Genomic DNA, 242,946 nt, shown 5'->3' with positions numbered 1-242,946 from the left:
CTACAAGAAGACCACAGCCTTTTTTCACAGTCTATGGCTATGAAAGGGATTTGGAGTTCTGTATCAGAAAGTTCTCTTACAGTTATATACAGTTGAGTCACATGATTATGACCACTTCCTTCTTTTGATGGCAGCAGAGCATAGCTCTTGAAGGAAGTCACATGTTGTGGGTAGGTAGGTGGGCTTGGAGCGTATGTAAGGGGTGTGATAGGCTGTGAGTGGACAGATGGCTACATTGTGAATAAGCAATGTGGAAACTGCAGCACCACGTGTAATTAATGTGAGAGGTGAATGTTGGCCACGAAGGTGCAAGATGGTGGACCTATTCCCTACAGAAGGAGCAGCTCACTGCCAAAATGTACCAGAGGGCTACCAGATGTTTATCTAAAACAACAGTTCAGGGAACTGTAGACGGATGGTCACTGCACCTCTGCTAACACCGTTGCTTCGGCAGAAAAGGCTTTAATTTTGGCAGCAGTATCGGAATTGGACCTGTGCTGATTGGCAAAGGGTTGCCTTCTCCGATGAGTGACGTTTTTTGAATGGATGGATTTTGCTGTGTCAGGTAAGAAACGTCAGAGAACAAACACTCTGCAACCATCATTGCTGGAAGAACACAAGCTGGTGGTGGCAGCGTTATGGTCTGGGGAATGTTCTTGTGGCATTCTCTAGGTCACTCATCCATGTGGAAGGCACTCTCCACCAATCTGGCTATGAATCCACCCTTGTAGATCGCACACACCCATACATACTGATTATCTTCTCTGGAGCGGATAGGATCTTCAAGGAAGATAATGCGACATCACATGGTTAGAAATGTCTGACATTGGTTGGAAGAGCATGACCAAGACTGGCCCCATAATTCCCTCTATGGATCCTCCCCACGCACCCTCCAGCAGCTGTGGGATGCACTGCAGTCAGCATGGCTCCAGATACCTTTTGACAACTAGAGATGAGCGAATTTCATATTTTGAAATTCGGTCAAACATCGTTTGTTGGTTGAAGGTGAATTGCGTTATGGATTCCGTTATGTAGTTCTTTTTCTTGGTTATATAACATTTATATCTAAATATCATAATTATAGTGGATTTGATTATATATAAGAGGCCATATTGTGATATATTCACCATATTTGTTAGTATTTTTTAAAGTTGGCCTAAATAGGTTCATGGAAAGGACACTGTTCATAAGGTTTCTTCTCTACAGATGTACCATAGTAACATAATATATAAGGCCGAAAAAAAGACATTTGTCCACCCAGTTCGACCTATTACCCTGCAAGTTGATCCAGAGTAAGGCAAAAAAAAAAAAAAAAACTGTGAGGTGGAAGCCAATTTTCCCCACTTAAGGGTAAAACATTCCTTCCCGACTCCATTCAGGCAATCAGATAACTCCCTGGATCAACGCCCCCTCTCTAGTAGCTATAGCCTGTAATATTATTACACTCCAGAAATACGTCCAGGCCCCTCTTGAATTCCTTTATTGTTCTCACCATCACCACCTCCTCAGGCAGAGAGTTCCATAGTCTCACTGCTCTTACCGTAAAGAATCCTCTTCTATGTTTGTGTACAAACCTTTTTTCCTCCAGACGCAGAGGATGTCCCCTCATCACAGTCACAGTCCTGGGGATAAATAGATGACGGGATAGATCTCTGTACTGACCCCTGATATATTTATACATAGTAATTAAATCTTCCCTCAGTCGTCTTTTTTTCTAAAGTGAATAACCCTAATTTTGATAATCTTTCAGAGTACTGCAATTCCCTTATTCCTGTAATTACTTTAGTTGCCCTCCTCTGAACCCTCTCCAGCTCTGCTATGTCTGCCTTGTTCACTGGAGCCCAGAATTGTACACAAAACTCCATGTGTGGTCTGACCAATGATTTGTAAAGTGGTAGGATTATGTTCTCATCACGGGCATCTATGGCCCTTTTGATGCAACCCATTATCTTATTGGCCTTGGCAGCAGCTGCCTGACACTGGTTTGTAAAGCTTAGTTTGCTGTTCACTAAAATTCCTAGTTCCTTTTCCATGTCAGTGTTGCCCAGTGTTTTACCATTTAGTATGTACGGGTGACTTGCATTATTCCTTCCCATGTGCATAACCTTACATTTGTCAGTGTTAAACCTCATCTGCCACTTCTCTGCCCAAGCCTCCAGTCTATCCAGATCCCTCTGTAGTAGTATACTGTCCTCTTCCGTGTTAATTACTTTACACAGTTTAGTGTCATCTGCAAAAATTTATATTACTGTGCAAGCCTTCTACAAGATCATTAATAAATATATTGAAGAGGATAGGGCCCAGTACTGACCCCTGAGGTACTCCACTAGTGACAGTGACCCAATCTGAGTGTGTACCGTTAATAACCACCCTCTGTTTTCTATTACTGAGCCAGTTACTTACCCACATACAGACATTTTCTTCTAGTCTGAGCATTTTCATTTTATATACTAACTTTTTATGCGGTACAGTGTCAAATGCCTCTGAGAAATCCAGATATACGACATCCATTGATTCGCCGCTGTCAGTCTGAGAAGAGTCATTCTTATCTACTTATAGATTTATGACATATCTGGTACTAATCCTACAGTTGATGTTTATTGGTGAAGCAGTAAATCTGTGGTGTCTATATACACATATAATGAACCTTAGTTTTTTTTGTATAAGATAATATAACAAAACAATAACAAATACAGGTGCACTCTGCAGTCTCACTAAACCCTCAAACTGATTTTAAAATTGAGAGATTAGTCAACATGTCCTACAGTGTAGAACATGTCTAAGCCCGGGCACCACGTCAAGGTTTCTCAAGTAGCCCGAGACCTAACACTCTCCTACCTGAGCCGTATGGGCGATACCAGGAGCCAGTGGGCAAATTACAGGAGCATGAGGCCGACTTACAAACAGCTCACCAGTTACCTCCAGCATGTAACCATGCTTGCAATGGGAGGAGGGAGGAGTCTGCGAGTCCCACTCAAGACTGACTGATATGGCCCAGGCCTCACAGGTGCACCTAAATGTGGCCTGTAGATGGAAAACAGGCACATTTAAATTGGAGTTTATACACCTCCAGGAATCTATATATACAAACTAAAAAGACAGGGTGGCATTAGCAGGAGGTGCTCAAACCCACATGCAGTCGTGCATATATACAGGGGAGCAAATCCTGCACTTGTGGCCCGTTGCTAATGGCGATCCCCAGCAAAATGCATACGGCGGGTTTGAGCACCTCCTGCTAATGCCACCCTGTCTTTTTAGTTTGTATATATAGATTCCTGGAGGTGTATAAACTCCAATTTAAATGTGCCTGTTTTCCATCTACAGGCCACATTTAGGTGCACCTGTGAGGCCTGGGCCATACCAGTCAGTCTTGAGTGGGACTCGCAGACTCCTCCCTCCTCCCATTGCAAGCATGGTTACATGCTGGAGGTAACTGGTGAGCTGTTTGTGAGTCGGCCTCATGCTCCTGTAATTTGCCCACTGGCTCCTGGTATCGCCCATACGGCTCAGGTAGGAGAGTGTTAGGTCTCGGGCTACTTGAGAAACCTTGACGTGGTGCCCGGGCTTAGACATGTTCTACACCGTAGGACATGTTGACTAATCTCTCAATTTTAAAATCAGTTTGAGGGTTTAGTGAGACTGCAGAGTGCACCTGTATTTGTTATTGTTTTGTTATATTGTTATATTGATTATCACATACGCACTTGTTACCTTGTGTGAGATGTCTATTGTGGTACTTGTGGTTCGCCGCGGGCATCCTCCACCGTATGCATTTTGCTGGGGATCGCCATTAGCAACGGGCCACAAGTGCAGTATTTGCTCCCCTGTATATATGCACGACTGCATGTGGGTTTGAGCACCTCCTGCTAATGCCACCCTGTCTTTTTAGTTAGTATAAGATAACCAATAGGACATATGTATTGTTTTATATTGTAAATATTATGAAGGACGTCAATGCATCTATTATCTTATATATTTTGCACTAGGAACTGTACTCTTAAAATATGAAGAGGAGAAATTTATGTATAGACTGTTAATAAATTTTCCTTCAGGGAAGGTGGTGTTATTTTAACTAATAATCAATCGCCCATTGAAATAACAGGGGAGACGCACATGTCTGTGAGAGTACAAGGTCTATTATATTCTTATCAATACTATAAATTTGATAGTTTGGGAGATGTCTAAAATGGTACCTAAATGTCTATGCTTTAATTGGTACATGTGTCAAAGTTTAATCCCTGTAGCTGATTTAGGATTCCATATGTTATGTGTATGGAATATAAGATGAAGTCAGACCTGGACATTTAACTCTTACTGGTAATGCTGCTAATAGCTTATGCAATAGTGCCACCTAGGTATAAATAAGTAACATTACACAAACAGCAGAAATGCATTCTGGATTATCCATTGACATCACAGTCATTATCATATGTACACGCCTAACCGACAATGATTGGAAAACTCCAAGTTGGGAAGGTGTGTCTAACTGATAATAAACCACCTACAAAAGAAAGAGAGAAAAAAAGAAAGAAAGGAGAGACCCCAGGAGAAAAATCCCAATGATCAGAATGGACTTTAGAGCTGACTTCCCTTAGACTCTGCATATCATCTACATTCTCGGGTAACATATAACTTTATTATGTGTAGTATTGATTTAATTAATTGGCCTGATATTTAGTAACTCCCCGCTTTAGTGTGGATGTATAATGTTAAAAGTGCTACATCAATATTACCACTATTCAGTAAAGATGCATATTACTGAATAAAAGATCTAATATTGATATCAGAGAAACTCTCTGATTGGAATATTCATATTCTATAGTTAATATCAGGCCTGATAATTTATCAGTTGTGTCGCAATACTACCCGATATCCGAGATTGGTCATAGTTTGAGCAGAGCAAGGGTTCATACCTATCCTAATCACTATTGAGTTTACTGTGTCAACTGAGAGTATATCTCATAATTGTGGTCGAGACGGTTGTATTATATTTTATGCTTGAGAGGTAATAAGGAACGCTGGTTCTAGTGGTGAATTTAGGGCACTACATATTACTGTGTGTTATTGCATATTATTGAATTTTATATTGATTAAGCTTTGATTGCATTCTAAATTATTGTATAACAAATCATTTATATTTTTGCATAGACGCTTGCACCATGTTTTACTGATTGCACAATATAATTAAATTAACGACAAGGTCTTTTTGAGGTGTTTTATGTCCACCTCTGGGATCCATTCTCTTTGAAATTTTTCCTTTGATCCTTTCTTTTATATAAAGCATTTGCTTTAAATCCCTGACAGTTACCACGGATCATAACGCAATTCTATGACGAAATGCATAACGGAATACCTTTAGAGGCATTCCGTCATAATGGAAGTCTATGGGCTGCAAAATGGATCCGTCCCGTTTCCGTTATGCAGGGGAGTCCTCTACTACATAACGGAAACTGGACGGATCCGTTTTGCAGCCCATAGACTTCTATTATGACAGAATGAATAACGGAATGTCTCTAAAGGCATCCCGTCATAGAATTGCGTTATGGTCCGTGGTAACAGAATCCATAACGCAATTCACCTTTAACCAACAAACGAAGTGTGAACGAATTTCATAAGTGGAAATTCGCTCATCTCTAGTGACAACCTACCAGGACCTTACTGAGTCAGTCCCAGCCTGTCTAGCTGCTGTCTGTGCTGTACATGTCGGTTACTCTAGATATTAGCTGGTGGTCATAATAATGTGACTCAACTGTGTACTTAGAAATTAATCTTTCAGAAGGTAGCATTAATCCCAGATCTGTAGGGTCTAAGGCAGCATATGTGTAGGTGGATCCATGTGATTAGCATATTTTGTTGGTGTGATCATAATAAAGGGTGTGGTTTAATAATAGGGACCGTGGTTAGATATTGCATGATCACACCATACAGTGAATTTATAATTGTAGATATCTGTTCTACACAGGTGCTCTGTAAATTATATAGAAGGTAACAGAAAAGTACTGACCACTTTGATTACTTCTCCTGATGACTATAGAGTTTACTGTAGATACGTCAGTGGTTTGTGAGGATGTCGGGAAACCTAGTAAGCGTCCATTGTTTGACAAAGTACCGTAAGTGACCTCTACATTTTAAGGCTTTTTTTTTTCCTGGCCCTGTGGCTTAATTAAACTTATTAAATCTATAATCAGATTCAGTCATGTGATTGCATTTCTGCTGGGTGATGACAGGAGCAGCACCCCCTGATTGGCTTAAAGAAGACCTTTCATCAGTTTAGCCCTAGTCTAATTATGGTCTTACCTTATAGGGTGGCCCCCACTGATGCCATGGCACATTTTTTTTCTCCAAAGACCCCCCCCCCTCCGTTCGTCCGCTGTTGGCCCCGTTCATTTTGGCGCCTTATATTATAATGAGCCGACTCGGTTATGCTAGGAGGAGACTTGCAGTTTCGCTGGGGGCGGTTCTCTTCTCCTTGGCTGTGAGCGCATCCAATCGGAGCACACCGCTCCTAGCCTGGGAAAATTAGCTCCTCCCTGCCTAAGAGTGGTGCGCTCTGATTGGATGCGCTCACAGGGAGAAGAGAGGTCCCTGTGAGTCTACGCCTAGTATAACCGAGTCGGCTCATTATAATATAAGGCGCCGAAATCAGATAAAGTACAATAATGCCAAAAATTATAGTGTTAATGCTACGCTTATTTATAAAGTGAGATGCTTGGCCAATGCATTTTGTACAAAACTATCTGAGCCTGTCTGCCAAACGTCAAGGCGATCTCTGTTAGACGGGTCCTAACACTAAATACTACCTGTTATGCGCCATAATGGCCGCCATAAAGTTCAGGGAGTGTTGGATCCACATGCATGCTGGATCCACTCTTCTTTTTACCATTTTTGGTGCCATAACGGCCTCCATTACAAGGGATGCAGGTACCAACATGCATGCCGAGCCCACTCTATACCTTTCCTTGTGCCAGACGGCTTCCAATGAATGTAGTGAGAGCAGGCAACAGCTTTATACTGAAACTAATTAAAATCAACCTATGGGGCAGACAGGCTAATCAGGAGTCCACAACTCGCTGGAGTGCCACATCTCCAGCATTGTAAATCAGCAAAAAAAAGGGGGTTAGTCAGCACCTTTCAGTGCGCAGGTGCACGCCGCATTTTGTACAAAACCATCTGAGCCCGTCTGCCGAACGTCAAGGCGATCTCTGTTAGACGGGTCCTAACACTAAATACTACCTTGACGTTCGGCAGACGGGCTCAGATGGTTTTGTACAAAATGCATTGGCCAAGCATCTCACTTTATAAATAAGTGTAGGATTAGCACTATAATTTTGGGCATTATTGTACTTTATCTGATTTGCAGGGTGCTGCTGCATTGTCTCTTTTTTTCCTCTAGGTCTTTGCCATGGCGGCGTGCACCTGCGCACTGGGAGGTGCTGACTAACCCCCTTTTTTTGCATAAGGCGCCGAAATCAACTGGGCCAACAGCAGACGCACTGGAGGTGGGGGGTATCTTTAGAAAAAAAAAGTGCCATGGCATCAGTGGGGGCCACCTTATAAGGTAAGACCATAATTAGACTAATTAGGCTAAACTGATGAAAGGTCCTCTTTAAAGGAGAAGTTTCCAGATATATAGGAGAGCTGAAATCACTATATTGATTAACTGTCATTACAGTTTACACCTTTAGAAGTAGTATTTGCGGACTAATCCCCCAACCTGCTCTGTTTTGCACACGGGCTGCTCTCCTGTGGCCCTTCAATTTCACACAGACTGGTCTCCTTCACCACGCCACCCCCAACATTTTGCTCCCCATAGTTTCCCCTTCTCACACAGGCTTCTCCATGTTCTCAGTCCCCTCCTTAGCTTCCAGCATTGTTGTTTCACAGTAGGAACCTCCTTCTGTATCTTCTTTTCACTATGTATAGGTGCATTGAAAGTAAGGCCCCCTATCTTATAACGTGACCTTGCTGCTCCCCAGCTTTCACCACTTTACAAAATCATGGTAAAGCCGACAATGTGAAGGCTCCTGGGGCTTTATCATCTGCTTAAACCATTTAACAGAGTCCCAAAAATGGATGGCAACTGAAGGGCATCCGTTTTACATAGACTGTCAAAGTCAAAAGAAGGGTGGACAAGGCTTTCATACAAAAGGTAAATGGCTGTGTGCAAAAAGAAAAAGATAAAAAAAGCCAGAGTTAAGGCCACTTGCACACGACCGTATGCCCTCCGAGATATACGGTCCGTGAGCGGGCCATATGTCCCGGAGTGGCATTGATCGTGCGCAAGGGAGCACACAGCATCATAGATTACAATGATGCTGTGGATCATATAAATGCGGGACAATAGTCCTGCGGGCGGCCCGACGTGCACAGCATCAGTGTAATCTATGATGCTGTGTGCTCCCATGCGCACGATCAATGCCGCTCCGGGACATATGGCCCGCTCATGGACCGTATACCTAGGATTGCATACAGTCGTGTGCAAGAGGCCTTTAGGGTACTGTGTGGCTGAAAGGGCTGCAGCCGACTCTAATTAAACTAATGAAGATTGCACTGTTTAGTGGGTCTATATTGATGAAGAGGCTGAACGGCCATGAACAATACACACCCACTGAACAGTACGGTCTTCATTAGTTCAATTAGAGCGTGCTGCTCTTGTGTTCTCAAACACAGAAACAACTGCGCCATATGATCGTAGTCTAGTGAAGACTAATCATCACATTTTGATATATACCGTATTTTTCGCCCAATAAGACGTACTTTTTTCTCCCCCAAAGCGGGGGGAAAATGCCCCTGTGTCTTATGGGGCGAATACTAATGAAGCGCTTCCATTATGGAAGCTCTTCATTAGTACTGGAGGATCGGGAAGCGGTGAATGGTCTGTACTCACCGCTTCCTGGTCCTCGGCTTGGCTATAGGCTGTGCAGGGCTGCGCACAGCGTGAGGGCGGTCTGTGACCTCACACTGTGCGCCGCAATACACAGCCGACAACAGGATGAAGAGGCTCACGATGGTGTCCAGGAGCAGGAGAGGTAAGTGTTTTTATTTTATTTGCACTGGGAGCTGATGGCTGACATATAGGGGTTGATATATGGGGCTGCTGGCTGACATATGGGGGCTGATGGATGGCTGAAGGTTGGTGGGTTGATCTGAGGCATTTGGGGGTCTGATTGGGGCTGTAAGCTGAGGTCTGATTAACTTTGGGGGTCTGATTACTGGTCTGCCCTAAGGTGTAATGGTAAATATTTTTTTTCTTATTGTTCTCCTCTAAAACCTAGGTGCATCTTATAGGGCGAAACATACAGTAATTATTTTATTTTTTTACCCTGGTTCATTCCATCTGTTGAGGAATGCCTAGTGCCACTTCTCTTGCCCTGTATGCTGGGATGTGTGATGCCAAGACACTTGGATGGAGATTTATCAAGATATGTGCTTACTGTGCTGGTCTTGAAATCCCCTCTGCTGCTGGAGGATGCGTCTAATTTTTTTTTACGAGAAGCACACCTCATCATGTATTAGGCTACTTTCACACTAGCGTTTTGGCTAACTAATGCATTCTGAATGGAAAAGGATCCGCTCAGAATGCATCAGTTTGCTTCCGTTCAGTCACTATTCCGCTCTGGAGGCGGACACCAAGACGCTGCCTGCAGCGTTTTGGTGTCCGCCTGACGAAGCAGAGTCATTTTCTCTGACACAATAGAAAATGGATCCGTCCCCCATTGACTTTCAATGGTGTTCAAGACGGATTCGTCATGGCTATAGAAAACATAATACAACCGGATCCGTTCATGATGGATCTGCAAAAACCGCTAGTGTGAAAGTAGCGGCGCATCCTCTGGCAGTCCGTACACCTAAATAGCAATCTGTGGAAGCTCAGAGCTGTTGTAAATATCTATCTTGGCAGTGTTGGATTACAGACTTTACATAAATGACATTGAGTCAGTGTAGCCAGGTCTAGTACAATATGGATAGTAAAAAATTGGCACAATGCACCCATCTGAATGAGGCCTAATGCCTCATTCACACATCAGTGTTTGGTCAGTGATTTCCATTAATGATTGTGAGCCAAAATCAGGTGTGGCTCTAAACACAGAACAGGAGCAGATCTTTGTTATACCTAATGTCTGTGGAGGCTCACAATCACTGATGGAAATCACTGACAAAAACACTGACGTGTGAATAAGGCCTCCTGCACACGACCATAGGTGTCCCGTTACCGCATTTGCGGATCCGCAATACACGGGCACCGTTCCGTGCGCATTCCGCATCACGGATGCGGACCAAATCACTTCAATGAGTCCGCAAATCTGGAAATGCGGAACGGAACCCTACGGAAGCACTATGGAGTGCTTCCGTGGGGTTTCGTCCCGTACTTCTGTTCCGCAAAAAGATAGAACATGTGCTATCTTTTTGCGGAACGGCCGGATTGCGGACCCATTAAAGTGAATGGGTCCGTAATCCACTGCCCCGCGGTGGGTGTTCGTGCATTGCGGCCCGCAATTTGCAGACCGCAGCACGGCCACGGGGCGCACACGTTAGTGTGCAAGAGGCCTAAGGCCCCTTTCACACGGGCGAGTTTTCCGCTCGGATGCGATGCGTGAGTTGAACGCATTGCACCCGCACTGAATACCGACCCATTCATTTCTATGGGGCTGTTCACATGAGCGGTGATTTTCACGCATCACTTGTGCGTTGCGTGAAAATCGCAGCATGCTCTATATTCTGCGTTTTTCACGTAACGCAGGCCCCATAGAAATGAATGGGGTTGCGTGAAAATCGCAAGCATCCGCAAGCAAGTGCAGATGCGGTGCGATTTTCACGCACGGTTGCTAGGAGACTATCAGGATGGAGACCCGATCATTATTATTTTCCCTTATAACATGGTTATAAGGGAAAATATTAGCATTCTGAATACAGAATGCATAGTCAAATAGCGCTGGAGGGGTTAAAGAAAAAATAAATAAATTATTTAACTCACCTTAGTCCACTTGTTCGGCATCTCCTTCTGTCTTCATCTTAGCTTTTTGTAGCAACAAGGACCTGTGGTGACGTCAGTCATCACATGATCCATCACCATGGTAAAAGATCATGTGATGACCGGAGTGACGTCATCACAGGTCCTGTTCATGTAATGAATGCTCACCCCAGGTCCTGTTCAGCAAAGGAGACAGAAGGAGGTGCCGGGCTACGCGATCAAGTGGATTAAGGTGAGTTAAATAATTTAATTTTATTTTTTCTAACCCCTCCAGCGCTATTTTACTATGCATTCTGTATTCAGAATGCTATTATTTTCCCTTATGACCATGTTATAAGGAAAAAAAATTCAACCTACAGAACAACGATCCCAAGGCTGAACTTCTGTGAAGAAGTTCGGGTTTGGGTACCAAACATGCGCGATTTTTTTCACGCAAGTGCAAAACGCATTACAATGTTTTGCACTCGCGCAGAAAAATCGTGGGTGTTCCCGTAACGCACCCGCACATTTTACTGCAACGCCCGTTTGAAAGGGGCCTAACCCTGGGTTCACACCTGAGCGTTTCTGAGACGCGCGTATTTGTCGCATGTTTTTATGCGTGTTTTTTGCAATAGTAACGCGCGTTTGGGTGATTGACTGCAGTGTTGTCCAATGAGTCTATGGCCAAAACGCGCGACAAACGCCCCAAAAAAAGCTCAAGAACTTGTTTATGCGTCGGGCGTTTTACAGCGCGTTCAAACGCGCTGTAAAACGCTCAAGTGTGAACCAGGGCCATAGGGAAGCATTGGTTTTCACGTGTTGAGCGTTTTACAGCGCGTTTGAACGCACTGTAAAACGCTCAGGTGTGAACTTAGGGTCAGGCTTTTGTCACATGGCTGAATTTTAGCACAGAACCTGAAAGTTCAACTCTGTGAAACTAGATTTATGGGTTTTTCCAGGATTTTTATATTGATGGCCCAGGATTCATATCAATGGGAGATCAGATTTTGATGGCCTCTTGAAATTCAGCCAGCAATAATAAAATCTAAAAAAAGAACCTTTAAGGTCCCTTTCACACGAGGGTGATTTCCGCGCGGGTGCCATGCGTGACGTGAACGCATAGCACCCGCACTGAATCCGGCACCATTCATTTCAATGGGGCTGTGTACATGAGCGTTTTTTTTCACGCATCACTTCTGCAATGCTTTGAAATCGCAGCATGTTCTATATTCAGCGTTTTTCACGCAGCCCTGGCCCCATAGAAGTGAATGGGGCTGCGTGAAAAACGCATTGCATCCGCAAGCAAGTGCGGGTGCGATGCGTTTTTCACTGATGGTTGCTAAGAGACGTTGTTTGTAAACCTTCAGTTTTTTATCACGCGCGTGAAAAACGCATCAAAACGCATTGCACCCGCGCGGAAAAAACTGAACGCAATCGCAGACAAAACTGACTGAACTTGCTTGCAAAATGGTGCGAGTTTCACTGAACGCATCCGGACCTAATCCGTCACGCTCGTGTGAAAGAGGCCTAAGGGTGCTACCACACAGTTTTTGTTATGACCTTTTTTTGCCAAAGCATCCAAAAACACCAGACTAGTTGTTTTTTATTTATTTTTTACCATGCCTTGTGTTTTTATATGGGGAAATGTGATGTTTAAAAAGTCCTAAACACAGAATTTGTGACCTTTTTTTCCAGGAGAAAACTGACGTACGGAAATTAATCTCCTCCAATGTATCAATCTGTCCACCACCTCCTGCTCTCAAAGGCTGAGTTCACACGGGCGAGATTTCCGCGCGGGTGCAATGCGGGAGGTGAACGCATTGCACCCGCACTGAATCTGGACCCATTCATTTCTATGGGGCTGTGCACATGAGCGGTGATTTTCACACATCACTTATGCGTTGCGTGAAAATCGCAGCATGTTCTATATTGTGCGTTTATCACGCAACGCAGGCCCCATAGAAGTGAATGGGGCTGAGTGAAAATCGCAAGCAAGTGCGGATGCGGTGTGATTTTCACGTATGGTTGCTAGGAGACAGTCTATTCACTGTATTATTTCCCCTTATAACCCTTAAGGGTTAAGCCCTTGAATTAGGCCTAATTCTGATGTATTATTGTCTGTGCAAAGCTAAATCATGATCCTGACCCAAATGTAGTAACGGAATGGCTATCATGTTTGCAGACTGTTTATAAAGCATTACTTGAAATGAACAAGTCTTATTCTTGCCTATGATAAGATTCTTTGTAGACAGTCGCAAAGGCATAACCTTTAAGATCTACTCATATTATCGTCTCCTCTGGTTCTTCCAAGCAAACTAAAGAATCCTATACCTACAAAGGACAGAACTGGTTGAATATGAACAGAACCTTTTTAGGGGGTATTTATACTTTGCTTGCATTGTACATTTAATGTATGCACGGGCAAGCTCCTGTCCATAGGGCCCCAGTTAAATAAGGTAAATGTGAACAAGGATCCAGGTCCAGATGGATTACACCCAACAGTTCTTAAAGAACTCAGTTCAGTTATTGCTGTGCAGGTTTTCATAATGTTTAGAGATGGAGCCAGTACATTCTAATACTGTACGGAGTGCTCGCTCCATACAGTATTCTAACGAAGTTTTAATGCGAATCGACTTCGGATGAAACATCCGAAGTCGATTTGCTCATCCCTAGTGAGAACCATCATGGGGTTTCCAAGGACAGAAGTCGTCAGACTTATCTGATTTGTTTTTATGAGGAGATGAGTAGAAACCTGAACAGGGTGGTTGTGGATTTAGTGTTCTTGGACTTTGCAAAGGCATTTGATACTGTCCTTTAGTAGGTAAAATAAGGTCCAGGGGTAGGCAGTCTAAAGCACTCCAGCTGTTGTGAAACCACAACTCCCAGCATGCATACTTGCTCTGCTCGTCTCGGAATTCTCATAGAAATGCTGGAAATTATAGTTTTACAACAGCTGGAGTGCTGCAAGTTGCCCGCCCCTGAATAGGCTTAGAAAGTATAGTTGTAATTGGATTGAAAAATGGTTGAAAGACCGCGTCCAGAGAGTTGTGGTCAATGATTCCTATTCTGAATGGTCCCGGGTTATAAGTGGTGTACCCCAAGGTTCAGTGCTGTGTTCCCCCTATTATATAACATTTATTAATGATATTGAGGTTGGCATTAATAGCACCGATTTTATTTTTGCAGATGACTCTCTTAAGCTATGTAGTACTGTGCAGTCTACGGAAGATGTCCATATACTACAAGCTGACTTGGACATTGAGTGTTTGGGCATCAACTTGGCAAATGAGGTTCAATGTGGGTAAATGTAAAGTTATGCATCTTGGTAGTAATAATGTCCGGGCATCATACTGTATGTCCTAGGGCAGTGGTGGTGAACCTATGGCACGGGCGCCAGAGGCGGCACTCAGAGCCCTCTCTGTGGGCACCAGCACCCTGGAAAGAGTCTATGGTGTACCAATATACCTTAGACTTTTCCTGCCATTCATCAGCACAGGGCGCACTATGAACAGCACAGGCAGCACACTGAATGTAGGCAGGCTATTATAGCTACATTATAAAGTACATGGAAGATATACTATATTGGGCTGTAGTGTTCAGGTTACATTGCCGTGTTGGCACTTTGTGATAAGTAAGTGGGTTTTGGGTTACAGTTTGGGCACTTGGTCTTTAAAAGGTTCTCCATCACTGTCCTAGGGGATTTAACGCTAGGAGAGATACTTGTAGAGAAGGATTTGGGTGTCCTTGTAGATGGTAGCTTAAATAACAACATACAATGTCAATCAGCTGCTTCTAAGGCTACCAGGATATTGTCATGTATTAAACGAGGCATGGACTCACGGGGTAGGGATATAATATTACCACTTCACAAGGCTTTGGTGCGGCCTCATCTGGAATATGCAGTTCAGTTCTGGGCACCAGTCCATAGAAATGATGCCCTGGTGCTGGATAAACTACAAAGGAGAGCAACTAAACTGATAAGGGGCATAGAGGGTCTTAGTTATGAGGAACGATTAAAATAATTAAATGTATTTAGTCGAGAGAAAAGAGAAATGTTCCTTACAAAAAATATTGTGAAAAACCGCCTCAAAATACAAGGGGGCACTGCATCCGACTGGAGAAGAAAAAGTTCAGTCTCCAGAAGCGTCAAAAGTTTCTTTACAGTAAGAACTGTGAATCTGTGGAACAGACTTCTTCAGGACGTGGTCAGAGCAGGAACAGTGGACAGTTTTAAAAAGGGCTTAGATAAATTCTTAAAAGTAAATAACACTAATGCATGTAACAATATAAAAGTACCACATCCTATTGGAAGGAAGCATAAAGTCCTTCACTCAATTGCAGGAGGAGTTTGGTATCCCCAGAAACATGTTCTTCCAATATTTGCAGCTGCGTCATGCTTTCCAGACACAATTTAAAGATACCATACAAATATCTGCCCTCCCCTACTATAGGTAAACAACTGTTACAGGGAGGGACCACTAGGGGACTAATATCTTTATTGAATAAAACCCTACTTGACAAATGCACCTCTCCGGACCCCCTGCCAGTCAAAAATAAATGGGAACGGGACTTGGGTGTGATCTCCCATGCACAATGGGATGATGTCCTAGCCTTGTCCCCTGCTCTCACACTTAGCGAGTCTCAAAGACTGTCTCAGTTTTATTTGATTCATAGGGTGTACAGAACCCCCAAGTTCCTATTTCAAATTGGACTCCGTTCCGATTCATCCTGTCCGCGATGTAAAGAAACTGAAGCATCAATGTTACATATGATTTGGGAGTGCTCAAAATTGGGAGACTTCTGGACAGGGATAAGACAAACGATAACCAAAACAACTTGAATTCAGGTTCCCAATGACCCTAGGTTCTGTGTATTGGGCATCTTGGATTCAGCAGGTATTACTGACAAAAAGGCCCTGTGTGTCCAGAGGATGCTTTGTCAGGCAAGAGTACTGATTGCTAAGCATTGGATACAGGCGTGCCCCCCCTCTGTACGAGAATATATAAATAGGATGAATACTGTGGTACAATTTGAAAGGGGAATTTATATGAAAAGGAAATGTCTTACTAAATTTGTTACGATATGGCAAGATTGGCTAGATACCCCTGGCATGGCGTCTGCAGCGCTACTGAGAAATTGTCTCAGAGACCGATTGACGTCCCAATTTTAGGACTGGGCAAGGAATAGAACTAGTGACCTTACAATAAACTACCCTAACAGTTCATGCAATATCTGCTCTCATACGTGAAGAGATCTAGGTGGTAATAGAGCTGGAGTATATGAAGTGTCACCCCTAAGGGATGCAGTTGGGAAGTTGGGATAAGGGGGGGGAGGGGTTTAGTTGTTATGTTAGGAGGTGTCCGAGGAGCGGATTTCAATTCATTGATGGTTGTCATAAGATGTGGGCTATATTTATAACCTGTTTTTGAGCTGACTTTGCTACTGATTCAATTTATGTCAAATATTGTATGATGTATGGGAACTTAAAGGGGAAAAAGGAGACACCTTATTTGTTGTATCTTTTACAAAATATATTACAATAAAAATTATGTTTGATAAAAAACAATATAAAAGTATACAATGTGGATGCCTATACATATTTGGCTTTCATCAGACATATAAAAGGGAAGAATTTCTTGACTTATAACTCCCATGTACACTGCAAACACAATGACCATTTTCTCTTAATTTTCTTTTGTGTTTTTTTACTTTTCTGTTCACATAGACATTTGAGGGTTTGTGTTTCGTGGGTTGTACTTTCTAATGGCACTGTTTGGCACTGACGTAGTGGGACGCTGGAGAGAATTGTAAATGGGCTAGAATGCCGTGATTGTTTTATGGGTTTAATTTTTACGGCATTCCCTATGCGGTAAAAATGAAGTGTTATCTTGATTTAGGGGGACAGTACGAATAAAGTGATATCACTTTTTATAGTCTTTCTTGTGTTTTAATACTTTGAAAAAATAAAACTGGGGAAAAAAATACATTTTTGATCACTTTTCATAAAAAAAATTTGGGGAGGCGAAGCAACAAAAAAACAAACAAACAAAAAAAAACCTGCAAATCAGCCATTTTGATTATTTTTTCTGTTCACCGTATGGGACAAATTATTTTATATTTTAAAAGATTAAGCGTTTTGGGATGTGTCGATACCAAAGATGTTTATTTTTATTTGTAAAATGGGGAAAGAGGAATGATTTAAATTTGTATACTTTTTTTTTTTCTACATTTATTTCTAGTTCCTCTAGGGCAGTGGTGCCCCAACCATTTTTCGTCTGAGGGCCGCACTAGACTTGGTATAAATTTTGCAGGCCGGAACCAGGTAGCTTTGCCAGAAAGAAATGCAAACTCTGTGAGGGGGCACGTGTGAGCATTACTACTCTGAAGAGGGCACATATCTGGCATAACTACTGTGAGGGGGCACATATCTGGGAATAACTACTGTGAGGAGGGCACATATCTGGGAATAACTACTGTGAGGGGGCACATATCAGGGTATAACTACTGTGAGGAGGGCACATATCAGGGTATAACTACTGTGAGGGGGCACATATCTGGGCATAACTACTGTGAGGGGGCACATATCTGGGCATAACTACTGTGAGGGGGCACATATCTGGGCATAACGTCTGAAGAGGGCACATATCTGGGCATAACTACTGTGAGGGGGCACATATCTGGGCATAACATCTGTGAAGAGGGCACATATCTTGGAATAACTACTGTGAGGGGGCACATATCTGGGCATAACTACTGTGAAGAGGGCACATATCAGGGCATGACTACTGTGAGGGGGCACGAGTGAGCATTACTACTGTGAAGAGGGTACATATCTGGGCATAACTACTGTGAGGGGGCACATATCAGGGCATAACTACTGTGAGGGGGCGCATATCTGGGAATAACTACTGTGAGGGGGCATGTGTGAGCATTACGTCTGTGAAGAGGGCACATATCTTGGCATTATTACTGTGAGGGGGCACATATCTGGGCATAACTACTGTGAGGGGGCATGTGTGAGCATTACTACTGTGAAGAGGGCACATATCTTGGCATTATTACTGTGAGGGGGCACATATCTGGGCATAACTACTGTGAGGGGGCATGTGTGAGCATTACTACTGTGAAGAGGGCACATATCTTGGCATTATTACTGTGAGGGGGCATGTGATGTATACATGTGTGTAATGTATGTAGTGCAGTATGTGATGATCACACACTGCACTACATACAGACGTGGACAAAATTGTTGGTACCCTTTGGTCAATGAAAGAAAAAGTCACAATGGTCACAGAAATAACTTTAATCTGACAAAAGTAATAATAAATTAAAATTCTATAAATGTTAACCAATGAAAGTCAGACATTGTTTTTCAACCATGCTTCAACAGAATTATGTAAAAAAATAAACTCATGAAACAGGCATGGACAAAAATGATGGTACCCCTAACTTAATATTTTGTTGCGCAACCTTTTGAGGCAATCACTGCAATCAAACGCTTCCTGTAACTGTCAATGAGACATCTGCACCTCTCAGCAGGTATTTTGGCCCACTCCTCATGAGCAAACTGCTCCAGTTGTGTCCGGTTTGAAGGGTGCCTTTTCCAGACTGCATGTTTCAGCTCCTTCCAAAGATGCTCAATAGGATTGAGGTCAGGGCTCATAGAAGGCCACTTTAGAATAGTCCAATTTTTTCCTCTTAGCCATTCTTGGGTGTTTTTAGCGGTGTGTTTTGGGTCATTGTCCTGTTGCAAGACCCATGACCTGCGACTGAGACCAAGCTTTCTGACACTGGCTAGTACATTTCTCTCTAGAATTCCTTGATAGTCTTGAGATTTCATTGTACCCTGCACAGATTCAAGACACCCTGTGCCAGACGCAGCAAAGCAGCCCCAGAACATAACAGAGCCTCCTCCATGTTTCACAGTAGGGACAGTGTTCTTTTCTTGATATGCTTCATTTTTTCGTCTGTGAACATACAGCTGATGTGCCTTGGCAAAAACTTCGATTTTTGTCTCATCTGTCCACAGGACATTCTCCCAGAAGCTTTGTGGCTTGTCAACATGTAGTTTGGCATATTCCAGTCTTGCTTTTTTATGATTCGTTTTCAACAATGGTGTCCTCCTTGGTCGTCTCCCATGTAGTCCACTTTGGCTCAAACAACGACGGATGGTGCGATCTGACACTGATGTTCCTTGAGCATGAAGTTCACCTTGAATCTCTTTAGAAGTCTTTCTAGGCTCTTTTGTTACCATTCGGATTATCCGTCTCTTAGATTTGTCATCAATTTTCCTCCTGCGGCCACGTCCAGGGAGGTTGGCTACAGTCCCATGGATCTTAAACTTATGAATAATATGTGCAACTGTACTCACAGGAACATCTAGTTGCTTGGAGATGGTCTTATAGCCTTTACCTTTAACATGCTTGTCTATAATTTTCTTTCTGATCTCTTGAGACAGCTCTTTCCTTTGCTTCCTCTGGTCCATGTCGAGTGTGGTACACACCATATCACCAAACAACACAGTGATTACCTGGAGCCATATATATAGGCCCAATGGCTGATTACAAGGTTGTAGACACCTGTGATGCTAATTAGTGGACACACCTTGAATTAACATGTCCCTTTGGTCACATTATGTTCTGTGTTTTCTAGGGGTACCATCATTTTTGTCCATGCCTGTTTCATGAGTTTATTTTTTTACATAATTCTGTTGAAGCATGGTTGAAAAACAATGTCTGACTTTCATTGGTTAACATTTATAGAATTTTAATTTATTATTACTTTTGTTAGATTAAAGTTATTTCTGTGACCATTGTGACTTTTTCTTTCATTGACCAAAGGGTACCAACAATTTTGTCCACGTCTGTACATTACACACATGTATACATCACATACTGCGCTGTCACCTTCTTCTGCAGGTCTACCTTGATGTCTGGTTTTTAGGCTTCAGTCAGATCCTCCACCGCCATGCTTGCGCCGTGTGCCCGACTCCACCAGGAGCTGGCCCCTCCTCCTTTCATCTCCTGCCGGCTTCTCCTACAGCAGGGTGCTCTATCTCTCCAGTGCCCGCCCAATCTTACCAATCATGGACCTAGCTAGAAATAAGTGGGCCCCATAGCAAAAAACATGATGGGCCCCCCTCCCGGATCTCCCACCCCCACATACCTATCGGACCTCCCACCCCTTCCAGAGCTCCCAACCAAACATCCCTCCCTAGATCCCTGTGTCATCCACAGATCTCCCCCTCCCTCAGTGTCATCCACAGATCTCCCCCTCCCTCAGTGTCATCCACAGATCTCCCCCTCCCTCAGTGTCATCCACAGATATCCTCCCCACCCAGATCCGCTTCCTAGCTAGTTTATTCACTGCACTTGCCTCTGTATAATTGTAGAGAAGCGCCGCCGTAATCTTGCACAGGCGCACTGGCAGAGGCCAGGAAGACGGTGCATGAGCACTTCGATGCCTCTGCCAGTGCGCCTGTGCGAGATTACGGTGCTTCTCTTCAATTTCACAGAGGCAAGTGCAGTGAATAAATTAGCTAGGAGGCGGCGCTGGGCGGGGAGATTGCAGGCACAGGCAGCATCGCTTTGCTGCCTGTGCCGTTCGCAGCGCGCCCTGCGCTGATAAAGTCCTGTTACTGTGCGGGCCGCATTTGACTGCAATGATTTACTATTGCAATCTATGGGAGAATCGCTACCCTCCTATCAAGCCCTGCCACATAGGAGCTTCACTGTGACAGGCCTCATAAGGCTGTAATTGCAACCAAATGGCACAAATTAATTTTGCCATGCAGGAGCCGTTCTGACTGCTCAGATGCCGTGGTCACAATTGCCCACAGCTTCTGTGATCAGTGTTATCACCAATTATGGACTCTTCCTCCAGGTGTCTGCTCCTGAGCAGATGCCATTTTAAAGTCCCAACTTCTCCTGTACATGTACGGCAGATGACAGGAAAGAGTTAAAATGGTTTTCCCATCACAGACAACGGGGGCATATCACTAGGATGAGACCGGAGCGGGGAAATGAACGGAGGGCGCAGTGTGCAGCCGCCCTCCATTCATTTCTATAGGGCTGCCGAAAATAGCCAGGCGCTGGCTTGGCTATTTTCGTCTGCCCCAAATAAATAAATGGGAGCAGGGGCCGCTCGTGCTTGGTGTGCTCCCATCCACTTCTATAGGCGCAGCGCTTGGCGGTGGACGGACCCCGGGTTCTCGAGCCACAGCTCTGCACGCTCCATTCTCGTTGTAGGCGCGGGTCCCAGCAGTGGGACCCACACCTATCAGACAATGGGGGGCATATGCTAGTGATATGCCCCCATTGTCTGTGATGGGAATACCCCTTTAATAACAGAAATGAATAATTGTTGAGAATAAAAAGAAATTTGTAATAACAATTTAATACATTTCTCTACATTTACAAAGAGGATTCTGAATGTGGGAAGTTTTAGTCCTGATGCAGGTCACTGGTTGATGTAGAATGGTTCCGTAGGTTTGTCAGTGCATGTTAACATGTTTTCAATGGAATTCAGCGCTGCAGTTTGCATGGCTGGTGGTTTAAAACCGCGGCAAGATGGAACATGGTGCGGTGTTTGGGTGGAGGCCATGGCGCGTGTCCACTCGTGGTGTAGTTCCATTCATTGGAGCTAAACCATAGGAGAAGGGGTCCATGGCATTCAAAGTGAACAAGTGACAAAACTTCAGCTGTGAGAACGTGCTCTAAGGGTAAGGCCACACAGGACGACTACGTGAGCTGCAGCTGATACCTGGCCTTACCCTAGGTCTGCTTTCAGGACACCCACCTATCAGCACAATGAAGGGGCTGCAACTCTGTCTCACCCTCCTCATTTGTAGGGGCACAGTGAGGAGTCAGAGGAGCTGCTGGGGCTCTGTACACAATGAAGGGAACAGGGCTGCAGCTCATTCATTGTGCTGATCACTGTGAGCCGCGGTATCTTGACTCCCACCAATCAATTATAAGTCCTGCAGGTCCACTTTAAGATAACTGGGATGAGAAGTATATACTTAGCCAGATCTGTGGTCATCTCTATGACAAGTGAAGTCAATTTAGACGTACAAATACTGCCATATTGGGTGAACTGCCCAATGCTTACTATGACATTGTCAGGATGTATGAGCCCTCCCAGTAAGATCTGCCAGCCATGTACCAGTACAGTATATGTTGAGAGTTTAAGGTTAACTGCACATGGGTGCAGGCCTCAAATTCCTGGATTTTCTTGCGTTTTTCTTTCTCTGCGTTTATGCACCAAATCTGCATGTTACTTTGACTTTTTTGTTTGACTGCATTGGAAAGAGTGAAATCTGCACAAAAAATACACACAAACAATTAACATGTTACAGATTTCAAAATCCACACAATAGGTCAGTTTCCGCATGAAAAAAAAAAGCTAAAGTGTTGTTAGGCCTCTTTCACACTGCCGTATGGCTATTTCAGTGTTTTGCGGTCCGTTTTTCACGGATCAGTTATTCCGTTTTTTGTTTCCGTTTTTCCATATGGCATATACAGTATACAGTAATTACATAGAACACATTGGGCTGGGCATAACATTTTCAATAGATAGTTCCACAAAAAACGGAACTGATACGGAAGACATATGGATGCATTTCCGTATGCATTGGTTTTTTTTTTGCGGACCCATTAAATTTAATGGAGCCACGGAACGTGATTTGCGGCCGAATATAGGACATATTCTATCTTTGCACAGAACGGAGATACGGAATGCATACAGAGTACATTCAGGTTTTTTTTTGCGGACCCATTGAAACAAATAGTTCCGTATACTAAACGCAAAAAACGGCCCGCAAAACGAAAAAAAAACACGGTAGTGTGAAAGAGGCATTAATGAGATTTGTCAGATCTCATTCGCTTTGCTGGTACTGTATTACACTGTTTTTTTCTGCGTGTAATCCACAACGTTTGCAGGCAGCCTTATGATGAAGTGAGAATGGCGCAGGTTGGTAAAAGAGCAGAATTTTGGAGACAAATCTGTACAGACAAACATTCTCTTTATTAAGCTACATACGAGTTTCCATTAGTTAACGAGAGTGGCTGGCAGCACCAAACTGAGCGCTCGTCAATACAAAGAACACACTCTAGCTTCATTTCTCGCTCCTTTATTGAATCATTTAAGTTTTTTTTTTTCACTGTTTTTTTTTTTCTTTAACATTTGTGACCGCTCTTCTTCAGTTCGCAAGTGAGATGGTGAAGAAGTCTGACCGCTAATCAAAGTAGAAATGACAAAGGTTTGGTCATGAAAACTGTGGATTTAATGTAAACACTACATTCGATTAAATTTGTATTTTTTTTTATTTTGTTTTTTCCACTTTTTTTTTCCTTTTTTTTTTCGCAGCACAAACATCCCACATGAGAGGAAAACACCATTCACTAAAAAGGAAGGGGGCAAGGAAAGATAATAGGGGAGGGGGGGGCGAGAGAAGCAGCACTAAGCATTCACTTGGGAACATAAAGGAGACTTAAAAGTAAAGAAGCCTATTTGTTATACATGGAATCGAGAGCAGAAATCCCTATTTCGGCAGCTGGAGGTTTAGTGAGAGCTGTGCTTTTTCTATACAAACCCAGAGAGTGCATGATACACAGTCCAGAGCAAGGAAACTTTCACAGACATTGAAATCTGTACATTTCTATTACCCCGGAAAGTTCTTCATTTTTTTGGGTAATTCTTTTTTAATCTTTTTTCTACATAGGGCTTCAAAGTCCAACAGAAATTAACCCATTTCACCCGAAATTACATGGATTCCATGATCCTGTTCTTTGCTTGGAGGCTGAGCAGACCTCTCTGGCAGTGAAAGGGTCGTAGACAATTAAAAAGATGCCTCTTTACAATTGGTGCAAGAAAAAAAAAATGGTCAATAATATAAGGGAGGTGTCATTAAGCTACAAGCACGTGGGAAGAAAAAAAAAAGAGAACAGTTTAGTTTCTTCTAAATGTACAGACTTAGCTAAACCAGATTTACAGCATCCTATGCAGCCACTAATTCAGTGATAACATTACACATCAACTTTAAGGAAGGCTGTGTTTTTGTATATTTTTTTGTTTTTGTTTTTTTACAAAGGCCAAAAGGTCATGCTACCAGCAGAACATCAATTTGAGGGTCCGTAGAGCAGTGCGGAGAAAGGAGGGACTGTGGGGGTATGGTCCCCTCTTGAAAATTGCAGACTGTTCCCCCCTACTCCGCAGTTTGGGTTGGCACTGAAACCTTTTCAAGACAAAGAGGGGCCCGCTACTTCGTTTTATACAGACTAGTGGGGGCAATCCCTGATCCCTCACAGACCCTCAATACAGTTACAGCACCCACAAAATAAAAAGCTGACCGCACTGTCCTGCAAGTGTCACAAACACTTCTACCTGGTTTGGAAAATCTTGATTTTTTTTTTTTTTCTTTTGATATTTTTGCCATTTTGTTATCCAAGAGCTGAACAGAAAGGATATACCTGTAATTTTGTTTAATTTAATGGAGGTGCAGAGTGTGACCTTACAGCAACACACAAATCCTTCAAAAAGGATCAAAATACATGAAGTTCCCTTAATCCAAAGATCTCCTTCAAACCTTATCAGTTCTGGAGAGAATTCAAATTGCAAGTTAGGCTCTCTCAGAACCAAAAGGTTTTATTTTTTAAGGGGGCCAATAAAGAGAGTCTTACAAATCCAGACTTTCTTTTTTGGGGGTGAAAGGGGAGGGCTAGGGTGTGCAGAGCTGTTGGGAGATCCGTTCTGTTGACAGCTCTTTAAGACAAACTAAAAACATTGGTTTTATATATATATATTTATATATATAAATTTTTCATGTTGCCTTCTCAGTTAACCAGCTTGCATTTATTTTCGTTTCACCAGCAGATAAATTGCTATACAGAGGAATCAGTACAAGCCGCAGCCTCTGAGGTTGTTGGCAATGATGATATCAGTGACGGCGTCAAATACCACTTGGATGTTATTCGTATCTGTGGCGCAGGTCATGTGGCAGTAGATCTCCTTGTTAGGTGAGCGGTTCTTGCTCTCAAATTGTGCTTGGATGTAAGCGGCTGCATCGTCATATGTGTTGGGACCTGTAGAATAGAGGTAACATAGGAGAAACCAATAAATCAGACTGTAGGCATCTCAAGAGTTCCCTCCTACATCACAAAAATGCTGCACTACTGTCAAAGCGTAAAATGGAATAATTCTGTCTGGCATTAAACTCCATTATAAATTCCCCTAGTAATGTCTACATGTGGCCAAAAAAATGGTTCCATTACTCTAAGTCTAAACCAGCCGGTTAACGCCTACTCCAATCTGAAAGTACTGGTTTTGATGATATCTTTTATTTTTTTAAATATATTTTATAGGGGTCAATTGGCCCAGAATTTTGGACTTAAAGGTGTTGTCTCATCACTGACGATGGGGGCATATTGCTAGGATATGCTCCCATTGTCTTATAGGTGCGGGTCCCACCACTGGGACCCGCACCTCTATCAAGAGGCCCGAAAGTGGTGGAGTGCACTGTGCACTGCGCAGCCGCCCTCCATTCATTTCTATAGGGCCGTCGAAAATATGGGGGCTCTGTTCTCAATATAGGTGCCTTTCCCAGAGGTGGGACCCGCACCTATCAGGCAATGGGGGCATATCCTAGCGATACACCCCTAGTGTATGAGATAAGACAACCCCTTTAAAAATGAGGAGAAAATGTTCTGCATGAGCAGATGTCTGGAGAACAGCAAATGTAAAACAAAGCGAGAGAAGCGTTGGGGGTGAAGAACATAGCATTTATGGTGCTCCAGACATCTACTCTCCTTGTATATATCAATGGGTTTCCTGTAATAAGACATGAAAGTCTGATCAACTACAATTTGGACAATTAATAATCTGGATAATTTGTATGAACAATCCCACAAGCAGCCAAAAAAATTAATAATGTTCGGTGCGCTTGCACATTGCGAATGACGGGCCTTGAATTTGTCTGATCATGCCATAGTTTGTTACCCATGGCTGAATCTCTCCAAGCTGGCTGATCCATAAGCATAAAAATAGTACAGTTAGGGTCTGCTGACATTAGCACATCGCTAATGTCAGCCAGTTTAACAGGGTTAATTCTGGTGACAGAAACCCTTTAAAAACAGTGGTTGGACAGAGACCATACAATTTTATCTTGGGTATGGGCAGCTTTAGGATGGAATAATAATGCAGTTTTTGGTGCACCTTCTGACTCAACACATGTAATTACATGGATGTAATTACAAGGGAGAAGTATCAGCCTTTGCCTTGTACTTTTCCTTCTTTTTGGAACGGTGTACCTGCCTCACTCCACACTTTTTCCATGTAGAGCAGCACCAGTCAGACAGCAATGTTTAAATGTGGGGATTTACAGATTACATTCAGTGCCTCGGTTGGAAATACTATACACCACAAGAAAATCCCAAACTTCTGAGATAAATGCTGCTTCTTGCTCCTTTTCAAGGACACTGAAGATCGAGTCATTCATCATCAAATGATTAATAAGCATTAAACTGTGACATTAATAAATTAGGATTAATTACAATGCTGTGTAATTGGAATTATAGTATGAGTTTACAGATACCACTGCCGAAATATTTTATAATTCTGTCTAGCAGTTAACAGGCTGTTGCTGCCGCCTTCTCTGAAATTTTAAAGGGGTTTTATCTGAGATTCTGGAGAACCTGATTGGCTGCAGTGGTCACATGAATGATGTAAATGATGTCCTTGCTGCAGGAACGAATGGGACCAGTGGAGTGGAGGTGCTGGAATATTGGAGAATTTTACATATGAGCATAGTTTATTTCATATCATTTCTGGCTCCTCTGCAAGTTTCCTAGAATCCCGGACAACCCCTTTGAAGCACATCTATTCTCTCTCTTTCAAATCTTTATTTATTAAAGATAAAGCTAGGTAAATATAATTACATAGCTTTGAAACAACAAGGGCAACAAGCCCACGGGTCTCATATTAGCATGACATACATATGATAGAATAAAGCTACAGTACTAGAGGCATAAAACGGAACAGAAATGCAAGTAGCCAGAAATATATCCGGACTAAACTTCCAGAATAGGTATGGATACAGGAGACATATTCGGATGTAGACAAAGATGAGAGTACGAGTTAGCGACAGGGCCGAGTGTCACCAAAAAGCTAAAAAGGCTAATCTGGGCAGTCTTGTATGAGGCGGGTAATATTAGAGTGGTCTTTGGACCAAGCTAACCAGGGCACCCAAATGACCAGGAATTTATCATGGGAGAGGCTCTCCCAGCTAGACAATTCCTCCATCCTACAGATTTCTTGAGTCCGGCGGTGCCAGTCCGCCAACGCAGGAATATTTTCGGACAGCCATTGTAGTGGAATGAGCAATTTAGCTGCTGCTAAGAGGTGCGAGATTAGAGATCTGGTATGCGAGGGGAGCTGGGTGTTGAGCAGGTGAGGAGAGCCATTGGAGGAGTAATGGTAAGGTCCACTGAGCATATTTGTTGTACAGCCATTGAGACCGATCTCCAAAATGGGGTAATATTTTTACAGGACCATCATATGTGGAAGACCGTGCCTTTTTCAGAGTGGCATCTACAGCAGGTCGGTGATGATGAGGGGTCCATTCTATGCAACTTAGCAGGGGTATGATACCAGTGTGTGAGCAGTTTGTAGGCGTTCTCCTGAATCCTAATGCACCTCGAGAATCCATGAGAATGCCCAAGAATCCTCGTAATTTCATCAGATGAAAAGGCAGACCCATTTCTCGTCCCATGCTCGTATGAAAAAGGGCTCATCTTCCCCATCTGCGTCAAGCAACTTGTTATACAGAAGTGATATCAGACGTTTCCTAGGGGCCTGAGATTCTCGAATGGCATCATACCATGAAGGGCAATAGTCCCTCTGTGCTGTGTTTAAATACTGCTGGCAAATGTTAGAGAAGTGCAAATAATGAAGATAAGACCAGTTTGAGGTCCGATACGGTGCCCGGAGGTCCAACAGCGGCGGGATCACCCCATCCCCCTTTAAACACATCCCCAACCCTAGCATTATCAAAGGAGGACCAAATGCCTCCGGCGTCTGAGTACATGTGGTGGAGATAATACGGGAGAAGTTTTATGGGCATGAACGGGAAAGGGCCTCCAGGGAGACTAAGCTTCAGAGCCACCGCGGCCCATGAATCCAGGAAATCTGCAATAGAGGCAGGCAGCGGATGGTCAGGGCCCCTCTGGGCTTGTGCCTTCCACAAGGATGCCAGACCAGTTAGGGAAATCACATTCCTGGCAATGCAACATCCCGGCTTCGGGGTGAGTGGGCTAACTAGTTCCAAATGCAGCCTTGACTGAATTGCCAGATAGTACTTTTTAACGTCTGGCGTTCCCAAGGCCCCCTCGGTGTCTTGGTCTGGTTAGGATAGAGAAGGCCAGGCACGGTATATCAGATTTCCATATAAAAGAGGAAAAAACTCGGCGTACTGCCCGCAGGTAATATTCCGGAAGGGGAATGGGTAGCGTTTGCATTAAGTAGAGTATCTTAGGCATGACGTAAGTTTTAACTACATTTTTGCTGCCCATCCAGGAGAGGTAGGGGATCTGAAGGTCTTTTAGTTGTTTTTGTATATCAGAAAGGAGTGGGGGGTAATTTAGCTGGAAAGCTTGGTTCATGTTCTTCGGGACATTTATCCCTAAGTAATGTATGTGTGACTCTGCCCAGGTAAACTTAAAGCTCTCGTCTAGCTTTGAAGCAGTGTTGGAAGGAATTTTAATGCTCATAGCCGTGCATTTAGATAGATTAATTTTAAAATTGGACATCTACCCGAATGTCTCGAAAAGGTCTAATATTACTAGGAAGGCCTCGGTCGGGTCTGTCAGTAGGAGTAACATGTCGTCCGCGAACGCCACAATTTTATGTGTCTGTGGTCCTACCTCAAAGCCACGTATTAGGGTGTTCTGTCTAATTGCCTGCAATAAGGCTTCAAGCCCCAAAATGAACAGCGTGGGTGAAAGGGGACACCCTTGCCTGGTTAAGTTTGAGATGGAGAATGGCTGAGAGAGCACTCCATTGACTCTGACTCTGGCATGGGGGGAGGTGTACAGGAACAGCACAGCATTCATGAACTGGGGTGGAAATCCAAATTTCTGAAGAATGGTTTCCATGTAGCACCAGTCCACTCTATTGATCCGCTTTCTCAGCATCAATGCTGAGGAGCGTTAGTAGAGAATTGCGTGCTAGAGCGAATGCGATAGCCTGGCATACTCTAAATGTGCTATCCCTGCATTCCCTGCCCCCCACAAACCCAGATTGGTCCGGATGTATCAGGCCTGGGAGAAGGGGAGCAGTTCTAAAGGCTAGTAATTTAGCCCAAACCTTAATGTCCGCATTCAAGAGGGAGATGGGCCTATAACTAGATGGGCTCATTGGGTCCTTGCCGGGCTTAGGCAATACCACAATATGCGCCTCTAGTGCTTGGTGCGCTGGAGGGGTTCCAACCAGTAAGGAGTTGAAATATACTGCTAATTGGGGACCTAGAACTGCTAGGAATTTTTTATAATACGAGGCAGGTAACCCGTCTCGACCTGGGCTCTTCCCGTTCGGAACAGTGCAGAGAACTTTATGAAGTTCTTCAGTGGTTACAGGTGCAGTGAGCAGATCGGTATCTTTGGTATGCAACACCAGCAGTTTTAGAGTAGAGGGGAAATTGTTTATGAACACTTTCCTTTCTAAAAGCGCATTGCCCGTTTCTTGTGAACGGATAGAAGCATATCTATTCTCAAACATTGAAAATTCAATGTGCTGTGAACATTTCTACTTATACCAGTATGTGCTGGATTTCTTCTTGTGTCAGTCAGATTACTTCCAACCTCCTCTTCCTCACATGACTGAATGTAGGAGGAAGCTGATACAGCAGCCATGTTTAGCAGCTATGGAATTATCAATTAGTCACCCAGGTTTAACAGAAAGTCCCTTCCTCTGGCTACACACAGAAAGGCACAGGTCAGAACAGCTGAGTTCTCTGTTCCTTGAGGACCAAGGTAAGATTTTGTGGAGAAACCTGGAGTTAATTTAGAACTTCCTTCTCTTTTTATAAATTTGGCCGTTTTTACTGGCAAGTTTGATGATCTTGTTTCCCAAAAACATACTGTAGCATTTAGGATAGATAATATAAATTTACTGTATGAACTAGTCATATCTGCTTCCTCAAACATTTCAGTTATTGGGCCAGTACATCAAACCAAAGATTAAAGGGGTTGTCTTAGTGCTTAAAAGTCCTGGGGTCCTGTTAAAAACCTCACTCGCCTGTCTGTAGTCCTGTCACTGTGGAACCAGCAAGCGGCTTGGTCTTGTTACTGCTGGACCAATCAATCACAGTCCTCAGCAGCTTTAATGCTACATCAAAGCTGTGACCATCAAGGTATGTGACTGGCCTCAGTGATCACAGGACCAAACCGCTTCCTGCAGGGACCAGAAGTGGCCAGGAATGGGACAGCGATGGGACCACAGATAGAGAAGTGGGGTATTTAAAAAAAAATTTTTTTGAAGGGCACAGGTTGGGACCCCAGGAGTTGTCAACACCAAGGCCTGACAACACCTTATATCTGCTTATGACCACACATGGTACATTGTATGTTGTGTTGTGGTAGGCTTTAGTCTAAAGTGGTGTACATGTATGGTGCAAGATTAAAGACCAGTCTAGCAAGAGTAGGTTGGGTCCCCCGTGGAGAACACATTAGCAGAATAGTACCATTCTGCATTCTCCTCTACTAGCTATATAGCACTGAGTGCTATGCAGTAAATACAGGAAACAGCTATGTTGCTTCTATTATTCCCAGCAATCATATGATTGCACAGTGTTTCAGGCATAGCAGATCCAGATCAGCTTCACCTGAGTAAAATTCCCCATCTGTAATTGGGGCTCCTATGGATGTATCAGTGGAAGAGTGCAAAACAGGAAACAAAATAAGTATATGTCCCCAAGAGGGGGCAAAAAATAAGTAAAAAAAAAAAAATGAAATAGAAATAAATATAAGTACAACAATAAGAAAAAAACAAAAACATACCAACTGAAATAATCGCCATGAGACTGTTATTAAAATGACACAAAATAGCAACTTTAAAGGGGACCTGTCACCACGAAATGCAGTGCAATCTGCAGACAGCATGTTATAGAGCAGGAGGAGCTGAGCATATTGATGAATAGTTTTATGGGAAAATATTCAGTGACTGGACATGTGTATATAAAAAAAAAAAAAGCTAGTTTAAATTTTTTTTATAAAAAAATAACCAATTTTTGAGCAATATTTCTTAAATAAAATTGAAAAAGAAATATATTCTTAAAAATTTACTATTAAACCCTTAACGCAGAACGCCGTGCATGTACGGCAGGGGATGCATTGCCAGAATGCATTCCGCCGTACATGCACGGCGGGATGATCGGGCTGGCACCGAAGCAGTGCGCGCCCGGACACTGCAGGGGTCTGGCAGTCCCTGATAGCCGGGTTCCTGCTGTACCTGCCGGCATCACTGTTTACAGCGATGCCAGTTGATTAACCCCTTCTATGCCGCGGTCCGCGACATAGAAGTGGTTTGTGGCGGATGAAGCAGCGCATAGAGTCCCCGCGCTGCCGTGGCGGGGACCAGATGCGTGACAAGGCAGCCCGATGCCATGCAGAGGCTGCCCAATGCGTGACCTGCCTTCTACGGGTGCCGAGGAGATCCAGCCTAAGGCTGTACTACTACTCACTGTAATGCACGAACAGGCAATGGATTACAATACAGATATATTGTAATGCATTGCAGAGGGGATCAGAATAAAAAAAAAAAAAAGTTTCAAGTAAAAAAACTAACAAAAAAAAAAAAAACGCCCCTTTCCCCCGATTTTATATTAAAAAATAGAACAAAAAGAAAAGTTAGTTATCACCGCGTCCGTAACGACCGGCTCTATAAACATGATCCACCCCGTCCGATAGACACCGTAAAAAATAAAAACTGTAAAAAAAATAAGCCATTTTTGTCACCTTACATCACTAAAAGTGCAATACCAAGCGATCAAAAAGGCGTATGCCCCCCAAAATAAAACCAATCTAACCGCCCCTACATAGGACAATCGCCCCAAAAATAAAAAAAACTATGGCGACACTAAAACATGATTTTTTTTTTTGCAAAAAAGATATTAGTGTATAAAACGTAAATAAAAAAGTATACATATTAGCTATCACCGCGTCCGTATCGACCTTCTCTAAAAATTATCACATGATTTAAAAATAAATAAATATAAAAACAGTGTAAAAAAGCCATTTTGTCACCTTACATCACAAAAAGTGTAATAGCAAGTGATCAAAAAGTCATATGCACCCCAAAATTGTACCAATCAAACAGTCATCTCATCCCGCAAAAATGATACCCTACCTAAGAGAATCGCCTAAAAAATAAAACTATGGCTCTCAGACTATGGTGACACTAAAACATGATTTTCTTTTTGTTTCAAAAATTATATTAGTGTATAAAACTAAAATAAATAAAAAAAAAGTATACATATTAGGGTACTTGCACACTTGCGTTGTTTGATTCCGGCAGGCAGTTCCGTTGCCTGAACTGACTGCCTGATCAGGCAAACTGTATGCAAACTGATGTCATTTTTTCTGACTGATCAGGCATTTTTCAGACTGATCAGGATCTGAAAAATGCCTGATCAGTCTGAAAAATGCATTGCAATCCGTTTTTCCGGTGTCAGGCAAAACTGATCCGTTTTTTTTATTTTCTCATTTTTAAAGGTCTGCACATGCGCAGACCGGAAGGACGGATCTGGTATTCCGGTATTTTGAATCCCGGATCCGGCACTAATACATTCCTATGGAAAAAAATGCCGGATCCGGCATTCAGGCAAGTCTTCAGTTTTTTTCGCCAGAGATAAAACCGTAGCATGCTACGGTTTTCTCTTTTGCCTGATCAGTCAAAATGACTGAACTGAAGACATCCTGATACATCCTGAACGGATTGCTCTCCATTCAGAATGCATGGGGATATGCCTGATCAGTTCTTTTCCGGTATAGAGCCCCTGTGACGGAACTCTATGCCGGAAAAGAAAAACGCTAATGTAAAAGTAGCCTAAGGTATCGCCGCGTCCGTAACAACCTTTTCTATAAAAATATCAAATGATTGAACCCCTCAGGTAAACACCGTAAAAAAATAAAAACAGTGTCAAAAAGCCATTTTGTCACCTTACATCACAAAAAGTGTAATAGCAAGCGATCAAAAAGTCATATGCACCTCAAAATTGTACAAATCAAACCGATAAGACATTCGCCCCAAAAATAAAAAAAAATTATGGCTTTCAGAATATGGAGACAAAAAAAATCATTTATTTCAAAAATGCTTTATTATGTAAAAAATTGGGCATTCACAAAATGATCCAAACATGAAGTAGACATATGGGGAATGTAAAGTAATAACAAGTAGGTATTACCATTTGTTTTAAAAGCAGATAAATTGAAATTTGAAAAGTTGCAAATGTTTCAAAAATGTTGGCAAATTTTGTATTTTTTTTATAAATAAAAATGAAATATTTTGATTCAAAATTTACCACTGTCATGAAGTACAATATGTGACGAGAAAACAATCTCAGAATGGCCTGGATAAGTAAAAGTTATCACCACATAAAGTGACACGTCAGATTTGCAAAAATCAGTCTGGTCCTTAAGGTGAAAAATGGCCCGGTCCTTAAAGGGTTAAAGAGCCCTATGTCTTACATAAAAAGGTACAAAAATGATTTTGGTAACGCTACAAATAGAGTTAGGACCGCTAAACCACTATATGTGCTAAATCACAAAAAGAAAGTGCCTGGTCATAAAGTGTTAAAGGGGTCCATCAGGAAAAATATTTTGTCACAAGTCTCAGAATGGGATAAAAAAATAAATGAAATACTGACATCACCAGTCCCCCACAACTATGTTCCAGCATTACTGGGTTTCTGTCCAGCTCCTTATAAGCTTTTAGACCCCCTCCCTCGGGCCACTGCTCTCTTTGCCATGCTCTGTTCCCCACATGTGAGCTTCCAGCATGGATGGGGTCACGTGTGCTGGTGTTGCCAATCACTGACCTCAGCGGAGAAGTCAGTCATTGGCTGCAGCAGTGCACACAACCCCTGTCTGTGACAGACGTTTACATACAAGGACTGGAGCGCTGCAAACAAAGCATTAGATTGAAGGAGCCAGAACTGAGCGACGGGGATCAGGCAAGTGTGCTAGTCTCCAAAGGTCTGACGGGGTGAATTTTAAGAGCTTCCAATAAGCTGGACAACCCTTTTAAGGTTTGCCACTTTGTGTCCACAGCCCCTATGCAACATGCCCTTTGTAGTCCGATTCTGCAGTCATACTCCCTTTCATCTGCCCAGTGCTTTTGAACAGCATAAAGTAACTACATTAACTAGATATAAGGGTAAAAGAAAGTAACTCTACAGCATCAGACTACACAGGGTGTGTTTGTAGTCTGTCACCATGGAGACAAAGGTCTGCATAGAAGCTGTGGACATATAGATCTCTAAATCTCTTACGGTACATTCACATATGCATTTACAAACCCAGCAGATGAAAAGCCTACTGGAGTTTACTGGATCTGGCCCAGCCAGATAATGCCATGCCCCATGCATGACCAGATCCCCATGGACTATAATGGGATACGGTAGGAAACCAGAAAAATGCCGGCTCTCAGACGGACAAATAGTCATGCATGAATTTTTGCCCGTCTGAAACCTGAGATTTATGCAGGAATGGAGCCCAGATACTCACCAAATCCCACTATAGTCAATGAGGAGCCGTCCGTGCATGGCATTATTATAATTACTTTATTATGGTGAACTCTGGGACAGAGTGCCAGATTTGTAAACACATATGTGAACGTAGCATTATAATGGCAGACTAATGGGCAAAACTTCCTTTCCTAGCTTCAGAAAGAAGAGAGGCTCTGAAGCACAAGTGTAAAACTGGGAAGACCTAAGAGAACAGTAACATTCATCAACATGTAATGGTAGATACTGCTCCCAAAAGATACATGAAATAACTTTCCTACATGGAGGTATGCCTAGCACTGTGCCCATATGCTGTAGTGAAAGACTTGGACCTGGGTCACTAAGTGCTTTGCCTTCAGCCAGCGGAAAGTCTGATCCATTCCTGGATTTAAAAATATTTTACAGGATAATGTGTAGAGGGGAAGGGAAATAATCCTTGAATTGAGTGAATGAGGTTCTTCTAATAAGTTGCTTTGTACAGCCTGTTACAGTGCACATCTGTCTACAGGCTACATACGGCCTGTTACACTGCACATCTGTCTACAGGCTACATACGGCCTGTTACAGTGCACATCTGTCTACAGGCTACGGCCTGTTACAGTGCACATCTGTCTACAGGCTACAGCCTGTTACAGTGCACATCTGTCTACAGGCTACAGCCTGTTACAGTGCACATCTGTCTACAGGCTACGTACGGCCTGTTACAGTGCACATCTGTCTACAGGCTACGTACGGCCTGTTACAGTGCACATCTGTCTACAGGCTACGTACGGCCTGTTACAGTGCACATCTGTCTACAGGCTACAGCCTGTTACAGTGCACATCTGTCTACAGGCTACAGCCTGTTACAGTGCACATCTGTCTACAGGCTACAGCCTGTTACAGTGCACATCTGTCTACAGGCTACAGCCTGTTACAGTGCACATCTGTCTACAGGCTACAGCCTGTTACAGTGCACATCTGTCTACAGGCTACGTACGGCCTGTTACAGTGCACATCTGTCTACAGGCTACAGCCTGTTACAGTGCACATCTGTCTACAGGCTACGTACGGCCTGTTACAGTGCACATCTGTCTACAGGCTACAGCCTGTTACAGTGCACATCTGTCTACAGGCTACGTACGGCCTGTTACAGTGCACATCTGTCTACAGGCTACAGCCTGTTACAGTGCACATCTGTCTACAGGCTACGTACGGCCTGTTACAGTGCACATCTGTCTACAGGCTACGTACGGCCTGTTACAGTGCACATCTGTCTACAGGCTACGTACGGCCTGTTACAGTGCACATCTGTCTACAGGCTACAGCCTGTTACAGTGCACATCTGTCTACAGGCTACGTACGGCCTGTTACAGTGCACATCTGTCTACAGGCTACGTACGGCCTGTTACAGTGCACATCTGTCTACAGGCTACGTACGGCCTGTTACAGTGCACATCTGTCTACAGGCTACGTACGGCCTGTTACAGTGCACATCTGTCTACAGGCTACGGCCTGTTACAGTGCACATCTGTCTACAGGCTACGGCCTGTTACAGTGCACATCTGTCTACAGGCTACAGCCTGTTACAGTGCACATCTGTCTACAGGCTACAGCCTGTTACAGTGCACATCTGTCTACAGGCTACAGCCTGTTACAGTGCACATCTGTCTACAGGCTACAGCCTGTTACAGTGCACATCTGTCTACAGGCTACAGCCTGTTACAGTGCACATCTGTCTACAGGCTACAGCCTGTTACAGTGCACATCTGTCTACAGGCTACAGCCTGTTACAGTGCACATCTGTCTACAGGCTACAGCCTGTTACAGTGCACATCTGTCTACAGGCTACAGCCTGTTACAGTGCACATCTGTCTACAGGCTACAGCCTGTTACAGTGCACATCTGTCTACAGGCTACAGCCTGTTACAGTGCACATCTGTCTACAGGCTACAGCCTGTTACAGTGCACATCTGTCTACAGGCTACAGCCTGTTACAGTGCACATCTGTCTACAGGCTACAGCCTGTTACAGTGCACATCTGTCTACAGGCTACAGCCTGTTACAGTGCACATCTGTCTACAGGCTACGTACGGCCTGTTACAGTGCACATCTGTCTACAGGCTACGTACGGCCTGTTACAGTGCACATCTGTCTACAGGCTACGTACGGCCTGGTACACGGCACATCTGTCTACAGGCTACGTACGGCCTGTTACAGTGCACATCTGTCTACAGGCTACGTACGGCCTGTTACAGTGCACATCTGTCTACAGGCTACAGCCTGTTACAGTGCACATCTGTCTACAGGCTACGTACGGCCTGTTACAGTGCACATCTGTCTACAGGCTACAGCCTGTTACAGTGCACATCTGTCTACAGGCTACGTACGGCCTGTTACAGTGCACATCTGTCTACAGGCTACGTACGGCCTGTTACAGTGCACATCTGTCTACAGGCTACGTACGGCCTGTTACACGGCACATCTGTCTACAGGCTACGTACGGCCTGTTACAGTGCACATCTGTCTACAGGCTACAGCCTGTTACAGTGCACATCTGTCTACAGGCTACGTACGGCCTGTTACAGTGCACATCTGTCTACAGGCTATTTGCCTTTGTACCAGTAATGCTTACAAGACCAGCAGGAATTCTGTGAAATTCCATATCACACCTTTCACCTATGACAATGTGAAATGCCACGGCGGTCTCACAGCTCAGCAGTGCCGTGCTTCCAAGTGTGACCCCTGAGGCTATGGATTGGCTACAGCGGTCTGATGACCAAGAACAGTTCACTTCCAGTCTGGCAAGGATCATAGGGAGCACCGTGAAACTAAAATGAAGAGTTTTAAAAGTGTTTTTACTTTTTCACACAGAGTTTTAAGTGCATCCCTCGAAGGCGCAGGCCTAGTCTTAAATTAGGTGCATCCTTCAGCAGCGGCTGCGCCTAAATTGTCCAGCTGTCAGATGGGGTTAGTGCATTCTGAAGCCCCTGCCCTGTGTACCACCCGTCTTAGTTCCACCTATTTATGTCTAAATATTGGGGGTCATTTATTATCCAGAAATACGCCTATATTTGCATTGCAATCTGTGACTTTTCCATGCTTACACCAGGTCTGTTTTAGGCGTAGAAAATGGTCTAAATGTAAGACGGCAAGGAAGCTGTACTTTTAGAAGCAGGGGTAGATACACCGAAGTTATGGAGAGGCCTACAGCTCTTCATAACTTCGGCGGATCCACCACCAGATAAATGGTTATTAAGACCAGTGTCTAAATTACCCCCATTATGTTCATTTCTAATGTAACTGTTCTAGTCCATCAGAGGCCCAATACAATCTATTAGCATATGGGTTCTCCTAAATCTAGAAATGGTATTGTATAATACAGATAAACCCAACTGTCCAGTCATCTAAAAGGGGTATCAACGTATTTAGAGAACTGCTGCTTTAAAGGGGTTGTCCGGCTTCAGGGCTGCATCCGGACATAACCCCTTCTTTACTTATTCAGCATGAATGAGTGGAGCATCAGAGCATTTCTTTCTCCGATGCCCCCCTTGCCCTGCATTGCGCAGGGCCTTTTTCTTCACTACCAGTGACGTATCGGGCTTTCTCACAGTATGCTAGGTGGAGGCATCTGTCTAGCAGTGAGCCCGGTGACGTCACCGGCACTAATGGTCAGTCTTTGGTGCTGCCCTATTTGACTGTTCTTCAGAAAAGGTGGTGTAATAAAAACATGATTTTAAAAGGGTTTATCACCTGTGCCGAGTACGTACCATTTTTTTCCGTCCTATAAGACACACCACCACCCCCGAAGTGGGGAAAAATGTCAGTGCATCTTATGGGGCGAATATTAAAGAGCGCTTCCATTATGGAAGTGCTCATTAGTACAGGAGGACCGGTGAATACAGCCCTCCCCATGCAGGCTCTGTACTCACCACTTCCTTGGCTTCCTCGGCCGCACATGGTCTGGAGCAGGAGAGGTAAGTTGATTTTTATTTTTTTGTCTGCACTGCGGTCTGATTAACATGGGGGTTGATCTGAGGTCTTAATAGGGGTCTTATACACATTCGGGCTCAGAATGAGGTCTGAATAAGGGTATTCTGCACATTGGGGTTCTGATCTGAGGTCTGATTAGAGGTCAACAAATCACGGAAAAAAATATATAAAACATCCTGCACGATATGATAATGAATGTTGCGGATGTACATGGCTACATTTATACAAATCACAGAAAATAATGCACTATAATAATAGACGCAAGCGTAACATATGGACTAAGCCCTCACTCTATTGATAAAATCTGAGACACTTGGTCAATACATTTTGATCAAAACACATCTAAGCCCACCTACCAAGCGACAAGGTGGTCTCAGTTCAGGCGGGTCCTACGCTAAACCTGCCTATGCCGTTATGCATTTATGTTCAGGAGCGCAGACCCCGCACATAGAGGTAACTAGGAGCAACACGCTATATGTGCAACAGCAGCCGGTGGGATGAGGAGCACACACACCTATATGTACCACCTTAATCAAGGTCACCTATTAGATAGGTGGGGCGAAAGTGCACATGAATACTACTCCTATTCTTCCCGCATGCCCCAAAAAAGTTTGTGTGCCAAAATTTTGTCCGGGTTCCAGAACTGCGGTATTTCTAGGCTAATGCTTGCTAAAAGTAATAGGCTTGAGCGAAGATTCGTTCAAACACCTCAATTTTAATGCTGTTTATGTACAACATTAAAATGCATTGGCTCTGTGGAGCCAAAGTTCGTCTCACCCAAAGTCGCGTGAGACTTCCGTGAATTCCTATCTGCGTATTTAAAAACTATTTAAAATAGCAATCTGAAGTGGGCTTTTGATACTGTACCAACAAGTACCAAAGCCCAGTTGGGATTGCCATTTTAAATTGTTTTTAAGTATGCAGATATAAATACTGTAGTAATTCATTACTGTAGTAATTCAAGTCTGACGCGACTTCGGGCGAGATGAACTTTGGCTCCACTGGGCCAATACATTTTAATGCTGTATGGAAACAGCTAGGGATGAGCGAATCGACTTCGGATGATATATCCGAAGTCGATTCGCATAAAACGAATTCGGGAAATGGTTTTTCAAACTACAAATTAATTTATGAGACTTTGCGAAGCAATAACTTCGGCTCATCGGAGCCAATACATTCTAATACTGTATGGAGCTCCTGCTCTGTACAGTATTGGAACTAAGTTTTATGCGAATCGACTTCGGATGTTTCTTCCCTAGAAACAGCATTAAATTTGAAGTATTTGAACAAATTGAGTTCGGATCTATGATCTGAAGGTCAATTCACTCAACCTTAAAAGTAAGACAGTGTAAACTTAGACTAAACAGTTTAAAAAAAAGCACCAGACTTATCACAGGGGCTGATGCTGGCTGATAAATCTGGCGCATCTGTAGACTAGGTATCCCTTGGCGCCTACACCTCTTACATCATCCCTCCCTCATCACCTCCCAGATCCACACACAGATCTCTTCACAATCATTTCTTCCCTACATCCTTTCCCATCCTTCACCCCCACCCCACCCACCTTATCCTCTTTACCCATCTCTTTTTTTCCTTCCCATTCCTTTCCCTCCACTCCTCTGCATTTTCCAATCTACAAAACTCTCCTGACTCCCTCAATCTACTTAACATACGCTCCCTCTTTTTTCATTTATTTTATACAGCATCTGTAGACTGTGTAGTCTAGGTTTACACCACCTATAAGTTGGCATAGTTTTACTACAGAAACAGGCACATGAAACAAGGTATATAAAAGGATAAAAAACAGTGTGCAAAAACAGTGGTGCAAAACATGTACGCCAGTTTTTTGGGCACATTTTCAACAGTAAATCTAGCCCACAGTCTTCTGTACGATCCTCACCTGTATACTCGGGAAAGCAGATGGTCAGAGGAGACTTCTTGATCTTCTCGGCAAACAGGTCCTTCTTGTTGAGGAAGAGGATGATCGATGTGTCAATGAAGAACTTGTTGTTACAAATGGAGTCGAAGAGCATTAGAGATTCGTGCATTCGGTTCTGCAGCAAGGAGGGAGGAGAGACAGGAGGTGGAAGACAGAAAGAAAAGGAGAAAAGGAGTTAGGCTGAGGAGGGAGGAATGGTTACCAGTGTAAAATAAAGAAAAAGGAAAACATTATTAAAGTCTTAAGTTTCCTCCAATAATCTTGCATTAAGATCCAAGTAGCATGGAGACAACCTAATACACCAAGAGCCATTCATGTAATAGTAGCAGTAATATTCATGTAACGGCAGCAGAGTACAACCCAAGGAGGAGACACTTCCGTTTGGTTACCCAAGGAAAACGAAGTCTATACATTTTATTTAAGAGTATGAGTAATGTGAATATGATATAGACCAGGTCAATGGTGAATGTTAATATGATACTGTTGAACAGCTCATCACCCTATCCAGTTCTACAGTGTATCATGAAGCACACATACAAACACACAGTAAACTACAAGCATAGCATCTTGTACAATCATTGATGGGTGGCTGTAGGTACCATTGAAAGTAATAACTTTCTGGGCACAGTAGACATTATGGTGGTACCTGGAGAGCCACAAACTCTTACTTTTTGAGGGGAAAGGGGTCTTTAAGAGTCAACTCTCGAACCCCCCTGAAATGATATGAAGTCCTTCCTCCGTAGCTGCCTTCTTAACCATAATTGTTCTGGTCTAGTAAAGCTAGATCATTGAGATCACAGCGGGTGCCAAGACATTATTGACTGATCAGCATGCAGCATTCTGCAGCTTAGGACACCGTCAGCATCTTTACCAACTGTGCTTCAATGCAGCGACTGTGGATACACCCCAGACTAACCAAGTCTGAGTTGCTCCTGGTTGACAGAGGGGGAAAAAAAAAAGCAAGGCTTCTATTAAAAAGGACCTTTCATGGTTCTGTATTAATTGTGATAAATACCTTTACTTGGGGGGCACCCCCCGCTGATGCTGCCACCCTGCCTGATTTTTAAAAATATCGCTCCTGCGCACCGCTGTGGCCCCACCCCATAGTTTTCGTGCTCAGTATGCTAATACTGAGCATCGGTACAGGGAGGAGGAGATGCCAGGGTTTCTCAATGGGAGTCTCCTTCTCCCTGGCTGTGCCGCAATCCAATCCTGGCTGTGACGCTCTCCGATGTGGTTGGATCGCGGCACAGCCAGGGGGAAGGAGACGCCCATTGAGAAACCCTGGCATCTCCTCCTCCCTGTACCGATCCTCAGCATTAGCATACTGAGCACGAAAACTATGGGGGGGGGGCCCGGAGCGATATTTTAAAATATCAGACAAGTAAAGGTATTTATCGCAATACCAAACCATGAAAGGTCCTCTTAAAGACCTCTCTTTTGAAGAAGAGGGGTTTCTTATTTCTATTTCAGTAAAATATCCAGTGCAACTGATGGGTCCTGTCTCATCCTAGCAACCCCCCCTACCCCCCCCCCAACACCCATTTATACCTATTATTGAACTTCAAGCAGGAATAACAGAGGAATGGCACAACAGTCAGAAGAATAGATGCTCCAGAACTGTTATTTCATAGGGGATTCAAGTAGTTACTAAAAAACAGGGGACAAGTCCTCTTCAATGGCAGGTCACAAAATTCAGGCAGCTATCTGAGTAAATTAGAGCGTCGGCTCCAGTAGGATGGGACGAGCCACTGTAACTGCAAGCACAATCTCCAAAATGCTGAAAGGTGTGGATATGACTGGACCTCCTGATTATTTGGAGCCACATGGTATAGCAATGCCTCACAAAAAAAAAATTACAAGTTACACCCTCCTTCACAATCACAAATACTGTCCACTCATTTGTCTCGTACTTACAGTTGCAGTAAAATAAATATATGCAGAACAATCATCCGTTAACAGAGGCCGCGACTACTATACAGACCAGACGCTTCATATTTTAGTGTTTTAAAACTTTATTAACATACACAAGGCCGGAATCTCACGAGTATCATGAAATTCCACACAAAATTAAAAACAAAAAACAAAACAAAAACGGTTATAATAAATTCATATTTGGCAGCAATATCTGAGGGGAGAGCTCGGAACATCCAATCTTCTCCCCTGTAAATGTGCAGGGGGTTTGTGCAAGCACAGGTATCGATACGAACCACTAAATTTAGATTAGAGCACAACTCGTTGGAGCAAGAACCTATCAATCAATTGAACTGAATCCAATGTATTATTTGGCACTTAATTTAATAGGAAAAAGGGTCTTCAGAAAGCATGTTTGATGTGATATGGAGATCATGTTGGCACAATTCCCGAGGCACGTGTAGGCATAGAACATAGTTACCCATTTCACCCTCACAGTCGATAAATAGGTAAATTTGAGGCACTGTAAAGACCCATTTACATGAAGACGTTACAGACTGGCCGTATTGTTCTGATCGTCAATACTTCAGATAGCACACTACAGGTCGGAGACAGAAACTTTGTGAAATGTTAAAATCTGGATGATGGCTTTAGTCACTGATGAACATTATCTTCATGGGAGGCTCGTACATCAGCTGCTTCATGTAAACAGGCCTTTAGACAGAGTCCCTCCTGAACAATAAGGTGCTACATAGGCTCTGGATGAAGGTATCTTAGCTGTACGCGTTGGGTGGGTGACACATGCCCTAAGCAATAGTGTTTTACGCCTTAAGCTGGCAAACACTATAGGCTTCTAGGGCGTGTATAAATATGGCACCGATAAGACAAAAATTACAAGGTGCAACCGGAGGTGTCCGAAAACCAATAAACACAAGTCTCCATAGAGGTGCCCGTTAGGCAATAATTTCATAGAAACAGCAAAATCAGTACAAGCCACAACCGCGCAAGTTATTGGCAATGATGACATCGGTGACAGCATCAAACACAAACTGGATATTGTTGGTATCAGTAGCGCAGGTGACGTGCGCGTAAATCTCCTTGTTCGGAGACTTGTTCCGGCTCTCGTATTGATGTTGAATGTAGGCTACACCCTCAGTGAATGAGTTAGGACCTGCAAGAGAGGAGAGAGCAGCGGGATTCTTCATACACATGTTCCATTACATATTCAGGAATATTTTATATATGTTTGAGAAAAGTATACTGTGCACAACTAACTTTACTGTGGTGAAGGGAGGTGTGTATCGCTATGCAGCCAAGTATAGGTCTTCAATATATATATCTACAGCATGTAGCCTACTTATGCTCGTACTGCCATATTAGTGTGTTTATACAAGGACACCTAGGTCTACCAAATTCTGTCAAGGCGGTCTCATCTGTAGGGCTTGAAGGTTTCCCTCCACAAAGTATAAAAGGATATTCTAGGTTATAAAAATGTCAGAAGATATGTCCCTATTAAACTGGCTGACCTGTTGCATGTGCGCTTGGCAGCTGAAGACATCTGTGTTAGTCCCATGTTCACATGTGCCCGAACTGCTGAGAAAAATAAAGTTTATTACATGCAAATGAGCCTCTAGGAGCAATGGAGGCGTTGCTGTTACACCTTTAGTCTCCGCTCTCTCTGCACTTTGTTTGCTGGGGCCAGACAGTGAAAACATCATAACACATGCCTGGCCCTGTCAAAGTGGAGAGGGTGCAGCATTTGCAGAGAGAGAGAGAGAGCAGAGCCTCTAGGTGTAATGGCGACGCCCCTGTTGCTCCTAGAGCCTCATTTGCATATATCAAAGCATACTTTTTCTCAGCAATGTGGACACATATGAACATAGAACAAACACAGATGCCTTCAGCTGCCAAGCGCACATGTAACAGGTCAGTGTCATAGGTACAAAATTGCTGACAGATGCCCTTTTATGTTTTATGTCCTACCTAGCTACACAAAAACTCCAGCAGGGCCCACGGCAATCTGGGTTAACATGCTGTACACTTGTTAAAGGGGTTTTCCCATGAAAAATATTCTACAGTTTTCAAACCAGCACCTGGATCTGAATACTTTTGTAATTGCATGTAATTAAAATTTTAGTCGCCGAGATTTAATGAAATCTATCTGTATAGCGCCACCTGCTGTTTGCTCTTTTTTTAATTTCTCTGTCCTGCTCACTGAGATAGAAGGACACGCTCAGCTCAACTGTCACCAGCTGCAGCAGAAAGGACATAACCATAAGAACGGACATAGCCCTACAGCTTGATTTAAATCTAGCAGAGCAATGAATGAGGAGATCTCTGGATCCATGTGAGGTACAGGGCTGGTTCTAGCTTTAGAAAGAGGCTGTCATGTACTAGATTTTGTAGGACTCATTTTTTACATTATTCATGGGATAACCCCTTTAAGAACAGGGTAGTCAAGCGGTAGACTGTACTAATGAACAAGTGCCATCCAGTGTCCAAGCAGGGGTGCCTGCTGCCTTGTAGGACGGCGTGTAGCTTTTACACCCATGGGAAGAGTTGACTTAACATCTCGCACTGTACTGTGGATGACATTTCAGTCTTGCCATGGGGCACTTACCGGGGCCAGTTCCATGCAAGGTGAAGTGGGTCATCCCCTTAAAATTAAACACATATGCACATAGTTTTGTGCACAAATGACCCTCGCTGTATGGAGGTTTTGCTCCCCAGTAAGGTTTGTACATTATTCACAGTTGTGTTACCACAGCCAATATTTTGAAGAACCCTTGCAAGTAATTGTCCACCTATAGAAAGTATTCTTAAGGGTGTAAGTTAAGGCTACAAAATGGCTGCCTTCTCCATGCCCTAGAGGCACAGGCACATTAAGGGAATACGTGACCTAGATTTTTTAGTTTCTGTTTGGAGCCAATTCATTTTGCAGGCAGTAAAGGCTGCAGCACCACGGCTGTGATGATTAATGCAATGTAGGCTGACATTTCTGTGGGAGCGTGTGTACCTGTGTATTCCGGAAAGCAGATAGTAAGTGGAGATTTTCCGATTTTGTCCTGGAAGATATCTTTCTTATTCAGGAACAGGATGATGGAAGTGTAAAGGAACCACTTGTTGTTACAGATGGAGTCAAACAGTTTGAGGGATTCATGCATTCTGTTCTGTAACACAAACAAGAGCCGCGCGTCACCCAGGCTCAGAACCGCTTCTGCCCCGAGTACACAGGGTGCACACAGAGAGGACAGCTATGACTACACAGTATGATGGATCTGCTCCTCTGATATATGAGGCACATGCAATGTCGTGTCACAACACATCGACCAGGATCCCCATTGTCTATCCCCTTCTACTCTGACTTGTCTTCCCTCTCCACCTCCTTCTGCATGCTCATGCTTCTCGTATGGACCGACATGCTTATTCTGCACTGTGTGGGCTCTTCAGGGGACTTCTGGTGCTTATGCTGTCCAGTGTGTACAGACACTCGTGTACATTTGCTCACTCTCTTGTGGACTCCTGTGACCACCATGTCATTCCAGGCCACTCACGCTGCACCTTCCCATCTTTCTCACACAGCACAATGTCCACTCCACCGTAGCCATGCACCTTCCTCGTCTTCGGTCCTTACCATGATTTCTCTAATATTTCTGTGGCTCCTCATTTCAAGTTCTTCATATTGCCCTTCAACACTCATCCTGTGCATACGTTTTCAGCCATTTTATTTCCATGCTCTCCAGCCACACTCCCCTCCGAGTCATTCTCTTCCCAATACACTGCACCTATTTATAGTGTGGCTCTTCCAAAACTCGTTATCTAAAATGTGTTCTCTATATTTCAGTATTTAGCATGTTCTCAATCCCAAAGAAGGTCTAGAATGACCAAGCAGGAGCAATATAGGGGATGACATATAATGTTAGTGGAGATGTGTTTCTTCTAGTTCAGTGCATGCATCATGCGTTGAGTAGCCAGGTAGATCCTTAATACTACAAGATAACATTAATCCAGGGCAATCCAGGCCTTGGGATTAACTAAGAATTGGACAGGTGATGAGTGACCTGGGAAAAACCTTGTCTTCAGCTTCCTTTAATGGATTACAAGGGGATAGTTCACACAAGTTATGATATAACCAGTAGACCGAGACACAGCTCAGAAATAAAGGAAGAGAAAGAAGCAGAATCAGACTATGAGGCCATCTGCTATGAGCGCAAGACAAGGTCCTTCAAGACAGGGCACCCCCACTTTGACTTCTACTGTACGGCTATCTAAACATGAAGGAAGCTTCATACCTGCTGAATCTGAAGGGCCTCTCAATGTCTGCAGGATAAGTAGCGGTGTTAGAAAGGCTGGACGGCAGAGGAAGAAAAGTGCTGAAGACGCAGAAGTGTTTGAAGAAAGAGTACCGTGCAGGCTGTGCGAGTTACTCCCCAGCAGGACCATGAGGACAGAAAGCAAGTGAACAAGAGGCACAAAGCAACCAAAAAGTCTCAAGATGAACACCAGGCGGAAGGCCACACTGGGAACAGTTACGGCGTGCGGTTAGTGACGAAAGGACCTGCCAGTACTAGACAGTGGGGAAGGTCCAACATTATCCAAGATAAACAGGACAAGAGGATGGCAGAGGGGAACCTGTATCAAGAAACTCACATTCTTTCTTCTGCAAATTGTAAAAAAGCTGCTTATGGAATATACAAAAAGAATCTATAAAATAAGCCATATGTGTTGAACAAAACATAAAAATCACATCACATACACAACACTTTTTGTTTGGACCTTCGGTCCTGCGTTTGTAGCACCTGCTCGTACAGAGGATGTCAGTGGCAGTCAGCTAACCGGACAGCCACCATATATTTTGGAAACACAGTAGTTTATAACCGTGCACCTTCCTAGAATAATGCAGAACCAGGGAGGAGTGCACGGCCGTATAGAGATCAGGAGGAGTGCAAAGTTACAAATGCAATTTCATATTTGCTCTAAAATCAGTTCATTTTCAAGCGCCTCGATCCCAACAGTGGAGAACAACAGAACATATTATCTATTATCACGTGGAATCCATTATCAACGTTAAAAGACTATGGTAGTTGTTACCTTAAGTACTGCTGTCTGCCATCCCACCCTTCACACACTCTGAACCCCCCGTACAACCGCCTCCACTTCCCTGCTGCTATCTGTAACACTGACCCTAAGTTCAGACCTGAGCGTTTTACAGCGCGTTCCTACGCGCTGTAAAACGCTCAACACGGAGAAACCAATGATTCCCTATGGGAATGGTTCTCACCTGGGCGTTTTACAGCGCGTTCCTACGCGCTGTAAAACGCTCAACACGGAGAAACCAATGATTCCCTATGGGAATGGTTCTCACCTGGGCGTTTTAGAGTGCGTACGATCGCGCTGTAAAACGCCCGACGCTCAAACAAGTTCTTGAGCTTTTTTTTGGGGCGTTTGTCGCGCGTTCCCGCACATAGATATTCGGGAACGCGCGACAATGTGTGCACGCCTGTCTCTGTATGCGCGATTGTAAACGCCTGTACAATCGCGCATACAGAGCGCTCGTTTCAGAACGCTCAGGTCTGAACCCAGGGTAAAGGTCCCTTTACACGGGACGATATTACAGCAGATTGTGAGGAAGGATGCGTTCCTTCCAGACAACCTGCAGATCGCTATCAGAGGAGAACGCTGCACTTACATGCAGCGTTCTCCTCCAGAGTATGGAAGGGAGTGATCACTAAGGTCATCGCTCTTTCCCATAAGGACTTGTTTCCTGGCAGGAGATTGTGTTTTCATGGCACGGTCTGCTACCAGTGACTATGTACACCGCCCGATCATCGCTGATGAGTTATTCGGAACGCTTATTAGCGATAATCTGTGCGATTCTTGGCTTGTGTAAAGGGTCCTTTACAGATGGGAGAGAAGAGAGAGCTGTCAGTAACAGAAGCAACACTCCGACTGATGTAGGCCTCATGCACACTACTGTATCTGTTTTGCCGTCCGCAAAATATGGTTGCGGTGTGTGTGTGTGTGCGCGATTCATATTTTTTTTTTGCCGACCCACTGACTTCAGTGGGTCTGTGGTCCGGATTTTGCAGAGCAGTATAGGACATGCTCTATCCTTTGCGCCCTGAGAAGCACACAGAAGAAAAAATGGTGGATTTCACGTGGCCTGCATCAGTATTTTGTGCATCCGCAATTTGCGGACCTCAAAACGGATACGGTCATGTCCATCAGGCCTTATATTGGATTCGGCAGCTAGGTGAAGAACTTACAATCCGCAGAAGCAAAATAAAGAAAATTTAAATTAAGACTATTTAGAACGTCGCTTAATTTATTTAGGAAGAAACATAACATAAAAAAAAATATATAGAGTCCAAAGGTGTCTATAGCGTTAAAGTGCAGGAGTCAAGTATACCTGCAGACCCATTATCCTCAGTTACTATAACACTCACAAAGACTGACATTTTGTTTGAATTTATAATAGACATTCATTGGTCATATGGCCTAGGCACGGTAAATGGGGCTGAGCTGCGATACCAATGGCGCTGTGCTCCATTGGAGAAGGCCGCAGAGCTCACAGGAGCATTGAGGTCATCGGTATAAGGCTACTTTCACACTTGCGTTTTTCTTTTCCGGCGCTGAGTTCCGTCACAGGGGCTCTATACTGGAAAAGAACTGATCAGGCATATCCCCATGCATTCTGAATAGAGAGAAATCCGTTCAGGATGCATCAGGACGTCTTCAGTTCAGTCATTTTGACTGATCAGGCAAAAGAGAAAACCGCAGCATGCTACAGTTCTATCTCCGGCGAATAAAACTGAAGACTTGCCTGAATGCCGGATTCGGCATTTCTTTCCATAGGAATGTATTAGTGCCGGATCCGGCATTCAAAATAACGAAATGCCGGATCCGTCCTTCCGGTCTGTGCATGCATCCTGATCAGTCTGAAAAATGCCTGATCAGTCAGAAAAAATGACATCTGTTTGCATACAGCAACGGAACTGCCTGCCGGAATCAAGCAACGCAAGTGTGAAAGTACCCTTAGTGTCTGAAAACCCCTTTTTATTATATTAGCACCTTCTAATCTTTTTAAAACGGGTGTGAAAGGGAGTCTGTCATCACAGTATCACCTTTTTAACCCTTCCCATAGCTTTCTAGCAGCATTACAGTTGATTAAAACGTTACCTTTATAAGCAATCGTGGACTTGTAAAACTGGTAAAAATCATCTTAGTAGGATATGCAAATGAGGGCTCGCAAGTGCCCAGGGGCAGCGTCAAACTCGTAGGTGCCCAGGCAGCTCTGCCTTATCGTCACTTTCCCCCGCCCAGTCGTAGTTGCCCCGGGCAGAGGGAAAGGATGGGCGGGCAGAGGGAAAGACTGGGCGGGGGAAAGTGACAATAAGGCAGAGCTGCCTGGGCACCTACGAGGTTGACGCTGCCCCTGGGCACTTGCGAGCCCTCATTTGCATATCCTACTAAGATGATTTTTGCCAGTTTTATGTCCACGATTGCATATAAAGGTAACGGTTTTATCAACTGTAATGCTGCTAGAAAGCTATGGGAAGGGTTAAAAAAGGTGAAACTGTGATGACAGACTCCCTTTAAAAGATAAACTAAGGGCCCTATAGGTGCTGCATTACTGCTATGTACAAACTGTTGTGATTGACCTGATGCTTGGGTTTGAACAGCACATTTTTAATACATTATGGAAAAACAGCTAAGGCTAATTTTCACACCAGCGTTGTTAGAATCCGTATGCAAACTGATATCTTTTTTTTTTATGGATCCGTCTTTCCGGTATCATCCGGAATAATGGATCCAGTATTTAATTTTTTCAAAGTTAGAAAGAACTGCACATGCGCAGGCAGGAAAACCGGATCCGGCGATGTGGCATTTTCCGGAACACTTAGTAACGGATCCAGCATTAATAACTCTCTAAGGAAATTAATGCCGGATCCGGCAAGTGCGGTACTCTTCCGGGATTTTGTCCAGAAAAAAAATACAGCAGCATGTTGCGGTATTTTGTCCGGTCAAATACCATACGAAGGATGAAACTGAAGACATCCTGATGCATACTGAACGGATTGCTTTCCATTCAGAATGCATTAGGACAAAACTGATGCGTTTGTTTCCGGTATTTAGACCCTTTACCGGATTTCAATACCGGAAAAGAATAACGCTAGCGTGAAAGTACCCTTAGTAATAGGAGTTACTTGCTCTGAATGTTGTCAAGCTTTTGTCAAAAATACTGTATGCTCTTTTTGACATCTACCCCAACACGAGTGAAGTACAGACCTTGGGAAATACTATTCACAACTATTTTCATCTTGACAAGCAAAATAATGAGGCACATTACACCCAAATTTAGAGAGAGTCCGAGACAATGCTGCGTGCCAGGGCCGTCCTGGCACACAAGGTCCATGCAGTGGAAATGCTGCATGAATCAGTTGGAGGCCGGCCACATTCCAGATCGGTATGCAGGGCCCGTCCACTCCTCAACCTGAGCAATTTACATAGTCTTTCGAGGGAATACAAAACCCTTTTCTCTTCTTTCTAACCAACACTGCCACTTTCAAAAGACAATTTAAAGGTAATTAAAAAAAATATTTGGTTTATTAATCCGACATTCTGGCTGTTAGTGGCTACATTATACCCATTGTCCTGTGTATTATACTGTCAGGTTAGGGTTATTCTTAACGTGAATTCCACCATTTCATTTTTAGGTCCCAAGTCCAGGGCTAACTCATTCCATAATATATCTTTGCTCTACTTTTTTTTTACAAAGCTCCAAACCCTCTGTATAGCCACAGAAATGAGAACATTCTGTCTTCCTGTAGCTGCCACTAGGGGGAGCTTAGTAGCGTAGCACTTGGACCGGTGGACATTCAATTTAAAGGGGCTGTGCCACAAATATAAATGTATTCCGCTGTTATATCACTTGCCCCAAATAGAATAAGGCCATTTTGATAAATAGTAAATTTATTAGGCGATCATTGCACCCTGTGGCAAATCTATGTTGATATTCAGTTGCTATAGGCTACGTCCTGCATTGGTGCCTTGTCATGTAGGACGTGGGAAGAGTCATTGGTAAGAACAAGGGGCGAGGCTAGTGTCATATTATCTGCTGATGTCAGCACACATCGTATGGGACATGATGGGACAGCAGACACATGACAAATCAGGAAGTAGGATTTAAGCATGGGAGGTAAGAGAAAACTGCAAGTGAGGTAAATCGGAAAAAAAAAAAAAAGGAAAGGAGAAATGATTGTTTAAAATCATTTAAGGATTTTGAAAAGTAGTCTATGGCACAACCCCTTTAAAGGGGAAGTCTGGATTAGAAACCGCTCTTTCAAATATTCCAGCCGCAGCCAAGAGCACCATCAAGAGCGTCTCTCTCTCTCCTGGCACTTATGTGCGTTACTTGGGGGTTTCTACAAATTTCAATGGTCAACATGTACTTTTGCATTACACTAAGGTATAATATCAATGATGCATTGCATTATTAAACCCACTGTATACTATTAAACGATTGCACAATAGTATTGTTGGCAGAGGAGTATTTCTTTATACTGTAGGTTATACTCTGCAATATACAGATTCAAAAATGGACCATGCTGTAAGCAAAAGGAGTTATTTGGGGACTGGAAATCAGTTTAAGACTTTTATTTTAAAATACTAAAATACTACAGACCTACCGGTAGACTTAAAAAAACGAATGAAAATACAACCACCCCCACATAAAACCCAAACCACTAAACTTAATAAATTAGTTTGGTCAGTGGCAACATATTGGTAAGCTGGAGGTTACTGTGGAAGATATTGCAGTAATCGAAAGTGGGAGAAGACCACCATATATGTATAGACTAACAGAAATGTAAAGATTCAAGGTACGTGAAGACGAGGGGAGACAATACCCAATAAATAATAAGTGTACGGATATTAAATACATTGCAAAGATCATCTGATTCCCCTGATTGCTGCACATATGTCAATTCAATAAATTTACAAATAGAAAAATAATAGGACAGGCAGCACCCAGGGGGGTCCCGATTGCTGCCCCACCCCGGGGTCCCGATTGCTGCCCCACCCCGGGGTCCTGATTGCTGCCCCACCCCGGGGTCCCGATCGCTGCTCCAGTCTTCTGTGCCGATTTTCAGGCCGGTACACATACACATTGAGTATGAATGAAGGAAAAATATATTTTCAATGGAACATTTGTTAATTCGAAGACTCACCGTGGTCTCATCTTCGTGAAGAACCTGATCGTAACCACTCAGGGCCACACAAAAAATGATCGCTGTCACGTCTTCAAAACAGTGGATCCACTTCTTCCGTTCTGATCGCTGTCCCCCGACATCAAACAGCCTAAGAGGAAATCAACAGGACCCCAGTTACCTCAAAGTCACATGAATCTTCCTCCATGTCATCTTCAAACTCACCCTGAAACTGTCCATTTAGTAGATGCTAATCAGAATTAAACATCTAAAATCCTTCATTCATTTTAAAAGAGTCAAACACTGGAGTGGAGCAGCGCTGCAATACCAGACTGGACGCTGGATTGATTACTGCAGTACCAGCCGAAGTACCACGTCCATGTTTTCCTGTTTGTTAGTGGAGGTCCAACCACAGATGACACTACGATGACCTATCCCACAGATTGCTCGTGAATGTTATATCCCTGAAAACCCATTTAAAATACATTTTAAACCTTTTGGCCACTAGAGGGTGCAAGCACTTATGTCCAGTGAAGGTCAAGGAACAATCACAGATCATACTTTGTTCTGTGAATAACTTGACGCCTTAATCTATCCTGTGAAGTCAATGTGATGAAGTGAAAATTATTTAGAAGACATTTAAAGAGAACATTAAGATCAGTTAATGTGCTAGGCAGAGAAGATTACATCCATCTAATGACATTCCTAACCATGTCTGATGTTTGAAAGGCGTACCCTCCAGGCTGCAAATGCTGCAATTAGTACAGAGTTGTCAAGTTCTTAAAATCTCTGTGCATGCCCACAACTCAAGTTGCCTTCAGGGGAAGTGATTTTGCTCTTGGGGAGGGGGGAGGTCTTTGGTGTGACTCTGGAGGGTTAGGAGTCAGTAATGGATTTTTTTTCCCTACCTAGCAGGGACATTAATAAAATAAAGTCTCCAATGCTGACCCTGTAAGGCTAGGGGCCACGTGGCAACCCTCTGCACCCTAATCTTAGAGTCATGGACCCTTGCATGCATGACTAAAAGGGACATAGGGACTGATTAATCATGGCCTTTGTGTCCGTTTTCTGGCATCAAAAACTGCATATTTTTGCGTACGCATCACTGGTGCAAAAATGTTGTGACCTTTGAGTTTTTATATTGCCTATGGCCCTTTTTAAACCAGTGGTTGGGGCTTATAAGGAAGGAGCATGGCCTATATTAAGATCTGCTTCTCCAAATAAAGTTGGTGCATCTTTTTCCAGCAGGACGGGCGTATGCAACCGTATTGATCTCCTATTAATTAGTATTTGTCTAGGGCACTGGCTACTCTTCAAATAAGTACTGTCAGCTTTGGAGGACCTCATAGCTATGTCTTATTCTTGATGGGATGCGATGCTTTTAACACAATAGGCAATCTCTCGTCTCATCCCTAGGACCCTATTAGACAGCACATCGGGAACGTTCATAGGAATGCTGGTTCCCGATAACTGTCCTGTACAATCGAGCAAACACTTGTTTGTAGGCTGATGGCCCTCGTTCATCAGAATAAAAGATGCAGCACATTTTCCCTGTGTAATCAGAGATGTGCTGCTGAGAATCAAAAGAACCGAATACGGGGGGAACAATTTAGGTACCAAACGTTCCTCCCACATTGAGTTTGCTTCGGCCTGTGTAATCACCCACTGGCGCACAACATTGGGGAGTCTAACACAGCCCTTAATGTCTGTTACTAGGAGAAATAGGGGTTGGACAGGCTTGATTCGAACCCTATTGTATCTCTCACGCCTGTTTGGTCTACACATGCAACTGAGCCGCAGTATCCGCATGCAGATTACCACTTCTTGCAACTTAAAACCCCGGCAGGCATGGCGCGGAATTAGTGGCATTCTGCTTGCAGTTACCACGCCTCGGTTGCAGATGTGCACGAGTACCCTTAGCACTCAGCTCACTAATATGTTAAAAGACTCTTCTGAGGTTCTAATGTTCCAATAATACCACTTGGGTAATGTTCTTGCTCGTGTAACCACACCATATTTGCTAACTTGCAAGATCCTAGAAATACCATTTCCCTGCAGCCTCTACTGGGAAGGGGAGGAATCAGCACCATAAGATTATTGGGAAGGAAAGTAATTGTAGACTTGAGGAGCACCTTAGTGGCTTTCACTTGACCTAAGGTGTGGTCAACCATTGACAAACTGTTGTATCCCGGAAATTCTAATCTCTGTTCCCACCACTGACCTGAAGTGAAGGTTTTTGAAGGTGAAGTGGGTTTCTACAATGCCAGTGGTCTTCACTCTGGTCCGCAGAATGTCCTGCTCTGTAGGTTGATAGTCGGGTGCTCCAATCCGATCTAAGCTGTCTAGGTAGCTGTAATGATAAAAGTACATCTCATTTAGTACATGCTTAATATGTGTATAAAATATTGTCACATGAAGGTCCAGTGTACATAACATAAGCATCAAGTCTCAGTGCATTAAAGAGGGTTTCCAGGATTAACATATGGACAACCTATCCATAGGATAGGTCATCAATATCAGACTGGTGGGTTTCCAACACCCAGCACCCCCACCGATCATCTGTGGATCCCAAAGTAAACTGTACAGGGCCTGAAAACCACACCTGACCTTGGGTACTAACGCACATCCTATACAAGTGAATGGGACGTTGCCCTGCAGTACCCAAGAATGGCCACTACATGGTGCTCAGAGTTGTGGTGCACCAGTTCCACACAATGTTTTGCGTCTCCCGTTAACAGCTGATTGATGGGGGTCTGGGTGTCAGATCCCCACTAATCTGACAATGAAGACCTATCCTAAGGGTACATCATCAATATCTTTGCTCCTGGAAACCACTTTCAGTCACCAGTAGAATAGGTCCGCCAGGATAGAAATAATCCACCACCGATCTTGCTGTAAATCTGAAGCAAAACCAGCATGTGCTGCTGTGGATTCACTGCAGATTTCCCCTGTCACATGGAAAGTGGTGAAAACCACATGTAAAAAATGTGCAACATACTTGAAGTGCTTTAAATTTTAAAATTAATAAAGTACATTTTCATGCAGGTAAGAGTCACTTGCCTAGTACTGTAATCAGCTGTGGATTTTATATAAAAACTGCAGCAATATCATCCTTTGTAGCAGTACCAGTATACTTGGTATCAGGAATTACATAGACGTAAGTGCGCCCCCCGGTGGTGGAATATGAAATCTCTGCAATGATTCCTGTATCAGACAGCGCTAATAAATCATAGAGGCAAATGTTTGTAGAGCGGGGAGTGCATTTCTTCAGCTGGGGATTTATATCCAAATTCTCTTCCCATAGAAGTAATGTTCATATCCATCACCAGATGGCGCTGTTACTGCTTCTGCCCATAGGATCCGGCAGTGCAGAAGATGATGGCCTGCATACAGATGTAGCTGAGCTGTTATTTAACCCTTTGAGGCTACATGTTTTTTTTTCCCCTGCGTGGTGATAAATTTCAGAGTTTGGATAATGTGGAGTACGTTCTTATGTAAAATGTAATTTCGTCAAATGACAGGTTCACCTGTCCTCCATTGTCACGAGTGGGCAGTGCTGCCAAATTGCTGAGGGCTTTCTGTCTGGACGGGCGGATGGAAAATCTGCAGCAGAATACAGTAGCGGCAAGGGAATGAGATAAGAACTAATCCCATCCAGGCGCTGTGGAAATTTTCTGAACAGAAGTTTCTGCTGTGGATTTTCGCAGCTTTTAATGTAGAGGTAAAATCCACTGTGCACCCATGTTACCCGTGTGGAGCACCTACCTTTAGGGTATGTTCACAGAGCAGAAACCCCCGTGTTCTTGACTTTAGATGCCGCGGAGCTGAACCGGGGGTGGACGCCCACCATAGCTTTAAGCCGCGCCCGTCTGTCATGCCACAAGAACTGTACTGCTGCCTCCCACTGAAAACAATAGGAGGCAGACAACATGCAGCCACCGCCGGTATTGTGTCGCGGAGTCCGCGTCGTGTGAACGTGTGACAGGTTGTGTGATTAGACCCCCAGATACAGCGCCTCTCCTGTAGGCCGTGTCTATTATAGCAGCTCATAATAAAATAAAAAAAACGGATGACCGGGAGTCATATACATATGTGCACATACATGTTCTACTTTACATGTACAGCATATCTCATCTGTGCCTAATTTTATAAATGTGCCCCATTAGGCTCCAGTATCGATCACAGCTACCCTCTACTACAGTCACACGGGCCCTTCCAGAGACACTAATGTCGTCTGGGAGGCAGGAATATTCTTCCACTGGATCGGGGGTTCCAATTTTTTTTTTTTACGCCACAAACTGTTGTGTGTGATTTCTGGAGGAGGTATACCGATGGACGTCTCAAACGCAATGTAAATGGAGCCTTATTTTAAAGGCATTTTCTGGGAGTACAATATTGATGACCTGTTCTCAGGAGAGGTCATCAATATATGAACAGTGGCGGTCCAACTCCTGGCACGCCCGTTCAATTGTTTGAGGAGGCTACGGTGTCTGACGAGCACCGAGGCCTCTTCCCAGGCCGGTGACGTCATTGTTCATTGGTCACATAGCCTATGTGCAGCTCATTCAAGTGAAAAGGCCTGGGCTGCAATACCAAGCACGGCCACTATACAATGCTGTGAGGAGGCTGCAGCGCTCAGCGGAGTGCCACAGCCTCTTCAAACATCTGATTGGTGGGAAGAAAGGGTATCGGACCCCCAGCGATCAGATACTGATGACATCATGGGGATGTGCTACTCTCAGAGAACCTCTTTAATAATTGTACCAGGCAACAGTTATGCTCTAACATTGTAACCTTACTTTGGACTGATGTTTTAATATATGCAAACAAGTCTCTAGGAGCAACGGGGGCGTTGCTGTTACACTTAGGCCTCTTTCACACGGGCGTCATGTTTTTTGCCCGGATAAGAGGCAGGTGCGTTGCGGGAAAATGCGCGATTTTTCCGCGCGAGTGCAAAACATTGTCATGCGTTTTGCACTCGCGTGAGAAAAATCGTGCATGTTTGGTACCCAGACCCGAACTTCTTCACAGAAGTTCAGGCTTGGGATTGATGTTCTGAAGATTGTATTATTTTCCCTTATAACATGGTTATAAGGGAAAATAATAGCATTCTGAATACAGAATGCTTAGTATAATAGTGCTGGAAGGGTTAAAAATAATAAAAAAGTTAACTCACCTTCTTCTCTTGTTCGCGTAGATGCCGGTCTGTTCTTTAGCTGTGGGCTGAATGACCTGAGGTGATGTCAGATCACATGCTCCAATCACGTGGTCCATCACCATGGTGATGGAGCAGGTGATCTGACATCACCACAGGTCCTTTAGCCCACAGCTAAAGAACAGACCGGCATCTACGCGAACAAGAGGAGAAGGCGAGTTAACTTTTTTATTTTTTTTAACCCTTCCAGCACTATTATACTAAGCATTCTGTATTCAGAATGCTATTATTTTCCCTTATAACCATGTTATAAGGGAAAATAATACAGTGAATAGACTGTCACCTAGAACCCATGCGTGAAAATCGCACCGCATCCGCACTTGCTTGCGGATGCATGCGATTTTCACGCAACCCCATTCATTTCTATAGGGCCTGCGTTACGTGAAGAGGGCCTGCGCCCTCTGCACTTGACATGGCCAAGCATTGGGATGTTTTCACCGCCTGGTCCTGTCAAAGTGCAGAGGGCGCGGCAGCTGCAGAGAGAGCAGAGCCTCTAGGTGTAATGGCTCCTAGAGCATGTAGCGGATTCCAGAGAGCTGGTGCAGCTCGGGAGAAGTCTTAGAGATGGGAGCGAGAGGTTCAGATTATGGCAGATGTCAGTCAGCAAAACATACAGCACAGGTAAGATGGTAGACAGAGATGAGGGAGGAGATGTATGGAGAGTTTTGTGCGTCACCAGGATCTACCCTATTAGACCAGACATACTGGCTGGTGGGGCTCGTCATGCTGATTAAAACTACCGGTATACCTTTCTTTTGTCTGAATGCTAAACAGCTGCAGAAAAATCTGTGTTTTTACCCATCAATTGGAACATGTCTGGTTTAATAGGGTTGATCCTGGTGACAGAGCCGCTTTAAAGGGGTATTCTGGCTGTTAAGTTATCCTGTATCCATAGAATAGGGGATAACTATTAGATCGGTGGATGGGACCCCCCCCCCCCCCCCAAGAACGGGTACCTAGCGTCAGGTCAGGTATGAGCACTGCTGCTCCATTGATCTCTATGGGCGTTCTGGTAATAGCATGGTGCTGTACTCCGCTGTCTCCAGTATTCCCATAGAGATTAATGGAGCAGCATGCCTGACCTGCCACTCCATTCATTTGGGGGGCTCCAAAGGCTACAGGGTACCCGTTCTTATAATCACTGGGGGTCCCAGCGGTAGGGTCCCCCACCGATCTAATAGTTATCCCCTATACTGGAATAGGGGATAACTTGTAACAACTGGCCACAAGTGCAGTGGACTGGCATCAGGAGCAGCCTGGCATCCGCATTCAGGATTGACTGGAAAGGGGAGAATTCAATGAGAGGCAGACAGATTCATAGTGAGTGAGGCTAGGTTCACATCTGTGGCAGAGGTTGTGGTAGGCAAAAATACAGATGCATCCAGCAGAATTACGGAATCCCTAAGGCCTCATGCACAAGACTATGGTCAGTCCGCATCCGATTGGCATTTTTAGCAGATCGGATGCGGGCCCATTCCTTTTAATTGGGTTGCAAAAGATGGGGACGACACACCGTGTTCGTCCGCATCCGTATGTCTGTTCTGCGGCGCTGCAAAAAAAACAGAACTAGTCCTATTCTTCTCTGTTTTGCAGACAAGGATAGGACATTTCTACAGGAGCTAAAAAAGAAATGGCGACTTGGCTGGCATCCGCGTTTTGCAGACCGCTAAATGGATAGTCATGTGCATGAGGCCTAACAGAAACCTGACAGGCACCATTAGAGCCGATAGGCACCACAGGTGTCCTATAGATTCAGTGCTTCCTCCCCCCGTTTTTGTGTTCCTACATCGGAAGATGTGCCACGTACGTCAGTCCAGTCTAAGAATATGTCCACAAAGGACGTAAAATACGGGGGAAAGGTCCGCTGTGGGTTTTTCTGAGTCTGTGGAGAAAAAGGACGAGGCGTTCTTATGGATCTCATCGGATTTTACAGCTTTCTGACCTTATGGAATGGGGGATCCTGTTTTTTACTGGTCAGAATGACATCAAAATGGAATGCTGGGAAATCATTCCGCTCGCCCCCGTTATCATCTATTTCAATGGGGAGGGAGGGGGGTATCCTAACAGCCCAGCATGTATTATTCTCCTGCAGCGTCCGGCCTCCATTTCATCTGATGGCACGCTAATGCACAGATGCATGAACGCGCTCATTTCAGCAGGGGACATGAACTTCGAACAGATCCATGCAGCCGCAGATCCGACGTGTGCATTGTCTGTATGTGCGCCCTCCGATGACCCCCCCGGGAGGTGCAGCATATGTGCGCACAGATTCACATCTTTTCATATGATCTTCATCTCTCGGCAGCGCGGCCACGAAGAAAGAGAGCGAGCTCGGGGGTTGCTATGGAAACCGAGGATTTATTGAAATGCTGAGGGATTGGCTCGGAGCAATGGGGCAGCCTCTAACATGGAAATATTACAGCTGGGCAGCCATTGCCTTTCTCAGTGTTATTTGTATCTCAGGCGGGGGGAGTATGAGAAAGTGAGCCCCCACCCTCCAATTTCACGGTGAACGCTGCAAGCTGAATAACCCCCCTCCCCCTACTGGAGAGGAGAGCGAAGAGGAAGGGGCAGGAGAATGGAGGAAAGAGGAGGTGGCGGAGGCAGAATGATTCACGGAGAGTCGTGGGTGGTGTTGAGGGGAGTGGTTGGATGATGGAGGAGCTGTTATCTTCAGCAGGGAAGGATTACAGCACCGCTCTGTTCTCCTGCATTTACAACAAATTGTGTGAGCTGCATCCAGATTCCTCCAAGGCGACTTCTGTATGCACAGTCTGTACTGTGTCAGGAAAAGCTGCTCTCAAAGGAGAAATGTACCAGCTATTTATCCTGTATATATATATATATGCACACACACAATGTTGTGTGATCTGAGGGCCCATTTACAGTCAGTGGTTTTCCTTCCTATACAAAACCACAATTACCACATGCAAACGTCATCATTTGTGCTGAATAGAAAATAAAAATTCTTAACGCCAGTCTTGGGTGTATACCGGTAATAATGTGCAGATAAGAAAACCTTAGATTCCCCAGTGGCTTTTAATGGCTAACTGAAAAGGTGATGACACAATTGCAAGCGTCCGAGACCACTTAGGCCTCTTCCTCGGGCATCTTGTAAGACAGTGTCTGAAGATTGACATATTTGTAAATAAATATATATTTTTTATTTATTTATAAATATGTCACTCTTCAGATACTGTCTTACAAGATGCCCGAGGAAGAGGCCTAAGTGGTCTCGGACGCTTGCAATTGTGTCATCACCTTTTCAGTTAGCCATTAAAAGCTAACAACCACTGGCTAACAAGGTACAAATATATATTTTTTACTTTATCGTAATGTGTATTGCAGACTTTGTCCAGCCTTTTTCTTTTTATGACCTATCCTCAGGATAGGTCATCAATATCCTATGGGCAGGGGTCCAGCACCCCCGCTGATCAGCTGTACGGGGAGACGACGCAGTGCGCACGTGCTGTCTCCCTTCTCTCTTCCTGTGCGCTGCTGTATGTCTATGGGACAGCAGCAGCAGGAAAAGAGAAGGGAGACGGCACGTTCTCACTGCGCGCGTCGTCTCCCCGTACAGCTTGATCGGCAGGGGTGTCGGACCCATGCCAATCTGATATTGATGACCTATCAACTCCTTTAAGCCATTACTAGCACCATGGAGATGTACATCTGAGTGGCTATGTGGGCTTGACTCCTGTTACTGACAGCCAGCATCCTGCTGTAATGGCTAGAATCAAAGAAAACGCAGATCCTGACCATTTAACCCCCTCAGGTGCCACTATAGTAGTTCAGTACACCACTTATGTGGATTCTCTGTATGTCTAAACAATCAATTCCACTTGGATCAGTGGAGGTCCCAATGTCAAAATTCCACCAACATTGCTGGACCATTCAGTGGCGATGTGACTGATGGAAACAGCAGAGCAGAAAGACCATCAGCTTCAACCAACTATGCCTCATTCGCACGTCAGTGATCCAAAACTAGGTGTGGCTCTAAACACAGAACAGGAGCAGATCTTTCCCTTCTACCTTTTGTCTATGGAGGCTCCAATCCTGGTTTTGGCTCACAATCACTAATGGAAATTACTGACCAGAACACTGACGTGTAAATGGACCCTTATCCTGTAGTATTGACCCAGAGGAGAGAAATCAGGATAAATTCCTGGATTATGACCTACCTGTAGTACTCTCGTAACCATAACTTCTGATATTATATTTTTTAAATCTTTTAATGAATTTACCATCACAACCTCCACTGGTAGACCGTTCCTTAGTGTCACTGCTCTAAATAGAAGTAAAGAACCTCCTTCTACGCTGATGTGAGTCCTTCTTTCTTTTAGTGGAAGTAGAACACCCGGCGACGAGAGAAGAGGGTGCAGCTATTTGTTTTTCAGGCAAATGTCTTATTCTGCCTGTGATACATTGTAGGTTAATGTGTGGGTATTTTTTAATCTTTCTTTTTTGCACGGTTTTGAATTGGTATCATGTATCTCAACAGTTTTCTTGGTATCGAAATCAAACTCAAAATTCTGGTATTGTGACAACTCTAGTCCTTAGTATTAAAAGATGCCCTGTCTCTGTACTGGCCTTTGACCTAGTGTTAAGGACATATAATGTAATAAACACTATATTAAATATATATATCTAATATATAAAGCCGCGTGTATTTATGTGTGTATGTCCGCTAAAGGAATCTGCACCGTCACATTTACAATCACGAACTTTGGCACACAGGTACATCAGGTGTCCAGGAAGGTTTTAGACCTCAGCTCTCTAGGACGTACCGTTCCTGAGATATTCCCAAAGAATGCATTAGCCAATAGAAGCCTGGTCACATGACCCTTATCAGCCAATAGAAGCTTGCAGGCCCTTAGTCTCCACATACACACAGTTTTACACCAGGTTTCCATAACAACTCATTCACGGCTGTGGGTCAGCTTTAAAGGGGCAGGGCGCTGTGGATGACACTGCTAAGGGAGCGGAGTGCTGTGGAGGTCACAGTTAAGGGGGCAGGTAGGGTGAAAAGACAGACTTAAAAACTCTGCAATCAGGTCCCGGGGATTGAAAAACTGAAGGAAAAAAATCAACTTCTGTCAGCTGTAGGGGTGGGAGGGAGGGTGACCTTCTCCCTGCAGCTCACACTCAGACAGCACAGTGCTGCTGCCTGAGAGTGAGCTGTTCAAAAGGACATCCCTGCATCCGTCCAGGCCCGGCATCGGACAGAGGACAGGGAGTCTGAAAGCCGGACTGTCCAGCCTAAAACCGAACCCCTGACCAACCTAGGGGCAGGCTGCTGTGGAGGTCACAGTTAAGGGGACGGTCTGCTATGGAGGTCAGTGTTAAAGGGCAGATTGCTGTAGAGGCCACTGTTAAGGGGATGGGGTGTTGTGGAAATCACTGTTAAGATGGGGTACTGTGGAGGTCACTAATAAAGGGGCAGCCACTGTGGAGGTCACTGATAAGAGGGCGGGCTGCTGTGGAGGTCAATGTTAAGGGGGCAGGGAACGGTGGAGGTCACAGTTAAGGTGATGGTCTGCTATGGAGGTCAGTGCCATAGAGGTCATTGTTTAGGGGGCGGGGTGTTGTGGAGATCACATTTTAAGGGAATGGAGCTCTGTGGAGGTCACTGTTAAGACGACAGGTTATTGTGGAAATCACTGTTAATGAGATGGGGTACTGAGGAGGTCGCTAATAAAGGGGCGGCCTCTGTGGAGGTGACTGTTACAGGAGCGGCGTAATGTAATTGTCACCGTTATAGTGGATACTGTCGATATCTTACATTAAATGAAATAGACACGCTAGTGTATACAATGGGCTCCAGAAAACCATCACTCTGTCCCCTGCGTATGGCCATTACTGTCCCCTGTATGCCATCACTGTCTCCTGTGTGTCACTACTTTGTCCCCTGTATGCCCATTGTGCAAAAAATAAAATGGGCTCTAGAAAACGCTAAAATCGTAGAAGCATTTGCAGGACAATGAACCTTCCAGGGCAGGAGATGTGGACCCCCTTCCACATGTTGCTTCATACTTTTTATATTTTTGCTCCCCTATATCTATTATACTGACTGTATCGACACACACTGACTTCCAGATAGTGATAGACACCCCCCTCCTCACAACGCACTTCTTAAAGAAGTAGATGGCGAAAGGCAAACCGTTCCTCAACCACGACGGGAACATCCACTACTCCATATTCAATACCCTTCTACAGGCACCACTTAACCCACTCTACACCCATGCTGGCAGAGTCCACTACTTCACTGGTAGAGGGAAAGTAAAGGGGAAAGAGGGTTACTGAGTATTGGACTCCTGTTAACCCATAGCGATCTAAAATGCGCTGGTAATGTGAAAGTTGTGCTGTGATTGGTTATTTCAGGCAACAAACCATATTTACAGACAGGTTTGATAAATCGGCTCCACTAAATAAAGTTTACATGTAAAACAGCACATTTCTTAGAATTGTCTATGGAGGGAGATGAGAGGCAGGCTGAGAAGCTGTGCTTCAGCAGTTAGCACTATGGATGTCTGCTTCATCCTGCCGCTGATTGGCTTAAGGGGTAGCAACATGTGACCGCCCTAGCCAATTAGAAGAAGGGAGTCATTGGCAACATGGCTTGCCTTTATATATTAGTATGATAAAGACATATTTCTCTCTAAGAAGAACAGCTCACGTACTATTTAGCGGAGTCGTTAAGTTGATATTCCCTGGATCGGTTGAAGCACTCCTGGATTCCAGAATCTGACCACAGTCTTATCATGGCCGAAAGCAGCTCAGGAGAGAAAGGTTCTGTGTCTTCCATGCGACTCACCACGTCACAGACCATCTTGGCATCAGCCTAGGACATGAAAGAAAAAATAAAAATAAAACCATTAAGCCACCAGTGAAGCAAAATTCAAGGACCTATCAGTAGGAGAATGAAGTATACAGCTTATATATCTAGCAGAGTGTGGGGGCAACCATCTACAGCAAGCAGCAAACAAGCTGTAACCATGACAGACCTCCAGATACTATAACCATTATAATTGAGAAGAAGCTAAACGGCTATGTTAATATGGGCTGGAAAATATGTAATTGACCAGCAATAAACCATTATAGGTTTTTTTCCATCATTAAATTACCCTCACACAAACATGTTTGTAAGAGATACAGCCTGAAAAACGTTCATCATTTATCAAAATTCAGCTGGGAAAACTGAAGATGGAAAGTGTATGGGGATTCCACACAAGTCAGATAATTAGACCTAATTTTCCAAATGAATTGACAATAAACCGCCATATCCGGAATCTTGTAACCGTACGCCATTCAGAGATGTCATTTTGTGTCCAATAAACGCAATCTCCAGTAGAGCAGATATTCATTTTCTAGGCAGAGACTGGCATAAATCATCCTTCTTACAGGGCAGAAGGAACACGTCAGTTTTGGAGAGCAAGTCAACAATGGTCAAAGTCTCCAGTGTAGGTGGAAGTGGGAAAGTAACCACAGGTTAAAAAAAAAGCATTTCTGAAAATAATATTCTATGGAGCTGCAATGTATTACTTAAAAGGGTTGTGCACCTGTGTGTGTGGGGGGATTTGGTTGTCAAAACACACTTGCCTGCTTTCCGGCACTGGTTCCAGGCTCCTTCTCTTCCTGGCCTTGGCTTCCTGCTTAGCTTGCAGGCTGTAAACTTCCATTTTGAAGCCGCTGCAGCCAGCTGATGGCCGCAGTGGTGACCTGCTCCCCTTGTGTCACGTGAACATTTCATATGACACAAGGGGAGCAGGTCAGCTCTGCAGCCAGTGACTGGCTGCAGCGGTGTGAAATCGAGGCCAGGAGGAGAACGAGCCGGTAGCCAGGTCCAGGAAGCAGGTAAGTAGACCTTTTACAGGTCTGCTAAAGGGAGAAGGAGGTGGCGCCAACCCCCCACCCCTGCACAGACCAATTAAAATGCCCCCAAATGTGCCCATACACATTAGATAAATGTTGGCTGAACCTGCAGAGTTCAGTGGGGCCGTTTGACGATATTAGGTGTAGACCCTCCCTCGACAATCGATCTTGGTGGAGAGAAGGATCGGGCACGTTGGATCCTTTCATTTTTGTGGGTGATAAGCCGGTGCTAGACGTGTCTGGCAGCAGCTTTCTCCTCTCTCCCTGTTTAGCCTAGCGTGTATGTTTATGTGTGGGTCCGGAGAGATAGCCGTCAGCAGAATGAGCGTTTGATCAGCTGGCCTTTTAGATGACTGGGCCCAAAGGTTGACCACTGCTCAAATAAGTCAGCAGCAAGAATAACCATGATCGCACATTGGCATCTCAAAAAAAAAAAATTTTTTATTATTATTTTTTAATAATTTCAAATGGCTGCACGCACACAGACAAAAATCTGTTAATTTATACTTTATCTAATCTCAAGGTGACACATTAATACCACAAAGTATACAAAATACAGATACTCCATTATACAGAGTGTGCTGTAGTCCTCTATGTAATTAAACTGGCAAACAGTACTTTAAAGGGGTTCTCTGGGTTTTAGCTAAATTCTCACTGCGTGCTACCCTGTGGAAGAGAGAACGGTACAGCAGTAATTGAGGTTACAAGCCAGAGAGCACATGTACCTAGGTGCCATGTACTAGGAATGTGGCTACTACCCTATTCTTATATTAGTTATATCCACATGGGGCACATACAATGTATATTTTCTGCCGTGCAGAAAACCTGCCGCAGTTTATGGAGGCAGCAAAGTGCATGAGATATAACACATCTCATCCACAGTAAAATTCTGTGCTTAGTCCATCGGAAATTGACACTCGGTATGGATTTTAACGTCAATTTATGCTTTAGGTTTCCATTGTGGGCTTCACCCTTTCCATATACATGGTCAAATCTGATACAAAATCCACATGTAACTCATCTGATGCTTGTATGAATAACGCTGGAAGATCTTCAGGTACAGTCTTCTTCTCACTTCTAAAATACACAAACTCAGATACAAGGTTAGGAGGGTCCACCAGCTGTAGGCATCAGATATACTCTGCCATGACACCAGCCAACCATCATTTATAATCTGGGACTACTTGGCCATTAATCCACTACCTTCTAAATCAACTTGGGGCACTTGACACTAAATGAGGACAGAGACCAGAGCTCATGCTATACAGTACAGGAGACCACTGGACAGCGACTGAAAAATGTCATTATTAGGGACCCGTCCACAATGTCTAGCTCTTTGCTTGCCCATAACGGACAACCCCAACTGACCTCATTTTTCACACTCCCATCATAGGCAGGCTCCAAATGACCTAATTTTTCATGCATGTGATGGGTTGGCATCCCTAATGCCAAGCATGTCCTCAGATTACACTAAAAGTTAAAGCAGCAGATACAAATCAATCATACTGGGTCTTACACTCAGAAAACACAAATAGAAGGTAAGATATAGGAAGCCTTAGCCTTGAAAATACCCCACTATAGTAGGCAGGCATCAAACAACTGATGATCATAAGCATTCTGTATCTTGCAGCGGAGACGAGAAGTCTGAAGGACCCTACTATGATCCAGACCACAGTGTGCCATAGGATGAAGTCAAACACACAGAAAACCATGCAAAAGGGAGTGTGTCACCGGGAAATTCATTGGTAAACCAGGCACAATAGCTTGTAGGCCTAGCTCGGCTGAATGTAATGATAGCTTTCACTTGCTTCATCCTGGAGAAAAAAATATTTTGAATCTGTATACAAATGAGCACTTAAGTGCACAGAGGGCAGGCCTAAACCACTCTGTGCACTCTTGCTCCTGCCAGCCCCTCCCTCTCCTTGATTGACAGTCATCTGGTGCACAGAGTGGCTTGGTCCGCCTTTGGTGCATTTAACTGGTCATTTGCACATTGATTAAAAGTACTTTTTCTCCAGAATGAAACAAACAGATCGCTAAGTTAAAGGCATCATTAAATTCAGCTGAGCTAGCCTGGAGGGGCCAGCCAACGTAGGGCTCCATAGGAACATCACTATGACAGGCCTCAAAGCCTTCAGAAGACCCAAGGCTCCCCCAGCAACCGAACAACTCCCTAAATATTGGTGCAGAGGAGCCAAGTGCTCCTGGGGTTTCACCGCTCAGATGCCCTGGTCGCAATCAGCCAAGGCACCTGAGGGGTTTAATGTCTTTGATTGGCATCATCGCCAATGATAGACATTGCCTCTGGTTGTCTGCTGTGTAAAACAGTGGGCACCCTGTGACTACGGTGCCTGCTCAGCTTCTGAGCGGGCACCATCTTTAAACCCCAGACTTCCGTCGTATATGTATGTGGGTGCCCTTAAGGGGTTAAAACAGCACTTTTACACCATACTGGAAGATTTTGCATTATTCACGCTGCTTTTCTGGTGTAACTGATAATGGAGATCTAGGGGCATGGACTGTTGAAAGATATACTTCATTTATGACGCGGCGTGCATCTTATCATAAATCAAGCGTATTCTCAGGTGGCCGGGCGACATTAAGACTGGCATAGAATACCCCGTTCTTGATAAATAACCCCCATACTGCCTGGTTTAACGGTGAATTTCCCCTTAAATCCATATGTTTCTGTACACATGTAATTGGAGGCGCTCTATTCAGGCATCATAGGACAGACAGAACCTGCGCGGCAGCGATGCGAGTTAAATGACTTAAGAACGGCCACGATTTTCAGCGCTGACATCATCATGAGCGGCTTCATTAGATCCCAGAGTCCAATTAATTGTTTGCAGACAGCACAGCTCAAATTCTGCTCTCCGCAGGGCGGATCCCATGCTGGGTCTAACCTTTAACACAAATCCCCCTCCCTGAGCACAGTGGGCATCATTTACATTTGAAATATATATCTTGCATTGGGCCTCATTTCTGGCTTCCTGTCCCCTGTGTGCCGTCACGCTGCCCCAATGTGCCCTCGCCATCTGTCTGCCAGTCTTTTCATTTATGGAAGGAAGGGTCCATTAACTGAAACAACGAACTTACAACAGGGAATGTGAAGAGGTGAGGACTGTGGGAACGTGAAGAAACAACAGATTGCAGCATTCATTTCAATGGGGATGAGACCTGTTTTACTGAACCTGTGCTACCCCTTTAAGAAGGCCATCAAGCAATGACTCCCCAACAATCGCCTAATGTGGCTGTGATGCCGCTAGGATTAATATTAACAGAGGTCGAGTATAATGCAATGAAGAGGAGACAATAACCACAGAAAGTGGCATGACCATGACTAGGAGAACATATAGCATAAAGGCAGGCTGACTAATGGACAGCGTTACATCACCGCAGGGAGGCACAAGGCCGCAGGAGCACACACAACCCTGCACAGCTGGATTCTTCCCTGATGTCTCCTGCGCTTCGTACCTGCAGTAAATTCTGGATTATGCCATATAGTACACACACCTCCTAATGACTACTGAACCGATTTCATGACAAAGAGCTAAGAAAGTGATAAAAAGCTACATGTGGAGTTCACTGACCATATAAAAATGATTTCCAGGTCTTTTATACTGATGACTTATCATCTGGATGGATCATCAGTACCTGATCAGTAGGGGTCCGAAACCCAGGACCCCCGCCGACCAGCTGTTCCAGAAGGCGGCAGCAGCAGGAGCACCAATGCCTTCTCAAAACAGCTGATCGGCGGGGGGTCCGGTCCTGGGTGTCGGACCCCACCGATCAGGTACTTATGCCCAATCCTGAGGATAGGTCATCAGTATAGAAAACCTGGAAACCCCTTAGACCAAATGTCATACAAAGGGGGGAATTGATCAAGGCTGGTGTTCCCATAGGCCAGTCTTGATCCTCCCCTAGAGCTGGAGTAAGATGCGCCTAATTTACCAAGAGGCTGATGTGAATCTCTGGCGCATAAAGTCTACGCCATAAAACAGTAGAACCGCAGCACTCTCTTGTCTCTATATATCCTTTATTCCATCAAATTCATGCGACGTTTCGACCTGAGCGGTCTTTTTCTAGCCTTGAAAAAGACTGTTCAAGTCGAAACGTCGCATGATTTTGATGAAATAAAGGAGTAGAGACAAGAGAGTGCTGCGGTACTACTGTTTTATGGTTGCATACTTGGAGGGGAGCTACGGACTGGCGTCTAACACCGCATGCACCACCACATATAAGGCCAGTATACTCTTATGTGCTGCTACACTTACTATACCGTTAAAGTCTACACCAGCCAGAAGCTATAATAAATCTGACAGGCGCCCTCAACGAAGCCCTGCCCAGTTTCTCTCTGCTATAAAAAAGCAGAAGCTAAAAAAAATAAATATAAAAATCATGAATTATGGAGCAAATATAATGTGTTTCTTAATTTGTGATTTTTTTACTCCAAAGTAGTGGCCTTAAAGCTCTAACAAATGTCCCCCTATAGAACCCAATACCACGAGCAGTCTCTACCTACACTAATATGGCCTCCGAAAGCACACTGGCACTGAACAAGCTGGTCTGCCTGGGACACACGGTATGCCGGTAGGATTGCACCAGCATATGGTACCTGCATGTGACGAACAGAATCTGCCTGCGCCCCTTTCTGACAACCCATTTTCTAATAGTAGATTTCCGGAACATGATTATGGGGGGCAACTACCCTGCCTGAGCTCTTGTGAACAGCATTTAGTGTGTTGCTTTACAGCAGTCACCCTAGGCCTTAGACACAATGGACAGGAGGGTCCTCACTGACTTCTATGGAAGAGGCATGATCTGAGCAGAGATCACCTATTGTGAATGGTGGATCCTGTGTTATCTATCCATCTAATCTATGGTATCTGATATTGCAATCCTGCATATGTGGTGGTAAGGAGATGACCTCTGAAAGGTGATCTGTACAGACCAAGAAGTGGCGCCTATTAGGCTTAGTTTTTTTTAAATACATATTGAAATAGAAAATTAAAAATAACCACCAAAAATTCTTCAACAATATGTCTAATAGAAAAACATGAGTAAAACGTCAGGTCGTTTTCGGTTGACACTTGTTCAGCATTAGAAGCTGCTCCAGTCTTGTACATGGGAAGTCTCTGGTATTACAGTACAGCCTCAATAACATGAATGAGGCTGAGCTGCAGTACCAGACACATACTGTGGCTAATGGTGGGGCCCTCTTTTCTAATAAGCTGCTGGGCAAGTGTAGTATTACATGGAGACCATTCAGACAACTAGCCATTGATATACTGGATAAGGCCTGTATTACACCAACAGATTATCTGACCAATCATTGGTCAGATGGCCGATTACACACCAACTATTGGTCTGATTGGACAGATATTGGTCAGATAACCTGTTGGTGTGATATGGGCCCAACACAAGGATCACTCAAGTCCACCAAGACGGGAGCCGCAAATTTTCTCTCCATTTTGATTCATAGTGATCGGTCCCAACTCTCAAGTTAGGATGAGTGAAGCGATTCCACCAGTGGGAAGTTGGGATGAATTTCCCAAAAGGTCTGGATGCTAACCCAAATTTGTGATTCGTTTTGGGCGAATCAGAGCCAGCAACTGGGGCATATTTGATTCAGGTAAAATTATTTCAGCACAAATCAAACTTTTTGGAAAAATTCAACAAATCGGACCTGAAACAAAATATGCTCATCTCTAGAGAGCCCTTTCGGATGTTCATACTGTATGTCCTAATAGGACATATAAACTGGGGGTGACAATCCCTTTAATAAGTCTTCCAGTGAGATCAGCACTGTTTTTCATCTGTCATGAGAAACGAAAACTGTGATGATTTGAAACACAAACCATATAAGAAAGTGTCCTAACTTTCCGTTATACAATATGTCTTATTGATATAAAAGGGGAGAACCCCTTTATTGTGATGGTTGTCGCTAGGACCAGTCCAAGTAGTGGTATGGAGCTCTGCCATAGGGTAGCATCTGTGCTGCTTATCTGGGCTGTGGCCGTCATCTATATCCAGGCGACCTGGAAGAACAGTTAACCATTTGTCCACTAGAGGCAGCGTTGTCCCTGTTTTCTCAGTCGAGCTCTGCCCTATTTTAGCATGTAAATGCTACAGAATCAGGGGTCGCTAACAACTCCCAGCTTACACTGTCAATTACATGTAGACGGCACTTGGCCACATTTTGGAAAGGCGTCTCTGTTGGAATTCCTGGGCGTAGCATGATATTTAGATAATTGGTTCTAGGACTATGGGTTTTACGGCTGCTCTCACGGATCCACTGTGCACACGTTACAAGAGGCTGAATGCCGGGCCCCTCTGTCTTCATCACCAGAAAGCACTCGGGTGCAGACTCAAGAGAAGCTCCATTAATGAGCTTCGTCACCATGGCAACATTTCTATTTCATCTCCCCGCCGCCCAAACCCAGCGGAAGATATGTGTGAAAAATGAATAGGAAAGGGAGGCAGAAGGAGGAATGATGCTCGGAGAGACGGCATCCGAAGAAAGCCACAAGAAGGGTGTGTTCCAGCAACACCATATCTGCAGCGGATAGCAAGGTTTCTTCACATTACCCCACTAGATTTTTTAATGGAGTGACCTCTCATGCATGGCCACCTCTGCACTAATCTCAGGACTATAAGGATCACCCCCTCCCAAACCAATCAATACGACAGAGGTCTGGGATTGGAAAACCCCTTTAGATCTAATTCTCAAGAACGCAATCTACGCCCCATAGGAGTAAATTGTGGTGTTCACAGACCCTCAGGGGTCCTCTACTTTGTCCCACGTCTCAGAGAACATGGGCTTCTATACCAGAGAAGACAACTGTCGCCGGTGGTCACCAGGTCCCCGCCCAATGTGGACATATGGACCTATCTGGCCTTTTAAAATTCTTCCATGTGTTGCTACGGCAACACAGACGATTTTTAATGCGGACATCTGAAATAGGCCTTGAGGGCATTTACAGTTCTCGAGAGGAGGTTCTAAGAAGATTGCTCCTTTTCTAAAGGTGACGATACACAATTTCAGTTGGGCTAACCAACCATTTACTGTGAATGTGGGTGTCCCAACTATCCCCTGACAGCAGATGTAGGGACAAAGGATTGGGCAGTTAGATTTCAACATGTTCGATCATTTTGTACTCCAGAGAGAAAAGACGTCTCCAGAGGTGCTTGGCATCTACTTATTCCATTCTCCTTACATACATGCTCTACAAAGCCTAGTGCACGTGTGTATGGGAGGGAGGGAGGAATAGGGTCGGCCAAAAGCTTGTCTCGTGTATAGCCAACCCTATGAGAGAGGCTACCAGGATGAAATACATGCACAATTGTGTTAGGTACATATGAATGAACCCTTTTAAGAACCTAGGTTTATTCACGTTTTAAGACAATACAGCACCATGTTATATTTTTTAAAGCACATGGAGCTCATACTAGCCTCATTATGGATCCATCGTTAGAACCGTATTCTGTCTCCTCAGATCTAATGATGATGGCCTTACTTATACGTTAAAGGTGACAACCATATTCTGTCTCCATGGAGCACCTGATGATGGCCTCTTATGGCTCCAAATCACAATTGTATTGTCTCCCTGGAGCTCCTGATAATGGCCTTACTTATGAGCCCATGGTCACAACCATATTCAGTCTCCCTGGAGCTCGTGATGATGGCATTAGTTATGGGTCCAAGATCATAACCATATTCAATCTCCCTGGAGCTCATGATGGTGGTCTTACTTGTGGATCCATGGTCACAACTATATTCTCTCTCCCTTCTGCTGGGATCTATTCAAATTTTTGGCAAAAAGTTTACCGATGGATGTGTACATGGCTGCATATACAGCTCTAAAAGTAAAGCCACCAGTAACTATCGGTCCTTATAGCCCTCTTCTATCACCCAGCTCTTATAGGCTTCCGTAAGAGCAAATTCACCTGGGTTTGCCGCACTAGGGTAGTAAGAATGCAACGCAAAATGTATCACTCAGGAACCTAGAAGAGTTGGATGACAACCCTGCGTGAGCAGTCATGGCAGCCATATTGGCTGACAACCAGCTTTCCAGATATAACATGTACATGGAAATGCTAAGAATTTCACAGAGGCAGAGAACTCAGTGGCTTAAAGGGGTTTGCCGGTTAAAACTGATTTTTTTATTTATTTTTTAACATGTTCCAGCCCCAGTACAATCATACCTAACCTGCGCCACGCTGCCTCCATCTTCTGGTCTTGGCACTGTTTACATTTGGCTGGCTATGGGCATGGTCACATGCACCGCTCCAGCCAATGACTGGCTTTAGAGGTGACGCACTGCTTGTGGCCACATCATCGCTGGAGCCAGTCATTGGCTAGAGCGGTGCATGTGACCTTGCCCATAGCCAGCTGGATGTAAACAGTGCCAGGACGGGAAGGCGGAGGCAGCGCGGAGGACGCGAGAGGCATGGATCAGGTAAGTATGAATCTTCTGTTTCAGGGGTCATTCTGCAGGAACTTGTTAAATAACAATTTTTACCAGAAAAACACTTTAAAAGAGAACCTGTCACCATGGAAATGCTAAATAATCTGCAAGCAGTATTTTATAGTGCAGGTAGAGTTGAGCAGATTTATGTATAGTTTTATGGGAAAAGATTCAGTAAAACTTGTGTTATATTCATCTAAATTCCTGCTTATTCTGGGTTAGGGTTGACTTTGAAGTCCAGGAGGCGGTCCTATCAGTGATCGACAGCTATATCTGTATACACAGTCATAGAGAGACAGCTGTCAGTCACTGATAGGACCGTCTCCTGGACTTTAAAGCCCAGAATGTGCAGAAATAAAAATGAATAAATTACTGAAGTTTTACAGATTTTTCCCCCCATAAAACTATATATCAGTCTGCTCAGCTCCTTCTGCTCTCTAACATGCTGCCTTGAGCGCGCACACACCATGTTCAATGTGATAGGTTCCCTTTAAAGTAGGAAATTCTCTGTAATATAAAATGGAAAGGCCAGGTTCTGCAACCCTGAAGGCAGCAATTTATCATCGACCTGAAATGGAGGCCTTGAATGAAAACATAAAGGCGAGGAGTCTGCTTTTTGAAGCTCGGCCTGCTTCCGCAGAAGCTCGTCACTACGCATTTGCTCAGTTGGCTGGAGACTGAAGGCAACGCTGCACCTGATGACCTGGTTTCATTATTTTTCCATCAGAAAGAAGAGACAGTGATGAACATGGATGGTCTATGCTACTAGAAGCGGGGGTGGGGGGGGGGCAGGTGTACAGGACGCACCTAAGGACTAATATCTGGAACTAAGAACTGCCCTGTGGTCGGGGCAGCGTGGGCACCAGGCTATGCATATCACCTTACCACATACTGAATTTCCCATTTACTGTACTTGCGGGTGCAGAGCTAAAAGACAAAATGGGACAGAGATGAGCAGAGTATCCTTGACTGGGATAAGATGGAGAAGAGGAGCAATGAAAAACCGTCACAAAATGACTCTTACCACAGGTTGCAGCACACACACCCTCACCACCACCACATAACCGGTTTCTTAGCCACTGGATTTTTCATTTGGACTCACCGCCAGAATGAAACCCAGAACCACAAGCCCATCACCACCCAAGTCCTTCTACAGAATACATAGCAATAGACAAAACCTATAAACCTTCTTAAGATAAGCTAGCAAAGGGGAGGGCATGACAGCTAGTGACAGGATGGTTTGCTGGCTGGCATTAAACAGGATGCACCCCCTTTGTCTAAACAAGTCACCCCCTTTAGAGTTGACGTGACATGGGCGCCCTAGTGGAGTGAGGCATATCCTGTACAACTGAACAAGGATGTTGTCAGGATGCATACTTGGCAGCGGAGTGAGAATCTTGCACTAGCCGAGAGGCCCCAGGAGAGGACATTCAGTACGCTGGCAGATGAATGGCTGCCCTGTTTGACGGGCACATAGTAATGCTTTGTGAATGGCACACTGGTTACTAATGCAAAGTTTACACATCACCAAGTAAAATTCTACTTTTCAGCACCTTCTCTTACCATTTCCAAGCCTCCAGCACATGGTGCGGCACATAATTGGCTTCGGAAGTTGAAATGCAGACAAATAAGCACTGTGTGTGCGCGCTGTGACGCCATGTGGTGCTACTGACATTGCAGAGCGGTCACATTTACCTGGATGAGCTGTCCCGGGGGACACAATAGTTTTTCTAACTCTTCATACCCCTCTTAGGCCATGTTTACATCATGTTTGTGACATCCGTTTATGCAGCTCCCGACGTACATGCTAAACATTTCCATAGGGTTACAGAGGCCAAGAGTCAGTATACCACCAGAAATTCTTAAAATAAAACCGTATCGGTGACAGATGCCACTGTACAACATTCATCAGTCATCCATTGTATATACGTTGGCTATAAACGTTATGTGAATATGGCCTTAAAGGAGTTGTTCACCCCAGGGACCTTTTCCACAGTGCGGCCGGACCTGCGATGGTAATCCTACTTACCCGATACCCGCCACCGGGTTCCTGCTACATCATTGTCCAGCCGGCTCCGCAGATTCCAGGTTCCCCCACTGGCTGCAGCAGTGACATGTCACCCATGTGTCACGTGAGCCAGTGACATGACACATGGGTGACACATGACTGCTGTGGCCAATCATTGGCTGCAGCGGTCAAATGACCCAAGTCAATCCATGACCTAGGACCTGCAGCAACCGCGATGGAGCCGTAACCCTGTGGCATGTAATTATGATTACCACTGTGGATCCAGCTACGCTAGGGGGTCTGTAGAAAAGGTCCCCATAAGTGAACAACCTATTTAAAAGGCCTTGACCACTCCTTTTATATTGATGGCCTATCCATCAATATGTGATTGGGTTTGGGGGGGGGGGGTCCGACATCCAGCACCCAAACTAAAAAGCTGCTTGGAAGCAACTCCGGTATTGGACCTACACAGCTCCGTCCATTGTGTAGCAGACATGGCTGGTAACTGCAGCGCTGCCCCCACAAACGGGAAGGCTGCAGTAACCAGCTCCGTCCACTACACAATGGATGGAGCTGTGTAGGTCCAATACTGGAGCAACGGATCATCAGGGGTGCAGGGTGTCGGACCCATGGCCATCACAAACTGATCACCTATCCTGAGGATAGGCCCTCACTATTGAAGGAGTGGAAAACCCCTTTATACTGAAGCTTTGCCTATGTAGTCATTTTAAAGTAAATTATGGGCAACTAAACAGTTCCTTACAATTATCACTGCTATCAATTCAGAGATCACGCGAGTGCTCCAAATATACCCAGCAATGAAATCCAAACCCCTAGTAGACGACGCCTGGTACACCTGTCTGTTTTATGACCACCTGCACACTGCCGCTCATAGACAAACTACAGGCTGCCATAAACAGCAGCAGAAAAGACAATTCTGCAGTGCAGGGAGCAAGTCCAAAAATAAGGAGTTGTCATTTGTTCAATCCTCCAATACGTTCTTCACAATGGTTCCGCAGTTTTAGAACATCTCCCTACATAAAAAACTACTGAAATCACCTAGTAAATGGAAAGTGCTGACGTGTCGATGTTCTCGCCAAGAGTTTAAAACTAGATAATTAAACTATCTGCCAATGACGGGTACATTTCACAAGTCTCGACATAATATATTACAATGTGTAAGTAATGCAGAGATTTGTTTAGGCGGCACTTCTGTTCTGTGTGTGCAGCAGTGTTTGGTAATTGATCTCGGAGCAGTAGAGTCATCCCTTAAGGTTCGGACCTCGTGTGCCAATCAAACCTTTATTTGAAAGAGTCAGTGAAAACCTCGAGTCTCGGAGCCTCTCCTTCAGTCACTTCAAGGACACAGAGGCCATATGTCTTTGTAATTCTCTCTGCAGAATATTTGGGGGGTCATTTATGATTAGATATACTCCACTTTTTGGCATATATCCATTGCAGATTTGGTCGCCACATACGCTAGTTCTATTTAAAGAAAAGGGGGGGGGGGGGGGGGGGTTATGTGGGCAGGAAAGAGGCCTGCCTTATTTATCATTTTCTAATTACCTAAATCTACGCCAGCAAGGGCGCCTAAGTTATGTAGATGCCAGCGCAGGGTTTTTAAGACTGGCATCTAAAACAATGTTTTCGGTCTAAAAGTCTACAACATAGACAACATAAGATAATTAAAGTATATTGATCTAAACCATATACAGTATAATCCTTCTTCCTGTATACCGGAACTTAAAGGGCATCTGTCAGCAGATCTGTCTCTATGACACTGGCTGACCTGTTACATGTGCACTTGGCAGCTGACGGCATCTGTGTTGGTCCCATGTTCAAATGTGTCCGCAATGCTGAGAATCTGAGAAAAATGATGGTTTAATATATGCAAATGAGCCTCTAGGAGCAATGGGGGCGTTGCCGTTACACCTAGAGGCTCAGCTCTCTCTGCAACTGCTGCTTCCTCTGCACTCTGACAGGGCCAGGTGTGATGACGTTTTCACTGTCTCGCCCTGTCAAAGTACAGAAAACATGACCGTTGCAGAGAGTCTCTAGGTATAATGGCAACGTCCCCATTGCTTCTAGAGGCTCATTTGCATATATTAAAACATTTTTCTCAGCAATGCGGCGGGCACATATGAACAGGGGACCAACACAGATGCCTTCAGCTGCCAAGTGCACATGTAACAGGTCAGCCGGTGTCACAGGGACAGATCTGCTGACAGATGCCCTTTAAGGTCCTACCTAGGTTAACAAAACCAGCAGCAACTTGGGGTACTACAAGTCCTGAAAAAAGGGACCACCAGCTGGCCATTCTCCATTGCCATGGAAAGTATTCTCTTCTCCATGGGCAACCCAACCGTAGTAATCAAGGAGTGAGCGATTACACGCAAAACCTGAAAAACTATGATTTGGGCTGTTCTCATGCTCATATCTAGGAGGATCTGGAATTAGGTAGTATGCAGGGTCCTGACAATGTCTACAAACCTGGAAAGGAGGGAACCACAGTGGTCACTAGTGCAATTAGCCAACAAAGAATGTGTCTGATGAGGCATCAAAATCCATTTTGACTCCTTGATGTAGGAGGAACAGATAAAGCATCTCTCTGGTAGAAGCCCACCAAATAGCACCATAAGGGTGAATTCACATATGGTGTCATTTCACACCACGGACAAGTCCACCACAAATATTTGCATGATGTGGACTTCTGCGGCCTTGCTGTGGATCTCATACTCTGCGTGTCCACGATAAAATCCGCTTTGATGTATTTAGATTTTGTGGTAAATTTGTCCCTGGGATGAAATTATGCCACCAGGGAGTGTTCACCTCTGTGATGGAGGCTCCGCAGACGGACAGACTAGGGCAGCGTGTTACACTATTTTGTCTAGAAAAATGATGGACGCCATAAAAGAAACCTGATGGACCCTAGTAAAGTCATTGGGGGCTTCTGTCAATTTCGTTATTCTATTCAACCGAGGGTACAGCAACAGAGTCAGGTATTCTTAATGCAGTTCTGGAAGGCAAAACCAAGAGTAAATAAATAAAAAAAAAACGGAAGAGTGGTATCTGTCATTTATACTTTCTCTCCTTTTATGATTCACTCCTGATTTAGGTTTACAAAACTACATCAGGAAACCTGACTGTGTACCCTAGCAGCGCAGAACGGAAATTATTAGCACAGATGTGAATGAGGTGTAAAGGCTATGGACACCTTGCTATGATTACATTTTACGCATATATATATATATATTTTTTTTAAATGTCTTAAATATTCAGCCATTTCTGAGTGCCGGGGGGGGGGGGGTAGCATCAGTCTACTTGCAAGCTGTTGCTTTGTTTACTTTGAATCCCATCATCTGATAGCTCATGTATAAGGCTACTTTCACACTAGCGTTTTAGTTTTCCGGTATTGAGATCCGTCATAGGGTCTCAATACCAGAAAAAAAAAAAAACTTTTCAGTTTTGTCCCCATTCATTGTCAATCGGGACAAATCGGAACGGAACAGAGTGGAGTGCTCCAAAATGCATTCCGTTCCGTTTAGTTGCGTTCCCAGACCAGAGAGCAAACCGTAACATGTTGTAGTTTGCTTTCCGTCCTGGGATGTGGAGCAAGACGGATCCGGCACGAAACCCCAATGCAAGTCAATGGAGTCCATGACGGATCCGTCTTGGCAATGTTAAAGATAATACAATCGGATCCATTCATAACCGATGCAGATGGTTGTATTCAGTAACGTTAGCGTTTTTGCTGAACCCTGCCGGATCCAGCAGAAACGCTAGTGTGAAAGTAGCCCAACTCTTATCTCTGATCTCCTGACCTCATAAACACTCATTATAGCTCAATCATCAAACTGATAAGAATATGATTTAAGTGTTTATCAGGTCAGGAGATCAGAGATAAAAGCTCTACATGAAACTTCAGATGATGGGATTTAAAGAAAACAAAGTGACAGCTTGCAAGTAGACAGATTTTTAACCCCTGTATTTCAGAAACGGCTGAACATTTTTATTAAAGAACTGACAATTATTTTCACCCCAAAATGTGTACAATGCAATCATAAAAAAAAGTTCCCCTGAAGGTATCCATCGCCTTTAAGGCATGAAGATTTGGTGGCTTTGTCTGTGGCATAACATGTGAATCTGTCTTGGAGACTGAGGTTGGGGCAAACTAAAGACATAGATCATTTCTGTTTTTCCTTATTGTGTGCAGCAAGGTTCTGCCATATCCCAGACCTTCTCTGGACAGCTTACACTGGTGACGGAAAGCAAGGAGGACACAATTCTACGTAAAACAGCGAGAAAGGAATGTCATGCACACGTAGGATCTAGGAATGAGGCCTGAAGACTTGCATCCACATGCCATCACTGGATAAGGCTGCTATTCTGAGTTAAACCCACGGGAGCCAGCGTAAGGACAGTCAGTTGCTAGGGAACTAGAAGAAGAATTAAAATCACATCATACGACGTCACTTATGCTGGAACAGAGACCTGTGAGTGCAGCAGTTTTGGGGACTGAAGTCAGAGACAATAATATAAATAATGAGAGGCGATTGTACAACCTCTGGGAGCCGAGAGGACTAGGACAGATGCATGAGAAACGCAACGTTAGCTCATCCCGGCCCTCCTGGACGGACAGACAACCATCTAGGAGCACAGAATGAATGCCGGGAGGAGGATTAGGACATGCCTGAGGACTATGAGTGACAGATAGTGACTGCAATATAGAATATATTCCCTCACAGGGAAGTATATTCCCTCACAGGGAATATACTTACCTGGATCCCCACCCCACGCCAATGAAAATATCCGGTGTTGTGGGGGAAGGGGGGGGGGGAGCAGCCAATGGCAGGCGGGGATGGGGACGAGCCTCCCTAGTGTCACCCGCGATGCTAGGGAGTCTCTCCCTGTCCGACATTGACTGAAGCAGTAGCGGCGGTTCGGGGACCAGGAGCGACGCAGGGAGCCAGGTAAGTATATTCCCTGTGAGGGGTTCCGGCATATTGGGGGAGGCGGGGGCTGCAGTTTATAGTATTAAATAACCCCTTTAAACCCTTTAGGCAGGTTTACAAACAGATTTTTCATGCAGATTTCTCAGCATTTCCGCAACAAAGTTTGTGCGGGCGGATTTGTGCCAATCTCATCCTTTGCATTGCAAAGCAGGAAATCCACAGAAAATAACTGCAAAAACAAGTGACAGGCTGTGGATTTCCAAATCCGCATAGAAATAATCCGCAAAATGTACACAAGATTTCACAAGTATCATACACTTTGCTGGGATTGTATTACTATGCATTTTTTCTGGATTCACGTAATCCGCAACAGGGTATGGCTACATGTGACGGATACCCTACAAATTTGGCGCAGTGGAATTGTGTGCAGAAAATCCGCTGTTTTACCAGTGGCAGGATGAATTTTTTTTTAAAAAAAACGTCCAAAACAAAATGTACACAAATCAGAGGGTAAAATCCGAGGGTTCCAAGAAAAGTACAGTCGGCTGCCATCCAACCCTCATGACATTAACCATCAAGGTGCCTGATGGGCAATCATTTATAATTCTTATCAAATACTCCAAGGAGGTCCTTCATGTCTACAGGGATAATGAGTTGCGAATTATTCGTCTCTGGTAGACATCTGCACCATCAAATCTAAAACACAACATAAGGCCAGGTGACACTTTTCCCTTATGATGAGTCCTTGACATGGGGTTCATTCTCTTGCATGGATAAGCAAAGCTCGAGGAAGTGCTCTTGGTATCCAGCATAGAAGGAAATGGCTAATTCAACCCATCTACAACCCACAGTGGCACAGTAAAGAACAGGGTGGCACTGTGGCGCCCCATTGCACTTTGAGTTTTGCTCCCCTCGATTGAGAAAAGAACAGCTGGGATAAGCAGAATGTGATTCATGTCAAACTAACGAGGAGCAGTTGGGTGACAAAATTTAGAGTGCAAGCTCCACTGGGGTAGGCGATGATGTGAGTGATGTATTCTTTGCGAAAAGCTGCATCGCATGTTGGCGCTAAATAAAAAACAGATAATAACCATAATTAGCCGTTCCTCCAACGTCCTCACTCTGGCCTGCCAATCACGTATGCTAATTACAAGCAACTAGCTCTAATTTACCGCAGATTTTTTTCCGTAAGGGTTGACAAGATGGGTGAAGTGGTGCAGCTTCCATGGCATGACGGAAGCCTGCTATTAGTCACATTTAGGAGTTGGGTTGGAGCTTCTGGGAGATGTCCCCTATTAAAGCTGCGGTTTTCTTTACTCCAGCTGTATTCCCTAGTACGTCATCCTATCCGTGGGGTAGAAACTACAACAAGAAAATCTGAAAGAAAATACGGTCAGAACTTTATGTGCACCGCAACCGGAAATCATATAACCATTCATAATCTGAAAGGCAAAAGCCTAAAATCATCGCTCAGTGTAAAAAAACCTCCATCGCGGGATAGAACCCAATATTGCTTTTCATGAGAAATGCCTCATTTGCATGTTGGAAGGCTACACAATTCGCAGTCTGCGTTCTGTTGGTCCTGAGGATAAACATGCTGCCCGAGGGGTGTCAGACTTGTGGAACAGATGTAAGGTCTCCAGATTAATCAGCATACGCTCCTTTTGTAATTAATTTTAGCAATTTTACTTTGGTGATTAACCTTCCTCCTCTGCCCAAGAGGTCATCTGGTGCTTAACCAAATCTCTGCTCCTGGGGGAAAAGAAGGGAAGCACTCCCAGCATGTGCACTCAGGAAAACCAGAAAGGTCAGGATTCCATATATCAGTAAGATACAACCTTTTTATTATGATCCAATTCTTTTGACCTGGCGCAAAGTTGTACGCAATAATTACTACTCCGGAAATGTTACTGAAGCAATCTCTCTTTTGTACCAGTCTCAATATCATGGCCAGCGGGTGCGCCCCGAGGACTAGAGTTGAGGAACACTGCTTTATACATGGTCCTTGTGCATGGACTGATAGTGAGCATGCACACTGCAATGGTCGCTCTCGATCACCCTCCCGTCCAAACACCCGATTCAATGAGCTCGTTTTTCATCTGATCAAATCTTTGATGATAGCATAAAACGAATAATTTGTTGGTAGCACATCTCTCCATGTCTACAGGGGATGAGCTGATGGTAATATGCAAACTATGGGGGGGATGAACGATCAAACTAGCAGTCATTCGTCCCCCGTGCAATTTGCATCAGCCCATGTAAAGACCCTTTAACCACCTCCCGACCGCTGTACGCATATATTCTAGGAACTCGCCATGCCCCTCATTGAATACCTTGGGGTGTCTTCTTTCCAAAGTGGGGTCACATGTGGGGTATTTATACTGCCCTGGCTTTTTAGGGGCCCGAAAGTGTGAGAAGAAGTCTGGGATCCAAATGTCTAAAAATGCCCTCCTAAAAAGAATTTGGGCCCCTTTGCGCATCTAGGCTGCAAAAAAGTGTCACACATGTGGTATCGCCGTACTCAGGAGAAGTTGGGGAATGTGTTTTGGGGTGTCATTTTACATATACCCATGCTGGGTGAGAAAAATATCTTGGTCAAATGCCAACTTTGTATAAAAAAAATGGGAAAAGTTGTCTTTTGCCAAGATATTTCTCTCACCCAGCATGGGTATATGTAAAATGACCCCCCAAAACACATTCCCCAACTTCTCCTGAGTACGGCGATACCACATGTGTGACACTTTTTTGCAGCCAAGGTGGGCAAAGGGGCACATATTCCAAAGTGCACCTTTCGGATTTCACCGGTCATTTTTTACAGATTTTGATTGCAAAGTTCTTCTCACACATTTGGGCCCCTAAATTGCCAGGGCAGTATAACTGCGCCACAAGTGACCCCATTTTGGAAAGAAGACACCCAAGGTATTCCGTGAGGGGCATGGCGAGTTCCTAGAATTTTTTATTTTTTGTCACAAGTTAGTGGAAAATGATGATTTTTCTTTTTTCCTTACAAAGTCTCATATTCCACTAACTTGCGACAAAAAATAAAAAATTCTAGGAACTCGCCATGCCCCTCACGGAATACCTTGGGGTGTCTTCTTTCCAAAATGGGGTCACTTGTGGCGTAGTTATACTGCCCTGGCAATTTAGGGGCCCAAATGTGTGAGAAGAACTTTGCAATCAAAATGTGTAAAAAATGCCCTGCAAAATCCGAAAGGTGCACTTTGGAATATGTGCCCCTTTGCCCACCTTGGCAGCAAAAAAGTGTGACACATCTGGTATCGCCGTACTCAGGAGAAGTTGGGCAATGTGTTTTGGGGTGTCATTTTACATATACCCATGCTGGGTGAGAAAAATATCTTGGTCAAATGCCAACTTTGTATAAAAAAATGGGAAAAGTTGTCTTTTGCCAAGATATTTCTCTCACCCAGCATGGGTATATGTAAAATGACACCCCAAAACACATTCCCCAACTTCTCCTGAGTACGGCGATACCAGATGTGTCACACTTTTTTGCTGCCAAGGTGGGCAAAGGGACTCACATTCCAAAGTGCACCTTTCGGATTTTGCAGGCCATTTTTTACACATTTTGATTGCAAGGTACTTCTTACACATTTGGGCCCCTAAATTGCCAGGGCAGTATAACTACCCCACAAGTGACCCCATTTTGGAAAGAAGACACCCCAAGGTATTCCGTGAGGGGCATGGCGAGTTCCTAGAATTTTTTATTTTTTGTCGCAAGTTAGTGGAATATGAGACTTTGTAAGGAAAAAAGAGGAAAAAAAAATCATTTTCCGCTTACTTGTGACAAAAAATAAAAAATTCTAGGAACTCGCCATGCCCCTCACGGAATACCTTGGCGTGTCTTCTTTCCAAAATGGGGTCACTTGTGGCGTAGTTATACTGCCCTGGCAATTTAGGGGCCCAAATGTGTGAGAAGTACCTTGCAATCAAAATGTGTAAAAAATGGCCTGCAAAATCCGAAAGGTGCACTTTGGAATATGTGCCCCTTTGCCCACCTTGGCAGCAAAAAAGTGTGACACATCTGGTATCGCCGTACTCAGGAGAAGTTGGGGAATGTGTTTTGGGGTGTCATTTTACATATACCCATGCTGGATGAGAGAAATATCTTGGCAAAAGACAACTTTTCCCATTTTTTTTATACAAAGTTGGCATTTGACCAAGATATTTTTCTCACCCAGCATGGGTATATGTAAAATGACACCCCAAAACACATTCCCCTTTTTCTCCTGAGTACGGCGATACCAGATGTGTGACACTTTTTTGCTGCCAAGGTGGGCAAAGGGGCACATATTCCAAAGTGCACCTTTTGGATTTCACCGGTCATTTTTTACACATTTTGATTGCAAAGTTCTTCTCACACATTTGGGCCCCTAAATTGCCAGGGCAGTATAACTACCCCACAAGTGACCCCATTTTGGAAAGAAGACACCCCAAGGTATTCTGTGAGGGGCATAGTGAGTTCCTAGAATTTTTTATTTTTTGTCGCAAGTTAGTGGAATATGAGACTTTGTAAGAAAAAATAAAAAAAATAAAATCATCATCATTTTCCGCTAACTTGTGACAAAAAATAAAAAGTTCTATGAACTCACTATGCCCATCAGCGAATACCTTAGGGTGTCTACTTTCCGAAATGGGGTCATTTGTGGGGGTTTTCTACTGTTTGGGCATTGTAGAACCTCAGAAAACATGACAGGTGCTCAGAAAGTCAGAGCTGTTTCAAAAAGCGGAAATTCACATTTTTGTACCATAGTTTGTAAATGCTATAACTTTTACCCAAACCATTTTTTTTTTGCCCAAACATTTTTTTTTTATCAAAGACCTGTAGAACAATAAATTTGGCGAAAAATTTATATATGGATGTCGTTTTTTTTTGCAAAATTTTACAGCTGAAAGTGAAAAATGTCATTTTTTTGCAAAAAAATCGTTACATTTTGATTAATAACAAAAAACGTAAAAATGTCAGCAGCAATTAAATACCACCAAATGAAAGCTCTATTAGTGAGAAGAAAAGGAGGTAGAATTCATTTGTATGGTAAGTTGCATGACCGAGCGATAAACGGTGAAAGTAGTGTAGTGCCGAAGTGTAAAAAGTGCTCTGGTCATGAAGGGGGTTTCACCTAGCGGGGCTGAAGTGGTTAAATAAGTGCTGACTGACTTGTTCTATTGTAGACTGGCGCTTGGCCCTGAAAGGGGTTGTCCCATATGCGCTGTACACCAACCTTCCTACTGCTGCCTGTACCTTCTGGGGGTAGATTGCTCTCTAGACAGTGGAGAAGCCAATGGCGGGAGGGGGTTGCTTACTATAGCGCTATTTGTTAGCAGAATAGCTGGGGCTATTATCTATGCAGGGAAGACAGGAGAAGGGGTTAGAAAGAGCCGACTATAATTCACTCCTGGAGGATGCAGCTGCTTGACAGTCACATGGGACGGGCTGCTGCCTGGCTACACAAAGTGAAGAGACCAGAGCGGCAGAGGGGCGAGTAAAGAAGATATAAAAGGGTGGAAATAACAATGGAAAGCAGTATTTGCACTGATATAATTAGGATAAGGGTCCATTCACACGTCCGTAAGTGTTTTGCGGATCCGCAAAACACGGACACCTGCCATGTGCGATCCGCAATTTTCGGACCGCACATCACAGACACTATAATAGAAAATGCCTTTTCTGGTCCGCAATTGCGGGCAAGAATAGGACATGTTCTATTTTTTTCAGGAACGAAATTGCGGATCCCGAAAAAACGGATGCGGATCCTGAAAATGTGGATGCGGATCCAGGAAATGTGGATTTGCATCAGTTCCAGCCCCATTGAAAGTAAATGGGTCCGCAAATTGCGGAACGAATGCAGACCCAAATTACGGACGTGTGAATGGACCCTTACAGTGTGCATTATTCCAGATATTTTTGAATATTTTTTTTTTTGTAGAACAGCCCCTTTAAGCAACCATAAGGAAATATCTCAATGCCTTTCTTCAGACAATACTGCAATCATCTCTTCGAATTAATAATTGAAGTTAAACAATAGACCGCGTTGGGTTGGGGCCCACCCTCACTTATTAACAATATCTAATCGTGAATATTAGTGAATTAACCCATAAGAAATAGACCCTGTTGGTTGCTCCATAGTCAGTTCCAAATGAGGTTGTCTTCTCATGGACATTTAGGACACATTATTGTGTCACAGGCCAGCCCCACCAGAGCTTGAAGGGGTTTACCCATATTAAAAAATAATAATAATGGTAATCACTCAAATATGCTATAACTAACATCGATGGGGTTTCAACACTGGAGCCCCAGCCACCCCTTGTGCGGGGAACTACATGCAGATGGCTGGCGCCATTCAAGTCCATTGGGCGAGACGTTCCCTGCACTGCAAAAAAGAATTAAAAAGATGTAGCACCAAATCAGTAGTGTGGCCCCTTCATTCTCAGAATTAGTGGACATCCCAGAGGTCGGACCCCTGTGATCATATCCTAGAAACAAGCCATCATTGTATACTATGGGACAAACACCTTTTAAGAGATGCCATGTAAACTTATGGATGCAATGACGTTTTGCACATTCCTGGTTCAGACTATGACTTTCTAAGAAAACAAAACTATTTCGGACAGGAGACTACCTCGCGTAGCGAGGAGCTGAAGTCGCTTTCTGCTCAGAACTTGGCATGTCAGTCACACCCAGCCAACAGCCTTAAAACCAGCACAATCAGCTGGACCTCAGGGGATGAAAGGCAGGCAGACATTTTAAATAAGCAGCTATTTTTTCCCTACCAGCCAATTTTCTACATCCCTGAAGCAACAAAATGTCAGATGAGCCTTGCTACAGACTGCGAAAGCCACAGGAGGCTTCCTGGGAAAGCTTAGCATTAATGCAAAGACATTGTATTATATTCATCCATTATACAGCCATATACAAGCCAGTATGAAAATGCGGGTAATCAACTCGTGAATGTTCCCGACAAGTCCTTCTCAATGAAAATGTCACCTCCTAACTATCATTTCTGTGTATTTTATTCAGTCACGTGCACAATAACTCAGACAGACAAATTGAGGAGCCAGATGGGGACGTTAATCTCTTGTCACACATTAGATATTAACCTCCAGGTCTCTGCTCCCAAACTATGGCTTGATCCCTACAAAATCTGTGCATCGATGGTGTCTGACAACAGTCACTACTATGTTCTAGTTAACAGCACATGCACAGTTGTCAGGGATGACTTAGACCCCATTCAGACAACCATATGGCCGCCGAATGCTGTGGATTGCGGACCCATTGAAGTCAATGGGCCTGCACCACAGCACAGGGCAGGTGCCTGTGTTTTGCAGACCAGCTCTTTGCGGTCCGTAACATAGGCACGGCGGCCATATGGTCGTCTGAATGGGGCCTTAGGCTTTGTTTACATCTCACGTATGCGGCAGGCTGCTCCAGCACAGTGCAGCCGGCCGGATCTCACAGGATCCGCCGTTGCTGGATCCTCTAATTCACCCCCAGATCCCCATGTATGCAACAGTTTTTTGTCCGGCCGAAACCTGGCATTTGTGCCGGATATCAAAAAAGGAGATGATGAGAGCGCAGCCTTGTATGTCCACCTTGGGTCATTCATTCATTGTTGATGGCCTGAGATGCTAATATGCTGGTAATGCATAAGGCCAATGTCACAAGAGTGGAGTAGTAAGGGACTGTGAACCCGAGCATCATAGATCACAACGATGCACTGAGTTTGGATCAGCTGAGCAGCGGTCAAGTCTAGGAAATGTGGCTGTATTTCCCAGACCGCATGCGCTCATGTGAAACTAGCTTATAATTGCATAAAAAACTTGGCTATGGACAATTCCACACAGCGTATTCAGTGCGAGAACTAGGCCTTGTGGATCAGAGGTATTTCCCGTCCTGAACGCTGCTCCTATGACACAGATACACAGCATTATAATGCATTGTGATGCTGCCCGACCTCAACCCTAATGATTTGTACCGACAGCATTATTGGAGTACAATTTTTTACAGTTAAGATCGGGCAGGAACACACAGCATTATAAATCCAGCATTATAATTGTGTGAAATTGTCCACCCTGTCTGATAACACTTCTATCAGAACTAAGAAAACATAGTATCGGCGGACCTAGTGGTTGTTTCATACTGATGACCCATCCTCCGGATCTGATTGTGGGGGTCTGACTCCCAGCACCGCCACCAATCAGCTTCCTACGTCTGACATCGCGTTCATTGGTCACATGGTCTAGGCACAGCTCAATTCCATTCAAGTGAATGGGGCGTAGCTTCAATACCAAGCACAGCAGCTGGACGATGGATGCCACTGTGCTCAGGAAGCTGTAAGGGGGCAGCGGCCCTCACCGAAGCGCCGCAGCCTCTTCAAACAGCTGACCGTGGGGTTGCCGGGTCTTGAACTCCCACTGATCACGAACATGACCTATCCTGTCTGCTCTTCTATTAAAACTAATAAAACTACAGTATTAGTGGGTCTGGTGGTTTTAAAGGTGTTGCCCGAGTATTTAATATTAATGACCCATGCTCAGGATTAGATTGTGGGGTCTGACTCACAGTAGCTCTGTCAATCAGCTCCGGTGAGTGCCGCAACCTCTTTCTACGTCTGTGACATTGCGTTTCTTGGTCACATGGCCTAGGTGCAGCTCAGTTCTATTCAAGTGAATGGGGCTGAGCTGCAATACCAAGCACAGCCGCTATCCAATAGATGCCATTGTGGTTGGCAAGTTGTAAGGGGGCAGCATCCCTTGCCGAAGCGCAGCAGCCTCTTCAAACAGCTGATCGGTGGCGGGTGTTGGACCCTCACTGATCACATACTGATGATCAGATGTTCCTTTAAACCCTGGTACAGAGCCTGGTATCAGCACTACACTTTTTCTAGAAACTAAATGACTAGAGCAAGGTTTTTGTAGGCATAATGAAAACCATGAATAAGATGGGATTTGAGCTCTGAAGCCTGCAGATCTGTGAATGCAGCAAGGGACTATAACACGGATTATACTAAGATTATAAATGCAATGTATATGTAGATTTCCCCCAAAAATTTTGTAGACGTTCCATTTAACGTTATAACCTATCCTTCTGTGGGCTGAAACTTGACTTAGGTAGTGATTTAACGCAAGGCTTGACAAATTCCAGGAGTCAAATAGTCAATGTGTGTGGAAAAACAAGGCTAGTCACTAACTTTTTGGGTTGTTAAGTATTATTGAGTATGGAAGTTCTTATTAGATGCCAGACAAAAAATTCTAAATGGTTCCTACGTGCCTCAGTGGCTCCCAAATTCTACTGTATTTTGCCCATTAGTACTCCTCATTCCTGTGGGATAGGAGGACTTTAGGAAGAAGACCACAAGGAAGCTGCATTGTCTGCCATCTTCATAGTCCTGCTATTAGTACTGTTTGAGGATGAGTTTTTGACTAGGAAAAAAATTTTGGGGTTGGGTTTAAGAGGGTTTTCCGTAAGTTTAATATTGATGGATAGGTCATCAATACCTGTTCTGTGTGAGCCCGACACCCCACTGATCAGCTGTTGAACGAGACCATGTCGCTCACGCAGTGACGTCCTCCTCACAGCTTAGCAAGCACAACGCTGTCCAATGGATAGTGACTATGCTTGGTATTGCAGCCCAGGCCCATTCACTTGAATGAGACTGAGCTGCCCCTAGGCCATGTGGCCGATTAACATGACATCGCTGGCCTAGGATGAGGCTGAAGCGCTCACTAGAGCGCCCAAGTCTCTTCAAACAGCTGATCAGCGGGGGTGCCCGGAGTCAGACCCCCACGATCAAATATCGATGACCTATCCCGAGGATAAACCATCAATAGAAAGACCTGGAAAACCCCTTTAGAATGGCTACTACATGACTTTTGTATAAAATCCCGGGTCTCGTGTACTGTACAATGTATGATCCAGTGGAACGCTCTTCACCACCTGCTAGGATTGGCTCTGTAAATGTTCAGGCACCAAAATTATTACCCATAAATACTTTTTGTCATTGCATAACGAGTGCTACTTGTGGGACACACACTTTATGTCATTTATTTGTCTTCACATCATGTGATTCTTCCTATGGTTGGCACAAAGGCTGGCAATGTCTCTCCACGGGTGCCCCGCGGGATGTTCAGATCTTCTGAAGGAACCATTTTAAACGTAGAACTCGTAAGAATGTTGTCTTTCCTTCTCATCTCAGCACAGATTCCTTGCCAGCGTCTTATGCCAAATCTGTATTTGGAAAGGGTACAATGAAGCTTGTTGCCTATTGGCTACGGGGAGCAGCAACTATGTCACACGCTGCGGTGGGGTGGGGAGATCTCCCTGCTCAGAAAACAAGCACTGTGGGTAAACCTTTTACTCTAGGCAAATCTTGTTAAACCTCCTTAATCCTCTGTGTCTGGATACGCAGAGGTTTTAAAGGAAGCCTTCTGTACAGAGGCACCAAAAAAATGCTGGATTTGTTCTAATCTGTATAAAAAAGACGAAATCTACAACCGTCGAGAGAAAAAAAAAAGAAAAAGATCCTTTGAAATTAGCCGCAGACGGTTTGTAGCAGCATGCCTCTCCGGAATAAGTTACTGATCGCTGTGTAACAGATGTATGGATAACCCCGATATGACATCCATCTGGAATTTCAAGTTCAGAAGCTAAACCAATAGGACGAAAGCACACAAAAACAAAAGTAATATGCACATCAGGGAAGCTAAAAAAAAAACATAAAAGAGCATTACAATAGGTGTTAAAGGGGTGGTCTCACTTCAGTAAATGGCATTTATCATGTAGAGAAAGTGAATACAAGGCACTTACTAATGTATTGTGATTGTCCATATTGCTTCCTTTACTGGCTGGATTCATTTTTCCGTCACATTATACATTGTTTGTTTCCATGGTTACGGCTACCCTGCAATACAGCATCAGTGTCCGTGCTTGCACACTATAGAAAAAAAGCGCAATTTTTCCATTAGTGTACAAGCACTGCCACTAATACTGGATTGCAGGGTGGTTGTAACCATGGAAACAATCACTTTATACACCGCTTGTTTCCATGGTTACGACCACACTGCGATCCAGCATCAGTGCGCCGTGCTTGCACAATATAGGAAAAACTGCCAGCCTCTCTGGTGGCTAGGACCATGGGGAGCAAACGTAGGCTGGCACTTTTTCCTATAGTATGCAAGCACGGCCGCTGATGCTGGACAGCAGGGTGGTTGTAACCATGGAAACGAGCAGTGTATAATGTGATGGAAAAATGAATCATGGCAGCGAAGGAAGCAATATGGACAATCACAATACATTTGTAAGTGCCTTACGTATTAACTTTCTCTACATGATCAATGCCATTTGGGTATTCCAGGTAAGTTATTATCAGTTCCACCATATAGAAAAAGATATATTTTAGGGAAAACGGAAATCCTATAGGACAGAGGCCTGCTTAGGATTTTTATGTACCATGCATTAAAGGGGTTTTCCCACCTTGCAGTTTCCATGGGGAGATGAGACTAAGCGGCAAACTCAGTTGGCCAGTCTTCCACTCCGCTGTGTCCGTTGTTCCCCCATGGAAACAGCGGACAGCTGGCCTGCTCAGCAGTGTCCACAAACCTGGTCACCTCAGGTCGGTGCTTAGTTCCACCTCACTGTGGAAACCCCTTTAAACAGTGGGCTTTTTATTTGAGTAATATTGCATTTCCCACAGTTTCCTCTGTTCATCTGAGCCTTGGAAGACTTCATTTTGGTCCAGATGAAACAATCGCTTTGTGTCGCAGATAGAACATTTCAAATGCTAAGCTAAACTATACCACTAAAAAGGTCCTTTAAAAAGTAGCTAAAGATGCAAAAAAAAGTATTTAAAAAAAATCATTTTCTCCTTCTGTCCTCCATAGTGATCAGTCTAAAGTGCCTTGAGACATCTTATCAAACCAGTTGTGCACTTAAAGGGGTTGTCCGGGTTCAGAGCTGAACCCGGACATACCCTTATTTTCACCCCGGCAGCCCTCCTGAGCCTGGCATCGGAGCATCTCATGCTCCGATGCGCTCCCGTGCCCTGCGCTAGATCGCGCAGGGCACAGGCTCTTGTGTTTTCAATAACACACTGCCGGGCGGTAACTTCCGCCCAGCAGTGTGTTCGGTGACGTCACCGGCTCTGAGGGGCGGGCTTTAGCTCTGCCCTAACCGTTTTACTGGCTAGGGCAGAGCCAAATCCCGCCCATCAGTGACGGTGACGTCACCGGGGTTCCTGTCAGCCCCATAGAGAGCCCGGTATGTCACCGGAACTCAGAAAAATGCCTTTGCCCTGCGCGATTTAGCGCAGGGCAAAGGAGAGCATCGGAGCATGAACTGCTCCGATGCTCATGTCAGGGGGCTGCCGGGGTGAAAATGGAGGGATGTCCAGGTTCAGCTCTGAACCTGGACAACCCCTTTAAGGCCTCATGCACACGACCGTATTTTGTTTCTGTGTCCGATCATTTTTTTTATTTTATTTTTTTCGGATAGGATGGGGACCCATTTATTTCAATGGGTCCGCAAAAAACGCGGACAGCACACAGTGTGCTGTCCGCATCAGTATGTCTGTTCTGTTGCGCCGCAAAAAAAATTGTGCATGTCCTATTTTTTTCTAGTTTGTGGACAAGGATAGGCATTATTACAATGGATCCGCAAAAAAAACTGATCTGCAAAAAAAGAAAACACGGATGCCATACGGAACGTCATCCTTTTTTTTTTTTTGCGGCTACCCAATTTGCGGACCGCAAAACACATACGGCCGTGTGCATGTAGCCTAAGACTTGAATTCAATATGATGAATCCTTGTCTCCCCAACATCTGCTTTCAGGGAGAGCCAGAGGCTCCTGCCAAAAACGGTGAGGTCAGCTTTAGACTCCTCGGAGTCCTCCAAAGTACTAAAAATATGTGGCCAGTGTGTCAGTGTAGGTGCCTTCAGGTTTTCCAGCAGTGCCAAGTGGGTTCATGGAACAACCCAATGGACTTCTTACAACACGAAGGACAAAAATCAGTCCAAGATCAAGGACCATCTCGTCTCTGTGGTCCTGTGCAGAGGTAACACCCTAAGAGATGAGCTGCAATACCAAACAATGAATGGCAACTAGTGACCTTATAAAGTAGCTCCAACCAACGTCTTTTATTTACCACTCTCCTTAGCATAAATGGAGCAGTTTACTTCAGTAGAGGCAACTGCAACCTCTCAAGACCGAGTGGCTTAGATTTTTTATTTCCCACCTTCCAGAGGCCATAACGTTTTTACTTTTCCATTCAAAGTCATCCTGCTTGCTTTTAGTGGAACAAGTTGTATTTCTTTGCCACCACATAACTTACCATATCTAGTATTGAAAAACAGGAAATAAAATCTTAGAAAGAGAAATAAAAATGCAATTTTGCATTTTTGGATGTTGCTTTCGTAGGCGCAAAATGACACCGCAACCTTATTCTGTGGGTAAGTGCAAATACAACAACAAATGTGTATAGCTTTTCTTATGCTTATGTCCCCCCCCCCCCCCCCTCTTTTTCAGCCTCCTTAGGGAACTTGACCATGTGAGCAATCAATCGCTCTGCCATATACTGCAATAATATAGTATTGCAGTCTATGGGGGTTCTCTGTACTACCTATTAAGCCCTGCCACAAATTGTTGTGAATGGCAGGCCTAGGAGCCTTCACAAAGCACCAGGCTGCCATAGCAACTGAACAGAACCCTGTGATTTTGCCATGGGGGACGGGGGAATCAGAGGTCAAAGGCTCCTCCTTCTGACTAACGTCTCAAATTTTGCAGTATCTAAGGGGTTAAATGACTGAGATCATAGTTATCGGAGGGGTTAAATTAGTTCTTGCTTGTCTACTTACAGGAGAGAGAGAAATATTATTGTTTGTGCTTGCGCCTAGAATTAGGTCATGGCGGCACATATGCCGAGGGAAAAACAAAAGTCAGTCAGTATTAATGAGCGCCCCAGACCACGAAATAACTAATTTAAAAAATAATAATAATACAAAGCGAACAGAGAGAGGGCGTTTAAGTAAGAAAAAAAAAAAAGCAACGTGGTGATTTTTCCAGGTAAAAGACTCTGCATGACTTTCCAGAAATGTAAGCCCTTCAAAAAAGGAACATCAATTATCGCTGGTGAAGCACAGCATGACACGGCTCTCTATTACACAAGCCAGAGGTAGACTTTCTAGGAAGGAAGCCAGATGAATCTTATTTTCAAATTTGCTCCAAGCAATGGGTTTGTCCAGCTGGTTCAGAAAGGGTCATACAGATCCCTCACACAGGACATGTGACCACTAAGCCAATCCCTGGAGGCAGTGGTGGCCTGCCTCAGCGGTCACGTTTATGTGCTGAGAGGGACCCGAAAGTCAAAACCAATATTTAAGATAACAGAAAGTTCTCCGCTAGACACCGAGCAGCATATTTGGGCCGCTCCCTAACAAACAGTGGGGGCAGGGCAATACAAATTATATATTAAGGAGTCCAAAGATTTTGAAGGATTCTGTAAAGAATATATCTAATCTGAAACTAAAAGGGTTGTCCCACCATAAGAACTTTGCATCTATTCATAGGATAGGCGATAGGTATCTGATGGCTGAGGCCCCAATGATCTTAAGAATGGAGTCCTCACGCCTCCATATACATGAATGATGTAGCATTGCAAATTCACTCAGTCAGAGGCCCACCGATCAGATACTTATCACTTTTCCTGTGGATAGGTGATATATTTTTATAGTGGGACAACCTCTGTAAATTTCAGTCCAGCTGATATATAAAGTACAGTGACTACAAGACAAAAAATAGATGTACCCCCATTTGTACGTTAGGGGGTTCAGTTATTTCATCAATACCCTTTCTTAACAGGCGTACTAGCAGTAGAAGGACTATTAGGACGGGACCACACACGGGGGGGGGATTTATCAACCTGGTGTAAAGTAGAACTGGCTTCGTTGCCCATAGCAACCAATCAGATTCCACCTTTCATTTACCAAAGAAGCTGTGAAAAATAAAACTGATCCAGTTCTACTTTACTTTCTTGTGAATGTTTTTTTTTTTTTTCCTTTTCCCAATTGGCCCTTCCGTTACAGCGGACTCTTCCACGCTCTGTTCTGGCGCCTAATATGAAAATGACTAGTAGGAGGAGAGCTCTGCTCTCCTCAGTGGGTGTCCTCTGGTCAAGTCACAGTACAGTAGATCACTTTGCAGCCAGTGAAATTTACGACCGACACCATTATGACTGCAGGAGAAAAGGGCCAGATAATGAGTTCCTCTGTTCGTCTGTCTGTCTCGTATTCTTCTCTGGTCAAAATGGGGTTGGTCGGAAATTACGTGCTTCCATAGGCTGCTCTCGCAAGATTTGTTAAGTCATAGCACGTCCTCCCCCTGGCTGTGAAGCGATCTACAGCAACTTGACAGCGTCGCAGCCAGAAGAAGAAGACACCTTTACTAGGTATTTGCATATTAGGCGCCAGAAGAGAACATGGGGAGATGCACTGGAACGGAGGGGCCTATTGAAAGAAAAGTGCTGGAATCTCCTTAGGAGGGGCATCTGTCAGTAGACTTGTACCTATGACACTGGCTGACCTGTTACATGTGCACTTGGCAGCTGAAGGAATCTGCGTTGGTCCCATGTTCATATGTGTCCGCATTGCCGAGAAAAAATTATATACACAAATGAGCCTCTAGGCGTCACGTGGGTGTTGCTGATACTCCTAGAGGCTCTGCTCTCTGCACCCGCTGCACTTTGATTGACTTTAGTTAAAGTCACGGCCGGGCCCTGTCGATTAGAGTGGAGAGAGTACGGCAGTTGCAGAGAAAGCAGGGCTTCTAGGTGTAATGGTAACGCCCCCGTTGCTCCTAGAGGCTCATATGTCTAGATTAACACTTCATATTTTTTTTTTTTCAGATACGCGGACATATATGACCATGGGACCAACACAAATGTCTTCAGCTGCCAAGCGCACATGTAACAGGTCAGCCAGTGTCATAGGTGCAAATCTGCTGACAGATGTCCTTAAAAAAGGTGGGGGGGAGGAAAAAAAAGGTGACAAGTCTCGTTTCATAAATTGCTAGCTGCAGAGAGGAAAACCTAGCTAGGTGATCCTCATAGGGACTTTTGGTTACAGTTACGGTCCTTCAAACATTCAGTGAAAGCTTTATACATTGTTTACGCCTAAACCGCCTTTGACAAATGTGTCTACACGGTGAAGATACCGTACATATGTGCCATACTGATGACTGAAGGAAACACACAGTGCATGAGAAAGGATCTACATGGCATATGCTGGATAACACCTTAACCCTATTGCCTTTAAAGCCATTCCTTTATTATTGCATTGATTTTGAAAGAATATTGATTCAGGTTTAAAGTGCCTCATACCTCACTGCTCAACATATATAGAATATAAAATATACATAGGTAATAGATGTAAAGTGGAAATCCCAAGAGGGCCTAAATGGACTCCATGCATTTTATTTTTTTAACTAATGGAGTGCAAAATGTTATCCATTCAATGACTATTACACAGGAGCGCTGCCCTTAGAGCTACACCAGAGCTGGATGCGGGTTTATCATCTCATCATGTCTTATTACCGTGAATCATAATTATACTGAGGATTGAGTAATCATATTGGTAGCTCTACTGATCTAATGACTCCTGGATAGGCCTATATTCTAATTAGTGAGGTCTGGTTACAACATCATAACGTAAGGTGGCATTACACTGCCCGATCTTCGGGCACAGCAGGTGCTGGTGGATGGGAGCACATCCATTGGCGCTAGTTTTCAGCAGCCGGATTACACAGGCTGATGCAAACTGAATTCGGGAGCAATGATTCCTACTACAGTTGTTCCTTCCTTATTCAGCATCATCAGAACATCTGATGAAAGATGTCCTTCGGCTGAACGATTATATGAGCCGATTCTCAAAAGCAAGCATTCCAATGAGCACTTTGTGCCGATAATTTACAGATAATTGTGCAGTCTACTAGGTCCTTTATTTGGGGGCTGCGGTTTTGTGTCTGGTAAACGTAAACGGAACAAACCAGATCCGGCACTAAAAACAACGCAAGTCAATGGTGCCAGATCTTTCTTCCGATCTGGGGAAAAGAAAAACGCAATCTGGCACCCATTGACTTGCATTGTTTTTAGTGCCGGATCAGTTTAATGCAATTGAATAAAACCGAACGGAACGGATGCCTCCTGATGTAATTAATCGAATGGAAGCGCTTTGCTCTGGTTTTGAGATCCTCTGCCAGATCTAAAAACCTGAATACAAAACGCAGATGTGAAAGTAGTGCTGATTAACACTGGGGGTTTGATTGAGACTAAGCTGATGTCTGATGAATAGTGGGGGTCTGATCCGATTTTCTTATTTTACAGGTGCGTCTTATAGGGCAAAAAATATGGTATATTAAAATAATATTTGGGGGTGTCACAGAACATCAATTCCTAACACCAAAGCTCTTAAATCAAGATTGTGGTGTCCACTCATGTGTAATACACTTGTCTTTACCCAAAATCTGAATTTTGACACATGACAATAATGAACAGTTCACAAAGGCCAATGATTTATTTTAATAGAAACAGGGCACTTCCTGCAAAACAGCTCTTCAGAGGAATGTGAAATGACCAACACTCAGGGTTGGCGCTCAGATATGGGGAGGACAAACTTGAGTTGAGCCTATCTGCTGTCCTATTGGGGATGAGAACCTATGCAGGGCTTGACGTCTACCAGTTTCAAGATGAGGATGTGTGATGTTTTCGGTGGTGCTCCCTCTCCTTTACGTTTCTCCTTTTGCACTTCTATAGGGATTGGACATCTATATCGTCCAGTGTCTGACGCATGTGCAAGATCCGATTTAGGCTATTGAAGATTAGTTTGATAACGTATGACGATCTGACGCTGAATTCACAGGAACACATCCAGAAGAGGCTTGCAATCCCAGCAAATATTTAAACCTGCTTTGACATGGGAGGGGGTGAGGAGGATCCCGAGCGACGGCTGGGAGTTTACGCAAGGGCTTCGAACGAGGAGGAGCCCGAACCCAGGACAGCTACAAAAGGTTTAACTGCTTCAACATTACAGCATCAGGCGTGATTTGACCTAATGGGTTTTGACTAGTGATTAAATCGCAGATGGCTGATAATGAATCACCGAGTAGACTCTGCGCACTCTCAGACCCAATTCAAGGTCACGGGTGAGGTCATGAAGAGAGTATGGAAGCCTAGAAAGAGAGAGACGCGCCTACTTCATGCAATACCAGCACTGAAGAGGTTAAATATATCATGTCCACCATTGACCCTCCTTTATCCAAGGACCTGTCCATGTGTAGTTTACCTATGTCGACTCCAACAGAACTATACTTGTTTAAAAGGGTCATTAACACTTTGAGACGGGGCTACATATGTACTTTCCACTGCTGAGGGGCAAAGACAGGGGAGCAGCAGCCTCCTCACCTTTACCTAGGACAACGTCATGCTCCTCTGCCAGATGGCACTATGGCTAGGAGGATTCAGGCATGACAGCTGGAGGGGAGGGAGGCATATGAACATGAAAATCAGGAAGAAGGGAGGTGCAAACAGAGAACGTGAACATGACCATGAGCTGAAGGTCTACAGAAGGGAAAGAGGATATACTGCTGCGGGCGACATGTCAAGCAAAACAAATAAAAACACTATAGGACCAATACGTCAAACTACAGAGAAAAAACACAATACAATAATATAGAAATGCTTATATAGTACATAAGGCCAACGAACAAGAAGCAAACACTAAAATAAAATTATACTCCTAAAATATGTTTTTTTTTTTTCAGAAAACAATATCTGAAGGTATGAGGGTCTCAGCTATGTAATGCGCACCTACACAATTTGCTGTAGGTGACTTTGTGCATCGTCAAATACTCAGACACGACACCAGACGTGGAAAAGAATGGCACTAAGAAAGTTTAGGAGGAATCTAATAAGGCTTGCAACCCAATCTTGGCTCCCTCGTCAGAATGACACCTCATTACCAGACACAGCTGGGTATCTCAGAGCCCATCTGACCAAGAAATAGGGAAGCGTTTAGGTGAATGGGATCTGATGTCAGTGCCGCATGCATTTCAGTCATTGCACTTCTAGGAGGCACCCCCTCCTGACGGCTCAGAGGGCATACTGGAAATAAATTGGTTAAGGAACCTTCACCCAGCTGTTCCATCCAGCCTTTCATCTCAGACATCAAGTCTAAGATACCTGCTTAAAAAGGATGGGCCTGTATGCTTCTACAAACGAAGGTCACATAGCCACGTATATGTAGCATATCTACAGGATTTCATGACCATATAGATTATAAGCCCAACATACTTTTTTTTCATAAACTTCAACACCCAAAGCTTGAAGGGGGTGTCCAGAATTTGGATGCTGAAGACCTACGCTCAGGATAGGCCATCAATACCAGATCAGTGGGGGACTGAAATTCAGCGCCCCTGCCGATCAGCTGTTACCTTATGGCTCTAGTGGCGGATGCTACAAGGGGTCCAGGGTGCGGAATCCCCAACGGTCTGATAAAAGTATAACCAAGTCCTGGACACCCCTTTAAAGGGCTATATGCACACCTTCACAGCCAATTTGTTTTAGGCCTTCAATGCATCTAAAATGAAAAACGAAGCAACTTTGCAAATAGTCTAGATGCAAAATTTCCTACTGCATCGTCTCTGTAGCTCCTGGCAGGCCTATGCATCTCCATGGTAACAGACAACAAACAAATCCCGTGTAGTCTGATCCTGCCCTGTCCCCTTCTTCCTGCTAATATACCAAATGTATGTTACGAAGTAGTAGGGGACAAATGGAATGTAGTACAGGGGCAGGATCAGACTACAGGGTTTGTTTGTGGTCTGTAACCACGGAAACGCATAAGCTCGCACAGCATCTGCAGGCACAAATTGCTAGGAAATTTTTATTCTGCAAAGTTGCTTTTTTTCCATTTTAGGTGTAACAAGCCAATAAAAAGTGGCTACCTAGGCTTAAATAAACGTGTTCTGACAGACCCTTTCCACATAACTTTTTGTTGGAAGAGAACCACATTCAGCTTGATTTCTGGCTCTGGAGTTCACGGACAACAGTTGGGGGCCGATGCCCCCCATAACCTGGCTGTCTTATGTTCACATGCGATAGCTTGGTTTCCAAGCTGAGAACCTCAACCTTACCAGAGTCTATGAAATATAAAGTGTAGCCGCCTGTATGTATTCTAAAGCGTCAGACCCCCGGACTGATACAGCACTGGAATAGTCGTCCGCCATCCCGACCAGATAAAACTAGAAGTGCATTAGCAGCTGCCAATGTGAGATGCTACAGGGAAAATTATTCCATTTTCATGCTGTCAGGTTTCAAGAATGTGCTTATTATTCAACTTTGTTAAAATATATACTTTATTTGATTCACACAGTACATATAAAAAGGTTTAAATGAAATAGCAGCAGGAGAGACCCCAAGAGAGGGCAGAGAGGAGACTGCAGAGTCCGTCAGCCACAGAATGTAAACCAATAATGAAGACCTCATCACAATATGCCCACAAAAAACAATACCGGTACCCAGGACACAATGGCCACATAGGGGTTACTTATAGTACTTATATAGAGGCAGGATAGAAAGTAAAGTCATGTCAGTACCATCTGTAGCATGCCCCGGAAGAAGTCTGTGTGGCGAAACGCGTTGGGTGGAGCTGACTGCAGAGTCGGCGTGCTACAGATGGTACTGACATGAATTTACTTTCTATCCGGCCTTTATATACTATATAGTACTATAAGTAACCCCTATTTGGCCATTGTGTCCTGGGTACCGGTATTGTTTTTTGTGGGCATATTGTGATGAGGTCTTCATTATTGGTTTACATTCTGTGGCTGACGGACTCTGCAGTCTCCTCTCCGCCCTCTCTTGGGGTCTCTCCTGCTGCTAATTCATTTACATATTTTTATATGTACTGTGTGAATCAAATAAAGTATATATATTATTTTTTTTATTCTGATGGAGGACATTTTTCTTTGGTGGGGGTGCTAGGTACACTTGATTTCTTCCTATTTATGTATTCAGCGACGCGCTGGTTTATAATTTGGTGTTTATTAAACTAGAGTTGCCCGCTCCCATCTTCTGATATACACCGATTATGCTCTTCCAATCGCAGAAATGGCATAACTGGAAAGTGGTTCTGTTACACTGCCATGCAGTACATGGAGGACAGGACGTAGCAGTGTCACATGAGCGCAGGATGCAGTGCTAGGACACAGGCCAGGCCCATCGGCATTTTTGCTTTCCGATGTAACCATTTATATCAGGTCTCAGAGATACACTGACGTATCTGCTGTGAAAGAAATATTACCATGCACCAGTCCTGTTTGAGTAAAAAATATTGTTGCATATCAATTATATATTTTTTCCCCTGTGACTTTTGATATTTTTATGCTCACGTGGCTCTCGGACCCCTAACATGTGGTTCCCCAGCTGTTGGGAACTGAAAATGCTCTTAAAATGGCTGTTCAACAAAAAATACTTTTGTAACTGCACATAAATTATGGCTACTGAGTTATTCAATTAAATCCTTCCGTATAGCGCCACCTGCTGTTTGCTCTTTTTCTAAATTTCTCTGTCCTACTCACAGAGATGGAAGCACATGCTCAGTTCCATCCTTCAACTGCCACCAGCTGCCGCAGAAAGGACCCCCCGACGGAATGTGGCCAGATCTTTGTCAGACCCCATTAAACTTAATGGGGCTGGTGGGCATTCAGGCTGCATCGGCAGTGCCGGATCCGGTGAAGTCTGACAGGGTGTTCTCTGCCGGACAGCCTGCTGGAGTTCACACCGCAGGTGTAAAACTAGCCTAACAGGAACCACCAGCTACCATGTGACATTTACAATACTGGTGCCTTCTTATGTGGCAGAGGGGCACTCAAAGAGGACCTGTCACCTCTTCTGACACATCCGTTTCATCCCCATGTAATAACAATTCAGGAGCATCCATCCTTATGACTATGTTGAGGCATTCCTTTAATATTCCTGCTGGAAGTTATGAATGAATTGCCAAGTCTGCAATAAAGGTCCAGCTGTGTTACCAGTTTTGGGGTTACAACCATCTGGACCTTCAGTGCAAACTGCTAGTAATTAATTTAGAAGTTCTAGCAGGAATAATAAAGGAATGATACAACATAGAGCCATAAGAATAGATGCTCCAGAATTTATATTACATGGGGGATGCAAGCAGTTACTAAAACAGACATGTCAGGAGTCCTCTTTTGGCAATTCGAGGCGCCAGGGCCCAGGTGTGACTACTACCTCTGCCTATAAGCTACACCCTCTATCCAGGTCAAAACCTCAAGAAGCTACACTTGGGTCAAACCCAAAACCGCACTCTATTCACATTCAGCTGAAACCTGGCAATGACTGGGATCAGAGGCAACTCCGCTGCAGTCAATAGTGACGGCGGCATCTGGAAAAATTAGCTACAGGGTGGAGGCATACTAGGACCTTCAATTAGAACCTCCATGGTGAAATTGCAAGGGTCTGATTGGTTACTATGGCAGTGAGGGGCCTCCAGGTTTGCCACAGGAAAATGCCTGTTAGGCCCTGCTGCAGGCAGAGATTTACATGAAGCCAGTAAAAATCTCATGGACTGCAACCGTATTGCAATCTATGGTACTAACGACTGAATGATCAGTTATGCCGCCTAATAAAAATAACATTTTACAAAAAGTGATCAAAAAGTTGTTTGCAAACCCAAAATGGTAACAAAACTATTGCTCACCCTGTGAAAAAAATTATTATGGGTCAAAATATGGTGATGCAAAGAATATTTAGCTTTTTACAAAGGTCTTTATTTTTAAAAGAGTAGTAAAATACAGTAAAAACTATGTCAGTTGCTGTAATCACTGACTCGCAGAATAAGGCCTTATGGACACGCCCGTTGTTTTGGTCCGCATCCAAGCCGCCGTTTTGGCGGCTTGGATGCGGACCCATTCACTTCAATGGGGCCACAAAAGATGCGGACAGCACTCAGTGTGCTGTCCGCATCCATTGCTCCGTTCCGTGGCCCCGACAAAAAAGTATAACATGTCCTATTCTTGTCCGCGTTTTGCAGACAATAGGCAGTTATATGTAAAGGCTGTCCGTGTCGTTCCGCAAATTGCGGAACGGCACGGACGCCATCCATGTTTTGCAGATCCGCGATTTGCAGACTGCAAAACACACCACGGTGGTGTGTATGAGGCCTAAGGAAGTCGTGTCACTTTTACCACAGAGTAAATGCCGTAAAAACATTTATTTATTTTTTTAAATTGTTTTCTTTTTGGATTTTTCTTTTCAATTTCACCCCACAAAGAATGTTTTCCCATTTTGTAATAGAGGATGTGGTAAAATTAACACAAACATGGGAAAATGAAAACGGGATCCTTAAGAGGTTAATGGACCAAGTTCCATTAAAAACAATGGATTCTGCAGGGAAAGTGAATGAAGCTGCTCCCTCACCAGCTCTCCTCAGTCAGTTGATCAGATGATCTTTGTATGGTAACATACACAGAATAAAATATAAAGATAAATCCACCGACCGTTGCTTCATATGTTTCCAGTGGTCAAAAAAGTCAGTCTTATCCAGTTATCAAGACTGTACTGGCGATCTTTAAAAAAGATAATTCCCCATCACATGCGTCCATTCATAACCGAAAATACAAGATGCCTCATGCAGGGGAAATTCTAGCATTACAGGAAAATTCGGGTCGGATACCAGTATATTACAGGTCTGACATTTCACAGAAAGAGGTTATGCAGGCTAGAGATATTGATGACCTATCCTCAAGACAGGTCATCAACATCAGATCGGTGGGGGGTTGGACAACCTGCACCCACACTAATCAGCTTTTTAGGTCTGCGCAACGCCCGATGCTGCACAGATTATGGAGCTCCATACACTGTGTAGTGGCCATGCTGGGGTACTGCACCTCAGCATTCAAGCTTCTGTATGCCGGCACCTGATGCTACACAGTGTACGGAGCCTTTTGTTTCCATCCGTACACTGTAAATCCTGTATTACACCTGACCATTTTTCGTATGTTAGCGATCTGGCAGTGTAATACTGATGAACGCGCAAGCGCTTGATCATCAGGCAATGCAAATCGTTTGACGTTAAAAAAATTCTAATTTGCTGGCAGCAGATTGTGGTGTCCCCATGTTGCATAAAGTTCCGATAGCGCGCAGGCGATTGCCAGGAGGGAATGCTTCTCCCAAAAATCGTCTACCACATTGGGCTGTGTAATAATTTTGCTTTCTGGTGCCCAAAACAGCTGACAGGTGGGGGTGAAAGGTGTCAAATCCCAATGATCTGATATTGATGAGGGTAAGTCACCATTATCTCTAGCCTGGAGAACCCCTTTAAATATATGGAAGTCTCTAACGGAACACTTAGGTGGTGAGAAAGTGGTCATTGTGCAGCCAAAAACCACACAGACATGCAGCATTACCACAAAATGACAGCGTTTTCAAACAAAGTTTCTATGTTAAATCGCCATTTACCTATAAAAATCATGGCGGATCACTTTTCAGCTGTGTAATGGGAACTTACACTTAAAGGGGTTTTATACTGAAGACCTATCCTCGACACCAGGGACCAATCAGCAGTTTGAGAAGGCACCGGCACTCGCAGTATCTCCCTGGCCTTCTCTCAGCTCACCAAGCACTGCGCCGTACATTGTATAGCGGTTGTGCTTGGTATTGTGCAAAGATCCATTTACTTCAATGAGGCTGAGCTGCGCCTAAGCCGTGTGACCAATGAACATGACGTCACATGGCCTAGGAAAAGCTGCAAGAAGGCCGCGGCGCTACTGCGAGCAACGGTGCCCTCTCAAACAGCTGAGTGGCCAGAGTCCCGGAGGTCAGACCCACCTTCTTCTGCCCAATTTTTGGAAAAAAGTGGTGGTGTCCAAAAAAGCTAAAGTCTAATTTTTGGTCACAAACTAACACAAAATGTGAATTTCCTATGTCTGAAATCTAGCGTAGACCTACAGTAAATAGTACTATAAATAGTATATAAAAAGTATATATTTTTTACCACCCAAGCGTAAAAATGTTGATTACCACCACAAGACTTTCCTTCAGGAATATTGCCTATTTAATGCACACCTAAATAAACTATTCAAATATTGTATTAAGTAACAAATATCCCAAGGTAAAATAATTGGCCATAAAGCCCAAAAGGCACAGGAAGACAAAAAAAAAAGAGCAGGATATAACATTATAGGAATGATTCGTTTTGTCAAAACAGGATCTGCTGGCATTGATCAAGTTCCTGTTTTGTATGTGGCAAAGTACTCAATAAGTTATTCCATTGTCTCATCCTTAGATGTTCTCCGCAAAATATTTCTAGTTTGTCTAGCTCGGAATTTACGCACATGGGAGGGCTGGAAAAAAGACGGGGCATGAAGTGATCTCTGAACACCAGCATTGTTTTACGAATAGTTTTTTGGCACGGTGGTGGACAAGCCCTCAGGTATTCTATACCATAAGTTCTACGCGCACGTTCCATGACAACAGCCGTTTTTAGATTTTTCCAGAGAGATTAGTCCAAACTCATCAGACTTGATAATCATGCAGGACAACATGGCTCTTCATTGGCTCTTGTCCCCGCTGTTCTTCTCTTACCAAAATAAGTATATATGTTGCCCCACCGAGGGATGAGCCATTACACAAAAGGTTGTCTAAAATCTAGACCAGGGATCATCAACCTCCAGTACTCCAGCTGTTCTGAAACTACAACTCCTTTCACTTCTATCAGAGTTACAAAAACAGCTAAGAAAGTTTGCATGCTGGGAGTTGTAGTTTCACAGCAGCTGGAGTGCCAAAGGTTGCTAATTCTAGACGGTCATCAAGGAAACAAAAGTTGGCATTAGGGCTGAAACGATTATTCGAATAACTCGATTAAATCGAGTCAAAAAATTCATCGATGCAGTTTCCCTGCATCGAGGAATCGTTTAGATCACGTGATCACGGAGCGGGAGTGAAATTAAGCGTCTCACTCACCGCTCCGTGTCCTCCGGAGCCAGAGAGGCAGGACTGAGCGGCCGGCACAGAGGAGGAGGGAGGAGGAGGGAGGAGGAGGGAGGAGGAGGGAGGAGGAGGGAGGAGGAGGGAGGAGGAGGGAGGAGGAGGGAGTCTCTCCCTCCCCACTGTGCGCGGCTGCCGCTGAAGACCAAGTAGGAGGAGGAGGGGAGGGACTGAGAAGGAGGAGGAGGAGGGGAGGGACTTTGGCCACTGCACCACCAATGAATGTGCCGGCCATATCCCACAGGGTCCCCCTCCTCCCCCCCATCAGGGTCCCCCTCCTCCCCCCCAATGCGCCGCACAGACCTATGAGAAGGAGCGACCGGCGGCCACAGCGCACGTGAGTATAATGCGCTGCTCTCTGCTCACTAACATACCATGGCAGCCAGGACTTAAGCAGCGTCCTGGCTCCCATGGTAACCGATCTGAGCCCCAGCATTACACTGCTGGGGCTCCGATCGGAACTGCCACTGCCACCAATGATGGGGGGGGGGGAGGGGAGGGGGACCTTGTGGCCACTGCCACCAATGATTAATACTGGGGAGGGAGGGAGGGGGGGTTGCGTTACCAGAGGGGGCATATCAGAGGCTGGGGGAGGCAGATCAGAGGCTGGGGGGAGGGAGGGGAGGCAGATCAGAGGCTGGGGGGGAGGCAGATCAGAGGCTGGGGGGGGGGGAGGCAGATCAGAGGCTGGGGGGGGAGGCAGATCAGAGGCTGGGGGGGGGAGGCAGATCAGAGGCTGGGGGGGGAGGCAGATCAGAGACTGGGGGGGGGAGGCAGATCAGAGGCTGGGGGGGAGGCAGATCAGAGGCTGGGGGGAGGAGGCAGATCAGAGGCTGGGGGGGGAGGCAGATCAGAGGCTGGGGGGGGGAGGCAGATCAGAGGCTGGGGGGGGGAGGCAGATCAGAGGCTGGGGGGGGAGGCAGATCAGAGGCTGGGGGGGGAGGCAGATCAGAGGCTGGGGGGGGGAGGCAGATCAGAGGCTTGGGGGGGAGGCAGATCAGAGGCTTGGGGGGGAGGCAGATCAGAGGCTTGGGGGGGGAGGCAGATCAGAGGCTGGGGGGGGGGGCAGGCAGATCAGAGGCTGGGGGGGGGCAGGCAGATCAGAGGCTGGGGGGGCAGGCAGATCAGAGGCTGGGGGGGGGCAGGCAGATCAGAGGCTGGGGGGGGGGCAGGCAGATCAGAGGCTGGGGGGGGCAGGCAGATCAGAGGCTGGGGGGGCAGGCAGATCAGAGGCTGGGGGGGGGGAGGCAGATCAGAGGCTGGGGGGGGGGGAGCCAGATCAGAGGCTGGGGGGGGGGGGGGGGAGCCAGATCAGAGGCTGGGGGGGGAGCCAGATCAGAGGCTGGGGGCAAGCAGAACAGCGGAGGGGGGGAGGCAGATGGAGAGAGAGTGGTTAATGGAGGCTGCAAGCACCACCTTGGCATGTATAAAGTTATTGGTTTAGAGAGGGGTTAATGAAGGCACCTCCAAGGTGCTTTCATTAACCTCTTCAGACCAATAACTTTATACATGCCTAATGCCAAGGTGCTTCCATTAACCCCTCCAAACCCAATGGGCATGTATAAAGTTATTGGTTTGGAGGGGTTAATGGAAGCACCTTGGCATTAGGCATGTATAAAGTTATTAACCCCTTCAAACCAATAACTTTATACATACCTAATTACGTACGTTATTTTAAGTAGCTTTTTCTTATTAGATTACTCGATGAATCGAGAAATATAATCGATAGAATACTCGATTACAAAAATATTCGTTTACTGCAGCCCTAGTTGGCATGTTTGAAAATTTTGTCTGTTATTTGGACAAAAGATCTTTTGGCCATGAACAATCCAGAAGATCATTTGTCCCTCACCTGATGCCATTGACCATGTATTACCAGTCTGAATGATTGTAATGGCCAATACGGATTCAAAAAGGTCTATGGCTGTGTTGGCCAAATGATCATTCATCAGACGATCGATGGTTTAGCCATCAGCCTACTTCTACCTAATGTGTATGGTCACCTTTGTAGACGACTAACTCCTGGTTGTTTATGAAGCAAGGCAGTTAGTCCACACCATTTTCTGATATATATGGACTTCTTGTGACCCATCTACTTGTCAGAAGCAACTGATGTTATCAAATGGAAAAAAAATATATATATATCTTCCGTATCTCCATGTGCATTCTGCTAGATAAGCAGAAAGCCATCATTTGAATTATCTCTGAGCAAAGAACTAGGTTCCCACACAATTAGTCTACATTAGTCTTCTCATTTATTTATGGCCAATAGTCCCCTAACAAAGTAAAGGGAAAATACAACACTGACTGCCATGGACCCCACCACCATGAAAAAAATATTTATTATTAAATTAATACTTCTACTGCAAAGGTGGAGAAATTACTGAAAAGGATATGGCCATTTTTGTTTTCAGACCATTCACGTTGTAGGATAAAATAGGTTTATATTTTAATAGTTTGGACATGTTGCAGGCAGGGCTTAACAGGCAGTTTCCTATGACAGGCCTGGAAGCTTTCACAAGGCCGCAGCCTGTCACAGTAACTGGTTGCAACCCTGCGATTTCACAGAGGAGTCCCCGAGGCGAAGACGGAGACAGCCCCCTTCCTGCGTCTAACCACTCAAATGCTACTGACCACGGCATATTAAGGGTTAATCGAGAAGGACTGGAGTCATCTCTGATCCTGATCATTGCAGTCGGGTGTCAGCTGTTTTGTACATCCAGCATCTGTGGCGTATGGATTGGGTTCAGCTCGTGGGCCCACTCAATACACCCCCATGGACGTATAATTACACCCATGTGTGGGAAGTGGTTAAAAGTACTTCTCCACAATGCAGCAACGGGTGGCTAAGTGAAAGGTATCATTACATTCAGCTGAGGTAGCCCTACAAGGCATTGTGCCTGGTGTATCAGTGAATTTGACAGGGGTTTCAATACTAAACTGTGCTAAAAAAATAAAATAAAAAAACCCCAATCTCTTTACTGGGCCCTCAGTATAACATTATTCCTTATTTCGATGCTTGACAAACTAAAATTTATGGACCCCACTAAGGAACACAATAACGCAGTTTGCAACGGACAGCATGGTCCTATACTTGCCATTAAATTAATGCCGCCTGTCACAGTATGGTCCTATAAGTTAGTTTACATCTGAAATTCACCCAAAAAGTGACACAAATGTTCTAGGACTGAGCGCTTTGCAAGCAGAAAAGCAAGCTCGTTCACTGCCTTCTCCAGAGGTATCGGCTCACCCTACAGAATGGTATCACCGGCGCTCAATTCCATTTATTGTGCCGGATGAGGTCAGTCTGATTCTACCGATTGCCGTTTTTACCGAATATTATATTTTTTTTATTCATATAATATATCTATGATAAAGAAGAGGAAAAAAAAGACCCAGTCATGCACAATAGAATGCATTAGGGCAGGTTGGCCTGGACCATAGAATATGTGAAAGCAGCCGCAGTGAAAAGTCTAGGTTTTTTCCCCGTCAGTCAAGCGGCCTTATACATAAAGATGCAGTCTTCGCTTCAATAGGTACCAATGATTCGCTATGAAAACGTACGACTACTTTTCAGAGAAGGTAATGAGTTTCCGAGAAAATAATTTGCAGTTACAAGCTGGCTGGTCTCTGTACTTACAGGTCCATAGGTTAAAAAAAAAAATTGGAAATGCGTGTAGCGGCATAACTAAAGGTTACTACTATACTGTTTACCTCATAATGTCCCAAGATAGTTTGTGCTTTGAGGAGCTTCTATAGAACAGTTCCACGTTTTATTTCACAATTAGGGTCCATTCACACGTCCGCAATGTGTTTTGCGGATACACGGATCCGCAAAACACGGAAAGCGGCAATGTGCGTTACGCATTTTGCGGACCGCACATTGCCGCACTAATAGAATATGCCTGTTCTTGTCCGCAATTGCGGACAAGAATAGGACATGTTCTATTTTTTTGCGGAAACGGAAGCACGGATGCGGAAGTGCGGATCCGCAAATGTGGATGCGGACAGCACATTCCGGCCCCTTTGAAAATGAATGGGTCTGCACCCGTTACGCAAAATTGCGGAACGGATGCGGATCCATTTTGCGGACGTGTGAATGGACCCATAGTCATAAAACAAAAAAATGAGGAACATGAGAAATGGAAGACATCATCTAAAAAAGTCCATCATGTATCTATCCTTTCACCCAGAGCTTTATCACTCTTTTTCCAAATCCCAAATGAGCCTTTTGTGCGTCTCCTCGCTGGGCCTCATTTTCGCATTAACTCAGTGTATAAATATAGGAGCTGGAGCTGAATATATTTAGCAATCTTTCAGATTACCAGAGGACTCGGAATAAAAACTTTCTGCCAACAGCTGCTGTGAAATTGTTATACACATGGAGAGCTGTGAAATATACGGAGCCCGAGGAGGAGGAATGAATTGGATTTACGAGGAGGTAAACAGAGGCGATGAGCCACAGAGCCTCCAAACTCTCACAGCAAAAATGGATATCATGGGATCGAGGAGTCTACTTCATCAGAACTAACGGGAACTCGTGAGGTCATGTCTCGGCCAGCCAGCAATAAACCAGAAAGCAAACGGGTATAAGCTGTCCTGGAGGTCCATTATATGGGCTGAGGTCTGAGCGGCTGTGGAAATTAGACTAGGTTGGGGGTGCAAATACAAAAGCCAAAAAAGTTGATAAAATAAAAACAATACTTTACTTGTATTAGGTTATTATTTTGACCATAAAAAGTAAAATGGAGGATCTGTAAATTTCATGGGAGCCAGGGGACTACATCTGTAATGTGTTAATAGTACACAACAGCATAACGCAATTGCGCACCCGTATTTCAGTTGCAAGTCCTTATGATGTTGTCAGTTCAGGCCATTAGACCAATGGTCAGGCCGGGTATCCCAGATGTATACACTTCTGTGATAAATATCAGACTGGATTCATGAGTCCTATACCGGAAAAAAACCTAAAATTGCAAAAATAAGTGACTTTTGTATGCCACTAGTTTTTGCACCTCCAACCATTCTGGGTTCTGCCAAGGAGTAGGTGTGATGGACTCTGACCAAGTTCCTTGACAATGCCTGTATGGGGAATGGACCTCAAGTACAGCTAGGCAATTTTGCAAAAAAAAATAAAAAATCTTGATTGCTGAATTTTCAACAAAGGGATCAATACCAATTTGAATCACTTTTTCACTTTATTGGTTTCATGTGGCCATAACTTTTCTTGTTCATTGATGTAGTCCTATATTTGGGCTTGTTTTTTTATGGAATGATATGTAGTGTCTAGGGCTGCAGTAAACGAATATTTTTGTAATCGAGTATTCTATCGATTATATTTCTCGATTCATCGAGTAATCTAATAAGAAAAAGCTACTTAAAATAACGTACGTAATTAGGTATGTATAAAGTTATTGGTTTGAAGGGGTTAATAACTTTATACATGCCTAATGCCAAGGTGCTTCCATTAACCCCTCCAAACCAATAACTTTATACATGCCCATTGGGTTTGGAGGGGTTAATGGAAGCACCTTGGCATTAGGCATGTATAAAGTTATTGGTCTGAAGAGGTTAATGAAAGCACCTTGGAGGTGCCTTCATTAACCCCTCTCTAAACCAATAACTTTATACATGCCAAGGTGGTGCTTGCAGCCTCCATTAACCACTCTCTCTCCATCTGCCTCCCCCCAGCCTCTGATCTGCTTGCCCCCAGCCTCTGATCTGGCTCCCCCCCCCAGCCTCTGATCTGGCTCCCCCCCCCCCCAGCCTCTGATCTGGCTCCCCCCCCCCAGCCTCTGATCTGCCTCCCCCCCCCAGCCTCTGATCTGCCTGCCCCCCAGCCTCTGATCTGCCTGCCCCCCCCCAGCCTCTGATCTGCCTGCCCCCCCCCAGCCTCTGATCTGCCTGCCCCCCCCCAGCCTCTGATCTGCCTGCCCCCCCCCAGCCTCTGATCTGCCTGCCCCCCCCCCAGCCTCTGATCTGCCTGCCCCCCCCAGCCTCTGATCTGCCTGCCCCCCCCCAGCCTCTGATCTGCCTCCCCCCCCAAGCCTCTGATCTGCCTCCCCCCCCAAGCCTCTGATCTGCCTCCCCCCCCAAGCCTCTGATCTGCCTCCCCCCCCAGGCCTCTGATCTGCCTCCCCCCCCAGCCTCTGATCTGCCTCCCCCCCCAGCCTCTGATCTGCCTCCCCCCCCAGCCTCTGATCTGCCTCCCCCCCCAGCCTCTGATCTGCCTCCCCCCCCCAGCCTCTGATCTGCCTCCCCCCCCCAGCCTCTGATCTGCCTCTCCCCCCAGCCTCTGATCTGCCTCCCCCCCCAGCCTCTGATCTGCCTCCCCCCCAGCCTCTGATCTGCCTCCCCCCCCCAGTCTCTGATCTGCCTCCCCCCCCCCAGCCTCTGATCTGCCTCCCCCCCCCCCAGCCTCTGATCTGCCTCCCCCCCCCCAGCCTCTGATCTGCCTCCCCCCCCCAGCCTCTGATCTGCCTCCCCCCAGCCTCTGATCTGCCTCCCCTCCCTCCCCCCAGCCTCTGATCTGCCTCCCCCAGCCTCTGATATGCCCCCTCTGGTAACGCAACCCCCCCTCCCTCCCTCCCCAGTATTAATCATTGGTGGCAGTGGCCACAGGGTCCCCCTCCCCTCCCCCCCCCCATCATTGGTGGCAGTGGCAGTTCCGATCGGAGCCCCAGCAGTGTAATGCTGGGGCTCAGATCGGTTACCATGGGAGCCAGGACGCTGCTTAAGTCCTGGCTGCCATGGTATGTTAGTGAGCAGAGAGCAGCGCATTATACTCACGTGCGCTGTGGCCGCCGGTCGCTCCTTCTCATAGGTCTGTGCGGCGCATTGGGGGGGAGGAGGGGGACCCTGATGGGGGGGAGGAGGGGGACCCTGTGGGATATGGCCGGCACATTCATTGGTGGTGCAGTGGCCAAAGTCCCTCCCCTCCTCCTCCTCCTTCTCAGTCCCTCCCCTCCTCCTCCTACTTGGTCTTCAGCGGCAGCCGCGCACAGTGGGGAGGGAGAGACTCCCTCCTCCTCCCTCCTCCTCCCTCCTCCTCTGTGCCGGCCGCTCAGTCCTGCCTCTCTGGCTCCGGAGGACACGGAAGCGGTGAGTGAGACGCTTAATTTCACTCCCGCTCCGTGATCACGTGATCTAAACGATTCCTCGATGCAGGGAAACTGCATCGATGAATTTTTTGACTCGATTTAATCGAGTTATTCGAATAATCGTTTCAGCCCTAGTAGTGTCCATTGGTACCATGTTTGGGGTACATGGGACTTACTCACTAACACTTTTAATTTCTATTGGGAGGGATAGAAAAAAAATAAAAATTCCATTGTTATTTTTCATATTTTTTAACATTTGTGGGAGGTTTAAATAAAAGGTCATCTTTATTATACAAGTTACAGAGAATGCAGCGATACTATATATATATGTGTGCATGTAAATTATTTTTATGGAAAAATGCTTATAACTTTTTAAATAAACTTAAACAACATTTAATTATTAATTTTTTTAGACTCACTAGGGGACATCACCTTATAATACCCTGTATACCAACGTATTATAGTCTTGCTTTTACAGTGGAAGGCAGTTTACTGGGCAATGCATATGGCACAGCCTAATAGGCATACAGTCATGACAGGGGCTGGGGGCCTTCTGTTATCAGCATCCCACAATTGTTTTTGTGTGAGGGAGCGCTATAGTGACAGAGGGGGACGAGACCCCCCCACGTTGTCTGCGGCATCTAGAGGATTGCTACCTCCTGGCTTCACTCCATGCTAGACTCTCATGGTGATTCGGGGCGGTGTATCAGTGCTGCTTGTGCGAGGTCAGTTCAGTCCCTGGCAGGTCCTGAATATACTCTACAAAGGCTCCACTGATACAGCGCCTTGAACCAAAAATTAAGGGTACTTTCACACTAGAGTTTTTGTTTTCCTGTATTGAGTTCCGTCACAGGAGCTCAATACGGAAAAAAACTGATCAGTTTTATCCTAATGCATTCTGAATGGAGAACAATCCGTTCCTAATGCATCAGTCCAGTCCCTCTTACGTTTTTTGGACGGAGAAAATACCGCAGCATGCTGCAGTTTTCTCTCCGGCCAAAAATACTGATCACTTGCCGAAATGTCGGATCCGGCATTAATTTACATTGAAGTGTATTAGTGCCGGCATTAAGTGTTCCTGCAAAACTGATCCGGATTTCTGGTCTGTGCATGTGCAGACCTTTACAAATGCAAAAAATAAATAAAATTCCTACCGGATCCGTTTTTTCTGGATGACACCAGAGAGACGGATCAGTCTCACAAATGCATGAGTTTGCGTCCAGATTGCCAGATCCGGCAGGCAGTTCCGGCGACAGAACTACCTGCCAGAATCCTCTGCCGCAAGTGTGAAAGTACCCGAAGATTAAATAAAAACATTGTCAGGCACAAAATGAGGCTGGTACTACCACTGATTCCTAATACACTTAATAAATTGTCTACTGAGTTCAATGAGATTTCTCTAGAGAAAAGAAGTTAGAGTACTACCAATTCAAGGTATTTAGGTTAACTTTTCGAAAAGTTACAAAAAAAGTTAGTCCATTGTGGGGTTGGGACTGGAGTGGCATGTCCAGACCAAAAAAGTGTTAGGTTTAAAGATGCACCAAATTTAAATTATAACAGACCTCCCAGAGTAGCCGACCCGCGGCAGAGATCATGCTTACCTGGAACCTGCTGCTGGGTTTGGTCTCCGTCCCTTCACAACTGGCTCTTCATCTCCCTGTTGCGCCAAAATTAACACCCTGTTGACAACGGGGCACGTGTATGCTGCAGCCAATCACTGGCCACAGTTGATTGGCCAGTGATGCAAACGGAGCAGGTCACCACTGTGGCCATCAATTGGCTGCAGCGGTCATGTATCTTCCCCCTTCCCACCCCTCATTTACAGTATGTTGAATATCAGCACAGCAGGGAGATAGAGACTGAATCCAGCAGTGGGGACCAGGTAAGTATGATCTATCAGGATTTCCTGACAAACAGCAGCGTACTGTTCGAAACACATTGGAAATTTGGCACTCACGACTATCCGTAGCATTAATAGTGACGTCACTAGTTGCTCCAGGAGAGCGCGAGATTTTGAACTATATGGAGCGGCACTCCATGCTATAGATACCTGACAGATATTCCCTAAATTAAAACCTGCAGAGAAGGATCAAGAGAATATTAGCGACGGATAAATATCAACAGCAAGGTAATCTTGGATTTGGATTGACATGATTTAGTGGCTGCCTGTAGTGGGGGAATCAGTGTGATTATCGGAGAGGAGGTGGGCGGTATCCCATATACTATTTAGGCCTCTTGCACACGACCGTATGGCTTTTTTAGTATTTTGTGGTCTGCAAAAAACGGATCCGCAAAAAATACGGATGACGTCTGTGTGCATTCCGTTTTTTGCGGCACGGAACAGCTGGCCCCTGATAGAACAGTACTATCCTTGTCAGATATGCAGACAATAATAGGACATGTTCTATCTTTGAACGGAAAAATGGAAATAAGGAAATGGAAGGCATACGAAGTACCTTCTGTTTTTTTTTGCGGATCCATTGAAATGAATGGTTCTGTATACGGTCCATATATGGAACGCAAAAACACAGAACAAAAAAAATAAAAACACTATCGTGTGCAAGAGGCCTGAGGGTCCATTCACACGTCTGCAAAATGGGTCCGCATTCGTTACGCAATTTTGTGGAACAGATGCGGACCCATTAATTTTCAATGGGGCCGGAATTTGCTGTCTGCATTCGCGGATCTGCAAAAAAAATTTAACATGTCCTATTCTTGTCCGCAATTGCGGACAAGAAAAGGTATTTTCTATGAGAGTGCCGGCGATGTTCAGTCCGCAAAACACATACGGACGTATGAATGGACCCTTATACTGTGACGTATGATCTCCACCACAATTTGGCCGCTCTGCGAAGTCTGTTATAGTCTTGGATAACCCCAAGACTGGTGACATTTGATGTAAGGCATCTCAACGCAGACTCAAAGAAAAGCAATCCCCTCAGACTCAAGTAATCCCCTCATGAAAAAATTCCCCCATAAGTTGGTCAGGGCAGAGGGGGCGATACTACTAGTTGTACTTTACTTTATGAACCTTAGACCTAGTGATAGCTCTTGTCCGAGGAAGCGGTCAACTGACATGGAAAATCCATATCTGAAATCATTAATCTGAACTAAAAAAAAAAAACGGACATGTCAAGACACTCAGTCTAAGAACAGCATGTACTGTACAAGCATGGGAGATAATGCAGCCTGAAGAGCTGCACTAAGTGGTGGTAAGCCATGCACAAAAACATGGCTAACCCAGAACCAGCGAGACCGTACTCGGCACCATACATCAGATCCACAATCAGAGGCATGTCTGAAAAAAAGGTCATGAAAGTTTTTGAAGACAACCTAATCCCTAGAGAATGGGAACAAGTCTCTCTCCAGGTCAGATCAGGTCAACAACCGTAACGGGTCATGTTTTTCGGATCTAGACAACTGGGGCTGAGAAACGTTAATTGACAGTAGTGCACGGCGGTTCCCAGCAGAATATCTGACATTGGCAGGTTTGGCCAAGAGAGGAAATATATTCATAACCCATCTCTGTTTCGCCCTTGTTTGTTTGTCATCCTAAAGCCATTTCCTTTTTTAAGTTGTACAATCTTTTTGTGCTTTTTGTATTACAGGGGTTGTATAATTCGGCAAATGGCATTTATCACGTAAAGAAAGTTAATACAAGGCAGTTACTAATGGATTGTTAATATTGCCGCCTTTGCTGGCAGGAATAATTTTTCCATAACAATATACACTGCTCGTTTCCATGGTTATGACCACCCTGCAATCCATCAGAGGTGGTTGTGCTTGCACACTATAAAAAAAAGGTGCGGGCCCTACCTAGTGGCTGAGAATGCGAGAGTGTGCATAGGCTGGTGCTTTTTCCTGTAGTGTGCAAGCATGACAACCACTGCTAGAGTGCAGGGTGGTCGTAACCCCTGGATACGAACAGTGTATAATGCAATGGAAAAATTAACCCAGCCAGCAAAGGAGGCAATATGGATAATCACAATACATTAGTAAGTAACTTGTATTAAAGGGGTTGTCCGCTCAGATCAGCAGTGGTCCGGCACCCAGCACCCCCGCCGATCAGCCACGGCTGTGGAGTCTGAGGCAATTTTGGGTACCTGGAGTCAGAGTCGGCAAAAATGAACCGACTCCAACTAAATTTAAATTGGAATAAAAAATAAAAATAAAAGTTAAAATTTCCCAATTCACAAAAAGTTATAATTAAAGGGAATCTGTCACCTGCTTTTAGCATTTTAAGCTTTCAACATTGCCATGTTCAATAAAGTGCCTTATTTCCTGCAGTAGTGTTAATTTTTTTTTTTATCAAAATGACAAAACGAAAAAAAAAAAGTCTCTTTTTCTGATATGCTAATGAAGCTCCAAGGTGCCCAAAGGGCCGTTTTTTTTCCTCTCTGGAGCCCAGTGACGCCCCCTGCAGTGCCCAGCCCGCCTTAATTTGAAGCCCAAGAACGCCTCCTGATCCTGCGCAAGATTTCTGGCGGCCGACAGGAAGAAGAACGGGGTATTTCTTGAAGGTAGAAGATGACGTGGTGAGGGGGCGGAACCGTTTGCCGGGGCTGTGGGAGGTTATTTCAGGATCAGGAGGCGTTCTTTGCCTTCAAAAAAAGGCGGGCTGGGCACTGCAGGGGGAGTCACTGGGCTCCAGAGAGGAAAAAAAAAAAAAAACGCCCCTTTGGGCACCTTGGAGCTCATTAGCATATCAGAAAAAGAACCTTTTTATCAAAATGACAAAATGAAATAAAGTAAGAAGACCACTGCAGGAAATAAGGCACTTTATTGAACATGGCAATGTTGAAAGCTTAAAATGCTAAAAGCAGGTGACAGATTCCCTTTAATTACTTCTCTACTGTAAGAATAAAGGCCAATGCATGCAGTGCGTCACGTTACCGCAAAACGAACACGTTAAGTGACCATGAAGAAGCATGCTTTTCATATGCTTCACTATACGGAACGCAACGCACAGTTAAGGAGCGGCAATACTTATACTTTCCATTGTGTTGTGTTCCGCTGTTACAGGAAACGCAACGCCCATGGTTATCCTAGCCTCTCACTGATAACCGATTAAAGAGGACCTTTCATTACCATAAAAGATCTAAACTAAGTATACAGACATGAAGAGCGGCGCCCAGGGATCTCCCTGCACTTATTATCCCTGGGCGCCGCTCCGTTCTCCCGGTATAGGCTCCGGTATCTTCAGATTTTCGGCTCAACCGGGAGGAGCCTGCTCTTGTTCTCCTGGGCGTCTCCTTCTCACAGAAAGCAGCTCTTGTATGAGCAGTGCCTTCTCTTCCAACAGCTGATCGGACCCCGCTGATCTGATATTGATGACCTATCCTAAGGATAGGTCATCAATAGTAAAAAGTGGACAACCCCTGATAACATGACAAATGCCGTTTGTTGAAGGGAGATAACCCCTTTACATAACAGGAAGACCTATCTGCGTGGTCAATACACATCGTGTGTGTAATTGTCCTTAGGCTACTTTCACATCTGCATTTTCCTTTCCGGCTTTGAGATCCGTCATAGGATCTCAAAACTGGAGGAAAGCGCTTTAGTTTTGCTTCGGTTTTGTCAATGGGGATAAAACTGAACAAACCAGAATGCATTCCCAGACTGCAAAAACGCTGTGAAAGTAGCCCTACAGGGATAATAGATTAGTCAAACATTTGAGGAGTAAAAACAAATAAAATAAATACATCAATAACAAAAATAATCTGTAACAGGACGTTGTGAACTTAGTGGTGGGCCTAAGCTAGTTGTAAGCCTCGACAGAACTGCTTATCCTAAAAGGACTATGTGCACTTGGACAAAAATACCAGAATGCCGTTCAACAGGTCAAAACCTTCTTCACTGGTTAAAAAAAGTGCACATTTTTTAAAATACGTAGTAATATTATCATCACCAACATGAATACCAATTATTAAAGCCATATTAGAAAGTCAGCGCTTTATGGTCACCTATTACTGAGCTTATATCTCATTGTAAAGAACTTGAATTTTAAAAAGCACCAAAAACATCTAAAGTGAAATACATTACAGTGACAAAATAAACGTAAAAAGTTAATATTTTTCCAAAGAAGTGAGAAATAGTGACGTTTAATGGATACTGGAATTACTTATCACCAACCAAAGGTTGAAAGCCCTACGCAAAGGAAGAATGGCCTACAAAAGGATGAAATAACAAAACTTACCCTTCGCTCTTTATCACCGTACTCTATACCCAAGGTGTCCATGGCACGAACAATGGCGGCCAGGGATTGGATAGTGTTACTATAAACCACAGGCTTGTACTGCTTGACATCTTCACCTGAGAAGCCATCTTCATGGATAATTCTGCAAAATCACCAAAAGGCATTTTAATAAACAAAACGGTATAATACAGCATAGCACAATATAGCAGTATAATACAATGTACTTTGTGTATAACGCAGTCATGCAGGGTGTATTAGATATGACAGTAGAAGCCTACACAAACTACACCAAAAGCATAAAATATCCGATTTGTTTCCTGTAGACAAACAGGCAATAAAATGCTTCCAATGAAATGAGTGGCAGTCACGGCGCTGCCTCCCTGCAGCGGCAATAATAAAGCTATGTATGAATTATTAATTGTGGCAGACGCCCCATTACACCAAGTGCCTGAATGAAGCAGCTCAGATTACAGGAAGCCGAGTCCATCAACATTATGGGTTAAGAGGTTTTATAAATATGGATTAATGGCCACTGTGTAAGTGCTCGGAAACCACTTAAAACGTCAATTTTTGATTTATAAGTATTCAGAGACGTAAAAGAAATCATACAATCATGCGTGGAGCTCAGACGGGGAGGCTGCGGCCACGCGTGCGGAGCTCAGACGGGGAGGCTGCGGCCACGCGTGCGGAGCTCAGACGGGGAGGCTGCGGCCACGCGTGCGGAGCTCAGACGGGGAGGCTGCGGCCACGCGTGCGGAGCTCAGACGGGGAGGCTGCGGCCACGCGTGCGGAGCTCAGACGGGGAGGCTGCGGCCACGCGTGCGGAGCTCAGACGGGGAGGCTGCGGCCACGCGTGCGGAGCTCAGACGGGGAGGCTGCGGCCACGCGTGCGGAGCTCAGACGGGGAGGCTGCGGCCACGCGTGCGGAGCTCAGACGGGGAGGCTGCGGCCACGCGTGCGGAGCTCAGACGGGGAGGCTGCGGCCACGCGTGCGGAGCTCAGACGGGGAGGCTGCGGCCACGCGTGCGGAGCTCAGACGGGGAGGCTGCGGCCACGCGTGCGGAGCTCAGACGGGGAGGCTGCGGCCACGCGTGCGGAGCTCAGACGGGGAGGCTGCGGCCACGCGTGCGGAGCTCAGACGGGGAGGCTGCGGCCACGCGTGCGGAGCTCAGACGGGGAGGCTGCGGCCACGCGTGTGGAGCTCAGACGGGGAGGCTGCGGCCACGCGTGTGGAGCTCAGACGGGGAGGCTGCGGCCACGCGTGTGGAGCTCAGACGGGGAGGCTGCGGCCACGCGTGTGGAGCTCAGACGGGGAGGCTGCGGCCACGCGTATGGAGCTCAGACGGGGAGGCTGCGGCCACGCGTATGGAGCTCAGACGGGGAGGCTGCGGCCACGCGTATGGAGCTCAGACGGGGAGGCTGCGGCCACGTGTGGAGCTCAGACGGGGAGGCTGCGGCCACGTGTGGAGCTCAGACGGGGAGGCTGCGGCCACGTGTGGAGCTCAGACGGGGAGGCTGCGGCCACGTGTGGAGCTCAGACGGGGAGGCTGCGGCCACGTGTGGAGCTCAGACGGGGAGGCTGCGGCCACGTGATAGCTAAACGCCTTTTCTGTGGTGACAGGTCATGGGATGCTTGGTGGGAACACAGGCGGCATGAACAAGAGATTGAATAAGAGACTGAAATCACAGGGAGAAGAAACCACCAGAACCAGATACAGAAAGCCAAGTAGGAGAATAGGGTCACCCTGAGAAGCATCATTCTGCCAATTGACCTGTGACATCGCCATTTCCATAGTTATAGCCTAATATTAACCATCCTAAAAACACAGATAAGTGCTCCAGAAACATACAGCCTAGGACAGCGATTCCTAACCTTACTACCTTTGGGGAATCCCCGGAACGGTTTCCACTCCTGGAGAGCCCCTTATTGCTATTGCTTGGTGTAGGGGTGGATGAAGCTCTATAGAAGTCTTATAATTTGGTTCAGAAGCCCTCAATCGCAAAACTGACCGGTCTTGTTACAGTGCTCTGGGGAACCCCTGATCAGGGCCCAAAAAATCCAATGTTCCTTGGAACCCTGATTGGGAAACACTGGTTTGTACACCTTAGGTGGTGCTACTTACCACATGTGTAAGGGGGACTTGCACTATCCCGATACTGTGCCTGTAATGGGTGTATGATCATAGCCTTCGGGGACCTTTAAAAAAGAGCATCTTAAAGCCTGAGCAACCCTACTATACCAAGTATACTGCCTGTTAGGGTTAATCATGATGATTTAGGCCACTTTCACACTTGCGCTTTCCCTTTCCACTATTGAGATCAGTCGTAGGATCTCAATAGCGGGGAAAATGCTTTTGTTTAGTCCCCATCTATTGTCAATGGGGACAAAAGTGAACTCAACGAAACAGAGTGCACCAAAATGCATTCTGTTCCGTTTGGTTGCGTCCCCATCACGGACAGCAAGCAGCGTTTTTCTGTCCGCGATGTGATGTGGAGCAAGACGGATCCATCCTGACACACAATGTAAGTCAATGGGGATGGATCAGTTTTCTCTGACACAATAGAAAACTGATCCGTCCCCCCCATTGACTTTCAATGGAGTTCATGACTGATCCGTCATGGCTATAGAAAACATAATACAACCAGATCCGTTCATAATGGATGCAGGAGGTTGTATTATCAGTAACGGAAGCGTTTTTGCCGAGCCCTGCCGGATCCAGTAAAAACGCTAGTGTGAAAGTAGCCTTAAACGATCCCTTAGTTGATATCAGTGGCCCCATTGTAGAGAAATATGCACGTATATTCATATGCCGATTAGGTGTTCAGAGCACCGAGGGGCCCCTTTCCCTTGGGTGACAGAGCCAGGCATCCTCACCATCTTCCTGTAATCCCAGTATTGGAAAAGTTTACCATCCAAACTATGCATGCTCCGATTCAACATTCACCAGTACATACATGGGATTACAGGGCCAATCAGTAACACAGGAAGGATGTCTGGTGCCACCACTCAAGGGGAAGGGAAGTGGCTAAGGGGAGAATAGCGGTGGTGAAGCGGTATTCTGCGTGGCTAGGCCTGCCCCTTGGTGCTCCAAATACCTAAATGACATTTACAAGGTCCAATATTAATGGTCTATCCTCAGAATAGGTCATCAATATCTGATTGGTGGGGGTCCAACCCCAAGCACCCCCATGATGAGCTGTTTGAAGAGACTGCAGCTTCCTCACAGCGCCGTCCATTGTATAGTGGCTGTGCTTGGTATTGCAGCTCAGCCCATTCACCTGGCAGCGCTTAGGGCATGTGGCCGATAAATGTGATGTCACCAGTATAGGACGAGTCCACAGCACTCACCAGAGAGCTGCGGTCTCTTTAAACAGCTGATCGGAGGAAGTCCGGGGAGTCGGATCCCCACTGATGACATAATGATTACCTATCCTCACCTGAAGATAGGCCATCAATATAAAAATGTTGGACAAACCCTTTAAGCAAAACATCACAAAAATACAAACATATCTCCCATGATAAAATAGTTGGAACTTTTAGAAATTTGAGGACACCAACCAATAAAAGCAGAGAGCATGGCTATGGGTGGAGATCCACGGAAGTAATGGAGACCAGCTGTTACCTACCCCTAGTAGACATTACATCTCCACAGCCAATGTCATCTCCACATAGTTAACAAAATAATAATAATAATTAAACTGTGCTTGCAAGATCATGTTACTGCCCTTCTGCCCCAATCCCATAGAGGTCGGAGACTTTACTTAGACTGAGTCAATAGCAGCAATTCTCGCCTGTCAGCAATGGTCCAAGAAAAGCCATTATCTGGGCCCCTTTGTAATGCAAAATGTAGGCTGAACCCTGCCAGTCAAGTTGATGCCATCCTGACCGGCAAGTGTCTTCTGCGTCTGACAATGAATACTGAGTACACAGGAGCCCGTCCACGGCTGGGGGTGGGAGAGGACCAGCAAAGGATGGTGGTCTGGGCAATAGGCTGAGGATAATAGCAGAACTGGGAGGGAATGATAGAGGAGAAGGCTTTAAAGGATTGATGGGGCTTGAATAGCATACAGCCAGAAAATTGGGAGCTGGATTAAGCAGACATGGATAGAAATCTGGCTCTAAGAAGGGAGCAGGGTTTATAGGCTTTTAGTTTTTGTTACAGAAAAGACATAGATAAGCTTTCCCAATCATCTGTCACCAGGAAAGGTCTAGCCAGAGCCTCCACAACACAAGCAAAACGCAACGTGTGCCATTGGAAACCCTAATGTATGCCGACACCTGCACATGAGAATTCGGGATTGACTGCATCTCACATAATTAAACCACGCTTAACATACACTGCAGTAATCTAAATGGTAATCCAGTAATCTAAAATGCCTCACTTCTCATCTGCATCATGTAAATGTGTGGAAAACGGCATTTGGGGAGGCATCGCTGGACAGACGAGCCGTATGTGCGATTTAAATCCTTGATCAATAGGACGGGTTTATTGCATCCGTGGTCTGCATTTTTGGGTGCAAATGGAAGACTGAGCCGGGGAGGTTTACTGCATAGTCCATTCACACGTCCGTAGTGCAATACACCCGGACGGCACCCCCATAGAACTGCCTATTCTTGTCCGCAATTGCAGACAAGAATAGGACATGTTCTATTTTTTTCCGGAGCCACGGACCGGAAGATCGGGGGCACGCTCCATTCTTTAAATGTACAGTGGATATAAAAAGTCTTCACACCCCTGTTAAAATGTCTTTCTGTGATGTAAAAAAAAATGAGACAAAGATAAATAATTTCAGAACTTTTTCCACCTTTAATGTGACCTATAAACTGTACCACTCAATTGAAAAAAAAATAATTAAATCTTTTAGGTGGAGGGAAGAAAAAAATATATAATATGGTTGCATAAGTGTGCACACCCTTAAACTAATACTTTGTTAAAGCACCTTTTGATTTTATTAGAGCATCCAGTCTTTTGGGGTATGAGTCTATCAGCATGGCACATTTTGACTTGGCAAGATTTGCCCACTCTTCTTTGCAAAAACCCTCCAAATCTGTCAGATTGCGAGGGCATCTCCTGTGCACAGCCCTCTTCAGATCACCCCACAGATTCTCAATCGGATTCAGTCTGGGCTCTGGCTGGGCCATTCCAAAACTTTAATCTTCTTCTGGTCAAGCCATTACTTTGTTGATTTGGATGTATGCTTTGGGTCGTTGTCATGCTGAAAGATGAAGTTCCTCTTCATGTTCAGCTTTCTAGCAGAAGCCTGAAGGTTTTGTGCCAATATTGACAGGTATTTGGAACTGTTCCTAATTCCCTCGAGCTTAACTGAGGCCCCAGTTCCAGCTGAAGAAAAACAGCCCCTTGGCATGATGCTGCCACCACCATGCTTCACTGTGGGTATGGTGTTCTTTTGGAGATGTGCAGTGTTGCTTTTGTGCCAAACATATCTTTTGGAATTATGGCCAAAAAGTTAAATCTTGGTTTCATCAGACTATAACACCTTTTCCCACATGCTTTTGGGAGACTTCAGATGTGTTTTTGCAAAATGTAGCCTGGCTTGGATGTTTTTCTTCATAAGAAAAGGCTTTCGTCTTGCCACTCTACCCCATAGCCCAGACATCTGAAGAATACGGGAGATTGTTGTCACATGTACCGCACAGCCAGTACTTGCCAGATATTTCAGCAGCTCCTTTAAATGTTGCTGTAGGCCTTTTGGTCGCCTCCCAGACCAGTTTTCTTCTCGTCTTTTCATCAATTTTGGAGGGACGTCCAGTTCTTGGTAATGTCACTGTTGTGCCATATTTTCTCCACTTGATGATGACTGTCTTCACTGTGTTCCATGATATATCTAATGCCTTGGAAATTCTTTTGTACCCTTCTCCTGACTGATACCTTTTAACAATGAGATCCCTCTGATGCTTTGGAAGCTCTCTGTGGACCATGTCTTTTGCTGTTGGATGCGACTAAGAAAATTTAAGAAAAGACCAACTGGAGCAGCTGAACTTTATTTGGGGTTAATCAGAGGCACTCTAAATGATGGCAGGTGTATGCTGACTCCTATTTAAAGGGATTCTGTCACCTCGTTTTCGGTTATAGAGCTGCGGACATGCACGGCTAGATCGCCGCTAGCATGTCCGCAATGTGCCTGTCCTATAGGGCCGTGTCCTTTTATTTTATAAAAAAAATGATTTTAGACATATGTAAATGAGCTTGGTGAGGTGCCCAAGGCGCTGTACTAACCGTTCTGGAGCCCAGCCACGCCCCCTGTGAAGGAGCCCAGCACCGCCTGCATCCTCCGAATCTCCTCCTTGCTCACAGTTAGATTGTTGTAATCTTGCGGAAGGAACACTATAACACTATAAGGAACCTTATACCGGCACTGCACATGCGCAAGCTCGTGCATCGCAAGATTACGCCAGTTGGTTGGTACGTGTTGATTTGCTCATCTCTACTGGTAAGGTGTCTCACTATACACAAATAGGGAGTGACCCGCCAATTAAGCTGGGCAGGGAGAAGATGGCTGTAAGCCGCCCCTGTGACTCTTCTCCTCGCTCTCAGCTCATTTCTAACCTATGCTTTTTCTGAAAGAAAGTAAATGGGTTTGAAGTAAAACCTAACCCGTGTGTGACCAGGGGGCCTGTGGGTATTTTGTCTTCTGGCTGAAAGAGGCTCCTGACATGTTCCCTTTAAGGCCTCTTTCACACTACCGTTTTTTTTTTTCCCCGTTTTGCGGGCCGTTTTTTAGTTCCGTATACGGAACCATTCCTTTCAATGGGTCCGCAAAAAAAATAAAAAATAAATGTACTCCGTATGCATTTAGTTTCCGTATCTACGTTCCGTGCAAAGATAGAACATGTCCTATATTTGGCCGCAAATCACGTTCCGTGGCTCCATTTAAGGTCAATAGGTCCGCAAAAAAACAACAGAATGCCTACAGAAATGCATCCGTATGTCTTCTGTATCCGTTCCGTTTTTTGCGGACCCATCTATTGAAAATGTTATGCCCAGCCCAATTAGTAATTACTGTATATGCCATATGGCAAAACGGAACCGAAACACAACGGAACAACGGATCCGTGAAAAACGGACCGCAAAACACTGAAATAGCCACGGTAGTGTGAAAGAGGCCTAAGGCAGTGGATTTGGAGCTCCGTAGCAGAATAAAAACAAGTCAGATGGCTGAAAATGTTGGATCTATAAAAATTTTTGTTTAATTATGTTCAAGAAAGGAAAGTAAAAAATAGTAGTAGTGATCATACTGCTAGCCGTATTAGGAATTCGAGATGGCAACCTGTTAATTTTCCAAGGAATTACAAAGAAATGTCTCCAATGCACCAATCGGTGGAAGGAGGCCAGGTTCCAAAGTGGTTCCCCCAACCCTACATAAGAAACACATGACTGACACTACATAAAGCCGGCTCTATTCCTCCTCAGATCTGATGGACAAAGCCGTTTTCTAATATATATTTTTATTGTACCCCAAACAAGATTTTCATTCATGAGCCTCTTTATTCAGAGTCGGCGTCAGTGAATTGAAGGCTGATTTACTGCACAAAAATAAGACAATGTGGAATGATTGCCGGAGAACAGAGACGGCTTGGTTCCTGCTGAACGATCATTTCTCATCCTCGTAGCTATTTTCCAAAACCTGCAAAGATTTTACCAAACAAAAGGCCTATTTCTATATGTTACGGTCCAATGAGCAGATCGGAGACATAGGCCGGTATAAAATAAAGCTTCATCTTCTGTGATATTCTTAATGTCTACATACCAGCGCGCTGTAGCAGTTTAGAGGTAAACTCCTGTAACCTATGGAGAGCATTTCCCCTAGTCAAACCTTTTATATAAAAGGGAGCAAAGAGGTTGTCACATTCCAGGTCCAATATATATATTAAAAAAAAAAAAAAAAAAAAATGATGAGCATGTCCACCTACTAAGGTGGTCACACATGCTCAATTCCATCCGCCAACTGCCACCAGCCATATCTACTGCTAGAAGCTGTGACCGTTACAGGGTGAGAGCTGCAGCAAAAATGACACACCCTAAGCTGTGGTAGGGAGAGAGCTGCTGCAGAAAGGACAACACCCTAAGCTGCGATAGGGAGAGAGCTGCTGCAGAAAGGACAACACCCTAAGCTGCGATAGGGAGAGAGCTGCTGCAGAAAGGACACTAGAAGAAGCCAAGCACACAATGAACAGTGTTTAACAAAAACTATTGGCAATTGCTTCTTTTAAAGGGGTTTTCCAGAAGTTCAATATCGAGGGCCTATCCTCAGGATAGGTCATCAATATCTAATTGGCATTCATGCTGATCAGCTGTTTGATGAGGACATGGTGCTCTAGTGAGCGATTCAGCCTCTTCTTAGGTCACTGACGTCACGTTCTTTGGTCACATGGCTAAGAAGCAGTTCCATTGACGTGAACAGGCCCGGGCTACAATAGCAAGCACAACTGCTATACAATACACAGCAATGTGCTTAGTAAGCTGTGAGGAGGCTGCGGGGGTGCTGGGTGTCAGACCCCCACCTATCAGATATTGATGACCGATCCAGAGGACAGGTCATCAATATTGAACTCCTGGAAAAAAACTTTAAATCTCATTACACAGACATTTATAGCAATACACACAGCTAAATACAGTATATTTGATTCAGTTGTAGATCTGCAATGTAACATATATTCCTGATTCTTTCCCTCATTGGTGTCCCCCTCCCCACAAAGCACATTATTACTTCCCTATAAATTCTTTGGTTTCCATTTTACTTCACAACCTTTTAGATGGGAAATATGTGTCACCCAGTCCTGTCTTTCCTCCTCTGAAGTCCCTATACATTTCCCTTGTGCCTTTGCCACCTCCAATTTCTCCAAGTAAATTAGTTTCTTCAATGACTCCATCAACATTTCCACCCTCCATGGTCAATTATCAATCTATTGTTTCAAGATACACCTTTTAGCTGCCAGTAATATTATATGTACAAGGCCTTGAGTCCGGAGCAGACGAGGGACTCGTATGAAATAGATATACAGGTCCTTCTAAAAAAAATTTGCATATTGTGATAAAGTTCATTATTTTCTGTAATGTACTGATAAACATTAGACTTTCATATATTTTAGATTCATTACACACAACTGAAGTAGTTCAAGCCTTTTATTGTTTTAATATTGATGATTTTGGCATACAGCTCATGAAAACCCAAATTTCCTATCTAAAAAAATTAGCATATTTCATCCGACCAATAAAAGAAAAGTGTTTTTAATACAAAAAAAGTCAACCTTCAAATAATTATGTTCAGTTATGCACTCAATACTTGGTCGGGAATCCTTTTGCAGAAATGACTGCTTCAATGCGGCGTGGCTTGGAGGCAATCAGCCTGTGGCACTGCTGAGGTGTTATGGAGGCCCAGGATGCTTCGATAGCGGCCTTAAGCTCATCCAGAGTGTTGGGTCTTGCGTCTCTCAACTTTCTCTTCCCAATATCCCACAGATTCTCTATGGGGTTCAGGTCAGGAGAGTTGGCAGGCCAATTGAGCACAGTAATACCATGGTCAGTAAACCATTTACCAGTGGTTTTGGCACTGTGAGCAGGTGCCAGGTCGTGCTGAAAAATGAAATCTTCATCTCCATAAAGCTTTTCAGCAGATAGAAGCATGAAGTGCTCCAAAATCTCCTGATAGCTAGCTGCATTGACCCTGCCCTTGATAAAACACAGTGGACCAACACCAGCAGCTGACATGGCACCCCAGACCATCACTGACTGTGGGTACTTGACACTGGACTTCAGGCATTTTGTCATTTGCCTCTCCCCAGTCTTCCTCCAGACTCTGGCACCTTGATTTCCGAATGACATGCAACAGTCCAGTGCTGCTTCTCTGTAGCCCAGGTCAGGCGCTTCTGCCGCTGTTTCTGGTTCAAAAGTGGCTTGACCTGGGGAATGCGGCACCTGTAGCCCATTTCCTGCACACGCCCGTACACGGTGGCTCTGGATGTTTCTACTCCAGACACAGTCCACTGCTTCCGCAGGTCCCCCAAGGTCTGGAATCGGTCCTTCTCCACAATCTTCCTCAGGGTCCGGTCACCTCTTCTCGTTGTGCAGCGTTTTCTGCCACACTTTTTCCTTCCCACAGACTTCCCACTGAGGTGCCTTGATACAGCACTCTGGGAACAGCCTATTCGTTCAGAAATTTCTTTCTGTGTCTTACCCTTGCTTGAGGGTGTCAATGATGGCCTTCTGGACAGCAGTCAGGTCGGCAGTCTTACCCATGATTGCGGTTTTGAGTAATGAACGAGGCTGGGAGTTTTTAAAAGCCTCGGGAATTTTTTGCAGGTGTTTAGAGTTAATTAGTTGATTCAGAAGATTAGGTTAATAGCTCGTTTAAAGGACCTTTTCATGATATGCTAATTTTTTGAGATAGGAATTTTGGGTTTTCATGAGCTGTATGCCAAAATCATCAATATTAAAACAATAAAAGGCTTGAACTACTTCAGTTGGTGTGTAATGAATCTAAAATATATGAAAGTCTAATGTTTATCAGTACATTACAGAAAATAATGAACTTTATCACAATATGCTAATTTTTTTAGAAGGACCTGTACAAGGGATCCTCTTGGATTTTGGTGCCCATGATCTGATACAGGATAGAGAAGACTTCCATTCCCACAACACCTGGTGGAGAATAGCCTGGGAAAAGGTACAGTTTGGACATTCCCTCTTATATCCGGGAATATATTTCTCTATGGGTAGATCAAAAGCATAATATGCCCTACAAATAAGATGAAAGACACTTCCCTCCAGGTCTTTGACTTTGAAAAGATGATCTGATGAAACCTGGTGGAGAGAGGGCCTTTGATTTAGGGCTCATGCACGCAACAGTATTTTTTTGCGGTCCGCAAAAAGGGGTTCCGTTTTTCCGTGATCAGTGTCAGTTTTTGTTTCCGTGCGTCTTCCTTTATTTTTGGAGGATCTCCAAACATGAAGGAAAATAAAAAAAATCTAAGTTTAGTTTGCCATGCAAATGATAGGGGGAAAAAACGGCCGCGCGGACGACAATCTTGTGTGCATCCGTGTTTTTTCACGGACCCATTGACTTGAATGGGTCCGCAAACAGTTATCCGTGAAAAAAATAGAACAGGTCATTTTTTTTCACGGACTGGAAACACGGATCACGGACGCGGATGACAAACGGTGCATTAGCCGAGTTTTCCACGGACCCATTGAAAGTCAATGGGTCCGCAGAAAATTACGGAAAACGGAACGGACATGACAACGGTCGTGTGCCTGAGGCCTTATTCAACGCAAAACTGCACTCAACAGAGTGTAAGAATTAGAGCAAAGGGATCAGTTTATTGGGGAAAACTGCACAACTGAAATGAGGATCTAGGATCCTGTTGGGCGCTTCTAGCCTCAATACAAGATGACATATGTCCTCTAGCCTCGATATAAGATGAGATACGGCCTCCAGCCTGGATACAAGATGAGGTACGGCATCTAGCATGGATACAAGATGAGATACGGTTGGGCATGGACACAAACAGGTTCTCTATGGTATCCTGCAGTACAGTTACCCACAGATGTTGCAGATGTAGATCCTGCACACTTGTAGGCTGCTGAAGCTGGAGTCCCAGCTGGTTCCATTAAAGCTTGACTGGTAATAAATCTGGCAACTAGGCAGGCCAAGGAAGGTTTGCAATCTGGAGGAGAAATTCCTGGGAAACCCTTGCTGTCTGTGGGCGAGCGTTATCCTGCCTGTTGGAAGCCCTGCCGTGAGAGGCAACACATGTGGCTGCAGGGTGTCCTACACATATCACTGAGCTGTTAGTGTCCCTCATATCACTACTAGGGGGAGACCGACTGACGTATGTGATGGCCCCCCAGATCACCACCAGCAGTTGGGGCAGTGTGTTGCTCTACAGCAAAGGCAGAAGAGCTCACTACGAGACCTCCATACCCAAACCCGACCATAGTGGGATCCCAAAAAGAACTGACTCATCGCTGAAATTGATTGAGGTCCAGTGCATAACAGTCCAGGTTTCTCATTTATGACACCACTGCAAATGATGACAACAGTGTCTGGCTGTCAGTGGCAGGACACATAATGGGTGCCGGACACCAGATTTCCTTCTGCAAAGCACCTGGAAATGGTCCAGGAAGAGACACAGGTGTGTAATAAAGGGGTCACCTGTGTCTGAATGCTGGAGAACTAAACTACCGTAGCTGCTCTGTTTGTCGGGGGATCAAATGATCCTTTCTACTGGTGTTCTGAGCTGTCCGGAGTCATGTGTATCTGCCATAATATAACCACTGCTCTGATAAAGGTGTATATGGCAGGCAATTTGTCGAAATCCTCATCCTGCTTCACTAAGTCCAATGATGCTCCCCCTCTCAAAGTCTGTCAACTGGGCAAAATGTCTTCAAATGCATCATAGAGGCATGTCTAGCAGTCAACAATCTCTCACCAAGAGGTACCCTACCCAAAAGTAGCCTCTGATAACCTTTTAGAGGGCGGTGGGGGAAGCAGTTTTAGGCCTTCCTAATTATTTACATATCTGCATGCAGAGTTTTGCAGCAATCCGACATTTCTATCCGGGTGCATAATTTTCAGTGTTAACAGCACAGCAGTTGTCAGAAGGAAACCCGACAACACTTGGGATGTGCCTGCAATAAAGAATATCGCTTACGTCACATCAAAAACACAAGACTCAGTGGTGCATGGCTAAGGCCAGTGACTGGCTGCAGCAGTCACATGATGTTGATGTGATGCCAGGCCAGTGACGCTGCAGCAGGCTAAACTGGGCTGGGAGAACTGGAGCGGTGGCATGGGATCTATTAGGTAGATGGATTCTTCATTGCCAGCACATCACAAGTGTTGTCTGGTTTCCTCCTAAAACTGAACAACCCTTTTTATGGTAAGTTAAGAGGTTCACTTTAAGAAATGCAGCATTAAATAATAAGTTATGTAAAGTGTCCTCTAGGTAGGTCCACGCAGCAACGTCGGGCAGAACTGCAGTTGTGGACAGAAGATCTGATGGCACGTGGTGCCTTTATCAAACTTGCACTTTGCAGAGGAATTCCACAGGGCTATTTTTATTCGGCGATATATATATATATAGTGCACGCAGATTAGATTCTCCAGAGCAGTGTTTTCTCCTTAAACACATTATACGGATCCTTCCGCGAGAGGGTGCAGAGCCTCAAGCTTTGAGATCATCAGTGGTCTCCAAGGGTTAAAATACAGATGCACAACTATCAACGATCAGACTTCATCTATGGCTGTGAAGATAAAATGTGTTAGTCACTTGTTCTCCACCCCAGACCTGGTCAACATTTGTTCTATATTTCATGAGCAAAGCGATTCTCTACCATCTTAGGTCATAATGGAAACTTTTTTTTTTTGCAAATCGGATAGTTGACGTTCAGCCAAGAGCTACGTTCACAGAACCATCAGTGAAATGCGGAAAAGAATGGGGTGAAAACCACTCCAACAGTCTAGCATTCTGCTGCAACACTTACAGGTCCTCTGTACGGGTTCTTCAAGACCACAAACATATCTATCGTTAGACAAGGCGGACGGAGCAGACTTCAGGAAACATTCAATAGTTTTAGCGCGAGTCTAAATTTCCTACAATTACATCCAAACACAAGATCAGGAGGAATCCTGGAGTACAGAGCATGAGCGGGAGAAAACCAAAGACGTTACAATATTGTGAGGGCCACAAAGAAACCCGGGGGGAGAGCATAATTTGGCATCATGAGGACCAGAGTTAAAAGGGGTTATCCCATGAATAATGTAAAAAATGAAAATCATACATAATATAGTACATGACAGCATCTTTCTAACAAAGCTAGAACCAGCCCTGCACCTCACATGGTTCCAGAGATCTCCTCATTCATTGCCCCAACTGTTCTGCTACATTTATTTCAAGCTGGCAGCTCAAGGATAGAACTGAGCATGTGCTTTCATCTCGGTGAGCAGGACAGAGAAGTTAGAATCAGAGCAAACAGCAGGTGGCGCTATACAGATAGATTTCATTGAATAACTCAGTAGCCATAATTTACGTGCAATGACAAAAGTATTCAGATCCAGGTGCTGGTTTGAAAACTGCAGAATAATTTTTATGGGGGTTTTAAAGGATGGGTCACCAACATCAGATCAGTGGAGATCCACTATCTGCCACCCTCACCGATCTGCTGTCCCAAGTGCCAGAAACTATACTGGGTATGGAGCTGGAGGCAGACAGTGCCATACACTGTGCAGTGGTCATGCTAGGGTACTGCAGCTCAGCATTCAAGCAAATTGGAGCTGAATTTCAGCACACCAACACCTGAAACTACACAGTGTACAGAGCCTTCTGCTTCCGTCTGTACGCTGGTAGCCTACAGGCCGTGGCAACCTGAAACAGCCAAGGTTACCGGATGTCAGATCTCCACCAATCTAATATTGATGACCTATCCTGAGGATAGGTCTTGTCCTTGTCCTGAGGATTCCTCTGCACACTAACAATACCAGATGTGTAAGGAATCGTGCCTTATTGACAGGGGTAACAGCGACACCTCACTAGCAATTAATTTACATATTTCCAGAAGGAATAAAAAAGTAATTGGGCAACACAGAGGTCTATGTAAGGACGCTTCAGAATTTTTATTTCATGAAGGCTACACGTCGGCAGCCATGCTGACATGTAATAGGTTCCCCTTCTAGGTTACCTATCATTTTCTCAATCTGACGCCATAGATACATAATGTAAGCTTTGATCGTGGGCGACTGGGTGCTAAAACGAGGGGGCCGAAGAACTGGGCCAAGCACTTTGCCCCATTGTTTCTCATTGGCTCCCGAAGCATGCCCAAAAGTCCATAAACTTTACGTATCGATAATCCGCTTGTTCTTCTCTATGAGAAGAGCGAATAGGGTAAAAAATAACGAGCACTGGGCACTTCTGTCTCCACTTTGTAGCATTTGCCATGGCCCCAATAATGTGATTCAAGAGCACATAAACCACAAGGGCAATGACGGTAACAAGAGCATGAAGCATGCACAACGACTTAAAAATGAAAAGTAAAAATAAATAAAATTTATATATATATATATATATATATATATATATATATATATATATATATATATATATATATACATCAGAAGTGGTCATAAGATTAAAAAGGACATAGGTGACCTTATTAGGAGCAGAAGATGAGGACCATGAGGACATGGCAAGCCATAGGATTGTGGCAGCAAACGAGACATGAAGGACCTCTCCAAGGCCATGAATCGAGGTGTACCGTCTTGGGTTGAATTCTGCATAAAGCACATTATACAGAGCCCCATGTGCAATGCTGATGGAAATGCAGTAACTGTGGGAAATGTGACATTCCCATGGCTGCAGGGCTCTATATTTAGCTTTCTCCCCTGGTTTACATGAGCAAATCATTTACTAACATGATACTGCCCAACTGTGTTTTTGAAAATTTCAGATATTTTCCATAAAAGTACCCCCAAAGATTTAGGTATTTTTTTTAAATAGTCAGATGTGTGCATTAGAGTTTTTCCCGGATACAGAGGGCAGGAGCAGAGTCCTGGAGACATGACAGGATACCTCTCACACTGCTCTTGTCACAACCGTCTGCTGTGCAGTATGCTGAGGACACCAGAAAACTGCAGCTAGAACTTTACCACAGGTGTCTATTATAGCAGTATTATTTAGGCACTGTATGGCACTATTACTTGGTTCTGTACTAGGGGAGTTTGGGAGGAGGCGCCTTTATAGGGGGGGGGGGGGGGCTGCTAAGATGAACTGAATATCTACACACTGACTTCAGTTTTACATTTCCACTAAATACCTAAAATGGTCATCTTTATCAGTCAGCCCTAATCATAATTCTTGAAAGGGGGTGTGCCATCATTAAATGTTACTTTGTTACTGTGATTCAGCATGAAAAACAAGTTACTTTTCTAATTTACTTCCTGTTACAAAAAACGCTCCAGTTGTGGGATATTATATAATGGCGCCTCCTGGAGTTTAATTTCTATAGTAATGGGCACGACCACCTATGGAGATGGACGTACATGCTCAGTCCAATCCTTCAACTGCCACCAGCAATATCTACTGTTAACAGTTGTGAGTTACAGGGAAAGAGCTGTGTCATGAAGGAGATGCACCCTGAGAAAGCACACACCTGCTTAGAAAGGGACACACCTGAGAGGACACCTCCCCTGAGAGAGGACATGGCCCTGAACTCCCAGACTTTAGAGTCCAGTCAAGCAATGAATGAGGAGATCTCTGGATCCATGTGAGGTACAGCGCTGGTTCTAGCTTTGTTAGGCTGCTTTCACACTAGCGTTCGTTGGTCCGCTCGTGAGCTCCGTCCAGCCCTGATGCAGTCTGAATGGATGCGGATCCGCTCAGACTGCATCAGTCTGGCGGCGTTCAGCCTCCGCTCGCCTCCGCACGGACAGGCGGACAGCTGAACGCTGCTTGCAGCGTTCGGGTGTCCGCCTGGCCGTGCGGAGGCGTGCGGATCCGTTCAGACTTACAATGTAAGTCAATGGGAACGGATCCGCTTGAAGATGTCACCATATGGCTCAATCTTCAAGCGGATCCGTCCCCCATTGACTTTACATTGAAAGTCTGAACGGATCCGCGCAGGCTACTTGCGCACTTGCGAAATTTTTTAAAGTTATTAATGCAGACGGATCCGTACTGAACGGAGCCTCCGTCTGCATTAATATGATCGGATCCGTTCAGAACGGATCCGATCAAGCGCAAGTGTGAAAGTAGCCTTAGTTTGTCATGTACTATATGATGTCTGATTTTTATTTTCTTTACATCAATCATGGAAATTCAGTTTTCCAGACTGTAAGGTGGCCATACACATTACATTAAAAGGAATCTGTTAACCTCTACTATGCTGCCCTCACTGAGACCCATTGATTACAGTACTCTTATAGTATCGAAAAGCTGAACCTCGCAGCGCACACCAGTGCAGCGAGGCAGATGAGTCAGATGAGACTCACTGGCCCCGCCCACCCCCATCTCCTGACTACGCATAACCGGAAAGAAACCTATCATAGTGTGGAGGAAGGAAGGGTGGGTGGGGCCAGCGAGTGTCATGTGACTCATCTCTCTCACAGAGCTGGTTTGGCCAAAGGTGCCTGGCAGAAGCTTATTCCCCCTCTCCCTATTTAGAGCACATGCACACTCGGTCGAGCAGACAATGCGTGTGTAGGAGGGAGTCGGTAGGAAAAACTGTGGACAAAAGGATATTGATGGTGCATGGCCACCTTTAAACACTGATTTCTTATCCTTACGATAAGTCATCAAGGTTTGATCAACTGGATTCTGCCCCCCACCAGTCAGCAAAATGAAGGTCCCATTGCCATTTATACAGACAGCGACTCCTCTATATGGATGGCCATGCCTGGTAATGCAGGTAGTTGCACAGGATCCTGCTGTCGCATGATACAAAAAAAATTTAAATAAAAGCTATTGGACTAGCACCCAATTTTCTAAAAAATAGGACCAATATTTAAGTTTTGGGTAGAAACCCTCTTTTACAGCAGGTCAATAGAGTCTGGAAATTATTTGGGAATTTTGGAAACATATGTACTGGTTTGTACGGGACCATCCTGAGCCTTTAATTCCCTCCCACGTTGTGCAGTTTAACAGGAAAATTGTGTTACAGTGTGTCCTGGAACCTGACATAAATCCAAGGAGCCGTAGAAGACACGTAGGCCGGAGCACAGGCTTCCTGACAGAGAATCCTCTCATGCGGACGGCTCATTGTTTTCTGCCAGGTAGTAAAAGTGTTTAATGTCTTCCTCCCATAACAAGAAATCCATAAAGAGGAACAGACTTGGTCAGTGCCGGGAGGCCCCGTTCAGAGTTTTCCCGGTAATACTAAGAGACATTAAGCGAGCGGAGCAGACCGCAAAGCTTCCAGGCAGACATTATACGGGAGCTTTTAGGATCCGGGCAGTTTATGGCATGTGATCATCACCAACACATGCATCCCGTGTAACATCAACACACGTCTTCTAGCATAAAAGCAAGAGATGCTAAAATCTGAACCTTCTTCTGATACTTAAAAGGGATTCTCTGGGAGGGGCGGACTGGCCATAGACCCTACAGGGAAATTTCTTGCTGGGTCGATGCCCAGGTGGCCACCCAAGCCCTCCTCCGAGTACATGGCGATCTCCCGCTGTCAGCATTAATTAATGCTAGGAGCATCAGATACTTATGCACTTGGCCAGTGGTGGAAACTGCCCTCCAGTATTCAAGCGTATCAGCGTCCTCAGGACTGCAATACAGTTGAACATTGCAGTGGGGGAGCAGTATTTTATGCTGGACTATGGTATTTGCGTCTGTAGGGGCAGTATTTTGTGCTGCACCACAGTATAGCTGGTCTCACCTACTTTTGTTAGACATGCCTTCTGTAAATTTTGACCCGCCTACAACATAGGCCCACTTTTAGCTTTTTTTTTTTTGTTTTCAGTCTGCGCCCTCCAGGCTTAAAAATAAAATAAAAAATCCAGCTGACCCCTGCCCTTTGTGGATAACCAAACTCTCTATTACATACTCCTCGGTTGGACCTCTGGTTCTGTCGTCTCTACCAAGCGATCAGGTCCTGAGCAGAAGCGTTTGATTCTTCTAGTACTGTATGTGCAGCTGAGCAGGAAGATTTGGGAACACATGTGGTCAGGAGTCCGCAGCCAGTGTGAGCGCAGCGGAGACGGTAGAATCAAAAGGCCTGATGTCGGCCTGAGCAAGCTCCCTGCCCACAACAAGGGAGGTGGCAGGGCTTTTCTTTTTTTAAAGCCCAGAGAACCTCTTTAAAAGGGTTAATATGTGCCCGCATTGCTGAGAAAAATTCAGTTTTAAAATATGCAAATGAGCCTCTAGGAGCAACGGTGCGTTTCCATTACACCTAGAGGCTCTGTCCGCTCTGCAACTGCCGTGTCCTCTCCACTTTGATTGACAGAGCCAGGCGCGATCATGTTTACACTGCCTGGCCCTGTCAATAAAAGTACAAAGGGCACGGCAAGTGCAGAGAGAGCAGAGCCTCTAGGTGTAATGGAAACGCCCCAATTGCTCCTAAAGGTTCATTTGCATATGTTATTCATTTTTCTCAGCAATGCGGGCACATAAAAGAATGGGACCACAGATGCCTTTAGCTGCCAAGCGCACATGTAACAGGTCAGCCAGTGCCATAGGAACAGATCTGCTGACAGATGTTGTTCCTCCCCTTTTATGAATAATCCCAAAAGGTAAATTACACAAATGTGAAAGCCATCAGCACTGTACTACGCTTTGGAGGAAGCAATTATAGCTCACCTGCATCTACCTGCAATAAATTATTCAAATGCCAAATGAAATATTTAATATATTTAAAGGGGCAGCCACATAAAGGCAAGCTCTTTCCACATGGGCTTCATCAGAAAGAAGAACCTCACCTCTATTTTACAAAGCAGGGTGCCACTTAAGGCCCCTTTACGCAGGCCAATAATTGGCCAAACTGGCATTCATAAGAATACTTGTTCCGGATCATTGGTTCATTTGTTGGTTGGTCACATTTTTCTTGTTTGTCAGCAGTACATCTCTCCATGCATACAGGGCAATTACTGTAAGCAATGTAAGAGGGGGGGGGGAGAGAAACACCTTTCTCCAGGCCTGTCCTCTGGATAAGTCCTCAGATGGGTCTGCACCCCCACAGATCAGAGCTTCAGTATGTCGGTGCAGGATACTACAAAGTATACAGAGCCCTCTGCTTCCTCTCTATACACTGACAGAATGCAGTGCCATGGCAGCCCAAAACAGCTGATCGGCAGGGGTGCCTGGTGTTGGACCCCTACTGATCTGATATTAATGACCTATCCCGAGGACAAGTCATCCATATCTCTATCCCAGATAACCTTATAATCGGGTGTGGATTGACTTGTATCATCGATTGGCTCTGGTTATGGCCGACGTAGAAGGAACCCAAGTAACCAGCTCTGGTAGACCTCATCATCAATGGCAAACAAAATGTATAGAAAACCAGGGTTCCCCCTGGTGATGACAGGAGCCAGATCTAGCTGATCGTCGGGGTGGTTGTATTTATGAGAGAACCCCTTTAAATCTATCCAGCAGGCCAACCTGACTGTTGACAACAGAAAAGTATGAGGGCAGAACAAAGGGGGTCAAATATGGACACACATTGCACTGGTCTAATCAGTGAAGCTCGACCAGTCACCCATTAAGACCAGTCAGCACTCACTTTATTAAACACGCCACCACCCCTAAAAACCCAACCAAGGCCTATGTAGTTCTGGGCAAGGGCTGAATTACAGGAGCCCAAATGTAGAAGAAAAATATGCTTCCGGAGTCCAATGTTCCCGAGATCTGATTGGGGGTCTTATTAACATTGGAGGTCTATGTCTGATTAACTTTGGGGATCTGATCGGTGGTCTGATCTGAGGTCTAATGAAAAATACATTTATTTTTTTTCCCTCATATTTTCCTCCTCTAAAACCTAGGTGTGTCGTATGGCCAGGTGCGTCTTATAGGTTGAAATAATTTGGCCTTTGATGCACTTTTTTGACAATAAAAAGGTTGTGAAGGTATGCTTATAATGGAAATGTTCTTATTCTATTTATTCATAAACTTCTAATTGGAATAACAGGGACAATACACTATAGAGATACAAGAAAAGATGCTCTGGAATAGTTACAACACAGGGAATACAATTACTCACTAATACAGACATGTCAGGAGAGCAGACAGATCCTTGTAAAATTTTCCACTTCCGTCAGGCGTACACACAGGGTACAGGGATGAAACACAAAGACACAGACCACCTCTCCACAATCTTTTTGCACAGTAGTGGCAAGACTAGGCATGTGTTGTCATCATCTTACGTGTCCCTCATGATCTCTTGTACTTTGGGCTCAGGAACCTTCTGAGCCTCTCATGGGAAGGTAAGCGTCCCTAATGGCACATCCCATGATATAGCGAGGAGCACTGGGACCGGCATGGAGGTACAATCAGGCAGGTGTCTCGTAAAACAATAATGCACATGCCCAAGTGGCATGACTGCACCAGTTCACTGCGGAGGGCAGGACTGGCACGGATAACAACTGATCCCCGATACCACAATGCAAAACGAATTACAGGGCAACTGCAGACAATGGTCGCTTTTAGCATCGACAGACTACGGAAATGCAGCACACCACTCAGTTGCTATGCTAAATTTTTAATTACTTGTAATTACAAAAATATTAAGATCCAGGTGCTGGTTTAAAAACTGTACAATATTTTTGGGGGGACAACCCTTTTAAATTATCACCTATTCAGAGGATTACTATTAGATGGGAGGTTGTCAGGCCACTAGGAACCCCACCAATCACAACAATGAGAGCCCCGTACCCCACAACGACCCTTGAGATGATCGGCGTGGCAGGTCGAACATGTGCGCTGCCACTCCATTAATCTCTATGAGACTGCTGGAGATAGGATAATGCATTGCTCAGCTATTACCAAACCTCCCAAGGAGATGAATGGAGAGGCAAAGTGAACTTCAAATTACCCGAATACCCCTTTAAGCAATGACCAAATTTGAGGATGCGACACCCCCCCCCCCCCCCCCCCCCTTCCCAGGACATCTCCACCAAGAACATTGTCAAATTACATAATTTTCCAATGGGAGCGCCAAGTCTCCCCCGTGGGAGAATAAAACATGGAAAGGCCCATAGGTATCTGGGAGGGTACTATCCAATATATCACCAAAAATTTTAAAACCATCAGAGAGCCATAAAGTCAGCTGTTGCTATAACAGTGGAGCACCAAGGCACAGATGCTGCAATCACCAGTGGGCCACCAGGGAGCAGGTGCTGCTATACCCACAGGACCCACATAGGATGTGCGCTGTGTAATTCTCACGTGGACAATGGAGAGTGGAGTCTTCTGACCACACCATCAGTGGATGTGGATAAGTCACCATGTACCTAGGAAGCGGATGTTGCCATTTCATGGGGACATCAGGACATGGTTGCAGCGGTCCTATCTAGACAATACTCCTAACTCAATACTTAACGGATGCCAGGCAGGTACTACTACACAGACTGTTTCTTTGTGGCAGATAGCATGGCAGGCTACTATTCTGTGGCATGAAAAACACATGTCTACATGTCTCAATACCTCTGGATTTGGTCTGATGCTACTCCAAGAAAAGGGTTGCATCAGATCTGCATATATTTTTCTCTGCCCATTTTCCATAAGGCCTCATGCACATGACCGTAAGCATTGTGCAGTCCGCAAACCGTGGATCTCCAAAATACGGAAGCGTTTTTTTTTTTGTTTGTTTTCCTGGACCCATGGACTCCAGTGGCTCAGCTGTCCGCATTTTGCAGGCAAGTACAGGACATGATCTATCTTGCAGAACAGACATATGGATCCGGAAAGCACACGGAAGTCATGTGTGTGCCTTCAGCATCCGTAAGTCCATTCTGCCCAGAACATGTCCAATACTTGTCCCACAAAATGAGGACTGTGGACGAAGTCAATGAGTCTGCAAAAAAAGCCAGATGGCACAAGGAAAGCAAAAGTCTTAAGATTGTGTGCATGAGGCCTAAAATACATACATGGCCCTCTTTTGGCATAAATTTGCCCTGTCATTTTTTTCCATTCTGGCAGAGAGCTAATTTGCATAATTTTCCCAGGTAACTGCTTGCAAAGGTCCCTAAACCATCTGGATCTTCACAAGGAATGCTACATTGTAAGCTTTTTTTAGTATGCAAACCTAACTGTGATGTGATCAGAGCCCTAGTGTTGCGTTTCGGAGGGCACCCTTCGTGGGTAAATTGGTATTCTTATTTTTGAAAATGTTGGAGGTCATATACGAAGTATCTGCTTGCCAATATCTCAGGTGCTTCCATAGCACGCTTATACTAAAGCTCCATGACAGTGTGTGAAGGCCACGTTCAGTTTCTGCCTCGATGCACACCATAGGTCTCCTTACATGGCCTATAGGCACGAGACATACCGATGCTCTACATCTGAGACCTCCCTTCCATTGGCTATCACATAACCAGGCGCATCTCTTAATACAACAACCAATGCTCCTGGAGGAGCTCTTTGTATTGCAGGAGGACCTGGACGCCTGACAGGAGAGTAAGGCGGACATTCCCTGGAATGCGTCTGCGGCATGTTCAAGCACGAGTTCCCCTGCTGTCCTCTTAAGACCTCAGCCAAAATAAATTCGGGATAATTCGTTTGCGATCTGTTAAGCCCACACCAGCCAGAAGGACAGAAGCCAATCTTCTTTGCCAGGGACCTGCTGTGCCCGGAGCTTGAGGGTTAACACGGCCATTAGCACGGACATTCCCCTCCCATGGCTCCCGGGAGAGGAAGAGAAGGAGGAAAATAGGTCAGCGCAGACATATTGCACAGAGTCTCATCTAATCCAGGCCTGGATGGCGGTTCACACCACACGAGAGCCGTTAGATTGTACCAGCTCGTCCGGGAAATTCCTAATATTAAACTGGTCAGCCTATACCATCTGCAATCCGCCTTATACACTATTATTAACTATTATTTACTAGTATTCTTTAAAAAGTCACAAATTTACACTATAAAGATGATAATATAATATGATAATATAAAGAGACAGTCCAGTCCTGAGAAACTCTGCCTAGAAGAAGAACACATTAAAAAAATAAGTATTAAAAGGAGTTGTCTGGGGGGCTACATTTTTACATAAGGGGCAGAATATATTAAAAATAAAGAAACATTAAGGCAATCCATACTGAGTCTTTTGGTGCCGATTTTGGAGCGTTTCTGCCTCTAAATCAGCAACAAAAAAAATGCCTCAAAACAGCCTCCCATTCATTTTTTATATGAAATGATTGGGACGCAGAAAAAAAAAACAAAAAAAAAAAAAACAGCTCCTTGCAAGTCAATGAGGTTTTTTTTTGTTTTGTTTTTTTTGTGCAGATCTGCTTAAAAAAATCTCAAGCTGAAGAAACTTCAGCTTTGTATTGAACATCCATTGGTTTAAAAAAAAAAAAAAAAAAAGCTTAAAAATAACCACATCACCAGGAAAAAATAAAAATAGTATGAAAACTGCAGCAGAAACCAAGGGTGACATTAAAAGAGGGAAAAATCAGCTAATGAATTAAGGAGGAGCTGTCACCGCTCCTGACAGGTCTGTTTTATTAGCTTCATGCACTCCCCATGTAATAACAATTCTGGAGCATCTGTTCTTATGTCTGTATGTTGTGCCGTTCCTGTATTATTCCTGCTAGAAGTTATAATTGAATTGCTATTATCCTTCAGTAAGGGTACAGAGGGGGTAACCAGTTGGGAGCGGTGTCCCTGCACAGTCTGACAATGGCAGCACTGATTGGATAGAGTCAGAATGTGCAGGGACACCCCCACCCCCCCCCCCCCAACTGGTTACCCCCCTCTGTACCCTTACTGAAGGATAATAGCAATTCACTCATAACTTCTAGTAGAAATAATAAAGTAACGGCACAACATACAGACATAAGAACAGATGCTCTGGATGCATGGAGCTACGTATTAAAACAGGCATGTATGTCAAGAGCGGCGAGAGGTCCTCTTTAAGTTCCATTTCTAACACTAGACATAGCGTTGCCCGTTTACCTCAGAGATCTTGGATAATGTTAAGGTAGAGGGAAGCAGCAGCTTTAGATGCCATACTCTAAGTGGTCAAAAAAAGTCAAATCAAGCATCCTAGTAACATAGCTTTTTTTTTTATTACCATTATTTTTTAAGGCCAATTTCGTGTGATACAGAAGTCAGTGAAAAATGGACGTTTCTCCCTCAGTGTTTTCTGGGAATCTATTAGGCCCCTTTCACACGGGCGAGTATTCTGTGCGGATGCGATGCGTGAGTTGAACGCATTGCACCCGCACTGAATCCGGACCCATTCATTTCTATGGGGCTGTGCACAAGAGCGGTGATTTTCACGCATCACTTGTGCGTTGAGTGAAAATCGCAGCATGCTCTATATTGTCTGATTTTCACGTAACGCAGGCCCTATAGAAATGAATGGGGTTGCGTGAAAATCGCAAGTGCGGATGCGGTGCGATTTTCACGCACGGTTGCTAGGAGACGATCGGGATGGAGACCCGATCATTATTATTTTCCCTTATAACATGGTTATAAGGGAAAATAATAGCATTCTGAATACAGAATGCATAGTCAAATAGCGCTGGAGGGGTTAAAAATAAATAAAAAATAATTTAACTCACCTTAGTCCACTTGATCGCGAAGCCCGGCATCTCCTTGTCTCCTTTGTTGAATACGACCTGTGGTGAGCATTAAATACAGGTAAAGGACCTTTGATGACGTCACTCCGGTCATCACATGGTACGTCACATGATCTTTTACCATGGTGATTCACCATGGTAAAAGACCATGTGATGACCAGAGTGACGTCATCAAAGGTCCTTTACCTGTATTTAATGCTCACCACAGGTCCTATTCAACAAAGAAGACAAGGAGATGCCGGGCTTCACGATCAAGTGGACTAAGGTGAGTTAAATTATTATTATTATTATTTTTTAACCCTTCTAGCGCTCTTTTACTGTGCATTCTGTATTCAGAATGCTATTTTCCCACATAACCATGTTATAAGGGAAAATAATACAATCTACAGAACACTGATCCCAAGCCCGCCCTTCTGTGAAGAAGTTCGGGCTTGGGTACCAAACATGCGCGAGTGCAAAACGCGCATGACAATGTTTTGCACTCGCGCGGAAAAATCGCGCATTTTCCCGCAACGCACCCGCCTCTTATCCGGGCCAAAAATAAGATGCCCGTGTGAAAGAGGCCTTTTGCGGATGCCACTGGTTTTTAAAGCATTTTTCACACGCATGAAGAAAAACTAAAGAACACCACACAGCATTTCATAGCACGTCAGTGAAAAACACAGCGGTTCAGTGTGCTTCAGATTTTTTTCACTGACCCATAGACCTGAATGGACAAATCCTATGGGGGGAAAAAAACTGATAAAAATTCAGTGATTGTGAAGAAAAAAAAAAAAAAAAAAAAAAGGCTAAATAAAGAACCATATCTGTAGGCAAACATTTCATGTGAAGTGTTGGGGCTCATGCACACAAACTGTTTTTTCTGTGTCCCTTGCATTTTTTATTTTTTCGCGGCACGTATATGGAACCATTCACTTCGGAAATCACTCTGTGTGCATTCCGTGTCCATATGTCTGCATGGCCATTCAGCAAAAAATAAAAAAAAATACAGACAAGCAGATTATGCAGAGGCAAAATCCACCATGTGAACGTATCCTTACAGTTTTGTCAGTGTAGATAAAAAATATATTTTTTTAAATCCTGAGGCTACCAGGAAATCATCAACAAGCAGGCTGCTGGCGTCCAGGAGGATCAAGTTCTGCAACAATAAGGCGGTTCTGTGAAATATGAAATGTGTGGTCCATTCAGAGGCATGATGGGAGTGATGGTCACATAATGTTCAGCATAAAATAGAGGTGTTTGGTTAAATTCCAGTTGGATGACCTTACCACTGACTGGTACCACTGGAGGCAATGTTATCATGGAGCAGGTGGATTCTGCTATGTGAACGGATTTATAGCATACGTGCCAACTCTGCTGCCGCACAGGCCAATCTCATGGGGTGTTAGGTCCCTTTCACACAAGCGTGATTTCCGCGCGAGTGCAATGCGTGACGTGAACGCATAGCACCCGCACTGAACCCTGACCTATTCATTTCAATGGATCTGTGTACATAAGCGTTGTTTTTCTATATTCAGCGTTTTTCACGCAGCCCTGGCCCCATAGAAGTGAATGGGGCTGCGTGAAAAAAGCATTGCATCTGCAAGCAAGTGCGGGTGCGATGTGTTTTTCACTGATTGCTAAGAGATGTTGTTTTTAAACCTTCAGTTTTTTATCATGCGCGTGAAAAACGCATCAAAACGCATTGCACCTGCGCGGGAAAAAACTGAACAACTAAACGCAATCGCAGACAAAACTGACTGAACTTGCTTGCAAAATAGTGCGAGTTTCACTGAACGCATCCTGAACGCATCTGGACCTAATCCGTCAAGCTCGTGTGAAACCAGCCTTACAGGGAGGGTTGCTTTCTCCCAAAAAGCAGCCCTCCAGGAACTGTAACTGTATGCGGTGCCAGGTTGCAGCACCATCAGACATCCAAATGTGTATTCAGGGGGGCACAGCATGATAAAGGTTGTGTGTGGCTTATTATAAAGGGGGCATGTTCTGAGAAGGGGGCATGTCAACGCCTCGGCACTGTCTCCTGCCTCTCAAATGTAGGAAAGTATGATTTATAGATTGGACTAGATGAACTAACTGAAAAGCGTATGACATGCCGCGCCTAATACAACCCCGGGACCCGGGCTTTAGCCATTTTGGCTACTATCAGGCACTGGGGTTTTGTGGTCAGACCATGTGATATGCACCATGTGTGCAACTAAATCAACACAGACGCCCAATATTGACCTGAACATTTTTTTAAAGGAAAGCTATTTTGGTGTTAGAAAGTGGGGAGGCCTTAATATTACAACCAGCCTTCAATTGTGGCCATCATGGAGTATTAGAAGTAATGTGCCCCCCCCCAACTACTGCATATAACATGCCTGAAAGGCTCACAATTATGTCTTTCTGTAAAAAAAAAAAAAGAAGTGTGAAAGTTGTTCTAAGTTCTAACTATTCATAAGGTCCAATAAAAACTGTAGTATAAAGCTAAAGAAATGAAGAAACAAAAACATACATGTAACACTAGCCATAATGGCCTATAGTCTTAAATGGGTTGGCCCAGGAAAAAATACTCTATGCTTTTCAATTCAGCACCTCAACTTTTGAAGAAAACTGCTACATAGGGTAAGATGCCAAAAGAGCTGCTGCAGATAGGACATGCCTCCTGAGCTGTCATAAGGAAAAGAGCTGCTGCAGATAGGACATGCCTCCTGAGCTGTCATAGGGAGAGAGCTGCTGCAGATAGGACATGCCTCCTGAGCCATCATTGGGAGAGAGCTCCTGCAGATAGGACATGCCTCTGAAACTGTGTGGGGGAGAGAGCTGCCACATAAAGGACACGCTCCCTGAGCTGCCAGTCTAAAAGAAATCTAGAAGAGTAATTGGAGCCATCAACAGGGAGATCTCTGGATCCATGTGAGGTGCAGGGCTGGTTCTAGCTTTGTTAGAAAGAGATTGTCATGTACTAGATTTATTTTTTATTTTTTTCCCATTTATCATAAAATAACCCCGAATCTGTCACCACGATCATGTGCTATTGTCTGCAGTAATACATGAGTAGTACTATAGATAAGGAGTTAATATCTCATTTTTTATTTTATTTACCACTGCCTTTTAAAGCTGTGCTGAAATACACTGTCAGGACTGCTGGGCGCACAGGAGTCTTCTCTATTATGTTTAGCACAGCTTAGCAGTACGAACTGTATATTTTATGCAATTTTAAACTGGAAAATAAGAAATAGTGATCTGGGTTCCTTATATTTAGTACTACTCATGTCTTAAGTCCTACATAATGGGGACAGATTCCCTTTAACAGTCTGTGTTCCAGATGTAGCACGTGGCATGGGTGCAGCTCTCTCCATCATTAATGACACGGCACAGCAAGCATACTCCCATAGAAGAAAATGAAGGGAGCCCCACACAGGTCTGCCCAACACTCCATTCATCTCCCCCTAGATACAGAGGCCACCTCACCAGGGGCAACGGTACGTGTATCTCGGAGGCATTTATAGAATATCCTGTGATGATGGGAATACCACTTTAAAGAGGCAGCAAGAAACAATTCCACCTATCAACTGGCTGCATGATAAACGTTAGGGGGTCTGACCACAAGGACGCTGGTCTACTTTTCTCCATAACTGATGTATGGCGTGGTGGTCTAGAATGCGTGCTGATCCTCCATGCCAACCCTATGGGAGAGCTGCCAAACATTAAAAAATAAAATGACCTCATAAAAGACACATACCAGCGGAAAAAGCATGTACATTAAAATGTGAAATTAAATGCAGAGAAATGATAATTTGAGGCCGGAGGCTGCATTACTGGGGGAGTCTTCTGCCATGTCAGGTGCGTGCAGTGTTGTCACATAGACCCATAAAATACTGCAATATCCCCTGTAAATCCCTATCAAGCTTAAATATGGACAAATATTACTGTTTTTACAGGGCCATCAATGTATTTGGCGTTTTGGATCCCCACAAAGACTCCAGGACGACACTGCCCCTCACCAAAATAAGAAGGGGATAGGTTTTCATCTGAATCTCAGTAGTGCAGCTGCAGGAAGTTGGGCCTGTAAATTTAAAGGGGATTTCCAAGATTTCCTTGGGATAGGTCATCAGTATCTGATCGGTGGAGGTCTGACACCTGGTACCTCTTCTGCCCCCCAATCAGCTGTTTGAGAACACACCGGCGCTCACAGTAGCTCTGCGACAGCTCCCTTCTTAGCGTAGTGGTCGTGCATTCATGTGAATGAGCTGCAGTACCTGGCACAGCCACTACACTGAGAAGGGAGCTGTGCTTCTGTCTCCATCCACTCTGTTAGATCCGGCGCAGGTGGCTCCTGAGAACAGATAATCATGGTGGGGGTGTTGGGCTCCCACTGATCTGAGATTGATGACCTATCCTGAGTATAGGTCAACTATATCTAAAGCTTGGAAAAACATCTGTCAGTGTCAACACAGGAGATTGAAAAAAAATATATATTTTAAAGTATGTTAAGGAGCCTTTAATTTCCTTCTTGGTAGATTTACTTTAAGAAGCTCTTAAAAAATATTTACAGAAGGCCTTATCACCTATTCAAATGCCTGCTACCGTCCTGGTGGTCCAGGACGTCTTTGGTTCTGGCAGTGAAGAGATGATGTTGCCAACTACTCCACATGTTCACTGCAGCCAATCCCTGGCCTCAGCAGTCATCTGGGATAGTCAGGCATGTGTCAATGCTGCAGCGTTAAGGTCCTTTTACAAGGACGGATGTTTTAGGCAATTATTAGGAATGAACCAAATATTCCCGATAACTTTTTCTGGAGATACATACAGTAGAGGTGATTACTGTATGGGGACAAGCGATCACTACAGCGATCACTCCTCCCCATAAAGGTTTATTGTTTCTGGGCAGCAGATCCCAGATTTACACAGTATAATCTGCTGCTGAGAAGCGATTATTTTAGGTGTCGGCTGAAAGACACAATCACCTGATGAACGAGCATGTACTCTATCATCAGGTGATCGCCAAACACTTACATAGGCCAACTGTCGGGAACCATCAGTCTTGCTACAGTGACCGCGTACCAGACTACCTTACATGACAGCTGAAGCCAGTTGATTGAAGTAGTCAGTGACATCACTTCTTCAGCAAAGACTGTAGGGCCACCAGAGCAACAGCAGGGGGATTGAGTAGGTGGGTTGGCATATTTTGTTTTTATTTTAGAGCATGCTTTGTAAAAAGTTTGGAGGGTTCCAGAAAACCTCTTTTCATTCTCTGACCCATTATAGAGAGGTACATGATGTGAACTGTAGTTAATTAAATTTTCTTACCAGAGATTATATTCGTGAGTTATAACCTCCCTTCTGATCCTCAGCTGTGCCATGTGACCAACACTCCAACTGACACAGCATCTTATGTGCGGACAGGAAGACAGTTTCTAGGTATTTCTATGGGAGCCTCAATGTCATAGGGATGAATGGAGAAGTAACTGACTCCCTGTCCTGTGTCACTTGGAGATCAGAGTTCTGGTCACGTGACACAGCTGAGGATCAGAAGGGAGGTTATAACTCACAAATATTTTCTTACCAGAGACTGTCACATGTACCTCTTTAACAGGTCAGAGAATTAAAACATTTTTTGGGAGTGCTTCTTTAAAGGAAACCTGTCACCATGATTTTGCGCATAGAGCTGGGGACATGGGCTGCTAGATGGCCGCTAGCACATCTGCAGTACCCAGGTCCTATAGCTCTCTGCGCTTTTATTGTGTTAAAAAACGTTTTAATTGATATGCAAATGACCGGATATGAGTCCTGTAGCCGGAGAGGAGTCAAGCGGAAAGGAGCCCAGCACCGCCCCGCGTCCTCCGAATCTCCTCCTTGCTGGCTGACGTCACAGGGCTGGAGCGCCGAAATCTCGCGATGAGCGAGCTAGCGCATGCGCAGTGTCGGCATCATGTTCATTCCCTGTGCTGGCATCAGCACAGGGAACGAACTAGGCATGCGCTAGCTCGCGCATCGCGAGATTTCGGCGCTCCAGCTCTGTGATGTCAGTCAGCAAGGAGGAGATTCGGAGGACGCGGGCGGTGCTGGGCTCCTTTCCGCTTGACTCCTCTCCGGCTACAGGACTCATATTAGGTCATTTGCATATCAATCAAAACGTTTTTTTAACACAATAAAAGCACACAGAGCTATGGGACCTGGGTATTGCAGATGTGCTAGTGGCCATCTAGCAGCCCATGTCCCCAGCTCTATGCGCAAAATCATGGTGACAGGTTCCCTTTAAGTGTGAGAACCTGACCTCAACAAACAGCTCCTCATATCTCAGTTTCACATAAGATAAGTATGCTGACCAATAGTAGTGGTGACATGGAGAAGACACGAGGACAGTAACAATACATTTTCATTAACGAGGTAGATTCATTTCTGCTTGTATCTACATAAAGGAATATCGTAAATTATTTTCTTATCTTGTGGCTTTCTGTGTCTACTGAACCGCCTAGGACCATACAAGACTACAGCAGCCGTCAATGTTAAATACACAAAGCCTAAAACGGGGTCACTCCAAAAGCAGCCGCAAGGGACGGTCAGCATCAGGGAGGCACCAGCTGTGCCCCTCAGCGCCATCCTTTCAATGGAGATTTACCAGACAAGAACAATCTGTGCTTTTATGAAGGGACAAAGGAGGGACACACCCAACATCCAGACAAAGCCAGCAGACAAGTCAGGATGTGATGTGCAGCAGCTCGGAGCTGATCTACAGGGAGCACCATCGCTGCAGCCGCCCAACAATGGGCAATTATTAAGTCAATCCAGAAGACGTTCGTGTCTTTTAAAATTTTACATCTGGCTAAGCAATAAGCATTAACACAGATCCACATCGTTGTAACAACGCCATTTGTGGGATTCTTACAAGAACCTGAGGGACAATCTTATTTTTGGCCTTTTAGGTTTTGCGCCGAGGCAAATCGTTGCGCCGAGGCAAAATCGTTTCTTAGTTATATTTTTTTCCAGAAAAGCTGGGTGACTATCACTAATGTCACCCTTTTTCTTGCAATCTGATTGGTGACATAAGTACACTCGTAGGGTGTCTGAAGGAAGCAGTGGTAGGTACAAGAAGGAGAACTAATGCAGGAGGAACATGGAGTAAATGACTACGTGGAATAGCTCTCTCTAATCTGCAGATGCAATATGCTGCGCATGAACACCCTATGGGATTTTATCTGCTAAACTAGGCTCAAACCTAGGCCAGACCAGAAAAGGTTCTCGCACACCTTCAGCCTACCGCCATACACAAGGTCCAACACCCCCCCCCCCAACATCATCTGTCAATGGAGCTCCCCATACACATGACATTGGATGCCGGCCTAGCTGCCGTGGATGGTTTATTAATGGAAGCCATGACATGGGTATTCGCACGTCAGATTATTGTGCGATATGCTGTTTCCGCAAGTTTTTTCCGTTATGTCCAAGTTATGAGACAAGTGGGGCTCCAATTTACTTCTATGGGAGCTATGTAAATGGATTAGAAGAGCCTGCTCCACTACTTTCGTAACCCCCCATCTGCTCAGAAGCCTCCCTGTCGCCTTCCCGTCCTCACAGTGCGGACGTAGTGATCTCTATAGGTGAAGTGGTCCAGACACCTTACATTCTTTCACGCCGTAGAAGTACATAGCTATATAGGGAGGAGAACGAAATTGGGGGGCGTTACATACCATACAGTATGCATCTCTGGGGCTATATGTGAGGGACTATATTGTATACAGGAGAGAAGGATTAAAGGGGTTCTCCAGGTTTTTAATATTGATAGGCTAGGTCATCAATATCAGATCGACGGGGGTCCGACACCCGGCACCCCCGCGATCAGCTGTATGAAGGGAAGGGCGCGCGCAGTGTGCACGCGCCGTCTCCGATCTCTCTTCCTGCTCGTCATAGACATAGCAGCAGCGAGCAGGAAGAGAGAAGGGAGAAGGCACGTGTACACTGCACGCGCCTTCCCTTCATACAGCTGATCGGCGGAGGTGCCAGGTGTTGGACCCCCACCGATCTGAGGATAGGACATCTATATACACTCACCTAAAGAGTTATTAGGAACACCATACTAATACGGTGTTGGACCCCCTTTTGCCTTCAGAAATGCCTTAATTCTACGTGGCATTGATTCAACAAGGTGCTGATAGCATTCTTTAGAAATGTTGGCCCATATTGATAGGATAGCATCTTGCAGTTGATGGAGATTTGAGGGAAGCACATCCAGGGCACGAAGCTCCCGTTCCACCACATCCCAAAGATGCTATATTGGGTTGAGATCTGGTGACTGTGGGGCCATTTTAGTACAGTGAACTCATTGTCATGTTCAAGAAACAAATTTGAAATGATTCGAGCTTTGTGACATGGTGCATTATCCTGCTGGAAGTAGCCATCAGAGGATGGGTACATGGTGGTCATGAAGGGATGGACATGGTCAGAAACAATGCTCAGGTAGCCCGTGGCATTTAAACGATGGTCAATTGGCACTAAGGGGCCTAAAGTGTGCCCAGAAAACATCCCCCACACCATTACACCACCACCACCACCAGCCTGCACAGTGGCAACAAGGCATGATGGATACATGTTCTCATTCTGTTTACGCCAAATTCGGACTCTACCAGAGCTCGTGCAAATTGTAGCCTCTTTTTCCTATTTGTAGTGGAGATGAGTGGTACCCGGTGGGGTCTTCTGCTGTTGTAGCCCATCCGCCTCAAGGTTGTGCGTGTTGTGGCTTCACAAATGCTTTGCTGCATACCTCGGTTGTAACGAGTGGTTATTTCAGTCAACGTTGCTCTTCTATCAGCTTGAATCAGTCGGCCCATTCTCCTCTGACCTCTAGCATCAACAAGGCATTTTCGCCCACAGGACTGCCGCATACTGGAGGTTTTTCCCTTTTCACACCATTCTTTGTAAACCCTAGAAATGGTTGTGCGTGAAAATCCCAGTAACTGAGCAGATTGTGAAATACTCAGACCGGCCCGTCTGGCACCAACAACCATGCCACGCTCAAAATTGCTTAACTCACCTTTCTTTCCCATTCTGACATTCAGTTTGGAGTTCAGGAGATTGTCTTGACCAGGACCACAACCCTACATGCATTGAAGCAACTGCCATGTGATTGGTTGACTAGATAATCGCATTAATGAGAAATAGAACAGGTGTTCCTAATAATTCTTTAGGTGAGTGTATATGGCCGAAGAATTCCTTTAAATGGAATCCGTCACCACCTTGGACTTATCTGCAGTAATACATGAGTAGTACCGCAGATAAAGAGTCCAAATAACTATTTATTTCCCAATCATGAGCTAAAAGCTGTACTGAAACACAGTGTCAGGACTGCTGCGCATGTGCACAGAAGTCCTCTCCATTATGTTAGACTGGCACAACAGCCCAGACTGCATATTTCAGTGCAGCTTTCAGTGTCGACAGTGGGGGAACAGGAGGCAGTAGGGAGATTAAAAAATAAAAATGGAGATCTGGACTCCTTATCCACAATACTACTCATGTGGTACAGCAGATAATACTCCAAGATTACTCTGTAGAATACTTCCCTTTAACAAGAAATTGATGAGCTGCTAACCAGTCACAGAAAGGGAAGAAATGCTTCCCGATAAAGTTGCAAAAAAAAAAAAAAAAAAAAAAAAGAGGGGTCCTTACTTTTAGAAACAGCGCCACTGTTGTCCATAGACTATGTGTGGTACTGCAGCTCACGGCCATCCACTATTCCAAGCTGCAATACAACCTGTGGCCTACAAAGGTGTCGTTCTGAAAGCCAGCAGCCATCTTTTCATAACCTTATAACAGAATAATAAAACATTGGGGGCGCAATTTATTCCGTCATTGTTGACACCGCCATCTTTTTTCTTTCTTTTGTTATTAAGATTATATACTACCATTATACGCGGTTCCAGGCCGTGACTTGCAAGATTTGTTATTTAGTCGCGAGGGGCCTTAGTAAGAATAATCTCTCAGCCGTTAAACCAGTACAAAGTCTGTGCGGTATTAGAGCGGAGAGCAATCAGTCAGCAGAGCGTTATACGGGCAGCCATGAATATTAACGAGGTCTCTGGCCGGCTCGGTGATTTCACCCGCTGGACCCGAGCTGATGTTTGCCTCTGCTCGAGCTGCATCAGCAAGAAGTTCAACTCCCGGATCAATGTATTCCTAATGTGGAACGTATCTACATTTTTACTGCAGATTTATTGAGCAATCAAAAAAAAAGCACAGGACGGCCCAACTCCTACAGCGGGTCCTCCCTCATCAAGTAAAATCAGGATTTATGCCCGCAGCCTGCATTTATGGTGTCCCAAAATATGATCTTGAAAGACCACTTGTATCATAACAGATTCAGAAGGAGAATGGGCGTGCAGCAAGCAAAACGGAACAAGCTTCACCCACAGTAGGGAAAACACTAAACACAAAAAAAAAAACAAAAAAAAAAAACACTAAAATCCCAGCACTTTCTCCCTTAGGCCCGGTGATGTGAACGCATTGCACCCGCACTGAATCGGGACCCATTCATTTCTATGGGGCTGTTCACATGAGCAGTGATTTTCACGCATCACTTGTGCGTTGCGTGAAAATCGCAGCAAGCTCTATTTTGTGCGTTTTTCACGCAATGCAGGGCCCATAGAAGTGAATGGGGCTGTGTGAAACTAGCACAGAGAAATCACACATTTTCCCGTGACGCACTTGCATCTTATCCGGGCCAAAAACATGACACCCGTGTGAAAGAGGCCTTAATTTTCTCCTTTCCTTTGATGCTATTTGGTCTCATATTACAAAATACTACCACAGTGCAGCACAAAATACTACCACAGTGCAGCACAAAAAAATACTACCACAGTGCAGCACAAAATACTACCACAGTGCAGCACAAAAAATACTACCACAGCCAAACCAAATACCACAGTGCAGTACAAAATACTACCTCAGCCAAACCAAATAACCCAGTACAATACAAAATACTGCCTCAGCCGAACCAAATACCACAGTGCAGTGCAAAACATGGCTGCTTGCGCCACAGTATGAAACTGCATAATCATCCTTCGGACGGCAATACAGTTGAATTCAGGGGGGCACCTGCGGCCCCTAGCCATGTACATACCATAAGTGCTTGATGCTCCTACATGAATCAATGCTTAGAGCATCAAATCTTTATCAGATCTTTATGTACCTGGGTGGAGGCCATGAGGAAGGCTCGTGTGACCCTCTGGGCATCAGCCCACCAGGAAATTTCCCTGTAGGGTCCATGGCCAGTCCGCCATGGCTCCCTCCCATTCACTTGAATGGTATGGAGAAGTTGCAGTTACACTCCTTCCTATTTACTTGAACGGGACGCGGAGGAGCTGTAATTACACTGCTCGCCGCTCCCACGTCTACGATGAGCAGGTAAACCGAAGAGAACGCAACACTCACAGCAGCACCACGCTCTCTACAAACAGCTGATTAGCAGGGGTGCAGGAAGTCAGATCCCACCGATCTGATATTGATGATGTGTCCTCAGGATAGTTCATCAATATGAAAAAAATAGGACAACCCCTTTAACCTGTGTTCTCTGCAGGATTTCCACAGGACTGATATGGGCAAGCAGTGGGGTCTAAATTACCTACTGCTTGCTTTTAACATTCACTTCTAGCTTTAGTGTCCCTTTAAAAACTGGTTCCTGAAGCATTATGGGACATTCAAAATACAGGCCGGGGGCCTTCAGAGAGGTGAATACCCCCCTTTTTTTTTTTTAAGGGGTTTTCCTGCACAAGAAAAAAAAGCTGTCCCATGGGCATGCTGATAAAAAAAAATCCTGCTGCTCCTGTCTCGACATGGTGGAAAATGGCTATGAATACTCCAGTCATTGGTGCAGCCAGTAATTAACTGAGTGGCAGTCACAGCCATTCCTGCTGTGTCAAGACAGGAGCATAAAGTGGACTGCAGCGGGAAACCCAGAACCACTGGAACAGCAGCAGCGGTGGTGGATCAATGAGTATATTTTTATAGCATGTGCAACCCCTCAGACATTTTTTTTTTTTTTTTTTGTTGGAATACCCCTTTAACTAATAATTATACACAAAAACGAGTTGATGGTGGAGCAAGCGCCCTTCTCTTCATTCACACTCCACTTATCAGCACATGACAGGTCTCTCTGCTCAAAATCCTATACACACCATATCTGGCGGAGAGCTGATTAGGAGCTGCTCTAAAACTATGGGATATCAACAGAGCGTCGCTCCAAGCGGCTCGGAGATTCCTCGTAAACTCTCATACCTTTTATGGATGGCGCCTGTGACTTAGATAACAGTTTTTCCTAACCCTACATCTTTCCTTTAAGTGTCTTCTTCAGAAACGGCAGCTGCTGAAAGGAACAAGGGGCTAGACTTCAATTTCAAGTGTGAAGACAAGGTTGTCGAGTTATGAACATGTGTTAAATGCATGGCCACCTAAAGTAAAAAAAAAAAAATCATCATCTGAAGTCTGTATGTATACATATATAAATAACTGTATACATTTCAAGAATTTTTGGTGATTTTTTTTTCACATGCATTCTTGGATGCATTTTTTATTTCCACATTAACAAATTTTTCAGACTATAAGATGCACCTAAGATTTGGAGGATGAAAAGAAGAAAAAAAAAAAAAAAATGTCATCAGACCTCAGATCAGACCCCAAAATCAGACCCCCCCCTCCCCAACCTCAATCAGCCTCAGATCGGATCTCCCATCAGATCTTAAATCAGTCCCTGATCAGATGTGGACGCTGCCACTCACTACTCCCCGGTCTTCTTCCGAGCACCACGCTGTATTGTGACCTGATGCTGTACACAGTGCAGAGCGGGGACCAGAAAAAAATCTGAGAGGGCGAGTACTGCACAGCACTTCCCTCACAGCTCTCTGCGCCTCCTGCATGATGATGACTGCTTGCATAATGGAAGCGGTCGTTAGCATTCGGACTATAAGACGCCACTATTCCCTCACTTTGGGGGGGGGGGGGGGGGGGACAGTGTCTACGCTGAAAAATACAGTACGTTTTCCTTTAGAAGTCCTATAAAGACATAATAGAAAAATAAATAAATAAAAAACACTACTGAACTCAGAAACACTATAAAAAATGCCAAAGATTGTGTACACAGACTTTAAATAGTTTAATACATTACATTTAGCCACTACATTTCTGTGGGAGGGCTATACAATGGATGGCGCTGTGCTTGGTCAGCTGAGAGGAGGGCGCAATCCTACTGCTAGCGCTGATGCCTTCTCAAACAGCTGTTCGGTGGGGGTCCCGGGTGTCGGGACCCCACAGATCAGATACTGATGACCTATCCAGCGCATAGGTCATCATTTAAAAAATCTCTGAAAAACCTTTTAAGGTGAACAGGTTACAGAACATGTACGTACGACTTCTAAATCCTGCAGTAAATGTACCTGCGACTCCATCTTTATGAATGGCAAAAAAAAAAACACAGACCAATTCTTTTCAGCTCATGACTCATCTGACAGATCATCCCAACAATGAATGAATGGAAAGCCAACCGAGGAACATGGCCGTTATCAGTCTATGAGGCCGTAGTCCACTCACACCAAATTGGTTTAGCTAATGACTTCAATTCATTGTGCAAGACAAGCCCGATAAGGACAGAGAGATAAAGGCAAATCAGCATGGCTTGAGAAAGAGGAAACCCATTTATCGCACGTCAGGGCCAGAAGCATCAGTGGAAATCAGCTGGGGCACACGGGAAAAGAGAAGGTCATTCACTTGGCTTCAAATGCATGTAGAAATTAGAGCAAGCACTAGCCAGGAGCCCGATGACATGATATCCCTGAGGATTATAGTCTATGTCCGTGATGGCTAACCTCCGGCGCTCCAGCTGGGGTGAAACTACGACTCCCAGCATGCTCCCCTCATGTCTATGGAGTTCTGAGAACAGCCAAGCAAATGAACATCTTGGGAGTCGTAGTTTTACCACAGCTGGAGTGTCGGAGGTTAGCCATCACAGATCTAGGACATGGCTAGACCGAATACTCTGGAGTTTAGGAGATGGGTTACGTTTTTAGTCACTTCAATACCAGAAACAGCCATGGACGAGATTGGTGCAGTTTTTATTCCACACGACCACTGTAAGGCTTCACACAATGGGTTTGTCCGATGACCAAATCCGCTGTGGACTCCAAGGATATCTGCCACAGGTCTGCACCACATGGTTGCTGGCAGTGTCTATGTAGACACCACACCAAGGATGTTCGTTTCTTGGTGCGGTGTGGAGAACCACATGGAAGAAGTCTGCCGACACCACAGGAAAAGAAGTTCAGGCTCCTCCTGAAGACAATGGGGGGGCAGTTCCCACAATGCTGACCGTGTGAATACGTGGCCCAATTTAAATAGACAAACAAAATAGATAAGCTTCAGCATCACACTGACTATCTGTCTCCTAAATTTGTCCAGGCCATGACATGCCATAAGAAATGTTCTCCTAGGCACACAGATTTATTAGGCCCTGGTTTTCAATAAGTTGAGATATGTCAGTGGAACAGCTCCCACTATCAAACCCCAGGTAAGAATCTCATTATCACAAGGACCATTTCCATAGAAGGCCTAGCAGATCATCACAGAGTGTATGGCCAACTATTGTCTCTTCCGAAGACTGGAGGCGCTCAGTAGCGGGTTACAAACCATATGGGTTTATGTTCAATCATCACACTGGCCAAGAAAATTTAATTAACACTTTATGAACAATGATATTTAAGGTATACCCAGATAATTCCACAGAAGCAACCATCATTTCAGAGTCAAGGAAATAATTTTTACACTGGGGGGGTCCTTGTTTGACCCTAACTTCTTTCCATTATCAGTAGGTTAAAATGGTTTAAGCACTGATCGCCTGTATATATGATCAATATCTGTAGTGGGGTCCAACTCCCAGCATCCCTGCATATCAGCTGTTTGAGGAGGCTTCGGTGAGTGCTTCCTAGGCCAGTGACGTCACAGTCACAAGACTGTAAATGAGCTTTGGCTGCAATACCAAGCACAGCCACAAAACAATATATGGCGCTGTGCTTGGTATGCACACTGATCAGATATTGATGACCTATCCTGAGGAAACTGGTGGAAAACTCCTTTAATTCCCAGGACTTGTGTTTGCTAGGGTTAAAGTACCAGTGGAGAAGAGATCCTGGCACAGTTGGTCACCAAAATAAACCATACAGAAAACCCTCTTCCAGGAGCCCCATAGCAGATACGTGGACACCTTCTAAAGCATATCAAAAAATTATTAGACCCACTTTAAACGAATTGTGACTTTTTCCAATTCCATCAATAATTTTATGGTCAATCAATAGAGAACGTCCCTCGAGTAGGTAAATCAATGGGTGAGCAGGAATTCATTTTCCTATGTTCCAATCACAGGGTCACATGAGATTAATGAGCGGATACTGACTACCCTAAGGTCTGACTGCAATAAAGCAAACTCTTAGATCATGCACGACTCCTTACTGTAGGTTAGACATTAGATAATGGTTTAAGAGCTGTAGAAAGATACCCATTATCCAAATATTACAAATCACCAAGGACTTCCCTGGCGGTATATATATGAGGCACGAGGCTCCCGGCCAGGCCTCTTTTATAAAGAGCCTGCGGCTCTAATGTAAGTTATGGTAATGCACTTAAGTCAGGCTCATAATTGCACTTCCATAGTTTTTGTATAATTAATGTAATGCCAGTATATCATCAAACAGGAGCATTCAGTAGATCGTGGAGCTGCAAAGCTTTCATCCAGACAATTAAGAAATGCAGGATTGCCAAAAGCTATAGCTTTTCAATTGGTCTTTAGTAAAGATTTGCAGCCATTTTTTTTTTTATATATTTTTTTTTAAATACAGGGGTTTAAAAGTCGGTTTGCTGAGCATCAATTCTCAGTCAAGTCAGGTAACGGTCATGTGAAGCCTTAGCTCTGATCTCATGACTAGGGATGAGCAAAGAGAGCTACGGATCCTAGATCCAAAGTCGCTTCGCTCCAACATTCGCTTCATCAAGGCGAAATGCGTTATCACTGAAGTATTGCAGGACTTCAGTGAATAACTTCTGTATTTGATTATTAAATTTGAAAAGCATATATTTTAATGCTGTATGGAGACAAATCTCTGTACAGCATTATTAGCTCATACCTACTCATGACCCCATAAACGCTTACTATAGATAAGAACACGAGGTCAGGAGATCCCAACAGATTCCTGACCAATGGGGTCTGCTGTCTACACCAGGGGTCGGCAACCTTTTTTGTACAGAGTGCCGTTTAAAAAAAAATTTTTTTATCAAAGTTGAAATGCTCAGTGTGCCGAGCCATACACCAAAGTAATATAACGCAAATATGTGACATTAACCAGGCATTTACTAGCTATGTCCCAAAAATTCTCAACAACACTGCCTCACCTGCACGGCTTAAAAAGGTTTACAAATTTTCTGAAAAAGTGCGTTCCGGCAAATGTATGGATAACAAAGATGGTCACTGCTCCTTGGAATCCTCCTAAGGGACCAATATATGGGGGGACCCCCCCCCCACCCACCCCACCAACCATACACTTATTGACAGTGGGGGAAGAGCTGCCCTCCCCCACCACTGTCCGACATACATTGGTGCCCCCTATACTTGTGACCCCCACAGAGCTGCACCAATCACAATTAGATCTCACCCCCTCACAGACTAATCACATTCCGACACAATCTCTCCACCGCAAATCTGGCTATATGCCCATTGCCCCATCTCCCAAGCTCACCCCCCTCCCGAATACAGCCACATGCTTGTCTTCCCATCTTCCTTTCCTGCCCCCAGTCCCAATCTGGTCACATGCTGGTTTCCCTATCTCCCCATCATCTCCCCATCCCCAATCTGGTCACACAAACTCTCAGTATAACTTTATTTAAAGGGAACCTGTCACCGGGATTTTGTGTATAGAGCTGAGGACATGGGTTGCTAGATGGCCGCTAGCACATCCGCAATACCCAGTCCCCATAGCTCTGTGTGCTTTTATTGTGTTAAAAAAAACAATTTGATACATATGCAAATTAACATAAGAGTCATATCTTACTTGTGTGTTCAAAGAAGAGTCATATTTTCAAGCTCTGACTCATCTCAGGTTAATTTGCATATGTATCAAATCATATATTTTTTTTACACAATAAAAGCACACAGAGCTATGGGGGATGGGTATTGCGGATGTGCTAGTGGCCATCTAGCAACCCATGTCCTCAGCTCGATACCCAAAATTCCGGTGCAAAATTCCGTACCCTCTGCAACCTCCCTGAAATAAACAGAGCGGCCAGTCGCACATGCGCACGGCCGCTCCATTCATTTCTATGGGAGTTCCGGAGATAGTGGAGTGCTGAACTTGGCTATCTCTGAACGCCTGCATGTGCAACTGTCCACAGGGGGTATGGGGCCCCCGTTCTCATGATCGGTGGGGTCCCAGCAGTAGGACCCCCACCGATGTGATAGTTATCCCCTATGGATAGGGTATAACCAGCGGCATACCCCTTTAACTCCTGGAAGACCCCTTTAATTTCTAAGTGATGGCACTGTACACGTATTTTTTATCAGCTTATCAGGGACCTTCCTAATAAAAACCAGACAGCCCCTTAAAAAAACATTATCTGTAGATTTTTTTTTGCTATGGACTCCTCTCTGTCACCGTCTGATCATCCGGAAGACTTGACTCTCCGACACCCTTCTGGGCCTGTTTATGCCCGATCACACATACAGTGCACTTTGTATAATTCTCTCTCACCCCTGGATCACACTGTGATAATGCCTCCTCTTACGAGAACAGGCTCCTGCGCACTCTGGCTTAAAGCCACACCGCACAACCTGACAAAACAGGGCTGCGACCTCAGAGCGTTGGCTGTGTTGTCAATGAAGAATGAATGGAAATTAAATGGATAATTTTATGATACCCAGAAGACGTCTTGGGGATTAATGATACGCTTTTATTCCGTCTCACACAATCACCAGCAGCAGAATACGGTAATAAAAGTGGCTGGTGACAATTCTGCAGTATTTTTGTGTCACTCCTAACCCTGTTTCATCAATCTTGATATAAGCAGATATACGGTACATGCACAAAAGAGAACCGTGTCTTTCCTGCCAGCCACAAGATGCAGACTTATCGTGTCTATCCTGCATCATTTCATACTAGCAGAAGGACCCGGCTTTGCACGGGTATATTTCATTTAATGTTTGTGTATGTCATTAAAAGATAGACAGTATCCACTATAACAGTGACATCTACAGTACCCCGCCCCTTTAAAGCTGACCTACAGCAGTGAAGAAAAATGGCTGGGTTGTTATGGAAACCTGGTGTAAAACTGTGTGTATGTGGAGACTAAGGGCCTGCGAGCTTCTATTGGCTGATAAGGGGTCTTGTGACCAGGCTTCTGAAAAGCTCACTCTCAGACAGCAGCACTGTGCTGTCTGAGCGTGAGCTGCAGGGAGAAAGTCACCCTCCCTCCCACCCCAGCAGCTGACAGAAGTTGATTTTTACAATCCCTGTTGGCTGCGGAGTGGGGGGGGCGTGCCTAACCGGATTGGGGGCTTAGCTTAGCGGGTCCTGGAGGCAGGGTTTTTAAGTCAGTCTTTTGAGGGTGGCCTGAATGGCCACCCTACCTGCCCCCTGAACTGTCACCTCCACAGCACTCTGCTCCTATAACAGTGTCATCCACAGCGCCCTGCCCCTTTAAAGCTGACCTGCAGCAGTGAAGAAAAATGGCTGGGTTGTTATGGAAACCCGGTGTAAAACTGTATGTGGAGACTAAGGGCCTGCAAGCTTCTATTGGCTGATAAGGGACATGTGACCATGTGTATGGCAGTTGGGATATGAAGAGAAAGACCTGCAGGCTTCTATTGGCTAATGTAGGTCATGTGATATTCCCCAAAAATGCAAATATGGCACATCTCAGGAACGGTATGTGCTAGAGAGCTGTGACCCCCCACAAGATTTATTTCCAGGGAGCAAGGGATGTGTATACCAAGTATTGTTGAAATCGATTGCGGTTGCATTTTTGAGTGAACGCAGAACATACATATATATATTGGTAGGAGACAGTGCAGCACATACACTCTTAGACCTCATTATGGATCCATGTTTTACAGATCTGTAATACACAGAAGTATATGGGTCCATAGTGTACCTACCTTTAGATAGATCTGCCAAAAATACAAGTTTGGAGGATGGGGGAGGGGGTTACAGCTGCTCCTCCTATATCTCCATAAAAACTAAAGCTCTGCCAAGCAGTTCTTATGAAACACTATTAACAATTACAATTACATCATCCTCAGGATAGGTCATCAGTATCTGGTCGGTAAAGTTCAACACTCGGGACCCTGCCGATCAGCAGTGTGAGAAGGCACCGGCACTCGCAGTAAGGTTGCGGCCTTCTCTCAGCTTTTCCTAGGCCATGTGATGTCACGTTCATTGATCACGTGGCCTAGGAGCAGCTTAGCCCCATAGAAGTGAATGAGCACGATACCAAGCGCAGACGCTATACTATGTATGGAGCTGTGCTTGGTAAGCTGCAAGAACAACAGCTGGTCGGCGGGGGTCCCGGGTGTTGGATCCTCACCGATCAGATACTGATGACTTATCCTGAGCATAGGTCATCAGTATCTGAAGTCTTGGAAAACCCTTATAACCCAACCTGATACTTACAAACCCTACCTAGCCATGGGTTCTGGCGCCGTCACTCTGCAGGAAGCTTGCTCCTCAGCTGTGGTACTTGGCCACCACTTCTAAGGGGTTGTCCTACCATAAGAAATTATCACTGATCCTCAGGCTAGATAAGTATCTAACCAGTTGGGTTCCAAACCGATCTTTGAGTAGCCCAACGGCTCCCTAATGGCGGACGTCAGGTGAAATAAGTATTGGGCGTTCTGATGAGAGCAATCCACTGTGTATGGCCAGCCTCAGCGATTGGATGTTTGAATATATCTCAGTCTGAGCGGTTGAATCCATGCCATAATCACCAAGCGTAGTCATTTATGACTGACATGGGTCAGACAATAGCAAGGTCCACAGAAACCAATGCACAATACAATAATCCCAAAACAGCAAGCCAGGAGAGCGCAGAGGAATAGACAATGAGCTGCACAACGTCCACTAGCATTATCTTCATAAGCCTTAATTGCCTGTAGAGGAGAACATTGTCAATGTCAAGCGTCCATGTCTGGACAATGCAAACATGAAGCCGGCATCCTTCAGTACTCCTTTAATTCCTAATGCAATTCAATCAAAGAAAGGTGTCTGAAGACTGAGACGTTATGAAGAGTGCGGGGAGGAGAAAAGACTAATGTATTGCTTATGTATATGAAGATGAAGGAGAACTGCAGAGGACGAGTCATAATTAAAAAAAATGATGAAATCTTCAGTGCTAGGGCATGACCGCAACGTCGCGCTACTACATCGCATCTAATGAAAGACAAATGTATTGCTTATGTATATGAACAACGAAGGAGGACGGCAGAGGATGAGTCATAATTGGAAAAAAATATATATAATAATTCTGAAACACTTTTGGTAACGATTTCTGAAGGCCGGAGTGTGTCAAATCTGCCTTGATAGGGCCCGCGCTGCCGGAAGAGGCATGCTTCACAGGGCCCGCGCTGCCGGAAGAGGCATGCTTCACAGGGCCCGCGCTGCCGGAAGAGGCATGCTTCACAGGGCCCGCGCTGCCGGAAGAGGCATGCTTCACAGGGCCCGCGCTGCCGGAAGAGGCATGCTTCACAGGGCCCGCGCTGCCGGAAGAGGCATGTCATTTATAACAAGGCGCAGGTCTCATCATAAATTATTACCTGCCTCTTCCAACTCTCCATGCAAAGGAAATCTATGGTAGCTCGAAACTGCCGTACAGTTTCTGGTTTAATTAATGGTGAATGAGCCAAGGCTGATGGCCCCGACTTTGCAGCGCCCCTTTTTTATAGAAATGGCAAAGTTGCAAATACATTGAAAATCTGCAAACCCACTGGTCTTCAATGCTAGGGTAAGACCGCAATGTTGCAATACTTGATCCCATCTAAAAATAAGTCTGGTCTCATGGTCAGAAATCCAAACCTTTGTGTTTTCTAATGACCACATTCACTAGGACATTTGCAATTTTCTGGTCCCTCAGTAGCGACATGTAGCCCTGGCCTAAGGGTACATGTGCCACTGAGGTGGTCCGTGCAATGGAATTGGATGCTATGGACAAGAGGAGCCAAGCTCAGGTTAGCCCTATTCCTTTAAAGTCTATGGGAAACTTAGGGGGTCATTTACTAACCTAAAATATGCCTAAATTAGGTGTACACTGTATTTAAGGTGCAGATGACAGCTCAATGGTTAGTTCCACTGCCATCTGCGACTTTTCCCCGCTTACGTCAGCCAATCTCATTCACCATTTTCTAGGCCTGTTTCAGGCATAGAAAATGGTCTAAATGTAAGACAGCTCGGAAGTTGTCTAACATTTAGAACTGGCGCTGTATGCGCCAAAGTTATGTAGCGGCCGGCGCCTCTTCATACCTTAAAAGGGGTATTCCCATCTGAGACGATAGGGGCATATCGCTAGGATATGTCCCCCATTGTCTAATAGGTGCGGGTTCCCCCCTATATTGAGAATGGAGTGGGGAAAGTTTTGGCTGGAGGACCCCAGCCACCAAGCACTCTCCCCATACAAGTTAATGGGAGCGCACCGCTCGGCTACCACTCCCATCAAGCACTCTGCTATTTTCGGCGGCCCCATAGAAATAAATGGAGGGCAGCCGCACATGAGTGGTGAGCCCTCTGGGACTTTGTTATCTCCCTTTAAGAGATAGGTAGGACCCGCACCTATCAGACAATGGGGGCATATCCTAGCAATATGCCCCGATTGTCTGAGATGGGAATACCGCTTTAAGGAAACAGTGGCAGTGCTGCCAATCACCGTCCACAGGTCCTGAATAATATACATACTGCATTCTTATGGAGTCTCTTTTTTTATCTGATTTACATTGTGTCTTCACTGCAGTTTTGTCATTTTATTCATGGACAACAATAATTAGGATGCACATATTTGCCGGAAAAAAGAAAAAATGCCCAAGTGTAATAAGGAAGATGAATATATGATTTCAATAAAAACATGATCATTTATAAAACTCTGATGAACAGAATATGCTTAATTGACCTTGTGAATATTAAGTATTGATCAGAGGCATATTAGCGGCTTCTTGGAGTGGATGTGAAATAACTTTGTACATTTTTGACAACTTCCGACAGCAGGCACAATGTGACAAACTGAGGCAATTAACGGCTGAGCGGCTTTATATTACCAAAATTTACATACAGGATATTATCCTCTGCTGATACATGAGCCCTATAATGTGAACAGGCACAATCTGCTCAAAGAAACTACAGTGAAAATAGAGGGGAGGAACCCCAATAGCAAATATTTAAACCAGTCTTTATTGTAGTGCTTATCGTGCCACCACATTCTTCACCTATAAGAAGTTGGGTCAATCACTCTCCCCCTTGTAGAATAGGAGCTCCATGTAGATTTACACCACCATGGAGAAGGGGGACAAATGGGCACTGTTTTATAAATCAATTATACAAGCAAAGATAAGAAACTTTATAATATACCTTATTACAGAAAACTGCCTCTCCCCTTAGAAGTCACTTTTTCTCCTTACACCCTCCTCACTGCCCCCTGCACCGATCATTCACACTCAGTTCAGTGGTAAAATCTGTCTTTCTAGAGACCGACTGATTTTCGGCTTTACTGAGGGATCAGGTTACAGTGGCTGCCCATACAGTAGAAGTCTATGGAGATGGGAGAGGGAGGAGCTGCAGTGAAAGAAAGACAGTTGCCATCTCTAGTAAGTGTTTCACTGTCTTCACAGTACTACTATGTATGTAATGTCCTCCAAGCAGGAGGACAGGACCTCCTCTTCTGTACGTGTGCTGTGTACAGGAGACATCATAGCAGCTAGTGTACACCCACCTTATAACATATTACCGATAAGAATGTGGCTTAAATAAGTGTTTATGACCTTTTAGCAAGTTTAGAGATGAGGTTTATTAGATGACCGGCACAAAGTGAAAATGAAAGTACCATTCACATAGCTAGAAAAAGAGTTAACCCTTTGTGACAGAACAGCTCAAAATTTTAAAGAAAAATTTTAAAAATGATTTTAGCCTAAAATGAGTAAAATGCAATAATAAAAAATGTCCCCAAAGGTATACATAGCCTTTAAAACAAATCATCCACAGTGCGAGTCACCATCTGTAGGATTAGTTCTGCTCTCCATCTGAACAGAGGTTGTCTTAACAAAAAAAAAAAAAAAAAAAAAAAAAACCTTTATGGGTTTGTTACGACCATTAGCACAGAATGTCATCAGTAAGCTATAGCGATCTAGGGTCAGTCATGGGTTTCTGTGCCTCCAATTCATCCCTGTAGAAACAATGATTCAACTTCTTCTCCACCAACAATGGAGATGGGCGTCCTCAAGATCGGGGGCAGGGTGCCAACAATCCAACTAATAACCTGTGTGACCGTCATCAACCGCAATGGATTGTACTCTAGAGGCCTTGATATACATTATACATTATCGGCCATACCCGCCCAAGGATCGGGGGCTTTGAATTTTAACTCCTGATCCTTCTGTACTCCCAGGAGATAAGCCGCCATCTACTACTGATGTAATAGTACAGTGCCATGCTCTGTGAGTGCCACCGGCCTCTTCCTAGGCCATGTAAGGTCCCATGGCTTAGTTGCAGCTCAGCCCTATTCAAGTCAATGTATGACGCTGCGCTTGGAAAGCTGCCGGGAGCCCAGCACGCTCACCAGAGCTCTGGTGTGTGCAGAGGCTCCCCGAAATGGCTAATCCAAGTCCCAGTACCCCCAAAAACCAAAACATATTCACCTCCATTTGCTGGTGGAGGTGACGCCGTGGTCATCTTGATTGAAGAAAATACGCCAAATCTCACACGTGCTGACGTGTGATGTCACCACATCAGTGCGCTGACCTGGCACGGTGACATCGCCACGTCAACGCGCAAGAGATTTGACGCGTTTTCTTCAATCAAGAAGACCTCTCCGCGATGAAATGGATACGGAGAGTATGTTTTTTTATTTTTTTAACCCCTGAAAGTCCTCAATGTGACAGATGCCGAAATCATCGTTGAACGCAGCATCCGAGGGGTTTAATGACGGGGGCGGTACGACCGACGTTCCCCATCATTGCGCCCGCTACATACAATGGAATGCGATTCGTGACAAAGTACTAAGTAACAAATCTAATTTCTTGTCAAAGTTCGGCGAAGCAGCCGAATCGAGTTTTTAAAAACTGCGCTCATCTCTATAAATAATGGTTAATAATGGCAGTTTAGTAATTTTGCATTCATTACTGTATCGTTTTTTCACACACCCTTTTCCCAGGCCTATAGTTCATACAAACATTGAAGGGTTAAAACGACACAGTTCTGTATCCTAGCAGAGGCGTCTTTAGAGGACTATGATGTGACACTACATGAAGGAGAAGACCATTTGTAGCAGTGTCACCAGCACCTTCAGTCATCCCTCCTACAAGATGAAGTGCCTACAAGCTGACATCCACCATCACTGAGTGGGCGTCTGGTGCCAGAGCCTCCACACACGCAGCAATCACAGCGCACAGTGATACACACAACCACTGCGCAAGTGCTGCACCTACAGACCAAACATACATACTACCACAAGGGGAGAAGACATCATTGTGCTGTACTTGATGACATACATGCAGAACAGCTTAGTCAAAGCTCCCTCGTTTACACATTATATGTGGTAGATGTGTTGGACAACTGCTAGAAGACAAACGGGAATGACCACAGCTCCAGGGGGCATGTCCTTTCTGCTCCAGATCTCTACCTCTAACTGTCACAGCTTATAACAGATATAGCTGGTGGCAAAAGGATGGAACTGAGCATGTGCGACCACTTCAACAATATCACTGAGGTGGACAGATGGACAGAGAAATGGGGGGGGGGGGGGAGACAAACAAACAGTAGGTGGCGCTATACTGATACATTTTATACATACTATATTTTTAATTACATGCAATTACAAAAGTATTCAGATCTAGGCACAGATTTGAAAAATAAAGATTTTTATTTTATTATTGTGGGACAATCCCTTCAGGTATAGGTCATTGATATAAAACTGGTGGGGGTCACCCTCCCAGCACACCTGCTAATCAGCTGATGGAAGGGGCCGCAGCACTTAGGAAACAGCTGCAGCCTCTTCCGTGGCCTGTGATGACATGTTCAGCAGCCACATGGCCTTTGTGCTGTTCAGTCCCATTTATGTGGGATGGGATGGAGCTGCAATACTAAGCCCAGCAACTATACAATGTACTTTGCTGTGCCTGGCCTATTAAGAAGGGGTCACAGCGCAAGCGCCGCTGTCCCTTCATACAACTAATCAGCAGGAGTGCAGAGAGTCGGACCCCCCACCTGAGCCACAAAGCACCAGAGCCAAAGCGGATGCCCCACAACTTCCTAAGACAGGCATCCTCAAACTGCGGCCCTCCAGCTGTTGCAAAACTACAACTCCCAGCATGCCCGAACAGCCCACAGGTATCAGCCTACAGCAGGGCATTGTGGGAGTTGTAGTTTTACAACAGCTGGAGGGCCGCAGTTTGAGGATGCCTGTCCTAAGATATGCAATACCAAGGAAAATCCATGACCATGTAAACTCACAAAGGTGCAGGCCGGCAGCTATTAAAGCGAACCTTTCACCTGGATTTTACTTAATAAACTATCAAAAGTACCTTATAGATCATCTTCAGTGTGTTATTATACAGTCTTGTCCCGCATTTCTGCAATGTATATGCCTGAAAAAAATCGCCTCATAAAGTACTCTTCTCCAGCTCCACAAGTCACGATAGAAGTCGAGGGGGTAGCCCTTCCCTCACTCCAGGCTGTAACTCCCCTGCACTAACCCCGCCTCTATGCACTCTAATTGACACCCGGCTCAGTCGCCGGGACCGCGCTTGTACAGGCTGCGCATGCGCTGTCGTCCTCATTCGCAGCGCGATCCCGTCTATCGCGCGGACTAAAGCGCGATCCTGTACAAAGGCCATGAGCAGGAAAAGATTACTTTATGAGGCGATTTTTTTCAGGCATATACATTGCAGAAATGCGGGACAAGGCTGTATAATAACACACTGAAGATGATCTATAAAGGTACTTTTGATAGTTTATTAAGTAAAATCCAGGTGAAAGGTTCGCTTTAAAGGGGTTTTCCAGGATATTACTGCTGATGACCTATGCTCGGGACAGGTCATTAGTATCTGATTGGTGGGACCCCTGCCAAACCGCAGTTTGAGGAGGCCTCAGTGCTCCTCTGAGCACCGCAGCCTTCTCCATGCTCACCAAGCACTGTGCCATACATTATATAATGGCTGTGATTGGTTTTGCGCTCAGCCTCAATGAAGTGAATAGGGCTGAGTGCAATACCAAGCACAGCCACTACACAATGTATGGCGCTGTGCTTGGCGAGCTGACAGGAGGCTGCAGCGCTCAGGAGCGCCAGCGCCTTCTCAAACAGCTGATCGGTTGGTGTCCCGGGTGTTAGATCCCTACCAATTAGATATTGATGACCTATTCCAAGAATAGGTCATCAATATCCAAATCCCGGAAAAACCTCTTTAACCCCTTAGTTACCACCCATGTGTGTTCTTATGGCGGACACTAAGGGGCCTTGGGCTGCCAGATATGGGGTAAAATGATCTAAGGTGTGCAAGAGCACAACCGGCTACACCTGCGGCCTGTCTGTATATGAGGGCAGAGACTCCCAACTTAACCCCCCAGGCTGCCCCAAAATTATTGCGACATCTGGAAAAATTGTGTGGGATATATTGGCGCCATTGCTACACAAAGGGTACCACGTGTACACCGATAATTTTTACACTAGTATACCCCTTTTTAAATCCCTCCATGCTGCAAACACAGGGGCTTGTGGGACAGTCCGTAAAAATAGAGTGGGATACCCGCAACTACTGGTGTCCAAGCGTTTGGAGAGAGGAACATCCTTCGCCCTTGCAAGTGACCAGCTGCTTGCCGTGAAGTAGAAGGACAAGAAGGATGTCTACATGCTGACCACCTTTCACGCAGACACCACAGTGGCAGTTAGGGAGAGGGGGGCTACTGCTGACAAATACAAACCAGTCTGTGTGACAGACTACAATAAATTTATGGGAGGTGTAGACCTCTCGGACCAGGCGCCGCAACCCTACCTGGTTAAGCGAAAAAACAGGGCCTGGTATAAAAAGGTAGCAATCTACCCCATTCAGATTGCTACCTATAATAGTTTTGTTTTACTTAAAAAAAGGCCCAAGGAACCCTCAACTTCCTTGAGTTCCAGGAGAAGGTGGTTGAGAGTCTACTGTTTGAGTCCCCTGCACCTGGGCAAGCCTTTGAATCTGAGGATGCTCGAAGGCTATGAGAACGCCACTTACCTCACCCCGTCCCTGCCACTACCAGCAAGACATATCCTCAGAAACGATGCCGGGTGTGTAGCAAACACGGAAGGAGGAGGGGCACCCGAATTTACTGCCCCAGTTGCCCATCACAACCAGGGCTCTGCAATTACCACTGTTATGAGACGTACCATACGATTACTAATTATTAATTTTATTTAATACCAAAAAGGGTGGGTGTGGTGTCTTTTCAGGAAGTCAATTTATTCTCATTTTCGGTTTAGTTTGTGGGTTTCCAGGGAGGGAGGGATCCTTTTTGGATGGGTTGTGGAGCAATTTTTTATATATTTTTTAGACATTGGAACAAATTTGACCTTTTTTTATTTGTTTTCTTAATTTTCCTAATTTAATTTTTTATGACTATGTCCTGCCACACAAAGCTGTTAATGCCATTCACATTACTGTATCATGATATTGGCATGATATTTTTTATTTGGAGGATCTCTAATGATAGAGTTGTTCCTCACCAGTACACTTAGGGCTTTATTAAGATTAGTTGTTTTTTTTTTTCCGTTTTTTGTGTGTACACTCCACAACACGTCTAGAAATCCTGACATCATTTTGGGAATTAGTGATCCATTACTGTTCCTACAGACGGTTCTGGACTCTGTGCCATTATATATTCTGTAGGTGACTGGTTGATCGCGTGCATGGCGGTTTCTACCTTGCAGGGCAGGGGCCTGTTATGGTGCACCGCGTCACTTAGCATGTTCGTCTCTCATATAGAGATTGATGGGGCTAAAGAGACTGTCCGACCAGTCACTGTGATTATATGTCAGCTTGTCATTACAGCCCTATCGTGTTCTTGTATCTTGTGAACAAACTGGAATTTGCAACATAGTTGGAGACATTTTGCTCCGTTTTCTTAGATTTGTTGCCTTTCACTACAGTTCAGTTTTTTTTACAATCATATGTACAGGCAAATGCCTTTTCAGAAATCTGCACAGCTTCACTTCTCATCTGTACGCGCCACAAAGATAAGACGGTGGCGGATTTCTAAGACAGTAAAAGGGTTACCCATCTAAATATATTTTTTCTCCAATTTCCTGTGAAAATGTTATTAACAATTTAGATAAAACCATATATACTTTATTTCATCACTACAGCACTAGATGCTGCTTTAGGGATCTAGTTTTTAAAAATAAGGTCATTTATAAGGGTTTTCTATCATTTTGCAGCTCAGCGCCATTACATGTGTGCAACGGGGCCTGAACCATTTTCAGTTTATTATCTAAAAGCCACTGGGTGCTCCTTTATGTTTGGGGCCTGCCGTGTGTCAAGACATAAGATTAGGGCCACAATGGGGGTATTTCTGAAGACAGGAGAAATGGGGTGATACATTTTGGGGTGTACTTCATTTTCATGTGCTTGGTAGAAAAAAAACTGTCTTTGAATTAACCCTTTTGTATAAAAAATGAAAAAGAAATATATTTTTTTCCGCCTGCTTAGCATTAATTTCTGCAAAAAACTAGGGGGTCTAAAAGCTCACTACACCCCTAGATGAATACCTTAGGGGGTCTAGTTTTCAAAATGAGGTCATTTATGGGGGTTCTCTATTGTTTTGGCAGCTCAATGCCATTACAAGTGTGCAATGAGGCCTAAAACATTTTCAAGCAAATTTTGTGTTCTGAAAGCCACTGGGTGCTCCTTTATGTTTGGGCCCTGCCGTGGGTCAAGACATAAGATTAGGCCACAATGGGGATATTTCTGAAGACAGGAGAAATGGGGTCTTTTTCTTCATTTTAATGTGCTTTGTAGAAAAAAAAAAAATAGAGTCTTTAAATTGACACTTTTGTGTGTAAAAATAAATAAATAAACGAACATTTTTTTTTACTTCACATTTTTAGCATTAATTTCTTTAAAAAACTAGACGGTCAAAAACTCATTGCACTCAGAAGAATATGTTAAGGGACTAGTTTTCAAAATGGGGTCACTTTTGGGGGGTTATTATATAGTATTCTGACACTTATAAGCCTCTGCAAACTTGGCTTTTTGCAGAAAAAAATATGTACTTCAAAAATTTTTAAATTAATGTTAAAATGGTAAGTCTCCTAAATAAAAAAAAATAAAAAAATAAAAAAAAGGAAAAGTTTTTTGTAAGTGCAGCCAAATGTAAAGATGTGGAAACATATTTCTGATAAAAAAAAATATTGAATAGTATTTATGTATGTGAAATATTGCAGTTTAAAATAGGAATATGCCAATTTTTACAAATTATTATAGATTTTTACGTTTTTTAAATAAAGATACGCATATTTTATCAGTAAAATTTTACCACCTGAGTAAAGTACAATATGTGACGAGAAAACAAGGTCAGAATTTCTTTGATGTGCAAAACCTTTACGAAGTTATTCTCTGCTAAAGTGACATGTCGGATTTCCAAAATCTGGCTTGGTCATTAAAGGGCTTCTGTCACCCCCCATTTATCAATTTTCAGTATCGGACATTAGCTATTTGCTAATGTCAGTTGAGTCCATATATATCACTCTTACCTCTCTGTGCTGTAAGTTCAAAAAAATAAAATAAAATCGTACTTTTATAATATGCTAATTACTTCACTACCAGCAAGTTGGGCGGTTACTTCCTGGTAGCCGCCGCATCCTCGGACTATAAACACGCCCCCTCCTCCACTTGATAGACAGGGCCAGCGAGCGCTCTCCTCCTCCCGCTGGCCCTGTCTGCCCATGAAATCCCGTGCCTGCGCCGTACCTGTCCTCATTCTGCGCAGGCGCTCTGAGGAAGGAGCAGGCAAGTGAGCGTCCTTCTCAGAGCGCATGCGGGGGTAACAGAAGCCCTTAAGGCCCAAACAGGTCAGGCAACTTGCAGGTGACGCCTAATGTTCTTTATAACTTACATTTGGGGGTCCATTATTCTTTATGAAACCTTTGGCCCATCTGGGGCATTGATGGCATTTCGCTGGGTTATGCCATCAATGTTAGATAGGAACATGTCCCAGAGGTAGGACCCGTATCTATCTCCAGAACAGGGCCCCTGAGGTGAAGGAGAGCACGCTGCGCATGTGTGGTGCGCTACCCTTTTAATCGCTATGGGTTTTCTGAAAATACTCATGTGAGCATGCACAGCTGTTTTTGGAAGACCCATGTTGGGAAATGCAGAGTGCACCACGCAAGCCACCTCGCCATTCACCGCTATGGGAGTGCTGGAAACAGCCGAGCCGCTACTCAGTTAATTTTCGGAACTCCCATAGTGGTGAATGGAGGGCGGCTGCTCCTGCACAGCTGCTGTGTCTGGAGACGAGAGAGTTGGACCCACAGCTACCTACATTGATGGAATATCCTAGCGAAATGCCGTCAATGTCCTAGATATGCCAACCCTTTAACTGCTGCATCAACGATCAGCGCCATTTTACTTTTCAAAAAGAGAGTTGATCCCATAGCTAAAATATACAATAAGCATCAAACTGAAGAACAAGCAGGCCACCTCCAGGAACTGCACATGGAAATATAAATATGTATTTGAAAAGGACACTATCAGTTAAAGGAGTTGTCCCATGGACCATTAATGACCAAGATGGGAATAATTACTACAGTGAGCATTTTCCGTAATTCCCATTGATTGCTATGGGAGTAAACACAGTGCTGGCCGTTCAACCATTTCCAAAACCCCACTTCTCCCCTGCCGGCACTTACTGTGGTTATTCCCATCCCGCCTTTCAAAGGACAACCCCTTTAAAAACCCATACACAGGAAGAAAAACATAATGGTAACCCATGATAGGACGGGACACTTGGTAGGGAAGCCTATACACAATATGGTATGCAGACCGGACCCAAATCCCCAATTGCTATGGTATACTGAAAAAAATACACCAAAAATAACACAAATGAGAAAAAAGAAGCCGGAGAGCATCCAGTACAAATTAAATGCTAGAAAAATACACCAATGAGAATATCAATAAATACAGAACATGCAATATTACCAAAGAAAAATACCAACAACTAGAGCATTCAAATAAATGCAATATGGGGGTCCAGCACTGGGAATGCTGACCGGTCAGTCATCCTTAGGAGTCATTCTAGATGCATTGCCAGTGTCCTCCCCAGTCCATCTATGACAGTAGATCTGCCATCACCATGGTCTGACACACAAGGGGATAACGCCTGGAAGCGAGAGGACCTAGAAGTAGTAAGTATATCATTTAAATTTTTTGTCAGATGAGGGATTCTTTATTCATTTTAGGGGTCTGAATTCATTTCAGGGGTTTGACCTAGGGCTCTGAATGAGATTAAGGCTCTCATCTGGAGCAGGTTTAGGGCTTGATCTGGGTTCTAAATGAATGTAGGGGTCTGGGGCCCGGCCGACCTTCAGGGGGTCTGGTCTGGGGCCCGGCCGACCTTCAGGGGGTCTGGTCTGGGGCCCGGCCGACCTTCAGGGGGTCTGGTCTGGGGCCCGGCCGACCTTCAGGGGGTCTGGTCTGGGGCCCGGCCGACCTTCAGGGGGTCTGGTCTGGGGCCCGGCCGACCTTCAGGGGGTCTGGTCTGGGGCCCGGCCGACCTTCAGGGGGTCTGGTCTGGGGCCCGGCCGACCTTCAGGGGGTCTGGTCTGGGGCCCGGCCGACCTTCAGGGGGTCTGGTCTGGGGCCCGGCCGACCTTCAGGGGGTCTGGTCTGGGGCCCGGCCGACCTTCAGGGGGTCTGGTCTGGGGCCCGGCCGACCTTCAGGGGGTCTGGTCTGGGGCCCGGCCGACCTTCAGGGGGTCTGGTGCTAGCCATGTCTTACAGCACTGAACCAGTCATATCATTTGTAAATGGTGAGTGAATGCAATGCCCATCGATCTTTCACATTCAGCACCTATTTGGTTATATTGATCAGCTTTAATTGACCGTTTGTGTTTCAAATAGACACACATTGGAACTGATCCCAGCTTTGGACTAGGGACATCCTTTCAGTAATAAGAATATAGGGGAAGATTTATCAAACTGGTGTAAGGTAGAACTGGCTCCAAAGGAGCTATCAAAAATGAAAGGTGGAATCTGGTTGGTTGCTATGGGCAACTAAGCCAGTTCTACTTTACACCAGTTTGATAAATCTCCCCCAAAGTGTAGTGCGTTTCTGTATATCACACACGTCATGAAACCATAGACTCTACAGTCAGTTTTGACTGAAGCCATGAAACGTAAGATAAATGGCTAGCTGAAGGGTTAAATGTAGAACATACAGCACCACCATGTAAAATCAGGAACTAGTCCGCCCCTCTCAGTTTAATAAATGTGTGTAAAGTTGCATATTAAAACCTGATGTCCCCAACTACATGTTCTGTAAAGTGCTAATCAGGGGCCACAGGAATTGACCCCCTCTGCTGTATAAAAGGTATATCATCTGACATTTTAGGGGCGTTACTGTCTCCATAGCCAGCTTATGTAAATCCATTATATTAGTATTTTTAGCAATTATGTAATCTTCTGACAATGTATTCATATAGAATTTAACGTGTTTGCAGGTGACCCGAGCTATGGGCAGGATTTGGGAGTATAATACGGGGGTAGAGATGCATTTATAATATGCTAGTGTGAGAACTTCTCAGGACCAACCAGCACTGTAGTACTATATGTACATATTCTAAATGATCAAGAATTAGCCTTTGCCTTGCCTGATCGTCGGCCTGTCTAAAAGGTCCCTCAGAGTTGTATATAGGGACTGGAAAACCATTGAGCTGCCATTGCAGGACACACAGACACGCCATGGAAGTTACGGTCTATTTTTTCAGCTCTAAATAAGCGCCAATTAATAATACACAAGTCTATTGGTGCTATTGTTTTTTTTAGCACAGCCCGATGCAAACTGAATGGGGGACGAATGATCATTACTGGGATCGTTCATTCCCCTACAGTTAGCATACTGTTGCCAGGATATCACCTATTTACACAGGGAGATGTGTTGCCAAAAAAATAAAATTTTTTAATTTTTATGCAGACATTAAAAAAATCTGATCCGATCGGTTGTCCTTTTATACGGGCCAATGATCAGGAATGAGCCTTCCTTTCGCCTGACCATCAGCCTGTGTAAAAGGTCCCTCAGAATTGTATATAGGGACTGGTAAACCACTAAGCTGCCATTTCTGGGAGTTAGGCTTTATTCACACGTCCGCAATGTGTTTTGCGGATACACGGAGCCACGGATCCGCAAAACACGGAAAGTGGCAATGTGCGTTCCGCATTTTGCGGACCGCGCATTGCCGGCACTAATAGAATATGCCTGTTCTTGTCCGCAATTGCGGACAAGAATAGGACATGTTCTATTTTTTTGCGGAAACGGAAGCACGGATGCGGAAGTGCGGATCCGCAAATGTGGATGCGGACAGCACATTCCGGCCCCATTGAAAATGAATGGGTCTGCCCCCGTTCCGCAAAATTGCGGAACGGATGCGGATCCATTTTGCGGACGTGTGAATGGACCCTTATGGTTCCCTTCCGGCCCTAACAAGCGCCGATCAACAATATAGTCGATCAGTACTTGTTTTTACACGGCCTGATACAAACTGAATGGGGAACGAACGATCATTACTATTGTTCCTTCTGATCAGCCATTTGGCTATGTCTAGGGATGGCTTTTCATCCATATTGGCATTCAATAAAACCTTCTTAAAGCAGGTCATCACTCTACATTATACCAGCAGCATCAACACAATGCACATGTGCAGCAGCACAGACATCCATCACAGCCAGCCCAGTAATCCTCTTACAAGGAGTGTGCATTACAAAAATACACTAACTGCTCCAACAATTTGGACGTATTACACAAAAGCTTTCTCGGCAAGTATTATTCTGCATTTTCACAAAATACCCCTGGCCTGTATTTCATACCCTAATGCACACACTGATTTCAATTAGAGAGGGTAACACTAATGCACTGCCATTTAAGCCATCCAAAGTGCGTGTTACTATAATGACCTCACCCCCAGGACCAGGTCTCGTGTCTCAGAAATATAATCCCTTCTTCAGAACAAGGGGGCATAAATAATACTAGAAAGGGTGCCTGCCTACATGGGCGGAAATGCATAGAGGCAGCCATGGGGCGCGCTAGCTTCATCCCCTTTCCCTCTGTGGCTGGAGTAAGTCTCTGTTCATACCACATTATGGCGCTCCAATTGTTGTACACCCTGACAAAAGATACCAAAACTATACTGCCGAACCAATTCAGAGATGACGCTGCTTTCCAACCCTACAAGAACTGGCAATGAGGTACATGAAATGGCTTTATGGGTACCCACTCATGATATGACCGGGTCGCTGGATCCAAATTAGAAATACCGCCAATTGCCGGGCTGGTTCTGTACTCACCATTTAAAACAAGAGAATGGCAACTTGCAGTTGGTCGCAACGTGTACGGGCACCACCCTAAGGAAAGGAGGGGGCCCAAATTGGTGTTACATCTGTTCGTGATTTAAATGTTCCAATGTAAAGACGCTTTAAGGCTGGGTTTCTGCATTCAGATTTTTTTATGCAGTTTTTAAAGCCAAAGCTAGGAGTGGATTCAAGAAAGAGGCACCATAGTCCTTCCTTTATACATGTCCTCTGTTTATGATCAGTGGTGCACCCAAAGAGGCCAGCGATTGGTTGGCTGCAGCGGTCATCTGTTGTCAATCTCACATCACTGCTGCAGCCAGTTAAACAAAGCTTGGCTCGGCAGCGTGGTAATTGGCAGGCAAGTACTTACTCGTCCTTCATTGCAGCTTGATCTGGAGGGTTGTCCGGTTTCATCCTGACACTAGACAACCCCTTGGAGACCCCCTATCCACATAGGGGATAAGTGTCTGCTCTGTGGGGACCGTGCCGATTTTGAGAATGGGGGCCCATGCTCCCGACTTAAATGGAGCGGTCGACACATCTGGATGTTCATCGCTCCATTCATCTCTATGGGTCAGTGCCTGAACTCTGCTACCTCTGGCAGCCCCATAGAGTTGAATGGAGCAGTAGCACATGAATGAGTGCTGTTTCATTCAAACAGGGGAGCAGATGTGTAACCCCTGCCCATCAGACACATCCATCACCCCGTGGATAGGGGATACGTTGTCTTAATGGAGCAAATATTTTCAGTGACTACCTATAGAAATATATTGGGCATACATTAAAAGAAAAACGACAATTTCCTTGGCCTCCGTCTATTAGGGATGAGGTTCGATATGCAATAGAAGAAATACGTCATCACTTCTTGATCGATGCCTGAGACTTTTCATAGCATGCACTGTATTTTATTAGTGTGGGGCATCATCTGAAAAGTCATACACAGCACGGTCTTGCTAGGGTACAGAGTGCCAATATAGCATGCCCAGGGAAAGGGGCAGTAACTTGTATGGGCATCAACGAATTCAGGAGGAATGGAAACGTGCAACGACTCAAAATTCCCTGGAATAAAATCACTCATCCTTGCCAGGCGGTTTAAAGCCAATATACATATGAGAGCCCGGTCTCCTGGCAAAACCCCTCATCAGCTGTGCGCTCCACTGACTCCCCTGCCCGAGGTCGGTGCAGCAGTAACTTGCCAGTTCTGCTGCGTGATCTTAGCAGAGTGCCCTCGACGCCAGGTGCTAAACTACACCCCAAACACGAATCAGTGTACCATCCCCACCACCACCGTTAACAGTTTCGCTACCGGAATGGAAATACATTGTTTTTCAGAGTACTGTTGTCCCTTCAAGCTAACCTGGGTCCTAAATGATACACGTAGAAGGTGGCGCTGCTCAGGGACGCTGCACTGCCCCGTGCAACCTGCCAGGCTGTGCGTACTCAGAACTACCTGTCAATAATAGCATGAGGGTGACTCATGCCTCTGAGCTCAGAAAGCCCCTCTCCGGGAAACGCTCCTGGAAATCAGGCGGCGAGTTAAGTAGTCTCCGAGCATTTTCTGGTCACGTTACTTTCCACAAAATGCCTGATTATGTTTGCATTGATTTCAACGCTCTTGTTCGGGCTTGTCACCAGATAATTGCACAAATTGCACTTACAGGACTTAATTGTCACTCTGGATCGCTAGAGGATTGATGACGGTAGGTGCGCCCGACACCCGAGCGGTCTGCAAGGTGGACCTGAGCTGCAGGACGGAGGAAGGTATGGTCCAAAAAGTGGGGAGATTTATCCGGCCCCCCTCAAGCGCCAGAGCGTAGTTATATGTTCCTCAAGCACCCTATGGCGGAAAAATGTGCAACTTTTTATCTGGGGCACAAGTAGCCCAAATATTTACCATTATCAATGCCAGGTGTAAATATCGTCTGAAAATTATGTCAGTGAAATCTACAAACAACCAGAGATGCTCCAATTATTAAAAGGCGTGCACCTCTGTATATGTTTGGCATATCTTATGCCAGCGTATAATTTTTTTGTCACTTTTGTTTTATTTTTGGTTGTTTTTTTATTTTTTAAAGATTGCAATGTGAAAGGTCCCTCCAAAAAACAAGTCCGTAGAGCAGGGCTGGCCAACTTGAGGCTCTCCAGCTGTTGCAAAACTACAACTCCCAGCATGCCCAGAGTACCTACAGCTATCAGCCTACAGCAGGGCATGGCGGGAGTTGTAGTTTTACAACAGCTGGAGAGCCGCAGGTTGGCCATGCCTGCCGTAGAGGGCTGCCACATGGTCCTCAACATCTGGTATGATGGAAAACACGGTATTGGCTGGTTGCATTTTCACTGCTAGAATCTATTAGAGATAAGCAGCACAAGATGGATTTGACAGCCACTCATCTCTGCTTTAGCTAAATGAGGAACCTGGGGCTGATCGATATCCGTCGATCTAATGTCTATGGCCAGGTTTAAAGAGCTATTTCAGGGGGCCAGTTCACTGCCGCTATATATGAGAATTACATTCATCTTAACCTCTACGTGATCTACATGAAAACAGACCCATTATTCAACAAGGAAGGGAAATATTAGTGCTGTAGTGCACCCTGAGCAAGGGAGCAGTCTGCAACCCGTGCATCTTCAATGGTTGTGCCACTGCAACAACCAGCATGCCCTGTCTGTTGTGTTGGCACAGCTAGAGAGGCATAGGTGGCACAGTTCACAGGGGTAGATTCAGCAATGTGTTAAAACAGTCCCATGTCACTGGCTATTTAAAAAAGGGGGGTGGCAAACAGGGGCGCAGCTTCCTACAGGTGCACAACATATCTATCAAAGTTTACAAACAGAAGTGGCATGTGCGCACTATGGGTGGAGTGCTAGAGACGTTGTACACCAGACCGATTTTGATCATGTGATATGTCACATGATTACCTTGCGCTTGGGGACACTGAAGCCCCACCCACTTTTCCCAAAACTTGTGTTGGTGCAGGGAGATTTTAGCAACTAAAAAGTAGCTGAAAAGCCCCACAAATCCTGACCTAATCCAGCCTAAGGCAACATCCACATGAAGCGCAAGCCTTGGATTTCTCCTGCCGAGCATGCCACAGATCCGCCCTCAGATTTGGCCCCATTCAATGGGCCTAATCCGCATCAGAGAAAGTCTTTCATTCTGATTGGTTGCTTTGGGCACCTAAGACAGCTTTGTATAAATGAGGCCCATTGAATCCATACGTTGCTTGTTTCCCCCCCCCCCCCCCCCCCCCCCGACCCCCAATGACACATGAATTAACCCACTTCAAGACTAACCCATCTTCCGGACCAGACAAGTTTTTATAGTACATGCGCCATTACCCTTTTCCTATTTGGTATTAAAATAATTTTTGTAAGTATATATATATATTTTTTTTTTTTTTAATAGCACAAAGCTTAAATACTTTTTTTAAATGATGTCCCCTTTTCGTTATGGGCAGGGCTAGAGGCTGCAGTATGGGCTAGTGGTGGTGTTTTTTTTGTTAGTTTTATTTTATTTAATATTTTTATCTTCTACTTTATGTCCTCCATAAAGTCATACAAGTCCTTTGGGAGAATGATAACATAACATATTTTTATTTTTTATTTTTGTATTGCTCATTTCTTCTGTAACAAACATATTAGCCCTAGTTGCAGATGGAATATGCCCTCCAGAAGTTTTAACGAGACAGTGAAGCCTCATTGTAGTGCTGATGTGGTTCTGCTAAGACCCAGCAGCTCCTGCAGTTACCAGCTGGAACTGGAGCAGGAAGCAACTAAATGGCCGCTTCCTGATCTGTATACACAGTGTTCACAACTTCACTGAGTACAGCAATGGGCAAGGCAGAGAAGGTAAAAAAAAAATAAAAAAAAAGCATCCCTGTCTTCTCTATGGGGATTCCCACTGTCACCAACAGCAGGCTCCCTTGCTCCTGTAGCTGAACAGTCTAAGTGCAGCTGTCAACAGGAACGTCCTCGCAAAGCTATATGCTGACCACCCAGACATGTAAGAGAAGAATCTACGGGCCATCCGCAAGTGGTTAAATCCACGCACACAAAAAACATACCAAATGAACTATGGAGTAGCTTTCCCATGCACATTTCAGGGATACCCTAAATTAGGTGAAAATGTTATATTTTTGCAGCACTTTATAGCAAAATCTGCATGTTGTACATATAATTTCTGCTGCAGAGTTCACCCTATACATTGCGAAGGGTGAAATCCATGGTGAAAGTCTGCAGAAATGCTGCCATCTAAAATCCACATTGCGTGTCAATTTTCATGCATATTTTTCCCTTTAGCGTATGGATGACGTTTATTTGTCATCTACTTTGTTGCTATTGTAATATGCTGCCTAGCAAATCTGGACATACATTTTTAAGCATATCCACCATGTGTGAACATATACACATATGGTAGATTCTGCTGCACAATAAATGGGGCTGCTTTGGGGGAAAGCACATGGATTTCTGCAAGCCCCGTTCAGATGAGTAGGACAGTTGTGCGTCCAATATCTTCTCCATTGCCTCCCAAGCCTGTCATTAAAGACCCTGCTATTTCTCAAGGTGCAAGCGGTGGAGGATGAACCCCATTGTTAAACGTTTGTCGCCATCCCATTCACATGTAAAGGAGCACCTGGAGACAGCTGTTCTGAGGGCTGGAGCCGTGTTTCATCACTGCTTTTAACCTGGAATCAGGCAACTGATAAGCAGTAAACTGGAAGGACATATGGTCCAAAATTCAAAATGCCTATCATGAAGATTTAGGAAAGCTCATCTATCAGCAGATCTCTCCCTATGACACTGGCTGACCTGTTACATGTGCACTTGGCAGCTGAAGACATCTGTGTTGGTTCCATGTTCATATGTGCCCGCATTGCTGAGAAAAAGGATGTTTTAATAAATGCCAATGAGCCTCTAGGAGCAACGGGGGCGTTACCGTTACACCTAGAGGCTCCGTTTTCTCTGAAACTGCTGCTCCCTTTCCATTTTGATTGACAGGGCCAGGCAATGTAAAGGTCATCACACCTGGCCCTGTCAATCAAAGTGCAGAGGGTGTGGAAGTTGCAGAGATAGCAGAGCCTCTAGGTGTAACGGTAACGCCCCCATTGCTCTTAGAGACTCATTTGTATATATTAAAATGTCATTTTTCTCAGCAATGCGGGCACTTATGAACATGGGACCAACACGGACGGATGTCTTCAGCTGCCAAGTGCACATGTAACAGGTCAGCCAGTGTCATAGGTACAAATCTGCTGACAGATGCCCTTTAAAGCTAATTTCTGATGGGTTTCTAAGGGGAACAAATTCCCTTTTTCTTGGAGAAAATCAAGTCTGAAAGGACCCCAGAACTTTAAGGCTACTTTCACACTAGCGTTCGAGCGGATCCGTTTTGAACGGATCCGCCCATAATAATGCAGACGGAGGCTCCGTTCAGTACGGATCCGTCTGCATTATTTTTAGCATAGAACAGCTAAGTGTGAAAATAGCCTAGTACGGATCCGTCCAGACTTTCAATGTAAAGTCAATGGGGGACGGATCCGCTTGAAGATTGAGCCACATTGTGGTATCTTCAAACGGATCCGTCCCCATTGACTTACATTGTAAGTCTGGACGGATCCGCACGGATCCGCACGCCTCCGCACGGCCAGGCGGACACCCGAACGCTGCAAGCAGCGTTCAGCTGTCCGCCTGTCCGTGCGGAGGCGAGCGGAGCGGAGGCTGAACGCCGCCAGACTGATGCAGTCTGAGCGGATCCGCCTCCATTCAGACTGCATCAGGGCTGGACGGCTGCGTTCGGGTCCGCTCGTGAGCTCCTTCAAACGGAGCTCACGAACGGAAACCCGAACGCTAGTGTGAAAGTAGCCTAACAGAAGTCCAGGTCATTCAGTACTGGGAAGATGTAGACAAACATGGATTTATATAGTTGTCTTCGATAGACACATTTTCAGGTAACATTATGTCAGCTTTAGCAGAACCAATGCTATAACTGGACTTTATCTCAAAGATCATTTTGTTTAGACCAAAGCAATGAATAAAAGTCAGAAAACACACCGATTGTTTAAACATACCAGCCATACAAAAAAACATGGGAAGGAAATGGCAGAGGAGCGAGGACACTATTACATAGCAGGAACTCTTGTCATCTCAAGATGAAAGCATCTCCTGTCATTACTGTGTCAGAGCGGTCCACCAGGACATTTACACTATAATATGCGGTCTACTGGGACATAAAACCGCACGCTATAGTGGCACCACATTATTATTATTTTATTATTACTGGACAGTTACACCCAAGAGCAGACGATCAGTCCCTGAACAGCTAGAGTCAGGCAAGGCTGCCCCCCCTCCTCCTCCTGCAGGTGCCGCCCTGGGAGCCTCTTGCTCTACAGAACCTCATGTGCCTGTGCTGTCCTCCACATCTCTTCTCAGTCTCCAGCCACTCCTCCTCCTTTTGTCCAAAAGGTGAAGGTCAGAGGTGCTGCAGCAAAGACCTGGGCTGGTGAGGCCACTCTTCTCAAGAGACTCCAGCTGCTACTTCACTTTCCTGTGGCTGGAAGGCGAGACTTGTGGAAGGAGAAGGTGGGAGAAGCCGCAGGATAGCTAGAGGACATGCAAAAGACACTTACGTAGAACAAGATGGCTCAGTACTGTGGTCTACCACAGGGTCAGGGAGGGATCAAGTGCTACAGCCACAACATTAAGTCTTTAAGGGGTTTCCCACCTAAACATTTTGGCATATCGCTAGGAAATGTCAGATAAGTGCAGGTCCCACCACTGGGACCTGCTCTATTCTAAAGAATGGGGCCTCTAAAAAAAAGGGAGGACAGCTGCACATGTGTGACCACCCTCCATTCACCACTATGGGTGATATGAACATAGTGCAGAGCTGGTGCTAAATGGAGAGGTGGTTGCGCATGCGCAGCTTGCTCTCCCTTCTCTGCTATGTGACCTTAAAAAAAAAATTCTGAAGTCTCAGCAGTTAATGAAGAGCATGCTACGCATGCCTCACTTTGGAGGCCCTGTTCTCGAGACAGGAGTGGGTCCCAGAGGTGGGACCTGCATCTATGACACTTGTGGTATATCCTAGCGATACATCCCAAATGTTCACAAGGGAAAATGCATAGAAAAGAGTGGTAAGACCCGTCTCAGAAGGAAAAAAGTGATCACTACATCTACCAATTATTAAAAGGTCACTCCAGGCAAAAACTAAAAATTCACTTTTGGCCAAAGACCTGTTCCCATGTGTACATGCTCCCAAAACTTCTTTCACCTTGCATAGTTGGTTCCTGGAGAACTGGGCCGAATTCTCTGTCAGCTACAGGCTCTATCGTAGGGATGGGCTGCACCTCAATGGGGAAAGGGGCAGCTGTGTTGGGGAGAAGATGGCTAGAAGGTTGGAGGAATGTTTAAACTAGGGACTGGGGGGGGAGGGAAATTACGTTATAGGAGGGAAGGATATAGTGCAGATAGAGACTGGGCGCAAGGTAGTGGGACTGGGGGAGGAATGGATGGAGGGACTAGAACAGTTCAGAAGGAAAGGTGTAGGGTAAAAAATATATACCTAAACCTCTCAATTGTATGTATACTAATGCCAGAAGCCTGACTAATAAAACTGGGGAACTGGAATTAGTGATGTGTGAGGAGGACTATGACATAGTGGGAATAACATGGCTGGATGATAGCTATGACTGGGCGGTTAATGTACAAGGTTACAGTCTGTTTAGAAAGGATCGTCAAAACCTGAGAGGGGGAGGGGTCTGCCTTTATGTAAAGTCCTGTCTAAAGCCCACAGCCCGAGAAGATATAAGTAAGGGACATGAACATGTGGAGTCACTGTGGGTAGAAATACATGGAGGCAAAAACAATAATAAATTACTAATAGGAGTTTACTATAAACCACCTAATATACCAGAATCCACAGAAAATCTACTACTAAACGAGATAGACGAGGCGGCAAATCATAACGAGGTGGTTATTATGGGGGACTTCAACTACCCAGATATAGACTGGGAAACTGAAACTTGTACATCTCATAAAGGAAACAGGTTCTTGGCAATAACCAAAGACAAATACCTCTCCCAACTGGTTCAGGACCCGACTAGAGGGACGGCCATACTGGACTTAGTATTAACCAATAGGCCTGACAGAGCAACAGACGTGCAGGTCGGGGGACACCTGGGAAATAGTGACCACAAAGTAATAACCTTCCAATAAATCATTCAAAACAGTGTTTCTTCAGGGAGGAACAAAAGTACCAAACTTCAAAAAAGAAAAATGTAGCCAGCTAAGAGGCCATAGGCCTAACTAACTCGGACAAAGTCCTCACAAATAAAAATATAGCCACAAAATGAGATATTTTTAAAAGCATCCTAAAATCTCATTGTGAGAGGTACATACCCGTATGGGAAAAAAAGGTTAAGGAACAAACCAATGTGGATAAATAGAACTGTAAAGAAAGCAATAAATGACAAAAAGAAAGCATTTAAATCACTAAAACAGGAGGGTAGCGAGGAAGCACTGAAAAACTATAAGGAAAAAAATTGAATATGTAAAAAACAAAAAAAAGGCAGCCAAACTAGAGGCCGAGAGATTAATTACCAGAGAGTAAAACTAACCCTAAAATGTTCTTCAATTATATAAATGGTAAAAAGTATAAATCTGAAGGTGTCGGCCCTCTACAGAACAATGAGGGGGGAGTTGTAGAGAGCGATGAGGAGAAAGCAAAGCTAATAAATCTTTTTTTCTCCACTGTATTCACTGAGGAAAATTGTCAGATGAAATGCAGAATGTAAAAGTAAATTACCCATTAAGGCTCCATTTACACGTCCACAAGTGTGGTCCGCATCCGTTCCGCAATTGTGCGGAATGGGTGCAGACCCATTCATTCTTCCGGTCTGCAGCTCCGCAAGAAAATAGAGCTGCGGACAAGAATAGGACTTCTCTATTTAGTGCGGGCCATGTGCGGCCTGGTGTATTACGGATCCGCAATACACCACAGACGTGTGAATGGACCCTAAAAAGTGCCCTGTCTGGCCCAAGAAGAAATACAGCACCGTCTTAAAAAGATTAAAACAGACAAATTGCCAGGACCAGATGGCATACGCCCCCCATATCCTAAGAGAATTTAAGAGGACCTTTCATCCGATTTTATTAAGGGAGATATATACCTGTACTTGCAGGGTAACCACCGCTGATGCTGCCACCCTGCTTGATTTTTTTAAAATATGCCTCCTATGCCCCGCCGGATTTCTCCCATACTGAGCATCGGAACAGGGAGAGAAAAAAAACCTTCCCATGCGCTGCGATTGGACAGCATTACAGCCATGGAAAAGGAGTCTCCTCCTCCCTGTTCCGATGCTCAGCATTAGCATACTGAGTGGGAGAAATCCGGCGGGGCACAGCGGGGCGTAGGAGGCATATTTTTTTTTTAAATCAAGCAGGGTGGCAACATCAGCGGGGGGTACCCTGCAAGTACAGGTATATATCTCCCTTAATAAAATCACATGAAAAGTCCTCTTTAAGTAATGTCATAGCCAGACCCTTATTTTGGATATTTAAGGACTCTATACTTACCGGGAGTGTTCCACAGGATTGGCGCATAGCCAATTAGGAGCCAATATTCAAAAAGGCAAAAAGGGTCCAAAAACAGAGCCTGGAAACTATAGGCCGGTAAGTTTAACACCAGTCGAGGGTAAACCCTTTGAAGGTTTTCTAAGAGATGCTATCTTGGAGTAGCTCAATGAAAATAATCAAATAACGCCATATCAGCATGGCTCCATGAGGGATCGGTCATGTCAAACTAATTTAATCAGTTTCTATGAGGAGGTAAGTTCTAAAGTTGACCATGGTGAATAAATGGATGTCGTATATCTGGACTTCTCTGAAGCATTTGACACTGTACTGCATAAAAGGTAAGTATATAAAATGAGAATGCTCGGACTGGGAGAAAATGCGGAACAGAATTGCGGACGTGTGAATGGAGCCTTAGGGTTATTCACTTTAGAGAAAAAGACGACTGAGGGGAGATCTAATTACTATGTATAAATATAACTTGGGGTCAGTACAGAGATCTATCCCATCATCTATTTATCCCCAGGACTGTGACTGTGACGAGGGGACATCCTCTGCGTCTGGAGGAAAGAAGGTTTGTACACAAACATAGAAGAGGATTCTTTACGGTAAGAGCAGTGAGACTATGGAGCTCTCTGCCTGAGGAGGTGGTGATGGTGAGGACAATAAAGGAATTCAGGAGGGGCCTGGATGTATTTCTGGAGCGTAATAATATTACAGGCTATAGCTACTAGAGAGGGGTCGTTGATCCAGGGAGTTATTCTGATTGCCTGATTGGAGTCGGGAAGGAATTTTTTTCCCCCTTAAGTGGGGAAAATGGCTTCTACCTCACAGGAGATCCCCCATTCTCCCCTACTAGGCCTCAGTTGAAGCCTGTACTGCCATAACTACCGAGTGGTGCTACCCTGAGCCACCTCAGAGTCAGTATAAGAAATATATAAGCAGATAGTATCATCTTACGTTACAATGACTACTCCCTGCAGCATACAATGATGACTACTACCTCCCTGCAGGGAACTGGCAGTGTTAATGGGGATTGGATAACATTAAGATGTAAAAATTACCTCAGGATATTGAGGGGAGATCTATCAAAACTGGTGTAAAGAAGAACTTGCTTAGTTGTCCACAGCAACCAATCAGATTTCACCTTTCATTTTCCAAAGGAGCTCTGAAGAATGAAAGGAGGCATCTGATTGGTTGCTATGGGCAACTAAGCCAGTTTTCCTTTACACCAGCTTTGATAAATCTCCCCCTATGTCTTTCGGACTCCATGAAGCATAATTTTTAGCCTACAGTTTACATTCTCACCTCAGTGGGAGGGGCTTAGTTGCGTGCACTGCCCACCGACGTGTGTGTATTAAGAGGTACCCGCTATACAGCGGAGGCCCTTACTGGCCCTGGAGTCATGGTGGTAGCAGCCATTGGATAATAGGTAGCAATCGGAAACAAAAGGGAGCAGAAAGCCAGAACAATGTAAAAGTAGGGAGCACACAAATACCATGCAATGGCTGATTTTTCATCTTTGGCTGGAGTGTTCTTTTAAGAATTCTAATCCAGTAGTGCAGCCTCTGAACTTATGTATGCCCTTTATAGTGGCACGGCCTAGTACACAGGCTGAAACTCAATCCCTCTATTAATATGGAAGCACTTGGATAGTAAACCTCACGGAGCACCTGCTGATCAAACGCACGCAAGAGTCAGAGGGGAGTCAGCAAGGAGACCCCCCCCCCCCCCGCCTCCCCAGAGAAGCAGCACCTTCTGAACGACCCTGCCCCGCTGCGGTCACACACCCCGACAGGAGGGAGACATCTCTGTCCACATCCATTTCATGAATGGTCAAGCAAAGAGATAGCAAAAGGGTTGCCAAAAAAAAACACCTCCACATGCTGCACCGGTTTCACCTCAAAGGGGTTGTCTCACTTCAGCAAGTGGCATTTATCATGTAGAGAAAGTTAATACAAGGCTCTTACTAATGTATTGTTATTGTCCATATTGCTTCCTTTGCTGACTGGATCCATTTTTCTATCACATTATACACTGCTCATTTCCATGGTTATGACCACCTTGCAATCCATCAGTGGTGGTCGTGCTTGCACACTATAGGAAAAAGTGGAGGCCTCTTTGGTGGCCAGGACCGTGGGAGCTTACATAGGCCGGGGCTTTTTCTTATAGTGTGCAAGCACGACCACCACTGATGGATTGCAGCGGTGGTCGTAACGCCTGGATATGAGCAGTGTATAATGTGATGGAAAAATCATTCCAGCCAGCAAAGGAGGCGATATGGACAATCACAATACATTAGTAAGTGCCTTGTATTCACTTTCTGTACATTATAAGTGCCATTTGCTGATGTGATACAACCCCTAAATAAGACGCGTCTGAATGATTTTGTCCCGAGTGCCAAGCAGTCACTGATTGAGGGGTATGTGTGCACCAGGTAAGGGGGCATTCACGCGACAGTATGTATTTTGCAGTCCGCAAAACCCGGATCTGAAAAATACAGATGACGTCCATTTTTTTACTTTTATTTTTAAATAGACACACTGACTTCAATGGTTCGGTGGCCCGCATTTGCGGCCAAGTATAGGACATGTTCTATCTTTTATGGATGCAGATGGAAGACATCCGCATTTCCGTTACACAAAGGGTAGACCATGTCCTATTCTTGGCAGCAAATGCGGACCACCGACCCATTGAAGCCAAGGTGTCAAAAAAAAAAAAAAAAAAAATGGAAGCCACACAGACATCATCCATATTCTGCGGATCCGTGTAGCGTGAATGCACCCACAGTCTACATGAATCCTGTTCATACATATCCTGGAGCTGTAGGGACTAGAGCTAGTCTATAGGGACATCCACCAAGGCTATGGTCCTGAATTCAGTGCATATAGAAACACCAGAACACCATTTTGCAACAATGTTACATATCCTTTAAAGGGTACCTGTCACCTCAAAAACGCATATAAAACCGCCAGCATGTGCTGATGAAACCCTGCTAACTGCGGGAGCCAGACATAGGATTGTGCAGTAACAAGGAGCGCATCGCGCATGCGTGAGACTAACGCGATCCCAGGCCGCACTGCAGGATGTCAATCACACACAAGAGGGGACGGGCTTATCTTGACTTGAAGAAAGGAGGCCGCTGCCCTCTTGACTTCAGGCTGACCGGCAAGATAGCGCTGATGGCGCTTATAACATAGTTTTTGTCATGTATGGAGCATCAGATTACCGAATCAAAGACATGATTTATAACAGACTGGGGGATACCATAAAGGTAATGCTGGCGGATTTATATGCGTTTTTGAGGTGACAGGTACCCTTAAGGCTACATTCACACGTCAGTATTTTCCTATATCCCGATTTTCGGTCCGTTTTTTGCGGATCCGTTGTTCCTGAAAATGTTTCCGTATGTCATCCGTATGTCATCAGTTTTTTGCGGATCCGCAAAAAACGGAAACATGTATAAAGTTCAATAATCAAATAAAGTTGTTTGGATTTCTTTGAAAAAAAATTGGAAAAAAAAATAAAAAATTTGTTATGTGTTTCCAGGAACGGATTCCGCATAAAACGGATGACATACGGAATGACATACGAATGTCTTCCGTTTTTTGCGGATCCATTGACTTTGTATTGTACCAGGATCCGAATTTTGCAGACAAGAACAGGACATGTTTTATATTTAAACGGACATGCGGAACGGAACAACGGAGACGGACAGCACACATTGTGCTGTCCGATTTTTTCCAGGACCCATTGAAAATGAATGGGTCCAGATCTGGTCCTGATCTGTTCCGGAAAAAACGGAACAGATCAGGAAAGAAAAAACGGACGTGTGAATGGACCCTTAAAGGACATGTAACATTGTTGCAAAAATGTTTTTTTTATTATTATTATTGCTCCAATGTATCTTAAAGGGACTGTCTCATCTCAGACATTGATGGCATATTGCTAGGATATGCCATCAGTATCAGACAGGTGCTAATCCCACGTCTGGGACCCACTTCTATCTCCAGAACAGGGCCCCCAAAGTGAACAGCGAGCAGACACGCATGTGCAGCCAGCTCGAGTTCACCACTATGGGGGTTCCGAAAATACGCAAGAACCAGCTCAGTTATTTCTAGCAGTCCCACAGCGGTGAATAGAAAGGTGGCAGAGCTTGCGCAGTGTGTTCTCCATTCACCACTATGGGGCTTTCCGAAAATAGTCTAGCACATTAAGGACCCAGGAGTAGGACCCACGCCTATCTGACCTTGACGGCGTATCCTAGAGATATGCCATCAATATCTAAGATGAGACAACCCCTTTAAATAATGACTAAATGAACTTTGCAAATGGTCTTGATTCAAAATATCCAGCTTTGGTGTATACAGCTCCCATGCTGACCCATGTAAGCACCAGGGGTACAGACTCCAAGCAATCCCTGTGGAGTCTAAGGGTACGTTCATAGCTTTGGTGTATACAGCTCCCTTGCCGACCCATGATGGCAGCACAGATTCCCACTGAGAACAACCCACACCCGAGATCCGCTCTGTGAATGAGATCTCATCCTGCAGTCGTACTCCCTTTCATATAGACTGAACTTTCACTACTGGATTTACATTAGCAAAAAGTAAGGGACAGATGGAAGAGAATACGACAGTGTCATGTCAACAGACAGCACTGCTTAGGAGCTGTGTACACAAAACGGCAGACTTATGAGATGACCATTTGCAAAGCTGCTTATTTTATCTCACTGAAGCAACAGAAGGAATAGCTGCAGGAGTAGACACATCCTTAAAGGCTATGGCCACCTTTCGGGGCACTTTTTTTATTTTTTATTATTGCATTTTACCCATTTTGAGCCAAAAATCCTTTTTTTTTCAATTGGTCTTTATTTAAAAATAATAATAATTGAGCCTTGAGATTCTCTAGTAGCAGGCTCTGAATTTTCACTCTGTTCCGTCAGGCAGCTCAACTGACGGCTCCTTATCTTTGACCTTCTAAATACTCATTATAACTCAATTTTAATCTTACTCATAAGAATGTGGCTTAAATAAGTGTTTATGACCTTTTAGTAATTTACAGATCAGGGTTATTAGATGACCGGCACAAACTGAAAGTAAAAAGTACAATTCTCACAGATAGGGGAAAAAAAAATAATAATAAACCCTTTGTGACAGAACGGCTCAATATTTTTAATAAAGACCAATTGAAGAAATTATTTTTAGCCCAAAAAGAGTAAAATGCAATCATAAAAAAAATTGCCCTCAAAAGGTGTATATAGCCTTTAACCACATCCCGACCGCCTAACGCAGGGATGCGTCCTGCGGGCGGCCGGGTTATTCCTCCTAGACGCATCATCTCGCGAGAGTGCGCGTTCACAGCAATGTTAAGCTGAGAAGTTGATCTACAGCCTGCCAGCGGCGATCATTCGCTGGCAGGATGTAGATGCGATTTTTTTTAACCCCTAACAGGTATATTAGACGCTGTTTTGTTAACAGAGTCTAATATACCTGCTACCTGGTCCTCTGGTGGTCCCTTTTGCTTGGATCGACCACCAGAGGACACAGGCAGCTCTGTAAGTAGCACCAATCACCACACCCCACCCCGTTATTAACCCCTTATTAACCCCTGATCACCCCATATAGACTCCCTGATCACCCCCCTGTCATTGATCACCCCCTGTAAGGCTCCATTCAGAAGTCCGTATGTGTTTTGCGGATCCGCGGGTCCACAAAACACGGACACCGGCAATGTGCTTTCCGAATTTTGCGGATCCGCACATTGCCAGAACTATATAGAAAATGCCTTTTCTTGTCCGCAATTGCGGACAAGAATAGGACAAGTTCTATAGGCTCTACAAAAATCGCAGTGTTCGCCCAATCAGGCCTGATCTTGTGCGCACACTTGCGTTCAGTCTGCCCCACCGCAGTGACAGAATTTTTTTTTTTCTGATCACTGCAAAAACACCATAAAATCTGCATGGCGAGTTCATAGAGATATTTCTCTCACCCAGTATGGGTATATGTAAAAATACACCCCAAAACACATTGCCCTACTTCTTCTGAGTACGGCGATACCACATGTGTGACACTTGTTTGCAGCCTAGGTGGGCAAAGGGGCCCAAATTCCAATGAGTACCTTTAGGATTTCACAGGGCACTTTTACGCATTTGGATTCCAAACTACTTCTCACGCTTTAGGTCCCTTAAAATGCCAGGGCAGTATAAATACCCCACATGTGACCCCATTTTGGAAAGAAGACACCCCAAGGTATTCCATGAGCGGTATGGTGAGTTCATGTAAAATTTTATTTTTTGTCACAAGTTAGTGGAATATGAAACTTTGTAAGAAAAAATCTAATAAAAATCATTTTCCGCTAACTTGTGACAAAAAATAAAACTTCCATGAACTCACTATGCCCATCAGCGAATACCTTAGGGTGTCTACTTTCCGAAATGGGGTCATTTTTGGGGTGTTTCTACTGTCTGGGCATTGTAGAACCTCAGGAAACATGACAGGTGCTCAGAAAGTCAAAGTGCGTAAATTAATTTTTTTGCATCATAGTTTGTAAACGCTATAACTTTTACCCAAACCAATAAATATACACTTATTGCATTTTTTTTTTAATCAAAGACATGTAGAACAATAAATTTAGAGAAAAATGATAATAGAAATGTAGTTTTATTTGAAAAATTTTACAACAGAAAGTGAAAAATTTAATTTTTTTGCAAAAATTTCAGTCAATTTTGATTAATATAAAAAAAAAGTAAAAATGTCAGCAGCAATGAAATACCACCAAATGAAAGCTCTATTAGTGAGAAGAAAAGGAGGTAAACTTCATTTGGGTGGTAAGTTGTATGACCGAGCAATAAACCGTGAAAGTAGTGTAGTGCAGAAGTGTAAAAAGTGGTCTGGTCATTAAGGGGGTTTAAGCTAGCGGGGTTGAAGTGGTTAAACACAAAACTGCACCCACACAGCTGGTGGTCATACAGTCTATAGTGGGCACGCTCTCCCAAATGGCAGTGCCAAGAGGGAAGACCTGCAAAGTCCTTGTGAGACGCCATCTAAAATATAACAGCCTAATCCTTGGGAGCTCTCAGGGGTCACACAGAGTACCACCACCTGCACCCATTATCATATCTGACCCCACACTCTATGGGACTCTGCGCCCATTGATTAGGTCAGTGCAAAAATGAGCCTAATATAAAGAGGGTTTTTCATTCAATAAAAAGTACAATGCAAAAGCCAAGGCAATCATCCAATTCACAATGTAACCATAGACATACAAAAATAAAGGGGCCCACAGAAGCTGTGCAGGAGCTGTCCAGCGACCTCCTGGGTACACCCCCGAGGCCGAGAAAGAGCACACTGCCGAGGCTCTCCGGAAACAGCCGAAGCCGGGCCGGCAAGGACACGAAGGCAGCACGGAAATGCACGAGAGCAGCCGAAGCCTCAGACTCCGCCCACCAGCCTTCCGAATCCCGCTTGGGCGCTGTCCACCTCCTGAACCGCTTCAATATGGAGCGTGGGAATGCGATCGATCAGCTATCGCGACATATCGCCTCCGCTGAGCACACGACCCCCCTTGTATTAGCCGATGGCCATATAAGAAGGGGCGGCCATCAGATGGCTGGGACCGAGCTGTCACCACACAGCAGCATCTGTATGTACAGAGGTATATACTGCCCCCCTCTATCTGTAGGTACATGGGTATATAGAGAGTGCTATCAGGGTGGACAGCAGCTGACCTGTTCACACGGTGCGGTTACTGATGATCTGTACATGACATAGATGAACGTCCTGCACTTATCAATCACACATAAAATACCCCCCCACCCGAGAAGCCATGATGGCGCTGAGGGCTGCTCTCACATCCCCGGGAGGTGGCATTCTCTCAGCTCCCCCTAGTCACACACGATCGGTGCTTATTCACAAAAGGCGTCATGACCAGCGGCATGCGTTCGGGGCAAGCAGACTGCGGGGGAGGCCCCGCACTGGATTCAGCACCGCAGGCTGTGAACAGCTCCCTGCAATCCGTGCACAGGGCCAGGCACCAACATGGCGGCTCACAGCACAGGCAGAAGGGAGGGGGAGGGGCACTTACTTCATCTGCTTCACAATGGTGCTCTTCCCAGATTCCCCGGCCCCTGTAGGGTCAGAGAGGAGAGGATGAATAGATGGCAGACCACCGAGCCCCAGCACATGCATGACACATGTAGACACGTATGTGCTGCACACATGCATCCATAGCACTGCTGGCGGCCTCCACATCACACACATGTCTAGGGATTGCATGTCACACACATGACAGGAAGGCGGGGGTCTCACGTACAGGACAGGGGGGGCCCACATTCATATGTACAAGAAAAGTACAGGGGGTCTCACACACACAGGACTGGGGGGTCTCACATATACACAGGACCGGGGATACACAGGACTGGGGGGTCTCACATAACAGGACCGGGGGTCTTACACATAGACAGGACCGGGGGTCTCACTCACACACAGGACCGGGGGTCTCACACACACACAGGACCGGGGGTCTTACACATAGACAGGACCGGGGGTCTCACTCACACACACAGGACTGGGGGGTCACCGTCTCACATACACACAGGACTGGGGGGGTCTCTCACACACAGGACCGGGGGTCTCACACATAGACAGGACCGGGGGTCTCACACACACACACACACACACACACACACAGGACCGGGGGTCTCACACACACAGGACCGGGGGTCTCACACACACACACAGGACCGGGGGTCTCACACACACACACAGGACCGGGGGTCTCACACACACACACAGGACCGGGGGTCTCACACACACACACAGGACCGGGGGTCTCACACACACACACACAGGACCGGGGGTCTCACACACACACACACACAGGACCGGGGGTCTCACACACACACACACACACAGGACCGGGGGTCTCACACACACACACACACAGGACCGGGGGTCTCACACACACACAGGACCGGGGGTCTCACCCAGCAGCAGCAGCTTGACATCCTTGGCCGCGCTGATCCCATCCTCCTTCAGGTTCTTCTCGATCTGTTTGCTTCTCTCCAGCGCAGCTCTCTCCTCCGCGCTCAGGGTGCAGCCCATGACTGCTCGGGGGGTCCCGGGTCCGGCGGGAGCGGGGTGGAAGGGTCCCGGATCCTTTTTCTTCCCCCGGCGGTTGATAAGGGAAGGGGGAGAGGAGGAGGAGGTGGTTTTGTTCCTAGGACCGGTTGGAGGGCGGCAGGGAGTAGATCCCGCTAGGTGTAGCGCCGCTTCACACTGTCCGTCAGTCCGTCGCTCTCGGTGTATCCCTCCCGCTATCTCCCCGGCTCTGTCTTCTCCGCTGCCGTTCTGACGTCAGTGGGCGCGCGTCCGCGGGAGCGGCCAGACACAGAAGGGGGAGGCGGGAGCGCGCTGGATCCCAAGGAGGCCCCGCCCCGCGTCACGTGGTGCGAGCTGTCAGGGATGAAGGGAGGCGCCGCCTGTCCTGTCACAGGTGATGCTGGACTGCTCCGAACCCTCAGCTCTACGTGTGGGGCCCCCTGTCCGGCCGGAGGGGGTCAGCTGGCAGCGCACGGGCTCCCAAGCATCACATATCATTTATAACGCTGCTGGCCTCTAAGGTCCTGTTCACATCACGTCTGTGCCATAAAGCCGCCCTATACCTTTCTGTTTGCTGTTACATTCCTACAGTAGTTGACATATTTCTAAATCAGTGGCAAGCTGCAGATAACGCATCTGTGAAGGGGCAAGGAAGTGTAAAAAACTAAGACTAAAACACCTATTGGGGCCATGCCCGCTCCACCACAGAGCGCGGTCTGCGGATGTTTTTTTCTTTTATACAGTTTCCCAGGCCTCACTCATTTTAATTGGGGTCACATGCACCCCATTTTTTTTTTTAATGTAAAGAAAGACAACACCAGTCACACACATATAATGTAAAAAGAATTGTTGCACACTGTTAGGGCTCTAGCTACACCCAGTCCCTCTCCATATACGCCCAGTCCCCGACCATATACGCCCAGTCCCCGACCATATACGCCCAGTCCCCGACCATATACGCCCAGTCCCCGACCATATACGCACAGTCCCCGACCATATACGCACAGTCCCCGACCATATACACCCATTCCCTCTCCATATGCGCCCAGTCCCCGTCCATATGCGCCCAGTCCCTCTCCATATACGCCCAGTCCCTCTCCATATGCGCCCAGTCCCTCTCCATATGCGCCCAGTCCCTCTCCATATGTGCCCAGTCCCTCTCCATATGCGCCCAGTCCCTCTCCATATACGCCCAGTCCCCGTCCATATACGCCCAGTCTCTGTCCCTGCACTGTACAGAATCCCCCCGGTCTCCTTTCTGCTCTCACATAGTAACAGTGGCCCTTTGTGCCCCTCACACAGTAGTATAATGCCTCTTCAAAGGGGTTTTCCGAGATTTTGATATTGATGACCTATCCTCAGGATAGGTCATCCCTATCAGATCGGCGGGGCTCCGACACCCGGGACCCCCACCGATCAGCTGTTTGAAGAGACTTGGGCACTCCAGTGAGCGCTGCAGCCTCATCCTAGGCCAGTGGCATCATCTTCATCAGTCACATGGTTTAGGGGCCTGAGCTGCAATATGAAGCACAGCCACGATACAATATACGGCCCTCTGCTTGGTAAGCTGCTAGGATGCCACGGTTCACCGATATGATGCCCCCTTGAGTGGCCCCACACAGTAAGAACTTCCCACATAGTGTGATGCCCCTTTAAGTGCCCCCTTATAGTATAATACCCAATTAAATGCCCTAAACACAGTATTATGTCCCTATAAGTTGCCCCACACAAAGAGTGATGCCCTCTTAATACTTCTAAATTGAATACTCACCTACAGGGAAGCAACTATAATTTATAGGGCCCCATAGTGACATAAGATGGGGCCCCCAACACTTAAAGTAAGAAAATGGAAACAGCATAAATAGCAATATTTAAAGGTATGTATAATAACTAGAGATGAGCGAATCGAATCCAACGAAGTGGAAATCCATCCGAATTTAAGGATAAATTTGATTTGCCGTGAAGCCGAATTACCTCCTTCTTCATGGTAGCGGGTTTCTGTCACCTGAAAAATGGGTATTAAGCTGTCTGATATAAGCGATGTGCTAATGTCAGCTGAACATAACTATATTAGCGCCATCTCACTGCCTGCCGCTGTTATTGAGAAAAACAAACTTTTATAATATGCTAATTCGCCTCTAGGAGCAGGGGGGGGGGGGGAGGGGGTGCATTGCCCTCGTTCTCCCACCTCTGGCTACGCCCTGCTACACTAGATTGACAGGGGCAGGCATCGTTGGTCTCCGACCTCCGGCCATGTCTGCGCAGGCGCAGTGAGGAAGATGGCAGCCGTTGAGCGCCCTTCATTCACTGCGCCTGCGTCCAATACTGAACAGCGTGTGATGACACTGCAGACATGGCTGGAGGTCGGAGACCAACGATGCCTGCCCCTGTCAATCTAGTGCAGCAGGGCGTGGCCAGAGGTGGGAGAACAGAGCCTCTAGGTCTAGGGCACCACCCCCCCCCCCCCCCCCGCTCCTAGAGGCTAATTAGAAACCCTTTAACCTGAAATAGTGTAAAAAAAAAAAAAAAAAATCATACCGCCTCCATTTGCTCATGACGGGCTGGCCGCTGCCATCTTGATTGAAGATTTTAGCTGAAATCCAACGCGGACTTTGGTGACAACGTCGTCTCGGGCCGGCAGATCTTCAATCAAGATGGCGGCAGTCGGCCCGTCGTGAGCAAATGCAGGCGGTAAGTATGATTTTTTGTTTTGTTAATTCTACACTGTATTATCACTCTCAGATGCCACGATCATGTATGAACATGGCATCTGAGGGGTACAATGATGTGGAGCGGCGCTTTCTTTTTCCTGGATTTATGGTTTTTGATGTTCATTTTGCCGCTCTACAAGTGGTGAGCAGACAAGACGCTACTCACAGGCGGTGGCCATACTAAGGGGGTCAGTTTCTCCATGTGCCCTTGACCCTGACTTGGTGCAGAAAGTGAGTACACAGGAATATACCTTCACTCCCTGGGGCATCATAATGATTACAAATAACGGCACAGAGCTTCATGGTTACAGTCACAATTGGGCACACAGCTTGCTGGTTGCAGTCTCTGCTGGGCATACAACTTGGCTACCACATGGAGGATACACAGGGCCTACCACAACTACATGCAAGATACACAGGTACCTTCCCTGGGCTCAGAGGGTTCTCCCCAGCAGACCCAAAATGAAAAAAGCTTCACTGGTATCTCTACAGTTCAGATGCACTACCCTGTAAGGGGTGATAGTCAAAATCACCTCTCCTAAAGGGGTATTCCCATCTAATATCTTATATGGACACACATTGTCTGGGACGGACAACCCTTTTAACAGCACAAGTCCCATGCTTACCCCCAGCAGTGATAACCACTTAATGCCATAACAGCAATAGTCATGTGTCCCATTTTAACCTTGTGACCACGCACCATTGCTGCTGCTTTTTGCATTCTCCACCTACAAAATACAGCAAATGAAATACAGCAAAAATTGTCATTTATGAGTACAACTAAGGGTACATTCACACGACCGTCTGTAATCCTTTCAGTTTTAGGGTCCGCAAATAACGGAACCGCGTGTCTGTATTTTGCGGACAAATGACTTCCGTTTGTTTTCCGTATGTCTTCCGTTTTTTACGGTCCGCAAAAAATGGAAGGAAAAAAAAAGATAGAGAGAAAAAATAAAGAATTATGCGTATGTCATCCGCATTTTGCGGATCCATTGACTTGAACAGGGCTGCGGACCGATCTGTGCGGACAATAGTCGGACAAGCTTTATATTTTTGCGGGCTAGAAATGCGGAAACATGGATGCGGACAACATACTGAACGTTGCCCGCACATTTTATTCACCCATAGAAATGAATGGATCCGCATCTATTCTGGAAAATGCGGATCGGATGCGGATAAAATTATACGGTCGTGTGAATGTACCCTAATCCTGCAAATAAAAATAAAATAAACCCTTGTATAGCTACAGCTAAAGGGAAAATATAAAAGTTACAAAGATGGAAAATGCAAATAAAATGGCTTGGTCCTTAAAGGGCTTGTCCTTTCCTATCTCACATTTCCTCCCTTATCTTCCTACCTTATCTGCCCCCACCACACTCATCCTGGCTCTGTGACTCCCGAGATGTCTTTACTGGACTTCTGGTCCCCGACTGTCAGCTTCTGCACAGATGGGGCCATGTGCGCTGCTGCAGCCATTGACTGGCCTCAGTGGTGACATGTCTGTCCACAAACGGCATATCACAGCTGGGTCACGTGACCGCTGAGCCCACTTATTGGCTGCAAAGGCAGCAGAGTATACTACACTCAGCAGTTTCCATATCTTCTGTGGGTTCTACCTGTTGGACACTCACTGGTCAAAAATTATGGCAAATTTGATCAATAAATGTGTATGCATCTAAAGACCAAGTGGCAGAAAGCCCAGACTAGCCCTGTGGCCCCTTAGGTCTAGTGAAAGGTGTGGGTGTGAGGGAAAAGAACTTCACTGGTGATATCTACCCGGCATATATCACAGACCTTTCAGAAGATCTTTAAAGGGGTTATCCAAGAGTATAAAATTCCTCCATATGCCCGGGCCCCCCACACTGAATATACTTACCCCGCTCCCTGCGCCGATCCTGGTCCCGGCACCACTACTGCTGCTTCTCCCCATGTGAGGATGAAAACATCTGGTGTCGGGGGGGCAGCAAATGGCAGACGAGGACGAGCCTCCCTAGCATCACGGGTGCCGTCACCTGTGATGTAAGGGGCCTGGTCACCGTTGTGGCCTGCTATTGGCTGCACCCCCAGTCGCCGGATGTTTTGATCCACGCAACGGGGAGATGCAGCTGCGGCTGTGCAGGGATCCGGAGGGACGCGGGTGCCGGGGTGTGGGGTAAATATGACCTATAGGAGGGACCTATCGAGCCATTTCTGCCTGAGATCCGTTTTTTTAGAAGCACTGCATGTACAGTCTTAAAAAAAAACGGATCTGAGATGGAAATGGCTCAAACGGATGCCAAATGTACAACAGGATCCATTTCTTACGGGATCCTGGTCATTTTTAGTTCTGCCCTTTTGACGGATCAGAAGAAAGGAAAATGAAACAGAGGTGTGAACTCTCCCTAACGTACACGTACCTGTTTATACTAATCTCACCCGGAGACTGTACCATTTACCATGTCACATATGCAATGCTTATTGTATAGGCTTTATGTATTGTATGTTCTCTGCATTCAGTACCATGGACAGTGTCCTCTGTGATGTCTCCCTGTAAGATGGGACCCAGAGTTTTCCTGTGGAGCTTATGATGTGAAGTCTTCTACATTAGACACTGGATTACAAGATGTTTTAGGATTTACAGTATATATGTTTAATTGTGAGTTCAGTTATGCCACCTAGGTGGGCGCTGGCTAATATAAGGTACTCTTTACCCCTTATATTGAATTACTTCTTGTAAACTCATGTCTGCTGCACAATATCCTAAAATCCAGGCTTTTCTTAGTGTGAAAACTCTCAATGGCGCCCTGAATCATTCCTAAATATTCGCCTTACTTATCTCTCCCCTCTCAAGTCTAAACCGAATGCAGCAGCCAGGCCCTTCTTTCACAGATGCCCCATACCCCATGTCAGTCACTGGACTGGCTGCCCATACAGTATAAGAGTCCATTCACATACAGTATAAGAGTCCATTTGCAGACTGCAAACCGCGGATCCACAAAACATGGATACTGGCCGTATGCGTGCCGCATCGCAGTGCCCGCTGACTTCAATGGGTCCACGATCCACAAGATATGGGAAAAAATAGGACGTCTTATCTTTTGCCGTACTGACCTGGAAGCACATGGCTATGTGAATAGACCATAAAACAAAACTTCAGGACTTTCACTTCTAAAGCTGCACCTCAGCACATCTCCTCCCTCATCTCTATCTACCACCCTACCCAACAATCTAAGTGCTCTTTCACACCTGCGTTCTTGTCTTCCGGCATAGAGTTCCGTCGTCGGGGCTCTATGCCAGAAGAATCGTGATCAGTTTTATCCTAATGCATTCTGAATGGAGAGAAATCCATTCAGGATGCATCAGGATGTCTTCAGTTCCGGACCGGAACGTGTTTTGGCCGGAGAAAATACCGCAGCATGCTGCGCTTTTTGCTCCGGCCAAAAATCCTGAACACTTGCCGCAAGGCCGGATCCGGAATTAATGCCCATTGAAAGGCATTCATCCGGATCCGGCCTTAAGCTAAACGTCGTTTCGGCGCATTGCCGGATTCGACGTTTAGCTTTTTCTGAATGGTTACCATGGCTGCCGGGACGCTAAAGTCCTGGCAGCCATGGTAAAGTGTAGTGGGGAGCGGGGAGCAGCATGCTTACCGTCCGTGCGGCTCCCGGGGCGCTCCAGAGTGACGTCAGGGCGCCCCAGGCGCATGGATGACGTGATCGCATGGCACGTTATCCATGCGCATGGGGCGCTCTGACGTCATTCTGGATCGCCCCGGGAGCCACACGGACTGTAAGTATACCGCTCCCCCGCTCCCCACTACTACTATGGCAACCAGGACTTTAATAGCGTCCTGGATGCTATAGTAACACTGAACGCATTTTGAAGACGGATCCGTCTTCAAATGCTTTCAGTTCACTTGCGTTTTTCCGGATCCGGCGTGTAATTCCGGCAAGTGGAGTACACGCCGGATCCGGACAACGCAAGTGTGAAAGAGGCCTAAGACTAACATCCCGCATAATCTGATCCTCCCCCTCCAGTCTCCAAGACTTTTCTTGTGCTGCACCTGTTCTCTGGAATGTGCTACTCCTGAAATCAGATTCATTCCTAACATTTATATGGCATTGGCAGGCCTATCACTTTACGTTCAGCAGTTTCCGCCACCATTGTACAAATCAAGTGTCACCCATATTTCCCCACAGATTATAAGCTCTTGGGTTAGGGTCATGTGAAGTCAGCAAGGTCAGATAAAGTCAAAGAAAATAGAGCAAAAAGAACTCTGGGATCAGGAGCCTCCAGTATAATGCAAGGTTCTTTTATTGTGAATCCAGATAACACAAATGTCTCAGGGGAAACATCTTCTGATTGTATGGATGCATAAAAACATAATATCACACACATATAAAAAGCCCACCTTGGCGCCATATGCAAGTGGGTTAACAGCAGGATTAACAAGTGCATATATGAATAAAATACTTGATAAATGACTGGTAACAAATAAACATTGCATTCAAAATAAAGCTAGCAATTGAGTACAAAATTCCTGAAATAAAAACCATTAAAAACAAGATGATTTGCATATGTGCCAATGTATATATTTTTTAAATGGTATTTATTTTTAAGCACATTATTTATTACCATAATTTATTTATTTTTAAGCATATTATTTATTCATAAATTTATTTTTAAGCATAGTATTCATTTATTTATTTTAGGCATATTACTTGCAGTTTAGAATTTTTACCCTTTAAAGGGAACCTGTCACCGGGATTTTGTGCATAGAGCTGAGGACATGGGCTGCTAGATGGCCGCTAGCACATCTGCAATACCCAGTCCCCATAGCTCTGTGTGCTTTTATTGTGGAAAAAAAACGATTTGATACATATGCAAATTAACCCGAGATGAGTCCTGTCCCTGACTCATCTCACATACAGGACTCATCTCAGGTTAATTTGCATATGTATCAAATCGGTTTTTTTACACAATAAAAGCACACAGAGCTATGGGGACTGGATATTGCGGATGTGCTAGCGGTGATCTAGCAACCCATGTCCTCAGCTCTATGCACAAAATCCTGGTGACAGGTTCCCTTTAAGACAGTATCACACTATGAAGCACTCTCGTCTTTTTTAGCTAACTATTTCTACAGAAAAAGCCAAGGGTTAGAAAAACATAGAAAATTTAGAAGGTGTCTGGTTTAGAAAACCCATTTTGTAACTGAGTTAAAGGGGTTGTCTGGCCTTGGAACCAACAATCCTTGGGGTCCTAATCTGTGTCCCTTGAACATAAAAAACCCCTCTCACCTGTGTGTGGTCCTGCAGGAACAAGAAAAGATTTGGCCCTGTGACCACTGCGGCCAATCACAGACCTCAGTGGTCACAGCGGCTTGCATGATACATCACTGCCGCAATGTATCTTTCAAGCCGCTGTGACCCCTGAGGTCTGTGATTGGCCGCAACGTTTATGGGACCAAGCTGCTTCCTGGTCCAGCGTGGATTGGAAGCTCCCAGGAACGGAGCAGTGGACAGGTGAGGTTTTTTAAGTTCAGGGGCACAGGTTAGGATGCTAGCGGTTGTCAGCTCCAAGACCAGACAACCCCTATAATAGAGAAAGGATTTTTGTTTAGGATCTTAGCCGGAACAGAGAACACTTAGAAGAACACCTCTCACTCTAGAGCCTAAAATCTCAACTAAATCGGGATTAACAGAGATGATGAAGTCTTGTGGTTATGAGCTGTACATAGATCATGAGATTAGAGAAGAACAGAAGATTTTGGGACTGCAGTCACTGGCACTAAGTAAAGCCACCAACGGGTCTATGTTTTATTATAGCAATTGGGAATATTAATATTTAATGATATCAACCAATTGCAAACGTCTTATATGAAGTAGGAGAAGTTATTACTTGTAGTTATCAGAATTGTTATACTGGGAAGTGCTTCTATCATTTTTATTTGATTCACCTTTTAATATCTTTGGGATGTAGGAAGTGCTTTTATGTTCCTTTCATATGCATCTACTGAGACTTAGCAGGTAGCAAACAGCACAATTAAAGGGGTTTTCCGGGATTAGAATATAGATGGACTATCTTTAAAGGCAATGTACACCTTCGAAGGCAATTTTTTTATTAATCGCATTTTACTCATTTTTGGATAAAGATCATTTTTTCAATTGATCTTTATTAAAAATATTGAGCCATTCTGTCACAAAGAGTTAACTATTTTTCTAGCCGTGTGACTGCTACTTTCGCTTTGTGCTGGTCATCTAGTAAACCTTATCTCTAAATTACTGAGAGGTCGTAAACACTTATTTAAGCCACATAGTTCAGTAAGTTAAGATAAGAACTGAGCTATAATGAGTGTTTAGGAGGTCAGAGAGCAGAGATAAGGAGTCTGTCAGCTCCTGGCCTGACAGAAAAGACAGAAAATCCCGAGGCTGCTACTAGAGCATGTCATCTCTGTACAGAAAAAAGGACTTCATAAGACCAATTGCAAAAAAAAATAATTTTAGCTCAAAATGAGTAAAATGCATTAATAATAAATAAATAAAAAAAGCCCCAAAAGTTGTAAATGGCCTTTAAGACAGATTGGTGGGCTCCAACTCTGGGAGTTGAGCTGCTAGCTTGAAATAAATCTAGCATAGCAACTGGAGCAATGAATGAGGAGATCTCTGGACCCATGTGGAGTATAGAGCTGGTTCTAGCTTTGTTAGAAAGAGATTGTCATCTACTCTATAATGTCTTATTTTCATTTTTTATATGAATCATGGGATAACCTTTTAAATACTACGTCTGCGTTGGAGGCTCCAGCTTCTACTGTTTTTGATGGAAAGTATAGCATTATTTTTCACGTCCACATGAACATCTGATATACCCTAGTACAAGTCAACCTGTTCCGCCACAGTGTGTCCAGCACTTCATTGTGGTTTCTGTTTATAACAGGAATTATCGATCAGACATCCATGTGAACAGAGTCCTCAGTGACAGTGATGTTTAGTCCACATTGTCATACTTCTTTAATTCGGCAGGCGTCAGAGAAGCTCTTAGGATATATATTTCATGTCTCACTTGACCTTGCCTTCAGATTTAACTTTAGTCACACTCCCGTCTTTTAGGTGTATGGCGTTTGTCATTATCTCTGTTATTTTTCATGTCAGTTCAGTAAATCAGGGTCAGAAGGTGACATATTTCTAATCACATAATACAGCCAGTCATAAGGCATTGTTCCTATAGATATACCCCTAGAACGCACTAAACACACACCATTATCAAAGCTTTGTATACATCTGACGTGATGTATTTTGCTGGCAATCAAGCTTAGTTTTATCAATTAATTAATATAAATTGTGAAATTTGAGCGGTTTAGTGTTATTGTATTGATTTAGGCTATTACTACTTTGACTGTACGATGATGACGGTAAAATTCTGATCACTGCGCAGCCTCCATGTTCCCCTATATGAGAAGTATCAGCCAACTTGTAATGATCATATTAATTCCTGCCATTACCACATTATCCTTGCCCCATAAAAAGCCTGTATTATGCTGATAACTCAACACAGCACAATATTGCATTAGTGAATTGTTATTTATGCAATATCACAATGTAAATCATTAAAGGGATTCTGTCACCAGGATTAACGATATAGCGATATTTATATGTGCCCATTAGTCTCCATGCAGTGTTTACAATGATCCCACTGTTTATGCTCTGTGTGTGTTAGATTCCTATAAAAAAGATCTTATTGATATGTCAATCACCTCTGTCAGGAGCCCAAGGGGTTGTCCCACGATCTCCTGAAGCCCAGCTGCGCCCATCGATCCGGAGCCCAGCCCCGCCTACCACTTAATTTATTCACTCCACTATCCCTGACGTCAGTTCTTCTCAGTGCAGTAGTCTCGCACAGGCGCAGTGGACACTGTAGTCTGCGCCCGTACAGACTACTGTCACCGGCTTCGACGAGTCAACTGCGCATGCGCCGGCTCCCTCTGCGCAAGATTAAAGGCACTGAGAAGAACTGACTTTAGGGATAGTGGAGTGAATAAATTAGGGATAATAAATGTGGGACAACCCCTTTGGCTCCTGACAGAGGTGATTTACATATCAATAAGATCGTTTTTTGTAAGATCGCTATATCGTTAATCCTGGTGATAGAATCCCTTTAAAGGGCGTTTTCCGAGTGTTTTATACTCATCCATATGAGATAGGTGGAGGTCCGGCTGGGACCCCCGCTAGTCAGCTGTTTAAAGAGGCTGCAGTGCTTCGGTGAGCGTTAAGGCCTCCTCCTAGGTCAGTGGGGCTGAACTGAAATACCAAGCACAGCCACTATAAAATGGACAGCACTGTGCTTGGTAAGCTATAAGGAGGCAGCGCCACTCACCAGAGCGCCACACCCTTTTCAAACTGCTGATCATCAGGGTTTGAGTGTCAGACCCCACTGATTAGATTGATGACACATTCATCAATATTAAAAACATGGAACACTCATTTAAAGCACAGCTCCAACCCAAAAGATGAAATTCGGAAGCCCGGCATGGGAAGCACCACTGATCTAGAATATCCATTTCCGAATGAACCACGGCAATGACTATGTGGCATATTGGATATCCTTTAATTAACATATTATACACTATTCTAGAGATGGCCAACCTGCAGCTCTCCAGCTGTTGAAAAACTACAACTCCTAGGAAGCCCAGACTGCCTACAGCCATCAGCCTACTGCAAGGCATGGTGGGAATTGTAGTTTTACAACAGCTGGAGAGCCACAGGTTGGCCATTCCCTGCACTATGCCATCCTACTGTGGGGTAACAAATTGTGTGCAAGATGGCAATGATGCCCATACATATATTCTTATCAATGTATGGATTGCAGTTTACTTTACTGATTAGTCTCTGCATATTATTATTCAAATTTTATTATTATATTATTTATTATTAAAGCGCCATTTATTCCATGGCATTGTACATAAAGAAGGGGTATCCACACATAATACAAAACAAGTACAATAAGCATAAACAAGACAAGTTACAAACTGGTGCAGAAGGACAGAAACCCTGGCCACACGGGCTTCCAATCTACATGATACTATATTATATTTAATATATATTATAAAATTATTTATTACATATATACAAATTATATATATATATATATCAAAGAAAAAAGCAGCACACATTAATGGCGGGTGCAAATCCTTCCAAGGACCTGAGACCAAGGACCCATGTAAATATATATATGAAAAAAGACGGCAGTTGTGATGAAAATAAGTGGATGGTTTATTAACCCATCTAGCAGCAAGTGTTGCAGCTCTCTCAATGGAGCCTTTGTCTAGCTTCTCCAGAGATTTAAAACTGAGGGTGTGGTTTGACTCCAACTCCACTAAATCTCAGGTTGGCGCGGTTTCCCAATCACCGGGTGCTGCTCTGACATTGAAGCAATTTCATCTACATTTGAACAGTGATTTTGTTCCTATTCTGAACTCTCGTGCCATAGAAGCATTCATAGACGCTGTGAAACGTGATATATCTACAGTGAGACAGGTTGATTAACATGCTACATTACAGAGACCTAATATCACTACAGGGGAATTGGTTGCTTTGGAGGGTTTGTCCAATAACCCTGATCTCACCATTAAACCAGACAAGGGGGGGGGGGGGGGGTGGTATCGTGGTGATGGACACCTCCAAATATACTTGAGAGATCCATAGACAGCTAAATGATGGAGGAACTTATGAACAACTAGATCATGATCCTAAATTCTCTATAGCTAAAGACATTGATAGATTGCTAACTAGAGCTGAAGAGTTGAGAATTATTGATAAAGAGTTGTAGGAGTATTTGATAATTGGATCCACTTTACTCCACTTATGTATATATTGCCCAAAATTCACAAAAGGTTGGAAGGCCCTCCAATAATATCTGGCAGGAGGTCTATGCTCACAGAAAAAATGCACCACACGGATATGCCACTGACTATACTGGCTAGTCATAAATGCAGATATTAAAAGCTGAGACTTTTGCCAATATATTCCTGTCAGGAAGATATCGGAGCCCCAAGCACCACGTCACGGTTCTCAGCATGGCAAGGGGTCCTACCACTAAGCTACCTATGGTGTGAACAAGGTCTGAAGGTGATGTAATCCAGCTCACAGCCAAGCTTCCACACAACCGCCTAGCAGGACAACCAGTGCAGTGTGAACAAAGCCAGACTGTAAGCCACACCCATATCAGACTATGTAATGGAGGCTACCAGGTGCAAAGAGTGTTTGAATGCCAGGTGAAGGCACATACACTACATATAAAACAAGACAAAAACACAGAAATATAGTGGCAAATCTGGGGGAGCTGCTCAACCCCTAACACTGTAGCGTGTTTTTCATTGGGGGAGCAGCCCCACCGCATGTGGACCGCAGCAAACGACTATCCCCAGCAAAAAATATTTTGCATACGGTGGAGGATGTCGGCGCGGTCCACATGCACCACAAAGGCATCCTACACAAAACGGAGCATTGTGCGGATGAAAATATAATCATAAATCACAGAAAAAATGCACCACACGGATATGCCACTGACTATACTGGCTAGTCATAAATGCAGATATTAAAAGCTGAGACTTTTGCCAATATATTCCTGTCAGGAAGATATCGGAGCCCCAAGCACCACGTCACGGTTCTCAGCATGGCAAGGAGGTCTATGCTGTCAAATATTGAAATTTTTTGGGATAAAGTGTTACGCCAGTATGTGAAAGGAGCTAAATCATACATCAGGGACGCTGGTGAATTCTTGACTAAAATAATGGGTATTGAATTACCACAGGGGCAATTTTAACCTCTTTTGATATTGCTTCACTATATACCTCTATCAGCCATAAAAGAAGTTTGCAAGCTGTAGCAAGGGGTTCTAGAGCAATCTATATATTCAGAAGACACTAAGAGGTTTTTATTGGATAAGATAGATAAGATGCCTTTATTGTCACTGTACAAAACAATGTACAATACAATGAAATGTTTGGAGCAATCCTAGATGCCATGGACAGAGGAACAAGAACTGACATTTAAACTTATTGAATTGACGTTAACTTGTAATTACTTCTCGTTTTAGGGTAAGTTTTATTTGCAGAAGGAGGGCACAGCAATGGGTTCTGACGTTGCGCCCACTTATGCAAATATATATGTGCGGTCTCTTGAGGAGGGGTCTATCTGTGTGTCTCCTCACTTCAGACATGTTTTGTCGTGGTGGAGATACATAGACGACAATTTCCTCATCTGGACTGGGACATTTGACACACTTAATGAATTTCATCAGTATCTAAATTCCATTAATGATCAAATTAAATTCACTGTGACAGCTTCAATGTCCAATTTCTGGATACACAGGTTTATATTGATAAAAATAGGTTACATACAGATTTTAATATTAAAAGAACAGACAAAAACACATTGTTACTGTCACGGAACGCAGACGAGGCGCTCGCTCTCCTCAGTGCCGTTGGCGTCCCGCCTCTGTGCAGGAGCGAGGAGGCATGCAGCATCCTCGTCTCCTAGGTGGTAGGGGGCAGGACGGACCAGCCGCGCATGTCTCATCAGCGCGGCCCGCGGCCTCAGTTCCCCCCGGCAACCAGGGGAGGTCTGAGCACCGAGCTGGGCACTCGGTGCTCAGCTGTATTCAGCAACGTGGGTCATGTGGCGCTGGCCACGTCACATGACACCAGCTAGTCAGTATTTAACAGGCAGCCTGCTGGCCACAGGTTGCCTGTTAATTAGGTTCTTTTGCAATTCTGCTACCTGGCATACTTACCTGTTCCTGTGTTCCCTGACGATTGTCTGCCTGCTCCTCCTGTACTGAGCTGCTCTCCTGGTATTCCGACCCCGGCTTCCACCTAACGATTCTCTGCTGACTCCTGCGGTACTTTATTACTCTCCTGGTATTTGACCCCAGCTTCTCCTGACTATTCTCTGCTTACTCCATTTGTACTTCGTTGCTCTCTTGGTATTGACTCGGTCCGTTCACTATCCGTTATTTGTCTTGTCTGTCCTCCCAGTACGTATTCTAAGCTAGGGGCTGCCGTCCAGTTGTCCCCTGTCATCAGGACTTGCGAGGCAAGTAGGCAGGGCCAGGGGTGAGGGTGGAGCGCAGTGGTCACTATCCTCCCCCCTGTGTGTGTGCACGTGACCGTTACAGATTAACAGGCCATAACCTAACCACTGTATCATGAATCCTCTGGTGACCCTGACAGACCACGTTTCTAACCTGACGCAGATGGTGCAGGAGCTTGGGGAGAAACTCTGTTCTTTTGAGTTAGGACAAGGTTCTTCCATTCCTCAGGCCTCCAGTCCGCATTTAGAGCCCCAGATTAAGCTTCCTGAACCCTTTTCTGGAGACCGGAGGGCGTTTCTTTCCTTTAAGGAAAATTGTAAACTTTATTTCAGTTTGCGCCCCTTGTCCTCCAGCCCTGAGAGTCAACGTGTGGGCATTGTCATTTCCCAATTACAGGGTGATCCCCAGGAGTGGGCGTTCTCTTTACCAGCTGACGCCAGTTGTTTAGCATCAGTAGAGGTTTTTTTTCAGGCCCTGGGTACCCTGTATGATGAACCAGACAGGACACTGGTAGCCGAGACTGCTCTAAAAGCACTGGTTCAGGGCGATCAACCTGCGGAGGAGTATTGCACCCAATTTAGAATATGGTGTGTTCCCTCAGGGTGGAATGAAGCAGCCCTTAAGAGTCAGTTCAGGTCAGGTCTGTCTGATAACCTAAAGGATCTTCTAGTGAGTTATCAGTTTCCTGAGACTCTAGAGATGATGACCCTTGTTGTCCGACTTGACCAACGGAGTAGAGAGAGACGACAGGAACGACAGTTCTCTTCTCAGATGGTGGTCCAGCCTTAGGTCTGTCCCGGGAACAAAGCTGAGGTCTCCTTCGAAGAACTCATGCAGGTCGGCATGGCCCGAGGGAATCTGCGCCGCAGACGTGGAGTGTGTTTTTACTGCGGAGATCCTGACTATTGGATCAACCAGTGTCCTAAGAAGGTCCTCTCCGTCAAATCTCCCAAGGCAAGGCAACCTAAAGACCAGGTACACCCTGATATTATGAAATATAAGCTTTTAGTACCCATAACGATATTCCTGGGTGTAAATAAATGGCCGGGTAAGGCCTTTATTGACTCTGGCTCAGCGGCCAGCTTTATTGATTGTGAGTACGCTATAAGACTGGGTATTCCAATTTTTGTTCTACCTACGCCTATCCATATCATGGCTATCGACGCCACTCCCCTGGTCGGTGGTACGGTGAGGTTGTGTACCTCAGAGATTTCTTTAACAGTGGGTGTGTGCCACTCTGAGAAATGTTCCCGGTTAGTCCTTGAGAACTTACCAGTCGAGGTGGTACTGGGGTTGCCTTGGCTCCAATTACACAACCCCACTATAGATTGGTCCAGGGAGGAGTGTGTGAAATGGGGACCTAAGTGCGACTCGTGCTTGTTTGTGATATAGGCTGGGGTCTCAGTAGAATCTGATACATTACCCACAGTCATTAAGGAATATTCAGATGTGTTATCATCAAGCCCGGAGGCTCTACCACCCCATAAACCTTATGATTGCGCCATAGAATTAGTAGAAGGTGCCAAGTTTCCTAAGGGGCGTATTTATAATCTTTCTAAGCCTGAACGCAAGGCCATGGAGGATTATATTAAGGAAAGTCTCAGTAAGGGGCACATTAGACCCTCTGTCTCTCCAATGGGGGCGGGGTTTTTCTTTGTTAAGAAGAAGGATGGTGGTCTTAGACCTTGTATAGAATACTGGAAAATTAATAAGATCACTATCCAGAATAGATACTCCCTACCATTGATTCTGGATTTATTTAACCAGGTACTGGGGGCATATAACTAAACATAAACTTCATGAACGATATTCTCAGGGAGTTCTTGGGTAAATTTGTAATTGTCTATCTTGACGACATTTTGATATTTTCCCCTGATTTAAAATCTCATGTGTTTCATGTTAGACAAGTATTGGAGGTGTTGAGGGAGAATCAGTTATCTGCTAAACAAGAGAAATGTGTCTTTGGTGTACAGGAGATACTATTTCTAGGTCATGTCCTGGCTCCTCACGCCTTCAAAATGGATCCTAGTAAGGTACTGTCAATTAAGGAACGGGTAAGACTTTCATCCTTAAAGACCTTACGTTTCTTAGGATTTGCCAAATTACTACCGTAAATTCATAAAGAATTTTTCAGTAATTGCTAAACCGTTGACCGACCTAACTAATAAAGGGGCAAATTTGGAGGATTGGTCTACTGAGGCCATTACTTCATTTAAAACCCTAAAGAAGGCATTCAGTAGCGGTCCCATTCTAATCCAGCCAGATCAGGAGAGACCTTTTATTGTGGAGGTGGATGCGTCCAAGGACGGGGCAGGAGCGGTCCTTTCACAAGGTCCTGCAAGCCTTACTAACCTGAGACCTTGTGCTGTCTTTTCCAGAAAAATTTTCCCCACCGAGAGAAACTACGACATAGGGAATTGGGAGTTGCTGGCCATTAAATGGGCGTTTGAGGAGTGGAGGCATTTTCTGGATAGGCAAGACATTGATACAAGGATTTGTTTGCAAACAGTCGGTTGCTGCTGTATATAGGGTTCCCACCCCAGGCAACATATACAAAAAATATAGTTCCACAGTTGAATACCTCACCAAGTCACATCCTATAATTCCGGTCTTCTATATCTTGCCCAAGATACATAAGAATTTACAGCATCCACCAGGACAGCCGATAGTGGCATCAACTGAGTCCATTCTGTCACCTCTCTTCATTTTTCTGGATCAAAAAGACCAAATCTTTCCTACTAGACACAACATCCTTTTTGACTTTAATACAAGAGCTAGGGCCCCTACCAACAGGGATCATCATAGTAACCTGGGATGTGTCCAGTTTATATACTTCATGAGAAACATGAAGAAACATGAGAAAGGTATCACGACAATTAAAAAATAAATAACCAATTCCGATTTACACACAGAAGTTATATCTTTATGTATCGACCTCCTCAAATTGGTTCTTTAATAATTTTTTCATGTTTCAGGATAGTTTCTATTTACAAAAACAGGGTACCGCGATGGGGTCCAACGTGGCCCCCCCTACGCAAACAGCTTCATGGCCTATTTTGAGGAAACCTACATATATACCAACCAGCTATACATCAAACACACAATAACATGGAAAAGGTATATCAATGACGTTTTCTGTATTTGGGCAGGCCCAGAAGAAACCTTACTATCCTTTCATCAGTATATAAATTCAATTTGGCCAGAATTACAATTTACTATCCATTACAGTAATACTTCCATTGATTTTTTAGATACAAGTATCTCCTTTAATAACACAACAGGAACACTCTTCTCAGATCTTTTCCGTAAAACAACTGATAAAAGCAACTTACTCCATTTTACTAGTTTCCATCCCCCCGCAACACTGAAAATCGCTTCCTATTTCTCAATTCAAAAGAATTGATACGGTTGTCCAGGACCCCCTAATATGCAAAATTAGACAAAAAGAGATGGAATGACGGTTCAAAAATAGGGGTTACCCACAACATATTTTACATAAAGCAAAAGAAAGAAAAGCCAGACAACCGGGTATAAATAAGAAAATTCCATCTGTACACACGTACCATCCCGCTACAAAAAAAGTCCTTAATGTCATCCGGGGACATTGGCCACTCTTAAGAAAAAGCTTACCCACAGGTGGAAGAAATTTACAATTCTATTCTACCGTGTAATCGTAGACCAAGGAACATACGGGACAATCTAGTGAGGGCGGACTTAGGTTCAGATACACAAATACCTAAAAAAAAATTTTTATCAACTCCGAAGAGGGGTACTTTTCCATGCCTCCATTGTGCCCAATTTAGAAATATTGAAAAAGGTTCCACCATCACACATCCACACTCCGGCAAAGCCATCGATATTAGGGGTTTTTACACTTGTGACTCGGAATACGTGGTCTACATCATCAAATGTCCATGCGGATTAGCATACATTGGAGAAACTTCGCAAAAAATACGTGAAAGGATTTGCCAGCACAAATCCACCATACGACGGAAAAATCTGTTATTGCCGGTTCCTGCACACTTTCATAGTCACAGACACTCTATTTCCCAACTTAGATTCCAGGTGATTGAGCACGTTTTCCCACCACGCAGGGGAGGAAATAGAAGTAAAATTCTAAAGCTTAGAGAAGCGTATTGGATCCATTTATAAAAATCAGCTTTTTTTCTCTATAGACCCCTTAAACCTCCTCCTGGACCCGAGTGCTGCATCTGGTATCCTTCTTCAAAATATCCTGTCTCTTTTATTTTCAGTCCTATACTTTTTCACCTTCTTATCTCTGATCTAATTTCCCCCTCTGTTCTGACCTCTCCTCCCTTCTTATCTCTCCACATATATACAGTTTATAATATTGATGATAACTATACTTTGTGTTATGTTTACCTATATTCACATACCTATATAATCATATAGCTCATTACACTATAGCGTTTAACAAATTAAATACATAGGATTCTGATTTTTTTATGCGCTTATATTTTTCTATCATGCCTCTATCTTCTCCTGAGAGTCGAACTTTCGGTTTAGAGCTTCAATTTGCGTTCCACGGCCGGGCACTTCCGGCCAGTGGAATGCAACTTCCGGTCCCGATGCGTTCCATCGGCCGATGCACATCCGGCCAGTGGAACACACGGCGTCCCATGTGTTTCTAGCAGGATCCGCCCACCTCTTATGGCGCGATCCTGCTCCTTCCTTTAAAACTGGATCTGGTGGAGACAGAGATGCACACCTGTTCAAGTTTTGAAGCACAGCTCCTCTACCTTTGGCGTGACCTCACTTCTTTTTCTGACTACACCCACTGTGGCACATGTAAGGGATGGAAGGTTTCCTCCTCATATGGAGAATTATTGGTGTCTTATAAAACATGTAGTGGAAATATATGTTCATTTCTGATGACCTGGTATATATGGGGTCATTCATGCCATTAATAGTACATTGAGTCTCAGTCTTTGGAACTATTGAACGCAGCCTTATTGAATTAGGTGTACTTACAATAGACCGATAGCTTTGGGAATTTTACTGGATTTCTTATCCTTAACATATGGTTCCTAGTTGATCTTATGTCGCTGTAAGGTATTTAGGAGGCTACGGCGCACATTTCATCTTATATGAAAAAGTGGATATCGCTCCAAGTGACCTTGAGATCCGGACAAGATATCATCTATATTATCTATATTTCTGGGATTTCATGGTGTCGACATCTGTAATTTATATTGTATTATTTGCGTATATTATTATTATTATTTTTTTTCCCTCTTTATCTATAACAATATGTTGTTATTTGAATATAGTATTTACATATGGCTTTATTTTGTAATCTCTCAGTGTCTGAAGAAGGCTTTGCATAGCCGAAAATGTTTACACGCACTGCCGTATGTTACTCTGCTTCTGTTGAAAACAAAATAAAAGAGCAAATACAGAGAAAACCATTTTATCTGCTGTAATTTTTGTATATATAGGCAAGACATTGTGTTACTGTTGTCACTAACCATAAGAACCTAATGTTTCTCGAGTCTGCTAAGAGGTTGAATCCCCGTCAGGCCAGATGGGCACTATTTTTTTGTCGTTTTGATTTCTCCATTACTTTCAGGCCTGGAAGTAAAAACGTGAAGGCTGACGCATTATCTCAGAGCTTCCATGCGTTTCAGCCTACCGAGGCACCACCTGAATCCATTCTACCAGCAAATATCTTCGTAGCAACCTTAACCGAGGATATCTTGGCTATCATTAAGGCTGAACAACATCTGGCATTAGCATCCACCCCAACAGATAAGTTGTTTGTTCCCATACAGTTTTGTCTCCAGCTGTTGGATGAGTGTCAAGATTCTGCCTTTTGTGGACATCCTGGTATTGAGGGCACTAAGGAGCTGGTTTCTAGATTATATTGGTGGCCCACTCTAACTAGGGATGTCAAGTCCTATGTGTCGGCCTGCGAGGTTTGTGCTAGGTCTAAGACACCTAGGACTCACCCAGCTGGTGACCTACGACCCCTACCCATTCCCAGTAGACCCTGGTCCCATATCTCGATGGACTTTTTTACTGACCTGCTGCCTGTGGAGGGTAAGACTGTGGTTTGAGTAGTGGTCGATAGGTTTAGCAAGATGGTTCATTTATTCCCGAATGCCAAAACCCTGGCGTCTATTTTTGTGAAAGAGATTGTACATTACATGGTATTCCTGGAGAATATTGTATCTGACAGGGGCGTGCAGTTTGTGTCCAAGTTTTGGAGGGCTTAAAAAATGCCAGATTTCGTTGTCTTTTTTTGTTCGCCTACCACCCTGAGAGTAATGGGCAGACTAAACGCCTCAATCAGTCTGTGGAACAATTACTGAGGTCATATGTTGCTGATGACCAGCAATTATGGGTTAAATTTCTTCCGTTGGCGAATTTGCTCTGAATAACAGTCTTAATTCTTCTGCTGGGGTCTCCCCTTTCTTTTGTAACCATGGTTTCCATCCCCGTTTTCATTCTGGGTCATCCGTCTTCTTCTCTAACACCGAGGCAGATAAGGTCTCCTCTGAACTGTGCACAGTTTGGGCTTAGGTTCAATCGACCCTAGAAAAGGCTCCAAGTACTCAGAAAGTCAAGGCCAATAGGAGACGTTCTAAGAGGGTGAACTTTCAGGTTGGGGATAAGGTGTGGTTGTCCTCCAAGAATCTTTCGCTTAAGGTAGCTTCTAGAAAATGTGCTCCTCGTTTTATTGTACCGTATAAGATTATGGAGGTGATTAATCCGGTATCGTTTTGGTTGGAGCTGCCAGAGTCATTTCACATTCACGATGCGTTTCATAAATCTCTACTTAAAAAATATTTTGAACCTGTTGTACCATCGAATGTCGCACCTCCGCCAGTTCTTGTTAATGATGCTGTTGAGTATGTGGTATCTAAGATAGTGGATGTCCGGAGAGTGCGTAATTCCTTACAGTACCTGATCCACTGGAAGAGGTACGGACCAGAGGAGAGATCTTGGGTACCTGCTAGGAAGGTTCATGCTCTCCTGGTCTTCCGACCCCGGCTTCCACCTGACTATTCTCTGCTTACTCCATTTGTACTTCGTTGCTCTCTTGGTATTGACTCGGTCCGTTCACTATCCATTTGGCTTGTCTGTCTTCCCAGCACGTATTCTAAGCTAGGGACTGCCGTCCAGTTGTCCCCTGTCATCAGGGCTTGCAAGGCAAGTAGGCAGGGCCAGGGGTGAGGGTGGAGCGCAGTATCCACTATCCTCCCTCCTGTGTGTGTGTGTACGTGACCGCTACAGTTACATTTTACTAGTTGCCATCCAAGGAGAATGGTGAATTCATTGCCATACAGTCAGATATTGAGCGTAAGGAAAATTGTAGATGTGAAAGAACATGCAGATAGAGCTTTAAATTAGATGAAAATTTTGTTTGTATCAAGGGGATATTCGAGGAATTTAGTACATAGACATTTGGATAAGGCTAAACTGATTCCAAGAGAGAGGCTATTAGAACCTGGTAGAAAAAACAGAAGTGATAGACTGCCATTTGTTACAAGATATAATGAGTTAAGTTCACCGATTGAACAAATATTGAGAAAACATTGGGGTATGTTGAAGAACAGCTATCCTAGAATAGCAGCCTTCAAAGATCCCCCAATGATGTCCTATTGTCACAGATGTAGTAGGAGAGAACACCAAAAGACAACAATAAGGAAGGGGAAAGACACTAGGCCTCACCGCTAGGGAAGGAAAAGGGTCACCACCTATAAAACCCTGCTCCTGGCCCTAACTCTTATCCATATGGGCACCTCTCGATGGTAGAGATACCCATACACAGGAACCTAGAAAACCCTGGTGACCCTCAGATGCCCTAAAGATAATGACAGGGCAAAGACCACCTATTCCTTCCCTGGTAAAGGAACTGGCGTCTCACTGAGGCCTAGTAAACAACCAGGGGGGTAATACAAAACACAACAAGTGGAACAATTAACTTCAGAGGATGATGGATGAACACGAACCACACTCCAGCTCTTCCAAGACCAAATGAAGCTATCTCAAGCAAGGAGTGATGGGAAAAGTCAGACTAAATAGGGCGAGGTAAAGGTCACATGATCGACACCTGAACAGGAGGTGTGGACATGCCAGCAACACACAGACAAAGTTAAACCGAAAGAGGATGTCAGATGACTAATGTGTAGATAATCTTTCAGACCTTCTGAGACCTGTCACAGATGTGACACCTATAGGAGATCAAGAAGCATTAGGGAAAGGATTGTCAAAAACTAAGTACATAGCGGAGAAGTTACAGTACAGACATTCCTTAAACCCAAACGCAAGGGTTGCTTCCCGTGCCTAGGGTGTGTGAATTGTAAATTAATGCAAAAGGATTCTTTTTTTATACATCCAATGACAGACGAGAGATCTGAAATCAAACAGTATCTTACATGTGACTCTTCATGGGTCATTTATGTTCTATGGTATTCCTGCAAACTCTTGTATGTGGGTGAAACTACCTGTGATATGAAAACTAGGCTTAATAACCATAGACAGGCCATTAGAAACAAGAGAAAGGAATTTACCAGTGTCTAAGCACTTTGTGGACAGGAAACACATAGAAAATGAACTAAGGATTCATGATTGTGGACCAAGTAAAAATGCCAAAGAGAGGGGGTGATAGATTATCCCTACTGAAAAAAGTGAATTTAGGTGGATATTTCGTTTGAACTCTTTAAGACCCAATGGTCTAAATGTAGGTCACAGTTGGTATGATGAGTTGATGTATCCTATTCATAGACCCATAAAATCTCTTTCATCTTGCTATTGGAGCTAGTGAATTTTTGTGCTCTACGTTAAAAGATTGTATTTTTGCAACACAAAAGTGTATATGGTGATTTATTGTTTAATTTTGCTTTATTTTGTAGTATTGGAGATGTATCGTGGAAGAGGGATAGCATGGTCTATATTGTCATAATGTCTAGACTTATAGTTTGTCGATTAACAGTGGATAAACAGGATCGGATATACATTGTTTTGATAATGTATATAAAGCTCATTAGGGGTTAATAGTAGGCAGAGTTAGGTAAATTGATGAGTCTTGCTCCGTGACCTTTTATCCCGGGCGTTCTAGAACGTAGGTGATTTTCATGTGAGCATGACCAATGTAGTTGCCCAATAATGCGATAATATATGTGATAATTGTATTCGCAATATGGATTGATTCTGATGGTGACTCGAGATCTAAAGAAATAGTAATATTAGGTTGCCCAATTCCTTGCCCTTAAACAAGATGGCGATCGCTAGTAGCAAGGAGACGGGGCAATAAGGACCAGAGCATGCGCGCTGAGAGAAGGAAGACACTGAGGCCCTGGTGTAGCGTTCATGTGCCGGCTCCATAACGACAAGGTGAATACTTTCTGTATAGGACCATGATTCCCTCCTACGATGATGTATATACAGCCAAGTATTTTTTACAGTTTTTAGGTATGCACATGTGCACTTTATGGGTTAGGATTATAGATAGAATGTGTATATACATAACGGTCACTAGGAATTAGACCTATATGCACTATGTAGATTCATGTTTACTTCTATTTGGTCACAATGTAATTATGTTTATTTGCAGTTTAGTTTTACAGAATAATGTGAAAGAGGTATTAGGATGAAATTTTGTACGCACTAATTATTGATTAATCACTGATTGATTAATTGAGAGTGATATAAGTATATGCACTTTCACTTTGTTTATTCACGTTGCTTGAGAAAGGTTCCGTGAGGGGACCGAAACGTCGCTGCTGTGACATGTGTGAATAAAGACACATTTTTTTCATTGTTTACAGAAGGTGTGCCGTGGATTTATATTTACGTTCCCGGAATCAAGGGTTGGACACTGGCATCCGGATTGCTGTACTTGAGGTGTGCTGCCCCTTTTTGGAATTTATAATTTATTTATATATTTTTATTTATGTATTTATTTTTCTTAAGAACACACACACATATATATATATATATATATATATATATAAAAAATAAATATTTTATATTATATATATATATATATATATATATATATATATATATATATATATATTATATGTATATATAAATAATAATAATTATATTATAGCCTAGGAGGGACAAGCAGGCCTTCATCACTTGTGCAGATTGTCAGACTGGAGAAGGGTTAAGGAGGGCAGTAGTTTTGTCAGCATTGTGCACTGATACTAACCCATAATGACATATTTCAGCTGGGGGTTCTGCTATGACCTACTTCGTTTGTTTGGTATATGTGACTTCACATGGCCTTGCAAACCACTCTAAGAAAAGGACGTTGGGGCATCCGGTCACCGCCAGGAACGGGAGACCCCGGGCTGTGGACTAACAGTCATTACAGACACTCGGTTTCCACCATGCCATGCTGTCTTTAGGCTCAGTGCTGTGTGTCCCGGGGGTAAAGACAAAGATCTCATAAAACAAGCAGCACGCAGTATACATACCCAGCGCATGCACAGACAAGGCAGTGGTTAGATGTGCACTCTGTAAAAATAATTAGGCTGAGACCTGGTAACATCATAAAACTGAGATTTAAAGGCTTCCAGCTTCAAAGTCATCATCAGCATTTTAGGATCATATATTGAGCGTATGTGCATTGCCTACATTAATGCATGTAAATCGGTGCCGATACTGAAAGACAAGGCCAGGTTGATGTTGTGCATCGGATTCATATCAGATAATAAGACCATTATGTAGCATAAAAAGGCATAAAAAGACACACGTGGCTTCAAACATATGAATTCTCCCTATAACGGTCTTTAAAAAAACACCTTGAAAATCCTTACACATCTGGTTCCAAGCATTGTGAATAGTAAAATGTCTTATTAAAGTCCATCCTCTCACCAGATGTTTTCTTTCTAATATTGGGCCTAGCTTTGTGACCTTTATATAGTAATAATAATATAATGAACAGGTTTTCCAGGATTTTGATATCGATAGCCAGTTCTCAGGATAAGTCATCAATATCTGATCGGTGGCGGTCTCCTGGCACTGCCACCAATCAGATGTTTGCATCGGCTTATAATCACTGCGGCCTCACCACAGCATACCAAGAACAGCACCGTACATTGTTTAGTGGCTGTGTTTGGTATTGCAGCTGAGGCCCATTCACTTGAATGGGACTGAGCTGCAACTAGGCCACGTGACTGATGAACGTGACATCACTAGCCTAAGAAGAGGCTGCATTGTTCACTGGAGCACCACAGCCTCTTCAAACAGATACTTGTCAGGGGTGCCAGGAGTCGGACCCCAATGATCAGATATTGATGACCTATCATGAGGATAGTCCATTAATATAAAAGTCTCATACAATCCCTTTAAAGAATTGCATAAGTTAAAGAGGACCAGTTACCTCTCTTGACATGTCTGTAATAGTAAATAATTGTATTTCCCACAAAACAACAATTCTGGAGCATATTTTCTCAGACCTGTATTTTATGCCGTTCCTCTGCTATTACCCCTAGAAATTTAGGAATAGATTGACACCTGGGTGTTACCAGTTCGGAGACATGTCCCTACACAATCTGACACAGACCAATCACTACTGACCATGTCAGACTGTGCAAGGAACACCTGGTTGTTAATTTACAGTAGTCATATATACAGGTCCTTCGAAAAAAATTAGCATATTGTGATAAAGTTCATTATTTTCTGTAATGTACTGATAAACATTAGACTTTCATATATTTTTGATTCATTACACACCAACTGAAGTAGTTCAAGCCTTTTATTGTTTTAATATTGATGATTTTGGCATACAGCTCATGAAAACCCAAATTTCCTATCTAAAAAAATTTGCATATTTCATCCGACCAATAAAAGAAAAGTGTTTTTAATACAAAAAAAGTCAACCTTCAAATAATTATGTTCAGTTATGCACTCAATACTTGGTCGGGAATCCTTTTGCAGAAATGACTGCTTCAATGCGGCGTGGCATGGAGGCAATCAGCCTGTGGCACTGCTGAGGTGTTATGGAGGCCCAGGATGCTTCGATAGCGGCCTTAAGCTCATCCAGAGTGTTGGGTCTTGCGTCTCTCAACTTTCTCTTCCCAATATCCCACAGATTCTCTATGGGGTTCAGGTCAGGAGAGTTGGCAGGCCAATTGAGCACAGTAATACCATGGTCAGTAAACCATTTACCAGTGGTTTTGGCACTGTGAGCAGGTGCCAGGTCGTGCTGAAAAATGAAATCTTCATCTCCATAAAGCTTTTCAGCAGATGGAAGTATGAAGTGCTCCAAAATCTCCTGATAGCTAGCTGCATTGACCCTGCCCTTGATAAAACACAGTGGACCAACACCAGCAGCTGACATGGCACCCAGACCATCACTGACTGTGGGTACTTGACACTGGACTTCAGGCATTTTGGCATTTCCCTCTCCCCAGTCTTCCTCCAGACTCTGGCACCTTGATTTCCGAATGACATGCAACAGTCCAGTGCTGCTTCTCTGTAGCCCAGGTCAGGCGCTTCTGCCGCTGTTTCTGGTTCAAAAGTGGCTTGACCTGGGGAATGCGGCACCTGTAGCCCATTTCCTGCACACGCCTGTACATGGTGGCTCTGGATGTTTCTACTCCAGACTCAGTCCACTGCTTCCGCAGGTCCCCCAAGGTCTGGAATCGGTCCTTCTCCACAATCTTCCTCAGGGTCCGGTCACCTCTTCTCGTTGTGCAGCGTTTTCTGCCACACTTTTTCCTTCCCACAGACTTCCCACTGAGGTGCCTTGATACAGCACTCTGGGAACAGCCTATTCCTTCAGAAATTTCTTTATGTCTTACCCTCTTGCTTGAGGGTGTCAATGATGGCCTTCTGGACAGCAGTCAGGTCGGCAGTCTTACCCATGATTGCGGTTTTGAGTAATGAACCAGGCTGGGAGTTTTTAAAAGCCTCAGGAATCTTTTGCCGGTGTTTAGAGTTAATTAGTTGATTCAGATGATTAGGTTAATAGCTCGTTTAGAGAACCTTTTCATGATATGCTAATTTTTTTAGATAGGAATTTTGGGTTTTCATGAGCTGTATGCCAAAATCATCAATATTAAAACAATAAAAGGCTTGAACTACTTCAGTTGTGTGTAATGAATCTAAAATATATGAAAGTCTAATGTTTATCAGTACATTACAGAAAATAATGAACTTTATCACAATATGCTATTTTTTTTAGAAGGACCTGTATCTAGGACGAATAATGGAGAAATTGCACAACATTAAATAATTAGAAAAGATTCTCCAGAATTATTTCATGGGGAATGCGAGTCATGCCAAGATAGGTGACAGGTCCTCTTTAATAGTCTTTTAATAATGCAATCTCTCATTCTATTAAATAAGTTTTCCGGGAGATCGATATTGATGACCTATGGATAGGTCCTTAATATCAGATTGGTGGGGGTCCAACTCCTGGCAGTCCTGCCAATCAGCTGAGGCCGTAAGATCCATCCTGCCGCTATAGTCAATGGGGACGGAGCAGCAGTCCGGAGGCACAAGGTCACTAGCGGCAGGACGGATCCGACAGGCTGTTAACCCGACTGAACAGCTTGCCGGAGGTCCGTGGCGCTAGTGTAAATTCGGTCTCCCAGCATTTCTTGGCAACTGTTTTAGGCCATGTTCACATGTGACAGAGTTTGCATTTTGCACAATATGGAGCCTCGGGTAAGAATTTCTAAGAGAAAATACTTCCATAATGTGATAGAACAACCATACCACAACTTTTTATCACATATTACAAATAAATCCATGAAAAAAGAAACTCTTCATAACTCAGGAGGGAAACGGCGGTATAGTGTGTGCCTAAGGCACTATTTTACTAAGCATTCTGTATTAAGAATGCTATTATTTTCACTTATAACCATGTTATAAGGGAAAATATTAATGATCGGGCCCTCATCCCGATCATCTCCTAGCAACCGTGCGTGAAAATCGCACCGCATCCACACTTGCTTGCAGATGCTTGTGATTTTCACGCAGCCCCATTCACTTCTATGGGGCCTGCGTTGCATGAAAAACGCACCATATAGAGCATGCTGCGATTTTCACGCACAAGTGATGCGTGAAAATCACCGCTCATGTGAACTGCCCCATAGAAATGAATGGATCCGGATTCAGTGCGGGTGCAATACGTTCACCTCACGCATTGCACACGAGCGGGAATCTCGCCCGTGAAAGAGGCCTAAGGGTACGGCCACACGGTCAGGTTTCTGCATTCAGTTTCAGAAACCAAAATCAGGAGTGAAAGTATAAAGGAAAAATACGACTTTTTTGAATTCTGTGTTGTAAGGGTATTTTTAAGTACCGATTGGTTCTGTCCCCCTTAATTTTGGCCCTTTTATATTATCTTCTATATTCTGTATAATTATATTCCTTGTAATGTAGTTAGTTAGGAATAGATAGCATACACAAACCCCCCAACCCTCATTGTGCTGAGAAAGCCAAATTCCTGAGTGGTTATGTCAGAGACATGCGTGCTGTACACTAGAGGAGGGGCTGAAAGGTGTAAACCTGGCACACACAGACATTTAATGGGCACTCCATTGAGGAACTTCATCCAGGTAGGATGTTGATTGAAATACTATCCCTATGTCTTGTATGAGCATGGGGTGTCGGCCACGTGCTACGATATGGTGGACTCGGAGCCCCCCATATTGTATGTATAGCCCAGTGATGATTACTCTTTACTACGCTGTATGTGATTTGTCTGTCTTACCTTATATTTAATCACTCTTAGTAAATATATTTTAATCCCTAAGCCTGTTAAGCCTATTTATTCTCAAATCGTTGAATTCACTTTAAAACAAATTCTCTCCTGGTTTTGGCTTCCAAAACTGTATCAGGAAACCTGACCATAAGGCTACATTCACACGAACGTATTTTGTTTCTGTGTCTGTTCCATGTTTTTTGCGGATAGGATGCAGACCCATTCGTTTCAATGGGTCCCCAAAAAATGCAGACAGCACAACGTGTGCTATCCGCATCCATATGTCCGTTCCGTAGCCCCGCAAACAATATAGAACATATTCTTGTCTGTTTTGCGGACAAGGATAGGCATTGTTACAATGGATCCGAAAAAAAAAACAGATACCATACGGACGTTATTTTTTTGCAGATCCGCAATTTGTGGACCGCAAAACACATACGGTCGTGTGAATCTAGCCTAAGGCCCCTTTCACACGGGCGAGTATTCCGCACGGGTGCAATGCGTGAGGTGAACGCATTGCACCCACACTGAATCCGGACCCATTCATTTCTATGGGGCTGTGCACATGAGCTGTGATTTTCACGCATCACTTGTGCATTGCGTGAAAATCGCAGCATGCTCTATATTCTGCGTTTTTCACGCAACGCAGGCACCATACAAGTGAATGGGACCGCGTGAAAATCGCAAGCATCCGCAAGCAAGTGCGGATGCGGTGCGATTTTCACGCATGGTTGCTAGGTGACGATCGGGCTGGGGGCCCGATCTGTATTATTTTCCCTTATAACATGGTTATAAGGGAAAATAATAGCATTCTGAATACAGAATACAGAATGCAAAGTAAAATAGTGATGGAGGGGTTAAAAATAAAAAAATTTAACTCACCGAGTCCACTTGATCGCGTAGTTGCGGATCTCTGTGTTCTTCTGTAATGTTGAGCTGCCGGCTAAGGACCTGTGGTCACATCACATGGTCCAATCACACGGTCCCTCACATGGTGATGAACCATGTGATTGGACCATGTGATGAGCACAGTGACGTCACCACAGGTCTTTTGCCAGGTCCTGAAGATAGAACAGAGACCGGAAGCTATGGAGCAGGTCAAAAAAATTTTAACCCCTCCATCCCTAATTTACTATGCATTCTGTATTAAGAATGCAATTTTTTTTCCGTGATGAAGTCCGGGTACCAAACATGGCGATTTTTCTCACGCGCGTGCAAAACGCATTAAAACGCTTTGCACTCGCTTGGAAAAAATCACGCATTTTACCGCAACGCACCCGCATCTTATCGGGCCCTCACACGCCATGCTCGTGTGAAAGAGGCCTAAGGTCGATATTATGGCTCCATACATCTGTGAAGTGCATGGGCCTGTACTCTTTGTCCTGTTGACAGGTCACAGGCTGTAATCTGATGAATCTTGGCTACAAACGTACAAATGAAAATAAGGGAATTACTATGTACATGGCATTAACTACGGTATTCTAATAGACCTCTCCACCCCCATAGTTACACCCCTGCTTTGAAGTCATTGTGACAGTCTTAAAGTTGCATGTACATTTGTAGTGTTTTTTATTATTTCAATTTTGTGGCCATTCTGCTGTTTAAAATACCATAAAAGTTAAATGCGACTTTCCATCTTTTATCTGATATGAATAATGTCACCTTGCTGAGTCAGATTTAATGCTTGCAGCTTCTGCTTCCAAGGTTATCTATAGTAAAGTTCCCCAGCAGGCATCGGAATCAGAACCATACTCTCCAGTCCTTCCCATTATACAGTCAAAAGAGATGCAGGGGCACACCCCCTGGTAAAGTTAGCATAGGCACCCCCTCCCCTGTTATAAGGAAGGAAACAGAGATTAGTGTAAAAAAAAAAAATCAAACTGCAAGTAAGGGCTTATGCACACAAACGTATTTTGTCCCCTGTCTATACCATTTTTTTGCGGCCCGTATGTTGAACCATTCACTGCAAAAAATGGAAATGACTCCGTGTGCATTCCGTGTCCGTATGTCTGCATGGCCTTTCCGCAAAAAAACAGAACATGTCCTATTATTGTCCGCATTACGGACAAGTATAGGACTGTTCTATTAGTGGGTGGCCGTTCCGCAAAATTTGAAATGCACACGGTTGGTATCCATGTTTTGCGGTTCCAAAATTTGTGGATGCAAAATATCCAATGGTGGTGTACATGGGCCCTAAAAGATAACGCAGAAGATAAAGCACCTAGGACTACTGACAGAACACAGTGCTCGTCCAGACTTCTCATGAGGCTGGGCTCATGCTTGGGGGGGATGGGGTGGTGTAGACCCCTGGGGAAAATGTCCCTTTTACCCCAGCTATATAATCCACCCCTGCCTAAACTGATGCACTGCAGAGATTTCGGAACTCTGTGTTCCCTCCATAACCACACAGTCACCAGTTTTAAAGCTATGAGGGAGATGTTTAAAACTGGTCTAAAGAAAAACTGTCTTAGTTGCCCATAGCAACCAATCAGATTCCACCTTTCATTTTCCAAATGAGCTCTGAAAAATGAAAGGAGGCATCTGATTGGTTGCTATGGGCAACTAAGACTTCTTCTTCTCTGCTTCTGGTCTCTGCTGGATCAGAAGGGTGGTGTAGTGTCTACAGGCACATCATGGCCTCTGCACATGTCAGCACAAAGGCCACTGATTGGCCGTCAGCAGTGACGTGTCTGTAGACGTCATGTCACACTTCCTGTGGGGGGGGGGGGGGGGGTGCTGGGACCAGAGTGTCGGTGACATATGGGTCTGGCCATATAAATTCAAATCAACAATTTATTTCAAGGCCATCAGACAATGTGAGGTGACGGATACGGGAGGCCATAGGCATGGACATTTGGCCGCAGTCAGGGAGACACTCATAGATACCCACAAACTCATTCTATCATCCCGCCCATAGTAATCATTCACTGTTAAAATGGCTTTTCATGGAAAATTCTATTTATTTTAAACATTATAACGACTAACAGGGAATATATTTTAAGTGGTGATACACGGGTGACATGGTGTATATGTATGTTAGTAATTTTGGGGGTCATTTATCAAACTGGTGTAAAGTAGAACTGGCTTAGTTGCCCACAGCAACCAATCAGATTCCACCTTTTTATTTTCCTAACGAGCTGTCAAAAATGAAAGGTGGAATCTGATTGGTTATTATGGGTAAGTAAGCCAGTTCTACTTTACACCAGTCTGATAAATGACCCCATTTGACACTACAGATACACAGAATATTGCACTGCATCAGTTATCAGTTTTGGAAGGCCAATGGCCTTTATAGAAGAGGGGGGCACCATATCAAAAATCTATATGGGGTCTCCCATTATGGTGCTGTCCTTTGCCTGGTGTTTGTTTCTCTCTTTACACTCTTTCCATGGGCCAATAATTCACCCCCTTGCTTGTTCCTCTGGAGCAGGGTTTCCCAGCCAATAACAAAGGGGATTGAACCAGCCAGAGAGGTATACCCACTCTCCGAATCAATCTCCTGGTCTGTTTCTGTTGTATGTACATCCACTTCTATGTCCAACTTCAAGAGCTTTTTCCAAGTATACATCTTACATTATATTATGCCTCTTATTCCCATTTTAACCAGGTATACTGACAGGTAGGGTTGATCCTGCTGCTTAACATGAAACCCGTCATGTGAAAATCAGTTGAGGTGTTCCAGAGAAAAAAGACTTTTATTCTTTACACCAATGAGGGTGTCAGAGCACTGAGGGCGGGGTCAGCACTGGAAAGCTGAAGAACTGAGGCTAGGCCCCGCCCCTAAGTGCACTTAAAGGGGTTCTCCGGGAATTAAGAAAATGAAAATACTTAAATATTGCTTTATTATAAATATATTCCCCAATACCTTTCATTAGTTATACAAACCGGATTCCAAAAAAGTTGGGACACTATACAAATCGTGAATAAAAACTGAATGCAATGATGTGGAGGTGCCAACTTCTAATATTTTATTCAGAATAGAACATAAATCACGGAACAAAAGTTTAAACTGAGAAAATGTACCATTTTAAGGGAAAAATATGTTGAATCAGAATTTCATGGTGTCAACAAATCCCCAAAAAGTTGGGACAAGGCCATTTTCACCACTGTGTGGCATCTCCCCTGCTTCTTACAACACTCAACAGACGTCTGGGGACCGAGGAGACCAGTTTCTCAAGTTTAGAAATAGGAATGCTCTCCCATTCTTGTCTAATACAGGCCTCCAACTGTTCAATCGTCTTGGGCCTTCTTTGTTGCACCTTCCTCTTTATGATGTGCCAAATGTTCTCTATAGGTGAAAGATCTGGACTGCAGACTGGCCATTTCAGTACCCGGATCCTTCTCCTACGCAGCCATGATGTTGTGATTGATGCAGAATGTGGTCTGGCATTATCTTGTTGAAAAATGCAGGGTCTTCCCTGAAAGAGATGACGTCTGGATGGGAACATATGTTGTTCTAGAACCTGAATATATTTTTCTGCATTGATGGTGCCTTTCCAGACATGCAAGCTGCCCATGCCACACGCACTCATGCAACCCCATACCATCAGAGATGCAGGCTTCTGAACTGAGCGTTGATAACAACTTGGGTTGTCCTTGTCCTCTTTGGTCCGGATGACATGGCGTCCCAGATTTCCAAAAAGAACTTCGAATCGTGACTCGTCTGACCACAGAACAGTCTTCCATTTTAAATGATCCCTGGCCCAGTGAAAACGCCTGAGCTTGTGGATCTTGCTTAGAAATGGCTTCTTCTTTGCACTGTAGAGTTTCAGCTGGCAATGGCGGATGGCACGGTGGATTGTGTTCACTGACAATGGTTTCTGGAAGTATTCCTGAGCCCATTCTGTGATTTCCTTTACAGTAGCATTCCTGTTTGTGGTGCAGTGTCGTTTAAGGGCCCGGAGATCACGGGCATCCAGTATGGTTTTACGGCCTTGACCCTTACGCACAGAGATTGTTCCAGATTCTCTGAATCTTCGGATGATGTTATGCACAGTTGATGATGATAGATGCAAAGTCTTTGCCATTTTTCGCTGGGTAACACCTTTCTGATATTGCTCCACTATCTTTCTGCGCAACATTGTGGGAATTGGTGATCCTCTACCCATCTTGGCTTCTGAGAGACACTGCCACTCTGAGAAGCTCTTTTTACACCCAATCATGTTGCCAATTGACCTAATTAGTGTTAATTGGTCTTCCAGCTCTTCGTTATGCTCAAATTTACTTTTTCCAGCCTCTTATTGCTACTTGTCCCAACTTTTTGGGGATTTGTTGACACCGTGAAAATTTGAATCAACGTATTTTTCCTTTAAAATGATGCATTTACTCGGATTAAATGTTTGATCTGTCATCTACGTTCTATTACAAATAAAATATTGACATTTGCCATCTCCACATCATTGCATTCAGTTTTTATTCACAATTTGTTTAGTGTCCCAACTTTTTTGGAATCCGGTTTGTAATTAGAGATGAGCGAATCGAATCCAACGAAGTGGAATTTGATCAAAATTTCAGGATAAATTAAATTCGCCGCAAAGCCGAATTTCCTCGTGCTTCGTGTAACTTACTCCTCCATTTGCCCGCAATGGGCCGGCCGCCGCCATCTTGATTGAAGATCTCGGCTGAACTCCCATGCGTGATGACGTCATCTCAGCCCGCGCAAGAGTTTGTGTAAGATCTTAAAGTAAGATGGCAGCGGCCAGCCTTTCACGAGCAAATGGAGGCGGTAAGCATGATTTTTTTTTTCTGTTAATTTTAAACTGTATTATTACTCTCAGATGCCGCGATCATGTATGATGGGGAGCGGCATTTGAAAACTGTAAAATGTTTTTCGTGGGACAACCCCTTTAAGGACTTGCTTTATGTATCTTGGTAATCTGCTTATTTTTCTTTAAACTTTACTTTTTCTTATTCTAGGATGGCATTTTGGGGCTTTGGAACCAATTACTGGTTTTTCATAAAGTTATGGACTCAAGTTACAATGGTTTCAACTTACAGTTGCCATCCCAGAACCAATTAATATTGTAACTGTATATACAGGATGGTGATAGGGTTCAATACTGTGACAGTATTATGTGCTGTGGTATTTCGCTGTCCTGGGGCTTTATTTTGTGCGGCACTATGGTATTGCTGCCCCCCACTTCTGTTGTCCCTATCTACTTGTGTCACCCCACCTCCTGTTAATTAGGACTTGCCTTTCACATGGGGCCACTTTTAGTTTTTTCCAGGGTCACTTTAGGTTCCCATTCCACCCCTGTCAGCAGGAGGACACCAGCTTCTTGTCAAGGAACCCATCCAAGAAGTAGAAAATGTCCAAAGTGGAGAACAGAAGGATTTAGAATTATTGGTGATTTTTTTAAGTTGAAATAGATGAACATTGGAGGATTACCGAGAATTAGGTAATGGAAATACTGATTTTTTGCTCTCTTCTGATACATCAGACAGTAGACTGCTAAGCCCACACTAACATGGTATTCACTTCAGTGAAGTGTTTTCAGATCTATGTAGGACTTAAAACAGAGAACACCCACACAACTTCTGTTTAATATACCAAATTTGCTTCATGTCTTGTACTAATTTCCCAGGCCCCCTCTCTATACAAATACATATTTACAATGTACTTTATGTCAGCAAAGAAAGATCAGAATGTGGATAGCAAGTGTATATTCTATGGCCAAAGGGATTTTTCCGAGATCGAAGATTCCAGGCCTTAGGATTCTGGTTCACTAAGCTTTATGTTATACTGAATTTGGTGGCTATTTTTATTCAACATTTGTATCTCTATATACACAGTAATTATAGGGTAGGAATGCCTAAAGCAGAACAGTCTTGCATTGTTTTATTACTTGTATTCTATTCTAATTATATCTTGTAGATTATTCCGAATCCCAATGTGAGCCTTGGCCAAAAGTGCCACAGGGGTTTTCCAGGAGTTCGAAATTGATGCCTATGCTCCGGATAGGTCAATATCTGATTGGTGGGTGTTTGACTCATGACACCTCTACCGATTACTTGTTGTAAATATCGGGCGGCACTGCGTAGAAGTGTGGGTGCACGGTCCGCGGGCGTCGCCGCAGATACTTCAATAGAGAAAAGGAACCGTCACTCCTTGTGATGCAATAATGAATGCTTTATTCGGCACTCATAAATGAAAGTGACGCGCGTTTTGGCACATGCAAGTGCCTTTGCTGCTCAATTGTGTTTGACAAAGGCACTTGCATGTGCCGAAACGCGCGTCACTTTCATTTATGAGTGGCGAATAAAGCATTCATTATCGCATCGCAAGGAGTGCCGGTTCCTTTTCTCTATTGAACCTCTGCCAATTATCCATTTCACGTCACATGATCATCCTAGGCCACTGACGTCACACTCGTTGATCTATGTGCAGCTTAGTGTTATTCACGTGAATGGGCCTAGGATGCAATACTAAGCTCAGCCGCTATACAATGGATGGCGCTGTGCTTGATATGCTATGAGGAGGCCACAGCACTCATCAGCCTCTTCAAACAGCTGATCGGCACCAATCAGAAATTGATGAACTATCCTGAGGATAAATCATCAATATTGAACTCCTGAAAAACCACTTTTAAGGCCCCCATAAACATTATACTATCGTCTGCTGGACCCACTGTTTTCGGTTGCACCAGCCAGCAAATCTAATGTGTATAAGGAGCTCCCAAGTCTCTCCCAACAAATCATGGCAGTGGAGAAAAGGATCCAGTGCTTTGGTCTTCTAACTTAAAGGGGCTGTGCAGGCAATATATAATGATGACCTATGCTCAGGATATGTCATCAATATCTGATCGCCGGGGGTACGACACCCCCAAAGATCAGTTGTTTAATGAGGAGGTGGTGTTCCATGCGAGCGCTATTTCCTCTTCAATATGCTGCTAGCCATATTGGAATTCTCATCTCGGTGGCGCAGTGTAATTACAAGTAGTGATGGACGAATATCGGCCAGGACGGTTCGCAAACAAGATCGTGCGAACGCGATCAAATGTTCGCAAACCGCAAGTTTGCGGCGGGCCCCATTCACTATGATGGCAGGCGAACGTGAAAAACCTTCAGCTCATATTTGCAGCCACCAAATACTTAGTAGAAGTGCACAAATAATCCCACAACATGGACAGTGACATTCTAGAAGGGGGATCAATGACAAAAATTCCAACAAAAAATAGCCGTCTTAAATCAGGGGACATATTTATGTGTCTCAAAGGGAAATTCTCAAAAATGTGCCGTGTCGGAGCCTAGAAATTTTTTATTTTAGGCAACGGGTGTACAGGCCCCAAAATTTAGGCATTCACCGGACAGAAAAGATCAAGTGATCAAGGCCGCAACAATTATTTATTCACCATACAGAAAAGAACAAGTAAGTATGTGGCTGGAGGTAGATTACACAATCATTGGATATCAATTTTACAGCAGGCCAGTGGACTACAGGCCCCAAAAATGATGCATTCAGCGTACAGTAAAAAACAAGTAAGTATGTGCCTGGAGGTAGATTACCTGGTCATTGAATATCAATTTTACAGCAGGCCAGTGGACTACAGGCCCCCAAAATTATGCATTCAGAGTACAGAAAAGAACAAGTTAGTATGTGGCTGGAGGTAGATTACACAGTCAATGGATATCAATTTTACTGAAGGCCAGTACAAATACAGGTCAAATATATATGTTTTAAAGAACTAAAAAGATAAAATTGGATTAAAAACATGGCTAATGAAATCCCCCCTCTTGAAAAAAAACCCTAATGATAGTTGAAACATGTGGTCCTCACAAGTGTTGAATTCCTCCGAGGCTTAAAACATTAGGCATTCAACGGACAGAAAAGGCCTTTTATGCCGCTGTATTTAGCTAAGACAGGGACCATTATTTGTTCTGGGTGGTGGCGGATATTTGTGGGTTGTCATGAGGAAATTCAATTAAACGTGGTCCACTCGTCACATGTGTTGAATTCCTCCGAGATCCATGCCTCATTCATTTTTTAGAAATGTGAGGCAGTCTACACTGTTGTGAGCTAGGCAAGTACGCTTATCGGTCACGATCCCCCCTGCAGGACAGGACACTCGACGAGGGGCAAGCCAAGAGTTCCATGACAAATTGTGCCAGCTCTGGCCACAGGTCAAGCCTGCACACCCAGTAGTCCAGGGGTTCCTTGCTTCTCAGAGTGTCCACATCGGCCGTTAACCCGATGTAGTCGGACACCTGTCGGTCTAGGCATTCCCTGAGGCTGGATCCAGAGGGCGGCTGTCGATGGGTTGGCTGCAAGAATGATTTCATATCCGCAGTGACCAACACATCTTCAAACCGCCCTCTTTTGGCATGCACAATTGGATTGGTACCCGCAACTGTTTCTCTATGAGTGGAAATTCCTCTGCCAGCACCTGCAAAAGCAGAATGCAGCATTTCTCGAAGCAAGGCCTGGAAGTGCTGCATTCTGACAGCCCTCTGTGATGCTAGTAACATGTCCGCCATTTTGTTTTTGTATCGGGGGTTTAAATACGTTGCCACCCAGTACTGGTCCTTGCCCTACATGCTTTTTATACGGGGATCCCTCTTCAAACACTGGAGCATGAAAGCCCCCATTTGCACTAAACTTGCAGCAGTGGAGTGGCCTGGATAATGTCGTCCTCGGTCTCCTCCCCCAGCCACGGACAACACCAGGGATGCCAGAAAAGTTTAAAGCATGCTCTTCTTGCTCCTCCTCCACCCCGTCACCATCCTCCTCTGACTCCTCTTCAGACTCCTGTTGACTTGTCTGAGATAGAGTAGCCCCCGCTGGGAATTCATCCAGCATTGCAACTTCCTCATCTTCCTGCTCCTCGACAGTATGATCAATGACACAACGCAATGCACGCTCCAGAAAGAAGGCATAAGGTACGATGTCACTGATGGTGCCCTGGCTTCGACTGACCAGTTTGGTAATCTCATCAAATGGCCGCAAAAGTCTGCATGTGTCGCACATAAGCAGCGAATGGCCCGGTGAAAAAAAAACAAGCTCCCCAGAACCTGTCCTGCCGCAGAGTTCGTACAGGAAGTCGTTAACTGCATGTTTTTGCTGGACCAGCCTATCAAGCATATACAAGGTGGAGTTCCAGCGCGTCGGGCAGTCACAAATCAGACGTCTGACGGGCAGGTGGTGTTGCTGCTGAACGTCAGCAAGGCGAGTCATGGCCGTGTAAGATCTTCTAAAATGGCCAGAGATTTTCCTGGCCTGCCGCAAGACTTCCTGGACCCTGGGGTATTTGGCAACGAATCGCTGCATGACTAAGTTCAGGACGTGTGCCATGGACGGCACGTGTGTAATTTTGCCCTGTTTCAGTGCGCTCAGCAGATTGGCACCGTTGTCGCACATCACTTTACCAACTGTCAAATTGAGCAGGGTTAGCCACTGATCGGCCTGTGACCGCAAAGCTGTCTGCTGTCTCTTTGCTTCCAGTAACAACAGCCGCAGCACAGCATGGCAACGTCTCACCTTGCACGTGGAAGAGGCGGCAGCAGTGGAAAAGGAGGAGTCAGCCGAGGAGGTGACGGAGGATGGAGTAGGAGGAGAAGAAGAGGCAGGCCTGCATGCAATCCATGGCGGTAACACCAAATCCACACGGGTTCCATGCTTCACTGGGTGAACCTTCTAACAGCCGTTGACAGTAAAAAACGTTATGTACCTTCCCTGCCCGTGTTTGCTAGACCACATGTCTATGGTCAGATGTATCTTGGCACCGACACTGTGTGCCAGAGATCCATTCACTTGCCGCTAAATGTGACCATATAGCTCCGGGATGCCCTTCTGGGAGAAATATCTCCTTCCGGGGACCTTCCATTGCGGTGTGCCAATGGCCACAAATTTTGTAAAGGCCTCCGAGTTCACCAGTTTATATGGTAGTTGGCGGGCTAGCAGTTATGACAAGCCAGTGGTCAGCCGTTGGGCAAGAGGGTTATCCGGTGTCATCATCTTTTACGCTCAAACCTTTGGGCCACGGAAGCCTGCCTTTTGCCAGATGAACGTGACAATGGCACGGTGAAAGATAGAGTGGAGGACAAATTGTAGGTGAGAGGAGAAGGAGAAGAGGCAGGACGTGGAGTGCCGGGAGTGTGGCTTTGTGGGTTCTGACGGTGTTGCTCCCACTGGGCTCGGTGATGGGAGGCCAGGTGCCTTCTTAAGACGGTCGTCTCTAGGTGAGTGTTGGGCTTACCGAGACTTATGCGTTGACAGCACAGGCTGCAGATGGCAACACTATTGTCAGCAGCAGACATGTTAAAAAAAAGCCCACACTGCGGAGCCATGTGCCGGCGTCCTGGGAGCGCCAGATGTGACCGTGCATGGTGGATGGCTCGTTCCAGATACATTAGCAGTCTGCTTTTTGCCTCCTGTGCACTGTAAGTTCTGCCTGCTTCTCCTCCCTATCTGCTCCTCCGTCTCTCCCTCTGAACTCCCCTCCTCTTCCTCTCTTGTGGGCACCCACGTGATATCCATAGACACGTCATCAGCGTCATCTTCACCACCACTGACATTAGATATCTCAGGGTAGGCAGCAACAGCGGGTACCACCCTCCTTGGGCTGATCTGAGTACTGTCGTCAGACTCAAGTGGAGGGGGTATAGTGGTGTCTTTGGGGGTGCACACAGCAGAGAGTGAAGAGGGTGCAGATAGAGAGGATGAGGAGGGTGCAGAAGCGGAAGGCTGAGTGAGCCACTCAACCAAGTCTGGTGCGTCCTTTGACGTAATCGCACGCACTTTCTGCAACTTCCTACTTAGGCTCTGGCCTGGTGCACCTGCCCGACCCCTACCACCCCTGCGGAATGGCCTGCCTCTTCCTCTGCCTGTCATTTTCAAAATGACCCTCTGACAAAAGTCCCTATAGAAGAGCAGTATTTGTGGAAGAAGGTATATCACACCCCTGCCTCGATCTGTTTTTTTTGGGGGGCAACTGGTATATCACACCAGTAGAAATTATTTGTTCCAATAGTGTTTGTCACTCTGTGTAGCTGCAGTAAGGCAGCAAAACCGCAAACAAATGCTGCACTACCTAAATGCACTATATAGAAAGTACCGTATTATGAGGCAAATACTAATGAAGCGCTTCCATTTTGGAAGCGCTTCATTAGCACCGGAAGACCGGGAAGCGGTGAAGGCTCTGTACTCACCACTTCCTGGTCCTCAGGTGTCGGCTGTGCAGGGCTGCACACAATGTGAGGGAGCTCTGTGACCTCACGCTGTGCGCGTCGGGATATAGCGAAGCAAACTGAAGAGGAGGAAGACCGAGCACGGTAGGTGAGGAGAAGCGGCGTCCGAAGCAGAAAAGGTGAGTGTTTTTTTTATTTTATTTCATATGAGGCTGATGGATGCTGCTGGGGGCATATATGAGGCTACTAGGGGCTGAAAAGAGACTACTGGGGGCAGAAGAGACACTACTGGGGGCATATATGAGGCTACTGGGGGCATATATAGCTACTGGGGGCATATATGAGGCTACTGGGGGCTGAAGAGAGACTACTGGGGTCATATATGAGACTACTGGGGGCATATATGAGGCTAATGGGGGCTAAAGAGAGGCTACTGGGGGCTGATATAAGGCATGGGGCTCTTATCTGAGGTCTGATTGGGGGTCATTTACATTGGGGTCTGAGCTGAGGTCTGATTGGGGTTTTATTAACATTGGGGGTCTGATTGGTGGATTGACCTGAGGTGTCATGAAAAATATTTTTTTCTTATTGTCCCCTTCTAAAACCTAGGTGCGTCTTATGGGCCGGTGCATCTTATGGGGTGAAAAATACGGTATATTATTTGTATATAACACCCTTGCTTCAATCACTTTTTTTTTGGGGGGGGGGGGGCAACTGGTATATCACACCAGTAGAAATTATTTGTTCCAATAGCGTTTGTCACTCTGTGTAGCTGCAGTAAGGCAGGCAAAACCACAAACAAATGCTGCACTACCTAAATGCACTATATAGAAAGTATATATAATTGGTATATAACACCCCTGCTTCAATCACTTTTTTTGGGGAGGGCATTGGTATATCACACCAGTAGAAATTATTTGTTCCAATAGCGTTTGTCACTGTGTAGCTGCGGTAACGCAGCAAAACCGCTAACAAATGCTGCACTACCCAAATGCACTATATAGAAAGTATATTATTTGTATATCATGTGTCATGGGTCCAAGTTCTTCACAATGTAAAAGAATATGGTGCCGGCGGACATCTCCATATCTTCGCCCATTCGGCGAACCGCGAACGAGCACACAAAATGACCACCGGGTGATCGGCAAGGCAATCTCTAATTACAAGTACTCGCTCTGTCAGTGGAGCAAGTACTTGTAATTACATTGTGCCGCCACTGTAAGGCCTCTTTCAAAAGGGCGTCATATTTTCGGCCCAGATAAGAGGCGGGTGCGTTGCGGGAACACCCGCGATTTTTCTGCGCAAGTGCAAAACATTGTATTGCGTTTTGCACTCGCGTGAAAAAAATCGCGCATGTTTGGTACCCAAACCCGAACTTCTTCACAGAAGTTTGGGTTTGGGATCAGTGTTCTGTAGATTGTATTATTTTCCCTTATAACATGGTTATAAGGGAAAATAATAGCATTCTGAATACAGAATGTATAGTAAAACAGCGCTGGAGGGGTTAAAAAAAATAAATAATTTAACTCACCTTAGTCCACTTGATCGCGAAGCCCGGCATCTCCTTTGTTGAATATGACCTCTGGTGAGCATTAAATACAGGTAAAGGCCTTTTGATGACGTCACTCCTGTCATCACATGGTACGTCACATGATCTTTTACCATGGTGAATCACCATGGTAAAAGATCATGTGACGTACCTTGTGATGACCGGAGTGATGTCATCAAAGGTCCTGTTCCTGTAATTAATGCTCACCACAGGTCCTGTTCAGCAAAGGAGACAGAAGGAGATGCCGGGCTTCGCGATCAAGTGGACTAAGGTGAGTTAAATTATTTTTTATTTTTTTTTAACCCCTCCAGTGCTATTTTACTATACATTCTGTATTCAGAATGCTATTATTTTCCCTTATAACCATGTTTCCCATAGAAATGAATGGGTCGGTATTCAGTGCGGGTGCAATGCGTTCAACTCACGCATCGCATCCGTGCGGA

General features: G+C 44.7%; 1 protein-coding gene across 2 annotated transcripts; it reads right to left on the bottom strand.

Moving 5' to 3' along the window:
• Positions 1–23,907: 23,907 nt before the first annotated feature.
• GNAO1 (G protein subunit alpha o1) lies at positions 23,908–199,629 on the bottom strand. Of its 2 annotated transcripts, none has more exons than XM_044269539.1 (8): positions 199,245–199,629; positions 198,344–198,386; positions 120,640–120,781; positions 64,653–64,813; positions 54,979–55,107; positions 52,779–52,908; positions 40,597–40,750; positions 23,908–25,032 (listed from the first exon to the last, which is right to left on the bottom strand). In XM_044269539.1, the coding sequence occupies exons 1-8, from the start codon at positions 199,360–199,362 to the stop codon at positions 24,845–24,847; spliced, it is 1,065 nt and encodes a 354-aa protein (XP_044125474.1). In that variant the 5' UTR covers positions 199,363–199,629; the 3' UTR covers positions 23,908–24,844. The 2 variants fall into 2 exon arrangements, with proteins under 2 accessions (XP_044125474.1, XP_044125473.1); XM_044269538.1 differs by lacking the exons at positions 23,908–25,032; positions 40,597–40,750 and adding exons at positions 42,620–43,720; positions 45,566–45,719.
• Positions 199,630–242,946: the final 43,317 nt, after the last annotated feature.

This window comes from Bufo gargarizans, chromosome 10, assembly GCF_014858855.1.
Source record: "Bufo gargarizans isolate SCDJY-AF-19 chromosome 10, ASM1485885v1, whole genome shotgun sequence".
Lineage (NCBI taxonomy): Eukaryota > Metazoa > Chordata > Amphibia > Anura > Bufonidae > Bufo > Bufo gargarizans.
The sequence above is the reverse complement of the archived record's forward strand: the minus strand, read 5'-3'. Positions and strand labels throughout refer to the sequence as shown.

Bases quoted from the DNA above. Each gene is read 5' to 3' on its own strand.
- GNAO1 (XM_044269539.1), bottom strand. From the start codon at position 199,362: ATGGGCTGCACCCTGAGCGCGGAGGAGAGAGCTGCGCTGGAGAGAAGC. The intron at 198,387-199,244 runs GTGAGACCCCCG...CTGACCCTACAG, and splicing joins TGTCAAGCTGCTGCTGCTGG to GGGCCGGGGAATCTGGGAAG. The intron at 64,814-120,639 runs GTAAGTTTTGTT...TTCATGTCCTAG, and splicing joins ACGGTGATAAAGAGCGAAGG to GCTGATGCCAAGATGGTCTG.